This window comes from Anabrus simplex, chromosome 2, assembly GCF_040414725.1.
Source record: "Anabrus simplex isolate iqAnaSimp1 chromosome 2, ASM4041472v1, whole genome shotgun sequence".
Taxonomy (NCBI): Eukaryota; Metazoa; Arthropoda; class Insecta; order Orthoptera; family Tettigoniidae; genus Anabrus; species Anabrus simplex.
Genome location: NC_090266.1, coordinates 976,770,427 through 977,053,625, shown reverse-complemented (window position 1 = coordinate 977,053,625; position 283,199 = coordinate 976,770,427). Strand labels below are relative to the sequence as shown.

At 39.5% G+C, this 283,199-nt stretch overlaps 1 protein-coding gene across 4 annotated transcripts; it reads right to left on the bottom strand.

Moving 5' to 3' along the window:
- Positions 1-40,238: 40,238 nt before the first annotated feature.
- Positions 40,239-213,477, bottom strand: Crk (Crk proto-oncogene, adaptor protein). 4 transcript variants are annotated; one of them, XM_067141792.2, is made up of 7 exons: positions 213,177-213,451; positions 212,891-213,088; positions 184,683-184,805; positions 154,328-154,532; positions 127,859-127,987; positions 100,329-100,436; positions 40,239-45,990 (listed from the first exon to the last, which is right to left on the bottom strand). In XM_067141792.2, the coding sequence occupies exons 2-7, from the start codon at positions 212,923-212,925 to the stop codon at positions 45,772-45,774; spliced, it is 819 nt and encodes a 272-aa protein (XP_066997893.1). In that variant the 5' UTR covers positions 212,926-213,088; positions 213,177-213,451; the 3' UTR covers positions 40,239-45,771. The 4 variants fall into 4 exon arrangements, with proteins under 4 accessions (XP_066997893.1, XP_066997894.1, XP_066997892.1 ...); XM_067141793.2 differs by lacking the exon at positions 212,891-213,088 and having other exon boundaries at positions 213,398-213,477; XM_067141791.2 differs by having other exon boundaries at positions 212,891-213,451.
- Positions 213,478-283,199: the final 69,722 nt, after the last annotated feature.

Here is a 283,199-nt window from a genome sequence, read left to right as displayed (position 1 = left end):
TTGTTTATTCACCCTCTGTGACTTGTTTCCAACAGCTGTTTACGTATTCCTTACTGGAATTTCCGCCACCTCATACTTCTCTCTCAAAACTTCCTCATACAGCTTGGAATTAATGCATGACTTCTCACTACCAGAGTCCAACAAAATCTTAACCTTCCTGCCCCATATCAGCAGTTCAATCGTCGGTGCAACAGTAACACTACTTAAATTATCCTCATTACATAATATTAGATCACTTAACAAATCTTGCCTTATATCTAAATTTAAATTACACTTATAACATTTATTGTCTACGATTAAGTCGTCAGTTAAAACATTTGAATTATTGCTACTTAGGTCACAATCATGTTCACTTACAACTATAGGCTGGTCGACATTAACCGACTTATCTACCTTATACGTGAACTCACAATTTACGGACTGTCTCAGTGACCTGTTTATACAGCCCGTTGCGCTTTGAAATTACTAGGTTCGGTTACGACGTGTTGGTTACACACCTCAGTCGGCCTCCCCTGTTGCCTATTACCTCTAGCTTCATTATTATTATGGCCTGTATTCTCTCGCCTCCCAGTTTCTGGTTGATTTCGATAATCACGCCTTCCAGTCCTGAAATGTTCCGAACTATTTTGATAATTTCTCTCCCTGTGGAAATTATTATTAGGTCTCTCCTGTAGTTATGATTATTTATAGGCCTGTCCTGATTATTAGATTGGTTACCCCTTCCTTCAACATTCCTATTTTGTGTCCTACTGTAGTAAGGCTACTACCTAAAGCATCGAAACTTTCCAACAAAATTTCCTTAATAGTCTCCACTCTTTGCATACAAACAGCTTCTCTTATTCTATCAGGATAGTGCTTTGCCATAAGTCTAACGATATCAGCCCCATGTCCAATACATTCTAAATTTCTCCGCACCAAATCATGAGCCAAAGAAATTCTATCATTCTAACACCCTCGTTAGAATTAAACCTGCCAAACATTACTCTCTCTCTCTACTCTGAACACCTTCACTCTAAAATTTAGCTATGAATTTCTCCTTAAATTCAGTTAGACTAGACATCGAGCTTTTATACACCTGAAACCAAAACATTAGATAAGATCTCCAATACAGTTTCCCAGCGAATAGTATTGTCTCTTAATTGAACAGCAAATTTCTTCTCTATTACTCTCATAAATTCCATCGGGTTGAATTCTTTCCCAGAAAAATTAGGTATATCATGATCTCTAGTCATTAAACCATTCGTTACAATTCTCACGTACATTCTTACTATCAAGCACTTCTTGCTGGAGTACTCGCTGGCAACTCAGAAATTTTTCTTCCACTGTTTCCTCAGTCTTTTCTTGAAATTTTCTTAATTTCTCCTGTAACTTTTCTTCCGATTCTCTCACCTTCTGTGATAATGATTTCTGCTCACTCCCTAGATCCCCTACTTCTCCAAGTTTCCTTTCCACATGTTCTACACTACTAATACATTTCCTAGTTTCTTGCCCCACTGTATTCGTTATCTTTTCAAAACTTTCTTCCACTAACTCATTGATTTCTCCCTTATTCGACTCGATCATGGCGCCTAATTCATCAATCGTATGCCCTTGTTTGATGCACGTCTCACTAACTTGCTCAATTTCCGTATGGAGATTGCTCCGATCCAATTCCATCTCAGATCTGATGTCACTACACTCTGTTTACCTTACATTCTAAATTATTAATTTGCTTACTTATCTCTAACACCTTATGATCTATCTTATTACTAACATCATCGATCTTCTTATTAATACTAATACCCTGAGCTTCAATTTTCTCTCATATTATTCTGAAATTCACTTTTCTCACTCATATTATTATTCTGCTCAGTCATTTTGGACACCAGCAAATTGAATAAACCAAGGTCAATCTCCCCTTTACTTTGATCTTGCGACAGCGTTTTCCTCAGTTTCTACAATTTTCTGGCTTTCAACAGGTCCCATCTTAGTCACGAACTTCCTATTCATGTTACCACCTTGGATTTCCTTGGACACAATAACCTCAGCCTCATCACCTGACTGCATATTGCTATCCTTGTCCATCTTCGGTTTCCTACTAATTTTTCGCGATCTCAAGCTATTTCCCCTTGCACTTCCTCTGACATTACCCCGTAAATGCAAAATTCAATAAAATGACCTTCCTAACATTACTCGGTGAATTTAACATGTGCGTACTCATTAAAAGAACTGATCCATGTATATTGCTACTCAGAATCACTTTTTTGAACCTTTCGAGTCCCACGTTGCAGGCGACACGTTGTGGCTACTCCAACCACTATTCTTATACCTTCATCTCTTTCACACAATATACATATTTGTTTGATCGCCAGTTGCTTTTTAAAAAAAAAATTCGGTAAAGCATACCTCTTATCTCAATTATCTCAAGGCGGGAGGTGATAAACTCACACATCTGGCAATATACAGGGATATGGATCAGGACAATATTAGATTACGGTTGCATTTCCACAATTGAAGATTGTACTTGGAAATAGAATCACTTATCATAATTAAAATAAAACTGAGTTTATGACTATAATTTACGTCAAAATGGACAAGCATTGACGTATTTTAATTTAACAAAAAATATATATTGTGAGATTTGCTGTTACAATCAAAGAGAAAATTTAAATTTAATGGCATGAACTTGAAGTGAAATATGATATCGCCGCTGATTTCATTCTTCTTCATGTTATTAATGCATAACATGTCTTATGCTTTAATTACCTGATGTCTGCTCACACCGCTGTTGAACTTGAAATTCCTGGAAAAAACAATGAGCTGAAGTCGGGAGCCGTCTGCTGTTATCTTCTTATGTAACCGGGAGTTGAACTACATTCCCCGTACAAGTGTAGTAAGCTCCAATGTAGTTACGTTCACTTAATAGATTGTAATAAATAGGAAAATATTATTGAAACACCTTGTGAAGTCCATCCTCACAAGTAACGATGTTTCACTATCAGCATAGTACCAGTCTCTACTTGGATACAACCACCACTCGTAGACCTCTTCGATGATTCCAAAACCTCTTCAAACACACCTCTTGGCTCTGACCACCACTCTAAGACCACTGACCATCACTTCTTCCATCCATTTGATAGATCACACCACCGTTGCATCGACTTTTATAACCTCGTGATGACCACTCCTCTCCCTACTCTCTGGTCATCCCTTCCACCTCAACATACCGTAGCTGGCGAATACAGACACTTGGTCGAAATCACGTGCCCACGCACTGATGTCATCAGACTTGAGTCGTATAAGCTTGCCCACACGGACTACGGATGACTACCTTGCACGTGTCAGCGGGAAACCTACCTGCTCAATACATTCTTGGTTAAACATAGCCTCGATTGCGAAATACTATGCCAGCTCATCTGGCCAGAGCTACAAGCCACAACATGACTATTTGAAACCAACAAATCTCACTTATTAATATACAGAATAATTTACAAACAAAATTCACTTAGCCTATGATTAAATACAATAATATGCGTGATACCTAATTATTACAGTCTAAATGATGAGAAACAGAATATAAAATCTCATGAATCAGATTAATAATAATAATAATAATAATAATAATAATAATAATAATAATAATACTGAATGGAATCTGTAACCCTGTTGTACGGTTACAAGGTCACATGTTTCACAGGGTAGGCCTTTGAGAATAGTCCCAGGAAAGAAAACGTTTTATCACGCCAAACGACATGAGAAAAAACTTAAGCTGCTCAAAATAATACCAGAGCAGCAATTAAAGGAACCTTGTACAGCAAAGACAATTCAGTTTCGTCAGTAAACTACGATCTCCCAATGCAGTTTAATTTGTTGAGATAAATCAACACTCAGAATGTGAAGCACTGGGCTGCAGAAAATGCACATTAGATACATGAATTTCAACTACACCAAGTAGAATTAGGAGTATTATGTACCATATATCCTAGTTTAAGAAATGCTGGACCAACTCTTTTCTGGAATACAGCTAACACTACTGCTTACATAAGGACATTCACACATTTAACATATAAATTATACACAGGAGAGTTTTCCACCTATTCAATAATAAGTTGTATTTACATTGTTATTTACTTTATATGGGACTAGTTTCAACCCTACTCGGAGTCATCGTCAGCCATATTAAACATACAAAATATTTGGCGAAATCCTAAAACATGTTTCTAAGCAGTGAGAATCTTATGAAAATATAATTTACAATATGAAGTGTGGTTGAATTAGGCAAGGGCTATGGTGCTCAAAATGTTGCAAATGAAAGTGAAATATTACGTGTGACATAGGGGAGCAATAAATAATATAAGTACACTAAACATGTTAAAAAGTCTGGAATAAAAGTACAAATGAGGTGCTCTGTGTTGTAGGTTAAAATTTTTTAGTATAATTTTACTCTCATGGAATTCAGTAGGTCCTGGTAATACATAACGGTTGTGGACCGAGTGCTATGGTACTAGGAATGAACACAATGTAAACTGACACATATATAAAAATATACAAGTACTGTATGTACAATGTCTGAGTAACAAAATGTGAAGGTGATACTCTCTAGAAGAAGAGTCGACTATACAATGTATCAGCTTAAGCGGAGAATTTGGTACTTGGTGTATTAAGTAACCCAGCTATGTTGGTAGGGCTGCATAGTTGATTGTTGGAATTGTGCAGAATGTGAAGTTTTTGAATTTTTCTTGAGAAGAAAGTAGGGTTGAAACTAGTCCCATGTAATGAAAATAACATTGTAAATACAACTTAGTACTGAATAGGTGGAAAACTCTCCTGTGTACAATTTGTATGTTATCTCAGTTCAATACGGACCAACAACATGAAGTTCATAACCCTTAATTCACAGAGTTTGTGGAGCAATTTGATGGTGTGTAACTAACACAAAGCTATTTTCACAAAGATGGGGAACCTGCCGTATACCAACCAGAACAATTCTCATGAGCTAGAGGACATCATCACTAGAGAAATAAAAATGCTAATCCATGCGATGTTGTATCGCAAGCAACTAAACAGGATGTGCCGTTTCAAAATGTGCACCGTGGCAGAGGGTGATAATTTACAGCACCTTCAGGGATGGAAACATGTCTCACATGAACTCTTGCAACATTAACCATTTCAACTTAATCCATTAATATTAATTAACAGCAAAATACTAGGTTGGTTTTATAAAAAATCTCCTTGTACATATAAATTTGGAGAAACACTTCTGGTAACACTTTTCAAAATGGATTATTTGATTGATATTTCAAATCTGACACATCAGGGTAGGGGCCATGATTAGAGCAGCTTGTTAGCTTCTAGCTTTCCAACCCAGATGGTGGATCCTGGGTTGGAATTTTCCCCCAAAAAATCATGACATCAAGAAAGTACCTTCAAAACCTTGGCCAAACATCAAAACGAGAGAGCAACTAGGTTGAGATTAAGAAATTTTCTTGTTTCTAACATATAGAAACATTTGATTATCCTCATTCCTTTTCCAGAAGTCCTCTAGATGGTAGTCCAAATTGGCATTTTTCCACTATGAGATCCTGTAAGTCTCCACATTACCCGTCTGCATGGGCCTTGGAACTATGTTTCACTTCAGAAATTCACCACCATCCTCAAATATCCTCCCATGTATAGCATTATTCCAAGTACCAATATATAGTAATAAAAAACAAAAAAAATAAAAATAAAGGAAAACACAATGACAGGTCAGCATCGAAAGTGTGTGTGGGGGTAACAAAAAGAGGAGAAACTCCAGGTCATCATACACTCTCTCTCCTTATCAATCCCAGTTCCTCTACATTAATTTTTTCTCAGCCCTTGACAAGCTCATGATTGCCTTCCAGCTTCATTGGGACGATGAGCATCTACATTCATTGAGGGGGGTAATCTTGATGAATCTTCAGTCTTTTATGTTGGAATGGTATGATAAAAAACAGGTATAGAAAGACTGGAACATGAAAAGGAACACACAACAGGATAATCACAATCACATGTCAACACGGGAAGAGGGAACACACAGACTATTTCTTGATGATTTACCCGATGGATCAGGAATAAATTCAGAAAGAAAAGGAGCAAAAATCCTCTCAGAACTATTCCCTTACTAAGTTTCAAGTGGAAACAGCACAACCAGTTTTGGTGGGGAAATAAACCTATAATTAAGGCATTGTAATAACTTCCCTGCAGACGGCTTTCCAGAAAGCTATCTTCCTTGTTCATTGCAAAGCTGTAATTCAGGCTACTGAATTGGACCACCTTTATTTCTCATGCAGTAAAAGAAACAAGAGAGATGATAAATCTGAGAAGTAAACAAGGCAGCAGTTGTTACTTTTTCTTGCTATTTGCTTTACGTCGCACCGACACAGATAGGTCTTATGGCGACGATGGGACAGGAAAGGCTTAGGAATGGGAAGGAAGCGGTCGTGGCCTTAAGGTACAGCCCCAGCATTTGCCTGGAGTGAAAATCGGAAACCACGGAAAACCATCTTCAGGGCTGCTGACAGTGGGGTTCAAACCCACTATCTCCCGGATGCGAGCTCACAGCTGCTTTCCCCTACTCGCATGGCCAACTCGCCTGGTGGCAGCAGTTGTATTCCTATTTCCAAGCCCTACAATGCGGAGGAATATAATATGAATAGGAACAGAAGCACTGAGAGGAACTAGACCGTTCACTTTCTTAGAAATACAATGGTCACACAGTGGCATAGATAAAATGTGACGACAGTAAGCTCTTGTGTAAGACCGACTGAAAATGAAACAGCTGACCTGCTGGCAAACAAAGGAGCCATACTTCAGACTACGCTATCACCACCAACTTTGTGACTGTCAAGAGAAGGGGATCCAAATGAGCTCCAAGCAGGATGAAAATTCAACTAAGACACCATTGCATTATCGAACCACCAACAATTGCAAAATATAGGATCCACTTGAGAAATCAATGGAAGTTAATCAATGAAAGAAGCAGTAGCAAATTTTAGTCTTAATACTGGTTATGACTGTCTTGTAGCATGACCTCCCAGCATGCATGTTATCAGCAGGTCTAAATTAACATACATACTTCAGGGTGTATCCCCTTCCCACCTAACCAGAGTAGAAATATAGTAAGAGGTGAACAAGTCTTCAAATGTTAATTCCCAAGCTGTCATAAGTACTGACTACTCCTATCTTTCAACATCATTTTCAATGCTATGAGCATTCTTAAATACAATGCTAGCAAAAATTCTGGACATAACCAGATGTTTAGCCTGTAGCACAAGATACCCACACATATTTCAACTGATGATGTGAAAAGGAGGGGGGCAGGTTTATGTATCCTAAATGACTATACTTAAGAACAGGACAGTTATATGTCCAAAGAACAGATTTTTTTAATCTAAGAGAAGGTATCCCAAAAAGATACCTTGATGAATACTTGAAAGGTCCGTTACTAATTGTGTATGGCTTTTGACAACTGGCCATAGCTTCTCTCTCTCTCTCCCTCCCTCCCTCTATCCTCCATCTGTCTAATCTTGTCACTCCAATCCTACTTCCAAAGAACTCCATCACAAAAATTTGTATCCTACTTTTATCTCTATCCTTAATTACCCATTCCTCTAATGCACAAGTCAGTATGAGAACATAGTTATATAGAATCTGTTTGCACTTCTCTGCTTCATATTAGTCGTCTTACACACTTAAGGAACTACTCCACCTTTTTGCCCCTTCATTTATTTGCCTTCTTCAATGACAATGGACCATATGCCCATACTTGCCAACTTTTAGAAATAAAAAATAGGAAGACACTGTAATTCTTGGATTTGATCACGTATATTGCGCCACGGTCTTAGTGAAAAAAAAAAAAAAGACAAGAAAAAAGGCATGAGTCACCCTTCTCACAAGGGAACTGTCCATACTGTCATATCCAAATCGATAATGAAATTTCACAGAGACGATGAGGGGACCCATGAAATAGTGACGTACAAATATTTAGCTGCCATTTTGGACTGGAAGGTTTCGAAATCTTGATACAAAATCCATGTAACAACGGAGCTTACTGGAAAACCCTTGCTTCTTGCTGGCTCGCGCAGCACACAGCGGAGTGGAGTTACAGCTGTGCTGGAGAGAGATAATGAACTGGCAGTCTGCCACGCGCTAAGGTCACTTTATTGTTCCGGAATGAATGTGAAACATAAATAAGGTGCGTTAATCGCATGATAAAAACACAAATATTTTTGGCACCATGCACAACGAATATGCACTTGGGGGCCACATTGTCCTTTACTGGTTTGAAGGCAATATTTCGCAGGCATTTCGAACTCGGGAGGTCTCTCAGTTGTATATTTGGTTGCAAACCACGAATATTTAATCATGTCGTTGAACCATGGGGAAGAAAATTGAAAATGAATGAAGGACTGCGTTTTCAGTATGCTGTTTTTTCTGATAAACATCAAACTGAATGTCTTCATAAGTCGGCACGATGTCTCTTAAGCAGCGATACTAAGCCTTCCACTGACGGAAGAAAAACTTGTCCAAACACTGTATTTTTCCTGTAGTGCCGGGAGGAATCTGGAGAATTTCCATACTGTTGCCCAGAGGAATGTCTTCAAGACAGCTCTTATCATTATAAGTAGTCCAGGAATCTAGCAGAGGCAAACACTTCTCTTCCACAAATGGGAAGAAGGATTCTTTAAACCAAATAGTTTAATTCCTTTTTCCCATTTTCCTGGATTTTGTGGCTGTTACAATTATATTTCTGGCATGAAACATTTCTTCGGAAACTCCCTGACTGAAAGTTCCAGTTGCCTCCTATAGTGCAATGAATAATTTTGGGAAAAGAGTACCAGCCATACTAATTGCAGGCATAACTGTGTATGAATGGGTGAGTGCACTAACTGATTGAGCAACTGTTCCTGTATATTTCTCACCAACAAACGATAGAGTCCTTTTCACTTTCATTTTGTGCATGAAACAACTCAGATCAGTATTGCATATTGAAGAAGGGGTGTAGTCTACAAATCATTCTGTAGCTGCCTCCACAAATTTCTTTGAGACTTATCTTTTTCGTCGTCTTCTTGCAGATGTGTATGGGATACAAATTCCATAATTTTTCTACTTTTCATTCTGTACTTTTTCCTAAAATGACTCAACCAACTAGCACTTGTGCTGAAATTAGTTTTCCCCATTAAAATTTCGAAGGCCCACAATCCCAGGTCTTCATCGCATACATTTCGCTTCAGTCTTCTTGCTTCTGTAAAGCGAGAAAATAATTTTGTACGCATCAATTTCCTGTGTTCAATGCGGCTTACTGATGTAGATTCTAACTGGTTCTTCCACCTGTACAGCTGTCGTACTGACGTCACCTTAGGACAAGGTTTGCGAATAGTGGTTAATGAAAGCCGCTTCTTTAACCATAAATTTATAGCTTTTCTCTTGTACGTAAGATCTACAGTTATTTTCACTTTCTTCTGTGGACTGGAAGCATAGCTTGAACTAGTAAATTTGCTAGGTGACTGCAGTCTCTTCACTGGATTGACGGGAATCAAACTTGGGGCTCAAAATCGGATCCGTAACACATCTTTTTTTCCCGGCAATGGTGTGCTGCCTTCTCTTTCAGATAATGCAGATGAGGTGTTGCTGCTTCCACTCACTATTTCTCTCCAGACATCACTCCCGAGACAATGCTGGCACCTATGGGATGATTTCTTCCAAAGTTATTTCACGAAAAGAGAAGAAACCTTTTTCACAGAAATAACGTAAAGCATACTCCAGAACATTAGCCGGATTCATGATTGGTCTTTCAAAGGAACATGTGTCAACCTGCTACTGCAGTAAGCTCAAGGTAACCCGGTCGCTTCATCTGGTCACAAGGGTTGTCCACGTCAAGCTATACGCTAATGCGTGCAATTCTTTTAGACATTTCTGTATAGATTTGAGGACCTTTCAGATCGAAATGGCAGCTGAATTTTTGTACATTGCTTTCTTATGGACCCCTCATCCTCTCTACCAAATTTCATTGTCAATTTCGATATGACAGTATGGACAGTTGCCTTGTCAGGTAGTGTTTTACATGGAAATAGATTGTAGAATATGCCACTCTCATCACAGTTGTAAATGTTCTGAGGCTGATTTCTCTTGTGATTTCTGGTAGAATCCCTTCTTTTCAGTGCAGCACTGAAATTTCACCCACAAACTTGCACTCACCACAAACTGTTCCTCCCAAGATTACATGACGATCTTTAAATCCATTCAGCCAACCTGACGAGGCCTTAAAATTTTCAGTGATGTTCATCATTTCAACTACCGGTATATTGATTTAGCTTTCAACATATCACCACTGAACTGGAGAGTTGCAGTGGGTTTTTTGCTGAAACCATATAGAGAGAGCTTTTTTCCTTCGTTGTTGACGGCTCGTGTTTTGCCAGCATGTATCATTTCCTCTTTCAGTTCTCTATCGCCAACTAACAGCCAGCTGTGTCTAGTATTCATATCCTGCTTACAGTTAAAACGATAGTGTGTCCTATGTCCCAAACACGTATCGTAATCTTTTTACTTTAGCTTTATGCCATCTGGTTGCCCGCCATGACCTTTGCTACACCACCATACTGCACCCCTCGACATCTGAAGTCCCGCTGCCAACAATGCCAACTCTAATGTATCGCATTTGAAACCCATTCGTGTTTCGGTAACAACAGGAAATACATCACACTTTTAGAGATGTATAATTCCACATTTTCAAAACAAATTATGATTTATCAAATCACTAAAAATATACAAACGACATGTTTCATCCCTATTTGGGACATCTTCAAATACACTGAATTTGCCATGTAAATTCCAATGATGAAAACCTACATACAAAACAGTACACTGTGTTGCATTAAAATAAGATTTAAATTGTCATAATTCACTGTTGTTTAAACGACACTGCATATATGCGTGAATACAATTTAGAAATGAAACACAATCTTTTTCATCTGACACACATTAAAATAAAAGAGATATACACTCCAAAGTTAGAATGTTCAATTAATGACACAAGGTCATCACTGGCTGTTAAAATATTGTCAACTGAAGCAGCTGTGAATATACGGTGTATATATACTTATGATTAGAGGAGTCAAATGTGCTGGGGAACACCCCTCAAAGAGTGATATTGATCTGTATTATTCTTGAAGATCCTACTGCAGCAATAAATAAGAAGGAACCAAATTTGAAGTAAGCTTGAACATGAACATTTGTAGGTGATGATCCACCAGACATAAGAGCAGAGTCTAAAAAGAAAAATTAAAATGAAAAAACTGCAAATGAAACTGAATAAACCAGATGATGTGAAAATTAACTACTTACTCCCCACTGCCCATGTTGGATGAACTGTGCTTTACTGCTAAGCCTGTGCTGGACTGAACACTGAGCTGTGACTGCTGTGGAGCTCCCAACAGCCAGAGCCTTGCCCAAAATTCATAAAGATCCATAATTCACTTTAAGAATAGTCCTACTTGTAAAATTTCTCAATTTATCCATAGCTTTCTTTAAAAAAAAAATACACTTTCACTAATAAAACATCAAAAATTCTGTTAAGTTTTGCAATATTGCAAAAAAATTTAAATTACACATTCATTACACTCTTGATATTCTTAACATGTACTGTAGTGTCCTCATAACAAGTACTATCAATTTAATCAAAGAAAATCTCTTGAATCACAGTAAACTAAGCAGACAAGTAATCAAAGAATTTAGGACCATCTTCGAATTTGTTCTTTCTAATAATTTTTTTCCTCGTTTAATAACTTCATTTACCAGCAAAAGGGTCTTTCCACGGGCGCCAGGCACCAGCTTCTGGAATTCTAGCCGATATTTGTGTTGATAACTTAGAAAAGACTAGAATCATTAACAACATTAAAGGGATTTTCTTTTAGGTGAGATATGTTGTTAATATTTTTGTAATAATTTGTTAACAGGTTCCTAATATTTCTGATTTTGGAGCAACTTAATTCTTTAGATTCGTTCATAAAGTTTACATCAGTCCAAAACTATTAGGTCACTTAACTACCTGGATCTTAATGTTACAAGAAATGAGAGCATTCTGTCCTTGAATATTTTGAGCTAATTTTTCAGTCTGGTATACAGACCGTTTAACCTTACCCTTTCTCACAATAATTTTAAGAAAGAAGTCAGTACCATTTATTCAACTGCAGTCAACAATGGTTATATAAGATGTTATGTTGACAGAATCATTAATAAAATAAAAAATGAACCCTCTAGCACGCTTATTAGGGAACCTAAAAATGAAAAATCTTCCTCTCTTTCATGTATGGGCAGGTTGGCCACCAAATGGTGTAAGTCACAAAAATGGACTCGTACCACCTATTACTACACCTATTGTTCTATGTATCCAATAAGTGCTGTGGGAGTCCTAGTTCAGTAGTGTGCGCGCAGATAGTGCTGAATGTTATTACAATAAACTGAACTGCCGAGCGCGTTGGCAGTCAAGTGGTGTCCATCCAAATGCTCGCGCCAGTCAAGTCTGCTGTCGCTGCCTGGTAACCCTGTTTACTTGCGTGCTCCGTGTTCTGTCGTATGTGAAACATTCATATTAGTTGTATGTTGTTCAAGACTGTAAAATAAACATGGTGTGCGTGTTAAAGAGCGTAAAAAATATGGATGGGACTGCTGGAGTTTGACAGATGAAAAAGGCTAAAAATGTTAAAGGAGATCAACGTAAGGTCGCAAAAATGTTGCACAACAGTAGCGACTCATACAAGGATCATTCAGATAGACTCGTACTATTTAAAATATTCCGTAATGTGAACTGCGCACACCATAAGTGTTTCCACAAGCTTACAGAAGATGAATGAAATATGTTTTGGAAAATGGGGGACCTTGGTAAACAAAATGCTTATCTGTGTGGGCTCGTTCAGGCTGTAGTTGTTGCAAGGCACCGCGCTTGTGACTGTAGTCATCCGCCTAATAATACTCTCAACAAATTTTACCTCCATGTGGGCTTGAGGACTTCTGAAACGTACAAACAATATTTTCTTCACACTTTTTCAGTGAGTGATGGGAGACTGAAACAAGCTTTGAAGAACTATGGAGAAAGCAGAGCTCCTGGTGGGGACTTAAAGAGGATGCAAGCCTAATCCAAGTAGGATAGATCCAGATAAAATACTTTCACATAACAGCACACAGGGTCTCCCATATAAACTAAGACCGTCCAAGTGGCATTTTTGCTCTCTGATACGTAAACTGCAGTATTGGAGGTGCGCGCATGGTTCTTGACCTTGCAAGCAGCGTGGATGTGTTTGACTTCACAAGCATCAGTCACCAGTCTGAATCTCAGCCGTTAACATGGTGAGACAGTTATCATTGCAACACTGTACAATATTTTTGTATGTAAACGTTATTTTAAGAACGAGTCGGCTTGATATGTACACGATGCATTTGTTCAGCATTTTCCTGGTGAAGTGTCACCTTCACGAGCACAGATTCACGTAATTGTAAATGAAACAAAGTACTGGCTCAGTGCTCAATAAAAACATACACACACATGAACAGTTTTAACAGAGAAAAAGCTAGACGACATTGGTGCGAATCTTGACCGGTCACCGAATCAATCACTCGCAAAATTAGCACAAGTACAGGTTTCGGTTTCTTCTGCACACAAAGCTGTTGCACATCAAACCGTAAAGGTTTAAACAGGGCCACTGTTTAAAACCTGCTGATCCAGCCACAAGAGTGAGATATTGTGAGTGGTATCTTTCATCACTGAATGATCATTTATTTGACCTGCAGCTGGTGTTCTTTTCGGATGAGGCCTGGATTCATCTTAAAGGTTGTGTGAACAGTCAAAACTCTTGCTATTGGTATGCAGAAAATGCTAATGGTGTTTATGAAGTCCATTATTATAGGAAGATTGGTTTTTGGTGTGCTGTTAGTACAAGACTAATAACTAGGCCGCCTTTTTTTTTTTTTTTTTGAGATGACAGTAAATGCAGAGGTGTACCAAGCTCGACACTTCGGTGCTGTTCTTCCATCAGTTGATGGAAGAAGAAAAATCGAGTGGGTGGTTTCAACAAGATTCAGCCCCTCCTCATACTGCAGATTTCCTTCTTACAATCTCTGAAGTGTTTGCAGACAGAGTGATCAGTGCTAGGTCTACTTCTCCCTCGTTCCCCAGATTTAACAGCGTGTGATTTTTACTTGTGGGGTAAACAAAAATAAAGTGTATCGAACAAATCCTCACACATTGGAGGAACTGAAAGAAACCATTAACAATGAAATCAGAAATATTACAATGGCAGAACTTGCTTGCGTCAGCCAGGTAAGATTGTATTCGCACTTAAAGCAGCGCGGCCACGTGCAACATAAATTCGGCTGAAGAAACTGCCGAAGTGCAGAGTACAAACACGTGTGCGTTTGTTCTTAGTTTATACAGGAGACCCTGTATAAACATTTTTCCTGTTACTGAATACCATTACACCCGACATGATTACTGTAAACAGAAGTCAAAAGATGTATGATTTTTATAAAGAAGCATGCCTTAAGGGAAATAGGGAGTTGGTGAAGGAAAGTTACTTTGGACACACATTTAATACTAAGTTCAACTTAAACTTCCAGAAAGCAAGAAAAGATATGTCTAAAGGTTCTGAAACTTACAAAATCAAGAAAATGGATACAACACTCACAGTGGAAGAAAAAGTGATGCTGAAGGCAAACCATGAACCACATTTAAGCAATACTGTGAAAGCCTGTGAATTATGAAGACAGATTCTTTCAATTCTAATCCTGAAATGTATATGGTATCCATTGATCTTCAGAGGGCTCTTCCATTTCCAATACTGACAGTTATAATTTTGGTATTCATGACACAAAAAGCAAAATGGAATGCTTGTATTGTTGGGATGAAACGACTACATCTCGGAGCTCTCCGGAGATTGCCTCATCCTTGCTGACTCATTTCAAGACGGTGTCATCTTTAAAACCAGATATACATACTGTGATTTGGTCCAATTCTTGCACTGGATAAAATCAAAATTTGAATGTAGCCCTTGCACTTCTGCGTTTTGTTCTGTCCAATGATAATGGCATCAAAACCAGAGAACAAAAATGTTTGGGTTCAGGACATTCGTAATTGCCCAATGATGGTGATTCTGGGTGTCTTAAAACTGCTAGTAGAAAGAGAACGATTTACACACCAATGAAATGAAATGGCGTATGGCTTTTAGTGCCGGGAGTGTCCGAGGACAAGTTCGGCTCGCCAGATGCAGGTCTTTCGATTTGACACCCGTAGGTGACCTGAGCGTCATGATGAGGATGAAATGATGATGAAGACGACACATACACCCAGCCCCCGTGCCGGCGAAATTAACCAATTGAGGTTAAAATTCCCGACCCTGCCGGGAATCGAACCCGGGACCCCTGTGACCAAAGGCCAGCACGCTAACCATTTAGCCATGGAGCCGGACTACATACCAATAAATTGGTACAACAGAATGCAGGAAGCCCAAAGAACGAATAAATGCAACATTCAGATTTTCTGGAAGTTAAAGGCCTTTCTGGGTGTCACAATGAGGAAAAGAAATCACGCTGGAAATGAAAGCAACCGGCTGAAAATGTGTCATATCAAGTATGATCAGGTGCATGGAAAATCTGTTCTTTATAAAGAAAACCTGAATGACATGGTTGAATTTGAGGAGCTTGACTTGAGAAAAGGACATGATCCTGGAAGCAGGGCTGGGCACTTGTGAATGAGTCTGACTCTACATAGTCTTAAAACATCTTACCCTGATCGAAGGAGTGTCACGAAAGCAAAGAAAAAGATATGGTGAACCTATTGAATAGCCCCTTGCCACCATCCTTTTCTTTTTTTCTGGCTTAAAAGCTGATCGCGATAACATAGACACTGACATCTTGACTGAAAATTTAGATTGTCGTCATAATTTACTAAAACAAATATAATTCTGAATTTACAGTGAGCTGCAAACTTTAAATTTGTTCTACTGAAAAAAAAAAAAAAAAAAAAAAAAAAAAAAAGGAGTTTTTTGGACTTATACCACTTGGTGGCCAACCAGCCTATGTATGTATGTATGTATGTTTAGTCATCAGCCCGAAGGGTGGTTGGATCCTCAACAGCTCCGCCATCAGCTGTCATAGATCGCCTAGGCATCACTGAAGAGGCGTACTAGGGAAATGAGGAGTGAGGTAGTTTCCCGTTGCTTTCCTCACTGAGCCAGAAGTTGCTATTACATATCAGTCTGCCAAGCCCACTGAAATGCATGCACAAACTGACCCTATGAGCAACACCATTCATATCAGGGACTGGCTGCAAAAGGAATGGCATTACTAGCATCGCTCATACCTTTGTCACTTTCATAGTGTCAAAGCCAAGTATAAGACAGAGACAGATCAATGAAAGTAACAAAATTGCTCTAGCCTATACCAGGCGATGTAGTGCACTGTAAACACTAGGTTCCGCCAGCAAAGGCCTATATAACAATAATATTTACCAGATGACTAACATTTTCAACAAACAAAATTACAACATAGCTTTTAGAAGGAATAATTATTTATTAAGGTAAAGTACACAAATATGTATAAAATTATATAGTTTTTCAGTTTTCCTTGCTAGAGTCCATCAAGGACCTAATTCCTTTTGGGCACCTTGTGAAGTGGTATCGTTCGCAGTGACTATCGCCGAGTTTACATAAGCATTTTGAACAAGGTTCATGGAAGCTAGCTTTTGTGCAGATCTTATTATGAAATCCATGAATTGCTAAGCAAGCTAGGGCACTCCGTACGTTTTTGTTTAGTTCGGCCCAGTTGTGTTTTATCACTGCGTCAGTAGAGTAAAATTCTGAAGGAATCGAGACTTCTTTCTCCGTCTCTGTCTAAGGAGTTTCATCTCATGAGGGGTGGATGGCAGGTGTCTGTTCAGTCCGAGGTCTTCTATTAGGAATATTTCTCTGGTCAGTTCATAGAGAAGTCTTGAAGGAGACTTTTTGAAGAATCATGCTCGACACATTCTAGAGATTTGAGACCCAATACTCTTAGATTATAAGTAGACCATATGCAAGCATTGGTTCTATTCTATAACATATACAGCTTTAAAAATAATAATATAAGAAATTCCAGAACTCTGTGGGACTTCAGGGTTCCCAATGCGATGCCAGCTACGTAGGCCAGACTGGAATACGTTTTAGTATCCGATATCGAGAACATTTCGAGATATGAAATACAATAAATTTTCTGCCACGAGTACCCACATAACAGATTTCAACCATTCCTTGCCTTTCTTGGCTCAAGATCTCACCATTCTATGCATAGAAAACAAAGGCATTTTAAAAAAATATTTATGAAAACATTTTTACTTATCTCAATAAAAGACAATCATGAAATTTCTGAAAAACCTACCATTCTTTCCAATGAATTATTCAAAAATTTTAAGAAGCAGGACAGTAAACAATGTACATCCTACACGCAAACTACTTCTAGATCTCCTCTTATCTTGCCCCCCACTAATCCATCCCTCTACTTCCCTTCCACCTCCCCTCAACAAGGCGGCATTTTTTTCCCTATTTGCTTTACGTTGCACCGACACAGATGTGTCTTATGGCGACGATGGGATAGGAAAGGCCTAGGAAGTGGAAGGAAGCGGCCGTGGCCTTAATTAAGGCACAGCCCCGGCATTTGCCCGGTGTGAAAATGGGAAGCCACGTAAAACCATCTTCAGGGCTGCTGACAGTGGGACTCGAACCCACTATCTCCCGATTACTGGATAATGGCCACACTTAAGCGACTGCAGCTATTGAGCTCGGTACAAGGCGGCTCCACAGCGGTCACAGCTCAGTATTCAGTTCAGCCCAAGCTTGGTAGTAAAGCACAGCTCATCCAATGGGGTCAGTCTGGTTTATTTAGTTTCATTTCCAGCCTTTTCATTTTATTTTTCCTTTCTTTTCTTTTTAGACCACTCTTTTATGTTCAGTGGATCATCACCTTCAATTTTTTATATTCAAGCTTACTTCAGATTTGGTTCCTTCTTATTTACTGCCAAAATAGGATCTTCAAGAATAATGCCATTCAATATCACTCTTAGAGGTGTTTTCCAGCACATGACCCCTCGCCCCCTATCATAAGTATATATATTCACAGCTGTTTCATCAAGTGACAATATTTTAATATCCAGTGCTGACCTCAAGACATTAATTGAACATTCTATCTTTGGAGTGTATTTCTCTTCTATTTTAATGCATGTTAGATGACAAAGATAGTGTTTCATTTATATATTGTGTTCACACATATACTGAATGACATGTCATTTAAGACTATGACAATTTAAAAAATTTAATTTTAATGAAACATAGTGTACATTTTTTATATGCGCATTTCCACAATTGGAATTTACACAGCAAATTCAATGTAGCTGGAGATGTCCCAAATAGGGATGAAATGTGTCCTACAAATTTAAAAAAATGTGATAGTGTATATTTAGGTGGTGTCAGGAAGGGCATCCGGCCATAAAACACGGCCAAATTAACATGTGCGACCCCACAGATGTGGGAAAAGCGGAGGAAGAAGAAGTGTACATTTAGTGATTTAAAGGTGGAATTATACATATCTGAAAGAGTGATCATTCAGCGTCAATATGTATCCAATATGAAATTCATTACGTGCAATAGGAAATGCGGAAGTCTGCAGCATTATTAGAACTGTTACTAACAATAGGAGTAGGTATTATAATATTTCACATTTAGGCTACGTAAATGCAGCGCGGTTACTTTGCATGATGTTCGTTACTCCTGCACTACACCCATCTGACATTTGCAGCAAAAGTCCCGTCACCAACATGTACGCATTTCTCTCCTGTGTTTTGATAAGTGGAAATGCATACATCTGCGACATTATTTTATATTTGTTACGCACAAATAAAATACATTACACAAAAATGAGTATGTATAACACCGAATTATGAAGAAATAAGTTATGTACAAGCGAGGTTTAATTAACATGTTTTTAAGTTTATTTTGCCGTGACCTACAGAAATTTACGTGTAAAACAGAAGCTCGCTCCATGTGTCAGGGGAACATGCACGATGGCGATAGCATGGCCGGGTGACTCATTTGCTGAGATATATATTGCTTCATGACCGGCTAAGATGATCTAATGCAGTACGGTAGTGATAACCATTGCTTCACAGCAATTAACATCTGTGGTATTGGTAGCATGTTCAATGTGTTCACTTTAAACTAGCATAGTTTTTGTAGGAATACTGAAGTAATCGTGTGTTTAACGAGTGATGTATACAGTAGAACAGCGTGTACTCATTGTGTTGTGCTATGCGAAGCATTCTTCTTATAAAGAGTAACTCTTTTGATTCATTCGCAAATTTCCTGGCATCCACCCTCCCCATAGGAGTAGGGTACATAAATTAGTAAAGAAGTTCTGCACCACTGGGTCCATTCTTAACAAGAAATCACGCAGGAGACGAACTATTTTAACAGAGGAAAAGCTCGACAAAATAGGAGCTCTCTTGGAAAGAAATCCAACAAAATCCCTGCCGCGTCTCACCGTACAAGCTAATGTATCATCATCTTCTGCCCACAAAGCAACAAAACTGTTAAACGCAAAACCGTACAAACCCACCCCTGCCTAATATTTAAGAGGGCCTGACAGTTTTGCTACGGTTCGGTATTGTAACTGGTTGCTTCAGTCAGTTCACGATGGGTATGTTGACCCAGAACTCTTATTTTATAGTGATGAAGCATGGCTACACTTAAGTGGGTATGTAAATAGTCCAAACAATCGCTACTGTTGTGAAGAAAATCCCCACCAGCTGCATGTCCGTCCACTTCATGATGTAAAGATAGGAGTTTGGTGCGCAACAAGTGCTCGCAGAATTATAGGACCTATATTTTTCCATGAAACGATAAATGCGGATTGATATATACACCTCATTCTTTCAAGAGCTGACGGAAGAAGAAAGGAGTAATGGTTACTTCATGGAAGATAATGCGACGGCACACACTGCTAATCGGTCTATGGAGGTAATAACTTATGGGAAGTTTTCGAAGATCGTGTGGTTAATTACACCCCTAGATCTCCTGATTTAAATCCCTGTGATTATGTGTGGCTATGTACATAGTCCCTGTGGGGGATGATGAGGGGAAAAGTGTATGTGAACAACATTCACACAAGAGAAGAACTACAAGAGAACATTACAAAAGTTATTTCGAACATCACACAGGCTGACATTTGCTGAGTGTCTACAAACCTATCTACGAGGTGTCAGGCGTCTTTGACAGCTGAGGGACAATATTTTGAACATCAAATGTAATGCGAGGTAAGTTTTAAGACTAATAGTTTCACTAGAAATGGATTTCTATAAGTGTGAATTGCTATGAATAGTGGGGAGGAAAACTGCGCATTTTACCGGCTAGCATTGGTGTCATTGTGCCAGCCATTCCGTGCTCTGAGTGGTGCTGCGGAGCGAGCTAAAAAATAAAGACCCTGTATAATCTTTTATTAGCATAAACAAGGAAACTGCTGGGTTCTTGTTCAGAATCACCCATTTTGTCATGACTGGTACAGCCTATGTAACAACAGGAGACAAGCAGCGATGTGGTATAGTAATTAATCATCCTTCTACATTTCATAGCAATCTATGTCTTCGTTAAGCAATGTTCCACTTAAAACTGCAGCCAAAAATTACTTTTTTTTTTCAGTAGATAAATGTTATTTTAAGGCAGATAAACTATTACCTTTAAGTTTATAATGTCTTAACTGATCCTACCAAATTTCACTGCATACTGTCTGGCCCAAACCAAGCAGTTTCCTTGTATAAAAGAAAGGGGTAACTAAACTACACAGAATGTAAACATTTCAAAGGAAACAGAACAGGAATAAAACTCAAAATATATTATGCACTGCAATTAATTTTAATACATGCCACACTTTAAAGAAATGTATGGAAATGCAGGCCAATGTTATTCAACTGGATTTTTCAGAAGTAAAGACATTCAGCTGCATGTTCGGCAGGGTCAAAATAAATAAAGTTTGTTGAATCTCTCTAGAAACACAAGCAGCAAGTTCCAGTCTTCTTGATATTTGTTGAGCATAAAAATGGCGCGAAAGATCAGCAGGAAGAGAAATTTACCAAAATACCAAGTTGAAGGAACAAGTTACAAGCAATACTATTGTGTGCTTTAACAACAAGCTATTATGGCAGAGAGGTCTTCTTACCAGTCTTTCACAAGCTCATATCCTCCATGTCACAAGTTTACATTATTTACACTATATTCAATGAGAAAAACTCACAACAGACTGCACAAAATTAACTTCTTCATTAGAACACATCTTTAAACTTCCCCAAAACAAATCCAGTGTTTAAACCCTTATAATAATATAAATAAAATACTACACAGAAATAAATCTCTTTATACAAGTTACAGCAAATTCCTATACATTCTGTCACTTTGTATGCATTAGAATGTACAAATAATGCAACAATATACACGGCAATCATGAAGTCCTCATATGTTTCACAAAAAAATATTTTAAGAGAAACATACACAAAGTGAAGTTTTCTATCACATGCACACATAAATAAGACACATTTCAACAACAGCAAGGAAGTGATGAATGGTAAGGTAGAAATTTATAATGCAACACAAAGGAAAGAACTCTATCGATCATGAAGAGGCAAAAGTATACATTCACTAATTCCTTACCACTAGGGCCCAGATTTTTATGTAATATCAAAGTGCGAAATATGTACATAAAAAAGTTCTAAATATCTGTGAAATATGTAATTAAATATGTGATATTCACAAAATATGTAATAGTATTACTGCACTAAATTTACAAAAATGTTCATACATTCCTTTTACGACGACTTATGGTTATGATATGAGACAAAATTGTTTTAAATACTCCCATATTTTAATACAAAATCATTGTTGTTGCTTTAAATAATTTATATAGTCCACTGTTTTCTGATTTTGACAGTATTAAATAATCAAATTAAAGGCATAACCAAAATACTTCATATATTAAAAAAAATGTTATGCACTGTAAATCCTTAAGTATATTTCACAATGTGGTGTTGTAGCTGATTTTCTGTTGCCCTCATGAACTGAAAATGAAACAAAAGTTAATACAGAATCTATCTTTAAACCCCTATTAAGTAACACAAATAGTACGGTAACTTCTTTTTATCATGATGCTCAGTGTATCACCAAGTACTTCACCATATTTTCCATTGTAATGTTTTGACGCTGATCTGATAAAGTTCTCTTGTAGGCTGAGAAGAACCGTTTAACTTCGCAGGAAGTCACTGGCCTATATATTAAAATATAAAACTATCTGGGTAAAATATCTTCTGAGGGTTCTCTTTGTTTGCCACTAATGATCTTGCAAACAGAGAACTTGGAAAATCTACATTTTGTTTCAAGACTGCATGGAGTTTGTTAGAAACTCGGACAAATGAAGGGAGCCTAGCCATCCCAGATTCTGAGAAAGGATTAGTGCTGTTGTATGCAGTTGATACACACAGACCTATTGTATTTCACAGGCAAAGGGTTAGAAATTCCAATTTTAAAGGAATTTAAAGTCAACTGTAGGAACTGAAATATATTCTATATGAGATGAAATTTGCCAACTATTTTACCAAAATCCAGAAATTAAATGAGCTGAGACAACTTTTTTTAAATAATTAGAATGTTATTCTTTACATAATATGTAAAAATATGTAATATTAGTAATATTAATATTACACAGGTAAAACCATATCAGAACCACAATTCGCCAAGATTTTTCATTTTCAGTTGCCTACAAGTAAAGGAATGGAATATGTAATTACATAAGAATCCGGGCCCTACTTATCACACAAACCCTCACTTTCTCAAAGCTAATATCCCCTCCAAGAACAAGGATGAGAACTGAACTGATTTCTTCAAGCTATATCTGCAGTATTAGCTTCCAACTCAAATTTGACTACTAGTAATGCGATTTGCTTTACGTCCCTGAAATTTTATTATTATTTGCTTTACGTCGCATCGACACAGATAGGTCTTATGGCGACGATGTGATAGGAAAGGGTTAGGAGTGGGAAGGAAGTGGCCATGGCTTTAATTAAGATACAGCATTTGCATGGTGTGAAAATGGGAAACCACGGAAAACCATCTTCAGGGCTGCCGGCAGTGGGGTTCGAACCCACTATCTCCTGGACCCTGAAATTTTACTAAGCTAATGCCTTAAATATATAACTAATATTCAGCACCAATATATGTTCAAGCAAACTGTTTGTATGCCACCAGGAATCTTCCTGTTTGAATAAGTTCTGAGTCAAGGTTTGGACACAGTATTTAAGACAAAGTTACATCCAAATTTATTTCTGTGTTCTACAGGAATAACCAGGAATATTCAAGTCTCTCTTATCTCCCTGCATGGGACCACATACAATGGAAGCATTTCTGTAGAATGCATGATATAAAGAAGGTATGCGATATATAGAAAGTCTAAAATATTCTTGATTTTGGCTGGAGTACAGGCCTGAGTCTGTTGTACTTACATGGTAGTTGTTCAATACAGAAAAATGGTCTATCAGGTACTTTCTTTCTGAGATCTAGAGAATGATCCTCAGTACTTAAAAGGTAACCTACATGGAACCTCTTTACTGATTTTATGACATGTAACATTACTTAATGTCCTTTGCTTGGAATCAGAGACTGTTCTTTTAGTTATCTTATCCAGTAAAGGAGAAGCCACGATAACACGTCACGTGTCATCTTTCTAACCACTGATTTGGATTGTAAATTGATGATACTTCTTTTTCTTCTGTAAGTCCAAAGTCTCGCATAGCCAGTATGTATGATCTGGCACTAACTATTTATGTTCTGTTATATTAAATCTTCCAGTGTGGACTAAATACATCCAGGTTTGTTGTTTATAAGTAACAGGCAGTGTCACCAACATTGATGGAGTATGTATTCACTTATCTTCGGAGACATGCATTCTCATTTATGAATCTCTTAAAAATGGTAAGTTACATTAGAATGCTTATGTAACATTCATAATGATAACTGCTCTTGGTGAATAAGTTGTTTTAATAATCTGTTCTCCACCACACTTCATTATGTTGGTGCTAAGCCTTCAGTGTTTCATACACTTAATTTCTGCTCTATAGTAGTTAGCCCATACTGTATTTCCATTCTGATAAATGCTCCCAGGCTAAACACTAAAATTTAAACTGACTGCATTTCCTCTAAATTATATCTACTGATGACAGCCCATTTAGGAATAGCTACTATTCATGTTGCTCAACAGATAGGAGCATTTAACCTTTTTAAATTTTGAGGGTTAGAACATTTATGAAAACATGTCTTCAAATGCACAGATGGAGGAAATACTAACTCTAAACAATTAGCTGCAGTTAACCCACTTTTCTTTCATTTCATGTGTACTTGGTAACAATTTAAAAAAATGAATAATTCTACTACAAATCATTCCATGTTAAGAAAACAGTATTGCTCCTTAAAGCGCTACAAGGAGCAAACACCCCCACCCCACCTCTTAGACACCCAAAATTACTCATGATTAAGGAATATTATAATGTACTTTATATTGTATTATGAAAGAAAAAGAGGACGAGGCATTTTTTGCACATACGTTATTAAATAACTACTTAACCTTTTCTATTTCATAAATACATTCACATGAAGGAAGCACAACAGCGGAAACAGCCATCGCTTTGTTGCCTTCCTTCATTTTCTTTCTGTATCACTCTGGTACGTATAACGCATAATCCGTTACTCTGTCAATCCTGGCAGCTTGACAGGGCGGACCAAACCATAATTTCAAACTTATATTTCACCAATGTACGTGCCGCCGTTTTCTCGTTATGCTACGAATACCAAACGTAGCCCCTCTAGCCCCTCAGTCCCCTTGAGTTCATAAAAATAAGGATCGAAAATGGTCAAATCGTTGAATCCTGGCAGCTTGTTCCTGTTGCTGAGAAGTCATCTATTTAGGTGTTGCGTATATTTCTAGTCATTATATCGGTGCGTACTTGTCTTGTGTTGAGTGAATGTTATGTTATTAATTAGCTTATATCTGCAATTTCTTTAACATTAATATAGTGATTTATTTACTTTCTGGATGAGGCTGAAGAAGAAACAAAAATAGACTCTGCTTAATTTGCAGCTTATTTTCTTCCCCCTTTTATCTTTAATGATTTTCACTTATTTATGTTCCTCAGTTTTCTCGTTATGCTGCGAATACCAAACATAGCCCACTCTACCCCCCCCCCCCAGTCCCCTTGAGATCATAAAAATAATTTTCAGCTTAGTTTCATCCGCCTTTTATCTTGAACTGAAATACTGAGTTTCAAAAATTTACTTCCCAATAATTTCTCGTGACGATGTTGAGCAGAACCGTTCAATATGGCAACCCTGTTGTCACAGGAGCAATGCTGTTTTCTTATCATGGAATGAACTATAGAGAAGAAATTTCTAACAAGAATCGTGAATACAACAAAGAGAAATAATTAAAGTCTAATGTATTAAATCAGAGCAACATTTAGCAAGTTATAATAACCAACAGTCCGACTCCTTGGCTGAATGGTCCGCATTCAGGCCTTTGGTTCAGAGGGTCCTGGGTTCGATTCCCAGCCAGATCAGGGGATTTTTAATCGTGTGCAATTAATTCTTCTGGCTTGGGGACTGAGTGTTTGTGTTTGTTCCAACACACTCCTCTTCATATTTACATAGCCTGCCGCACTACCAACCGCCGCAAAATCGGGCAATAGTGATAACATCCTTCCACACAGGGTTGGCATAAAGAAGGGCATCAGCCATAAAACTGGGCCAAATCCACATGTGCAACAGAGTTTGCACCCACGACCCCACAGATGTGGGAAAAGCGGCAGAAGAAGAAAACCAACACTATAACAAACTACTGATTGGTAGTATCTTTCAATATGAATTCAAAGCTGAATTAATTACATTACCAGAAATACTTCAGTTCTTTTATAACTATTCATACAAATATGGATACATAGAGGAAAAACCTTGATGTGCAGTAGCACGAAAATTAATCCGAACAAGATAAAAAAAAAAAAAAAAAAAAGTATTCTCGTAACAAGAGTCACAAAAAGAAAATACTGAAAATCAGCTCTGTGAATTCAGAAACTTAGACCTTAATTCCTTAATGACCTTTGATGTTCTCCAGAACAGCACTGACACATTTTGGCATGGATTACGCCAAGTTTTTGCAAATATTTTTGATCCCTTTATCGTGAAACCTTGATAAGTGAACATATCATGCTCACTTTTGTTGATATGTCCACTTTTGCCACTCTTTTCTTAGAAATGGCACATACATTTTCGAAGGGGATGATATCGGGGAGTTGCCAGGCCAAGTGAGCACTTTGGTCACTGTTCATCTTAAGTTAAGGTCCCTGGGACTTTGTCGGTAAAATATCCCAAACATATGATTCTTAGCGGATGTTTAGGTGCTTCTTGAATATGGGCTGGCGACGTTTTCTGTGATATTTCTTTAAGTATGTAAGGAAAATGCTGTGCACAAACTTCAGAATGGCTTATAAAACTTTCTTCCACTCGTCTACGGCCCAGTCTTTATGAAGTTTAGCCCATATCAATTGCTTTTTGTATATAGTGTCCGTCAGAAGCTGCTTCTTTGCTGGTCTGCACTCTCTTCTGCCTGCCTCCAACAGTCTGCAGCGACCAGTTGTAATATGAACATTTCGCCCACTCTGACTTAAATCAACAGCTGAGAGGCTGGGGTTTATTTTACTCTTCCTAATTGGTAAAGGTCTTATTTTGGAGTAGTCTTGTGTTTCCGATGATAGTTTCCTTCCTTCAACTATAAAAGGACTTGGTTTCTCAATATCACTTCAAAATTGAATTCACCGTAGCCACACCACCACCACATTGTGAAGCAATTTGTTTGTATCATACAAGTATTCTAAATCTATACAGGAACAGCGTGCATTTTAATTATAAGAGAAAAGAGGAATGGAATCTGAGCAGACAAGTTCCTGTTAATATTTAACTAGAGATCACACCTCTATTACTTTCACTTGAGAACAATATACACAATGCAGAGTTGCATGATAACCTGTCTAATGAAGACTTAAGATTGCTTACTATCCGGGCAATGAAAATAGAAAGTATAGATACCAGCAGCTAACTGTGCACTTGGTTGTTGAAGCACACTGGTGGGAGAAGGGTGATGAGTGATGTGGGGACCGTGCTGAATACCTGCCTGTCTGCGAACAGACATGCATGACAGTAGGTTCTCGGGCACAGGTGAGAGTACATGTTTACTTCCATTGCTTAACCTAATGCTAATGAAATGACTGGTGTTTCTTAGAAACTCAAACGTAGAGTGTAACATGGACAAGGTATGGAACTACTGAGTAACATGCATACGTTCATGCAGTGGTAAGAAAATGAAGAATCTATCACAATTCCCATCATAAAGTCATGTGACAGATAACATTTGGTCACAAGGACCGTCTGAAGGTATTCATATGTGTATCTCAAAGGGTGAAAGGTTAATAATCATTCATGCCAGAGGGGAAAAGGGATCTGTTCCCTATGCATTGACAATGTGGAAGTCAGGGCAAAGTTCAAGTGATTACCACGATCCAATGAACAGATCAAATTACATGAAATGGATTTAAAAAAAATTATGTTCTACTGAACCTTAAGCCACGAACAGTTCTCGTTATAGACAATGCTCCATACCATAATATGCAAGTATATAAGACACTAATTCTGAACAGTAAAAATGATTTCAAATCGTAGCTGTGACAATCGTTTTTTCTGTTGAACACAGAATGCTTAAACCCTACTTTTGCAAATTGGTATAACTCTACAAACTCGAGCATAAGTGTCATCTGGTGAATCAAATTTTGGAAGAGCACGGCCATGATGAACTTCGTTTACCCCCTTACCACCCAGATTTAATATGATAGAATTAATATGTGCTGACTGTTAAAAATTATGTTGCTAGTTGCAATATGAAATTCACATTGATGTATATTAAAGCATCATGTGAAGAGACGATTTGTCAGATGGGTCCAGCAGAATGGGGTCCCAAATGTGAGATGTTAAAAATATTGAACAGAAGGTACTTACCACAACTTACGAACTTCATCATATCGATCCGCATTGATACAGTTATGGTCCACCCAATCAATACACATCACTTTACAAGTGAAAACTATTTAATATAAAAACATATTAAACATATTTTGGGATATGTTTCGTCTCTATTTGAGACTTCTTCAGCCATAAAATCACGTGGTAGATTACAAAACTCATTGTTCAGAAAAAGAAAAAAATTGAAAGAACCCAATGCATTTTTAAGAACTACTTGAGATACGCTAAAGATATAATGTACACTTATTTACACAAAACTGTCCTCACTTCTTGGAAAAACTTATGTTATCTTCAATGTTAAAATTTGAAATATAAGTGATGTGTATTGATTGGGTGGACCATAAACCTAACATTGTTTCTTAATTTTAATTCAGGAGGTACTTGTCCAGAGAGCCTATAGATAGAGCCCTGCGCGGATATACAAAATAATATCCGCATCCACACTTCCTTCATCTGCATCCACAAAATGGTTATCTGCGGATAATTTAAATATTTAACTATGGTATATTATTTCCAAGGTATTGAAACTTATAGATTTGTTAACCTAATACAATAGGCCCGACACATGGCACCAGAACCCCTACAGTCGCAGGTTTATGAGGGATTTTCTCTTGCGACAACTACCGACGTACTGACCTTGTTCCTTCCTTCCATTCACTGTGGGCAGGAGCCAGTTAGGCTTAGGTCAGATTTATGGCTTTATGGTTTCGAGGCTCTTTATATATCACTATCCTCTTATAACAATGTCAAGGGTCACTTAAACACAAGCAAAAACAAGAGTATACCCGAGTGAAAATCAATAAACATTATTATATAGAAATTATCTGCAAAATTATCCGCACTGCCATACAGTTTGTGTCTGCCAAGACACTAACTTCGCGGATATCCACATCAGTGCAGGGTTCTACCTATAGAGGATGAAGTGGTGAACTCTCTACTTTTTGCTTAGATGAATCTGATAGTAATAGGTTCCCTTTTTTAATTTTTTAAAATTGGTTTTGCATTTCACTGACACAGATAGGTTATGGTGACGATGGGATAGGAAAGGGCTAGGAGTGGGAAGGAAGCAGCTGTGGCCTTAAGGTACAACCATAGCATTTGCCTGGTGTGAACAAGGGAAAACACAGAAAACCATCTTCAGGGCTGCTGATATTGTGGTTCGAACCCTCTATCTCCCAAATGCAAGCTCATAGCTGCACGCCCCTAACTGCACAGCCAACTCGCTCTGTGATAGTAATCGTGTTCACGGTCCAAATTCAAGTGATTCTCCTGACACCTTATTAGTAGAGACGGGAATTTGCCTATTTGCCTACTTTACTCCTGTGTTCAGAAACGTAGGCTTTTGAGATATAAATCCGTTTTGGGGTCCCTTAAGCTAGATTTCGTTGGTTTTATTGTGCCTATAAATGCCTATTTCAGGGGTTTGTGCCTATTTTGAGTATATTTGCCTATTTGATGCCTTTTTAATCCATTTTAAAGAAGTCTATTTTCTTCCAGAAACTGATGTGCTCGACAGAATTATTTTCTCATTTCTCAAGATCTGTTTACCCCATGAACAAAACTCTGAATTCTCGGAAGTCACCAGAAATAGTTCTTAGGAAATTTCCGTCAGGAGAAACAAGGAACAATTTGACCTCAAAGCTTTCAACCCCTCCAACCTTTTAAGACATATGCGAGAGCCAATCAACGTCGAATTACATTGCACAACCCATATACCTTATACCCCCTTCTCGATGTGAACTGTTGTACGCGTACGCTTTATCTTCAGAACATGTTGTGATTTATTGTGAAGAAGTTTGTCTGTGGCAATGCCCAAAAAAAAAAAAAAAAAAATCACCGGGCGAGTTGGTTTTGCGCTTAGTGGCACGCAGCTGTGAGCTTGCATCCGGGAGATAGTTGGTTCGAGCCCCACTGTCGGCAGCCCTGACGATGGTCTTCCGTGGTTTCCCATTTTCACATCAGGCAAATGCTGGGGCTGTACCTTAATTAATGCCACGGTCACTTCCTTCCCATTGTAATTGCAAAGAAAAATCGTCAAAATACTACTGGCTGAAGCGGTGGATCACAATTTCACCACGGATGGAAGGGTAGTCTTCTACCAAGCTTGCTGTAAGGAGGTAAGTTCATTTGTTCCTTTTATCCTTTTTTGTGACTGAACTACGATCGCATTTCATTATAGCATTTATAGGCCTAGAAAATTACGTATTGTGGAAAGTTGTTTTGTTGCAATGCTGTATTAGTTGTGAACTTTCAGTAATTTATATTGCTAAAATTTAAATAATCATTTAATTAATGAACGAGGAGTTAGAATGCCGGTGGTCTCTTGACACAGAGTGGATGAAAATTAAAATTTTTTTTTTTAAAAACTCTGATTCATTTTCTGTGAAAATAGAGATTTGCAACTAAAATATTTTCTTTCTTTCTTAATTTTACCCTCCAGTGTAGGTTTTCCCTCGGACTCAGCAAAGGATCCCACCTCTACTGTCTCAAGGGCAGTGTCCTGGAGTGTGATACTTTGAGTGGGGATACAACTGGGGAGGAGGACTAGTACCTTGCCCAGACAGACTCACCTTCTATGCTGAACAGGGGCCTTGTGAAGGCATGGGAAGATTGGAAGGGACAAGCAAAGAAGAGGGAAGGAAGAAGTTATCGTAGGTAACATCCTGGCATTTCTCTGGAGGAGAAGTGGGAAACCACGGAAAACCACTTCGAGGATGGGTGAGGTGGGAATCGAACCCATCTCAACTCAGTTGACCTCCCAAGGCTGAGTGGACCCCATTCCAGCCCTCGTACCACTTTTCAAATTTCGAGGCAGAGCCAGGAATTGAACCCGGGCCTCCGTGGGCAGGGGATAATCACGCTAAATACTACACCACAGAAGCGGACTACCACCAAAATTTAATTTTAAAAAATTGTGAGTAACTTTCACCAGCGCTATGTGTAGGCTCTAGTGAACTCTATTACACTTCCTCTAAGCCTTCATGAAACATAGGTTGAAGATCAAATGTGGTGCCGCTAAGACGATGACACAGAGGCTAGACATTCAAGATGACACGGCTTGGACAACGTTACATCGTGTTTTACAAGGCTGCAAAAATTATCTTTACAACATCAAGGCAGTAAAAAGATCGTTGGTCTGGATTGGAGAGGTCCGGTTAGTAATAGGTGTGCTGGGGGGACAAGCAATGAGAGTCTGGGGTGCGTCTTATCTAGCATCCCATCTAGAGTCTTGCTAAATTGTGACAAAAAGTAAGGTAATGGGCGCATGCCACGCGAGTTTTAAATGACGCGGTTTCCTCATTTTCAACGAGAGTGGCAGCCTTGTGAGCACACATGATGTAGGATCTATTGCAGGCAACAGAAAATAGTCTTCATGACAGCTGAGCCGGGTGATCAAAGCCGGCGAATAGCAACATATAAAATGTTCACAAATCTGAGATTTATAGTGCCTCCGTTTTAATTCTTCTACATACCGGTAAGTAAGAATACTGCTAGGGGCAGCTTGGCGAGTCCCTGGCATGCGTATAGGGAGGATCTCTCCTCTACTCTACTCATGTCATTTTAATTATTTTTTCACCTGGTGAACTCGACAGGAAACTGCCAGATTATAACTGAACATTTTTGAGGACCTATTTTCATGTAAATTACGAGTTCTCTTGTTCCTACTTTAAAGTTTTGTACTTCTAGAAACATCACCTCTAATAGTATTTTTCTCTTTTTATGAAACAAATGCATGATTATACTAAGCATTATTGCCAATTAGCCCACCTGTAGAAATTTAAGATATAGGAACGTTGTAATTTAAGTCAATTTTATTATTTTTCAGATCAAAATAATGTGAAAATATGCCATATAGATCAACATAGAAATACTGTGATCCATTTGACACGAGTACAGAAAGCTGTGTCATCGCAGTTATTCTACCTGTCCACCGTGAACAGCGAGGAACAACAATGTTCTATACACCTGTGCACTGAAATGGTGGGAGCTAATATCCCCATGCATAAACTGGAGCATCTTAAAACTTCAACAAGCTGCCGGGAGCAATGACCGAGTTGGAGAAGAGTGGATTTCCCGTGGGTGTCGTTTGGGTTGTGGAAGAAGTCAGAAGTTTTGACGGAACCTCTGGGAAGGTAGCCGCTGTCAGCAAGAAGTTCTATTAGAGTCCTGCAGCAGAATCCATGATGAAAAGCAATGGTAAAAGTAGCCAGGGTGCTACGAGGTGAGGTAGATGAAGCAGTTCAACTAAAACCAGATGAAGTGGCTTCATTGAAGTTTTATCCCATCACTTCCTGTGATGTTGAGAGATCTTTCTCTCAGTACAAAACAGTCTGCACGACAGAACAAGATTGTTACTGGAAAGCATTGAAAAGTTGTTTGTTGTAAATTCCTATTACAGTAATCGAGTATGTTATTAAGTTATAAGTATTTTTTTCAAGCCTATTTTGTTGCCTATTTTACACATTAGTGCCTATTTACATGCCTATTTTGGCTAATTTAAGAGGTTATATGCCTGCCTATTTTAACTGATTTTAGTGCCTATAATTCTCGCGTCTACTTATTAGGAATTGAAGAACCAAATTAAAATTAATGATAGACAGGTAAACTAGTTCATGTTTGTATTCATATTTGTGACATTTGGGACTGTTTAACTGAATCAATTTCAATAGCAACACAGGCTAATGACTTTTCTGTTTAGTTTCTTTAAACAATCATCATAATTTTCATGTTATTCAATATTTTACTAAAAACAATACAGATTAATGACAGAGACTGAAAATACCATGTCCTGTGCAGGTGTGAACCACCTCAGTCGGCAACATTTACATGGCCGATTTCCAGGTAAACTAAAACCCTGTCAGGCTGAGTGGCTCAGATGGTTGAGGCCTTCTGACCCAAAATTGTCAGGTTCGATCCTGGCCCAGTCCGGTGGTATTTAAAGGTGCTCAAATACGTCAGCCTCGTGTCAGTAGAATGTAAAGGAACACCTGCAAGACTAAATTTCAGCGCCTCAGCGTCTCCGAAAACCGAAAAAGTAGTTAGTGGGACATACAGCCAATAACATTAACTAAAACCCCCATGAAAAATGTTTTAAAAAATCAGATGATTTCAAACATTTTCCCATAATGCAAATTTTCGTGGTCAAAAAACTAGAATCCTTTCTTACTGAAATTTTCAATACACAATGTTCTGATTTAAATTTAATTGTTCTTGTTTTTACATTTAAAAATTATTTGAAGTTGGTTACTAAACAAATAATTATACCATTAATATCAGCACTCTTTCTTGAAGCTAGTAGTATAATTTGTTTTGTAACAATGTTGCTGATAACATCAGGAGCTTGAGATAAAACAGACTGCCTTGCACTCTGATTAGTGAATGTTCAATCGGACATTACTAAGCTAGTGCTGCTTAGCGAGGCAAATGTTTTATGCTGTAGTAGAATGCAGGAGGAATGAGATGAAGTGCACAGCTAGCTGCCATATTATGATGCACACTTAACCAATTGTTCAAAATTGGTTGACTACCAAGACGGTAGGCAGCATATGAAGAAGAGGATTAAAGAGACAGACTCAGCATATACAAGCACACCAAGTAGGTTGGTACAAAGCAATGTACACCTCTTGTACTTAAGATTCTTTCCGCTTCTTTTGTTGCCTGTATTCTGACTAAGATACTGGGAAAAAAATGCAATCACATTAACTTTATCTAGATTATGCGACTACAGATACGAGAAAAACAACATTCCAACCACTTTTCTTTTGAATGATTCCGTTGGTTAGTTGGTTTAAATCTTACTTCAAAAAGTGATGATGTTTTTCAGTTTCCCTAAATAATTTATGTCAGGTTCTGATCTACATAAAGATCTGCATCACAGGCATGGAGATATAGTGTCCAATGTAATCCCTGCAACATCCACTATACATTCTACTTTGTGACAGGGCAGCTTTCTGATCACCATGCTTATGAAATATGCAGCCTAAGTAGAAAGTATATATTCCATTTAAATGGCGCCAAATTAATCATTCAGTTTCTTTTGAAACATACCTCACAGCAACAGCAATGATAACAACAACGGACTGTAGTTATGAAAAAAGAACAAAATCCCAGATCTCCATGCTCTCTTACTGCAGGCAGAAAGACGTGCTGCTGAAAGGATACCTGGAATTCTCACAAAAATACTGACGGAGTAAAATGAGTTCTGTTCCATACATTAATCTAGCCAGGCTTACAGACTAGAGATAAGTAAGAACTACAGCAAAACCAATTATGTAACAATCTTAAAGGGGAAACCCTTTCTTCTGTATGTCTTCAATCTGATTGAGAATTGGTACAAGGACTTAAGTAGGAATGTTTTATTCAGCCAAATCAAAATTTAGATGCCCAATGACATACTTAGTACTTGTTGTGGGGTGTCAAAGTTTGCTCAACTGAGCATCATATAGACAGGAGTGAGCCGAGGGAAGCCGAGGCTAGGGAAGTAATACGTGTGCAAGAGAGAAAGAACGAAAGCATGGCAGATGAACTGGTAAGCCACATCACCTCTACCTGCTTCCCGCCGCTCACTCCTGTCTATGCGGTGCTTAAATGAGCAAACTTTGACACTCCACAAACAGTACTGAACATATGATTGGACACCTAATTTTGATATGGCTGAACAAAATATTCTTACCAAAGTTGTACAAAATCTCAATAACATCAGCGACTTACAGATGAAAGGGTTACCTTGTTAGTTACGAAAGGGTAACTGAGCAAGACAGTAAAGTAGGATATGAATGAAACTTTTTACAATATAATGAAAGTAACATCATATTCTGCTGGAACCATTATTGCATAGGAGACAAAATATTGAATTATTTTTAATTTGTACCTTTACTTATCCTCCATGCATGGCACACATCCATGATGCTGTTGTCAGACTGCAATAATAGTACATCTGTTTTTGCTCAACTTACAGGGAAGTTTTCGAAAGTCTTACATTAAACGGAGTTTGATCAATACAAAATGTAAGTTCAAAAGCAGTTTTGAGAAACAACGGGAATTATAAAACTTAGCTTGGAGGCAAATAAGGAAAAACTGCTTCTCTGCCTAAAGTCTTGATATGGATATAAAAACAAGCAGTGTAACTAACACAAATATTAATTTCAAAATTCTTTACAATAAGATGTGGCAAGTAACTTTAACAACTGAAGAAACATATCCGTGGTGTTTTATAAATGTTCAAAGGGAGTATAACACATTTTGTCAATAAGCAAGACTAGTGAATTGGTATGCCTACTTAGTCCATAAACTATCAAATCAATCCTAGAAAACACTAACATGGAGTTAATGTGCAGTGCAATATTACACTCTTATTCTCTGTGCTGCTAGCTTCTCACCAAGAGTACTGCAATTTGAATTCCAATCAATGCATGTGAGATTTGCAAAATAAAAATCTTGTGTCACTCGTTTCGACCCCAAATAAAACTGTAGATCTTATTACATCTTGTGACCAGTCGTTCATTTCAACATTACATTTTTCACAATATGCATCCTACAACACTGAAGTATTGGTTTATACTTCTGCCTTTCCAACCACATCTGAAGTGATTCACCACATCACCTTTCCTACTTGTCTATCACTGCTAACTCCATTACAATGAATTGTAAAGAATAATTTGGTTACATAATTTAATAGAAAGGAAGTTTTTTCATTTTTTACCATTTACTTTACATCACACTGACACATAGTTCTTATGGTGACAATGGGATAGGATAGGCCTAGAAATGGGAAGTGGCTGTGGCCTTAATTAAGGTACAGCCCCAGCATTTACCTGGTGTGAAAATGGGAAACCACGGAAAACCATCTTCAGGGTTGCCAACATTGGATTCAAACCCAGTATCTCCCGGATGCAAACTCGTAGCTGCGTGCTCAGGAAGAATAGAAGCTTTTGAAATGTAATGTTATATAAAAATGCTGAAGGCGAGATGGAATATGACAAATAGATTAGAACAAAAGTCGTCGTTACGTAGAAAAGAAAAGTTAGCACAGAATAGGGTCGTATGGAAAGCTGCATCAAACCAGTCTAGGGACTTATGACCCAAACAGCAATTAATTATAATTGAAGAGCTTATTGCAATAATGTGATAAGCCATTCTTCTGACAAAATCAAGATATTTGCTCTGGGAAATTTCAAACTACTAAAGGAATAGCCTCATTAAATATTTTTTGAATATTTCATTACATGTCAGGACTATGCTGAAAAACATGTTAGAGCAACAACGTTTTACTCACTCAGATTATGTGTGCACATGACAAACCACTACAAAAAAATAGCTGTGAGTGGAGAGCAAATAATCAGTTCTGCAGTTTTGGAGGAACTAGAGGCTTGTGAAGACTATTCAGGAACAGATGTATGTTCTAGTGGCGATAGTATAGGTGACAGAAACTGGGTGCCAACCGATGATAAATATAGGAGTTCTACCGAGGTAATTATTAAATGAAGATTTGCATTGTGGCTTATGTTCTAGGTTGATAAGAATGAGGCTTGTCATTTTGAATGCGAAATCAAATTCATTTTCTTTCATGAGGGAACTTTACAATATTTTTATTACACTGTAGTAGGAAATATAATAATGCTATTGGCTTTACGTTCCACTAATTACTCTTACGGTTTTCAGAGACGCCAAGGTGTTCTTTAATGTGCCAGTAAATTTACCGACACCACACTGATGTATTTGAGCACCTTCAAATACCACCATACTGAGCCAGGGTTGAATCTGCCAAGTTGGAGTTAGAAGGCCAGCGCCTCAACTGCCTGAGCCACTCAGTCCAGGCAGAAAATGAAACAACTGACAAATACACTTACTGGTTCATTATTACTTTCTCTGCTTTATAACTAGGAAATGGCTTGTCATTTTCTTGCCATTCACAAGACTATACCTTCGATGTCATGTCCTTTAACCCCTCAGCGCCGACCTCTATACGTGGTATAGACCCCCTTTTCTTCCGTAGCCGCCGACCTCTATACGTGATATAGACCCATACATGGTTTCGCATTTACGGCTATAGCGCGAAGAGTTTTGGTGTTATGGACATGCAAATTGTTTTGTTTCCAAGAAGACATTTTCGGGTTTATCAGTGTTCTAAATAAGAATTGAAAATCGTTAAAGTGTAGTTGCTTTTGCAAGGATAAGTATTCGTCAATTATGTCTGAGCACCAATCCCTGCTTTTTTAATAGTCCGTTTGCTTCATTCTTTCCCACAGAATAAAATAAAGAAATGATGATCTGAGAAGTTTGTCTTTTCGTGTGATGTTCTTTGCTCTAATTTTGTATCAAGAGTGCGGTTTATTTATTATATTTGTCTTTATTTCTCAGCTTGTAGTCTTTTCGTAACTCTCCACGAGTGCTCTGTGTAGGCATCAGTTAGTGCTGCTTTCTGTCATACGACACGAGAAGCAGTTGTGCATGGTATATATCTCGTTTGAAAGACGATGTATCGACCTTTTAATCTGAAATATGTATCGAGTTGGTTTGATTCGTCATAAATGTTATTCCCCTCATTCAGTTTCGTCCTGCCGCTTTCGGTCCCGCTGCAGCTTCATCAGCTTGTGTGACGCACCGCTCTCAATGGCTAGCTCCTGCTGAGTGTAGCGTGCTTGAAATATTGTATAATTCAAATGAAAGTTTAGTCGGAAGTGGTAGTGGCTGTATTAGCAGTAGTGATAATGAAATAGATGATGTAGCAGTGGTAAATGATGAGAGTGACGATGAGGAGGAACCAGTACTTGGAAATTTCATGTAGGAGACTATAGATACGCATACAGGTCAAAGGGGAGTTTTCAACAGTGAATTATGATTCCTAGATTCTCCAATAATATTCAGACAAGTCACAGGGACAAACGTTGAGCAGTTATCTTATCAGTTTCATCTGATGGAAGGTTTGTTTACGTAGTACAAAATACGCTTCTCGGGCGGGAAACGAAATATTCAAGGCCAGCGCGCATCAGATAATACAGTTCCAAGGTTGCAGGAAATACGTTTTATCAGGAAATTATCAGCCAAGAGTGAGAAATCCAAACCTCAGAGACGTTGTATCGCGTGTTCAAAACACGGTGAAAAGAAGACATCGGTGTACTGCTGCCAGGAGTGTGCCTTGGGTCTCTGTCTCGAAGAGTGCTTCGAACTCTATCACATGGAACTAAATTACTAAGGAAATGTGAAACAATTATGTAATTATCTTCATGTACATAGTTTTACCATAAGGAATTCCAAATTTCGTGAATATCGGGCTACTCGTATACTAGTAGTAACGCTTTAAGTGAATCAATGTATTTCAGTCGCGCGTAGTTCAAATCTCATCCGGCCGCGGGGTAGGAAGCTCTTTAAACGGCTGCGACGCTGAGGGGTTAATGTCAAAGTAACTACACAAAAGTAAAGCATTATTTCATGTAAATACCATTTTTCTTTAAGGCTGAAGTCACCTTCAAAGAACAGAAATATAAGAAAATGACATAGGAATGCAGCAAAAGGTAACAATTGGTGAAAAAAAGAAAATTTTTTTTTTGCTAGTTACGTCGCACCGACACAGATAGGTCTTGTGGCGACGATGGGAGAGGAAGGGGCATCTTCAGGGCTGCGAACAGTGGGGTTCGAACCCACTATCTCCCGGAAGCAAACTCACAGCTGTGCGCTCCTAACCGCACGGCCAACTCGCCCGGTAACAAAGAAAATCCCTGGACAGGAATTAGGACCACCTGGCACTAACAGTAACATATGTTGCAGAAAGTTAAGCAGCAGTGAAGTGAGAGTGTTTAATGAGTTTTGAAATTTAGGTTCCTTTGGTAAACAAAACTGTTTTCTCATTCAGAAAGATAAAACAGACAAGAACAGTCTACCCCAAGAAAGTAAAGGAAGATACCTCAGTAGTAAGTTTACAGCAGAATATTATGTCAAGATAAATGGAGAGGAAATCAAGGTATGCAAAAGATAATTTCTAGCAATTACTGGGTTGCAGAAATGTAGGGAGAGAGTGGACTCCATTGTCTCTAAGATAGGTAAAGGATTAATTACACAACATCCGCTGATAGAGGGAAACATAAAATCTGGCCTAATGTGACAAGAGAAAGGAACACAATCTGCTTGTGACCACATTAACAGTCCCAAAATACAGCAGCCACTACTGGAGAGCAGATAATCAACACAAAGTCTTCTTCAACAGCGAGCTCAGTGATTTCAAATCTCTATAATGACTTCTACAAAGACTGGCAGGAGATAGGATAGAACCTGTTACAAAAATCACATAAGAGAATTTTTTTGTACAGAGCTCAACACTGGTTTTAAGTACCCACAGTCTGACACCTGTAAAACATGTGATCAACTAATCTCAGATAGAAAATGAAGATGCAAGACTACAAAAGTTATTAGAAAAGAAAACCAACAACATATGTTCGCAGAACTGATGCCATGATAGAAGCAGTCTAAAGTAGCTGTAGCTGGTAACAAAACTTACAATGTCTCCAGCTTTCTATAAGAGAAAACTTTGCGTGCATAACCTTGGTGTGCAATTATTGTGTCAAGGATAAAGGATAATAGTACTACATGTGTGTGCAGAAGATGGAGTGAAGTGTGGAAATACTTAAAGGAAAACCTATTCACTGAAAATGTAGTTATCTTCACAGATAACTGCCCAGTTTGATGATGATGCTTGTTGTTTAAAGGGGCCTAACATCTAGGTCATCGATCCCTAATGGTATGAAATGAAATAACAAATTAAGAGTTCAAAATCATCCACTGACCAAAATAAAAATGTCATGAAGAATGAATGGATAGATATGAATTTAAAACAATCAGTGGATCCGACCCAAAAACTATCATTAAAAATAGTATTACTGACCAACGGACCACTTCTAAAGCACGATCCTGAATCAAGAATGCTTGTTGTCTAAAGGGGTCCAAGATCCAGGTCAACGCCCCCTCATAATGGTACTTGTCGCTAGTAAAGTAGAACCATGGTGTTTTGCTGACAGAACAAGAACCGAACAATGATGAACAAGTGACTACAGTTATTAGATGAAAAAAAAAAAAAATGACAATTCAGTATAAGTTTCTGGTGAGAAGGCACACTATAATCTGCCATCCGACCAGGACTTCGCTCACACTGAAAAGTTTTGCTCACATTGAAAAGTATCAGAGGAAAGCAACATCTCAAGAGTTTTCCCCTGAGGGATGTATCATATTGTAAAAACAAAATGTACAAGAGTGAACAAACATATTTGAAGTTTTTCATATGAAAAAGGAAGATTCTTTCTGATTTTTCATCACCCCAGGAACTGTATTCTGAAGCTAAAAACATTGTGGATGGACTGGATGTTGATTTCTGTAATGCACTGAGTTTTTGGTTTGATCAAGACAATCCCAACTACACATTTGTTAATCATGCCATGAAACAGGAATATTCTGAGGTCGGAATGTTTACGAGGCAGACCTGCTCAAACACATCTGGATAGTCTACCCAAGACGTATTGTAGCCTAATGCCTATTCCAAGGAAGATGGTGCTGTACTGACATTAAAGAACTCCTGATACCTACCTCAGATCATTATTTCAATGCATCACAAGGATGAAAATAACCTGAAGTTATATGAGCCATATGTTTAAATGGGCTTTGAGTGGTAATTTGTAGGGAACAACATGATATGCCACAAAAATAGGTGTGGCCGAAAACATTGGGCAATGCAACAGTTCACTATGTGTACAGGTTGAAATAAAAGTCGTGATTTAGAGAATTTTTAAAATCCTTAATAAAACTCTCCTGAAAAGACTACATGATGTGGCTTGTCATATTACTGCAATAAGCCCTTCAATTCTACCTTACTCATTTTTCTGCAGAAGGTTATATGATCCAAAATGGATTGTAACTATTGGTGTGTCATTTCTGAAACTATGGACATGTTTGGACATAAGCTCCAAGAAGCTGGATGCATACAGTAAGTGTGCGAATTGATACTCCATTATTCCAGGACTCAGGGTAGATTGAAAAGTTGTGCTGTAACAGTGCGCTTGTGACATTTTATGTAAATTCATTTATTTATGCATTTCACTGCTAGAGCTAACCAATTAAATCCTTATTTGCTTCACTATTTGAAAGAAAATCTGTGATCATACATTAGGAGTGTGATCAATGATACTGGGAAATATAGCAATGGACAGGGCTACAGCACCATATCTCTACAAAGGAACTTAAAGGTATAAGACAGAGGAGTCTGATATAAGCTACTTCAACTTTTTCATCAACTTATTACATGTCACACTACAGAGCAATGCTATATGTAGTGTACATGTCTAATCATTATTAGATGCCCCCTCTGTTTGTCAAATTAGAGAAAGAATCAAGCACATCAACATACTGTTAAAACAACCACATGATATACAGAATAATGATTTCAATCAAAGGTAAGACCAATTGTCAATATGGATCCAGAATGAAATTTATTACTTACTGACAGCGATTTGGAAACTTACACATCGGTCTCGGTAATAAAAAATATTTTTTCATTTATTTTGTCTTCTTGGCCAAATAAATCTGTCCGTGTCATTTAACATGTACATTATTAATTAATTCTCCTGAGTCACCACACACTACACTGTACCGAGAGCTTCTTGCTAAAATCTTTATTAACATTTTTAGCAGCTATTCCAGCAGTTTTGAAAAAGACCGAGTGAACTTTCTTCTAACTTGGAAGGTTTTCTCTTTCCCATCATCAATATCCTCAATATCCATTGACAATAAGTAGCGTAGATCCTCAATACAAGGGAATCCTTTGTCCAGCAGTAGCTTCAAGAGAATTTGAGCTATCCCTTGTTCATATACACAATACAGGGTCTCATATAAACTAAGGCCATTGAAGCGGCGTTTTTTACTTTCTGATACGTAAGCTCCAGTACGGGAAGTGCACTCATAGTTCTTGACCTTGCAAGCAGCCTGCATGTGTTCGACCTGGCAAGCATCAGACGCCAGCCTGAATCTCAGCGGTTAAAATAGTGAGACACCGTTATTTTTGTATGTAAAAGTTCTGGTTTCATCTTAATGGTCATGTGAACTCTTGCTATTCGTGTGCAGAAAATTATAATGGTGTTTATGAAGTCCCTCATTATGATAGGAAGATTGGTGTTCGGTGTGCTGTTAGTGCACGATGAATAATTGGGCCATTTTTTATCGAGGCGACAGTAAATGTAGAGAGGTACCAAGATGATATTTTGACGCCGCTCTTACATCAGTTAACGGAAGAAAAATCGTGTGGGTGGTTTCAACAAGATTTAGTCCCTGCTCATACAGCAGAAGATTCCCTTCTTATAATCTCGGAAGTGTTTGCAGACATAGTGATCAGTGCTGGTCTATTTCCCCCCTCATTCTCCAGGTCTAAAAGTGTGTAATTTTTACTTGTGGAGTAAACTGAAAGTGTGTGTCGAACAAATCCTCACACATGGGAGGAACCGAAAGAAAACATTACGAATGAAACCAGAAACATTACAGTGACAGAACTCACTCGTGCCTGCCAGAATGTGGTTACCAGATACAATGCCTGTAAATCCCAGGAAGGACGACATTTCCAGAGTCTTTTATAAGGTAAGATTTCATATAAGATTGTATACATGCTTAAAGCAGGGCGGCTGCGCGACATTATGTTCGGCTGAAGCAGCTGCCGTAGTGCAGAGTACAAACACCATGCTTTCGGTCCTAGTTTGTGTGAGAGACCCTGTATTTGCAGGTGCTGACTGTGCAAGTGCAATGTTTAATTTGCAGGGCCAAGAATGAGAAGAGAAAATTAAGGACTGTACCTAATATAACCCATAATTTTCTGAAATGTAGCAAAGCCATAGAAAAACTCCCCATGAACAAAATTTGAACCACACATTACTGGCTTTGTAATACTCAGTAGGTACATGGCAGGAAGGACTAATCTGGCTAGCATATTTCTCTGTGATTAAATTGAGTATAATCATGCCAACGAACAAAATGAGGCTCCTCTGACTTGTAGGCATCACAGGTCAGGGAGTCAGTAATATACTTTCAATAAGTTTAGGGTCAAGTTGTTGGACAGGGCTATTATACGAGGCATGTTTTTAAAGTAAGTACCGTTTTGATATAGAAAAAATAGTAATGCAATTTTTCAAACAATGATTTTTTTATATATAAGTCTGTACCTTAAACTAATTCTCAACATGAGTTCCAAGCATATTACGGCACTTGTCATATCATGAAACCAGCTTCTGAATTGCATCCTCATAGAAATCTGCCGCCTGATGTGCCAGCCACTGCAACACGGTCGTTTATAGATCATCATCGTCGTTGTGGCGCTGATCTCCTAAATGCTTTTTCAAGTGCAAGAACAAGTGGTAGTCACAAAGTCTTCAGTAATGACAGACGGTCGCCCACTATGCTTCTCGTAGCGACATTAATAAGACCTTCTTTAAATGCTCTAACCCATTTTCTTATCATTTCCTTGCTCATAGTGTGTTCTCCATACAGTTCAATAATCTGCTGATGAATTTCAACAGGTTTTGCATTTAGAAAACGAATCACAGGGCGTACTTCACACTTGGCGGAACTGTTAATTGTCGGAGGCATTTTCAATACGCACACACAAACGTAAATACGGGTGAACGGTTCCATAATGGCGTTTGTGGCTAGCGTACAGATGTACGTACTGAGTGCGCTTGATTTGAATGACGACCAAAGTTCGGCAACGGCCATATTTGAAAACGGTACTTACTTAAAAAACATGCCTCGTATTTTGAAACAAGAACAGAGTTATTAAAGCTTTGAGAGAGAATGTATCTTAACAAGAGAATATTATACTCTCTCTCTTTTATGTGCGGGGCCGATGACCTTAGATGTTAGGCCCCTTTAAACAACAAGCATCATCATCATCATCTTCATCTTTTATGAGCACTCACAGTGGAGCAATGAATATGCGACTGTAATATGTAAACAACTTTTGCACCACAACGAGCATCTCAGTTCCTCATACATGATGTGCATATAGGCCTAGGTTTTATACCGATAGTTCTTTGAAATAAATACCACATTTGTTTATAAATCAATGGTTAAGCTATATAATAGACATTTAACTTAAAGTTATGTACTGTAATTATACAGACATAATATATAAAAAAAAGAGTTTGGGGAAAGAAATAGTAACAGTTATTTCACACTAGGGTCTACTGGCATTTAAATTTAAAAACATACTAGTCTTATATTTGTACTATACTAAGAAGAGTCATGACTCAATGAAAATTATAGCTTATCATGAATGGTAATACGTAATATACTGATCAAGAAGAGTAGCATAAATAATTAATGGAATTACAAAAACATACAGTTTTAGGACATTCTAATGCTCTTCTATTAATGTAAAAAAAAATTGACAAAGGATACAGTCACAGCAATACTGTACTGTATACAGAGCAGAAAATCTTGCGAGTACAATTATTCACCTTGATTACTGCAGCATGCTAGATGAACAGTTATTAAATGATCACAGCCATTCTGAAAAGTTACTGACCCGTATATGCTGATACAAAGCACAAAAAACAAACACACAATTTCTCACAGCACTAAGGGAAAAAAAAAGCACCTGTGGCACAATGCTCTACATCCTGCTTACTCTGAAAGCCAGATTTTAGTAAATGATGAGACAATAGGTGATACGGTCTTCTAGTTTAATACCAGACTGGGACTTCATGACTGCCATATATCCAATAACTAAATCCTGCTTATAAAATGCATTCTTGGCCAATTGAGCACTAATATAGTTCTTTAAACTGCTTAAGCACAAACTGCTCAAGTTGCTAAAAATACCTATAATATTTAGTAATAATGCAAATTACTTCTGCTGCCACACACATGCAGAATTCTCTTGGAAGAATCTGGAAAAAGCCTCACAATACATTACAAGAAACAAACACTTTCTAAAGCCAAAGTATTTGCATGGACTTGTAAAACATTAACAAAGTGAGTGCCTTTCCCTCCCATTGCTTATAACCTGAGTCACTAGTGACAATCTCTTTTGTCTCCAAGTAAATGTTAGAAAAATCACGATCACATTATTTTATGATTTTAGTCAACTTGAGTTAAAGCAAAAATATCCTTGCTTTAGCTCAAGTTTTTAAAATACACAAACCTAACACATAACAAGCCTTCAATGGAGGGGAGTGTTGATTTGGAAATATCGATGTCATTTTAACTACGTTTCTGGTCATCAGCACAAGAACCTTGAAAGTGATTCCATCTGGGATAGAAACTCCAATATTAAAGCTCTAAAACTTAACAGAAAGGCAAAGAAAGAGCAAGTTTTCCAAACTTCACAGCTTCTGTAACCTCATTCTAATGGAGAAAAAAAATACTTAATTTATAAATAAAATCTTCAAATATCAGCACTTCAAAGTTCTTCCTAACCTTTCTGCTAATGTTCAATGAATCATGACTACCTTTTTTCTATGTTCCCAGAAAAAGCTGAACCTAGAGTATCTTTAAAAGCCAATTATGTCCACAGGGATGAAAAGGCTAATATGCATTCAGCAAGTTTTTCACCAGTTATGACATACTGTTCTTAGCTTTCGTCAACACCATCATTGTTTTCTGAGTCAACGAACTCCACATGTGTGAAAGGAAAGTGACCAACTTTACCATTCAGTTCCCCTTCCCATTGTCCATTAATATTCATCTTTGTCACTTTGATGATGTCCCCCACTTCCAGCTTCAATGCTGTTTTATCGTAGGCATTGGGCACTCGAGCTTGCTTCACACGGGCATATGCAGGCAACTTTCTCTACAAAATCAGAGTCCACAATTAACAGATACATTTTCACAACATTAATAATAATAATAATAATAATAATAATAATAAAAACACTAATAATAACAATAACAACAACAACAACAACAACAACAGGCAATTATATAAAAATTAAAAAATGTGAAGTGGTCAAACAAAATTCTGTAACAGAGTCTGAAATATGTACTACCAGGAAGCATAATTACAACGTGTTGGAAAAAGTAACCAAGTGTTAATGGAATTTAAGAAGAGTTCATAAAATGGGGAAAATAGGATCAGTTCTGAACTTTGAAAGGTTGTAATTTTGGAATTACTTCACCTTTTATGACCCAATACTTTCCAATTTTGAAGAAGAGGGGAGGAGATATGCAATTAATTCCTTATCCTGTTCTATTTCCTGACTCAAAACTGCCTGTCTACCGGTCTTTCCCACCTTCTTTCTTTTTTTCCTTGTTCTTTTCTTTGACAAACATCTTTGTACAATCGTACATGGGATGTCATGAAGCAGTGCAGCTTTTCTAATATTCTTAACACTACCTTTTATAAACTTAGCACAATCAATTTCTTCTAAATTTGGATTTTTGCACACCTGTTTTGAAGGATAAGATTTATAAATCCATGGCACAGCTGGTCCTATTCACCCCAATGTCTGAAAAACAAAACTTCGAAATTGAAAAAGTGCAACAAGAAAACTAAAAACAAAAGATTTTAGTAGAAATTATTAAGGAAACCTCACTAACAGACATATTTATTACAAAGCAAATTTGATACCTTACTTATATATTAGTCACAGACAAAGTTTAGTCAGCTTTGAGTTTCAACAAAATTTGGTGCATTTGTTGACAAAATTTCATGCTGCCAACATATGAACAAGAAATTTATCTCAGACCGTTAGTACATATCACAACACCAATGGGTTTCAAACAACTTTTTTTTTTTTTTTTCCATGATGTTCATAACAACAGTAAATTTAAACCCAAAGTTTTGATCCTATGACCCCACTGAACCTATTCACCCCATTTTATTGTTCACTGAAGTTTACAGCATTTATCCAAACATTATAAAAACAGGTACTTGAAACATGATAAAAACAGATACTTAAACATGATAAAAACAGGTACTTAAACATGATTATAAAAACAGGTACTTAAACATGATTATAAAAACAGGAACTTCCAAACTTACAGCTTCTTCCTGAATTTCAGACTTCCTATCTAAACCCTGCTAACTCTTTAACGCATGGTACAGCATATGGCATCTGCAAAATCATTTGAAAAATTATCTGGATGCATCTAGCGGAAATTTTGTGAACAAGTACGTGCTTGACATGTGCTTCGTAATCTTAATACAATATGTTTGGCATCTCCGTAACTGTCAAACATAGTTAGTGGGACATAAAAGCAATAAAATTATCATTTATCAGAATACCTTTGCAATTGTTTGAGTGGTTCTCTGCACTATGGATTTACGGTGGTATCTACTCACGAGCAGAAAGAGGATTTTATCATGCTATCATGGAATCCAAACAAAACTGATGCAAGTTTGCTGGATGTAGTGGGTTCACATTCGTGGGTTTTTGTGCGTGCATAAAATGTGGAAGTGATTCATTATTTCAACGAACACAAGAATTGCTACGTTTCCACCTGAAGTCTGGAGTGATCACCCTCATTCTTTCAGCTGTGATGATACAGTGTTCCTAATGCAGAAGAAAGTGAAACCAAGAAACAGTTTAGTCAATGAAATCATGCATGCAAATACTTTGGAGAAAGTAAGTGGAAAGAATAGAGGAAGAACACTTGTTTGAGTACACATTGTAAAATATCATGACTGAAATACAATTAACCTACTATGCTGTCATAGCAGGCAGAGAGTTGATACTCTGATGTGTTGCATCTCAGGTGGCAGACAGGGCAGCCCCTCACTGGCTTGCCGGTGGACTTGAGGAAAATAAACTAGCTCTCGCCGACCAAACATGTAACAATCTCTACGGACAACAACTGTAGTTGTAACTCAGAGCTTGCTCCATACAAGATTGCCTACCTTTGAAAATCAAACATGAAAGAAAATCTTTTAAGGAAAAACCTAGCACCTGGCAATAGCCAAAAAGACTGCATTTGGATACAGTGGGCAGTCACTTGAAAGATTGATGAATGGGAGCATCAGAAAATACCCAAAACTGATAGTTCAAAATGTAGACTCAAGACAGGGTAGATAAACAACATAGCTACACACAATATAAATTCCATCAATCAGGGAAACTCAAAATTTTGACAGACAAAATTGATCGCAAAGGGATTCAAGAGTTCAAGAAGTGAGAAACACTGATCAGGAACTGATGGTAAGCACAGCGATATAGAATTTACAAGGGAATACCAGGAAAAGTAATGAAGCAATGTCCACAATTTGGAAAGGGATTCGTGGTCAATCTCAAAATAATTGAGTACATTATAAAATTCAAAGCACAATCTCCCAGCTCTATACTGAACCCTATCGGTCATTGTTATAGAGGCATGATTTCAGCCTGTGGTACCACGTACATTCAAGACCACCCTGAAGAACCTTGGAGATCCTTGTATTTTAATTTATTGCCTGGGAGTAGTTGAGTGGTGCAGTGCTCGTGGGAATGGAACAGCTAAATAATTAGGAAATCTCTGGAATCTCTTAAGACAAATTTATGACCCCAAGCCAAGCGAGTTAATTTAGACGCAGGACGCTAAACCCTTTTAAAGAGGTGGCGAGTCAACAAAGATTTGGAGCGAAAAGGAAATTAATTTATATCTTAAAGCACAGAAGAAATGCATTTAATCTGGGAAGAAAATTGCAACCTCCATAAACTGAGCAAAATTTTGATATGCGACTTGGGCATAACTAAAAGGGCATATGCGAGATTAGTACTTAGCGCGCTTCTTGCAAGAGACCGCCGGAGGGAGAATCTCGTGGGGAAATCATTAGCTTGGGTACGCGAGAAGTGTTATAAATATGCAGCGGTAGAGCACTCGAGACGGGACTCTTTGACTGTCTCGCGACTGCGACGGTATGATACTACTCCAGGAGGACATCGTGAATCAGATCTAAGCGGCGAGCTGTTAACATCCAGTACAATCTACTTGGGAATCGAAGTAAGTAAATAATCTTCATAATCTAGTTGAATCTTTTAGACTACATGTGTTTGTTTGCCTGTCATGGAAATGCACTGCCAATAACTCCACTATCTCGCTTATAATTCGAATAGCTTTAAGGGCCAAGTATTAGAAACGAGGTTCGTAATCTTATTATAGCTCAGATGATTTCTGGCCGTTTGGAGAAATCGTTCTGTGATAGAAAGACTGAATCTAGGCACAATATGTGAAAATGTGAATGATGGGTGTACTTGACGTCGTTCTAAAAGGAGCTTTAAAACGTGTGAAAGGGGCGTGAGTGGAGACTGACATTGTAGCAGAACTCTTGGTAACTTATGTCTCTTTTACAGTTTCCCTTCACGTATACAACGTGAGAAACGTCGCAGAGAACGAGAGAGAAGAACAGCGAGCTGTAGCAACGGAGCAGCTGTCGAGACAACCGAGCATCGGACGCGGGGACTCCAGGAAGGCGAAGCTCACCACAATACTGGAAGAGACACTGGACCACTTTCACGGAAGCTGTCGAAGAATCATTCACCAGCCAGTATGAATCCAGCGATCTACATAACTTTGCAGATGGCAGTGTCATCTGTCAACATGAGATAAGTTCCTGGGTTCCATAGAGAGCCGCCTCACAATGTCATCGGTACTCCCAGGTCAGACAAACCCAATTTTTAATTAGCATGGGCTAGATTAAAATTAAAATTCAAGGTGCCATCAGCCACGACAGTTATGTAAATAATGGTTTGTATAGGATAGGTATGCACAGACCTCGAACTCTGGACGGTAGAAATGGTTGTAAATTTTATATTTTCACCTTGTATTATGTTTGTTTCTGTTCGCGGCATCTTTTATGCATTGGTCACGTTAGCTAGGTCTTTTAGCCAGACACGGGAATTTCAGAAGCAGAGCATTTTTATTTCATTGGTTATTGTACGTAAGTTTTTCATACTGGAGACAGATTCCTTGACTTGCACAGGTTGGCATGGCTGGAGGTGTTAGACATGGTGCTAGTGCTTCATATGCACGGTAGAGATAGCTAATCGCACGCATGGACGTTATATGACTGAGTGCTGTTGATATGATGAATAATTTTGGTAGTGCCAGGGAATTGAACCCAGGTGTCATGATGAAAAGCCCTATGGAGGCAAAGTATGTGAGAGTTATATGACTGAGTGCTGTTGATATGATGAATAATTTTGGTAGTGCTAGGGAATTGAACCCAGGTGTCATGATGAAAAGCCCTATGGAGGCAAAGTATGTGAGAGTAATATGTATGCCCAAGCCCTATGAAGGCAGATATAGATGATTTCAGCACTAAAAGGTTAGATGTGTGTTAATGTAAGGGGGTAAGAAGTCCCTGTAGTTGAACAGCTGTGCGTAGTGTAGGATGGCGGGGGAGAACACTTTGCCATGTGACTTGTGCGAGGCAGGGCAGTCGAGTGTGACGTCAGAGACGAGAAGATTTGGTCTCTGTCTGCGTGTTTGTTTTGTTTTCAAGTGCTTAGGGGGAGTCGCCCTCGGCTTGTGACCTTGACTATAGCTGCCTGTTAGGACCGCAGTTCGCTTGTTTGGTTTATTTTTTTCCTTGTCTACTTCATCTCTCCACGTATTGTTGGAGCGGGGATATTTTTGGGTTTATTGATAAGTGTGTGTACCTTAGTTAGGTTGGACTGTGAGCTTTCATCCAGTCCAGGTCTTGTACTGTAAAGCTTTGATTACGGAAGAGTATGGGTTCGAGGTCATGTGACGCAACGTTTTTACGCATGGGAGATTGCCTTTTGATTTTTCCTTTTGCCCAGATAGTTCTCTTATCTTCCTATTTCGACTTATTCTGTTGTTCCACCCTTGTTCCAGCCCGGCAGACCGATTGTTTTGCGACATGGAGGTCCTCGGCGAAATCATATTGGAATATATCAGATATTCAAACTCTTTGTATATATGGTTTTGGATTTAAATTTTTGTAATAAATTCATCATGTTATTTTATGAATGCAGCTTGGTTTCTCGTATTTTTGTCATTTTTATTTTAGATTATTCTTACCTGATATGTCACATATCCTGTTGTTTATCGTAATTTCGCCCTTTGTTTTCCCTTGTACCCCTGAGATGTGCGTGACTGAGTTGCTGTGCGAGGATATGTGTTCAGGTAAGACTATGTGCACAAGCTCACGATTGTGGGAGTTTTTTCACTACTGTGCTCTTGGTTCGAGACCGGTATTCGCCTGGCCGGAACCATAGGGCCCTGTAGGGCACAATGAACTACCTATAAAAGCTGCAAATACAACATACAGAGTAATAAATGCCTATCCCCCAACAAATAATAGAAATAATAAGAACACCAGAGATTTGAATGGATTTTGGGAGCTTCAATATCAGATAACAACAAAAAAAATCACACAAAGATTTTAATTGGAGACTTTAATGCCCAGTTAGGAGGGGAAAAGAGAGATAGAGATGTAATAGAGAAGTGGCCAGCACAAAGAACAAACAGGAATGACATAAGACTAGTGGAATTCTTCAGAAATCATGATGTGATCTCAAAGTCAACATACTTCAAGAGAAGACCAAGTAAGTTCAAAACTTGGAAACATCCCGACTGGAAAAACAGAGAATGGCAACTGTATCATGTATGTACGGATAAGAATTACCACATGGAAATCTAAAATGTGAATGTCCTCAGAGGTATAGATACCAGATCAGATCATTACTTGATAAAAATAAAATTCATCTAACTGACAAAGAAACATCCCATCCCAAAAAAGAAGAGAACCTATGACCCTCAAACTAATAAATAACAAGGAATACGAAGAAAGAACTAGGAACATTAAAACAGATCATGAGGAAAGAATCCCCCAATTGAAAGAAATAGCTCAATAAGTAGCCCCAATAAATCAAAGGAAAAAACACCAATGGTGGAACAATGAATGTGGTAAAACAGTGGAAGACACACCAATCCCGGTTAAGGTATCAGAGTTAAAAAAAAAATAATAAAAAAAAAAAACACCGCTTGGAACTCGCAAAACAAAAAAAGATAACCCAAAAAATAATGAGGAGAGTTAAGCACAAATACCAGAAAGATATACTTCTAATGATAGAAACAAAGAGCAGGAAAACAAACAAGAGATAACTACAAAATATTTGGAAGACAACTACAAAGATATGATCCCCCATCATTAATGTTAAGATAAAAATAAGATGGTGCATAGCAATAGAAAGAATACAACATTTTTAACAAAGTCTTTAAAAAAATTACCAAATTGCAAAGATTCCCAAAACTTCCAATAAACACATAAACCCCACCAGCAGAAAATATAAAGCCTTGAGAGAGCTCAAAAACTACAAAGTGAAGAAGATCAAACATTTGCAGAACTTTGGAAATATGTAGCAGAATAAAGTGAAAATATCATTACACCTACACAGAGTAAAAGTCTAAACAAAGAACTACCAGAATAATGGATTACAGCTATTAAAAAACCACATGCACGCAAAAAAAGGAGAAAAATTCAGACAACTATTACAGGAACTTCCCTTTTGGATTGCACAAAGAAAGTCATATCAAGAATTCAATACAATATGATTCAGATGTTGACTCCCACAGGGAATCTGAAATACTTGTTCTGAATGAGCAAATTCATAATACCAATATAAATGGTCCTCTATTAGACATAAATCCTCCAGCCGACTCATTCCTGGCCGCCAGCGTTTCGCCCCCCGTGTGCTAGGCTGGGCTCATCAGTTGGTACCTAACACACCCACCAAGACGCTGGCCAGTGCATACCGTGGAGGCCACTGCGCGGGTTAATTGTAGCCACCGGCAGTGCCAATGCACTATGAGAGACCCCGTCCCACCACCAAAAATATCCAGTACAGGACCATTTATATTGGTATTATGAATTTGCTCATTCGGAACAAATATTTCAGATTCCCTGTGGGAGTCAACATCTGTATCATCTGATGGCCGGGCAGGCAGCGAAGTAAAAATAGTGAAGCAATTTAAATACAACAACTATGCAGACTGCACCAAGGTGTAGTCTTAGATAAAAAATCTAACCTGGAATCCACATATAGAAAGGAACATAACCTGGGCCAAAAACTTGCTATATGCATGTAAAACAGCCATCGGGAAGACATGGGGCCTATGACCATCAATGGTAATGTGGATATATACAATGATCATTAGACCATTGATGGCCTATGCTGCAATCATCTGGTGGCAGAAAGTAAGTCAAGGAAAAGTCAAAAATAGATTGGATAGCCAACAGAGAATGGCATGCATAGCCATAACTGGGGCTATCCATAGCATAAAGGTTAGTGTTATTAGCTGCCGTCCTCGGAGGCCTGGGTTCGATTCCCAGTACTGCGAGAAATTTAAGAATGGCAGGAGGGCTGGTGTGTGGTTGAAATGGCACATGCAGCTCACCTCCATTGGGAATGTGCCTGGAAAGAGCTGCACCTCCTCGGGATGAGGACATGAGTTTACTTTTTTTTTTTTTTACTGGGGCTATGAGAACTATGCCGACAGAAGCCTTGAATACTTTACTAGACCTCCCATCAATATGCAATTTCATAAAAAGACAGGCTAGAATGAGTTCACATAGACTGGCACAATCAGAGTGCTGGAATGCAGAAAGACCCAATCTATGACATTGCAAAATTAACAGAGTAATAACAGAGGAAGTTCTACACATGCCTTCTGATCATATAATACCGAAGAACAACTTTGAGAAACCGTCTGAGACCCAGATAATATAAAAAGACAACTGGGATATCAACAAATGGAATACTGAAGAAGAAGATATATTATGGTGGACTGATGGCTGAAAGACTGTGGATGGCACAGGAGGAGGGATCAACGGGGGAAGACCTGAGAGATCAATCCAGATGAGCCTGGGCAAACACACTACAGTCTTTCAAGCTAAAGTGATAGGTATCACATGTCTTGAAGAAAATCTGAAAATGAACTATAGGAATAAGAACATTTTCATTTTTTACAGACAGCCAAGCGGCCATTAACTCTTTCCCGCGGATTGCGTAGTAAAGCGTACTCTACTTTCAAACCGTCTTCCTCTGCCATCTGTCTGCTAAACATATAACTTTGGAACCAGTGAATTCCCTACGCTTCCTAGATACTACTGGCATGCACGAAATCCTAAAATAGTGTTCTTTTATATGTTTTCTTAGATATAACAGACAGCTGACTGACTGTAAACACATTGCAACAACATGGCTGCTCATAACCCGTTGAATGCGGAGGATATTTGTTACAAATTAGATCAATATGTTGACAAATGCAATGGTAGTGAGTTTGAAGTTGTAGGTATGATAATAAAAATGGTATGGGAAGCATTTGGGACAGGATATGAATCTGAGAGAAATCGAAATACGGCACAGGACAGGAAATGTTCATTCAGGTACTGTATCCTTTTAAAATATTAGGCCTACTTGTAAAAACATAATTATCAGTTTTAATTCTTCAGTTAATTCTGTTTCAGACTATGAGCTTCTACTTAATTACATAATAGCCTATTCCAACTAATGTCAATTTATCTTCCAATCCCATTCAGTCAAAAATTGTTTATAGTTCAAATGTCTGAGGAAGCACTATTTACAATCTAAATACCTTCATCCGACTGATCCCGAACATGAAATAAATGGGGAGATTCAGGGTGAATTCCTGCGTTCTCTGCATTACCAAGAAAATAAGAGCCCCATCATGCCCAGCAATTTAGACTGACTTCAAGAACAAGCAATTTAACATTATGCACCATATTGGATGCTTCCTGATGCATCATTCTGAACAGCGTGGGAAGGGGGGGGGTCTTTCATGTAATTAGGTGATCTCATTGTATCATTTTAGAATAACTATAGTATTTTCCATGGTTACAAAATTTGAAAGTAATATCGTAAGTAGTTTTTACAGAATAAATTATTTAGTGAAGGTACTCCACAACTATACCTGACAAGCAAATTATTACTCTAGGTTTTGCCCGACAGAGAGTCAAAAATATTCTGTGGGAAAGGGTTAAGGCACTAGAAGCAGTCTGGATAATATCCAGAATTGTCTGGTATTGCCATTCACTTCTCTTGAAGCTCTTAAAAGTACAATATTGTTAAAATAATAGGTCTATATGTACCAGGGCATGCAGGTATAGAAGGAAATGAAAAGACACATAAACTGGCCAGGAAAGGGGCAGAAACATATTTTGTAGGCCCAGAACATCTATCTGGGATTTCCTACGGACTAGCATGACACTACATAGGAAAATGGGTACAAAAGAAACAAATGGAGAACTGAAAAAAAAACCCTCCAGGATGCAGGCTTTCAAAGGAACTGATAAAAGGACCAAACAAGAAGCATACTAAAGAACTGTTGAAACTCAGCAGAGAAAATATAAGATGGGTAGTAGGACTGCTGACAGGACACTGCCATCTGAAAAAACACTTACACAAAATTGGAGTAATAAGAGACAATATATGCAGAAAATGCAATGTAGCAGAGGAATCAAATGCGAGATGCTGGGTAAAATCAGACTCTCCACACTAGGACTACCAGGTGATGATGATGATGCTTGTTGTTTAAAGGGGCCTAACATCAAGGTCATCGGCCCGTAATGGTACGAAATGAAATAAAGTTCAAATTCATCCACTGACCAAAATAAAGTAACAAATGTCATGAAGAATGAATGTATGGACATGAACTCGACAAAAAAATCACCCAAAAAAAAAGACCGTAAATAATATTATTACTGACCAAGGGACCACTTATAAAGCACAATGATGATGTCTAAAGGGGTGCAAAATCCACGTCTAAGGCCCCACAGAATGGTACATGTCGCGAGTAAAGTAGAACCATGGCATTTGTCATGTTGGGGTACTAATCAAAAGTAGCAAAGACTCACAGTGTTCCACAGAAGATGGTACTACTCACAAGGATTGCACTTCGTACAGGGAACGCAGACCTAGGATGTTTCTCACACAATGGCGCCACTCAGAGCCAACACAAACCGATAAGGTTCCCCACCTAGGTGTACTAATCACAGGCGCCGGTATTCCCGTGGTGTTCCTCACATAGTGGGTACTAATCACAGGCAACGCAGACTCAAGGTGCCGCTCATATAGCGGTACAACTCACAGGCTACGCCCAGACCCGCGGTGTTGCTCACATGGGTACGACGCACACCCCCAGGCCAGCCTCTTTACTGCTCCTAATCACAAATCTATTTCGTACCAATTTGGTGGTACTACTCGCAAGTACAAGCAACACATGGTGTTCCCCGCATGATGGTACGAATCAAGAGTAGTTTCATGGTTCTAATTCAATCATCCCTTGGTCGCCCCTTTTAGTCGCCTCTTACGACAGGCAGGGGATACCGCGGGTGTATTTCTACATGTGCATCCCTCACCCGCAGGGGGTACTACCAGGTGAAGAGAGAGAAAAAAAAATCCCAGAAGACCCAATAAGAACAACCTGCAGCTTTGTGAAGGGAGCAGGTATATCTAGGTGGGAATGAAGGAAAACATGGTAACAAAAGATCTTAGAGGTCGACACTAATTAGGGACTAATATTTAGAGGCCCGATGAAAAAAAGAGGCAGAAGAAGAAGAAATACAACTAGGACGAGAAACCTGCATGGCAATAAAAAACAAATAAAATGATAAAAGCTCAAAAATTAACATGGTCTACTGTACATACAACAAAAATTATATCGATCAGAACAATATTACAAGACTGTGGTTCAGCCAGGTGACATACAGAAGTGAAACTCTTTTTAAAGTCAATCAGAGATACAGAATTGAAAACATCCCAAGAGCAGAGAGAAGAATATCTAGAACATGCAAAGATAAATATAAAAAAGATGGGCAATGGTGTATACTGCCAAATGAAGTGGTGTGAACTGGAGCCCACCACAGATACTATACGGAAGAGGAATTTTTTTTTTTTTGGTCACATTATGCGGACATCAGAAACTAGATTACCAAGAAAAATTATAGAGAAACTCTGGAATCTGAAGCAACCAAGTAGGATGGATTAAGTAAATTAGAGAGTATAAGGAAAAAAATAGAAATAAATCAGGAAGATTTGAAAAACAAAACAGAAATTTCAATGAAATTGAAAAACATAAACATAACAGAAAAGAAAAAACACAAACAAACAAACTACATATAATGAAAATATATTCACAGTTGAGGAACGACAGAAGAGATCAGAATGAATGAAAAGCTACTGGGCAATTCGAAAACAAAACTTACTGAAGATGATGATCAGAAAATTATTGCCTGCAGAAAAGAAAAAAGAAATTTCTATAATGTACCATATTTCTTCTTTTATGACCACATAGGATCACTTTAGTCAGTCCGTTGTTCAGGTCTCTTTGAAGGGATTGTTCGGGATTTGCGGTCGTCCCAGTACTTCTTCAGACGCTCCGATCTTGGTGACCTTTTCTCAGTTGAAAATATGCATGTTGTTGGTTTGTTATGTGTAAGGGTAAAGCGGAGGTTTGTATTCTTGAGTTTTGTATTCAATTTTAACTTATTTGTGGTGTCTTCTGCTGTAAGGCCTATTACCTTCAGATCCTCTCCTACTTCTCTGATCTATTTACATCCTGTTGCGGTATTTTTTGAGGCGAGATTGTGTTGTACTAGATGTTTCAGAAGTATCGAATCCTGCATCCTCATGATATGTCCAAAGAATCCCAGTCTCTTCTTACGCATAATATCTGTAATGGGTTCTAGCTCTTTGTACACAACTTTGTTAGGTATTAGCTGCCACTGTCCATCTTTCTGGTATTTTTTGTTAATGCAGGTTCTTCCAATCCTCCTTTCAATTTTCTTAAGTCTGTCAGTCTTTGATTGTTTATTCAGGTGAAAAAATGTTTCTGCTGTATATGTAGCTTCCGGTTTTATAACTGTGTTGTAGTGTTTTATTTTTGCATTTATTGACAGACATTTCTTTTTCTAGATATCCCATGTTAATATTTGTGCTTTAGCTAATCTATTTGTTCTTGTTTGGATTGAGATTTTTTCGTTTTGGTTGTGTGTTATTATTTCTCCAAGATATTTAAATTGAGTTACTATTTTGATTTTATTACCATTTATGGTAACTTCTTTTAGTTGTGTTGGTTTTTGGTGCATAATTTCTGTTTTTTCAAATGATATTTTGAGGCCAATTTTATTTGCAATGTTTTGAACTTCTGATATCTGGGTTTTTGCTTCTTTTATGTCTACTACTAGTAATGCTAAATCGTTAGCGAAACCCAGGCAATATGTTTTGATTTTTCGACCAATCTTTATTTTGGGGGGGGGGACGACATTTCCCATTACCATTTATAGAGCACAATTAAATAATAGCGGTGAGAGCCCATCTCCCTGCTGTAATCCAGTTTTAATTTCAAATCTCTGACGTTTCACCCCTAAACTTAACTTTTGATTTGGTGTTAGTGAGAGTCAATTTTATCATGTTTATTGATTTGGGGTATAGTCCAAGGTGTCTTAAAATTTTAAACAGAGATTCTCTATGGATGCAATCATAAGCTTTCTTGAAATCTGCAAATGTTATCAGCATTATCTCTGTTTCTTCTCCTGTTATAGTCCATTATCAACTTAAGACTCATGATCTGATCAGGACACCTCCTCCAGGGTCTGAAACCTCCTTGATATTCTCCTAGTTCTTTCTCAAGTTGTAAACTTGTCCTATTAAGGATGATTATTGAAAATATTTTCTATGTTATGTCTAGGAGCAAGATTCCCCTGTAGTTATTAGGGTCGGTTCTGTCTCCTTTTTTGTGCAGTGGGTGAATGAGGGCTGTTGTCCAGTGTTCTGGTAGTTCTCCTTTAATCCAGATAGAGACAAGTTGTTGATGTAGGGCAACTTTTGGTGATGTTCCTGCATATTTCCAGATTTCCGCAAAGGTCTGATCTTCTCCTGGCGCTTTGTAGTTTAATTTATTCAGAGCTTGGTAGACTTCCTTTATTGTGGGGGGATTTATGTTCTCTGGTGGTGTTTTTATCAGGGTGTTGGTGTCTAAATGAAGGAGTTCTGTAGATTCCTCACAATTTAAAAGCTTGTTGAAATATTTAGCCAGAATTTCTGCACTGTCTTTATTGTTATGAGCCAGCTTACCATTTTCATCCATCAGTAAGGTCGGAGGTTCATATTTTTGGAGCCGTTTTCTGAAGGTTTTGTAGTAGTCCCTTGATTGAGTTTTATTGAATTGTTCTTCAATTAACTGCAGTGTGTCCTTATGATGTCTTTTTATCCTTCTTATGACTTGGGTAGTTTCATTTCTGTTTTACTAGATTTTGATAGAATATTTCTGTTTTTTGGGACTGACATAATAGCCATGCCTGATGTCCTTTCTCCACTGTTTCATCACATTCACTGTTCCACCACTGGTGTTTTTTACATGCTTTAATTGGAGCCAGGTCTTCCGCAATTTGTTTAAGGTTGTGTACTAAGTCTTCAAGTTTATCTGTGATTTTTATTTTTTTAGTTGCTTTCTGGTAATTTTTGTTATTGATTAGCTGGGTAGGATCTATTTTTCTTTTAGTTTTAAGGGCTGGCTTTTGCTGTCTCCTCTGGGGAGTCAGTTTAATTTTAATTTTAACTACGTAGTGATCTGAACCTGTGTCTATTCCTCGGAGGACTTTGACGTTATAGATCTCCTTGTGGTGGTATTTGTCCATGCAGATGTGATCCAGTTGCCTTTCTCATTTAGTGTAGTCAGAGTGTTTCCATATTTTGAGTTTTTGAGGTTTCCTCTTAAAACATGTAGATTTTGAGATTAAATTATGGTTTCTACACAGGTCAACTAGTCTCTCTCCATTTTTCTTTTTCTTTCTTGTGTGCTGGCCATTTTCCGATGATGTCACGGTATTTTCTTTTTCTGCCTAGTTGAGCGTTGAAGTCACCTATTAATAATTTTACATGGTGTTTGGGGATCTTATCTATGGTTTGGTCCAATAGGTCCCAAAATAATTCTGTTTCCTCATGGTCTTTTGAGGAGTTTTCATCATTAGTGGGAGCATGGGCATTTATTATAGTATAGATTTTATTAGATACCTTTTAAGGTGAGCGTTGAAAGTCGTGGAGACTGTGATTTGAATTCTTGAACTGAGTATTATTTTAAGGCTGACCAAAAATCCTGTTCCAAATTGTGGGACATTCTTCATCACTTTCTTCCCAGGTATACCTTTATAATGTCTGTACCCTTGAGATTCCAAGGCATCCTGGTCAGTGTTTCTAATTTCCTGTAATCCCATGATAAGAATTTTGTGTTGGTCCATTATGGCTGTGATCACTTTTAGTTTACCAGTTTGCATGAGTGAGTTTATATTGTGTATAGAGAAGTATGTTATCTGCTTTGGTTTGATTCTTGATTTTGTCTCGTTCGTGTATACGGTACTGGGGTATTTCCGTGCCTCCGACTTCACGGTATCTTTTAGGTGGCAGCCCACCGTATCTGAATGCTGCCTTCTCTGAACTCTTGGTTCAGCCGGTGAAGTATTCTTTAAAGACCTTCCATGGTTGACTGTCAAGGTGTCACCTGTGTGGGACTAGGTCCCGAATTACAACTCTGGATGTGATCCAGTGAGGTGATAATGAGGCCGCTCCTCTGGAGTACAGACGCCCCTAACCTGGAGAACAGACGCTGCATAATGGATTCCAGTGGCATTTCCTCCACTGTGGGGACCATCACCCCACCTAAAGGGGCTCATTCACCTGAAGCTGTTGGCCCCCTGAGGGAGTCGGGTTATTTCCCGCTGCCCAACACTTGGCGTTGGCAGTTTTACAGCTGGGTGCCAGACCAGCAAACTATCCTTTCTCATTCCGAACTTGGGACTGGACAATGCCAGATGTAGCATATTTACAACATGCAAAAATTCTCTTACCTATGAACTTCTGACTTGGAAGTTGGAAATACAGGGTATCCATAAAAGAATTCCAGGATTTTGAAGTTAAATATTTTAATGAAATCAAAACTGTGTTATACATGGTTTGAAAGGTTTGAAGTTTCTTTAGAATGATTTTGTCCATAGGCACATCACCCCCATACTCACGTCGCAAGTTCCGCTGTACAGTAACAACTGATCCACTTTCTTTGAGCCATATAACATACTGAACCTTCTTTTGCAGTGTTGCCACTGCACTGCACTGACAGGTACAGGCCGCTGCTTGGTCACTTCAAGGTCAATGCACCACAGTGCTCACGGCGTGCACAAAACGTTTTGAGATAAGGATTTACTTGTTATGATAGTTAATTGTTATTGTAATGATCTAATATGAGTTAACACTGCTTGCTCGCCATGAACATCTCTTCTGTGGCAACCATCACCCCAGACATGCTGGCCAGGATGTGTCAAGAGGTTGATTACCGTTTGGAAGTATGCTGTGCCACAAATGGGGCACGTATTGAACTGCACTAAACTGTAAAAGAAAAACTTGACAATATTACCTTTTAAACCACTTATGAACATATTATCTTAATCCAGGAACGGTCGTGCGGGGTCATGATGAACTTGGCTGATATATTTTCATTCCTCTTCCCTCACCAAACACACCTGGGAGGGCTCCGTTCCTGTAGCTTCCTAACTTCCTTCTCGCTCCTTAACACTTTCCGGCCCTTAGCGCCCGACTGTTCATTTAGCCTTCCGGTCCTTAGCGCCCGGCTGCATTATCTGCATTCGTCTGCAATCTGTGCGATAGTTTTTGTATTTTTCTCATCAGTGAAGTGTTTATAAGGCATTTATGAACACGCAATGCAATCTACAAGTCTTAGGGAATAAAGGAAGAGAGATAATCTGTCTTGGCGTTGCCTAGGCAACGGTCTTGAACTTCCGCGTGCGCGGGTCAGCTGTTTCGTTTGTAAACATGTCGGGATTGAATATCGCGTATGCCACGGCAATTCAGGTAACACAAATATTACGTTTCGTTACTCCGAATGATTAAATGGATGATGTTGAACCTGCGCATAATTCGGAAAGAGTATTAGGGGAAAGAGATTGCTTTTTACGTATGTTAGGAGGAGAAAAACTATTCAGTGACATAGCCTATTGCGCATATAACAATGCAGCCTTCAAACAGTCGCATTCTGGTAAGATAAAAACAGATTGGGAAGACCCTTGCCCAGATGAAATAAAATCTTATATACATGGGCATCATTCCACTTCCAAAATCACGTGATTATTGGTTTTGAAGGATTCAGACAACATGGGAATGTGACAAATGCAGACTGTCTCTACGTCGAGTATCACGAGGAGGGGGGGGTGAAAAACACATTATGACTCAATAAACACAGAAATGGATGTGATGGTATATTTTCTGATGTTATTGAAAATTTGAATTCATTGTGATCAATAGTTTATACTGTATTTAACTTTTTCTGAAGCAATACGGTCTGTTTCAGTTTTTGCTAAATAAAAGGTTGAAACCTGGGGATAACCGGAGTGAAAATGCGGGCGGGAAAGGGTTAAAGGTGTGGTTATCGTTCTGTTGCTGCTTAGTAATTGTTGAGAACACAGACTCCTGTGTCACCGTTACCCCGCCCGACCGTTAATGTTGGTTTGAATTTTGTGTGCGTTCAGTTGTAATGGTATTTTGTGGCTTATATTTAAAGTGACGAGACAGAATGAAGAGTTGATTATTTCCTTACTTAACCTGAATCCGCCCAGCGTGCCATATATGGCACGGCAAACTACACAGTCTTCTTGGACTCTTATTATTGAAACCGCGCGCACTGTATTGTTTACTACGGTATTGTCGTGCTCATAGAAGTCCCGCCTAACATCTTACGTGGCTTGGTTTTAGTATATCGTGCTCATTTGTGTAGTATAGCTACATAAAAAAAAGACTTGTTTTCACGAGTGCCAGTTATGGCTGCACGTTTGAAGTGAGTAATTCCTGTTTCCTTCTATCGTTACATATATGGACCCTACTGCGCTAGATTTTTCTCTAAGGTGCTTATGTGTGTGGGGATTAGCTTAGGCATGTCTTGGCGATGATTGGTGTCCTTTCATTTGAAGTAGAAATTTGGTGGTACTTATCTGGCACGCTGGGCGGAAGTGCTGTCTTTCTGTCCGGCACAACTCAGCCTATAATTGTTATAGTTCTGATGTTACTTTCCGTTCATTTCATTCTTCATTATCAACCTAGCAATGCATAATAGTGTATGCTATAAATTATATGGTTAAATTAAACCATTTTTAATCACACGAAGTAAAATTTTCACATAAAATTGACACCTCACTGCGGTTTTCTTGTTTAAATGTATCTCTTATGCAGTTATTCGTCCTGTCTTTTCACGTGCTTCACATTTATGGGTTCGTACATTTTTCTAGGGGAATTTCATTACAAGAAGTACTCGACTTGTTGGAAAATGATGAACTTTCCGATGTAGAAAATGTATTCGAGCCTCCAGACGCTGCAGTTTTGTCGGACGAAGACAGCGGGAATGAAGATGGAGGTGGCTTCGCCGACAATTTACCTGGTAGCCAGCTTCTAGCGAACGCAGAATTAGTGACCCGTGAAACTCCAACTGACTATCAAGACTTTGAAGAGGTGCCTGTTGAAGTGGATCAAGCTGAGTTGGTACAAGTAAGACCCAGAAAGGTACATCAAATTCCTGCAAAATGGGAAAAGCGAAACCTTGCCACACGTTCAGGAATATTCCCCAACAGTGACTTCACCGAACTTTGAGAAAAATCGTGCGTTGAACTGTTCGAGTCAATTTTTACAGATGACATTTTTGATCACTTAGTTTCTGAATCTAACAAATATGCCAGCTTTTGAACTGTCCTTCCCCCAATATTACTAGGCAAGAAATGAAAGTTTTCATTGCAATTTTGATTTTGTCTGGATACAATACCGTTCCATCGAAGAGATCATATTGGGAGGACGCGTGTGATGTGCACCATTCTGTGGTGGCAACTGCTATGCGGCGAAACAGGTTTCTTGAAATTTGCCGTTTCATTCACTGTGCTGATAATACGAAACCAAATTTCAACGACAAAATGTGGAAGCTGACACCTCTGATTGACCTTCTACGTGCCCGTTTCATGGAAAACTTTCGAGCTGAGGAGCACTTGTCATATGATGAGTGAATGGTGCCATATTTCGGAAGGCATTCCTGCAAACAATTTATAAGAGGAAAACCCATTCGTTTTGGTTTCAAGGTATGGTGTCTAAACACTCGTCATGGATATCTTGTAGATTTTGAAGTATACCAAGGAAAAAATCCTAAAGCGAATGCCCAGTATGAAGCAGAATTTGGGAAGTGCGCAGCCCCCCTTGTAACAATGCTGGATAATCTTCGACCGGACCTGAAAAATTTGCCCTTCAAATTATACTTCGACAATCTCTTCACTGGAATGGGATTGCTAACACATCTTGGTGCACGGGGATATGGTGCTACAGGCACACTTCGAGAAAATCGCATTCCTAAGGATTGTAATCTGAAATCTTCCGCTGACATGAAGAAGGAAAAGCGGGGTACATACGATTACCTAAAGAGCTTGGAGGAAGGTGTTCAGGTTTGCCGTTGGGTGGATAATTCAGTAGTAACCGTAGCATCTACATGCTATGGAGTGCACCCTGAAAAACATGTATCTCGTTATGTGAAAGAAAAAGGACAGGCTAGAGGTGGAAAAGTCAGAGTGTCTCAGCCATACATGATTTCTCAGTACAATGTGGGTATGGGAGGTACTGATCGTATGGGTTGTAACTTGACAGATGTGCGAATCGGAATACGAGGGAAAAAATGGTGGTGGGCAATATTTGCCTGGCTCATCGATGTAGGAATGCATAATGCATGGCAGCTGAAACACATGTCTGGAGAAGGCATTTCTCACCTTGATTTTCGACGAGCAATTGTCCAGACTTACCTCACACGCTACAAAGCTGCTCCCTTGTTCAGCAGATCTCATTGTTTTGGACATAATGCAGTGCAGGAACTTCGGTACGATGGAATGCATCACTGGCCTTCTACAATTCCAGGAGCGAAGAGAAGATGATGCGTGTCAGAAAACTGCCTTGCTAGGCCTAGAACCCAGTGTACGAAGTGCAATGTAGGTTTATGTGTAGACTGTTTTACCGATTATCATACGCGCAAAGTAAATAAGTAGTGTGTACTTGCCTTTCAGAATATCATCGTTAGTGCAGTACTTATATGAACAAGTGATTTACCTTTCTACATACCGCTGCTATAATTCTTCGTAGAGACTGATTGCCTCACGATGTAATGTAATAAGTAATGTAATAAGTGTTTTGGGTAGCCTGTGAGATTCTAGCATTATTATTTAAAATATAAGTTCATTTCCTCATAAAATTAACAACTCAGGTCATTTACAACCCCTATAAAATCATCCCCAGTACCAAAAATCAAACATCTAGGTATTTTTAATAGTTCTGGAAGGACATTATTTTTGTAATATGTGCAAATATTGAAGAAGATCTTGTATACTGATAAATTACAAAGAAGATATTGGATGAAAGCTTATCAATAACTAAAATGCGGAATAACATATAAACTCCCGTATATGAAACAAAAGACAGCACTACCGCCCAGCGTGCCATATATGGCACGGGCCTTTTCTCGGAAGTTACATGCCAAATGAATAAAATGAAAGCCTTTCCGGGATCTTCACATGCACATTATCCAACGCTAAAAGTTACAACTTGATTTTCAAAAAATAAAATCTTGGGTGGATCCAGGTTAATGAGGAATCATCTGACGATGCGGAAAACGATTTTGAAAGTGATATTGACCCAGAGGAAGACACGTGTGATGATCGCGACCATGAGACTGACTCTGAACAGAATGATGATAGTGCCGACTGTGAAAATGACAGTGAACATTCACCATCAGATAGTGACATTCCGTTATTGTACAGAGGTCAATACATAGGTAAAGATGGTACAAAGTGGAATTTACCAAAGCAAAACAGTTTGTTCGCACGGGCAGCACAACGTCGTCATACATCTACCAGGCTGTAAAGGTGAAGCAAGACAGGCTGACACACCGTTGAAAGTTTGGAAACACTTTTTTACAGACGATATTCTGAATAAAATAGTTAATTACACTAATAGCCATATTGATATGATGAAAGTTATGGGCGTGAAAGAGACGCAAAACCCACCGATTTAATAAGAGGTTAGAGCACTGATAAGCCTATTGTACTACTCCGGCATTCTAAAATCGTCCCACTTACACACAAGTGAGTTGTGGAACGATGATGGATGGGTGTGCCTATTTTTCATGCTACTATGTCACAAAACAGATTCAGATTTTTGCTTCGAGCCATACGTTTTGATGACAAGAGGGATCGTGGTATCAGGATTATTATTGATAAACTGGGTCCAGTGCAAGAAATTATTGAGAATTTTGTGAAAAACTGTCAAAAATATTATAGTGTAAGTGAATACTGTACAAATGACGAAATGTTGTGGGCATTTCGAGGACGTTGTCCATTTAGACAGTGTATGAGTGGTAAGCCTGCTAAATATGGCATTAAAGTATATTCTCAACATGGAAATTTATGGTGGGAAGCAACCTACCAGTCCCTTTGAGATACAACAAACTCCATCGAAGTTGTAAAAAGGCAAATTCTTCCTATATCTAACAGTGGGCGTAATGTAACACATGATAACTGGTTTACCAGCATCCCATTGGCTGCACAACTCCTACAACACAATCTTACTACAGTGGGGACAGTGAGGAAAAACTAGTAAAGGAAGAGACATAAAATCTTCTCTATTTGGCTTCGGGAAAAATTGCACGACTATTGTCTCTTATGTTCCAAAGAAAGGGAAAGTAGTTATCCTACTTTCTACCATGCATCATAGTAAAAGTATTGATCCAGAGACTGGTGATAAGAAGAATGAGATGATTACATTCTACAACGGAACTAAAGGCGGAGTCGACGTTGTGGACGAGATGTCAGGCAACTACACAGTAGCAAGAAAACCTAATAGATGGCCTATCACTGTCTTCTTACAACTGTTAGACATTGCAGCAATCAATGTTTTAATTATATTAGCCAGCAACGACAAGGAGCGTCAGAAGCCACTACTGAGAAGACAATTCTTGAAAATACGTGGAAAGGAACTTGTTACTGAACATATGAGTTCTCGACTAGAAAACTCAGGACTTCCGAGAAAGCTGAAAGCTAATTCATGGCAATCTTGGGACAAGAACGCCCCCCCATTGGTCTGTGAAGTACCAATCGCGGCTGAAGCTCCAAGAAAACACAAACACTGTGAGAAATGTCCACCAAATTCAGGAAACAAGACCTACCATGCCTGCCCGCTGTGTCAGAAGTACATTTGTGGGAATCACGGAAAGCTTACATGCGAGCAGTGTCTTGACAGTGTTTAAAATCTGCGATATTGATCTATTTACTTATGTCTATTGTTAGTTACATAATTTATCTGTAAAAGGTTAAGAATTATATGTTTTTCATTTCAAATGTATGCTGCAGCTTACTGATGCAATATATCCTAAAAGTGATAGTATATCGCCAGTTAAGGAAAGAAACGTTTAAGTCTTGCAAGGGAAGTACATTTTGTGGATAGTTATTGCATAATTACACTAAGTACATGTGCACTACGTAATTAGTTAATAATTCTATTGAAATAAGTACATAATACAGAAAATTTTGTTTTATGAACAACAATTTCAAAAATAAAATAAATAAACAGGATTAAAATACACAATAAATGAAGGGTCACCATGATCCCACGCAACCGCACTGAGTTGCACTAAGAGCGCGAGCGCTCCTGGGTTAATTTTTAAAATATTTAACTTCAAAACTCTGGAGTTCTTTTAAGGTTAACCTGTATATCATTTCATCATGGAATCTAAAACTCATTTTTAAATGTCAAAATAATAAGTTATGCATTTAAGGATTAACTGAGAATAAATTGAACCAAACTGAGAATAAACTATTCAAAATGTGCTTCACTTATGCTAATTGAGCATTTTAAGAGAAAAATTGTACACAATGTCATATTTAACATAAGAAGAACCTGCTTCTGGTCTTGAAATCCAGAGGCGACAATGTGATCCCACACAAATGATTTATATGCCAGTAAATCTACAGTATGTGGCAAAACAAACACTGAAATTGTATTTAATTGCACTGGTATAGCATGGGCTCAAAATGTACATCATGAATGTGCCACACAAAAGTCAGCAACTCTACGTCAAATGTTGAGGAGTGGAAAATAACCCAACTCCCTACAAAGCCGATGGCTTCCGGCAGATGAGCTCTTGTCACGAGTGTTATAGGCCCTCAACAGAGGAAATGTTACTGAAATCCCATTACATGTAGCATCTGTTCTACAGACGGGCTGCAAATGGAGTCTGTTCTCAATGTCGGAAGCGGCCTAATTTGTAATAGACTTCAGGCTTGGGTGTTTTGTTTAACATATGTCACAACTAAATGAATCGATTCATCAAGAGAAATTATAGAATTGCTATAGCATACTTTGAAAGCGACGAATGTCAGCCTCATCTGACCACCGTGACAAGTGAGCAAGGTCTATTGGATCATGGGCAGAACTGGCTAAAAAAGCTAGCCCAAACAGCACAACTTCATGTTTCACTGAATATTGGTACCTTGACAGGTGCAGCCATGAACTGGCAGATTTGCTGAAGCAATGCAAGGTGGACACTGTTTGCATACAAGAAACACAATGGAAGGGACAGAAGCCTCATGACATTGGTGATGGATATCAGCTCATTTATAATGAGACATCTAACAGCAATGTTGTAGCTATTGTTGTAATTACTGACCTCCGTAACCAGTCGCCGAGGTCCATCGATGCTCCAATCCTTTGATTTCTATCATCATAAACATTACAGCCTACTGCCTGTGCATATTCTCAGCCTCTGCTCTACAAACTGGCTCTGGCCAGAGCTGCAAGACCAAATATCAGCATGCTCTCCAGAAGACTTCCTTATTCTCTATGGTGACCTGAATGGGCATGTTGGAAGCAAGCAAGAGGGCTACAACTGCCACAGAGACAATGGTTTTGGCACACAAAATTATGGCTGGCGAGTTCTTGACTTTGCTGAAGCTAATGACCTAATCAGTAGTACATATTTCAAAAAAATGTACCAGCCACCTCATCACATAAGCCAGTGGTGACCATAGGAGCCAAGATAGACTTCATTCTTGTTTGGCGATGCAACTTCACAGCTGTAAAGGACATGAAGGCCATAGTATCCGACTGTCTGGCCCTACAACATAAGCTGCTAATCTCTGATATGAAGATTGGAAAACCTTCAAACAAGGTTCATGGTACAATTGCCCTCTAGAAGATGAAGTGGAATCTATGGAAGCAAAACTCAGCTCTTATCAACTGCATCAAATTCCCCCCAGTCATTCCAGACTCTGTTGATGCCACATGGGACAGCCCTCTATTGCAAAGGTTGCCAAGGCAACCCTGGGTACAACAAAGGTAGGCCAATGCAGAACAAACAAGGAGGCATGGCTATGAACCGAACAAGTTCAATGCTAACAAAACCACAGAGAGCAGAGAAGAATATGTTGCAGCGATATGAGCAGCTAGGAAAGCTGTCGCTAAGGCCAAAGCTGAGCATCACTACAAAGACCTGCAAAGCAGACCTGGACACTAAGGGAGGCGAGAAGTACGTCTATCGGCTGGCAAAAGCAAGAGATAAGGCAACATGAGACACTGAACATTTCATGTGCATCAAAGACAAGGATGGCCATGAACTGCAGGACAGAAACCACATTCTGAAAAGGTGGCAGCAGTACTTTCAAGAAATTTCAAATGTGGAATTTTCACATCCACCAATTCCACGAGGAGTCTTGCTCAGGACCAGTAAGCCACATCACCTCTGATTAAGTTTTCCATGCTATATGGTGTAGCACCACGCCCAGATGATCTACCAGCAGATATCTGGAAGCTGAAAGAATTCCTTAACAATGGTGCTAACTGGCTGGCTAGCCTCTTTCAATGCCATGATGGATGAGGGTCATGCTTCCACTGGCCAGGCAACAAGCATGACAGTGACCATATTTAAAAACAAAGGTGACCCAGCAGACTGTTCAAACTATCGACCGGTCCACCTCTTATGTCACGTGATGAAAATCTTTGAGCAGATTCTTGACTGGTGCATGAGATACATCACCACTATAGGCATCAACCAGTGTGGGTTTGTAATGGGAGTCATATATTTCTGATGTAATCTTCATGGCCTGCATGTTTCTGGAGAAACATTGAGAAAATAAGCCATTACAACTGGCATTCATCGACTTAGAGGAAGTGTTTGATCATGTTCTGCATCACCTCATGTGGTATGTGTTGTGTGAGCGTGGAGTGCCAGAGCTGCTTATCAACTGGATCCGAATGCTTTAAGAAAATACTTGTAGCAGAGCAAGATACGCTGCTGGCCTCTCTGGGAGCATCCCTACTCCCAGAGTAGCAGTACATCAGCGATCAGCCCCGTCACCACTACTCTTCATACTTGTTATGGATGCAATCTCATGTGAACTGCACGAGTGTGTTCCCTGGACCGTACTGTGTGCGAACGACATCCTATTTGCAGCTATAACCAAAGAAGAATGGGGCAGGGCTGTGCTCAAACATGGAGTCAATGCCTACGTCAATACAGCCTGCATCTAAATGATAAGAAGACAAGAGTATCTGGAAACTAACCTGGGCACATCTACTATCACAATCAATCGTCAAGACCTAGTGAAAACTAACTGCTTTTAATATTTAGGATCCTGCTTGCAAAGCGATGGTAGTAGTGATCATAAAGTGCGGGCTAGAGTGAATGCAACATAGTTTACATGGACAGGAGTCACAGGAGTGCTGTGCGATAGGAGTGTGTTGGTTCACCTGAAATCAAAGTATGGGGCCGAGAACTGGCCAGTTACCAAAAGTGCTAAGTACCCTCTGCACACCATGGAGATGCGCATGTTACGTTGGTCTCTTGGAGTTTCAAGCTTTGATCACAGAAATAATGACGCGATCTGACAGAGGATAGGAGTTGTTCCCATTCAAGAAAAATATGTGAGAAAGGCACCCGAGATGATAGAGCCATATCCTGAGAGTGGCAAATGGTACAACTGGCCATGATGCATATAACTTCACCATTGATGGTAAGCACCCACATGGAAGGTTAAGGTAATGATGGCAAGATACCATAGCTACAGGCATAAAGATTGCTCAGCTGACAACAAACATTGCTTCTGATCGCTTAAAATGGCGTTCGTCGATCCAAAGAGTGGACCCTGCACCTGTGGGAAAATGCTATGAAGAAGAATGGAATACGTTCATGAACAAAGGTAGCTGGAAGGATGCAAAAAAATGATATCCTGTGTAATTTGAGAATATTCAAAGCTGGGTCTTGAAAACTGATTTTTTCAACATACCCCAAATGTAGGCATTTGGTGCAGCGAGATCCAACGAGCAGAAAGTGTATGGGAATAGAATTCCACGAGAAATTAGGACTTCCAAAGTGTCGTTTAAGAAGAGCGACATCCCAGAGGTGTAGGCTGAAGCTTCACATCTTGCTGCATCCATTGTCCTTGGAGGGGAAAGTTTCTGGCACAACAAAAACTGTGCAAATCCCACAAAGAAGAGGGTAATAATGAGATTTGCGTTGACTACTTGGTCGACTAATTTTTCATTCTGTGCAGTTTCCTCAACTAAATAAGGACACAATATTCTATGACCGGACACGGCACATCAAATCGTATCCTGTATACTGTGTAGTGGTTTCTGTATGATGACATCAAGCTGTAAAAACACTAAAAAATTTATTTGTTTTTTGGTTGATATATCCATCAAGATAAATATGTATGGCTTTCATCTGAAAACCATACGTTGCAGAAAAAATCTGTACCACCATACGTCATGGATAACACTTGGCTGCAATACTGTAATCTGGCTAACTCATCCCTTTCTGGTAAGTGCTGGGCAACTTGAATGCGGTATAACCTATTGCTCAAACCAAGATTCAGCGATATTTGTCACGGACTATGCTTTGTGGACTGAAACACATATTGGATAAGTTGTCCATGATTTCTGTTTGTAATCACGGTTCTTGGATGCCCTGTTGTCCCCTTTATTTTTATTTTTTTTACAATTGGCTTTACATTGCACCGACACAGATAGGTCTTATGGCGATGATGGGACAGGAAAGGGCTAGGAGTAGGAAGGAAGCAGCCGTGGCCTTAATTAAGGTACAGCCCCAGCATTTGCCTGGTATGAAAATGGGAAACCACGGAAAACCATCTTCAGGGCTGCCGACAATGAGGTGTGAACCCCACCATCTCCCGTACGCAAGCCCACAGCTGAATGCCTTTAGCCGTACGACAAACTCGCCCAGTGTCCCCCTTAGCTGACATAAGACTGATCCTGTATGATGGAACTTGTCAACAATAGCAAACAATATTGTTATTTGGTGTCTCCTTATTACATCACTTCTTATACTGTTCTTTGAAGCAAAATCAATCCGTTGTGATGCCCCACTCCGTATGACCAGAAATAACATTCCACAATAAAACACCTTCTCCTTGTTGTGAGAATCATAATTGCAGAAATCAACACAACATTGAGTTCACAATATGTCAAACTATTATACTGTTATGTGCCAGCCCCGTGGTAACCCCTTTCGGTACTTCCAGGAAGGGGCTAGTGACTCACACGGTGCGGTATCTCCCAACAGACTTGTAGGGTGGCGCCGGCCTTCCCGAGTTATTGTTTTCGTCAGCCGGCTCACCTGTGAGTTTCTTGGAGATTCAACGGGAATGTTCTGCCTCTAGTCACCTCGTGAAAATTCTGGCTCAAATCACCTGAGCTATAAAAGGGGAGACTAGCCGCGGACAGTCAGTCAGAATTGGGCTCCATGGTGGAGTCACAGTCTCTACTGGGCTCCGTTGTGGAGTCAGTGTTGGACTAGGGGTTAGTGTTGGAGTCAGTGTGTGACTCAGTGTGCCGAGATTCGGTGGCTGGGCTGAGGGCGACAGAGGTGTTGGCTGTTGCTAGTGTCCCACTGAGGTCTGAACCAGGAATTGCTGTTGTGTCAGAGATCAGTGAGTGCGTGGGTTGGAGACAATGAAATGGAAGACTGTACTGTGGGTTCGTGTATTTCTGTGGACTTAGGCTCGGCGTGAGTCAGCGAAGGGAAGCTGCTATCGTGAGTGTGAAGGTAAATGGACCTGTATTAATGTTTGCTGTTGTGAGTATCGTCCTGTCGTTGAATACTGTTGAGCTGTTTAGTTGTTCACTGCATGTTACTATGTGAATTACTGGACTGTCTGTGGAGTCGAACCAATGAAAAGTCATTGTGTGTCGGGTGGCCTGTAGCCCTGTGTTCAGATCCAGTGGTCTACACACAGCTGCTGTATGAGGTTACTGGACTTGGGGAAGTGAAAGTAAGGATTAAGCGTCCGCAGGTATAGCAACGGGCTGCACCGCTTGCTGTGCCGTTAGGAAGAGACAGACTTGTAAAAAGACAACAATTAGTGAGCATGGCAATTCATGGTTAATGAGATTGTGTGTGCATTTATTGGGTCATCCTGAATAAATTAGAGTAATGAAACACACAGAGTTTTATTCGTAACAATATACCATAAATACATACTTCGTTGTTAAGGGAACTATGACAGCAGGTGAGCAATAATTTCAGTATAGTTTGTTTTGCCGCAAACCGTATGTTCAGAGAAAGTTACATCACATTACATCTAAAATAATGCTGGTGAGAATAATTATTAACTTAAAGGGAGACATCAATGAAAAATGAACAAAAGTTGTGTTACCACATATATTTTACTTGATACAAGGAAACTCTGAAAGGTATAATCACCAAGTGTGGAGGCAATATTTTGTCAAGAAGTTCCTCACACTGGAATGCAACTCTTAGACATTCAGTTTTTTAAAAAAATACATTTTTATACGTGTAATATAACAGATTTTGTAGATTTCAAGAAATCTTACAACTGCACCCATAGAGAATCTCTGTTCAAAATTTTAAGACACCTTGGACTACACCCCAAATTAATAAACACCGAGCTCGATAGCTGCAGTCGCTTAAGTGCGGCCAGTATTCAGTAGATAGTAGGTTCGAACCCCACTGTCGGCAGCCCTGAAAATGGTTTTCCATGGTTTCCCATTTTCACACCAGGCAAATGCTGGGGCTGTACCTTAAGGCCACGACCGCTTCCTTCCAACTCCTAGCCCTTCCAAAAAAAAAAAAAAAAAAAAAAAAAAAAAAAAAAAAAAAAAAAAAAAAAAAAAAAAACCCATGATAAAATTGGCACTCACTAACACCAACTCCAAAGTTAAGTTTAGCGGTGAAACATCAGAGTTATTTGAAATTAAAACTGGACTACGGCAGGGAGATGGGCTCTCACCACTATTTAATTGTGCTCCAGAAATGGTTAATGAGGGAATGGTTTAGGAAATGTCCCCAAAAAATAAAGATTGGCCGAAAAATCAAAACAAATTGCCTGGGTTTCGCCGATGATTTGGCATTACTAGCAGTAGACATAAAAGAAGCAAAAACCTAGATATCAGAAGTTCAAAATATTGCAAATAAAATAGGTCTCAAAATATCATTTGGAAAAAACCAGAAATTATGCCCCAAAAACCAACACAACTAAAAGAAGTTGCCATAAATGGCAATAAAACCAAAATAGTAACTCATTTAAATATCTTGGAGAAGTAATAACACATAACTAAATGAAAAAATCTCAATCCAAACAAGAACAAATAGATTAGCTAAAGCACAAAAATTAACATGGGATATCTACAAAAAGAAATGTTTATCAATAAATGCTAAAATAAAACACCACAACACAGTTATATAACTGGAAGCTACATGTGCAGCAGAAACACTTTTTCACCTGAATAAACAATCAAAGACTGACAGACTTCAGAAAATTGAAAGGAGGATTGGGAGAACCTGCATCAACAAAAAATAACAGAAAGATGGACAGTAGTGGATAATACCTAACAAAGTCATGTACAAAGAGCTAGAACCCATTAAAGATACTATGCGGTAAGAGGAGACTGGGATTCTTTGGACATATCATGAGGATGCAGGATTCGAGACTTTTGAAACAACTAGTACAACACAATCTTGTCTCATAAAATACCACAACAGGATGTAAATAGATCAGAGAAGTAGGAGAGGATCTGAAGGAAATAGGCCTTACAACAGAAGACACCACAAATAAGATAAAATTGAATACAAAACTCAAGAATACAAACCTCTTGATTTACCCTTACACAAAACAAACCAACAACACGCATATTTTCAACCGAGGAAAGGGCATGAATATCGGAGCGTCTGAAGAAGTACTGGGAGGACCGTAAATCCCGAACAATCCCTTCAGAGACCTGAATGATGGACTGACTAAAGTGATCCTATGCAGTCATAGAAGAAGAGTATAACAGAAGGCAGTTTTGTTTCTTCACTGGACTGGCTGTCATTTTTCTGTTCTTGTACAGAATTCCAATATAACTGGTTTGTTATTGGGAATTGTAAATTTCCCCAGCTACCTAATTTTCAGATGCCAGCTTTTCGCTGCACTGTGCCAATTTGGGCTCGTCAGGTGGTAACTAGCAGGCATTGTTTTTTGTAAAAGAGACCAAGGCTCTTATAGAGCATTGGCACAGCCTGAGGCTCCAAGTAGCCTGAGCAGTGTCCTTCATTACATGAACTAGCCAATTGTCTTGGTTGGTGTGCTATACTAAACACAAAGAACTACGAACATGAGGGAGGAGCCAAATTTGCTTGCCTAACCAACCAGCCAACAGAAGTGTGTGGCGTTGTCTAGATAACCGGTGGCAAGCTGTGTTCAGTATCTATATTTCTTTCCGGAGATGAAAATTACTAAAAATTACATTGTTTTGTTGGTGCTATGTGACAGCCCTAAAAATTCTGAAGCTGTCCATCCAAACCCCATGATTCTACGACCAGGCGTGCAGGAGATACCATCTGCCCTTGAACTGATGGGATAATTTCAACATCTGCTTCCCCCACGAGTGAGGAAAATAAGAAGGTGCAGACATATTTAGATTCGCTGGGAAAGTGTGTTTGGAGAAGCTCTCTCGGCAAAGTACAAGCTAGGGCGACAGCATTGCAGTATCAGGTTAGTGTGGTGGAAGATCAAGATGTGCTGTGAGCTGAAGTTTCATAATAATAATAATAATAATAATAATAATAATAATAATAATAATAATAATAATAATAATAATAATAATAATAATAATAATAATAATAATGTCTCTTAGCAAGCTGAGTAGCAGTCGAACACCTGACAGCTGTATTACTCGTAAAGTATTAACTAGTCAGGCGAGAAGTATAATTTACAGTGTGAATGGCTTTTTAAAGAAGCTTTCAAATACAGAACTGCTTGAGAACACAAATTTTTCCCAAAGCAGGGAGCTACGGCTCAACCTTGCAGTGTGAGTGTACACAGCATGACCAATATTTTTACCGAGGGCAGGAAGAATACTGAAATACGGAATAAGGCTGTCTTCAGATCACCAGAGAAACATTGGAAAGTTCAGAAACATGCAACAAATTTGGATGATTTTGAAAAGTGTGTTTTACACCAAACAATATTTGACTTGGTATGATTATGGAGAATTTCCAACACCTAAAAATTGGTGTATTTAACGAAGGAAGAATTAACTATAAGGGCTCTGTATCGTCCATGAACAGTGTACACATTATGGAAATTCCTCAGTTTTAAACACAAGTAGGAAGCTAAAGTGTTTATTGTGTCACCTATTCAATACATTATACTCTACGGACCTCTGGTGATTACAGACCTTTTCTCTACCTGGATGAAGCATGGATTAATCAGAACCACTCCAGGAAGAACTTGTGGCAAGATCTGTCCGGAAGAGAGGGGGCCTGCGATTACCCGTAGGAAAAGGAGGCAGGCTAATCATATGTCATATGGGGTCGGTGGACACCAGCTTTGTATGGGACATTAAGTGGGTTTTTCGTTCCCGTACTCACAGCAAGGATTCGGATTATCATTCACAAATAAATGCTCACTCATTTAAGAATGGTTTGTTGAATCACTTTCTGAATTACTGGGCAAAGGGACTGATCATAATAATGGATTTCACTAGCTACCATTCTGAAGTAATAGATGAGCTGTGCAACACTAGCACTCGTAAATCATATAACAGAGGCTGCAGGGACACAGGAGGTGATAACATATATGTATTTTTTTATACTTTGCTTTACCGACATAGATAGGTCTTATGGTGACAATGGCAAAGGAAGGGGCAAGGAGTGGTAATTAAGGTACAGCCTGGTGTGAAAATGGGAAACCACGGAAAGCCATCTTCGGAGGAGGAGGAGGAGGTGGTGGTGGTGGTGGTCCTAGCAGTCCCACCGTAAGGAGTTTCAACTTTACAGTCGATAACTTAAATGTTTTCTCTTATCCTTATTCTTTCAGTAAACATAGTGTACTCCTAATATTACTAATAGTGCTAATATGGGTTGACCTGATAAATTAAAACTGGCTCCATTGAATTAATTGATGTATTTATTTTACCTTATAAAGACACCAAAGGAAATCTTACTCAGAATGTCACGCCATGTAGATTACATCTTGTCAAATAATAATACAGCCTCACATGGGTATGTATATCTCCCAGGAGATATTGCTCTATATCTGCCTCAAATTATAATTATAACTAAGTGTGAACTTCTAAGCATAGATAATCATAGGATTAGGGCTTCTATCCCATAAATGCATTTCAATTCGGAGTTCATTGTGTTTAAGGAGAACATTGTATTTGCGAGCATAGAACCTTGGCAAATTTTTTTCTCACCAGCCTGTTAAGGCAGCAACAGCGCTGAGCAGGAAGCATGGTACTGGACGAGCCCATGTTTACAAATGTTCTATGTTTGGTATAGTTACCATCTGAACCTAAATTGCCACACTGGGGTGAAACACCGGTGACCGGGAATGAGTTAGCAGGAAAATTTATAATTTCCAATAACAGACGAATCATAGTGGAATTATGAATTTACTCATTCAGGACAAATATTTCGAGTTCCTTATGGGAATTGGAATCTTGATAACATATACAGACATTTTTAAAAACATATATTTTTTAGTACTTTGCTTTACTGACACAGATAGGTCTTATGGTGACAATGGCATAGGAAGGGGCAAGGAGTGGGAAGGAAGCGACCATGGTCTTAATTAAGGTACAGCCTCAGTATTTGCCCGGTGTGAAAATGGGAAACCACGGAAAAACCATCTTCAGAGCTGCTGATAGTGGAGTTCTAACCAACTATCTCCTGTATGCAAGCGCACAGATATGCGAACCTAACCGCAAAGTCAACTCGCTCGGTCAATATGTACACAAGGCAGCAAGCAACTTCTCTACATAGATTTTCAGTTGCTAAAATTGGAAATTGTGGAATTGTAAGAGAGTTTTACTTTTAAAACACGTGTAACGTCAAGTTTTATTGGCAAATATGAATAATGGGTTGGTAGCCAAGAGTTTTTAACACATTGAGTGCCAGACCGAAATTCATGGGATTGCCGTCTAGTGCCATGAGCTGATAACATAGAGCTGAAACAGATGTTTGAGGCCTAACTGAAAGGCACTCAAAGAAGAGGTCGTCCCAGAAAGTAATAGATCCAGTGTTTCAGAGAGGTAGCAGAGAGGAAAGGAAAGATTCTGCAGAAATTCAAACAGATCTCTGAGGATAGGAATGAGTATAGAAACTCCCTGGTGAAAAAACTTTCATAGGCTTTTAACCAAGCAAGTGATCGCTGAAATGAGGATAAATTTATGATATATTACGTTAACTTATTACGTATATTAGGTCAAATATTGCGACCCCATGTGGGGTCGTATTGGTCACTACGAATTGTACATGTACACGCGCCCCCACATAGGGTCGCATTTACACAGGAGTTAATGTCCTGACGCTCGGCTAATCTTACCTTTTGCTTTGTAGGGACGCGTTATATGTCGTCGATTATGAGAGACGTGTTAGCTTGTTCATGCTAAAGCCGTACAAAAGTACGATCCCCGATTTTAGGTTAGGAAATTTTCGTATAAAATTTTGTTACATAATGTAGTGAAAATCATGTGAATTTGGTACATTAGGATGTAAAAGCAAGATTGAATATGTATAACTTTTATTTTGGCTAAGAGCCTGTACACATAGCCTACCAGTGATGATTGTGCATTATGGGAAACAGCGACATCGTTTAAGACTGTTAAAAGGTTTGCAACAGGTGGCTTGGAAACCTGGATTACAGTCTGGAAGTATATGCTGAAGTTTGTAATTCATCAATGTGGTTGAATAGCGAGATCCCTATTTGCTCTGTACTGGGTTTCAAAATCACTAACTCTATTCTTCGTCTACATCAGGGCCTCTCAGACTGCACGCGCCTGGTGCATGCACTGTGCACGGTGCAAAAGATGACTTGGCTTGGAGCAATAGCGCTTACTCTCTCTCTCTCTCTCTCTCTCTCCTCACGCCTATCTCGCTCGTTCCCCTGTCTCCCTCTTCCACACTTGCTACATCGCGCTCCAAATCCGAGCTGAGTTGCGCCATGTAGAGCCAAGCTTAGGCAAGCTCAGCCGAGTAGCCCAGAGACGAAGCGTTGGACCGAGTTGAGCTGAGCGGGAACGATACACAGTGCACGGAGCTCTTGCGCCTCGATTTGCACGCGTGAGATTTTGGGCCTTTGAGAGGCCCTGGTCTACACCATCACTGTTGCAAGTGATAAATATCATTATGGATCCGTATTTAAGATACTATATGTAGGATGCTATTTAGTTTTAATATCATTACATTAATGTATTGAATAGGTAATATTAAAACTAATTAGCATCCTACATACACCATCACTGTCCGACTTGTTCAATAAATCGTCCAGACTATCTGTACGAAGTCTTTTACTGCTCGATTTACTCATAATAACTCAAAGATAGTAATGAACAAACTAACTCGCAGCACTGCACACTTACATAAATAATCCGTGGGTGAGATAGACAATGACTTTATCACCCTACAATGCACACCTGATGCACCCAAAACACAAACTGACGAATGGAAGGCGGACAATGCACGTACCTAAATCGACGGCCAACAGGTGGCAGGAAGAGGATTTATACAGCTTCGAAACACACACTTACTGCACACTCAAATGGGTTCGCATAATTCTCGATTTCGATCGAACATATGATCCCATATGGGGACGTGAAGTTAAAAACCTAGACAACGCTCACGTACCCAAATGGGGTCGCTTGGCACTCAACGTGTTAAAAGGACAAAAGAATCTAGAATGTGTAATACACTTCTAGAAAACAAAACAATGCTCCAATAGAGGTTATGGTAACCCAGGATACTACTTCTCAAAGTGCTTCTAGGAAAAAAAAACAAAACCCATTCTTTGTGTTTAGCTAATGAGCTTGTTACTGATGATGTAAATACGGTACTTGATTTAGTTTCTGAAGCCATAAATTCAACTTGTTCTGAAAAAAAGTACAAAGAATTCTGTAATATATCGTAAAACTTCATTAACACAAAGCTGAAGGGACACGAGTTCGTGTTAAGAGGTTAGATAATATTCAAATCACTAGTGTGTGACACACACACTGTAAGCAACCAAAATTTACAGAAACAGTGATGTTTTACTCCTCCACGTAGTATACTGGTGAATGATAATATCGTCAGTACCAGGTGTATGCATAAGATTTTGCCGGTTTTTGTGGTGAAGAAAACACGTAATTTTCAAGGGAAATTCATTTTTTGTTTATTCAATATATTGGCCATTGGCTTCTACACACTTCAACTATCTTTCAGGTAAGTTATGAATACCATGCCAGAAAGACTGCTTTGTCTTTTGCGGCAAACCATTCGTCGAGCCATTTTCCAACTTCCTCGAAATTGCTGAAGTGCTGCACTGCAAGTGCGTGCCTCATTGAAGTAAAGAGGTGATAGTTAGATGGCACCAGGTCGGAGGAAGACGGCGGGTGCGGAAGGATGTCCCATCCAAGCTATTTCAAGGTGCCTTTCACTGGTTTTGCTGTGTGAGACGGCATATTGTTGTGTAACAATCACTTTGCCATGTCTTCTGGCCCATTCCGGTCGTCTTTCGATCAATCCGTGATTTAAATGGATCATTTGTTGGTGATAGCGTTGTGCGTTAACTGTTTTGCCGGGCTTCAAGAGTTCATAATACACAATACCTCTTTGGTGTACCACCAGACACAAAGCAGGGTCTTCTTACCATGTTTAAATTGTTGAAACCATGTCCCGCATGTTCTAATAGATGGAGCGTGCTCACCAGATGTTTCTACCATCAATTGATGACTTTCCACAGCATTTTTATTTTGATTAAATAAGAAAAGCAATGCATGCCGTAAATGTTCTTTTTCAGGCACAAACGTCGACACGATCACTGAACAATACAACACAGACGCTAGTGTATGGCGGACTCAACTTGTGTGTGTCGGTAGGTTAATGTCAAACGAACAAACTGATGTGTGTCAAATTCACGCGCTGGGTTCACTGGCGGCATCTCTTAGTGAAACCGGGAGACTTATGCATACACCTGGTACACAACATTGCACTTTTCTGAACATGAATACTTGCAATATAGATAAGAAAATGTTCCACCTTATCAATACCAATTTTATTTATATACGATTAACTTATAGGACCGGTTTCGACTTTTTGAACAGTCATCATCAGCTGTACATTGGTACCTTTACATAAGTCAAATATTGGTTGAATAGCCTTTCCAAATGGAGAAGTTGTGGGGAAGCACTATGTCCAAGCATTGAAACTGGGCATGTTTAAGAGTAAAAATTGGTTATATGGTACAATCTAGATAGTTTAAATTTAGTGTTTAATATACCTGTACTTTTTAAAAATTAGCTAACTTACACGAATTTTAGGCCTAAAAAACAAACTCGCTTTCAACTTATGTAAAGGTACCAATGTACAGCTGATGACTGTTCAAAAAGTCGAAACCGGTCCTGTAAGTTAATCGTATATAAATAAAACTGGTATTGATAAGGTGGAACCTTTTCTTATCTATATTACATATTAACTATCAATACGGAAAATGAAACTAATTAATCAAGATGAATACTTGCCACCCATGGACTACAAAATGTAATCGGGGAGTGTCATTTGTGACAGTTGACCTAATTGCACTGGCTCATTGTTTAAAACTGCACTGCCAAGACAGGATTATTGCATCTGAGGCATGCTGAGCTTTATTGCACAGTACCCATTAGCCAGTGGGAATAACATTACCAAACGTGCATGGAGGTTTCCTTGCAGGCAGTGGAGACATGACTGTTGAGATGGGTGTTTCATTATTGCCTGCTATCCCTTGGCATCTTGCTTTCTGAGGAATCTTGTGAATTTTGACTTTTGAGATACACAAGACTATTATGAACAGAATTCACCTTAAACAATACCAAGTATCTCAAGGAACAAAAAACTGTTCATAATTTGAGCTATCCGAAACTCACGTTAACCGATAAGACTTCCTGTAAGAAATAATGTATCTCTGCAGGGAGCAGATCCCTTTTTTTGTGTTAACCAAGTGTTTGTCTTAAGCGAGTTTGTGTCAATGGAGGATTCACCATCGATTATATTGCTAGAACTGAACTAGTTGGTAATTTCCACATTGTGACAGCTGTAAAAGCTTAAATTAAGCAGCGACTCAAACATAATAGTTGAAAGATGGAAAAGGAACTGGTGGAAGGAAGAGACCGACACAGAATAACATTAAGGAAATACAGTTACTATAGAATAGTCGTAAGAAACAATATGCATGATGTGCAAGAAAAGAAGAAAGCAATTAGGACAATACATTTTCACATCCTACCCAAAGATGAGCCTCTACATTATTTGTGCTCTGAAAATTGGTGCAAAAACTAACAAATGTAGGAAACTAGTAAACCTTAATGCGCAAACATGCCACAAAAGTAACATTTAGGACTCTTTGCAAATTAAAAAATTCTTGAAGTGTACTTGTGAAAAGAGACAGAATTCCTATGAAAGTAGCAACAGTTTGAAACCATACTTCAAAACCAGCTTTGCTTCAGGATAACTGCAGCATTTGATTCTATAATTGTATTCAATGATGATAATGCAGACTAGGAGTTATGGAGAAGCTAGAATTCAATTCAGACACCCACAACATTGACAAAGAAAAATATGATGCACACTGATTCGTTGATATAAATGTTGAGAACATGATCCAGTTAGCCCAGAAAATGAGAAGAGCCAAGAGAACTGTTGAAGGTAATCCCAGAGAGACTCTTAGTATTCATAATGTGGATTTTAGAGGCTAAGGTGGACAGTTATGTGCTGATTATAAATATTCTGTGCTGTGGAGCAGAGCAGCAAGCATGTATACTCACTTCAAAGCACTATTAGCGATTATTAGCAAGCTGGGAAGGCAGAATACAGATCACATGTTGTTATAAAGCTATACAAATATCAATCAGTTTAAACATACAACTTCATTCAGACACATGCTTTAGTAATCCATTAACTCTGCAGCTTCCGAAGTAGATCATCCAGCGTCAAGAACTTCATCCGTTGTATCAGAAGAGTCCTTAGCCGTGTCTATCGAACTACCATCAAAGTCACTGGCTGCCACATCCATAATGTTAGTTTTCTCATCACTACTTTCCAAACTAACATCCATTACATTCCTCACAGCACCAGTACTCCTCTATACTTTTAATATGAACACAGTTTCATCCAGTATTCTCTGATCATTTCTATGTTAAATGGTTAGCGTGCTGGTCTTTGGTCCAGGGGATCCCAGAATTTGATTCCTGGCCTGGTTGGGGATTTTAACCTTAATTGGTTGATTCCTTTGCATTGTGGGCTGGGTGTTTGTGCCACCTTCAGCATTAGAATCATCTTAGCCAGGGTCCCATACTCACAGACGTGCAGGTTGCCTATATGGCGTCAACTCGGAAGTCTGCACCAGGTTTCTCGGAGGCCACATACTATTATTATTATTATTTCCATTTATGCTGCAATTGTCTGGCCACGTTCACCCTGCCTGTGGTAATAGAGTAGACCATAAATCCAGTGATTCAAAGCCCAGTTTTGGGCGGTGAAATGTAACCAGACTCTCTTCAAGGGCCAACGGCTTAAGGCAGATGAGCACTTGTAGGGGGGTTATGGGCCCTCAGTAGAACAAATGTTACTGAAATCCCATTAGAGGTAGCATCTGTACTCCTGTGAAGCAGCTAACAAAGGAGTCTGCTCTCCATGTCAGGGGCAGTCCCACTTCCTGACAACAATAGATCTATACTGTCCAATGTCAGGCTGTGGTGACACGCCGGTCAGTAAATCCTGTCGCAAGCAAATGGATCGATATGCCACTGCCTGCCCCACCCCCACCAAGCATCAGGTGTTGGTACAGCCCGACTAGCATGAGAAATGAGCAAGGGCTACAGACTGTCCAACGCAGTCGGCTAAAGAAACCAAATTGAAGAAATAAGAAATCACTTCGCATCCCCACACTAAATATTGGGACATTGACTGGGCGAAGTCAAGAACTCCCCGTGATTCTCAAATGCTGTCGTGTGGACATCACTTGCATACAGGAGACAAGGTGGACGGGCCAGAAATCCCATGATAATGGCGAGGGTTATAAGCTCATTTACTATTGGCATGACCAAGAACAGAGATGTCACTATCATCATCATGAATTCTGAGCTATGCCGTCGAGTATCCTTGTGTTTGCTAACATCGATACAGACAACCACTATCTTCTCTGCATAAGCTCCCCAAAGAGGCTGTGATAATGAGGTGCAGATGCAACCAGTCTGCTCATCAACAACACGTATTTCAAGAAGCAACCCAGTCACTTGATCATCTATAACACTGGCAATACCTGCAGCCAGAACGACTCTCTTCTTGTATGGAAGCAAAATTTCCCTGACATGCTAAATGCAAAAGTCATTCCGTCTGAAGGCTTTGCTCCTCAACACAAGGTGCTTGTCTTTGACATGAAAAGAGTCATTCACAGAAGCTGTGGCTCAGCATGCGAACATACTATCAAGTGGTGGAAATTATACGAGCATAAAAAGGGCATTATCAACATCAGTTCCCCCGTCATCACTCAAATTTGGTAGACAGGGCGTGGGTAGTTCTCCATGACTCGGTCACCACTGCTGCAAAAATGGCATTTGGCACTAAGAAGCTTGGACATCACCACATACAAAAGCAGGTATGGCTTTGGATAGACCAGATAAAGCCAAAGGTGCAGGAGAAGTCAGCCTTCAAGGAATAGTTTGCACTGAAGACAGATGAGAACTGGTGGAAATACACAACATCTGGAAGGAAACTAACAGGACTGCAGTGATTGCACGTGACGAACACTACTGCAGCCTTCACAAGCAACTGGGCAAAAAGGAGGGTGATAGGGTTATCTACAGACTGGCAAGATCTCGAAGGAAAGCAGCTCGGGACACTGAACACTACAAGTATGTGAAGGACAAGGATGGGCATAGGCTACATGACAGAATTTCAATTCTGAAACAGTGGCAAGAGCACTTCAGTGAGATTTCAAATATCAAGTTCCCTCGCAAGTCTATCCCCTGAAGGTCCCCACACCTCAAATCACAACCAGAGAAGTAGAGAGCCATGAATGTCATGAACAGACTGCTTTAATGTCAAAATTGAATAAAGTCAAATTCCTACTGACTGGACACTGAGTCTAATAAGTACCTACTTAAAAAAAGAGGGCACCAGTCTTTGAGTTCGAAATATTGGCCAATTCGTCTCTTGTGTCACATCCTGAAGTTCTCTGAGCAAATTTTTTGACAAGCGCCTTTGCAGTACTGTCACTCAGTGTGGATTCGTCAAAGGTTCCAGCACTACATATGAGATTTTTGCAACATAGGTGCTGCTAGAGACACCAAAAGAGAAAGCTTTCCTCGATTTGGAGAAGGCTTTCAACTGTGTCCCACACAAACTTATGTGGTACTCACTGCGTAACCATGGAGTTCCAGAGCTCCTCATAAATTGGTTTTGACTGCTCTGCTCAAACACAACTAGCCGCGTTCGATGCTCAGTAGGCACCTCTGATGACTTCTGCATGGAAGTTGGCGTCCATCAGGGATCTGTTTTTATCAATCCTTTTCACTCTTGTCACGGACACTATCATGTGATTTGGATTGCCATATCCCATGGACATTGCTATATGCTGACATCCTGCTTACAGCTACTACTTGAGAAGAGCTTCAGTGACAAGTACAGTCATGGGGCCAATCACCTTTCGCAGTCTGGGCTTCATCTTAACACTGCAAAAACATAGTATTTGGAAATAAGTCCAGCTGATGGTTCCATCCAAGTTAATGGTGCAGAGGTGGCCAGGTTGAGTGGCTCAGATGGTTGAGGCACTGGCCATCTGATCCCAACTTTGCATGTATGATCCTGGCTCAGTCTGGTGGAATTTGAAGATGCTCAAATACATCAGCTTCGAGCCTGTAGATTTACTGGCACATAAAAGAACTCCTGCGGGACCAAATTCCGGCACCTTGGCATCTCCAAAAACCGTGACAGTAGTTAGTGGGACATTAAGCCAATAACATTATTATTAATGGTGTAGATCTTCACACAGCTAACTTGTTCACATACCTGGGATCATACCTGCAGGGCGAGGGTGGAATTGACTGTGATGTTAGAGCGTAAGTCAGAACAACAGGGTCAAAGTGAAGGGTACAGTGTGACTGCGGAATATCACTCCACCTGAAATCCAAGATCTACCAAAGTCTTGAACATCCACTGGTGTTATATGGCATGGAATGCTGGACCACTACCAAAACTAATGAAAGTCGACTTCATGCAATAGAAATACACATGGTCTGCTGAACAATGGGTGTCTCCCTCCAGGGTCACTTCCAAAAAAACATACTCGGACAGCAGTTTGGCATCGCCCCCATTCAAAATAAAATGCGAAAAGGGCGACTACGATGGTTTGGCCACGTCTTAGGGGCATCACCTCACACAGTTTCCAATACATCCCATCACCTTGCCGTCTATGACAAACCACCAAGGGGCAGACCCAACCAACAATGGCACAACCGAGCGAAATGGCGATCGAAGATTGCAAAAATGGACTCTGCTCCTGTGGGACAATGTTAAGCTTATGATGACTGCAATTTCCATTTATGCAGCAATGGGTCTTTTAATGGTGAGAGTTGAAAGATGTCCACGAGAGCGCTTATAATTTTTTTGTTTTACTAAATTCCGTATCAGTTTGAAAGGATTCAGATCACAGTGATAAAGAGGCAATCACAGAATACAACATCCATTATCTTTTAGAATCCTTTAAATTATTTCCACTGTGTTTATAAGCTGAGCTTTTAAATTATTTTTTTACCGATTCTCTCTTGGTCATGCAGTCTGACACTGTAATATTATTGTCTCTCAATTAGGACATTATATATTTGCAAGAAGCAAAGGTTGGAGCCCTGTTTTCTTGCAATGTGTGATAACGTGCACTGTCAGTGACAGTAATGCATCCAAGTGGAAAATAGGAAGAAGTTGCACCTACAACCAATTACAGTAGTTCATGCTATAAATTTCATTATGATAATCCTGTGACTGCATCTTGAAATCAAAAAAATCCCACTTCACTCCTCGCATGTATTACTACAGCTCTTCGTCCAGCACATTGGTTATCCATAACACAAGGAACATCGTGATGCTAGCACATCATCATGTAATGGCTATGAACCCATGTCTCGGTACAGGTTTCTTAGGCCCGATTTCTATTTTCCCTCAGTGCACATAGATATGTAACACGTCATACAACAATATCACTGCACTCAGTCAATATGTGCCTAACATTTTCATAAATTTGAAGCCCATACTATTGATTAGTCTCCAGCATTTCTATATTTTCCTTGAAAATGACAACTTTTCCCGTAGAGCACAACAACTTTAAGTAGGCTTTCCTTACTTCATAATACTGCAAGAAAGTTTGGAGTACAACACTTTTATAGAATTCATCATGTTCTGTCTAGAGTTGATGTTTACCCGGAACTAGGATGAGACATCAATCCATAACAGCTTCTTAACACTGCCTGGTAAAGTTATGCACTGTCATCTCACTTCTTAGCAGTCTTTTCCACAGCGTTCTGTAACAGAATGCAGAGACCTTTCCTCTTTTCCTCCTTACAGAATTATAGAACATCGTATAAGATCTTTCTAGTCCGAGAATTGATCACTTCGTGCGATTTCTATGAAGGCATTTCCATTCTCTAAAGGTATATAGTTCTGTTAACCAGCACAGAAGTAAAATAAAGAACAACCTATCTCTAACAGCAATTCATGACAATACAATTCCTAGGACAGTTGCTCTTGATCTGAGGTAAAGGACTACTCACTCTGTTTAAAAGTTCCACGAGCTGCCACTGGTAAACATTCATCAGATGCCTAATACATACCGCATGTTAGATATAAGTACTGTACACAAGGCAGTGCAGTAGCATTACCTTAGCTTAGATGGTTCTCCCGATCTCTCTCTCTCTCTCTCTCTCTCTCTCTCTCTCTCTCTCTCTTGTGTGCACGCGCACGATGTGCTGTGCTCTGTGCTGCATCTGCTGTTTGGGTCATTTTCCTTTGTACAGCCTAAGATTAATTTAATGATGCACATAGAGTACATGGGCTGGAAGTAACATTAATTAACTCTGTATACATGATTATTTTATGCAATTAATATCCAAAACACAAACTGACATAACCTCAAGACTTATATACAAATTTTTAACATGGCTTACACACAACTCAAACTGCCTCTGCTTATCACAATCACTCGCTAGCTGCAACTTCTACCCCATTACACCCCAGTTGTTATAAAATCTTCCATATCACAGGCTGCAGAATGGTCAGCTCCAAACTTGCTCTGATTGTTTACTTCTTTGGGCTTTGTGTATGTCTCTGTCTTATGGCTTCCATAACATGGTCCACAACAAGAGAGTACCAACACACAATATGTTTCCAAGTATGTATCATCATGCCACGCTTTGATAGTTTCACCTATGGCAGAGCTTTCTGACACATTGCTCTGAAAGATTTTTGTACAATCATTCGTGACTGTGTTTCATAGTACCACAGACAACACTTAAAACATTCCACATTACTGTAAACCTCCACGGCAGCTGCATAACGTATCCCACCACACACAGGAATGTGTGGAGGGAAATTTGCCAGCTAAACTTAAAACTTGATATGGTGCAAGTAGAGTGCATGTCCTAAAACTTAGTGATATGTATGGCACAAGGTTTGATAAACATCTGCAGACATTTCAAATGGCAATTACAAAATTTTCCAATAGGCAACTAATTTAGAATAGCTCTGCATGTATGTTAGGAACGTGATCTATTCTACTGCAAAAACCAATGTAGCAGGCTGACACAGGGATTATATTCCTACATCTGTTCAAAAAAAAGTACAATACGGGAAAACTGAAAATCCTGGAACAAATTAAAACTATCAACAATATGGCTAAGAATCACAATAATGAAATAAGTGTAATTATAATCTTACAAAACTCCTAAACCAAACCAGCCCTAATAGGCCTTGGTCTACCAAGCAACTGCTGCTCAGCCCGAAGGCCAGCAGATTATGAGGTGATGCATGGTCAGTGTGACGAATCCTCTCTGCTGTCATTCCTGGCTCTCTAGACTGGGTTCTCCATCTCACCATCAGATAGCTCCTCGAGTAACTTTAAACACATAGGCTGAGTGGACCTAGACCAGCTCTTGTATCCGGGTAAAAATGCCTCACCTGGCTGGGAATCGAACCTGGGGAGAGGCAAGCTACCCCTAGACTGCAGGGCCGGCATCAAAAATTCCTACTCACATGAATTACACAAATTAAAAATCTGGATATGTTAAATTCAGTTATACCAGGGTAACTTCATCAGTTTCCCGTGAAAACTCCTTTGATCAGCCAAGCTCATAAAAAAATCATCTTTTACCACTTTTCCCACATCTGTGGGGTCGCGGGTGCGAACTGTGTCGCACATGTGGATTTGGTCCTGTTTTTACAGCCGGATGCCCTTCCTGACGCCAACCCTATATGGAGGGATGTAATCAATATTGCGTTGTTTCTGTGGTGGTTGGTAGTGTAGTGTGTTGTCTGAATATGAAGAGGAAAGTGATGGAAGAAACACAAACATCCAGTTCGCTGGTCAGAAGAATTAATCAGATGCGATTAAAATCCCTGACCCAGCTGGAATCGAACCCAGGATCACCTGAACTGAAGGCCTCAACGCTGACCATTCAGCCAATGAGCCGGACATAGGTTATAAGGTAGTATGCATTAATTTCTGATAACAACAGAGTTAATAGCAAAATGTTTGAAACTCTTCATTAATTTAAAAGCTTAAGAAATAACTGGCTTAATCACGCTGATAACTTACAAACTCTCGTGTTCCCTGACTTTGACAACACTGAGCCAGACGACAAAATGTTTTGGTAGTTGCACAGAGGAGAAGAGAATGATCTAGTTAAGCTTGCTCCTGCCCTGAACCAAAAAGTGTTGTACCCAACTTCTTTACAGCATCAAAATATAAACCTTTGCTCTAAGCTGTTTGATGAGAAAATTGTTGCCGCTTTAAAACACTTTAATAAAATAAAAATACAGATGATTTTAAAAGCACAGCTGTATTTTTAGAAATAATTCTTCAATGGTGGAAGATTGTTAAAGTTAAGCATGCTTTCAAAGGCGTTAGATTTAACGACCGTCATTGAAACGCAATATTTTCAATTCACGATGACAATGTTTTATTTCTGCGCAAGTTTTTAACATGGTTAATTAGGTGGAATAATCTGTCTGTTCAACAGGAGATCAAACAAAAAACAGAGTGTCATCATGGAAAACTTGCTCATGAAACTCAAACAGCCTTAGTTCATACTATAAAACCTATAATGAACTTCTTGAAAACAAGTTTAGGATTCAAGTATGTACTGTTAGGGAAATTTCAAACTGACTGATTACAAGCACGATTTGGGCAGTAGAGAGAAATAAGTGGTGCCTGCTACCATACTTCAGTGAAGCAAATCCTTAAGTCAGAACAAAAATTATCCCACTATCGGCAGCCCTGAAAATGTTTTTCCGTGGTTTCCCATTTTCACACCAGGCAAATGCTGGGGCTGTACCTTAATTAACGCCACGGCCACTTCCTTCCAACCCCTAGGCCTTTCCTATCCCATCGTCGGCATAAGACCTATCTGTGTCGGTGCGACGCAAAGCCCCTAGCAAAAAAAAAAAACCTATAAATGAATACTCTGCTAAACATGCAGCCATCCCTATTAGTGATATTACATTAACTAAGTATGTGGATTGCAAGAGTTCAGATTGTAAAAGCTTCAAATCTACAGACATTTCACAGTTTGAAAATGTAGTAGTTGAGTTAAATGATGTTATTGTGTCTGAAAATATTTTGTTAGGTCTAGTTTATATTTATTGTTAACATTTTGATCACACAATTTAAATTATTTAGTGTACTTATAAGTGATAAATTTGAAATCTATGTTTTTAGATGGGGATTCTCAGAGAAACATTCTGATTTTGCCTGTCAACAATGTTCTGGAAAATGAAAACACGTTTGAAACATGCAGTGATTGTAGTAGTAGTAGTAGTAGTAGTAGTTTTAAAGATTTCGTTAACAAATGTATATATACATCTTTTGTAATATATTATACAAACTATAGAAACATTATCGCAGACAACCTCATGCCTAAGAAGAAGAAATCCATTAAGTAAGGACACCCATAAATCGGCAAAGAGAAGAAAATTGTTAAACTGAAACATTAAGAATTGTTAGATACGTTTTGAGATGATGATGTTTGTTTAAAGGGGCCTAACAGCTAGGTCATTGGCCCCTAGATATGTTTTATACTGAAGACTAATTTCTAAAAAAGGTACCCGACGATTATTGAAATTGCTATCATGTATTTTCTTAGTAATATTAAAACTATTTTTATACGAATTATGGGTTTTAATCTTTTACATTAAACCATGTTCCGTTACAAATGACAGATGTCGGCTTAATTTTATGTAAAGAAACGTATATAAACTGCCCCCCCCCCCTTCCGCATAAAACTTGTGTAGTACACAAGCCTAAATAAAACCACAACTGAAGGCATGTTCAAATATATCGTTAAGATTCAATAAATGAACAATATCATGGTGACAGTGAGAGCGGGCCGTACAATGCCATGCTGAACGTGGGCCACTTTTGTTACGTCACGGTCCAAGCCTTGTGGCCTGTCTATCTAGTGTGGCCTTGGTTAGGCCCACAGTGACAACAAAATCAAAAGCCTAAGGCACTAGCCATACACTGTTATCACACAGGTAAACAGTAGCAGTGGCTGCATTTGATAAGACCAATTAGGAGGAAAAAGTCATTTTGTGGACTTTTCATTAGCTGAAATATACACTTTGTGGACTTTTCATTAGCTGAAATATACACAAGTCATGAACAACTGAAGGCGCACTTAAAATTCCTGCATCGTTGCTTCAAAAGCATTAATACGCTTATTCACCTTCTGGATGGACATATCTGTTGATATGTCCAAACTCAAACCACAGCTGTACAAGTTCACTTAGCACACACTTGCAGGTTAAATATGCTACAAGCTCTTTCAAGTTAACAGGCTTGATAAATAAGATTTTTGCTATTGACTTTATGTCGCACGGGCACAGATAAGTCGCAATGTGACAAGGGGACTGGACAGGGAAGGAAGCAACTGCAGTGTTAATTTGTTATAGTGGAAGCCTTAATTACAGTACAGTTCCAGGATACGCCCGGAGAGAAAATGAGAAACCAGGGAAAATCATCTTCAGGGCTGCCAACAGAGGGTTTGAACCCATCTCCCAAATGAAAGCTTATAGCTATGTGACCCTAACTGTGCAGCCAGCTCACACGACTGATAAGAAAGAAGTGTGTTATTTATATGACTTAACATAGGCATATGACTGTGTACCACAGCAACTGGTCTGGCATGCACTGAAGAAAAATGTAGGTAGAGCAGAAATACAAATGCTTTAAAGCCATGTATGACAAGCGTGGAAGTAATACGAATACCAGAATAGGACAAACCATCAAAGTCTTGGATGAAATTGACAAGAATGTAAAACTAATAATAATAATATTGTTTTTAAGTCCTACTTTTACTTTTACAGTTTTCGGAGACGCCAAGGTGCCGGAAGTTTGTCCCACTGGAGTTCTATCCTACTAACAAATACCAACCCAAAAAATCTACTGCAAGTAATTTTTAATCCTTTAATCCAGGGCCTCTCAAACGCCCAAAATCTCACGCGTGCAGATAGAGGCGCACGAGCTCCGTGCACTGTGCATCGCTGCAGCTCGGCATGGCTCGGATCAATGCTTCGTCTCTGGGCTACTCGGCTAAGCTCGGGGCTACTCGCCTATGCTCGGCTCAAGTCAGCCTGGATTTGGAGCGCTACTAAGCAAGTGGGGCAGAGGGAGACAGGCGGAGCGAGCGAGACAGGCGTGAGGAAAGAGAGAGTAAGCGCTATTGCTACAAATCGAGGAGTGGGGGGTCTGCACTCTGGTCAACCAAGCCAAGTCGTCTTTTGCACCGTGCACAGTGCATGCACCCTGAGAGGCCCTGCTTTAATCTAATAAAATAAAGCACATCATAATGAAAGCGCCCACCATAATGGCAAAATCCCTTCTTTTTTAAATCTTCTCTTGTAATTTGGTCACCGTTATATCGTTTGCAGGGGTTTGAAGCAAGTTTCTTGAAGATAGCACCCCTCAGTCAAAACTTAACAAAGCTGTCATCAGAAATAAAAATGGTGAGCAACATATATCGACTTTTAAAGATCAAGTTGAACTGGAGATTATGGTTTCAAATGTATCTATTCACAAAAGTTCTCAAATGCATTCTACCTATCACTAATAACAAGCAAATTGGAAAGAAAACAAATCTTCAAAACTGCAACTCAGATGGAAAGCATATTGAGACTTTCGCTGCACAAGCTAGTACACTGGGAAATGATACAATGCACATATAAAACAACTGTAGTTTTTATAAGGACCAAAATATTAATAGGAAAACCCAAGACCTCTGACAGCTTTATATAATGTAAGGTGGAGCATCTGTTCTGGTCTTAAGAATACAATCGTAACCTGTATGTGACGCTCGGAGAGAAACATTGCTTTTTAGAGTTGAACACCACTCATTAGCCTGATCCTTGAACTACATGATGAAAGCAGTGACAGTGACGTCACCATATCGATAATTCTTCGAAAGAACTCTGGGAACAAGCTGTACAGTCTAACAAAACCATACCATACATCCTAGGGACTTACGGTATGGTATCTTCAATGAAGTTCCTGCATTGTCTTCTTGTCCCAAAATATGAAACAACCAGCTTGTGCATCAAGATAATCTATGGTTACAATTGTAGACTTCATTTACTGAGCTTCATATTTTGGTAATTTTAAGTAAGATGGACTATCTGTACCGGAGCCCGGTCATAGTCCTGTGGTTGGTTTCTTCATGCTGACAATTGCATCATACAAAATAAAAATATCATCGTGCGCTACCTGGTGAGCCTGCCTTTGCTGGTAAGAACTAGTAGTTACTTACAGTGCACTATGTCTTCTGGTGTGGGTTAGAGCAGGTTTGTTACTTTCACTGATCTGTCTCATTCTTATCCTTGGATTTGACAATATGAATGTGACTGGGGTATGAGCGATGCTAGTAATGCCATTCCTTATGCAGCCAGTCCCTGCCATGAATGGTGTGAAAACATTGCTCATATGGTTGGTTGGTGCATGCATTTCAGTGGGCTTGGCGGACTGATATGTAATAGCAATTTCTGGCTCAGTGAGGAAAGCAATGGGAAACATCCTCACTCCTCATTTCCCTGGTATGCCTCTTCAAGAGATGCCTAGGCCATCTATGACAGCTAATGGTGGAGCTGTTGAGGATCCAACCAGCCTTCAGGCTGACAACTGGACAAACATATTTGGTGTAAAGAGTTATGTTAGGTTTACATAAAGGAATAACAATTTATTTTCTGCTAGTGGGTCATACAAAATTTTCTTGTGACTGGGCATTTGGTCTCATGAAAAGGAAGTAATGTGTGACACCTAGTTCTTCTCTGACAGATATTGTCTTTGGTCATTGAAGATAGCACCCCTCAGTCAAAACTTAACAAAGCTGTCATCGGAAATAAAAATGGTGAGCAACATATATGTTCACTGCTCATGGTTGGATAAAAGTTCCTTAGATCACATCTTTCAGTCATTTTACTGTGAAAAAGAATATGCCTGGGGTCATTATTTGTCAACAAAAATTGGATGCTCCAAATGTAATTGTGAAGATTTGGGAGGCAAAAAATCTTCCTCACAATCGACCTAAGAAGTTGGAAGCTGTTCTACTCGGGTACGTATTTCCCTTAGCTCACGTGGTAAACATCAGTACTGCCAGCTATTGGAGATGAGTGGCAGCAAACGAGACGAAGCACTTCAACAAACAATAGTCAGTGTACCGGTAATGTTACTGTTGATCAATATTATGGGCTTCCAATACTGTAGATCTGCACATTAATTTCTTCTGTGTGAAAATGGCATCCAATGTAAAGAGGGTTCTCCTTCCCCCTTTCACCACTCCCGTGTCTTATTTTTCAAGCGATCGTTCCTTTACGATTCCTTTTTCTAAATTTGATAATCATCTTCACAGACTTCTTTGTTGATATGGGGTGATGACCACATGGCTTTTCACTGACAATCATGACAAAAACCACCACTATCGCCAGTTAAAACAACTGAACAATATTCCATGTTGGTGATGTTCGGCGTTGAGGACTAAGGAACAAATATCTGAATTCATGAATATCTTATCTTAGCCAGTATGCTAAAACTGTGTAAGACACAAATTTTCAGAAAATGTATACCCTATAACTTTTGTTATGTCGTATTTATCAACAGGAACACTTAATGTAGATATTCAAACATTAAATTCTAGGCCTTCCCCTACACTATCACTTAACCTCTTCAGTAGCACGCCCGAGAAATTCTCATTTAGCTGCAGTGTTCATTTCGCGATCGCCCAATAATTTCTCGGGTACTGTAATCTCTTTGGAATATGTTTTCCAGCATTCTCAACAGATGGCGGGAGGATTTCCAGCTGTATTCATGAAACCTCTGGCCTAAAATATGCCGTATCTTCTCTACTTTACATATACAATCTCTGGCCAGCTGACGAGGTAAACAGAAATGGCGAGCGCGCAACGGAAGAGAAGTTTGTCTGAAGACAAAATAAGGAACTACATCAAAGATGAATCTCTAAGTGACATTAGTATTTCCGATAGCAGTGATAATGATTCTATTGATTCTTCAGATGATGACCTTAATAATTATAGGGCAAGTGAAGAAATTATTACGTCAGAAGCTAAGGTGATGGTAGATGTTGAATATACATTTGTGTGGAAAAAGAGTAAGCCTGGGATAGTGTGCGACCGAATATAATTCCATTTACGGGAAATCGTGGTGTGAGGGTTGGATTATTACCAGAGATGAGTACGATCGACTGTTTTGAACTGGTTATAATGTATAACGGTTTAAGTTGTAAATTTGACAGTGACCGAAAAAAAATTAATTGGGCCTATGCTAAAAGTGCATTGAAAAACTTGTAAATAAATCTCCGCATGCAAGGGCACAGTTTTACAAAAAAAAAAAAACTCTTACGAAACTTGGAAATTTGTTGCTTTAGTGTTGTTGATGGGAATAATACAAAAGCCTAAAATAACAATGTTTTGCTCACAGGACAGTATTCTCAAATCACCAATATTTTAGAAACCATATCACAGGCCAACTGTAAGTGTAAATAGAGTGTAAAGTAAGATTTTATTAACCTTGAATAATATATGAATGTGTTCCCATAATAATTACTACTCATTCCTTGCTTCCTAAAAATAAATTATTTCCTCCAAAAAAAAAAAAACCCTCACTTTTCTGGCACAGGTCGTCTGCCAAAACCTGCCACTGAAGGGATTAACCCTGGGTGAATAATATTTATGCCCTAACCTGTAGTGCCTTATTCCCCGACTTTACATACAGATTTTCATCAAATCCTGTTCACCTATTTTCTCGTGGTTCGGCACTGATAGAGACCCAGAAACAAACATCTAAATTCATGAATATCTCCATTATCATAGCCAGAGTGTAAAACTGTACGAGACATAAATGATCAGAAATTGTATTTTCTATAACTTTTGCTATATAGTATTCATAGATATAACCACTAATAACATAGATATTTAAGAATTAAATTTTAGGCCTTCCCCTAAACTACCATTTCACTCAGCGTGAATGTAATTATTTATAGCCTAAAATGTGGTGCCTTATTCCTCGACTTTACGTACCGATTTTCACCTAAGTCCGTTCAGCCATTTTCTTGTGATCCGTGCAAATACAGACAGACAAGATTGAAAATTAAAAATTGCATTCCCTTCTTACTGTGGATATGACCAATACAGAAATAACATTCCCTTTTGAATTCTGAGCAATGCACAGACTAAACCCTTATTTTACACTCTCTCTCTCTCTCTCTCTCCGTACATAGGTAGGTTGCATTTTCTTTGAACTATCGCCAAGCATTTAACACTAGTGTGGCGTTATTAATCTAAATACGCTTGTTGTGTCATATACTTTGGAAAATCTACTGTTTACGCAACATGTATTTTAATTGTGTCTCTCATCGGCACTTGTAATTTTGGTGAATTATCTCATTCCACTATGAACCTCGTCTTCACGGCCTAGTTATTGTACGGAGCTGTGATATACCACGATTATATGAGACTGGAATTCTACTATATTTGAAGTATTGAATTAATAAAAACTTCGTATCTCGTGGACTCTGATAATATCTGCTTTAGCACCTTGGACGCTTGGCCTACTAGTCATCAGCTCTGTCTATACGAGGAGAAGTGAACCTTTCGTCACATAGTTTCACTGTGTGTTATTATTTCTAAGAGTATAATTGCACTTCGGACAGCTACACGGACTCTGATGCCATCTATGAGACTACAGTTGGTATTACAGTGGGTGGTTCGACATTGCCCACCAGGGCGAGTATCCGGTCTATTCTGTGTAGCGAACTCTGAAGTGTTGAGTTAGTGCTTGAGGGTCTTGGAGACAAGATGTTGACTAGGAACCATGGCGTGGCGGACTGCTGCTGAAACTATGTGTCCGCAGACTGGGATAGGGTGATAACCTGAAAAATCACCACATCTAGGGTTTGGAGTTTCATTACCCTTTTGGTTTTGTATTATATGTGTTATTCATTCTGTATAAATATGTAGCTAAGTAGGTAGTTTTATTTGGTACTGGTGAAGGGGTAGTGTTAGGTCAAATACGAGGCGAGTTATCTTGTTACTTGTAAATATGTTTAATGTATTATTTCTGTTAAAATTATTTTACTGCGTATGTATTATATTCAGTTTGGTGCGTTATATGGATGTGATGGATATCTAAGTTTGGTGATGCTGTGTTCTGCTACAAGTGTGTGTGTGGTATGTAACGGATGGCCATTACTGTGCTGAGATAATATTTGAAATTTTCCGTTTCCTTATTGTTTAATATTGTCGTTCTCTTCGCCCGCGCTTATTTTTCGGTGTATTTGCTGGTGATTTTCTATGCTATGCCCTTATGTGTGTTGAAATTTGGTATATTTTTTGTCTCTTCTAACGGGGTGTATTGTGGGTTCATATTCATGTTTGTAGTTACTCTCTTGGGTGTGATTCATGCTTCTTGTCGCGTGTTTTGGCTTTCGTGTGCCCGTAATTGACCTAGCACTGCACTTACACTTGTCTCTAATTTTTTAAATTTATATTATTATTATTATTATTATTATTATTTTGGGTAATTTAAAATTTATTTTTCTCTCTCACTGAATATTTATCTTGGCTTAATGAGTTTATTTTCATCCCTATTGCGGGCCTTTAATGAGATCCTTGTTCTAATTATTTTAGTAATCCCGTATTTACCTTAACGTCTGTCAACAATGCCATTATTATTTTTCATTTTAATCGAGGGCTTAGACAACCCAAGTGCGAAAGTTAATGTAGCCTGGTCCTTATCTTATCGCTCCTGATTTGTATTGTTGTGTTATCTGCTCCGGCCTGACGGTTACGTAACTTATTGTCATTATTGGGGGAATTGTGAATTGTCGCTGGCGCGATAAGTGCATCTTGAGGATTGCTCCATGATTATTATTATTATTATGACTGTTTCCTTCTGGAACTGCAATTTTTTTTTTTTTTGGCTCACGGTGACGTAATGTGAACTCGTTCTATCCTGTAAATTATGTGTCGGTATTTTTATTTATTGCCTCTCCTTAACATGACGTTGTGGTCTTAAATTTTGGTTTAATTTAGGTCGTAGTTTTTTTTCTGGGTGTGTCTCCTGAGGGGACATTATGTCTGTATTTGCTGTGTTCTGTGTTTGTGATACGTCGGGTTTCCTCATTTACATGTGGGTTGGTGGGACCTTATTTTTCCACTGAGGTGCTGTCGAAAGCTCTCGATTTTCATTTTAATGGCTTCCCCTTTCTGTATTAAATTTTTAATTTATTTAATATTAACATTCTCCAGACATGTGTCTATCAATAATAACTATTTAATTAAACTGAAGCATCAGTATAAATGTATATATATTTTTTTGGTAACTGAAAAGTACTATTTATTAGAGATACCATTTAATTTACATTTATTTAATTTTATTTAATGAATTTTCATCTTACCTCTTAATATTGTGTTGGTTTTCTCTTGCAATTTTATTATGATTCCTCTGAGGTATTTAATTTTCTGTAAAATACATGTATAGTGGTAACCATTATTTATTAATTATATTTTTATTTTATGAAAATTTTGGGTGTCATTTTGATGTTGCTTGTCACGTAGTCCCTTGATCCACTCCTCTCTCGTTCCTTTTTGGGTTGGTTCCAGTACTCTTCTTTGCTTGTTGTGTTTTATTTCTGATTTGTTATGTATTATTGCTCCTTTAATATTTATCTTGTGAACGCACGTCCCTATGACGCTCGTCATTCATTCTATTATTATTAAGGGGCGTTGCACTAGATCAATTGTTATTCTTGTTATAAAGTAGTTCAAGATTCTGAAAACAAAGACACCTACCTGAATATTAGTTCTGCGCACAGTAGCTTCTTGCTGGTGAGTGACAGGGTTGCCTCCACCAGAACCAGGACGATGACCATCACTTACACACTGCTGGTTGTCTTCATACTGTTGGGAGAAAGAAAGTCCCAGTTTATAAAACAAAATTAAATTTGCTATCAACTACCTAAAATGATCTTTTTTAAACAGTGTAAGTTTACAATAAATATTTGAAAACAAAAACAAAAAACAATTGAAACCTGAATTAAACAGAGTGTGTTTTTCTTTTACTGTTTTAACTGAAATTTAAATGATATAAATACAGCAGATCTCCCAAGGACTACAGAATCTAAATGTATACCAATACAGCTAGAAGGTACCAAATGCACTAAACTTGGAAGAGATTATTCTTACAAAATTATTAAAAGTACAGTAATTTTCTTCATTATAGGGGAAAAAATCATATATATGCCAAATAACTGCAGCAATCTATCGGTCCTTTTGTTGTTAACTCCTCACATTAAGCAATAAATTTAATCTTTGGCTATCAGTAGTTGTGCACTTTGATAAATGACCTTGCCTGCATGGTGAAGGGAAGGAGACATTGATGTATTTAATATTTTCCATACAAACAGTCATCAGTTGACCCGTTGGAAAGGAATGTTGATACTACACTGGTAGACAAAAAAAGTGGATCACTTTGTAAAAATGGAACGGTAATAGTTAAATTAAGGCTGAAGTTTAGAGATAATAAATAAACTTAAGGATTTAAATCTAAGAATTTAATTTTTTGTCCGTATTGAACTCAGAACGTAAGATAGGTAACTTAAAAGGTCCACCTTTTCAATACAAATACTGTAAATGTTATGTTGTAAATAAACATTATATTTTTACTTGGAACTAGTTTCAATGCTATTTAGCGCCATCTTCAGCCAAAATGTGAGATATAGCCATAGGCGTATACATGCAGACATGTACATTACACAAAATGTTACATCATTATGATTAAATAAGAGTAAAAGGGACATGAAACAGTGAATTACAAGGTCAGAAATTGTCAGTCATCAAAATGGTACACGAAGGGTGAATCAAAACTGTACAAACATGAGTTAGGACTCAAAAACACAATCCCCCAAAAAACATACAACACAACAAAACCACACAGAAGTTCGAGATGAACTTAGCATTGAAGATTAAAAAAATAAAATAAAATAAAAATTTGAATCTTCAATGCCAAGTTCATCTCGAACTTCCACGTGGTTTTGTTGTGTTGTATGTTTTTTTTTGGGATTGTGTTTTTGAGTTTTAACTCATGTTTGTACAGTTTTGATTCACCCTTCGTGTACCATTTTGATGACTGACAATTTCTGACCTTGTAATTCGATATTTTGTGTCTCACTCTTATTTAATCATAATGATGTAACATTTTGCGTAATGTACATGTCTGCATATATACGCCTATGGCTATATCTCACATTTTGACTGAAGATGACGCTAAATAGCGTTGAAACTAGTTCCAAGTAAAAATATGTTGTAAATAAACATTATAACATATATTTGTATTGAAAAGGTGGACCCTTTAAGTTATCTTACATAAACTTAAGGAGTTGCTTTCCACCCCTAAGTGTCAGGCACTCAATTTTATTGCATCGACTACCAATAAAAACTTAAGTTTTACGATACTGGGGTGGAAGCTATTGATGGATTATCAGTATGTGACACATCTGTCACAAAGAAACATTTCCCTTCAGCTTCTCTTTCACAGTTGACAAGTTAAGATGCCTCTCAGCCCAGAAGATGTTGTACGAACACCAGCCTTGGTGAATGATGGACGCAGCATTAGTTATGTGGCTAATGTCATCGGTGCATCGTATGGAGCGCCCAGTGTGTTCTAAGACAATTTTTTGAACTCGGTACATACTACAGATGACCTGAAACAGGCCATCAGAAGTCTACATCTGCTAGGAACGATAGGTTTCTGGTCATCCAAGTCTTGAGAGCACACCAAACTACCGCTATCCACGAGAAAAATCGACTCGAAGCTGTAAAGGAGTGTCACTGTGACTGCAAGGACTGTCAGACGAAGTCTACGAGAACCCAATTTAACCTCAAGAAGATCTGCAACTGGTCCAAACCTCATCTCCCAGCACAGAGCAGCTCAATTACAGTTTGCGCTTCAACATCGGAATGGGACTGTTGTCAATGGTACTGTTCACAGATGAGACATGACTTTACCTCTGATCACCTGATGGTAGAGGAAGTGTGAAGGCGCGGGGAGCAATATTCACCTTGCAACATCTCCGAGAGGTGGCTCCATCATGATATGGGCTGGTACCAGTTTTGAGGCCCGGACGAAACTTTTCATCAATGGAGGTACTCTGAATGCACACCATTACAACGTAGAGGTGTTAGCAGAGCATGTAATCCCTATGCTACCTTAGTTGATGAAACTTTCATCCTGATGCATGATAATGCACGCTGCTCGCAGTTCATATCTCAGTCCCATAGAACACCTGTGGGATATATTTGGCTGAAATGCCCAGCGTTGCAACTTTGACACCCTCTACAAAATGTGGGCAATACTACTGGAAGAGTGGGCATTCATCCTCCAGGAAACGATCCAAGAAATTCTAGCTAGCACACCGCGAAGGATGGAGGCCCTTAATAATCACCAGGGGTGGTAACACCCAATACTAAGGCAAGATAAGTATCATCAAAACAACTTTCAGTAGTGTGTTCATAAGTTTGCTCAGTGTAATGCCATGTCAATTTAAGGCAATGACAATTTCATAAACTACCATCTAGGGAACTTTCTGGATAAACTTCAAATATAAATTGATGAGGAGAGCAGCCATAAATTTGAAGACAGCAGTGCATAAAAGATGCGGAGATTCTCTTTTCGAGTTTTCACATTTGTCCTTATCTCCTCTTTTTACTACTCCTCTTCTGACGCTAACCTGTCATTAAATTTAACCTATTGTGTGTTCTTCTTCATATTCCTTTATATTATATATACACCGTACCTGACTAGTACATGAAAAAAGGACTCCAGTGAGGTAGGACTTCTTATTCACAATTTTGGAAAGCCCAGGCTTGAAGAGATGACTCATCATAAAGACAGTTCAGGGAGCCAAGAGGGATTCACACAGCCTCAAAAGGGAGTGTTATCACGTGGGACGAGAGTGTGAGATCAAGGCAAGGAGGAAGATCCCTTCAAATATTTAAATTTAGATTGGAATCCCCAAATGAAAGAAAACTGACAGTGGTGCCAACTTCAAAACACCATTCAGATGGAAGAAATTCAATATCTTAATATTGAAATGCTGGAAAATAAAATAAATGACCTAACTGAAGCGGATAAGCATGAATTATCAAAGTTATTAATGAGTTAACTTACTATAACTTACAGCTGTTATAGATGTAGATCACTGTAATGGCTATCAGGAGAAAGCCAACAGACATCCACTGTGAGTGAGAAGGGGAGAGTCTGTGGTTCTCTGTGAGGAGTGCGAGTAGCATCACCAAGTTCACTTCAAAAGTATTCCTTAGTGTAAAACTACATGATCAGATTCCAGGCACAAGTGGATAGCTAATCCTTGCTACTCAAGAGCTATGATTTAAGGAACACGGCACATATTTCCGACCACAAACAGAGGAGCAGACCTTATTAATGAGCCCACCTGCAACGCATTTGGTCGCGTCCCCAGGATGAAATAAAATGACAAACAGTCTTGCCTCATTCTCCCACTTGAAATGAATTTGTGAGATATGTATGTCACAGAGTTGAGCTCATGATTGAGAGTCTGTTTTTTATAACTGTTAGGTTCTTTAGTCTGCCTAAACTAAAAATTTTTAATCAAAATTAGTTTCGGTAGACTGAAAAACCTAACAGCTAAAAATTAACAGAGTCAAAAATTGAAAAGAGATGGCTTCAGGTATTACAAATTGAGTCTCTCTACACGACTGTATACTTATGTCGGTTTCCAACATCTAGCAGTTATCGATACTTTTAGGCTCGATAACTTGACTATCGGAGCCAGGTAGCTAATATTCATAATTAGAAAAGTAATACCTGTGCCGCCAGTTAATTATTACAGTACAGGAATGTTCACATATTTAGATGTGTGCCTCATAAATGCTGTGTTTTGCAGTTTTTCTACAGTCATCCAGGAAGAGACAAGGGACTTTGGAACGGAGATTATTGCTGCAGGAAGTGAACAATCTTCTAGTGTGACCAGTGCTGTGATGTGCTAACTGCAACCATGGAGGACCCATAAACGGTCCTGAGTCAATGATACACAGTATTGAAAGAGGTCTTCTGTAAATTTTCAGATATCAAATTTTATATTATTCTGGTACATTATGTATTGGATTTTATCATTTTAAGAAGTCTGTGATTTTCTTCTGAACACTCAGACACAAAAGAACAGTCAAGATAGACACCAACCACTTCATATTAATTTAAGACAGATTCTGGCACATCACTTCATGACTGAAGAAAATCTTGAAGATTACATGTGTGCCCATTGCATTTTCTGGCGTGTTCCAAAATGGCATCAAAGTGGAGGTATGGACCACACAGGCCAGAATTATACGAAATGAACCATAGTTAAAAGTTCACAGGAGGCCAAGACCAACTAAAGAACGCACACATTTTAAAAGGCTGTGAGGAGAGAACAGAACAGTATCAAGTGAATTGTTTGAAATGAAACAAGTAAAATATATTATTACTACACTTACTAATTGGACGAGATATAGAATGGACACACATCATTTTAGCTGCGTCGGAAAGGAAGAATAGTTGCCGAGATAAACGAAATACGCAAATATTACCCGTTCTAAACAAGAAGATACGGCATAATACAAGTCATATAATGTACGAGAGAGGAATCGCGGCGTGAAATAAGCAAAATTTGAATTAAATACGTTCACCAGTTGGACTGACAAGGAGCAATACGACATGTCGAAACTTAATACCAATATAAATGGTCCGTTATTGGACATTATAAATTTTCCAGCTAACTCATTCTTGGTTGCCAGCGTTTCGCCCTCGTGTGCTAGGGTGGGCTCATCAGTTGGTACCTAGCACACTTACCAATACGCTGGCTAGTGCATACCGTGGAGGCCACTGCGTAGGCTGACTGGAGTCACCGGCAGTGCCAATGCACTAGGAGACTTTGTCTCATTATCAAAAATTGATGCCTGCTTGGCCATCAGATGACATAGATGTTGATTCCCACAGGGAATCTGAAATATTTGTCCTGAATGAGTAAATTTATAATACCAATATAAATGGTCCGTTATTGGACATTATAAATTTTCCAGCCAACTCATTCTTGGTTGCCAGCGTTTCGCCCTCGTGTGCTAGGGTGGGCTCATCAGTTGGTACCTAGCACACTTATGTATGCACTAGCCAGCGTATTGGTAAGTGTGCTAGGTACCAACTGATGAGCCCACCCTAGCACACGAGGGCGAAACGCTGGCAACCAAGAATGAGTTAGCTGGAAAATTTATAATGTCCAATAACGGACCATTTATATTGGTATTATAAATTTACTCATTCAGGACAAATATTTCAGATTCCCTGTGGGAATCAACATCTATGTCATCTGATGGCCAAGCAGGCATCAATTTTTGATAATGAGACAAAGTCTCTTAGTGCATTGGCACTGCCGGTGGCTCCAGTCAGCCTACGCAGTGGCCTCCACGGTATGCACTAGCCAGCGTATTGGTAAGTGTGCTAGGTACCAACTGATGAGCCCACCCTAGCACACGAGGGTGAAACGCTGGCAACCAAGAATGAGTTAGCTGGAAAATTTATAATGTCCAATAACGGACCATTTATATTGGTATTATAAATTTACTCATTGAGGACAAATATTTCAGATTCCCTGTGGGAATCAACATCTATGTCATGTCGAAACTTATCAAAAATAGAGCTTGGAGGACAAAAAAATAATCAAGAATCAGTTCCAAGAAGTGAAATTAAGAAATTCATAAGACTTCAAAAGCAGAATTATCATATAAAATTATAGATAAAAAAAGGCAAAGATAAAATCGAAGATACACTCAACACAGTGTAAAATATTTGGCATAAATTAGATTAAAAAGGAAAATACGAGAGTACTGACGAGATATTTTGATTTTAAGAAGCTACAAAATGAACTCTTACTTGTTTGAATTATTTTCTGTTAATACTAGTTCAAGCAAGAAGACGATCATGACTTGCTAATTTCGAGGTGGACCGACCTGGAGATGAATATGTAACCAGCCAGCTGACGAGACCTGATAAAGGAAAGTAATCCAGCTGACCCATAGATCCAGTCAGCCGAGGACCAGAGATGTAGCACGGAGAGCTACAAAGAAATCGCCATATCCACTGAATGATGAGCTAAGTTTGCTAAATATTGGTTCTTAATTAAGGTAGATGTGATAATCTCGTAAAATTTATAAGTGTGAAGTATTTAAGATAGCAAGTGACTCAGTGAAGTGCAATGTTTTTTTTTTTTTTTTTTTTTGCTATTGGCTTTACGTCGCACCGACACAGATATGTCTTATCAAGACGATGGGATAGGAAAGGGCTAGGACAGGGAAGAAAGCGGCCGTGGCCTTAATTAAGGTACCGCCCCAGCATTTGCCTGGTGTGAAAATGGGAAACCACGGAAAACCATCTTCAGGGCTGCCGACAGTGGGATTCGAACCTACTATCTCCCGAATACTGGACACTGGCCGCACTTACGCAACTGCAGCTATCGAGCTTGGTAAGTGCAATGTTTTGAATTATATCTTACGAAGTTAAGTCCTGACAAGATCGATATATCTCGAAAAAGTGATTATACATATGTTGAATATATTATGATAGCTAATGAAATTATGATTGTTTGCGAGGAGGAGCGAAAATTTCACACAGCAGAACGAGAGTATTTGCGTGCATTAGATTTCTTAAATGGAATCGAGCATCATTATGTAATGATATAGAAAGGAAGTGTAATTTATATGGTCCCTTTTATAAATACATATTCTGGAATATTTATTCACAAGTAGATGGATGTCTCATGCTCACATTTTCAATCCTTGGTAATTCTAGCAATCTGCTTCTCTGTTTCATCAGCGCACCCTTGTCTCTATTCTACAGTATTTCAAGATAAGAATTTCCTGGGCATTAAGGATGGCAGGGTGCTGGAGTCAGTTTCATTAAGCTCCCTTTGCCCCTCTTCTAGACAGTACCATAACAGGAAATTACAGCGCTCTGCCAAACTTGTAAGACCGACAGAGTGGAATTCATGTTTCAGTGAATAAGATACGTCCCAAAAGCGTGAAGTGTGTTACTTTGAACAGTTTTCTGCAGGAGTTTGGAGATTTTTAAAACGTACAGAACTGCATCATTTTGCAACATTTCTGAGGAACCCATAGCTGTGGATATGCGTTCACAAGTTATTCCACATGTTCCAACAGCAAAACACGTGAAATGTACAACACGAAAGGAGACGACACAACATTTGCTTGCGACATGGCCCAGCAATGTGCCAGTTTTCAAAGGTTATTTGACAAATATTCCTTGAACCTGAAGTACCATTTGACTAACTGTAACATCCAATGCTACGTGAAATGTGAGAGAAGTACATCAAACGTCCTCTCTCAGTGGAGTCAACACAGCATACGTACTATTTACTACAACTTAACTAAAAATTCATAGTGAAATTGACAACATAGTATCGACAACAATGGACAGGACGACTGATGCTACTGGATGTTACGTAGCGAATGTCATAGCTGGTACATTAAAATACTGCCATTTTTACACACAACGGTTCATCATGGAAGTCCGGTTAGTGTGCTGCCCTTAGATCCACGATCAATTCCTGGAAAGGTCAGAGATTTTAACTTTCATTGGTTAATTCTGATGGCCTGAGGGGCTGGGTGTGTGTGTGTGTCATCTTCATTAGAATTCATCAAGGTAGGGCTCCATCCTCCAAGATGCACAAGTCGCCCACATGGCATCACCTCGAAAGACTGCACCAGAAAACAAACAGCCATATACTAGCTAAAGCTTTTAATGATTGTGGTACTTCTGTGGCCTTATAGCATCCAACAGGGTAAATGCTGCACTTTACATGGTTAATGTATGCAAAGGTTTGAAATTTCTATATAGCAGGATGATTCAATTAACAGTAAGGAATATTTTCCCAAATTTCAACAGGTTAATAGTATACATTTTAACCATACGATAGTACGAACCCTGGATTTGTTAGATGATGAAATTTCACTATTTTGCGATGTAAATTAATGAAAATGTGACTTAATTAAGTTAATATATAATAATATATCATCATATGCACATTTTATAATGAAGAAATGGGGAAAATGTATACGATGTTATTGTGTATAATTCATTAACTTTGGTGGAGGTCTGTACGTGTGGAATGGAAGTTATTGCTCAAGACTGTGTAACTTGGTGAAGCAGTGGTTAAATCAGGAAAAATGGTTGTAGTTAGATGGAAATACCTAGAAATGTTGCAACAACAGGTAGTCTGAAAACAGGGTGACAGTTGGGACATATTGTGAAACAAGAGAATAGCGCAAAGCGCATTGGTATCTGCTTCTCAGTGGCCAATAAAGACACTGGGAATATTATCAGTTTGAACAAGATCTCATTGATTGGAAGAGGCTAGTAGATAAGATGTGAAGAGCATGTCTACTAATTGACTTTTGGAATGCAATTGCCACAAGGTTGCACGTGCAAGAAATGTTCATTCTTACTTTTGTCTTTTGACACTTATTCTGAGACTGTTCCTATATGAAGACTTATTCTGAAACTGTGCTTATTCTAAGACCATTATTCTGACACTGTTTTTCTGTGAAGTGGTCATTCTATGATTAAAATTCAGAAATACCTTCATTGAAGAATGTTATTACATGGAGGTTATCTCAAGACTGTTCAGTGGCAAGGTTATTCAGATACTGTGGTTATGTGAAGCTGATTGTGAGACTGTTATTATGTGAACTTAATCAAAAGAGGTTATTCTAAGATTACAGTTCAGAGACTCTTATTCTGATATTATGAGAAGCTGATTGTGAGATTGAAAGTTATGTCTTTAATTGTGCTGTGTGGCTGCGTGGGTTAGTACAGCCTAGTGTAAAACCTGTTGTATGACACCTGGAAGCTGGAAGGAATCAATTGGTCAACTCCTATAGAATCTACAGGATCCTGGACGCTGGAGTTAAGCATACTAGTGATAATTTAGGTCAGAGATCACACTGAGTAAAATGGTATGATCAGACATTGAGGCAGGTGGTGGTACCTTGTACTCATAAGCTAGGTTTCAAGTTTTTTAATGTGTGATGTGCGAGTGCCATAAGGAATGTAATTAGAGGTACGCACTAAAATATATCAATCAGAAGTGAAGTGATAATACTTGTTGGTATTGTGTTTATTATATGTGATGGTTATTTTAATAGAATATTGATGAAAATGGTCAGGTAGAAGTTTTGTAATGCGTTATTGAGAAAAATGTGTAAATAAATGAGTATTCATTGGTATTAAATTCAAATTTAAATTAATAATAGTCATTTCTTGTGGCCTGTTACCTAGATTTAATTTCAGGGAATTGATAGGTGTCAGGTAAAATTAGGAAACAAACTTATATTCTCGCCAGCATATGAATGTTGCTCTACAAGAATTAGAGCACTCGTGCTCTACAACTCTAATTATTTGCTTACTCATTCCTGTAATTGCATTACAGTTGCAACCAAACTCAATTTCACATTTTGGTTCTTCTCTAGTAAGTTCATTTTTTAGTAAAGAGGGGTCATAATGTTTACGTGCTCCCCAACAAATTTATATAAATACTTTTCAGTCATTACAGTAGTTAATTTACAATGCGAAGAAAGTGTTCATTAAAGCACCCAGTAGTTCATGTACACTGAATAATAAAATCTACCACACTGCCTCGGAACTGCAAATGTATCTTCCAGATTTAAATTGTTGAACCTCATTTGTAGATTGAATGCTGAATGTAGCCTGACTGCAGCCTTTATACATGTACTTACACATTCAATGATTTGAGTGAACTACATAATTGAATGCCGATGTGTGTGCCAGAAATTTTAAGGAGAACCAGATTATAGGATACGACCCATCCAACGGTTAACTACTTAATTGTTCCTCCGAGTTGCAGTTTTTCCTTTGTCATCAGGTATTTTGGATACCCATCACCACCAGTAGATGTGAGCTTTGGAAATGTTTTCGATGCATTCTTGGTGTAAAATCCTTACACATTCAAGATTAATTTACATTCAAAACACCACGTGCACCATGAATCATGTATTTTGACACAATATCATGTAATGTTGGAACTGTTTATTTGGTAACTCTGCTGAAATTACACTATCTGGTCTGGTCTAATCTTATTATGTAACCATAGTAGAAGATGGATGTAAGGCAATTCACGTTTCTGCCATTAGACAATATACACGTGGCAGCGAGGTGGACCAAATATTTTCGGTTTAATAATCAAGGACATGAATTAACTTTTGAATTTTCAAATGAAATACTCTGCTTACTATGTTGTATCTGGTTGGGTTTTTTTTTTTTTTTTTTTTTTTCGTGAGATTTTTCTCCAAGCATCTTGCAAATGGATGCAATCTTCGCTCATAGATCTGTCGGATTATTTTGGATGTTGCTAAATGTTTCAATTTTATTTTAGCATATTAAACTACCAAATACTGGTTTAGTAGCATTTTCTAAATCTAAGTATTTTATGAAATCATTAAACCTTATCATTATTTGGTAATAGTAATTATGCATGCTCAATACAGTTATACATTGCAGTTCTGCAGTGAATGGTCATGTTGAGAAATATTCATAGAACAACAGTCTTTGTCTCTGCATAATGAAATGAAATGGCGTATGGCTTTTAGTGCCGGGAGTGTCCGAGGACATGTTCGGCTCGCCAGGTGCAGGTCTTTTGATTTGACACCCGTAGGTGACCTGCGCGTCATGATGGGGTTGAAATGATGATGAAGACGACACATACACCCAGCCCCCGTGCCAGCGAAATTAACCAATGATAGTTAAAATTACCGACCCTGCCGGGATTCGAACCCGGGACCCCTGTGGCCAAAGGGCAGCACGCTAACCATTTAGCCATGGAGCTGGACCTCTGCATAATATTAAGGGATATTGCAAACTATAGTGAGATCTGTAAATTTCTGGAATCTTTTAAAGGTTATCTCTTCTAAGTAATACTACCTCTTATCTGTCAAACTGTTGCCCAGCTAATACACACTCATAGTACTGTCCCCTTCAAATTTGGCCATCATTGGATTATTTAAGACAGGTCGACATTAAAATTTTTATTGTTCGCTGGGAGTTGTATTCATCATTTGGAAAGCTGTGTGCGTGCAGCAAACTGGTTTTTTCTGTCATTCAGAGGGACAATGTATTGATCCGTCTTTGATTGAGTGCAGGGTAAATCACGTGACAAGTTAGTGTCCCCAGGCGAGGCACGTGCATGTCGATCTGCGCTGCAAGCAGGCAAGCTTCAAGAAACAGTCACAACCAATTACAAGAGACCCCGTGAATCAATGATCGCCTCTAAAAAAAATCACACCCCCCCGAGCGAAGACTATAAAACGTCATGTTCACAGTATATCATTCTCTACTCTGATCAACTCTACTCTACGTTACTCTGATCTACGCTGTGACTATGCTGGTGACGATATTCATCAGAACCACGTGGGAAAATTTCAGCCGTGTAGGCAGACATCTGCTCTGCTAATTTATTGCAGTTTTACTATAAAATCTTATGGAGTGAACTTCAACATTAGTGATCCAAGTTAAGTTTATATCTCCACAAGAACATTAATGCCCGAGTGCACCAAGCTCGGTAATTATCAGCCTTTACGAAACCGTGGTAAAACTTTTACCGTGGTATTGTCGTAAAAGCAGTGCACCATTACTATCGCCCGGTTTCGTTACCGCGGTTTCTTGACGCTTGATTTTCTCGCTATTATTCCCCTCGGAAGAAATTCGAAGTAGTATTCAGGAAGCAGTGATCATTTTGATAGTCACTTGTCTTTAGTTTATCCAGCCGGCAGTGACCGTTTCGACAGTCACTTGTCCCTCGTGTTTACATTTTGTGACAGCGCAAGCAAGTTATCGACTCCTTGAAATGGAAAATAATGTTCGACATGTTTTGAATGTTACATCGAAGTCCTAAAGACATGGAATGGGACCTCCTTTTCCACACACAATATTGTCTCTCGACAACATTCCTTGTGGCAATATGGGCTCTGTTATATCGTTGTTCTGCTGGGGAGGTGGGATTCTGAACAGGTGTAAGGAAGAAGGATTTACATGGGTAACCTCTATCACCCAAAAGATAGCCATTAGCTATTTCTCTCGTCTCGAGACGCGCTCTCAGCCGAAAATTGTGAAATATTGTGCTATCATGAGTCGACCCTGGCCATCTTGCTACAATATCTCGTATCGTGAGGTTCGAATCGCTCACAGTTTACACGTTTAGCGAGAAATAACCTTTCCTATTTCTAAATACCTCCCCATTTTTCACCTCCGGGAGACTGTATTCGCACACGACTGCAGTCCAGCGCACCCAATACACCAAGGAACCCAGCTATTGTATGAAACCCTTCCATAACCTCTCTTTGTTCCCGCTGCGTAAGTGGAAGTTGAATGAACTGTGGCGATAACGACGCAAGTAGATCAGAAACCTTGTCTATTATGCGGCATACAGTTGTTCTGTCAACATCACAGACGTACCGATCACTCCTTGAAATGTTCCAGTTGCATAGAACCGCAGCGCTATTAAAAGAAGATTTCTAGGCGATATACGACAGTTTCTCCCAGTCGGGCATTCTAATTGTTCACCATTTAAATCTAAAATGTAATTCACTGTTTCCTTACGCAATCTAAATCTTCTCTGGAACGAAACATCGCTTAATTCTTCAAATAAATCGCGTCCCTCTTCTATAATTCTCCCTTCATTTCTTTCAAACTGATTAACATACTGGAGATATAAGCTATAGTTGTTAAGCTCCATCTTGGAATCTTTAACCACAGAGCACAAATACAACTTTACCGCAGTTTTCTTAGTTAACCGCTCGCATACGGGCGGTAAACATTATACCGCGGTAAAATGTCGGTAAACTCGAAACCGAGCTTGGTGCAACAGAAATACGACTTTACCCTGGTAAAATTGTGAAGTTTACCGTGGTATTCTCTTTACCGAGGTTGGTGCACTCGGGCATATATATTCCAGCGCGTGTGTGCACATTCTAATATCTGTTGCATTAGTTACAGCTTACATTACTGGCACGTGGCGAAACTCATCCCAGCAAATCGCCGTGTACTTGAAGATGGATTCTTCCTCTACAATGTGCAACATAATTTCATCGTGGGACATCTACTGCCGTGTCTCCATGACCTGCTAAGCATGTAAGGCATTTCTGGCTGGAGCAGGTGACTGATGGGAAAATGCCGGAATGACTAACCTCACCCTGGAATCGAACTTCAGCTAAACTTGAGTACCATTTTAACTGTTTGATGTCTTTCTCATCTTTGTAAAACTAGATGATCATTCTTCTCTGAATCGTAGTTCTATTAGTTTTGTAGTAGATTGAGTTACTTTCATTTTCATTTGTTGAGGTGCCATGGTAGTTGAGTTACATGTGTGTGTGTGTGACAAATTTGAAATCTATTAGATTAGCTGTTGTAGTCTGTCTTTGAATGAGTTCTCATACGTAGGATTTAGACATATTTAAAAATCACTGACCACGCGATAAATTTCATTTGCTTACGTGTGATATTGGAAATATCTTGGGGTTATATGTAATTTTTGTGAGATAGGGTCGAATTTAGTGTCATTTTAAGTTCACTTGCATTCTTTAGGATCGAGTCATCTAATTTTACGACATTTCAGGAGGACTGATAGATCTAATAATCACTAAAACTAATAATAATAAATTTAAGTAGAAGATCTGATAGATCTAATAATCACTAAAAATAATAATAATAAATTTAAGTAGAAGATCGGGTTAAGAATGGAATTAAACGGTCGTGGGCAATAAATTATCTTAGATTCCTTATATGTGATATTTAATGTGCTCAGTTCATGATGCGCCTGGGATATTGGCTGTCCCGCGGGATATTAATTGAAAATTTATTGTTGAATGATTTGTTGCTTGCGTCTTTGGGAGCACAGTGTGATTTATAAATAAAGTGGAGCACACGTTGGATACATTTCATGAATAGGGAGTAATAATAATGTGATTAAGGCTCACGAACGCTACATTTGCGACTTGTAACCCATGTGATGGTGATGATTATGGAATTCTATTAGAATCTTCAAGTTAATCTCAGAAATTTAGATGGATCTCCATTGTTGTTTAATGAGTATTTCATTTCAAGTGATACCACTAGTTCGATTACTAGCCACTAATTGGATTGAGAATATTTCCAGACATGAGGTCATCCTCCGACCATGCTAAAAATAATTAATTCATAATGGCAGGATTCGTTGTAAATATTGTGTATATAAAAATACGTGTTACCTTGTGTGAATGTGGTGTGTGCATGTGTGTGTTGTAATTAGGAATATTTTCATGTTTTCCATTATTCAGTGTATTTTAATCTGGTCGTGTGTTTATCGCGACGACACGGATTATTTTCAACGTAGTTTTGCCACCATGATGACTTGTTTAGCGTATTTTAAGAAACAATTTGCTGAGAATAACGTTGAGTAAGACCAGGCTAGGATTTAATTTGCACTTACCAAAGATTTAGACGAAAGATAGTCTCGTTCGTTTCCAGCAAAGGCAAGCGATTTATAAATCAATCCTTAACTCACACGTGGCTATGAGGAAATTTTCAGTGCATTTATATTAAATTTACAAAATATTTTCAAACTGATTTGAAACTTTAAATGCCATGCAAGTATAAATTTAATGTCCACAAACTGCATAATTAGCTTGAACTTAGGTGATAACGAGTAATGATGATGATAATTGGTTGATTAATTAATTGGAAAAATGTGTCTCATAATTACAGCGAGAATTATTTAGTGATATACACTAATTTGTAAACACGATCATGTGATGATAAAAGTAAATGCTACACAGACAAGGTTGGAGATTAATAATAATAATAATAATAAATTATAATTGTTACGGGGGTTTCCCGTGGAACGCAGAGGTGAAAGAAGGTGCCGGGGTGAATGAGTCTATCTACAATACCAAAGTTAATTTAAAACTTTAACAAAGGTTATATTTCTTTAGAACTTCAAACTTAACAATTTAAAAAAAAAAACAATATTACAGGTACAAGTAGCAATCATTAAACAAGATTGGGAAAAAATCCAAGATACAGAACCTTAACACTTTGGGCTTTAAGCCCCTAGTTTTGCAATTTTACAGAAGGAAGAGGAAGTATTTAATGAGGGACAGAAATCCCCTAATTCAAGAGCACTTGCTCCCTAACTCACAATATCTAGCCTCCCCAGAGGCACACTTTACATTTATAAAACTTGGAAAAGAGCTAACAGGCTCTCAGTTTCTTCCAGCCTATTCAAGGCAATATCCGAAAATTACAATCACTCGTCCATCAAGGCACAACTTACAAATTGAAAGGTAATGTTAAACAGGGATATCCAGTACCCAACCTACAGGGCCTTTGCGGGAAAGAACAGGTTAAGTAAATGGAGCCAAACACAAACTGAATGGAGGCGTATACTTGCACTCCTAGATATGAACACTAAAACAACCTAAGGGGCTCTAGGCCGATGAAACAGGGGCTATTCCCAAACTACTGAGGTGACTCGTATAGAATTTACATTACCACAATAGAGAATGAAGAACAGTTATGAAACGTAGTTACCTCAAACCAAGATGAAGGGGAGCTCGAGAGGGTACATTACTCTCTATCCCCGATTTACAGTTAAAGGTTTTACATTTGCCGGCAGAAAAGTTACATTTTTAGAAAAGAAGGTTACATAGTTAACGATTCAGACCTTTCCCTCCGGTTAAACTGCGGAGTTAGCAAGAAAGAAAGATGTCATGTGGCCATTACCTTGTAGATGTACTGCTGACCGAAGAAAGAGTCCGCCCGCCTCCTGCTTTGACACACACACTTAGTAAGATGACGATCAATTGGCCCATAAACGAGAAAAGACACAGTTTATGATGATGATGATGCTTGTTGTTTTAAGGGGCCTAACATCAAAGGTCATCGGCCCCGACACAGTTTATAAACCCTCAGGGAAGGTTCGAGATCATTCACGATTAATCAAGACACACCCTCTGAATTTTATTCGTAGATTTCAAAAGTAACAGTCAGAATCTGAGAAGAAGCCTGTGATAGATGGAAAATTAATTACAGAAATTAGTGATTGGTTGGATTCAAAACTGGCAGAAAGAAAAAGTAAATATTGCCAACCCAAAAAATAAATGAACATCAATTAGTTTTAACAACCTAGAAATACAGAACTTCTTTAACTGATAATTTCTTCCACCTTGCACCAGGGAGCACAACCATAGTTTTTAGTAGTGCCATCTGTAGAAGAATGTCCGAACTTCTTGATGAATGTTAAACAAAACAAGTAGAAATTCACTCAGATTAGGACAATGCACAATAACAAAATTACTCGATATTTAGGTGGCGACATCTTCTGATTAAAGTTCCAAGTTGGTGTAGTTTCAGTTTCACTGTTTCACCAATAGAGGAGTTCATTTAGGCGCTAGCTTTGAATGCGCGGCGTTGAGGTGTACCTCCCGGTACAATAATCTTGGAGTCAGTTCAGATTTTCCGTCAGAATTTCTACTGGTGTTATTAATGGATGTTACTTACCTTAGTTAATGAAATTCATCAGTATTTAACATTGACCACGTGTTGAGATCGCAATAAATTAATGGAACATTAAGTTAATTTTATTATGAAATAATAAGCGAGATAGCTGCCTACTAATTTTGTGTAAATCCTCATTCAAATCTCAGGATACTTTCATTTAAAGAAATATTTTAATTTTTGAAGACAGGGAAGGCCTAACCTTTTGTTAATTTTTATTCCAGAACATTACCGTAAAGCTGGAGGACGAGGATTATGTTTGACTGGTTGTTAATTGCTACAGGAAGACCAGACATTACGAAAGATCATTGTATTTAATTCCAGCACGGATATTTTTTTGTTCATTGATGCTTATGTCAATAAATGTAAGTGTTGTTTTTAATTTTTTTTTTTTGCTTGGTTGTCACCCCTTTTCCCCTTAAATGCCTCTAAGAACGGAAAGCCAGGAATGAACGGTCCACCCCGGGATCTCTCGCTCACTGGCTGGGCTTAGCTCAGCAATAATGGGGGCAGTACGGACATTGTACTGCCTACTTCACTCGTAGGTATTCACCGACACGATTTTAATTGGCATGGATAACAATAACGAAATCCGGTATGTTTGGTGGGACACTGTCAATCGCAGTTTTGAAAGACTGAACATAATTATAATGGCAGTGCAATATTTCTTGCAAAGACCTTGCGAAGGAATTATCAGAGCTTGCTGAGTAATGTTATATTGAGTTGAAGCCTGTGTTTCAGGATCTGCAATGAAATAAATCTGTAGGAATTTGTGACCATTAGAGGCAGGATACAATTGGCCAAATGGTGTATTTGTCCTTGTAACTTAAATGTCAAGGATAAAGCCATGTTCGATTACTTGAGTACTAAAAAATGAGGTCATTTGAAATGCATTATTATAATGATGTGCTTGATAAATGTTTCAATGCTTAGACTGTCACCTGTAAAAAGCAAATACAATGGTTTGGGATGGGGGAAAATTCCTGCTAGTTTAACTTTTCACTGCAAGCAACATGTACCTTTTGATTCGTTTTTCCTTTATACCTGAACAATATTGGCAGACAACAGACATTGTACCAAAAGAAAGTGAAGCATCATTTTTATCATTTATGGATGAATCATAATCCATAGTGGAATACTCTTATCGGATCACAAAACAGAGAATATTTCTTCCCTCTCAGACTAACATGTCTGGTTCTGTCAGCATATTGACTTTTATCTCTCTGAAAATTATATCTGTTCCGGTCAGCTGAGAGATGGCTATTTCACTCATCAGCCAATTCTGCATTTCTCTCTGAATTATGCCTACTTTGATCTAAAGACAAGATGAATATTACGATCAACAGATGACTCTCTTTGTGAAGCTATTCTTTCTCTGCCATGACCATGTTCACAAATGGGATGTTAAAAAAGCCGAGGTGGATAAAATTAACAGCGAAACTCCCAACACATCCACTCTTCTCACAAGTCTCAACTCGAATGTTAGCTGTTACTACGCAATGGAGTATGGCGATATTGACTTAAACTGGCGATGGCCTTGGTGAGAGGCTCACTCTGAAGCTGGTCGTGTAAATTTCCATATTCAAACAGCTCTCTTAGTATGCACCTAGGGGCTAAGGGCAATTTCCCTGCAAGGTTGCGACTTCCTACCTCAAAGGATTCTGAACATTTATTTTAAACAGTTGTTTCAGACTAGAGATCGAGTGAAAAATTCAAAACTATAATAGCTCCTAGAGAATAGATGAATATTACATACTGTAAAGGACATTTTATTCTACATTGATCATATGAGGTGAAAAACAATTTTGATAAGGATTAATTGATTAATTTTAACATTTTTTTAAAAATGTAACATTTCCTTTTCTTACTGAAAAAAAAAAAAAAATTGCTTATAGTAAGAGTATATATTAACCCCTTAACTGGGTACTAAGTTCTCCACATGTGTAACCTGCCCTGAGTACTTTTCCCCCCCACTTTGTGATATTTAATTATTTCCTTCATAAATGTGTACACAATTAGTTTAATCTAATACGATAGTAGTTATTATTCTTCAATAATAGGATACTAACATTATGTACATTATTTACATTGTTATGAATCCAAATGGGTTACTACCATTATTTACATTGTTCTGAATCGAGATGATTATAGATTTTGTAGATTATCTGTGTGCCATAGGCGGAAACAAGGTGTTTCACACAAAGCCTTTTCACCAGTATGATGTTTCCTTCCTCTTCCCTTGGGACAAACACACAACACACCTTCGAAGAGGCTTTTTCCTTGACGCTGTGCTGGGAATATCTTCCGGCAAGCAGCGGCTGTGGAGACGAGATGGCCTTGGTGATTTAGAAGCTCGACCCATTGTTGGTTGCACCACCCCTCCAGACGATGATAATATCTCACCAAGTGCCAATTGGAAATAGAGTCTCTGAAGTTTGGCATAGAATCTCAAGGATAATTTAATAAAACCACCTATTCAATACTTTCCATTGTCCACATGCAGTTGGAAAGAGTTCCATTCTAACGGATGTAAAGCCTGAGCTAACGCTAAATGAACTTTATATAACTGCAGATTTAAAAGAGACTTATTTTTATATGATGCTTTAATTTCATTTCTTAACCAAATGTTGTTGACTTTGTTTTGAACTCTACTCAAACTTTGGTTAGTTAAGTTTTTTCGCTGTGTAGGCTTCAAAAACTTTGGGATCAATTTTAGTTCTAGACACTGTTTTAAAAAGGCAATGTCTTTTGTTAGTTTACAAATCTTGACCTTAAGGTTGAAGTACCTATTTAAACCGTATTTTGCCTGGTTGGCTACCAAATTACAAGTAACAACTCTCATTATTGTTCCGTATTGAAGATGACTTTAGGCATAGAATCTCAAGGATAATTTAATAATTTATTGAATAGGTGGTTATATTAAATTCACTAAATATTCGATCTATCAAACTTGGAAACCCGTGTCAATGATCGAAATGAAACAGTTTTAAAAATCAGATATAAGGCTTTCTTCAGGCATTACCTGAAAAAAGCCTTATATCTGATTTTTGACATGCTCTATTGGTGGAAAAATATAAAATTCCCTCCATGGGAACTTAGAATTTCCTTTATGAAACAGTTTATCGGTCTGATGTTAGTTAGCGGAATTATACAGAAGTCGGATCTAAAAATGTACTAGACCAAAAAACCCCGTGTTTTCAACGCCTTTATTTTCCAAGACAATGTCCAGAAACAGATTCGAAAGTATCATGATATTTTTACATTTTAGCAACAGCAGTAACCATGTAAACAGAGCAGACAGGCTCTATAAAATAAGGTCAACATTAGAAAAACTTTCTGATCAGTTTTCAGTGGTTTACAATCCCAACCAAAAGATCGCTTTAGATCAGAGCATGCTTGCTTGGAGAAGCTAGTTACGTTTTTGAGTTTACAATCCATCTAAAATATCTAAGTATGGCATTATGGTCAGGATGGTGTGTGAATCAAAAACTGGGTATATTTGCAATTTTCTTATTTATGATGCAAGTCGAATGGCCTTAAATAGTACTGTCCTCGAACTTCTCAGTCCATATTTAGGCCTAGCGTATTCTGTTTACATGGATAATTATTACAATAGTGTTGCTCTTGCAGAAACCCTACGTGAACAGAATACTACCATTTGTGGGACAATCAGGCAAAACAGGGGAGTAACAAAGGACCTTGAGGACCAACAAAAATTCTTGAAAAGATGGGAAATGACATTCAAACGTGATGGGGAAATTCTTCTTGTCTCTTGGATGGACAAGAAAATAATCACAATGATTTGATCCATGCATTCCGGTGAAATGGTTGAAGTCACTTCAAAGTTCGGCAGAAAAACAATGAAGCCAGTATCCACTGCAGATTACAATCACATTCATGGAACATACACAGCTGACCAATACCTCGCTCTATATCCCTTCATGAGAAAAACTTGTAAACGGCCGAAAAAGGTTTTCTTCTATCTACTACAGCGCACCCTCTTCAATTCTTTCCGTCTCTTCCAGAAGTACAATACCCAGACAAAAATTACCTATCTACAGTTATTACAGACAGTTTCCAGATACTATCTTGAAGGTCATAATCCTCCTACCACTGTCCCAGTCTCAGCCCCGACCCACGTCAGAACAGCCTCTCCAGTTCTCTCCGACCCGTCATCACTAGCATCCACCCCACCGCATTCCATTCACCAGCCCCCCACCACTAAGAGCACCAGCTGAAGATCCCCCATCATGTCTGGATGAAAAAATGAACGAACCTGTTCTGCTCAAGCTTCCATCACTGAAAACTGACCCTTACCTGAAAAGAAGATGTAGAGTTTGTCGCAAGAAGGAAAAAGTATGTGACATAAGGTGGTACTGCAGGAAGTCAGCGTCCCTCCACACCCTGGAGCATGTGACACCAGATATCACACCTTAAAATCATACTATGATTCTTTCCCCAGGTATGTTCTAATTTTCAAATTATTTCAAAGCATAATATAGGAGTAGTAAACATTTTTGATCCACAGTGCAGAAGGCAGGACTGGCAGGCAAGGACATTTAAAAATGGCTGTGCTGGAGGTTTAAATGCCCTGGCTACTTCCTGGTAGTCAAAGTGTTAATAAACATACTGTGGATAATGTTTGTAAGAGAAAAGGACAACCCTGAAGAAATGAGGAAACTTGTGCATTCCCGCAGAACATTATCTTTGTCCCCAATCAACATCCACCGCACCCTCCGTTCCCATCCCTTCCTTTCATTAAAGCACAGTGGCAGGCAGTGGCTTATGCTCTGGCATAGCACATAGGGCAAATTCATCAATTTGAATTGAATGCCCAGAAGTAACACAGTAACATAATTTTCTTGAAACATTCCAGTGACTGAAAAGAAAGGCTATTTCAATATTACCGCATGATGAACATCATTTCTTTTATTTTAAGTCTAAAAGAGTGCTGGAGGGGTGGAATTTTGTCAACCTCTTCGGGGGCACACCTGATAAATTCTCGGGCGGAACACACTTGCCCACAACATAACTGCCGAGAAATTCTCGTTTAGCTACACAGTCCATTTTGTGATTGCATGGTATTTTCTCAGGTATCATAATCTCAATGGAAATATTTTTACCAGCGATCTCAACAGATGCCAGAAGGACTTCAAGGTGCATTCATGAAATCATTGGCCTAAAATATGCCTCATCTCTCCTTTACGTACAATTTCTGACTAGCTGTTGTGGTGAACAGAAATGGCAAGCGCGAAACGGAAGAGATGTTAGCCTAAAGACAAAATACAGGGCTGTAGCAAATATTAATCTGTAGGGGGTGACAAGATTTCTAATAGTAGTGATAATGATCCAAATGATTCTTTGCACGATGACCTAGTTTGTATTTCTAGTGACAGTGAAGAAGATATTATGCTGGAAACAGTGGTGAAAAGGCGATGTACAGCATATAATGTGTGGAAGAAAGTGCAAGCCTGGAAATACTGTAAGATCTAATGTAGGTTTCCATTAACAGGATAAGTTTTGAATTATTACCAAACGCGATGCGTTTGACTGTTTCAGTCTATTTCTAATGGATGATGCTGAAGTTTAGAATTGACCGAAAACAATTATGCTGAAACATCAGTTGAAAACCTTGTAAATGAATCTCCGCATACAAGGGCACAGTTTAGGGAAATAAACCATCTCTTGTGAAATTTATCAGTTAATTGCGTATCGTGTTCATGAGAATAAATCAAAAGCTGGAGACAAAAATGAATTGGTCACAAGATAATATTTTCAAAACAAAAAAAGTGTAGTAAGTCCTATTGTAAAAAAAAAAAAAAACATTTTTTAAAGTAAGTTTTTAATAACCATTGAAGATTATATATATATATATATATATATATATATATATACAGTAGAGTCTCATTAATCCGAACTAATTGGGACTGGAGCCTGTTCGGATTACGAAATTTTCGAATTAACCGGAAAATATTTTCTAATAAAAATGCTATTGCTTTTACGTCCCGCTAACTACTTTTACGGTTTCCGGAGACGCATAGGTGCCGGGATTTTCTCCTACAGGAGTTCTTTTATGTGCCAGTCAATCTACGTACGCGAGGCTGACGTATTTGCGCACCTTCAGATACCTTACACGTAACTAATCTCATTATTAGACCCGTATTGAAGTATGCTATGATATACTAACAATTTGTTGGTTATTTTGATCCACCTTTTCAATACAAATTACAGTTTGTGTTGCTAAGTTGTAATGTTACAACACTAATTTACCGGGACATGTTTCGCTTTTATTCACAAGCATCATCAGCCTATACAATTGCCTCAAGGTTTGTCATATTTGGATTGTTGTTACAAATTTCATTACATTGAATGTAAATCTAATTTCAGTGATAACAATATTTAAAACACAAGAATAATATACACATTAAAAATTATGACAATATGATTTGCAATGTTAAAATGGAGTAACTCTTAATTCTAAAACACATTGACGTCCAAAACACAGTTTTTACAATTTGAAAATCTGGCTAAAAATTGTTTGCAATGTTAAAATAAAATTGATTCAACTATAATTTGGCATTAAAATTTGAGTCATAAATATAAATATTGGATGTTAATATATAGGAGCCATAGTTTCTGAAGTGCGTTGGTTTCTAGAATACAGTAACATTTCAGTATTGAGAATTTTAGTTAAGAATTGTGCTCTCTAAATAATGTTATTTAAAAAGACTGTAATTTTGCATTATGCGTGATTAGTCATGATGATAATCTAGAATTGAAGTCTTGGGTTCGTTGGAAAATGACTTCTAGATTTGATGAGGCTTGCTGCTGCAGTTTGGCAATTTGATCAGAGGAAGTATTGACATATTTAATTCTTGTTTGTAGTGACCAGACTCTCCGTTGGAAGTTGATTGTTTTGATGTAAGTTATGGTTAAAATGGGCTTCAATCCAAATTTTGAGTATCTGATTATGTTTCTTTCGATTTATAGAATGGAAGAAGCATCCCTTTGTCTGCTGCTACAGAATCTTGTGGACCTTATTGCGTTACTGTGACAACAGACAATAGTCAGTCTTTTTAAATAACATTATTTAGAGAGCACAATTCTTAACTAAAATTCTCAATACTGAAATGTTACTGTATTCTAGAAACCAACGCACTTCAGAAACTATGGCTCCTATATATTAACATCCAATATTTATATTTATGACTCAAATTTTAATGCCAAATTATAGTTGAATCAATTTTAACATTGCAAACAATTTTTAGCCAAATTTTCAAATTGTAAAAACGGTGTTTTGGACGTCAATGTGTTTTAGAATTAAGAGTTACTCCATTTTAACATTGCAAATCATATTGTCATAATTTTTAATGTGTATATTATTCTTGTGTTTTAAATATTGTTATCACTGAAATTAGATTTACATTCAATGTAATGAAATTTGTAACAACAATCCAAATATGACAAACCTTGAGGCAATTGTATAGGCTGATGATGCTTGTGAATAAAAGCGAAACATGTCCCGGTAAATTAGTGTTGTAACATTACAACTTAGCAACACAAACTGTAATTTGTATTGAAAAGGTTGATCAAAATAACCAACAAATTGTTAGTATACCTTCAGATACCACCGGACTGAGCCAGGATCGAACATGCCAAGTTGGAGTCAGGCCAGCGCCTCAACCGCCTGCGGAAAATAGTTTCTACAATACAGTACAGTACATACTGTAATCTGAAATGTCCATTCTTTAGCAGTTACATTAACAAAATACAAAATTACAGTAGAGTATTTAACAACCCGTAGATGAGGAAACGACAGTGAAAATGACATTAGCGAGTGGATGAAAGCTGACTGTCATCAATTACAAACAAACCAAGGAATTGTAGCTATGGTGGAGAAAGAATCTGGAGTTGATGAGGAACAGAGTGATGACGAAGAAGACCACAATGAACAACTAGTGTCACATTCAGATGCAGCGGCCGCCTTAGAACTTGCCGTACGCTATGTCGAGCAACACTCCGCTGCTACGCCCACTGATGTGATGTTTATGAGATGCTGGTTTAACACTGCATCTTCGAGTAGGATCCAATCACTACGGCAAAAGAAACTAACAGACTTTGCAAAGATGAACGGTGACTGATGGTTTATGGTGTGTAATTATGTTTACATTAAGTTATTCTAGTAAAATATGACTAGTAAAATGCAAAGAAATCTTCATTCTATACTATGTTCTTTCATTTCAATAAGGAGAATTTTAAGAAAAAAATTGAATACTTCAGTTTGGATTAACCGGACTTTCGGATTAACGGGACTCTAGTGTATATCAAGCACGTTGCTGCATAGTTTGGGTCACATTACTGACAGCTTGCATTAGGGAGATAGTGGGTTCGAATACCGCTCTCAGCAGCCCTGAAGATGGTTCTCCGTGGTTTCCCATTTTCACACCAGGCAAATGGTGGTGCTGTACCTTAATTAAGGTCAGGGTTGCTTCCTTCCCAGTCCTAGCCCTTTCCTCTCCCATTGTTGCCATAAGATCTGTGTGTTGATGTGATGTAAAACAAATATTATTAAAAAATTTACAAAAAGATAATTTGAATGTGTTAACATCATTTCCCCTCAATATCTGCCACTAATTCCGTGCTTCGTACAAACATACAATCTCCTATGAAAAAACCACACCTTTGTGGCACATGATCTCTGTGAGAACCTGCCACTGGACGGGTTAAAAGGCATTTTTTAACATACTAGTAGTCATGCTCCAGCACAGGTCTCTTCACTATAAAGCACTCCAAAATGCCAACCAAATGTGCAGGGAATTTATTCCACAATCTACAGCGCAGTAGGCAAGAAATTAATTTACTGCAATACTCAGCTGGTTATCCAAACATTATTTATAATGGTATCATACCCTAAAGCCCCTTTGTTCTGAGAGGAAGCCATGTCTACAAAGCTTATTCATGCAAAACTTTTCAAGACCTAGAGCAAACTAAAATTTAAAAATACCCTAATTTCCCAGTCAAAAAACATGCAAATCATAGAATGTCTATGGCTTTCACATAAGCAATGACTTTATTGTGGATACAGTTACAGAGAATCCTGTGTACTTCCTTGTCCTACTTCTAAAAAGCCATTTATAAACTGATATACAAGCATGAACAGAGACTACGATGGGGTACCCAAAAAATAAAGGAATTATTTTTAAAAGCTATATATTTTCCTATATATTTTTTTTTACAAAACAACCTTATGCCTTTCAAAATACTTTCCCTTACAACTAATACATTTGTCCTACCGGTGCTTCCACTGTTCAAAACATTTTTTGCAGTCATCTTTAGAAATGGCTGACAGCTCCTCCCTCGTTTTTTCTTGACCTCTTCTATGTTGCTAAATCGGTGTCCTTTCATGCGAGGATATAAGTAAAAGTCGCACGGAGCCAGGTCAGGCGAGTAAGGTGCGTGGGGCAGCAGAACCATGCCATTTGTAGACAAAAACTAAGAGAGATGGCTGTGTGTGCACTTCCAAATAAAGGACTGATAGACGATCTGACCCTGGGGGAACAAACTCTGAATGAATTACGCCCTTGGCATTAAAAAAAAAAAGAAAAAAAGAAAAGAAAAGCAAATCACCATTGTTTTGATGTTTAATTTGACATTTTTTTTTTGGGACAGAGTGATAATGCCATCCTCCACTGGCTTGACTGTTGCTTTGTTTCTGGGTCGTAACCATAGCACCATGACTCATCACCAGTAATGACCTTTGACAGAAAATGTGGATCAGTTTTAAGCTGTTGTTTCAACACAAGACATGTTTCAACTCAATGTTCTTTTTGATTGTCAGTCAGAACCTGAGGAAAAACCTTGGCAGCAACGATTTTCATTCCCAAATCTTCCATTAAAATTCACTGAACCAAGCTCCAAAATAACCCACTAATCTCTGACAGTTGATCAATTGTCTGTCGACGGTCCGCGAAAACATGCTCTCGAATTTTTTCAACATTTTCGACGATTCGGGCAGTTGATGGGCGTCTAGAACGAGGTTTGTCATCAATCGACATGTTATCACTCTTAAACCGAGCAAGCCATTTGTACACTTGAGTTTTCCCATAGCGTCACCCTTGTAAGCTGTTTTCAACATTAAAACAGTTTCAGCAGCATTTTTACCCAGTAGAAAACAAAATTTAACAACTGCGCGTTGTTCACTTAAATCTGCCATCCTAAAAAACGAAACAAGAACAAAACAGCGCTAATAAAAAAATCACTGCAGATGAACAGGACAACACAGGTGGCACTGAACTGGCAATGAGTTGCGCTATACACGCCTAGCTCAGAACTGCATACTACACAAGCTTCGCCCATGGCAATGTTAATCTGGTTATTTTTGGGTACCCCTTCGTATAATTTTTCTGTATCCTTTCTAAACACCTTCATGAGCTGAGGTATTATTCCGAATCATTAAAAAAAAAAAAATATTGTGGTGAGTTTGTGTCGCATACGATTATGAAAGCAAGTATGATATTAAAATATTTTTCTGAAGCAAGTGCGCGAATTGTGTTCTACCTATAACTAGGTTTAGCAATTGAAATACACATTTTACAATTCCGCTAGAAGACCTATTTCTTGTAGTTTCTAGAAATGCGGATGTGGAAAATTAAGGTCGATTTTTAAAATATATCGATACACAATATTTACATACCCTCTGAACGTATGGCACAGGTATAGAGCCGGTCTGGCCTAGACTATTACGTGCTGTCCACCACTGATCTTCATCCTTTGAGACCACTGTCAAAACCTCACCTTTCTTAAATGGTAAATCATCTTGGTCCTGTAAACAAGAGTTAAATAATGTAGAATAAAAATATACATTTCATGTATGGGAGTTTGTGATTAGCACACCTCATAGGAAAAAAGAGACAGGACAAGGAGAGGAGGGGTACAGATATTTAATACAATGCACCACTACACACTATGGCAAAATGATAAGCAAGTTTCAGTTTCTTATGCCGGAAATTCTCCAATACATTTGATATTAAAACTGTCCGCAGCCCTGAAGATGGTTTTCCGTGGTTTCCAATTTTCACACCAGGCAAATGCTGGGGCTGTACCTTAATGAAGGCCACTTCTGCTTCCTTGCCCCTCCTAGCCCTTTCCTATCCCATCGTCACCTATCTGTGTCGGTGCGACGTAAAGCCACTAGCAAAAAAAAATCTATATTGTGCATTCATAATGCAACAATGCAGTTCTAGGATGTTGCATATTGTATTGGCCAATTTTATCATTGAAGTGGAACATGAGGAATTTGCTCTTGTATCAGAAGATGTAAATCACTCCCCACTCTGTTTATCCTTACCTCCAGTAAAAGGGTACTCATTACCAAAAGAATATAAATTGAGAACACTATGATTTCAAGAAAAGTGCAATTTTTACTACAGTATTATCAGTTAAGAGATACTGATTGGAACCCTTTGTGTACGTATCAGGATGTGGATCAGGCCGTAGATTTCCTTTACTATTCAATATACAGATAATTTTGTGTGGCTATCTCTAGCCGGGTGCAGGCCTTGTAAGGCAGACCCTCCGATGAGGGTGAACGGCATCGGCCATGTGTATTATTGTGGTGGAGGATAGTGTTATGTGTGGTGTGTGAGTTGCAGGGATGTTGGGGACAGCACAAACACCCAGCCCCCGGGCCACTGGAATTAACCAATGAAGGTTAAAATTCCTGAACCGGCCCGAAATCGAACCCGGGATCCTCTGAACCGAAGGCCAGTACGTTGACCATTCAGCCAACGAGTCAATATACAGATTATTCAATAATTGCATAACTAAGGATATGTCATTATAAAGTAAAAATTTCCAGTTTGGTTTAATGATGGCATTATCCGATATTCAAAAAGAAAAGCAAGTGTGCCAGAAAGTGAAAGTTCTCCAGGCATTATTAGGATCAATACAGGCAGCTCAGATCTGAATTGAAAGTAAAAATCAATTCTGCGTATGGAAGTTTACATTCATAAATTAGAAGATGCTTTAAGATGTTATATAACTTATTTCTGGAAGCACATTAAAAGTAAGTGGGCCAGGCTGAGTAGCTCAGGAAGTAGAGCGCTGGCATTCTGAGCCCAACTTAGCAGGTTCAATCCTGGATACCTCGAGCCAGTAGATTTACTGGCACGTAAAAGGACACTTGCGGGACAAAATTCCAGCACTTCAATGTCTCCAAGAACCGCACAAGTAGTTAGTGGGACGTAAAATCACTAACCTACTTTTGTGTTAATTTACTGGCTAGTCAATTAACTTCCATTTTTAATCTTTCTATTTGCACTTCATCCTTTTCTGAAAAACTATAAATAGCTAAAGTTCTTAAGACAGGAAGTTTTGTAATGGTACCTAATTATTGTCCTGTGTGCATAATCAACACCATAGGTAAGATATTGTTACGTGTCAGAACCATGGTAGCTCCTTTAGGTATTTCTGGGAAGGGGCTGGTGACTCAGATGACCTGGAATATCCCCGCCGGCCTGTGGGGTGGGGCCGGCCTTCCCGTGTACTGTTCTCAGCAGCCGGCTTACCTGTGAGTTTCTTTGAGATTTAACGTGAATGTTCTACTTCCAGCGACATCGTGAAATTTCTCTATCAAATTATAAGCAGGAGGAATAGATGAAATTAGACCTGAAAAGGTGAAGTGTAGTGGGAAGACAGGGATGAAATGGCTTCATAGAGTAGTAAAATTAGCACGGAGTGTTGGTAAGGTACCTTCAGATTGGACAAAAGCAGTAATTGCACCTATCAATAAGCAAGGGAACAGGAAGGACTGCAACAACTATCAAGGTATCTCATTGATTAGTGTACCAGGCAAGGTATTCACTGGCGTCTTGGAAGGGAGGGTGCAATCAGTAGTTGAGAGGAAGTTGGATGAAAACCAGTATGGTTTCAGACCACAGAGAGGCTGTCAGGATCAGATTTTCAGTATGCGCCAGGTAACTGAAAAATGCTATGAGAGGAATAGGCAGTTGTGTTTATGTTTCGTACATCTAGAGAAAGCATATGACAGGGTACCGAGGGAAAATATGTTCGCTATACTGGGGGACTACGGTATTAAAGGTATATGATTAAAATCAATCAAAGGCATTTATGTTGACAATTGGGCTTCAGTGAGAATTGATGGTAGAATGAGTTCTTGGTTCAGGGTACTTACAGGGGTTAGACAAGGCTGTAATCTTTCACCTTTACTGTTCGTAGTTTACATGGATCATCTGCTGAAGGGTATAAAATGGCAGAGAGGGATTCAGTTAGGTGGAAATGTAGTAAGCAGTCTGGCCTTTGCTGACTACTTGGTCTTAATGGCAGATTGTGCCGAAAGCCTGCAGTCTAATATCTTGGAACTTGAAAATGGGTGCAATGAGTATGGTATGAAAGTTAGCCTCTCGAAGACTAAATTGATGTCAGTAGGTAAGAAATTCAACAGAATTGAATGTCAGGTTGGTGATACAAAGCTAGAACAGGTCGATAATTTCAAGTATTTAGGTTGTGTGTTCTCCCAGGATGGTAATATAGTAAGCGAGATTGAATCAAGGTGTCGTAAAGCTAATGCAGTGAGCTCGCAGTTGCGATCAACAGTATTCTGTAAGAAGGAAGTCAGCTCCCAGCTACATTGGTCTGTTTTCAGACCAACTTTGCTTTACAGGAGCGAAAGCTGGGTGGACTCAGGATATCTTATTCATAAGTTAGAAGTAACAGACATGAAAGTAGCAAGAATGATTGCTGGTACAAGCAGGTGGGAAAAATGGCAGGATGGTACTCGGATTGAGGAGATGAAGGCAAATTTAGGAATGAACTCGATGGATGAAGCTGTATCCATAAACCGGCTTCGGTGGTGGGGTCATGTGAGGCGAATGGAGGAGGATAGTTTACCTATGAGAATAATGGACTCTGTTATGGAGGGTAAGAGCAGTAGAGGTAGACCAAGATGACGATGGTTAGATTCGGTTTCTAATGATTTAAAGATAAGAGGTATAGAACTAAATGAGGCCACAACACTAGTTGCAAATCGAGGATTGTGGCGACGTTTAGTAAATTCACAGAGGCTTGCAGATTGAATGCTGAAAGGCATAACAGTCTATAATGATAATGTATGTATGTATGTATGTATGTATTTATTACACAAGCTATAAAAAAGGAGACGAGCCCCGGAGAGTCAGTCAGAGTTGGACTCCGTGTGGGAGTCGGTGTTAGAGTGAGTGACAGTTGGGCTCCGAGGTGGAGCCAGTGTGACAGTGAGCTGGGGTTTGGTGGCTGGGCTGAGGGCGACAGAGGTGTCTGCGGACGCTAGTGTATCACCGAGATCTGAACCAAGAGCTGTTGTTGTGGTGTCGGAGCGTCCAGCGAGTAGCTTCATGGGAGACGGCGTACGGGACAGAAGACTGTGTACTGCCTTAGAGTACTCTGTGTGTGTAGTTCTGTGGATTGAGGACAGCCGTGAATCAGTGATTGAAGCAGTTATCGTGAGTGTGAGGATAATTAGACGTGGATAAATATTTGCTGTTGTATCGTCCTGCTGTTGGATACTGTTGAGCTGTTGCTGATTGTTGTTCACTTCATGCGATTGTGTGAAATACCGGACTATCAATGGAGTTCGAACCAATGAACAGTCATCGTGTGTTGTATAGCCAGTGACACTGTGTCAAATCCAACTATCTACACACAGCTGCTGTATGAGTTGATTGACTGGACTTGGGGAAAGTGAAAGTGAGGCTCAGGCATCCGCAGGCTAGACCTCCTACTGTGTGTACAGAAGAGAGATTTGTAAATAGACTGTAATTAGTGTGGCCATTCATAACTGGTTAGAATTGTTTGTGTTTAATTATCTGTGCGTGTACATTTATTAGGCCATCCTGAAATGAATTAGAGTAATGAGACATATGGAGTTATATTTGTAACAATATATAAACATATTTTACAATATTATTCTTAAACCATATTAAGATTGCGTTATATGACTTTAAACATGGCCTTTTACCCAACAGATAAGTTACCACCAATCTTATGACCTATACTAAAAATTTGTATGGAAAACAGTAAAGCAACAATGGAAGGACTGATGTTATTTACACGATTTTGAAAAAGCATTCACTAAATTACTTTCTGTAAACTGTTGCTACAGTTAATGTATTGCATACACTGGCAGAAAATTAAACCCCTACACCAAGAAGTTGTGCTAGATAAACTATATTTGAAAGTGTCTGCATGTTTGACAGGTGACAACTCTTCAAATTTGCACACTAGATAACAAACGGTGGCGTTAGTAGCGCTACTATGACGTTGGAAAGCAAGTTTGCTTAAAGTATGCACTGTACACTTCATGAGCATTAGTCAACGTATATGGTGACATGAAGTAGGTGTCTTCAAGGACAAAGAAGAATGCAGTATCAGCAGTTTACTGAGTTTCGACAAGGCCATCTAACAGGGCTACGAGGAGGTGGATGTTCTTTCCATGATGTTGCAGAACGATTTGGCAGGAATGTATCCACAGTACATGGGTGTCGGCAACAATAGTCATGGGAAGGCTGTCTCAAGGAGACTGGGTTCCAGCCGCACACGGGCCACTAAAGAGGGAATACCGCCATAATTGCCACATGGCTGTGGTAGATCGTACTGCATCTGCAGCAGCCATTAGAGCTTCAAAAAGAGACAGCGAACTGTAGCAAATCTATTACTTGAGGGACAGCTCCAAGCCAGACGTCCTGTAGTATTCATGCAACTAACTCCGAATCACTGCCATCTGCGACTTCAGTGGTGGCAAACTAGACCTCATTGGAGGGCGAAGTGGAGATCTGTTGTTTTCTCAGATGAGAGCCGTTTCTATATTGAAGCCTGTGATGGCCATTGATTGGTAAAAAGGCGGTCTGGTGAATGCTTAGCAGGAGCACTCTCGCCTCTATTTCAAGGAACTTGACAAAAGATTTGTACGTCAAACTGGTGACCAACTGTTGTTCTGCTGTCCATTCACAGTATTCAAGGGAGTGTTTCCAACAGGAAAGGCTCATCCTCATAACGCTGCTGCCAACCAACATGCTCTTCAGAGTGTTGATCACTTGCCTTGGCCTGCGAGATCACCAGACTTATCGCCCATTGAGCATGTATGGGACATATGGGACGAGAAATCCAGCGTCTTCCAATACCAGCACATTAACCATTGCTGATTTGACTAAGTGCAACAGGCGTTGAAGTCCATCCCATAAAATGACATAAGACACCTGCATGACACAATGCATGCAAGTTTGCATTCAAAATTGTGGCAATTACAGTGGTTATTAATGTACCACATGTAGTTAGTGGGACATAAAATCACTACCCTACTTATCAAAAGCAAGTGATTAATGCGATCAGGAGGAACTGTTTTAGTATAATGGTGAGAACCATGAGGATGGTAATGATATTCATGGTTTTGCTGGATATTTTTAGTCAGTTTATGTCAGGATTCCCGGGATGGACCTCTTTAGGAGGTAAGAGCGCACAGATCTTCCAGGATCAATACTCAGCCCACACAAGACTGTGGCCTCTCCCCATGAAGGATAGAAAGAGGACTGTCACATGGCAGTTGTCTTTATAATCTCTCTCTCTCTCTTTTTTTTTTTTTTGCTAGTGGCTTTACGTTGAACAGACACAGATAGCCTTATGGCGATGATGGGATAGGAAAGGCCTACTAGGAGTTGAAAGGAAGCAGCTGTGGCCTTAAGGTACAACCCCAGCATTTGCCTGGTATGAAAATGGAAAACCACGGAAAACAATCTTCAGGGCTGTTTGTTGGGAATTCAGATAGGTACCCTCTCCAACTCCCAGGAGATCAAGATGGTTTGACACAGGTGAGAATGACTATCCCTAGCAGGTACATTCATAGGTCGAAATGGTAAAAATACAGCATCTTTTACAGCTTGATCCACAAATTCATTTCCTGCAATCCCAACACGGCCTGGAAGCAACTGTGAGTCTGGTGCCAGCATCACACAACCTTGCCAGAAGGTCATGAATATACTGCACCAGTGGGAATTGCAGGAAACTGGTACCAATAGACTGCAGAGAACTTTACAAATCTATACACAGGAGGAAGTGGACACTTTCTTCACTCAGTGCAAACTGCAGAGCTTCTAAGATGGCGAAGAGCTGAGTGGTATATACTGACACTTGGGAGCGACAACTTCGTGCTAACATTATTGGAGAAGTACATTTCTATCTCTGAACCATCTGTGGCACGCCCGGATACTGGTGAACAAAGTCCTGGAAATATCTCCGATGAACAGAGGAATCCGTATCCACCTTGGATCTAAGGAGTAGATCTAGCCATATATTCGGCTGCAGAGCAAGCCACAAAGGTATCTCACTGGCAGTCTGCCCAAGGCAATCACCGATAGCCACATTCAACTCGCAACACAAGCTATCAATTCGAATCCCAACCAGCTGTGTGGCATTCAGCCTGTTTTTGTACCTCTCCTGGTATTTGGTATTAAGAAGGCACTGATAACTTGGATGTTGCAGCATTTCACGAAATTTGGCAGCACACACGAGGAGTATCTACTGCCGTCTTCTTCGTAACGATGGAGCTTCCAATTCAGCAAATAGATTTGGAATGGGGCTAGTACGGAAAGCTGCGGGTGACAGCCTACCTTCACTATGGTGTACACTATCTGAAAAAGTTCAGCACAGTTTTTGACACCAAACTGTATGCCACACTAACATAGTCCATTAAGGATACAAGCGTTGCGGTGTAAAAATGTAGCAAAACCGCACGGTCAACGAATACCACACAAAAGTCTCCCTGAAAGGAGTCTTCTAGAAAGCAACGTAAAGAAATGGTTGCCCATGAAAAAGAGCCAGACCAATTATTGTCAAGCAGGTCTGAAAGGACAGAAATCACTAAAATTAGACAGTATCATATTTGATATTTTGATTAACAGTAACCAAAAGTGTCTTATCAAATCCTGAACGTCTGTGACTTGGTCATTGCCCCCATCAAAGCTAGAGGCCTGGGCCGGAGTTAACACACGGTAGAGAGGCTAGTTCCTTTCCGCTCCTACTTTCGCCAACAACATGTGAGCTACCAATCCAAGTTGTGACCACGCCCAATATTCCTTAACTATGAAGATCTCACAAGATGAGGCGTTTCTACACAGCTACATTTTAATTGGAGTACTGAAGCCCGTCCGTCCATCCCTATATTCCTCATCTTTAAATCGTTATACAGCGAGTCTAATCATCATTGTCTTCATCCAGCTCTACTCTTTTTACCCTCGATAACAGAGTCCATTATTCTCCTAGGTAATCCATCCTCCTCCACTCACTTAATTGACCCCAACAAAGAAGCCAGTTTATGCTACAGCTTCATCCATCGAGTTCATTCCTAACTTACCCTATATCTCCTCATTCCAGGTATCCTCCTGCCATTGCTTCAACCTGTTTGTACCAGCAATCATTCTTGCTACTTTCATATCAGTTACTTTTAGCTTATGAATAAGACATCCCGAGTCCACCAACCTTCAGCCTCGTAAAGCAAAATTGGTCTGAAAACAGAGTGAGGAAAGATAATTATGTCTGGGAGCCGACTTCCTTCCTATAGAATACTGTTGGTAACAACTGCAAGCTCACTGCATTAGATTTAGTGCACCTTGATTCAATCTCCCTTATTATACTACCATCCTGAGAGAATACACTTCCTAAATACCTGAAATTATCTGTCACAACTTTGTATCCCCAATCTGACATTCAATTCTCTTGGATTTCTTACCTACTGACATCAATTCAGTCTTGGGAAGGCTAATTTTCATGCCATACTCACTGCATTTACTTTCAAGTTCCAAGATATTAAGCTACAGGCTTTTGGCACAATCTGCCATTAAGAGCAAATCTTCAGCATAGGGCAGGACTGCTTACTACATTTCCCCCCACCGGGCGAGTTGGCTGTGCGATCAGGGGGGCGCAGTTGTGAGCTTGCATCCGAGAGACAGTGGGTTTGAACCCCACTGTTGGCAGCCCTGAGGATGGTTTTCTGTAGTTTCCCATTTTCACACCAGGCAAATGCTGGGGCTGTTCCGTAATTAAGGCCATGGCCGCTTCCTCCCCACTTCTAGCCCTTCCGTATCCCATTGTCATCATAAGACCTATCTGTGTTGGTACAACAAAGAAAATTGGACAGAAAAAAAAAAGATAATTTCTTTTTTCTCTCTAACTGAATCCCTCCCTTCCATCCAATATCTTTCAGCAGATGATCCATGTAAACTATGAACAACAAAGAGGAAAGATTAGAGCCTTTTCTGACCCCTGTAAGTACCTTCAACAAAGAACTTACTCTACCATCAATTCCCACTGCAGCCCAATTGTCAACATAAATCCCAATGACTGATTTTAATAATCTACCCTTAATCCCACATTCCCGACAGTATGGACAAAATCTTTTCCCTCGGTACACTGTCATATGCCTTCTCTAGATCTATGAAACATAAACATAACTGTCTATAGTATTACTCTCGTAGCATTTTTCAATTACCTGGCGCATACTGAAAATCTGATCCTGACAGCCACTCTATGGTCAGAAACCACACTGGTTTTTATCCATCTTACTCTCAACCACTGATCACACCCCCCTTCTAAAATGCCTGGTATACTGATCAATGAGATACCTCAATACTGTAGTTGTTTCAATCCTTCCTGTTCCCTTGCTTATAGATAGGTGCAGTTACTGCTTTTATCCTTACTAACACTCCATGCTAATCCAATCATTCTATAAAGCCATTTCATCCCTGCCTTCCCACTATATTTCACCATTTCAGGTCTAACTTCATCTATTCCTGCTGCTTTATGACAATGATGTATATTTACCATCCTTTCCACTTCAAGTGTAATTTTACCAACATCACTGCCCTCCTCCCCATGAGCTCAGTTCTTCACGTTGACAGCAAGAAGGTTTCCCTTTCTGTTAAGGTTTTCTAAATATTCCTTCCACCTGTCCAGTGATTCCCTGGGATTTATTATGAGTTCACCTGATTTACCCAAGACACTACTCATACTCTTTTTCCCTCACTTTCTAAGATGCTTTATTACTGTTCAGAAGTCCGACTCGTTGGCTGAACGGTCAGCGCACTGGCCTTCGGTTCATAGGGTCCCGGGTTCGATTCCCGGCCGGGTTGGGGATTTTAACCTTCATTGGTTAATTCCAGTGGCTCGGGGGCTGGGTGTTTGTGCTGTCCCCAACATCTCTGCAACTCACACACCACACATAACACTATCCTCCACCACAATAACACGCAGTTTCTTATATATTGCAGATGCCGCCCACCCTCATCGGAGGGTCTACCTTACAAGGGCTGCACTCAGCTAGAAATAGCGACATGAAATTAATTAAAAAACTGTTCAGAAAGGTTTCCCTGCTGGTTGACCTAGCCTTTCCAGGTTATTACCAAAATTTCCCTATGACTTCTTGATTTCAATAACTATTTGTTTCCCTCAGTTTCTTTCATCTATATACAATTCCCTGTTTGCATCTGTCCTTGCTTGGAGCTATTTCTGATATGCCTTCTTTTTACGTTTACAAGCTGACCATTTTTTCTCATCTTTACACACAGTTGTTCCTAGGCATTCACTTGCTATTTCCCCTACAGCATCCCCGTATACCACCCATTCTCTTTCTATATCCTGAACCTACTTACTGCCTATTGTTTGGAACGTTTCATTGATCATATCCAAGTACTTCTAATTTCCTCATTCTGGAGATTTTGTATCCTTATTCATCTGCGGACAAATTTCACTTTTCTATTCAGGGCCTAGAAATAGTTAAATGCAGATTAGATAGTGGTCTGCATCATCTAAAAATTCCTAGGTAACCCGCTTTCCTAACAGACTGCCTGAATTCAAAGTCTGTTAAGATATAGTCTGGATATGGTGCCCTTACCCTCCCACGTGGAATGGTGAATAGCCTTATTCTTGAAGAATATATTCGTAACAGCTAATCCCATACTAGCACAGAAGTCCAGAAAACGCTTCCCATATCAATTTGCTTCCATACCTTACCCACATTTAGCAATCACACTTTTGTACCTTTCATTTCTATTTCCAACTCTCACATTGGAATCGCCCATTAGCACTATCCTATCCTTGCTGTAGATCCTGAGTACGATGTCAATCAATGCTTAATAAAACTTGTCAACTTCCTCCCCATCTGCAACCTCATATATGGTGAATACGCTGAGACAATTCTCCTCCTAATACCTCCAACTACCAAATCTACCTGCATCATTCGCTCATTTACGTGCCTAACAGAAGCTATGTGCAACAGTATTCCTGATGAACAGTCCTGCCCCACACTCTGCCCTTCCCTTTTTTAACACCTGTCAAGTACACTTTATAATCTCTCTCTTCCTCGTTATCTCCCCTTACCAGAATATCATTAACTCCTAACACATCCTCTTTGCCGAATCAGCCAGTTCTACTTTCGTTCTCCAATAACCCCCATTAATACTGACAGCTTCCATTCAAATTCCATTTTGTTCGCCAAGTTGTTTCTAAGGTGTCCCTCACCTGTCGAATGGGAGTGGGACTCTTACTCCCAGGGTCAGAAGCTTGCTTAAAACATTCTGAGCGTGATCAGCAAAAATTCTGTGAAGCAGGATGCTAGCCCTACTTGAACATAGTCCTAGCGAGGATCTCTCTTATAACAGGTAAGGGACTACTAGTGGATTGTATATTCCTAGCCACCTGAGCAAAAGGATGGCCAGGACTCTGAATACGTCCGAGATGCCTATTCCGTAGTAACTGCTATCTCAACTCTCACGATAACTTACTAGGCCACTCAATCGTTGCTCATGGTTCACAAACTAGGATGTGACTACAGTAACCCAGCCACAACTTCTTTGGTTAGTTTTTGAGGGAAGAGTAGGTGGTAAGAATTTTAGAGGATAAACCAAGGCAAGAATTAGACAGATTAGAGTCAAAGTAGGATGTAGTATTACATGGAAAAAGAAGATTAGCACAGAATAAGGTGACATGGAGAATTTCATCATACCAGTCTATGACCTGATGATGCAAACAATGGACAGTTTCACTTTTTAATGTGGCATTAAACACATATTTGTAGATCGGTTAGTACTCTCGTATTTGTAGATCGGTTCGTATTTTTCAACCTATTTTTGAAATTTTACAAACTACATAATAATGCTTTAAAATTTCATATAATACGAGCATCGAGAAATGTTTTAATGCCTTCGGCAGATCTTTCTCATACCTAGCATAGACAAGAAACTTTTTAAGTCTTGTTTGGTATAGTACCTGGTATGTCTTTAAACACATCGCAGGCTCTACTGGATAATCATTGTAGTAAATTATCTTTCTTTTGTACACCTTCTTTTCTTTCTGGGAGAATTGTCATATTGCCTGATTACTCTCAGTTGTACAATCCACTTACTTTATCAGCAAGTAACTGCACACTTTGCAAGTCTTACAATCAAGGAATCTTACTCATGCATAATAGACAGACAAAAAATGACATTCCAGATAAGAGTGCATTAAGCTGATTCAGTGCACCTCGCTAGCCGAGACACAAGTTCATTTTGATGCTCAGCACCCACTTGGAATTTTGTAATTTCAATGACCAACAATTTGTAGAAAATTATAGCAATGTTTTAAGGCAAGTAACTTAAACATTCGATGTGTTTTCTATAGGATATATGTATGTATTATTATTGTTGTCTGCGACTGTGATGAAGTTCGAAGCAACACGTTTGTTGTTTTCCTCATTAATGGACAATTCTAGTAAGTATTTGTTGATTTATTAGGAGCTTTGTAACATCTAGGTCATCAGTGGCTGAGCGACTCAGACGGCTGAGGCGCTGGTTTTCTGACCCCAACTTGGCAGGATTGACCCTGGCTCAGTCTGGTGGTATTTGAAGGTGCTCAAATACATCAGCCTCATGCCGGTAGATTTACTGGCACGTAAGAGAACACCCACGGGAAAAAATTCCGGCACCATGAAGTCTCAAAAACTGTAAAAGTAGTCAGTGGGACATAAATCTAATAACATTATTATTATTCTTAGGGATGGGTCCTCGATACCTTCGATACTCACGCTACTTGCATGGTATACACATAGAACAATACTTCAGAAAATTTGCTCGATACTTTTTCGATACTTAGGTGGTAATTCTGCAATTTTTATTTTCTTTTTAAAATCACAAAATATTATTGCCGCAAGTAGAACATTTTAAAGTGGTCGCAAAGACCATCTAAACAGAGACGAAGACAGATACGGAGATTCAGTGCAAACCCAAACCTTTAATTACCTCACGGCAAGTCAAGCAAGAACCTGACTAATTACATGTCGAGTTGAATTTTCTAGGAAGTGCTTCTTTTTGATTTTGTAACAATAGAGAAATTACCTTTGTTGTATTGTGGGAAAAATGAAACTCTAACTAAAAGAAATATCTGACAGATCAACTTACAGTTAGAGGTTTCTGGTACAAGTATGTCACTTGATTAAATTTTCGAATCGTAAAGCGATCTATTATAGTATGTTTTTAATTGTCATGTTTGAATGCTAGCGCTGTCAGTTGACGGGGAGCATCATCTGCAGGAGCTTTGCTGCAGCTGCTAGGAATATCCCCGTAGCAGGGGTTGGTCCTCATTAACTTAATTTCTGGATTTTCCCACTTGCTTGTCTGGAGATGACTAGAAATGTCAAAGCAGGTAAACAGACAACTTCTTCGGGGAAACCAAATGTAAGGTAAGGCCTATGAGGTTGACCGCCTGCTGTGAGCATTAGTTCTCTCCTCCTCCCCCCGATCACTCACCAAACTGATTATTTATTCTTCAGCTGCTACCTCTACGTGACAGAAGAGTGTGTGTTTCGTGGACCGTACCATCTGTATTTTATTTCGTTCAATATGAGTGAAGTGTGGATCTATTTCCGAATAGACCCCCATTGTGATGATTGCGCTATTTGTCACATTTGTAAAAGAGTTTTTTTGCATGGTGGAAACTATCACTAATGACCTAAAAAAAATGTCACATCACTGCACAAAATTGCTTTTTCAGAACATCTTAATAAAAAAATTCAGAGGAAGTGGAAATTTAACTTCTGAAGAAGTAATAGCAGATGAGACTGTGACTTCTTTCACAGTCATCGATGACATCGGCATTATCACCATCATTCTCTCAACAGTCTCAACCTACACTTCAATCATTTTTGGACAAGAAATAAGCATTTAAACCAGGTGATTGTCGGTTGAAGACAATTACCAGAAAAATCTCTACAATGGTATGCAAAGATAACCAACCATTCAGTAATGTTTAGGATGAAGGATTTAAGGAGTTGATTAAGTATCTTGAACCTAGATAAGCTATGCCTTCTCGTAAGCAAATATCCAATCAAATAATTCCAGAACTTTACGAAGAAGTGGAAAGAAGAGTAAGAAAAGAGCTCCAAAATGCGAACAGCGTAGCTGTTACGACTGATCTGTGGACAACAATAGCCTGTGACTATTAATTTAAGTGTCACCGTTCATTTTGTGGACCTGGACTATAATCTAAAACATATATGCATTGAAGTGATACCATTTGAAGAAGTGAGCCACACTGGTGAAAATATAGCCAATTTTTTACAGAAAACTTTAGAAACTTGGGGTTTAATTGATAGATTAATGATTGTGATTCATGATAACAGTCCCAATGTTGTTAATGCTATGAAGTTAGGAAACTTTACCCACCTGTTGTGTTTAGCTCATACATTCCAACTTGTTTTGAAGCATGGACTTTTCACTTTAAAAAAAAAACTAGTGAAAGTCTCATTTCACCATGCAGGAAACTAGTTTGGGAGTTTCAAACACTCCTCAAAATCCACTAAGATCCTCAAAGCAGCACAGAAGCGTCTTTTATTCTCTGTTTCTTTTTTGAAATATCTGCTAAACAGCTGGTCAAACAAAGAAAATCATTCCTTCGTGATTTAAAGTAAAGTAAATTTACTACAGTTTGAGCCCAAATTCAGCTCTGTAGCTTACGTAGTTTTTGGGATACAGGCTTTCAAAAAATTGTGCTTTTTTCAAGTTGCAAAAGTTGTGAATTTTTGTCAAATTTTGTTAAATATCTCCTAAACTAAGGTATTTAGAGCAAACAACATACGAATCAATTTTAAAGGTGAGTAATGTTGCTGTACACTGAGCACAATAGGGCATTTCTACAACTAATATTTGAAGACCTATAGTTGTTCAAGGTCTATGTTGTGTGTTCTGCTAGGGACAATAACGATGAGGGAGAACACTCGTACATAGACACAAAGAAAATACTATCTGCGTCTAACGAGAAGTTGAGACGGCTTGTAGGTACGGCACAAGTAACATACATTATATTTCTTTCGTAATACAAAACCAGCGACTAGTGAGCAACATGTTGACATGCACCCTCCTCACACTGCTCGAGACATTGAGGATGTTGGAAATTTTGTGCAGTGGTTTCCTCAGTATATACCATTCCTCACAAATGATGTGCTGATATCAATCAATAAGTAGTGGCATGGTAGGAGCAGCAGATGATAATTGCCACTTGTCTTACAAACTAGGTTTAGAAGGAACTTCAAAAACGTTCAATTCAAATGTAAAGATAAAGTGATCACACCTGCTTCAGTTCCCGACAATGCTAATACTGGGAGAGAAAAAAATTACCGTGGACCAACTAACACCCTTCCACAGAATTTGTGTAACCAACAGTCAGATGAGGCCCTGAAAGCCGAGCTGAGTGGCTCAGACGGTTGAGGTACTGGCCTTCTGACCCCAACTTGGCAGGTTAATTCCTGGCTCAGTCCGGTGGTATTTGAAGGTGCTCAAGTACGTCAGCCTCATGTCTGTAGTTTTACTGACACGTAAAAGAACTCCTGCGGGACTAAATTCCGGCATCTCCGAAAACCGTAAAAGTAGTTAGTGGGACGTAAAGCCAAAACATTATTATTATTATTATTATTATTATTATTATTACTATTATTATCATTATTATTTTAAACCTACAACCTGTTTTCCAGTCACTGACCGGGTCAGGAATGAAATGAATGAATCACATATAGGTTATTAGTACGATGGGGTCGCCACTCCCAAAGTGATTTTATTAATGACTGATAGATGCTATGAAATGAGAATGAAGTGTGTTGCTGGAATGAAAGATGACAGGGAAAACCAGAGTACCCGGAGAAAAACCTGTCCCGCCTCCGCTTTGTCCAGCACAAATCTCACATGGAGTGACCGGGATTCGAACCACGGTATCCAGTGGTGAGAGGCCGACGCACTGCCGCCTGAGCCACGGAGGCTCCCTATCATTATTATTATTAAGACCTGAAAATGTTTTTCACATTTGAACTGCCACCTTTTCATTTGTCAATATTTAGGGAAGAGGGTATGCAAAACGAGACTAAATTGTCTTTATTTTCAGCATTCACACCAACCACACATGCTGTCAAAGGAACAAATACCAATAAATTTGTAGTGGTGGATGGAGGTCATCTACTTCATAAAGTTGCTTGGCAGTGGAATTTGAATTTCAGGGGCACTGTTAAGAGTTACCTAACATACTGTACTTGCAAGTACACTATGGTTCAAACATTGCTGTAGTCGTTGATGGATATCCTGATGGAATTGTGAGGGGTACGGAAAGTGCAGAACGTACTCGATGGAAAAACGTTTATGCATCACATGAGATCCTATTCAACGAAGCCAGAAGTCCAGAAATTTCTCAGGATTTTTTTCAAATGAATGCAATTAAATAAGTTTTATTGACCTCTTGAAAAAGGTTCTGCAAGAAGGAAATATAACAGTAAAACAGGCTGTAAAGGATGCAAGACGTATTAAATGCTGAAACTGCTGTTTCAGCTGGATCTCAGGATGCAACATTTTTGTCAGTGAAGACATTTACCTTTTAGCCCTTCTAACAGCAATAGCTCTGATGAGAGACAACTTGTACTTCAGAAAATGTGCAAAAGAGAGAATGCATGATGTATGATGTATTGTACTGCACAAAGTCATTTAAATACAAGTGCAGGTAAATAATTTTTTTCAATATATTCAAGAGAAATTCCACATTCTCAGTACTTTAAAATATGTATTTACTTATAAAAATACAATTCATTTGGGACATCTTCAGCCATTTACTGGATGAATATTATTCTAAACAGAAAAGATACACATCAAGTTAAAATCACATAACACAGTTCAAAGCTCAGTTCAGTCACAAATATTTTGAAATTTTGATAAGAGTATATTCCATTAAAATCTTTGGAAGCAAGGTCTTAATAGCATGAAACTGTATTATAAAGAATTACTTTGTGAGGAGTTCCCCCTGGTTCTACTCTTAGCAATTTTACAGCATCACTCCTAGGAACTTTTTGCTGTATTCATATGAAAGTGTTCCAATTTTACAATCATAGCTTGTAAGGACCATCTTCAATTATAAACAATGGATTTTTTACTACAGACTACTTTAATACTAAGTACACTATGTGATAAAAAGTATCCGGACATCCCCAAAAACATACGTTTTTCATCTTAGGTGCACTGTGCTGCCACCTACAGCCAGGTACTTCATAGCAACGACCTCAGTAGTCATTCGACATCGTGAGAGAGCAGAATGGGGTGCTCCGCGGAACTCACGGACTTCGAACGTGGTCAGGTGATTGAGTGTCACTTGTGTCAGAAGTCTGTACGCGAGATTTCCACACTCCTACACATTCCTAGGTCCACTGTTTTTGATGTGATAGTGAAGTGGAAATGTGAAGGGGCACGTACAGCACAAAGGCGCACAGGCCGACCTCGTCTCTTGACTGACAGAAACCACCGACAGTTGAAGAGGGTCGTCAAGTGTAATAGGCAGGCATCTATCCAGAACATCACACAGGAATTCCAAACTGCATCAGGATCCACTCCAAGTGCTATGACAGTTCGGCGGGAGGTGAGAAAACTTGGATTTCATGGTTGAGCGGCTGCCCATAAGCCACACATCACGCAGGTCAATGCCAAATGACGCCTCGCTTGGTGTAAGGAGCGTAAACATTGGACGATTGAACAGTGGAAAAACGTTGTGTGGAGTGACGAATCACGGTACACAATGTGAAAATCCGATGGCAGGGTGTGGGTACGGTGAATGCCCGGTGAACGCCATCTGCCAGCTTGTGTAGTGCCAACACGTGCTTTTCATGGAGGGGGATTGTACTACTCCTTGTTTTGCGTGGCACTATCACAGCACAGACCTACATTGATGTTTTAAGCACCTTCTTGCTTCCCACTGTTGAAGATCACTTCGGGGATGGCGATTGCATCTTTCAAAACGATCGAGCAACTGTTCATAATGCATGGCCTGTGGCGGAGTGGTTTCACGACGTTAACATCCCTGTAATGGACTGCCCTGCACAGAGTACAGACCTGAATCCTATAGAATACCTTTGAGATGTTTTGGAATGTCGAATTCATGCCAGGCCTCACTGACCTACATCGCTACCTCTCCTCAGTGCAGCGCTCTGTGAAGAATCGTCTGTCATTCCCCAAGCAACCTTCCAGCACCTGATTGAACGTATGCCTGCGAGAGTGGAAGCTGTCATCAAGGCTAAGGGTGGGCCAACACCATATTGAATTCCAGCATTACCGATGGAGGGCGCCACAAACTTGTACGTCATGTTCAGCCAGGTGTCAGATACCTTTGATCATATAGTGTATAACGGTTTGATATAGTTTCAGGTATATTTGTGTATCACAAGTGCATAATAATACAACATTTCAATAACAAAGCCTAACCATACAAAATAAAAATATAATTTTAAAGGAATCTTTTATCAATATGCATATCACAGAGGTACAATAATTCAATGTTTTAGATTCTGAGATCTGCTACCTCAATTTGTGGTTGGCAAATAAAGTCATCCACCTCATCATACTCCTCCTCCAACCCCACCCCTTTTATTGGATCTGTAACATCCTTGTAGAACTGCAGATTTTCAAACTTTCTCCAATCTTCACCAAAATGCTGCTTCAGCAATGAATCTACATCAGAAGTCTTCTCCTTTTTTACAGGTACTCCACAGTTCAGAATATATGGCCTTACCACGGCAGCAGTCTTCCTTTTCTTAAAGACTGGGTTTGAAAAACTTAAGTCAGACCTGTAAAAGGTTTCACCTCTAATTTTTACAGTTCCCTGAGAGTGACTGATAATCATTCTCTTCGCCTCATTGAATTTGTAACGCCACTGTCCTGGGAGTTCCTGTTTTCTTGTTTCTTTTTTCCAATCGTAGATAGTTGTGTCTCTGCTATGTTCTATTACAGTCCCATATTGTTTAAATGTATCAAAATATACTTTTGTTCAGAATGGTTGCTCTTTTTTTCAGCATTTTCTCTATTTGGCCGAATACTCTATCAGCAGGTAAATAGCTGTGTTCTGCTACAGGAAATATTAATTTAAGGGTCTTGATGGAACGTGGTGCAATACTAAGCCATTAGGGAACTACTAATGAAAAATTTAGTGATATGGCTAGTTTCTTTTGGCTATTGACGACCACAGTTTTTAATGCTTTCGTGTTGTTCAAGTTGTGCCATGAAAGCCCAGAAAAAAGATGGAATTCTTGAAGGGCTTAGCACGTGATTAGGTGAAATTACATGTCAAAGAAGAATGATAAATGAGTGAGTTCCCAGAGAGATATGAGCTGGAATAAGCAACATTTTACACGTAGGACTCTGTGCCGAGATGCGGAAGAAAAACTGAAGAAACGGCAATCTTGCCATACATGTCCAGCATCCTTGAGGAGAAAAACAGCACATGCGTGTTTCAAGTAGGAGTTTTTGGTTTGTTTGCAGTCTACTAAAAAATCTGCAACAGTTGCAGCGGGAACAAATAGCTATTGCACAATCAGTGCGGAACTTCAGTGCTGGAAGGATAGGTTCCAAAGTGTGCTGCACGTTTTCATTTATGCAATTATTTTCATTTATGCTTGTTGTGATCTGGATCAGTGAAAAGTGATCTTTTTGGTAATTGCGGTGTATTTTTATAATTTTACTAATGACAATGATCAAGGTGAAATTTAAGACTATGTCTGCATACTGTGAATAAGAAAGAAGGGGAAATATATCTAATTTTTGCATTATTAAATCGTTCATATATTCATATTACGAGAGATTATTACATGCTGAATCAGATTGATTGAGATGACTGTGTACATATTTGCCAACCATTTTTCATTGTAGAAAACTTCTGCTAGTAAAACTAACAAGATATTACCAAAATAATGCTAAAAACATTTGCGTACACACATCTATTAGAGGACGAGGGATACTAAACATGACGATAACTGTACTGTTTGTTACCAGGGCTTATAAATCTGGATTAAGTTTCCGGAAACTCATTTAAGTTAACAGCGCAGTTAAAGTTACAAGCGCATTTAGGTAACTCACAGGTAACTGTGGTGTACAAGAAACTGGCCATTAATGGGATATTGTATTTATATTCCCATGTAAAGGAGACAATGTAAAATAATATTAACACAATAATATTAATACTCTGAATTTAACAGTAGCAAACACTTCTCTTCCGCAAATGGAAAGAAAGATTCTTTAAACTAATATTTTAATTATTTTCACCCCATTTTTCCTGATTTTGTGGCTGTTACAATTATATTTCTGGTATAAAACATTTCTTTGGAAAGTTCCAATTGCATCCTGTAGTACAACGAATAATTTTGAGAGAAGAGTACTTATTGTACTTATAGTAGGCATAATTGTGCAAGTGCACTCATTGAGCAACTGTTTCTGTGTGTTTCTCATACAGTAGGCAAGGGTTATCATGGATGATCTCTTCTGAAGCTGCCAAACTAGTGTGTTCCATAACCTTCCATTGCATGTTTAATTTTCTCACCACTCAACATGTCTAACTCTAGGAAGGAGTGCCAGCATTATCTTGTTTGCTAATGTGCACATGTACGTGTAACAGGTTTGCAAAATGTAAAACCTCCATTCTGTATGTATTTGTCTGCTGACGTTCATTTCTCGCATCTCTAACTTGCTAACACTTCAATGATTGTTGTTCCCCTCCCTTACAGAATTGTAACATGTAGCCCGGTACATTGCATAGTGTGCCATTTCACTGTTCTCAACAAGATCCTATCGGAAAAAAAATGGAGTCTAAGTTATCAGAACGTCGATATTATAACATCAGATACTACTATGAGCCAAAGTAGTAATGTTTTCGTCAAGCGCTAGGCGAAAAAGAAACATAGAAGGCGGTGATAAAAGAATGACATTTGAAGATTGTTACGAGTTATTATTAGAAGAAAATTTTTAACATTCATTCAATTTGGCTTAGAAGAAGAACGTCACAGTCGATCGCAAGAGGAAGAAAATATCATTACACCGGAATTCTATTCCTAAGACAGAGAGAAGTCTTCGTTCACAGCTATTGTCTGCAGTATTAGCGCTACAAATTATTTCGCACCGTGAAATTAAATCGCTTTTTCAAATATAAAAAGATTCCGCAGTGATACGTCACGTTACACACCTAAGACGACGTGTTAGCCGATACCACCAATTCAGAGCGGCTAAAGAACCGTAACATCGGCAAGAAGAGAGAGAAAAAGAAAAATATAGACACACATAATCTTCACAATTTGAGTGGAATACTCACTTCTACGTATCCCAAATTGTTAGAATAATTTTGAGATCAACTCTTCTAAGAGCAATATTTATTTATCACATGCAAATAGTAAGAAAATATAGCCATAAGATGACGACATTGACTAAATTGACGTCTTATTCTGTTCCAATTGCTCGAGCTACTACCATGATGCACTAAGAAAATGAAGGCGAGGCTGCCCAGATGAAAGCAGCAGGATGACGTTGCCGGCCCATGAAGACCAGTAACCAGATGAGACAGTCCCAGATGTTCCCAAACAAATAAGGGAAATGCAAGGAGCTGTGCCCGCATGTCCATCCACCTGGACATGAGACGACTACGGGAAATGCAAAGCAAAGGTAAGTTTTCTTTTAAGTCAAATATACAAGTAAGAATTTATTTGTTCTTTTTATTAAAATGCTATTCTAGTTAGTGTCAGTGTGATAATTATATACGAGAAGACTGATACCAAAGTTAGGTTAAAGGATGTTTGGTATTCATCAAACCTAAACGTCAAATCCATATGTAAGGTATAGTCAACCAGTGATGATAAAGCATCCGTTCGTAATGCTGTCAATGTTATATGAGAGGAGATTAATTTTTAATCTATTGGTGAATTTCATACAACGTTGAGTCAAATGTTAGGCATATGTGAGAACTTATGACACCGAGTAATAGTAGAAATGAGATTGTATGTAGGAAATGCTTACTATATAGAAGGATGTGGTAATATCTTTTGGAATTATGAAAAGCTTGAAAACTATGACAGAGTAGTTAAGTTCACGGTCCATGATGACAGAGAGATATACGTCGAGTTAGAATGAGCTAATGCATATACTGTGAAGTGAAATGTGATATTGATATGAAATGTGAAGTAATGGTTCTTTAATGTGAATAATGATATGAGGTTATGATGATTAATGTTGGTGATAGTTATTGTCCTTCGTATGGTCATAGTTGTGTTGTTAAGGAAAATAATATTCCAAGTTACGTATTTTTGAGGTAGTTAATGAATATAATCTGTCTTCAGTCAACCATTCATCCATGAGTAAGCCATGAGCAGAATAGGATACAATCTCAATGCCGTCCGTATGTAGATACTTTATTAAAGATCACCAAATGATTCATGATTAGGATGAAATTAAATTAGCCTACATCCGTGTATTTCTTCTAATTGTAAGAATTTTCTCACATGTTACGGAAGCTTTGAAGTTTATTCCAATGCATTACCCGATATCACTGGTGACTTAACTTCACAAATAAGAGTTGTCAGTTGAAAGTGAAGTCTTCTCATAAGGTAGACCACCCAATTACCGTATATTTTGATGGAATGATGGTTAGACACACTTAACAGGACAATGTTATGACATAGATATGCACTTGAATTAATTAATAATCGCAAATTAAGAGAATAATTTGCATAATTTTCTAGATATGATGTTTGATCATAATACTTTAAGAGTATACACTGACTTAAAGGGAGTTGTCGATGCTTATGCAAGAAGATGTGCCAAGAAACATGAACATGTTTTGAAAATGCGATATCTGTCAAATGTTTTAAATATTCTGAAGATATTTTCCCAGGTTAATTTGGTTGTGTATTTGGACACAAATAGTTAGAATCAAGAAAAGCTAACGTATTCCCATGAATTAACGAAAATGAAACGAAAGAAAATAGTATATTCAGACTAATTTTTCAAGAATTTACTTAGTGAAAGATGTGATTCCAATTCTTAATTGATTTATTGCCAAATATGAAACTGCGTCCTACATTTTCAAGAAAAACTCTCAATCTTCGACAGTGTACATAGTATGTTACGATGTAATTTTTCATTCATTTTTGTTGGATGCTAGATTCTTTTCTTTTCAATTAGATTTTCAGACTAGTGTTTTTCAATTAAGATCTTTTAAGATCAAGTCTGTTTCATTTTTAAGCATCCTAACTTGATATTTTAGTTCTACCCAACGCCTTTAACTTAATATTCCCAAAAATGAACTTCGAGACATATGTATAGATCAACGTTCATTACTTTTTATCTCAGAGAGAGAATATGACAATCTTTTACTCTTGATTGGATTTAATTTATAATAAATTGAGCATGAGAAAAGTCAAACTCTCTTTTAATGACTTTTAGAGTAATTGCCTAGTTGTAAGTACTAATATCTTGGTAATTTCATAAGCTACAGGTGGATACTAGCTAGGAATATGAGTAGGAGACGTCCTTCTGCGTAAGTTAGGTATTTCCACGAGTATAAATCGGTTCTTTTTCTCTCATTTGGAACCCATAGCCAGTAAACTATGAACAGTGACAATTATAATCATATTTGAGCTAGCCTGGATCTTGTGCGTCCTTACCTGGACGCGGGAACGGTGCAATAGCTGACCCTACATCTTTATCTACCTACTTTTTAGACCTCCATCTACCTAGATTTTCATTCTACCAATTTTTTTTAAGAAATTAAGAGCCAGTAGTCCTCTAATGAGTAGAGTATCTAGTTATCACCACGCATGGTAATACTTGCTCTTCTAAACTTAAAATACATTGCGCGATGTCCTTTACAACGGGAGAGTAGACCTCAGAGGCATACTCATAATCCAAGCTTGCAAAACTCGTTGGTATGTCAACAATGAGAGTTTACGTAAACCATTGTAGTTAATTTAGTTGAGCTTGTGCAAATTTTGTAAGGTATGTAAGCTTTGATCGGTAGATGTTGCCAACACAGAGGATAGCAGAAGACTCACCACAGTTCGTTAAGATGGGGCTACAACCCCCACAGTGGTGTTAATAGCAGTTTCTACCTTATAGCATCCTGATTGGCTTACTAACATATACCTTCAAAATGTTACCATTACAATTACTTTACCATCATGCCAAAAAGGTATCCCACAGAGCTCTGCCTGCACACCATTTTGTCAGCTATCTCAGTAAATTAAACTTTTGAGTGGGTTGTAAACACACAAGAGGAGGAGATCATATGCTACTAAGTTTATGAGAAGGAGGAGGTCATATGCTAGTAAGTCTATGATGATGATGATGATGAAGAGGAAGAGGAGGAGGATAGAGCCTCTTCTAGTAGCAGAATTAGCCTACAAGGTTCGAACCCTTGAACTCAAGCTCAGAAAGCACTAAACACCAATTTACTTCAGCCACTAACGAACTCAAGCATGCTAGGCTAAGGTTAATCAAGAAGTCAAATGCTAGCCTGTGAGGTTAGCTAAGAAGAGCCTGTAAGGTTAAAGTTAGCCAAGGAATCAAACTAAAAGGTACAAGTTATAACCCCATCAGGTAGCTCTCCAGAGTTAGCCCCATATGAGTAATGTACAGCACCAAGCTCGATGGCTGCAGTCGCTTAAGAGTGGCCAGCATCCTTATTTAGGAGATAGTGGGTTTGAACCCCACTGTCGGCAGCTCTGAAGAGGGTTCCCCATTTTCACATGAGGCAAATGCTGGTGCTGTTCCTTAATTAAGGCTCAGTCGCTTCCTTCCCACTCCTGGCACTTTCCTGTCCCACCATCACCATAAGACCAATCAGTGTCTGTGCGATGTAAAGCAACTTGTAAAAAAAAAAAAAAAAAGTATAGCAGCTATCTTGCCCAGTAGGCCTTGTGAATTCCTGAATGTTAGGCTGATAAAATTAATAGGTCATATGTTACAAGTTGTAAGGCCCTGATGTAACACACTAGTGTTAGCCACATAAGAGTAGTGTATAGCAGCCATCTTACCTAAGTAGCCCTAACATCAGTTCGCAAAAGTTAGACTGATAAGAGTATTATATCCTAACTTACAAGTTGTGAGCTCCTCAGGTAACTTTCCAGACTTAGGCCCATAAGAATAGTGTATAGCAGCTATCCTATGTAGTTCGTGTAGTTCTTGTACAGCTCTGCCCCTACACCATCTTGCATTAGCTGTCTCAGTAGATTAAAATTTCGAGTGGGTTCTAAACACAAGAGTGATGTAAACACTACAGTAGGTTACTAAAATTCTCAAAAGTTCAAATGTATTAGATTGAAGATTAAAATAAACTACTATGTCCGCTAGTCAGCAAAAACAAAACATAAGGTCATGCGTAAAATTCAACTCTGAGATAAGCACAGCAGGCCACATCATCACCGCAACAGTTTGCTCTGAGTGTTAAGAAACAAGTGCACAGAAAAGTTACCCTGTCACTCACCCTCTACTTCCACTTTAACCTCATCCTCTAACACAGCTACCTCCTCTGCCTCATCCCCAACTTCTACTAGAGTTCAATCCACTGTCTTGTTAGAGTTAAGTGTTAAAATTGAACCCAAAGCACCGTCCTAGTAGCCAAAAGAAGCCTCAATAGCACTCAAAAGAAGCTTTGTAGCACGCACGAGGTCCTGTAACTGCTGCAAATCCCAGCGTAATGTTATGAGCACAAAATAGAAAAATGGCAACTTACACAATCTACCTGCTCCCTACACCACAAATGCTCAAAGGAAGCTGTATAGCACTTTAAAAAAAATCCTTTAGTACAATGCCCAAGAGAATTCCTGTGGCACTCAAAAGTGTTCTCATAATGCCCTTAAACATCCCAAAAAGCCTAAAAGAAGCCTCATAATGCCCAAAACAAGCCCTATAGCATGCAAAAGAAGTCTTATATTGCTCAAAAGAAGCCCTGTTGCACCCAAAAGAAGCTTATTGCCCAGCGTCAGCTCTCAAGACCTTAGAGTAGCCTTCCATAAAGATAATGTATAGCAGCCATCTTTTCTTTTTTTGCAGTCCTTGCGCCAGAAGCATACAAGCTGGTGTAGGGAAAAACTGCCAGTTAAGAAGAAGAATAAGAAGAAGAAGAAGAAGCCGCTGAACTGTCACTATTAGTCCCATAAACATTATGTATAGCACCACCGTACCTAATGAGGCAGTTAAGCCTGGAGTAGATTCCAAGACTGTTAGTTTAAGCTTGCACTCTTCTGGGCATAACTTGGATTTGTAAGGTTGGCACCGCTGTTAAGGTTAAGTCTGGAGTTGAATGCGGGCCTGTTACGTTAAGCTTGCACATGTAAAGAGTGTTTCAAATCGTCCGCAGACACAATTTAAAATTTTCTGAGTTTTGAAGCCACGCACCCAGGCAATCAGAAGCCCCCATACTGTGACATAATGCTCAACAGCCAATCGGGAGTCAGAACGCCAGTTATGTGAAATGCTCATCAGCCAATAATCATCCGGTCTATTAGGAATGTAATAGCCCTATTGGGTGATAGAAATTGTTTTAAAAATTGCATCATTAAGTAAAACAGTTCAAAAATATTTTCATAAAAAACATGCAAGTAAAACTACTGAAAAACATTCTTTTACCTATCCTGTAAAACTGCACATTTGCAACGTAAAAATGTTCAAGAAGATTTTCATTAAAAACTGCACAATTGCAATGTTCTTCAGTGTTTGTGTCACTTGCATGTCTTTTAATGAAAAGCTTCATGAACTCTTTTTACACGGGAAACAGAATTAATAACCCATCAATACTGCATTATGTTACGTACACTGCCTTCAAAGTCATACTTCGCCATCACTTTCTCAACACGTCGAGGGGCTGGCCTGATGAGAGGTGTAGTATCTAAGTAGTGCAGTTTGTAGAAAGCAAGGCATGCTGGCAGGTCAGGGAACATTTGGTCTCCAATGCGATAGCGAGTCTGATCACCTTGCTGTATTTTGTTGATAATATAATGGCTTACTTTGCTGTCTTCCCTGGAAAATAAAGAAAACTTAAGCATAGCAGAAATTGTGCAACATTAAATACCAGAAAGTAAGTAGTGTTGACCGAGAGCACCAAGGAACTATTATACAGTTTCTAGAACAGCTTATGAACAAAATCACTCCAAAAGGTAGATTTAAATCTACATTTGACTGGGATCAAACAATTCCATTTAAACAGATGTGTGTGTGTGTGTGTGTGTGTGTGATCTAATTACATACTAATGAAGTTCAACTATAATATGTTATTTTATGTCATTACTAGATCTCAGATTTTAATGTAAATGCCTAGTTAATTCCTTCGGTGGTAGTGGAAAACAACATAATACTGCATGATCACGATTTATGTTGAATAATGCATGAAAGCATTTTATACTGGGGTAAAATGACCTAAAAATGGGGATAACATCCATTTTTGACATTGCCCAAATATATAAAAAAATTACCATCTTAAAATTTTATTTATATTCTGCAATCAATATTGCTTTCAATTGTTTAAAAAAAAAAAAAAAAAAAAAAAGCAATGAAATAGTGTTTCCCTGTAAAGAAATCAGCATTCGTTTGATCTCATGGCCCCTTGCTTCACCAACGGGGGGCGATTTATGACAGTAGTGGGCTTTAAAACGGAAGTTCCCATTTCCCAACAGAAATCCTCATAGCTCTGTTGCCAATGCAACTCTTATTCCAACAGACGCCAGTCTCTTTTTTCAGCTAAGAAAATTTGCATGCGCTTTGTTCGCTATGTGAAAGACTTGCAATATTACTTGCTTCATTAATTAATATTTGTGAAGTGTATTGCTTTTCACTTAGCTTCATGCAATATTGCAGAGACCGTAGGAATGAAACCTGGAAATTAATGCACCAGAAGATCCTGCACGCAAACCATTCTCAACCGAGCACCAGTAGCAGTGATACTAGACTGAGCAGCAGTGGTTCCGTGCCCACGAGTGATACTCAACTGAGTAGTAGTACTGCGAAGAAATGACAGGCAACTAAAACTTTAAGTAAGCAAAGTCAACGGCTAGTACGTAACACAAATGAATACATTATGAAGAATAATGTAGGCAATGGTTATATTTTGGAGACGCGCAAAATTTTGAAACTTGATGGGAAAGCTATCCAGAAAATTGTACAAAGGGGTTCTACAACTCCAAAATAGCGTGGCAATAATACGGTTATCTATATAGAATAACATGGCCTAGCTGACTGATTCATCATCGCTGAACCAAAACTACAGAAAGAATTGAAATTTTGGGGATACATTTATATTACTCACTAAGGAAGGATTTTTGGATATTCCATTGCAAAGGGGGTGAATTTTTAAAATGAGTATATATCTCAAAAACTTAGTCGTTTCGGGGCTGTACCTTAATTAATGCCACGGCCGCTTCCTTCCAATTCCTAGGCCTTTCCTATCCCATTGTCGCCGTAAGACATATCTGTGTCGGTGCGATGTAAAGCAAATAGCAAAAAAGGTGAAGATGTAACAGGCATAAAAAAATATATATATTTAGAATCTTATTTAAAATAAAGAAACATGCATTTTTTGTTTTTGAAAAATCCACTTAAGGCTGTTAAAAGAAGTGAAAATGTGATATATTTTTAAAATGAGTTTCTCAAAATCATAACATGTTACAGTCGTAAAAACTGAAGTTTGGAATCACCTTTAAAAAAATGAAACAAGTATTTTTTCCAGAAAATCCACATTGGGGAGGGGTGAAAAGGGCTGAAAAAGGGGTTGAATCCTTTAACAGGGATACTTACATCTCAAAAATACAGGCGTGAACATTGGTATTCGGAATCTCCTTTAAAAATAAACATGTATTTTTTATTTTTGGAAAATCCACTTATGGGGGTGAAAAGAGTTGAAAACGTGGCTGGTTTTAAGAAAGTGTATATCTACAGTAGCCCTATATCTCAAAATCTTAACATGTTACCGACGTGAAAATTGGTATTTAGAATCTCCTTTAAAAATACAGGAACATTTTTTTTTTGTTTTCGGAAAAGCCACCTAATGGAGTGAAAAGACATGAGAAAGGGGTCTGATTCTTTTTATGAGGATTCTTATATCTCAAAAACTGAAGATGTTACAGACGTGAAAATTGGTATTTGGAATCTCCTTTAAAAACAAACACATTTTTTGGTTTTTGGAAAATCCAGTTAGGTAGGGGGGGGGGGGGGGGATGGACTGATAAAGGGGAAAGGAGTTGAATTTTTTATGGGGATACTTGTATCTCATACACTGAAGATGTTACAGACGTGGAAATAGATACTTGGAATCTCCTTTAAAAATAGAGGAACACATACGGTATTTTTGGTTTTCGACTTGAGAGAGGACTGTTTCTCACATGTACAGTTCTATGCCGCATGTTCCAGAGTTAGTTATGCCTTATGCCAGTACCCTGGTCATCTTAGCCCCAACAGGCAACAAATAGCACAAACATGGTTTATAATGAGGTTCTCGGGTAAATGAAACTAAACGTTTTGGGGAATTTTTATACTTTAAGGATTTTCAGATAATATCTTAGTGCAGTATCAGGGAATGATTACCTTTTATCAAATTACAAAATTCATGTGAGCAAAGCCAAGGTTAACAGTTTTTAATAAAATTGATGATTTTTGCTGTGACAGTGAGACATGGGGTACATACATTCTTCAATGAAGGTAAGTCAGCAACTGTACAGGAACTGTTAAAATATTTAAAAAGTGTGTATGGCTTTCCTTATGGAGAAACCACTCCACGACAACTGTTAATATATCTTGGGTTTCGTTTCTGTATTATGAGGGGAAAAAAAAAAAAAACAACAGAAAAATGGAATCTGCTACAATAGGAGTTTGGTGATATAAATTCATTGACCGTCTTCGGAAATTGTGTTCCGAGGGGATTTAGAGTTGTCTATCTAGATGAAACTTGGTACAGTATTCATGACATTAAGAAGAATGGGTGGGATGATGGAACTTGTAACTGCATACTGAAGACAGTGTAAGCTGGGTTAACAATAATTTTTACTTTTTGGCTAAAAACATAGGACTGAAATTGTCTTTTTTTGTCAGATAAAATCACTGGAGACTGCAAAACTGATAGCCATGACGAAATGACAACTGAAATTTTCGAGAACTGGTCTAGTTTCCATCCTCTAGAGGAACTACCATACGACTAAAAATGTATAACCGTGATGAACAACGCAAACCATCATTCATGCCAGCTAATTCAGTTTCCTTCTATGAACAGCAATATTGAGGACATTATTAAGTTTATGGAGTACAATAACATTTTCATGCAAAAACTTACACCAATCAAGGCAGTGATGTTGCAGGAAATCAAATTGGCCAATATCAGTAAAAGGGACACTGTAGTGGAGATTGCAGCATCGTGCAGACAGTGTTGGGACTCCCTCCATACCACTGTATTTTAAACCCTATACAAGTGATCTGGGGACAACTGAAGTCATATGTTAGGGAAAAAAATGTCACCCCAACTTTGAGTGCTAGAGTGTCAACTTCTGAGTAAGGGTGCTGGAACAATCGGTCCTGAGAGTTGGTCTGGTTGTGTTCGACACACCATTAAGATGGAAGAGAAGTACATGAAACACACAAAGATAGCTACAAGGATAGATTTGCGATTCACCTACAGACAATGATGATTCACAGATATGAAGTTTTGAAGCTTCCACCTAATCAATACTTCATTTATGTATCGTTATTTTATACTACCGGTTTTGACCTTGTGAAGGTAATCTTCAGCTGACTAAAAGATAAAAGAACAATGCCACACAGTATAGGCATAAACATTGTCAATTTGCAAATATTCTTTGTCCTAGCTTAAGCAATTGTCTACGTTAAATAATATGAGAATTAGAACTTAACATTACTAGTATGTACATGGATGTTGTATGTTTAAAATACATTGTTCTTAAGTTATGAACGTTCATTATTCCACATTAAAACTTATAGCTAGATTGAATAAAACATTTTGAGGCACAAATGAGTTCATATGGGTATTGTACTTATGTAACTATGTTATATCATGTGATCAGCTGTGTTTGTCTACTGATGGTATAACGGTGTAACTTTCTTGAAGTAATGTAAACACATATGTTGAGGTCAAAGTTGTTGTCTGGTATTTGATGATGAGGAACTTCGTCGATCTATATTTGAATGCTTGCAGTCCATGTTAAAAAATTATAATTTCACATAGAACTTAGTAGAATTTGTATAAAATTATGGATAGATCGTTAGTCTTACGATGGGCTTCCCTTGGTCTTTATGGTATCTATTTTTGTTAAAATGACCTTCACAAGGTCGAAACCAGTACTGTAAAATAACAATACATAAATAAAGTATTCATTAGGTGGAACAATGCATTATACACAATTTAACACCTAACTTTCTGAAAGGAACTATCAATAAACATCGTTCCGCACCACATTCCGTCCGAACCCAACAAAAAACGAACAAAATTTGGTTGAAAAACAAACTTTGTTTTTTATATAAGAAAAAAATGTTTTTAAATAATAAACTTTACGAGACTCACCTTCAAGCAGCCAATCTGCTTCCTAGCATTCAATGGAATTTATTTCTAAATCAGATTAATAATAAACTTTTTGACATACTCTCACAAAAACAGCTTACTTTAGAGAAGGAATTAGCTGCATTAAAAATGAACAGTACTGCATCAAATATCAGCCCAAAGAAACCAGTTTACAAAGAAAATCGGAATTTTCACCCTCCTGTAGTCAATCCTTCGAACGTAATTTTAACCAAAGAAAAACCACTATCTTAGCGAAAGGCGTTCTAGTTGTGATCACTATCTCACTCTTTTGGGTATTAAATTTCAATCCATATTGTTCCACCTCATCTACCCAAGCATCTAACTGTTACTGGATATCCTCTTCCTTTTCTCCCCAGACTAACAGGTCATCTGCACATATCATCACTTTCATTTTTCCTTCTGCAGAGTGGTTTACGGTAGTTTTAGGCAATTACAACACTGGGTGATAAGTGTAGGTCTGGAAGGAGTTTGGGTTGGAGTTTTTGTTGTGGGGGTGTTGCGTGTTGGTGTGTTTGGTGACTTAGGAGCAGGTTTTTTACGCCGGCTCTGGGTCTGTGTGCTTGAGGTATGTGTGTTTGGGCTTAGGGCTGTTTTTTCAGATACTTCGGCCTATGCCCTGTCTGTTTGTGTGTTTTGGTTAGTCTGTGGTAGAGTCGGGGGTGGAGGGGTGGGGGTTGAGTTTGGTGGTTTTGGAGGTAGGTTGGCTTGGATTTCGGATTCTATGGTGGCAGGAATTGCTGCAATAGCTTGGTGACGGGTTTTGGTTTTTTTTTTTTGGGTGTCCTTGTTTTTGGATTTTGGCGGATTTTGGGGGTGAGAGGGGTGGTTTGGGTGCCTATTTCGGTGGTTTCGGGGGTTGGGAGTGGGGGGGGGGTGTTGTTTGGTCATTGCTCAAATTTGATTGCTTTGATTCTAGGTTAATTTGGATTGGGGTGGGGATACCTGTGTGCTGGAGTCTGTTGAGGATTGTCGGGATAGATCTGTTTCTTATAGGAGTGATGATTAGATGGGAGTTGTGGGTTTCTTCGATAACGGCGATATGGTGGCTTATTATAGGTTGAATTGCTTGGATGACGGCTTGGCGGGTGAGTGGTATGGGTCCTGGGTTCGTGAGATGGAGGATGATGAAATTGCATTTTTCGGATATGGGGAAAGGGGTATTTCTTTTCATGTAGTGGAAGGGATGTTCAAAATTATGTTCTTCTTCTTCCACATCGGATTCTTCTTGTTCTTCAGGTGGTTGGGTTTGACAGTGCTGATATCTTGCCTTGATGTTGACTAGGATTTTATTTAGTTTTTGATTAGCTGAGTGGTGGCTGGGAATAGGAAGTAGAGTCCATCTTGTTCATCAATGCTGTGGATGAGGTCGGTGACAGGTTGGAAGGTCTTGGCAAGGAATTTCCTATGACTGGTGAAATCCCTTGGGGAGGCTGGGCTGGTGATGAAGCAATTGCTGTCATCATGCGGGTGGTCTTGGTTGAATATGATGGAGAGGGGTTGACAAAAGTCAGAATATGGGCCCCAGCTACTCGGTCCACCAGGGTTATCCATATTCTTGGGTGGGGGTTTGTCTGGGTGTGTGTAAGGGTGGGGATGGTTGATGGGATTAGGAGAAACAACTGGAAGGTCAAACTCTGTCTGACTTGGTGCACTCAGTGGGTATCAGTCGTGTCAGATATAGTTTGGTCGGATCTCACCGAGACAAGACACGAACAGATAACCACACTGAGTACTACAAAATTTGCTTTTGGCCAGCTCTCGCTGGCTCTGGTTTGGTCGACTTTGGCTAGGTGACTGGCGTAGACCGCGGACAGTCCTATCTGAGTGTATCCAACAGGATGGACCGCGCAGGGAACCGCGAAGGCTGGCCCTCCGTTGTCTGGTGGCGGGCGGCAGGGGCTCACGGCGACTGGTTGGACGTTGGTGCGCTCTTGGCGGAAGGCGATGGTGAGCTGGCGGCTTGCAGGGTGTGAGCTCGGTGACTTGGCTCTCTGGGTAGGAAATACGAAGACCTGTACCACGTGAGCCGAATATGTTCTACACTAGTGACACTAGACGCAGATTGTCCAAGGGTGTCAAACAGGAAGACTTACACCGGTTGCGCCAAAATGGTCCCAGGACACTTGTGCCACTATTATGCTAAATAATAATGAACCAAATTACCCTGGTTAAGGTATGGGAGAGTAGTACCTCCCAACTGCCTTTTAAAAATAAGTTATTAACCACTGACCCTCCAGTTTCCACTTCCATACTTTAGTGCTCACTTTCATGCCAAGATGTCCCTCAAACTCTAGTCTCTCTAATTCTTTATCTTTTGTAAATATAAATACAATTATTCTTCAAGATGCAGATTTTCCCTCCATATATTCAACAATAAGAATTGGTCAGGTCTAGAACTGCACAAGCGACTTTTTTATGAAGTTGAGTTATGACCATCATTTTATTCTACTTGCAAAGTTCGATGTTCTGAAGGCAAAACCAGCCCAAATACAAAATGTTTGACTGGCTTTAAATGAGAAATAAAATCAACCTCAGGTCAAGAACTGCCCAAGTCCAACGTACATGGGTGTTTCTTCCCATGAAGTCGGTAGTCTTGTCATTTGCAGCCGACAACCAGCTGGTTTTATTATGACTTCAAGTTTCTGAAACATCCGCCAGTAATGTCTGGACTTCTTTTAATTTACTGAAAGGGGTCTTTTCTTTTATGCGGCCAGATGCCCAGAAACCAAATATGTCTACAGAAGTGATGTATAACCGTGTGCTTCAAGTGCCAATTAAGAGTGAAACTAAATGACATGAAAAAACTATTTGGCTTACCTACTCCCTAATGAGGTGGAGTATTTCAACTGTATAAAAGAAAAACCAGGAAACGAAAAAGATGCACAAGAGTAGGCTAAGCCTATATGCAGTATAATTTTTTTGATCAAGTTAAAGTTTATTATGTTGATTTTAAAATAAAAATGGTTTGTCATGTTGTAATAAGGTCAAACTCATATTTTCAAACTATTCTCAACATAGGCAGGAGTGTAACGACCATTATAGGCATATATTAAGTTAAGCTCTGCTGTTTTTTTTAGTTAGCCAAAATGTACAAAAAATAACTGATATTTCTTAATTATACTATGAAACGTTGCATTGTTTAACACACCAAAACCATATTTATAACGAATTGTACACTACCTGGTTGAAAGAAAACCTAACCTTATGGTAGTAAGTATCCAAGACACACGCTCAAGTCAAAAAATAAGTACAAAACTTATTTCTATTTTTCTTTATTTAACCTAGTGTTTAATGGGGAAAACCAAATAAAATTGGACTTTATAACAATATTAACAAAGCTATCAAGTTTTTTCCCCTGGTAACTGTCGGAATGTTACATAGGCACTTTTTGACTTGACCCATTCATATTGCTGTTATAACATGATTTATCTTCATTACAGACTGGTATGCCTTTCAGTGTTCAGTCTGCAAGTCTCTGTTAACTTAATAAACACCACCACAATCCCCTACTTGTAACTAGTTCTGTGGTCTCATTTACACCTATATATCTTATCATTAAATCGTTTGAACGTGAGTCTAACTAACATCGTCATGGTCCCCTACTATTCATCTTACCCTCCAAACAAGTCCATTATTCCCTTACGTAATCCATCCTCCTCCATTCGCCTCACATGCCCCCAACACATAAGCCAGTTTATGCGTACAGCTTCGTCCACTGAGTTCATTCCTAACTTACACTATCTCCTCACTGTGAGCACCCTCCTGCCATTGTTCCCACATGTTTGTACCAGCAATCTTTCTCGCTACTTTCATGTCTGTTACTGCTAGCTTATGAATAAGATATCCTGAGTCCACCCATCCTTCTCTCCTGTAAAGCAAAATTGGTCTGGAAATAGACCGATGTGAAGATAGTTTTGTCTGGAATCTGACTTCTGTTGATCGCAACAGTGAACTCACTGCATTAGCTTTAGTGTACCTTGATTCGATCTCCCTCGTTATACTACAGTCCTGGAAGAAAACACATCCTGAATATCTGAAATTATCTGTTACACCTTTATATCCCCAATCTGACATTCAATTCCCTTGGATTCCTTACCTACTGACATCAATTTAGTCTTGGAAAAGCTAATTTTCACACCATACTCACTGCACCTATTTTCAAGTTCCAAGATATTATAAGACTACAGGTTTTCAGCACAATCTCCCATTAAGACCAAGGCCAGACAGCTTACTACGTTTTCACCTAACTGAATCCCTCCCTACCACCCAATACCTTTCAGAGGGTTATCCATATAAACTACGAACAAGGTGAAAGATTACAGCCTTGTCTGACCCCTGTAAGTACCTTCAACAAAGAACTCTGTCATCAATTCTCACTGCAGCCCAATCGTCAACATAAATGCCAATGACTGTTTTTAATAATCTACCCTTAATCCCACAGTCCCCCAGTATAGAGAAAATCTCTTCCCTTGGTACACTTGTCATATGCCTTCTCTTACATCTGAAGGCAAAATTCCAGTGAGGCAACATTGGGGCGACATGGAGCATGCGGCTGGCAACAAATGTTGCTCTTTGTAACATGCGGCTTGTTGTCAGTTGGGCACAAAAGATGTGGTATGCTACATGTGTTGCCAGGTGTAGCATGCGTCACTTGTGGAGACTTGTCGCCAACTACAACCGTTATTCCATCAAGGCAACAGTTCCTCACTCGACTTTGACCGGCTGGTGACAGCTATACGCCCTTGTTTCGAATTTCTCAACCTACCATCTCATGAATCATCACGGAAATGTGCATGGCGCAGAGTGATCAAAGCTGTTAAGGCATGGAGCCCTTGGTAAACAAACCCCGTCGGAATTTTCAAGAGGCGAAAGCCATTAGTGATGATTTTATGGAGTACTTTATCAGATGAAGGTCGTGTACCATGACAGAATCTGTATGCCTAGAAGTACGGGAAGATTTAGAAACTTCTTGTTCACTGGAATTTAAAATGCATTAGTTTTAAGCAGAATATCCTAATCCTATTCTGATTATTTTACCCCCTTATAGTTCACATTTCTAATAGTTATACTAGAATGAAAGATAACTCGTGGCAACAATTACAATAAGTAGACAAAAAAAAAAAAAAAAAAAAAAAAAAACCATGACACTACAGCCCTTGAAGGGCCTTGACACCAAGCGACTGCTGCTCAGCCCGAAGGCCTGCAGATTACGAGGTGTCGTGTGGTCAGCACGACGAATCCTCTCGGTCGTTATTCTTGTCTTTCTGGACCGGGGCCACTATCTCACCGTCAGATATCTTCTCAATTCTAATCAGGTAGGCTGAGTGGACCTCGAACCAGCCCTCAAGCCCATGTAAAATCCCTGACCTGGCCGGGAATTGAGCCCGGGGCCTCCGGGTAAGAGGCAGGCACGCTACCCCTACACCACGGGGCCGGCAACAAGTAGACATAGTGAGGAAGGAAAGACTACGATGAAACAGTGTTGGAAGACTGCGTAATTAGAGTAGCAGCGAAGGATATACGAATAAAAAGTAGATTGTGTGTTAACAGTGTAGAAAAGAGAACCATTCGTTTTTATGCCATTAAACAACGTATTTATGAGAAATTCATAGGCATGGAAATGCCATAATATACTGATATGTAGAATTTATTATTATTATTATTATTATACAATAATGTTATTGGCTTCACGTTCCACAAAATACTTTTAATGGTTTTCTGTGTCGCTAAGGTGCCGGAATTTAGTGCAGCAGGAGTTATTTTACGTGCCAGTAAATCTACCAACACGAGGCTGACGTAGGTCTACTAGAATACCACCGACTGAGTTAGAATCGAACCTGCCAAGTTCATTAGTGTTGTTGTAGTTGGTACTGTGCTGTCATTCAATTCTATTTTAATAGTTATCTCTAATTTATTAATTTCTAGTGCAAACTATTGCCAGTACTAATAAGGATAAAACCAGGCATTGAATAATAATAATAATAATAATAATAATAATAATAATAATAATAATAATAATAATAATGGCTTTACGTCCTACTATCTACTTTTACGGTTTTCGAAAACACCAAGGTGCCGCAATATAGGCCCGCAGGAATTCCTTTAAGTGCCACAGACACGAGGCACCTTCAAATACCACCGGACTGAGCCAGGATCGAACCTGCCAAGTTGGGGTCAGAAGACCAGCGCTTCAACCGTCTGAGCCACTCAGCCCGGTGGGCATTGAATAATTCACAATCTTATTTACAAAAGTAAATAAGCAGTTAACTTATTTCATTTATTAGAGGAAAACAGTAGCATAAAATCAATTCACCTCATGTTCCTCATTGTCACCTGACGTTTGGAGCATCAATGTCAAGAAGAAAGGTAAGTAGATTATAGGCGAACCACAGATTTCCTCTCAATGGAGAAGCAACACCAGTTTTCATTTTCTGAATTCTTTTATGCTCTCAGTGGAAAGCTGAACGCATTTTTAAAAATTTTCTTCTGTTTGTGGACACTGTAGTCATTTTTCTGGGGGCCGTTTTAACGTATGTTTTCTTTGCTACTGTTTTTATAATCACTCATTGTTACATTCTGCAATTTCGGAGCATTGTGATAATCCCCAATTAAATTCGCAGTGTTTTCAACAGCCCACTTCAGCTTGTCGCACGAAAATTGTAGCACCGATCCACACATTGTCGGATCGCGGGCGACACTGTTCAACAAGCATATTTTTTAGGCATGCGGCACCAGAGAGTGTTCGACAGATGGCAACATGTCTCATGCCACACAGCCGTACACTACATGTCGTGCCATGTTTCTTCAATTGAAAGTCGACTGCAGCATGATTCACTGTCGCATGCTCCATGTCGCCCAAATGTTGCCTCAGTGGAATCACGCCTTAAGAAACAAACAGAACTGTCTATTCCTCTCGTAGCATTTTTCAATTAACTGGTGCACACTGAAAATCTGATCCTGACGGCCCCTCTATGATCTGAAACCACACTGGTTACCATCCACCCTACTCTCAACCACTGTCTGCACCCTCCCTTCCAAGATGCCAGCGAACACCTTACCTGGTATACAGATCAATGAAATACCTTGATAGTTGTTGCAATCCTTCCCGTTCCATTGCTTATAGATAAATGCAATTAAAACTTTTGTCCAATCAGAAGGTACCTTACTAACACTCCAAGCTCATCCAATTACTCGTAGAAACCATTTCATCCCTGCCTTCCCACTATATATCACCATTTCAGGTGTAATTTCATCTATTACTGCTGTTTTATGAAAGTGGAGTATATTTACCATCCTTTCCACTTCAAGCCTAATTTCACCATCACAAATTTCCTACTTCTCATGAAATCAGTTGTTCACGTCACCAGGAAGATTTTCAAAATATTCCTTCCACCTGTCCAGTGATTTCCTGGGATCTATTGAGTTCACCTGATTTACCCAAGACACACGTCATTCCCTTTTTCTCTCCATTCCTAATATTATTTATTACTGTCCAGAAAGGTTTCCCTGCTGGTTGACCTAGCCTTCCACCAAATTTTCCCACGACTACTTGTTCGATTCTAGAACTATTTGTTTCCCTCTGTTTCTTTCATCTTGTATCAGTCCTTGCTTGGAGCCATGTCTGATACGCCTTAGCTGCTCTCACTTCATCATTCCCACAAGAAGTCTGCCTTTTCCCACTTTACCGAATTCGAAAGCTGCAGTCGCTTAAGTGCGGCCAGTATCCAGGATTCGGGAGATAGAAGGTTCGAACACCACTGTTGGCAAACCTGAAGATGGTTTTCGGTGTTTTCCCATTTTCACACCAGACAAATGCTGGGACTGTACCTTAATTAAGGATACGGCCGCTTCCTTCCCACTCCTAGCCCTTTCCTGTCCCATCATCGCCATAAGACCTATCTGTATCGGTGCGACATAAAAAGCAACCTGCAAAAAGAAAAAAAATCCCGCTTTACACACAGTTGTTCCTAGGCATTCTCTTGCTATTTTTACATCATCCCCATATGCCACCCGTTCTATATCAATAACCTGAACCTGCTTACTGTCCACTGTTTTGAACTTTTCACTGATCATATCCATGTACTTCTAATTTCCTCGTGTTGGAGATATTCTATCCTTATTCATCGGCAGACAGATTTCAATTCTTTTTCCTAGGCCTAGTGGTACTTAGTTCACTACAGATCAGATAGTGGACTGTATCATCGATAAATCCCTAGAAATCCCACACATTCCTAACTGATTTCCTGACCTCAAATTCAGTTAAGAGGTTGGTTTTTTCTCAAGTGGCTAAACGTCGCACTGACACAAATACGTCTTATGGCGACGATGGGATAGGAAAGGTCTGAGAATGGGAAGGAAGCGGCCGTGGCCTTATTTAAGGTTTAGCCCCAGCATTTGCCTGGTGTGAAAATGGGAAACCACGGAAAAACAATTTCAGGGCTGCCCACAGTGGGGCTCAAACCCACTATCTCCCAGATGCAAGCTCAATGCTGTCCGCCCCTAACCACACGGCCAACTCGCCCGGTAAGATGTAGTCTATTATGAATATGTTCCCCCCTCCCATGTGTAGCGGTGAATAGCCTTATACTTGAAGAAAGTATTCTTAACTGCTAATCCCATACTAGCACAGAAGCCAAGAAATAGCTTCCATTCCTATTAGCCTTAATACCCTCCCCACATTTACAAATCACCCTTCTGTATCCTACAATTGAATCGTTTGTTTCAGAAACGACACTTCTCCAACGTACCAAATTGTTCAGAAAACAGGAAAAACTGTCTGTAGTGTGTAATCTCATTTCTATCCTTCCGATATTTATTATGCTTATTCTACTGTTGAAATGACTATGACAGATAGGTTGTTTGTATGAATTAGTCCAATACGTTCCTTTACAGACTTTGTTGAAAATGGTGGAAACTTGCTGTTTCTGCAACAAATGCCATTAATGAGAATATAAGGAACTGTAACATTTATTTTAATGTCATTTCAATTTCAAAAGGAACTTTATTTGTTCTGAGGAAATACAGTGTTTAAACCCATTATTTAATAGTTATTTGTAAGACTTACTTATTTGCATATATTATGATTAGGCCACATTGTACAGAAAAATAAACAGAAGAATACTCCTTTTATGTCCCTTTCCAAAGTACAAAATATATATAAAACAAAACAACACAATATAATACAAGTAACATGTAAGTCTCTTATCTTTGAACAATGCTTCTCACTTCTATTGCGCTGATGTTGTCCATGCAAACAGTTCATTACAAAACTCATGGTGTTCTGGTTTGTAAGATTCCAACTTCTTTATGCCTACTAATTTCTTTTCATTTAATGGAACACAGCCTTGTGGATAAGCAAGTCTAGTTGGTAACACAGGGAGACGGGTTGCAGAAATAAGCAACTTGAAAGTATGAACGCACAGTCCATCAATACAGTATTTTCCTAACACATGATTTGCCTAATACTGAAACTCCATAAATTGATTTATATGAAATGCGACTTTTGCATCTCTTTTCACACCTCTTCCTAGCGACTCAAGTGAAAGAACTGACTTCTTGAAGAATGCCTTCCACCAGTACTACTTTGTGAAGCGGGCTGGTTTGAAGTAAAAACAACACCTCTCCAGGATAAGCGTTCTTTCTGCACAAAACGGAAACTTTCATTCGCGACTGACAGGCAGGGATATATAAAGTGTTTTTCTGCACAAAATGGTAGTCATTCGTGCATTAATCATGGCAGTATTAATAACTCATATAGTGTCAAAAAGTGGAGAAGTGCCGTTTCTGCAACAAACGATTCAACTCTATTTCCAACACTCAATGCTTAATAAAGCTTGTCAACTTCCTCATCTGCCCCCTACATGTTGAATACATTGTGACATTTCTCATCCTAATTCCTTCAATTGCCAAACCTACTTGCATAATTCACTCCTTTACATGCCTAGCAGAAACTAATTCCTTCAATTGCCAAACCTACTTGCATAATTCACTCCTTTACATGGCTAGCAGAAACTATGTTGCATGTAACAGTATTCCTGTTGTACAGTCCTGCCTCAGAATCTGCCCTTCCCGTTTCCAAAACTCTTAAAGAACACTTTATAATCTACCTTCTCCTCGTTATATCCTCTTGCCAGAGTATCATTAACCCATAATAAATCCTCTTTGCTCAGTCAGCCAGTTCTATTTTCTTTCTCCCATAACCCCCATTAATACTGCGACTCAAGTGAAACACATTGTTTCTACGGTGTCCCTCGGCTGTCAAATGGGAGTGGGACTCTTGATACTCCAATGGGTACAAGGCTTGCTTAAAACATTCTGTGTATGCTATGTGAAAATTCTGTGAAGTGTGGATCTGTATTCCAAGAGGTAAGGGGCAACCAGTGGATTGTACAGTCCTAGCCACCTAAGCACAAGGAGATCCAGGACTCAGAAGAATATGTCCGAGATGCCCATTCCCATTCCATAGCAACTGCAATCCCGACACTCAGGACCACTTACTAGGCCACTCAGCTGTTGCTCATGGTTCATGAATAAGGATGTGACTACAGTAACCCACCCCATGATCCATTTGCAGTTATAATAATAATAATAATAATAATAATAATAATAATAATAATAATAATAATAATAATTATTATTATTATTATTATTATTATGAATGAACATTACATTATAGCAATTCTCAGTGAGCTGAAAGGGAAAAAAGAAATGGCCATTAAGTCATTTTCCACTTTGACCCAGATGGAAATAAGACGGCTACAGTAACAGAAAATAAAATGCCTATTATTCTATCAAAAAATGTAAAGTATGACAGTACACTTAACACACTTTTAGACCTTACAGAGCAATGCTTTATTCATTTGGACCAATATTACAACCCTAATTTTAATCTCAATGAGATATCTGAAAAACCGACCATCTTATTCGACGTCCTTATTTCAATTATTAATAAGCTCAAAATGCCTAAAGATCAGCCATTATATAAAACAGTTCGCAACATGTTAGCGTATTACCCCTACCGAAATCCACGCCCTCCGGACCCCTACTCGCCTCTGCCTGCAACCTCTTCCCCTCCACCTATATGACACGCCCCGATTCCCTGCCAGCACTCGACATGCTGCATAACATATCGCTCGCTAGTATTCTGTACTAGTTCCTCTTTAGCCTTCAGCTGGCATGTGGTGCATGAGGTGAGTTTCTATTTCAAAAATTTATCTTCTTTCGCGTATTTTGTACGTTATATTGATACGGTTTTTAATCTTTTTTAGGTCCGTTTTGAAACAAGATCTCTAGAATTGCATTTCACCACATGATGACATAGTATTTTGGGAACTCGTACCTGTCAAATACGGCCTTAGCCACTCACAAGTTCTTTGTACTTCTAAGGTTTAGAAACTTAAAACCATCCGGCAACCTAATCTACCGCTAATTCAAGCAAGATTTATTTGAGTCCCAATTTTACTTGGCTTACCACCTATATTCTACTGAGGAACTATTTTTAATAAACATTAAATAACGAACAGCTATTCTCTTCTGCAATGTAACAATACTGAACACTGTTACTAATTTTATTTACATGAGTAGTTTTACGTGATATGAATGTCTTAAATTTTAATACTAGAGGAATGTCAATACTCTAAATTTTATTAAGTGTATCAGCTGTTCAGACAGAGGTGTTTTTAAAAGACATCTTTTAAGGTTTAACACACAATTGTAACACAAGACATTACTAGGTAATAGATCACAAAATTGTAAATAGATTATTTTACCTGTATCATAAATATTATAAGAGATATACTTGAAAGTTTTTATACATTCAAAAAAGTTGTTTATATCAACGTTATTATGAACTGCCAATATGTCAAGAAATTTATCTGTGTAATGACATGTATAATTTGGTTGTATCCTTGTGTATCTAACTTTAGGCTGATGATGGCATAGATATGCCGAAACCGGTCCCTAATATTTATGAATAAAATGTGACATTTTAGTATATATCACATTTTAATTTGCATTGAACAGGTGGAAAATCATATACTTTCATCTCTTAATTGTAAATCTTTTTTCAATACGGACGAATTATGAAATTTTTAACATTAAATAACACACTTGGCTCAGTTGACGTGATGTTCAAGTGAGCACTGGCCAAGGCTTAAAGTCAAATGACTAGGGTTTCTCTTTTGCAAACTTCTATGAATAGCACATGAATGTGGCTTGTTTACAGCTCTCCTTCTAAGAAATTGCAACGTTATTTATTGTCTAATTGTATCCTCTGACAGCACGAATATTTCATCAGGTGTCAGTCATTCTCCTACCAATGGTCCTGGGCGCTGTATAGGCGGGTGACAGCAATGCTACTGCCGAGTTAACTGAAAGTGTTTTAGATTCGGAGGACAGTGATAACTAGAGCCCGGATTTCCATGCAAATGCATGTTTTTAAATAAGCTAGCTACACTTCTCAAATTTTGCAAATATTCGTTTTACGGCTTAACAATTCCAAATAACCGTTTTTTTTTCCGCGCATGTTTGCATATTTTGGCAATTTTTTGGAAAAAATTCATGCATAATGCATATGTGGAAGATTTTGGTTTTAATAGCGCATATTTCGACGTTTAATATTGCATAATATGACTTTTATTCTGACTTTGACGCATATATATTATTAACTTGCATCATAGTGCATTTTCTGAATGTTAGTTTGCAGAATTTGGGACAATTTTTCACGTTGTAGGCTACAGTATGTCTATTACTGCGAGACGGAGAGAATGTATTCCTGGCATCCTATGTGACAACCATAGTTAGTAGCCTACATACGGTACAGGTCATACAGTATAACGCAATTAACCAAACACTTTCTTATCTGTTGCTTGAGTAAACAATGACGTAAGTCTGAAGGAATAAGGTGTCCCAGTTTTACAGTTGTACATTGCTATAAATTGAACCGTAAATTGTGCATTAATCATTGACGGCTCATTTTTCGCCTGTTAGACGAACAAAAGAAACCTTGTATCGCACTTCTGTGGCGCCGCGTTACTGGGATAGCAGCTTACAAATTCTGGTTTTTCATTGAACCCTCTACCGTTGTTATCCTGGAATGTCCTACCCGGAACTCCCAATCGTCACACGTCTGTGTTATCACAGCAAGCAATCGTTACCACTTATTGAGGACATTCAAATGTGTCTGCAATCATCGCATGGAGAAGCAGCTGCCGCAGATAGAGATAAGTTGAACAAACTAATTCGTTCAAATCCTGATTTTGAATTCGTCAAGCTTATAAAAGACGTATTGTGGTGAAAATGCAAAAGACGTACAATTTGACCTCACTTTGTCCAAATGTGTTCATTGAATTATGCATCTATCACTTCTCGTGACGTAAAAAGATAATTTGCTGTGCTTAAGTATGTGCTGAATGATAAACGGATGAGCTTAAATCAAGACAATTTGGAGAAATTAGGGTAGTTTTTGTTCATGTTTCAAAAGGAACTGAATTTTGATAGTGCATATTTTCCAGTTTATTGTGCATGTTCTGCCATATGATAGTGCATGAAAGCATGCATATTTTGAGATTTGATAGTGCATGGAAATCCGGGCTCTGGTGATAACGATTATGATAACAGTGAAGAAAAGATTTTAAGTGCAAGTTTATCTGATAAAAGTGACCGTGAAATCGTACCTAAAGCCGCGCGTGGAAAACCAAAACATAGCAAATAGGTGTGGTTAAGTAATAGAGATATCAAACCAATTATTCATCACTTTACAGGCTCTCGAGGGTTATCTCGAGAACTGAGAGACAAATATTTAGATAATTCTGAATTGGCAATGTCTGTATTCTTGGAGTTTATGGACCCATCGTTTCCCACATTGCACGGGAAACAAGTATTTACGTTATGGAACAATTATCGGACCCACATGGAAAAGAGTGCAACAAGCGGTTTGACACTAACGAGGATGAAATTAAGGCCTACTTTGCCCTCTGCATTCTGACGTCCAAGGTTCGTAAGCCTCACATCCAATTATATTTGAACAAAGATAAATATATCGAGACCCCAATTTTTTGAGAGAGAGAGAGAGAGAGAGAGAATGTAGTGTCAAGTGCTTCTATATGTATCCGAATGTTTAGAGATTTATCACATAAAAAATCTTCGTTTTAAATCACTGTTGTTGAGTACAATTATTTTGAATGCTTCACTGAAAACTGTGTGTGAAAATTCTGGTTGCTGTTCCAGAAGACATTTATTTCAGAGCAGTGCACAGTAGTTCTGACCGGGTGGCTTACTCGTGTTTTGAGGACTTAAACTGATTTCTAAGCGAGCGTGCGAGATCATTAAACCTGAAGCGATTGGGTTAATGAATATACATAGACAGCAAGTTACATTCAGCAAGGTCGGCATCGTCCAATGAAGTTGACGAAGAACTGGTAGACGTCAATGTGAGCCCCACAATCTATCTGAAGTAAAATTTTGAATTAGCAGGTAAACAAATCTTGGTGCACATTTTCAGTAGAAACCCGATAAAATTCTCTCTACTGTCATTCAATTCGCCAAATTCAACCAACAGTTGTGCTACTATCAATACCGACTATATTCTTGAGTATGGTGTTTCACCCAAGTGGAAGAAATGGTCAGAGTGCATAGATTTAAATCAGAGCGGTTTTTGTAGTAAGTACGTGTATCTATGATTAAAATAAGTTGGCTTACTTATTCCCATTACCTAATGCCCATTGTTCAAAATGAATATAAAAATCAACTACTTAAATCAGTTTGTTTCTTTTTGTCTTACTGTTTGTGGTCTATTGGATGGCACTCTGGTACCCATCCCACATGTCTGAAATCATAGAAAAATTATGTTTTATGACACTAGGAGTAGCAGAGAGGAGAGATCCTTACTATTTGCTTGCCAGGAATTCAGCAGCCCATCCCAAGAAGTTTTCTTACTTATATAGAAGAACCAAAAGTGAGACGGCATACAACATTGGCCATATCAAATGTTGCCTCCTCCCCTAAAGACTGTAATATTCTTCAATAATGTGTGTGATAATTAGGGGGCGGATTTCTATGACCAGTTATATTTTTTCCCTTAACATTATATCTTATAGTCTTGTATTTTCAACACGTTTCCAAGCATGATAATCAAAATTAAACAGGTTTTATTGGGCATATAAATGCATATTTAGGCTTTCTTAAGTTTTATGGCATATTTTCAACAAAATATCATTATAACGGCATATTTTGGTAATTTTCATTTTAATTTCATATTATAAAAATCAGAATAAGCTCTAGAAATTATTTTTCAGGATAGACTGGAATATACTACTGAAGAACCATTAGAAAGTAGTGTATGGAATGTTTCTAACAGGTAGGAGCTATCGTTTGCTAGCTGGGTCAATTCCTGGGAACCGGGCTATTGTTTACACGGAAGCAGAGGTAATTCTGCAGTTATTTGTCGTTGTTCTTATCTCTCCCCTTCCCCTTCCCTCTTCCACCTTCAACACACTGAATGACCTTGGTCATTAGGGAGCTTCAGTCATTCAGCTCCTTTCAATATGCCTAAAACGAAAGTCTCAATTTATGGAAAGTTGCGAAGTTTTGTTCGCGAGTTCGGTGAAAACATATTCAGTACGGACGGAGTGATATTATTCTGTAAATTGTGTGAGGTAAAAGTTACTGCCGAAAAACGCTTCTCTGTGCAACAACACAGTAATACTGTAAAACATAAGAATTGTGTAACTAGATATTCTGCACTTGAAAATAGGCAACGTCTGCTATTTGAAACCCCGACATCAAGTTCACAGTGTTCACAATTTTCACAAGATCTCTGCAAGATGATGGTTTCGACCAATATCCCTTTAAAGAAACTTAACAGCCGAGGCTTCAGACAGTTTCTTGAAAAATATACAAAGCATCCTGCTCCCAACGAATCTACTCTCAGGAAGGACTATCTGACCCCTTGTTATGAAGAGATGTTGGATATAATAAGGCGTGGCGTGGGAGACAGTAAGATATGGGTTTCAATAGACGAGACCACAGATGTGGATGGAAGATATGTAGCAAATGTGTTCGTTGGCACGCTGAAGGAAGACCGGCATGGAGATACATTCCTCCTGACATGTGAAGTGCTAGAGAAGACAAACCATTCCACCATAGCAGTTCTCTTCGACAATTCAATGAATCTGTTGTGGCCAAACGGGGCAAAGAGAGAGCACATTTTTCTATTTGTAACTGACGCTGCTCCGTATATGGTGAAGGCAGCCAAGAGACTTAAAATGCTATACCCGAAAATGATACATGTGACATGTCTTGCACATGCCTTGCATAGGGCAGCTGAAGAAGTTAGAAGTAGCTACCCTGAAGTTGATAAATTAATATCGAACTGTAAGAAAGTGTTTGTCAAAGCTCCACTTCGCGTTCAGAAATTTCAAGAAGAAGCACCTTCACTACGCCTACCTCCCAAGCCAGTTATAACGCGATGGGGGACTTGGCTTGATGCCGCAGTGTACTATTGCAACAACCTAGATGTCGTGGAGAAGATCGTGAAGTCTTTTGATCCTGCAGAATCGTCCTCCATAAAAACCACTGAAGATTTATTTTCAAGCACTAGGCCTACATTAAAAGTGGACCTGGCTTACATAAAGTCCAATTTTAATTCTTTATCTGGAGCAATCACGCAACTGGAAGTTTCAGGTGCAGAACTAAGCGATGCACTGGATGTTGTAAAGTGCATTGAACAGGAATTAAAGCTTGCGAAAGGAACAATAGCATCTAGGGTGTGTAGAAAATTAGAAAATGTACTGGAAAAAAATAGCGGACTTGTGTGCCTGCGTGGAATAAGTGACATTCTTTGTGGAAACCCTTCATCCGCAGATTTCCAGGAATTTTCTCCAAGTGATTTAAATCTATTCAAGTACGCTCCCGTTACATCATGTGATGTCGAAAGAAGTTTTTCTCGCTACAAGACGATACTCAGCGACAACAGGAGGGGATTCTCATTCAACAAACTTAAGATGCATGTGGTCATAAATTGCAACAATTCTGATAATGTAGACTAGATCAGGTATGAAAGTTTTATTCAAATAACATATGTTTTGTGTATAAATTAAAACTGATTGAATATTGAACAGTAAAATTAACTGTAGTGTTTAGGTCTTCCACAGAGTCCGTCCTTGCCTAGGAGTATGCAGTGTAACCTTAACGAGTTCATGAAATATTCATCATTTTAGTTGATTTTGGGTTAAAGATTTCGAAGAATTAAACATTTTTTAAACTGTAAATTAACTGCAGCCTGTAGCAATCGTAATAAAAGTGCTTCTATGAAACGTAGATTCTATTCATTAAGTCATATTTTGAATTTTATAGGTCATATTTTTATGTTTTTTAGGACATAAGTGCATACATATTTCATACATTTTTAGGTCATAGAAATCCACCCCCTAGTGATAATATTGAACTAGCATGGATATAAACTGAGGTTAAGTCAGAAACGACACCAGTTTTAAAGTCCTAATTATGACATGTCTTCATCCAACTCTGGTAAAAATGTTATGCATGGTAATAAGTTTGGATGAATAGTGAATGAAAATTGAGGTTGTGCAGTATAAGAAGTGATCACAGCTAAGGATATAAAGTGATGACAATAGTTGTAGGTGTAATTTACATGTTATCCTCTAACTCACGCAGTAATTTTTTTATGATAAAGTTGAGTGAGCAATGAATTAAAGATGTGGTCGTATAGTTAAACCGCCACGTGGCAAGTGAAGTAAATATCAGTTTTGCACTGGCTGATGAATATGTGACACAAAATTTCAATTTAAAGTAAAAGCATACGAAACATTTCACTTACAACAGTTAACAATATTCTGAACACCAAAACAAAGACTGAATACCAACTTAATAATGCTAAATTACTAAATATTAACAAGAAAGAAACTCATAATAATAAGCAAATTCACTAGCATGGGAAGAACACTGTCGCACAAAAATAAACAAGAGAGCTCTTCCTAAACGTGGGTTGGAAGTTAGCAAAATTAACATAGCAAAGATTGTTTCTGCAGTTGATTTTAATGCACAAGTACTGATTAAACATTGAAACAACTGCTTTGTGAAGTGAAAAGTGAAGCTAAAAGACATTAGATGATGCACATGTAACGTTTATGTGGAAATAACTTTAATGTACACATATGAAGTATTTGTAATACATTTTAAAAATTGTCAAAATAAATTTGCTTTTAACTTAAACTGAGTAACCTGGGCCAAAAACTAGATCCAGTATGGGGAGGATTAAAGAATCTTCCCACTTCAAGTGGCGAGGGAATGAAAATTAAATGCAAAACATACAGTGTAAAAATTCAGAGATTAGTTGTTAGAATGAAGTTACATATTCAGAAATTTAACAGCACAAAAGATAAAGAAAAAATGTTGATACTGCAAGATCTGGCAATGAAGCTCAAAATTCAGAGACAGATCCAATAGTTTCACCATCAGCATCAAAATACGAGAGATCATTAGTTATGAATCTGCTATCCACCGAGAGACCATCTCTAAAAATTAAGCAAAGTCAGATTATTCACTTTATTGTCCGAACTAGTGAAAAACAAAGAGGACTTAAACAAGTTGCAAAATTCTGTTATGCTACAAATAGTTCCTTCAATCCCATTAACCAATCAGAATTCAGAAGACTTGGAAGTATGCTGTGACCTGGCTATACTCCTATCATCTGCTTCAGTAGCAGGACCCCTTCACAAATAAATTTATTAAAGTGAGAGTGATAAGTGTTTCAAGGTTTTATTTGAGAATACAGTTTGTATTAGCTTAGATGGATGATCAAATGTGCATTATGAGCCCACTGTGTGTGTAACAGTGACCAGTGTAAACAGGGACGTACGTCTGTCCAACACAGTGGATACATCTGGGCATCTCCACATATACGACTTGCAATAAATTCAGCGAAACATTGTGAGAGCAAACTAAAGTATAATGCAAGAAGTTCCATTAGACAATGTAAGCAATATGGCAAAAATGAGGAGTGGTCTGAAAGAAAGGGAAGATATTGATGTAATTGCATATGGCTGCTCTGCTCATATTTTGAATCTTCTCTTACCAAGAACACCTCAAACACAAAAGAACATGTAGTAGAAATTGTGAAATACATCTGCAATAATCATTTTGCCAATGCAAAAATTAGAAGTGAAGGAGGACAATCATTAATCTTGCATCAGGAAATTTGATGGATTGCGCTGTCCGACTGCCTTCAATCTTAAATTAAAAAATGACCACTACTTGTGAATGCTATCTTACCTTAACCCTAAACCGGGCGCGCTGGTGAATATCGTTCACCAACCTGCGTATTTCATCTTTAGTTTTTAGTTCCTAAGACCTACGGCTGGCGCTCTGCTAATAACTTCTGCTGAAGTCTTATTGATACTCTCAGTGTAGCGGTATCTGTTCAGGAGGTTGTACGTGTCACGCTATTCGACCTTGACTCGCACGTTGCCGTCATTTGGTGAACTTTCTTCACCACGCGCCCGGAAATGTAAGTAAAATTGTACATTAAACGTTCTTGGAGTTTCATTATTTTAAAAAGTAGACTATAGAGGAAACAAAAGTAACTATTTTTATTGTAGGGCGAGTTTGTAAAGGTTGAAGACATACAAACGCTGTTACAGGAAGGATGTGATGAGGAGGAAGGATCTGATGAGGAGGAAGGATCTGATGAGGAGGAAGGATCTGAGGGAGCTGAAGTTTGTGATTTTTCTGATGGTGAAGATGAAGTGGTAAATTATTCAGACATTGAGTGTGAACAAGAAGGTGATGTAGACGTAGTTGGTAGCGATGAACACGACGAATTAGCGAGTTTTTCTTTGAGAAAGACGAAACGATGTGGTGCACCACTAGCTTTTCAAGGGCTACCTCTAGGATTGAAAATCTTTCGTTTCAACTCATGAATAAGTAGTTGGTTGAACGAGCTAAGATAGGAACACTGCTCTGGATATCCGAGCAGTGTTATCCCCATACCATCAGGAAGAAACATTAGAAGAAACAAATTACCATCGAAGAGAGGATGATGCATTCACTGAGAGTGGAAACAAAATCAAGTCACCACAATGAAGTGTAACCAGTGTCATAGCTTTGTGTGTAAAGCGTACTCTAAAAGATGCATCAGATGTGTAATCTGTGAGAATAATGACAATGATTAATGAATATTGTTAAAACTGTTTCATTTTAAGTTCTCATGAGTTAAGTATTCATCTGTTTCAATTTTATTTTCAGTCTTCTACCCATGAATATTTTTACCTTTTATTATTATATGTATGTACTGTCACTTGTAATTTGTGTTGTAATTATTATGTCCAAGGATTACAAAGCACATACGGAGTAACAATATCAGTCGTGTAAGAGTTAGTACTTGTTAACCAGTTGCTACGACTACGAAAAAAGAAAGGTGAGCGAAATTCACCACGCGCTCGGCAATGTAACATTTATAGGCTTTAGGGTTAAAAACTGGCCAATACTTGTGAAGCTTTGTGAAGAAAATAGAGCCAAGATTCAAGATTCCATTAAGAAAAAGGTTAGTGACCTTCATAAAAAGCAAAATGGGAAAGAAGGTTAAATGTGTTAAAACCAATAGCACTGGCTAACACAGGAAAGTGACTGTAGCATTGGACAAGCAGTGAAAGTACATAAAAATATAAAAGTATGACTTGGAGGAATTCCAAGTGTTAAGGAAATCTGGAATTAATGACACAAGAACTAAGATTTTGAAAAATGTCAGCATCGAGCATTGGCTGCATCATATTTTCTGGCTTTCATTGTTCATTCAGTATTAATCAACTCAGAATATGTTTTACATCCATCCGAGCACGAATGTGCATTTCAATTTGCCCAGGAAAAATGGGGGGGACTTCATTTCTATCAATACTTGTGAAATATCAAGCAAAATCTCAACCCCTCATTCCAATGAAATTAACTGATGAGGTGCAAGGAGTATCTGCTTTGCAGTGATGGAAATCTCAAGAAAATGACACTGGCAAGTTGGTAACAAAGTTATGCAACTCTTAACAGCTAGAGCATCAACCGCAAGTGTAGAATGTGTTTTCTACGTTTGATGTTCCTTCAAAGTTAAGAAACAGACATCGTGTAGACAAAGCTTCAGAGCTTGTGATTTTATATAAACACTTAAATAAGGAAGCTATAAATATGACTGAAGATGAACTAGCTTAGAAACGTGCTTGCTGTACAGAATAGTTTCTAGTTTGTGTTTTTCTATTTAACCCTTTTGCACTCAGCGCGCCGATCTATAGGCGCGAGACGTTATGATGATAAACCTCATGGCACCGAAACATCAGCTCTGTTCTATTCACGGATTTTGGTCATTTGCGTGGCTGTTAAATGGTAACAGTTGATTGTGACAGTAACTTAAAGCGTTGAATCTGCGTTTTATTCTACAGATATATTGACCAGCCCTACAAAATATTTTTATTTTCGACAAATGAAATCTGTTGACCGTGAATGTTTATGTTGTGGTTATTCAAAGTTGTTATTGTATGGATCTGTTTTGGTTGGCTTATGAGTACAACAATTTAATTATGCTATCAGTTTAGTTTAGAGTTTATTTCATTTCTTTTGTATATCGTGTGTTCGCTGTACTTCACAAACTATAATTTTACTCCTCCTCAATACTCCATTGTTGCGCGTGCTTTTTATCATAATAGCTAGGCCATATTCAAGGCCATTATCCTTGATTTTTCAGATGATTTAGACAATAATAATGACCTCCTTTTGCCGAAAGTGATTCCCGTTATGTGGGTAGTGACACAGTCACAGCTGCTCATCGTGCATCGGACCGCGAGGACTTACATCGATGACAGTTACGTGTACAGTGAATAACTTCGGGCCCACTGCTCATCGTGCATCGGACCGCGAGGACATACATCGATGACAGTTACGTGTACAGTGAATAACTTTGGGCCATGCTTCATGAGTGAATTGCAGCATACACATCATACTGATATAAAATTATTCAGAATTTAATGTTCTTTCTTTTGGGTCTAAGAGTAAAGAAGAAAGACACAATGTCTGATTTTTCTGTCATTGAAACCATAATTTATTTTTAAAAATTTGTTTTCAAAGTTTAATAATTCTTTTTTTGGCTTCCCCAATAACAATACGTCCAAGGTATATTCATTTCTGAAATGCTCATAGTTTCCTGTATTAGAGTGATTTATTTTATTTTGATATGTGTTAAACTGACTTTTTGTAATTTGATTGGAAAAATCACAGAAATTAGTTTGAGCTTCTTCGAGCAAACCACTGCACATAGGCTGAGTGCGAAAGGGTTAAAAGAATAAGTTACCAGACAGAAAAACTGGTTTGAAATATTTTATTCATATATCAATGTATTTTATTAATATATCACACCCCAATTCAAAATACTGTTAAAACACAGAATTTAGATTGATCTGTCATTCATCTCAGGTACTTAATAAATAATGAACCATACATGAATCTGAAAATAATATCAAACGATTAGTAAAAATGTAAATGTGAAAAAAAGTCTGAATTAAACCAAATAAATTCATTTAAATAAAAAATCACTGATTTTTATTTTTAAAAATTATGATTTCTTTACACCCTGGAAATATAAGTCAGCCAAGAACATACACTTTCAAGATGTGCATGCATTTACAGGGTAGTGCAGAAATAATCCATTTTGTTGTTGAAAACAACTTTTTTTTTTTTTTTTTTTTGGAAATACAATCTTAAATATATACCAAAATAAACAGAGAACTAAGGAAAATTGTTCTACCTCACAAGCTCAATGTGGCCACCATTTTGATTTCTAACTTCATTCAAGCGAACACTGATGTTAGTCATTACCCAAAGTTATTGAATGCCATGTTAGTCATTACCCAACGTTATTGACTTCCTTGATTTCACTGCAAGCTTGAAAGAATTAAGGCCGATTCACACACCTACGAGGCTTGACAGTGCTTTCTGTATTCGTCCATTCCGACATGAACTTTTCATGGCTGTTCTCACACTTCAGTTCCATACAGAAAACTCTGTAGTTACGCGTTCTGTGACAAACTGTCAGGGACAGGTACAATCTTGGATGAAGAGGGAGAAAGAAACGAAGAAACAGTGTGTTCAACCTACAGGAAAATGCACAAGATTAAAAGGAGAATTTTATGGACTTGCATTCAGTGTGCTGCTGAAGGAAATAGAACGTTTAGTTGCAAAGGAGGACATTTGTGTATCTTTAAAACGGCCTGGGAACCTGTGTGAAATGACCCACATGGTGAAATGTTCTTGCAAGATATCCAACATAATGTTAGCAGCGTACGGCCTTGCTCCATCTTGCATGAAGCACTGTGTACTGAAGAGCAACACAGTAGCAAGATGTTGTGGGATGAAGTTAATGCAGAGTACACTCAAGTAAAGCTCACTGTTCACAAGTTCTTCCAAGAAAACGTGTCCAATAAGTTCATGACTGAAAATTGCTACCCATACAGCAATCCTCGGAAGCATGTTATTTATCACGAAGAACTTGTAGATTTCCAGTAGCCCTTTAGCGTACATTTTGTTAACTACACCACCGTCCAAACAAAAATGTGCCTCGCCAGAAAACCAAACACTGTTAATACTTTCAACACTATGCCCATACGGCATACTGCTTTCCTGGTTATGGATGGCGCCCGTATACCGTACAAGCGTTATTTTCATGCATGTTTGTATGCAGCTGCACATATCGCATACGATTTCTGTTCCTTGCTTGGAGGTAGTAGATAGTGTCCACTAGAAGGCAGCAGTTTTTGGGAAGTTCAAACTGAAACGATAAAACGGTAGTTTCTCCTTGCCGTGACCTCTACTGAAGCACTCGATGTGTCAGGTGCTCAGCGCACCAAATCTGTCATGTTGTCAGCTCTGTAGCTGCACAAATATGTCCTCACCTTGGCTCAATGTCAGCGATATCTTGGATTTTATCGGGAGTACCGGATTCAGAAATAGACGACAGTGATGAATACCTTGCTTACGAACCACATATCAAGTGATAGTTTGGGCAAGACTTTTTCTTGTTATGTCACTTGCGAATTACAGTTTTTAGATGCATTATTATACTCTGAATACAAATGATAGAAATATTTAAACTCTCCAGAAATTGGAGCTTATGTTTTTGTAAAGACGAAGAGATGGAGGCTGTACCACAGAAAGAAAGTGGATGGTGGTGCAATGAGTGCAGGGTTGGACTATGCATAGCCCAATGTTTATCTAAAGGGGTACAATGTCCAGGTCTCCAGCGCTTCATAATGGTACTAATCACCGGTAAAGTAAACCATGGTGTCTCCCCTATAGTAGTACTAATCACAGGTAACGTAGATTCTTGGTGTTTCTCGCATGGCGGTACTAATCACAGGTAATGTAGACCCATTATATGTCACACACAATGGCACCACTCACAGGTGACACAAACCCATGGTTTTTTGCACATAGGGGTAATACTCACAAGCAACGCAGACCCATGGTGTTACTCACATAGTGGGACTAATCACGGGCACCAGTATTCCCGTGGTGTTCCTTACTTAGTGGAACTTAATGTGGTACTACTCATAGGTAAAGCAGACCCATTCTGAACACAGTGGCACTGACCGGTGGTATACACACAATGACCATTATCACAAACAACGCTCAGACACACAGTGTTTCGCGCATAATGGTACTGCTCCTATGTAACACAGACCCACGATTTTTCTTGCAAGGTGGTACTAGTCGCAAGTAACGCTGACCCATAGTGTTCCGCACATAATGGTACAAATCACAAGTATTCTCATGGTTCTAATGTCATCATATCTTGGTCGCCCCTTTTAGTTGCCTCTTACAGCAGACAGGGGATACCATGGGTGTATTCTTCGTCTGCGTTGCCCACCCATAGGGGGTTCACCTATCATTACGTAAGCCAACAAACTACGTTTTTCAATGTTTTGTGATATTAGTAAAGACAACTTTCTGTCAGTAGCATAATGTTTTTAAATATTCACATACAGTTTTTGGTGACTGTACCAGTTGAATGAAAACATACCAAGCTTTTTACATTGCTACTGATATCTTGGTAGCTACGAGATGTCCAGTTTTTCTTGTAATCCAAACCACTGGTATGCAGTTCCCCCCCCCCCCCCCCCCCCCCAACATCTCGCATACATTAACTGGGATTTGAAACACAGCTACCTTGGCTGGACAATTCTGAATTGATTTTCAAGGCCAAAATGCTTTCCATTTGACACAGAATTACTATTATATAATGTATACAATGAACAAAGCAGATTTCAAAACAAGTCATGTCATTTGATAGTGGACTGCACTGAATTCTGCAAGAACCAAACTTTTAACCCCTCTCAGGGAACAAGTTGTATGATACGTGCACCTTCCCAAGAATTCGCATAAACTGCAATGCTCAACAATGGTAGTCAAGAACCTTTACCTCAAACACTCATCGTTAGTTCTAATGATTTGAAAGGTAAAGAAACTGTTCTAATATAAAATGGTTAAGGAAAACAGAAAGAGGTGGGAACTACAGGTACTTGCAAACTGTGCTTTCCACTTACCTGACACACAAAACATAGTCTCCATGGATTGTTGTACTGTCTCTTACAAGAAACACACCACCTTCCTTCTCACCCATGAGCAAATCAGTAGCATCTTGCCGAGACATAGGACCAAAGTACCAACTGAAAAACAAAATGAAATTAAAGAAAATAAATAAATGATATTAGGCAAAAACTGGCTGTGATGTAGGTTGCCTTTTCATAGAAGTATAGTGCCAATGTAATTTGGCAGTACATCGAAAGATATTCAAAACAGTTTTTCACCCAAATAACAGACCATACCGCCAACATCTCACACAAAGCAGTGTGGTAAGAATCAATATTATGAGTGGTCACTCCAGTCAGAAGCACATTCAGTTCATTGGCTTCAAAACTGAAAACATGATTGTCCAGCACAGTTTTGGGGTACAGAAATGCAAAGACACTATGCCTGAGAGTATATATCAAGAATATTACAAGAATAAGACCACCTATTCAGTACATACCAAGAATCGTATGGTTAAACTTTTACATAATATTATAGAGTTAACGTCGTAATGGTCTACCTTCTCTAATAATACTGCATATTATAGTATTGAAAAAGGTGGACCATTATGACATTAATTTAATAATTAATATTGTGATCACAATTCAATACAGATCAAAACCATGAAGTGTATATCCTATGATAATATTATAGTCTTATTAGGTACATGATTCACCCTTTATTAGGGGCATAATCAGCCTTAACTCAACCTCAAGTTTAGTTACGTTAAGCGAAGACTAGGATATAGAATTAGAGAGTGAAAGTAGTGATCGTGACATTGATGTTGCTTTTGATACACGGGAAAATATCGGCCGTAATGTTATTGATGGTGGGTTTGTGTGAGAAGGCATGGATAATTATAGAGGGCAAAGAGAAATATTTACGGCAAATTATGGGTCTCGGGATGCTGCAAAGAACTGCTTATATCCTCTGTGAAAATTTTCAGTTGTTTTCTACTGTCGATTTCGTAAAGATGATAGTAGAATAGGCAGATATTTATGCTTAACGTCGCATGCGATTACACAATGTGATATTTCTGTTCTGATCGAGAGTAAATGAATGTGTACTGGTTACTGTGCAGGAAATGGATGTAGTTTTTGCATTGTGTATGTTAATAAGAATAGTACAGAAACCTGTACCGAGATCTTATTTCTCAAAAAAATCTGGATACTAGCTACTCCTATATTTGGTTCAGTCATATCTCGTGTTCGATTTCAAAGCTCAGAATATGCCTCCACTTCACTGACCTGGGATAATTCCAGTAAATTATGCTGATTGTGTGTTTATGCACTAATAACAAACTGAACATTTTGGTAAAATCCATTGAACCACTTGTCATTTATGCCCGATTAACTGAAAGCCTGCACTCGTAGCATGCTTGGTGCTATACTCCTCCCGCAGCACAGGGCAGCCAGGGAGTGAAAGTCGTTCCACGCTGAGAGGTTAAACAAAATTGATCCCAATGTGAAGTTCACTAAGGAGGATGAGACCAAGGAATTCTTGAATTTTCTTGACATAACGGTTACACGCGTTAATAATACTTCAGAGTTTTCAGAAAACCTACACATTCTCCTGTAACTTTAAAAAACTCCTCTTTACACCCCAATACTCATAAACAGGCATCATTCTATAGTTTAATATACAGAGCTTAAAAAATCCTCTTTCTGCCAACAATCTGAAATCTGAACTCAGTTATATCAGGAATCTGCCTAAACTTAATGGGTTTAAAATTGATATGGTCAATCGTTTAATGAATAAAGTCAAGCTTACATTGCCCACTAATCTTCTTCCAGATAAACCTAAAAAAAAACTAAGTTTGCCACGTTTACATATAATAACCCAGCCATTCATCACATTGCAAATACCTTAAAGTAACAACATTAATGTAGCTTTCAGGACAGCGAACACTAATCAAAACATATTCTTTAATCATAACGAGGTCAATCATAATAGCAGCCGTTATTCAGGGTCTGGCATTTACAGGTTAACATGTACACAGTGTGGATATTCTTACATTGGGCAAACAGGTTGGAGCATCTATAAGAGATATATGGAACATTACAATGCCAAAAAGCATAATAAATACTCAACGATGAGCTTGCACATGAAGGAAGTAGAACATCATTTCACATCTATACAGAAAGACCTTACTATTATTAGAGATATAGGTAAAGGAAAACTTATGAACTAGAAAATTTAAACATCTTTTTAGACCAGGCCTATAATAAAAACCAAAATCTTAATGATGTTATTAAAGTTAAAAATCCTTTATATGAATTAATATCTAAATTATTACACATTGTGAGTTTCAAACAGATCAATATCCCTATTATTTTTAAATCTGACCATTTAAAATAAGGCAAACACACCTAGCCAACATTGGAAAAAATCTTTGAGAATGGGACCACTAAACTGTGAAGAAATTGAGAATGCTGCTGGTTCTAAAATTTTTAATTCATCGGCGTTTCTCCATCACTTACCACACACATTTCACCTGGCATGTTGTCCTCTCAAACTGGGTTTCTCAAGCTTTTCCGCTCCCCTCCTAGCCATTCGTGGTGGTGTTTCTACAAAGACAGACTGTCAGCCTGAATTTTCAACACAGTGATTTCGTCTTGTTTTTGAATTATCAGTCTAAAACAATTTTAGACTAAGAGGTCCGCAACCTATTAGCACTTATTGCTTTGTTTCCATCCGTATCATTTCTTTTCTCTTAGGTTTAGCACACTTTTTTGATTTAATTATCTTTTATATTAACCCTTTTTTCACTGAATTTGTCTCAGCGAGTTATTTATTGCCCCACCTAGTGATGTAAATATTGTATATTGTTATTGTTTTTATTTCAGTCATGTCTCTTTTGTTTTTGTTTTTTTCCTTCATTATGTTTTTAGCACATTTTCAGCTTGTACTATGTAGATTACTTTAACCCCCCCGGCCCTATTTCACTGATGACTCAAATGAGTTGAAACATGTTTGAAATTTATTGCTCCATCTAATGATAGAAGTAAGTTTTGTATTGAATTAGGAGGACACATTTAATTTTTCCATTGTAAAGTGAAAACCGTCAATACGGAATGATTCTAATATCTTGTAACAACACAATATGAACGAGTAAATAACACGGCCTTGGCGTTCATGTATAAGGGGGTCATCTTATAAGACAAGTTAATTCGTCAATACTTTCCTCTTGTTACTGATAATTTTTCAGTCACATCTAAGGCTAAGAACCAACACACAACAACTGGGCCGATTGTCCTTACAAGACCATCATTAAGAACTGCTTCACTATAAAGCAACAACTCCAGTTGAGATTTTTCGAGAAAATATTCGTTCTGTATCAACACGTATGGCAGGAAGCAAGATTTTCCTATAACAATTATCACAACATTAATTATTCTAACATTACAATGAATACTTCTTATCCAATTGCACAGCACGGTCTGACTTATGCCTCTTGTCTTAAAGCTGACGTTGCATAAGTCACATCATGCACGAGTTAATGTTATACTCAGGTTTTAAACTATAAAAGTTCCCCTAGAAGAAGGTGTCATTGGACCAAAGTCTTAATGTTATAATGGTAGCGTAAATTGAAGAAGATCCATTTTGGTTTTAGACAGTCTACACTCCATATAAGTTAGGACTGATCATCCCCCTCGTGTGTGCTTCTACAATTGTAGGGGATTAACCTTGGTTACCCTCTTCAATTGAAGATCCTCTTCGTGGTGGGGGGGACTAGTAGCTCCTTTCTTGCGATGCCGAGTGGAGCCCTATTGGGTAACCATTCGGTATACAAGGAGGAGGAAGCTAAAGCACCACCCAACCCTAAGGTGTAACGCGACCCGTGCCGATGGGGTGCATGGCACATGGGAGATGTGTCCTGAACGGAGCCTTCGAGATACTTGGCGCCCTCTCGAAGTAAGTAGCCTTACCCGGGTATGCGGGGCTCTGCCTGGGCGGACATATATTTCCCTAGCTCCTCGTGGGACCTAAATGAGTACTGTAGCTACCCATAAACCGGAGAGCTCTTCTGGGGCCTCCGAGAGAAACACCAGTTCAACAACCGATGGGGACTCTTCGGAGATACCCTCGGATAGTACGACCTCGACAGTAAGAGAGCTCACTCTAGAGGTGGGCAATCTACTAGTCCAGAAGAAGAAGAAGAAACAGCGCTCCGGCGCTGAGAAGAGGAGGTATAAGAAGGCCTTAAAGGCCCGGGAGCAGGCCAAAGATGGCCAAACTCCTGGAGCTGAGAGGCCTTCTACTGCCATGACAGCGACGACTGTGGGGGGATCCAATGGGCACAAGAGGCGGGACCCTGAAAAGGGCTCTGCTTCTAGGGCACAGAGGACTCCACCCACCAAGACGCCAGTGGGGAAACGACTTCTGTCGGGGGCAACCCCAGAAGAAGATCGGCCGACCCACAAAAAACCCAAGGTTGAGTATGCTAGGATAGCTAAAGCTGGGATCAGGATGGCCATTGTACCTGTAGGATATCCTGACCAGCAGCTAACCGAGAAACAGGTAGAATCTGTGGAGGAGGCTATCACCGATCTGATAGACGGGCTTCCAGAGCAGGGGCCCATTAAGCCTCAGTTCCTGGATTGCTATCTGTCGAGAGGTGCGGCCGTCATTATCGCAGAGAATGATGAGACTGTAGCATGGCTTTCTAGTCTTGTTACAGGTCTACAACCGTGGGAAGGAGCCAGACTCACAATTGTGGGCATGGATAAACTCCTTTCCTATAAGAGAGTCATGGTCTGGATACCAGGACAACCAAAGGACAATAACGTCCTTTTGGGAAGAATGGCACGCCAGAACCATGGCTTAAATCCCAACAGCTGGAGGGTCTATGACCGCAAGGAGGAGAAGAGAGGTGTCCGACTTGTGGTCAGCATGGACTCCAGAGATGTGGAGAAAGTGGTGGGGAAGAAGATCTTCTGCGGGGTGCATGTTGCTACCTTCACCTTGGTGGAGGGCAAGCGCGACAAGCAGAGGACCAACCCCACCACAGACAATACTGAGACCAGCAGGGGCGAAGAGCGGGAACCCGGACAGGAACCAGGGCCAGCCAAGCCTCAGGATTCATCGCGGGAGACGGAGCTGCACGTTCCGGAGACCGCATAAGGTAAAGTATTGCATGAAAGTAAGGAATGATTACTTTCATACAAGCAAACATACAACATTGTATAGCGGCCTCCAGGGTACTTATTAGAAGTATCCAGAAAGGCATGTTTTCGGTCGCCCTGATACAAGAACCCTGGCTTAGACAGGGGCATATCATGGGACTAAGATGTGCAGGCTTCACTCTATTCAGTGGAATAGCAGAGGAAAAGCCTAGAGCATGTATACTAGTTAAGGATCATAACGCTTGGGCTATACCAGGCTTCATTACTAGAGACCTTGTAGCAGTTCTAGTGAGATATGAAGAGGGCGGACAGCCAAGAGATCTGGTTGTCTGTTCTGCATATTTCCCAGGAGACTCTGAATCTCCACCCCCGCCGGAGGAGTTCAAGAGACTGGTGATATATTGTAAGAAACAAGGATTAAACCTTATAGTAGGATGCGACGCCAATGCTCATCACAGCATTTGGGGAAGCAAACACACAAACCGAAGGGGAGAGCATTTCATAGAATTTCTATGTACAACTGATCTTGAGATCATGAACATAGGTGATACCCCTACCTTCATCAATAACAGGAGTGAGGGGATCATAGATCTTACCCTGGGTTCCATGGGAATCATACAGGAATTTAAAGACTGGAAAGTTTCTTTGGAACCTTCCTTGTCAGACCATAGACACATTGTGTTTCATATAGAGGGCTCCTTTGAGATCCCACCTTATAGAAACCCTAGACGAACCAACTGGACGTCTTTTAGGGAGGACGTGAGGAGGGGACTGGAAGGAGGACCCTCAAATATAATTAAGAACAAAGAGGAGCTGGAGCTCAGTGTGAGCTTTCTCACACAAATACTGGTTACCTCTTATGAATTAAACTGCCCAGTTGTTAAGGCAAAAAGAGCAACAGGAAGTTTCAAGTGGAATAGTTATCTTGAACACCTGAGGAGAAACACACGAAGGCTCTGGAATAAATACAGGGAACTTCAGGATCAAGAAAGCCTAGATTCTTATAAAGAATCACAAAGAAGGTATAAGTCAGAAGTCAAAAAGGCTTCTAGGAAATCTTGGAGACAGTTTTGTGACTCCATTGAAAGTCAACATGAAGCGGCAAGGCTTCATAAAATTCTAACCTTGGATGGAAGGGCAAGGCTGGGCTCACTGGAGTCACCTTCGGGTGGATACACATCCACAGAGAGGGAGACCCTGAACCTACTGCTTGATGCCCACTTTCCAGGTTCAGCAGTCACGAATAGTGAAGTAGAATCGAGCGGATCCTTCAGACCCGATAGAAGTGGCTGGAAGGAAGCCGCAGAGATTGTTACCCACAGAAGGGTGAAGTGGGCATTAGAATCTTTTGCCCCTTACAAAAGCCCAGGAATGGATGGGATCTTCCCGGCGCTTCTTCAGGAGGCGGGTGAGGTCCTTATACCATACCTGGTCAGAATTTTTAGAGCCTGTCTCACTATGGGGTACGTGTACTCCTTGTGGCGTCAGGCGAAGGTAGTATATATACCTAAACCCGGAAGGTCTTCATATACTAGACCTAAGGATTATAGACCCATCAGTCTAACGTCTTTTCTTCTTAAGACCTTGGAAAGACTAGTGGATAGACATATCAGGGAGAAAGTTTTAAGAGACTGTCCCCTGCATCCTCATCAGCATGCATATCAACCAGGGAAGTCGGTTGAGACGGCACTACACCAGCTAGTTTCTAGGCTGGAAAGTGCCCTGGATCAGCAGCAACTTGCTATGGTTGTATTCCTAGATATAGAAGGGGCCTTTAATTACACATCTTTGGGCTCCATAGAACTTAGTCTAGAGAGAAGAGGAGTGAGCAGGATGCTCATAAAATGGATTATGGCCTCGCTGCAGGGCCGTCAAGTTCTGTTTACCCTCAACGCAGTTATGTTGAGAGCTAATATAGACAGGGGGTGTCCACAGGGAGGAGTATTATCACCAACATTATGGTGTCTGGTAGTGGATGAACTACTTACCAGGCTAAATGTTGGAGGAATTTACGCCCAAGGCTATGCAGATGACATCAGCCTGATGGCGGTGGGAAATTTCCCTAGTACGGTCTCAGAGCTCGTACAGAGCTCCCTACGTAGGGTAGAAAGATGGTGCCACGACACGGACTTGTCGGTTAATCCCGACAAGACGGAGCTCGTGGTATTTACCAGGAGGAAGAGGCTAGACGGACTGTCAGAGCCTTTCCTATTTGGGAAAAAATTAGTTAAGACAACCTCAGTTAAGTACCTAGGGGTAATCCTTGAGGCAAGACTGAGCTGGAAGAAACACATAGACCATAAGGTGGATAAGGCTCGCAAGATTATGTGGGCCTGTCGCAGGGCCGTTGGAAAGACTTGGGGCCTAGGACCTAAGGTGGTCCAGTGGCTCTATATTTCTATTGTACGGCCCACGATCACCTATGCATCTTTAGTCTGGTGGCCAGGCTCGGAGAGTAAAACTGTGACCACCAAGTTAAACAGTGTCCAAAGACTTGCGTGTCTAGGAATAACAGGGGCACTGGATACTACACCATTATGTGCAATGGAGGCCATCCTAGGTCTTCCCCCCTTACATCTATATGTTAAGGAAATAGCGGGAATGAGTGCCTACCGCCTTTGGTCACTCGGAGGATGGTCCTTCAAGAATCCGAATAGAGGTCATGCCTCTATTCTCACAAGGCTTCACCAGACTTGCCCTATGACAATGATGATTGGGGACCTGATGAAGCCTAGTTTTAATTTGAACTATAAATTCACAGTGGTGATACCCACAAGGGAGGAGTGGGCCGCGGATGCTGGGGCCCGTCTTAGCTCTGGGGGCTGTACATGGTACACAGATGGCTCGCGGACAGAGACGGGCACAGGCGCCGGGGTCTGGGGGCCTAAGACAAGGCTCTCCCTACCTATGGGTAAATACGCTACTGTTTTCCAGGCCGAAGTATATGCAATACTGGCCTGTGCTGTATATATATGGAAAATGCCTGGACATAGACGATGTATCACTATTTGCAGTGATAGCCAGGCAGCGTTAAAAGCACTATGTGCAGTTAAAACAACATCAAAAATGGTATGGGAATGCCAAAGGATGTTAGATCAGCTGTGTGAATTTAGCTCAGTTACCCTATTATGGGTCCCTGGGCACACAGGTATCAGTGGAAATGAAGAAGCTGACAAACTAGCGAAACAAGGCTCAAAAGGTCCTTTTATAGGACCAGAGCCCTTCCTGGGAGTGTCACTCCGAAGCGTGAAACTGGTAATATCCCAGTGGACAAACCAGTCTCACTTAGACATTTGGAAGAGGTTAACTATAGCAAGGCAGGCACGTGAACTTATCAAAGGGCCTAGCCAAAGATATAAAAAGGTCCTGATAAATTTGAATAGGACCAGAATGCGAATGGTAGTTGGACTGTTGACAGGCCACAATACCTTACAGAGACACCTACACATCATGAAAATCAGTCAGGATCCGATGTGTAGAAGATGCGGTAGGGAGGAGGAGACCTCCGCGCATGTGTTATGTCAGTGTGAGGCTCTTGCAAGCACTAGACATCGATACCTTGGCTCACATTTCGTGAGCCTGGAAGACATCAGGAATGCCAACATCCGGACACTGGTATCCTTTATAGGAGCACTAGGTCTGGACTAGGCAAACCCGTTTAAGGGACACAAAGGGTCTTCACAGACCTACGTGTGGAGCCCTGCGAAGGCAGGGTTCACCCATTCTTTATCTATCTATCTATCTAGGACTGATCATGTTCTAAATTTGAATTTTAAAAAGTGTATTTCATCACTAGTTTTCTCCATTAACCATCATTTGTTCTGTCCATATATTTTGGATGTTTTCTAGAGTGTTAATTTTAAGATGTCACAATGTTAAAAAGGTTATTAATTGTATACTTATAACTTACAAGGATTGTTAAGGTCCAAGACCAATGACTTTAAGGTTGAGTTAAGGCTGATGACGCACCTAATAGAGGGTGAAACGTGCAGCTGTTCAAGGATCAACTAGCATTTAAACTTTCTCAGAAATGCTGCCAGACCCTAAAAATAACACTTTGTGAGAGGGATGGAATGGGACACAGACATCTGAGTTTAGCCTGATGATTCTTCCTCACCTCCTTGACATATGTCCTTCGAGCCATAGCATCAGAATATACAATAGCTCCACACCAAGAAGCAGCACACAAAACTGTCCGTTTTGGCTGTAATGCATAACCATCCTACTGCGTGCACATCAATGCACTGCACAATACAGAGACAACTTGAATAGACAAGTGCTTCACTATTCTTAATTTCAGTTTATGGAAGTGATACATGAATACTGTACCGGTAGAGTATATGTTAATATCTTTGACAGAACATATTCACAAACAAAATCTTAATAGCCTAAATTAACCAAGTGCCCAACTTCAACTTTAAATATAATATCCAAAATATTGGTTTCAGCAAAATTGTGATATAAAATAATTTTCTTTACGGGTATTTTTATCAACAAAATTCAAACCTCCACTTGATAAACCAGATCTCAGATTTCTATACCCTACAGAGCAGAAATTTGGCCCATACATTATTGTACAAAAGAACCTTGTTTATCTGGCCCTCATTAATCCATATCTCCAGTTTATATGGATCGAAAATAATAAAATGTATTTTTACTTGTACAGTATTTCTTTTACGGGGCTGATTCTTCTTGAATGTCTTTTCCGCCAAGGATAGTTAAGGACAGGAATTGGAAGTAAGTTGGCCGCGGTCTATCAAAGGTACTGTCCCGGCATTCACCTGGAATTGAGAACGGGAAACCGTGGACTCTTCTGGGTTCCTTGACACATTTGCAGGCATTCCTGGATGCTCGACGTAGATGTAAATGACAAATGATTGGTTGAAAAATGACTAACTCAGGCAACGGTATAATGACAGATGAATAAAGTATTGCCTCTCGTTCCTCGGCAGGTAATGATGAGAGTGATGGTGAATTCGACAATGAAACCGGCGCTCCATCAGAAGAAACAATGACTCGTAGAGATGCAACAATGCAGCTGGACAAACTGATGGCCTATTTAGAATCCCAGACTGAAACCACACCGGCACAACTGATGTTAGTAAAACATCTTGGTGATCGTGCTGCGCGCAAACGCTATACAAATGTAAAACAGAAAAAACTCTCACATTATTTTAGTGCATAAAAGCCATAAATGTAAGAAAAGTGTTCTTATATTTTTTGTACAATTGAAAAAAGGTATTACTCTACAACTTATGTTAATATATTATATAACATGTACTGCATTTGTATTTTAGTTTTCCGGATTATCCGGATTTGATGATCCGGATCAATTCCGGTCCCACTTAATCCAGATAAACGAGGTTCTTGTGTAGATTGGTCATTTTTAGAATAATTGATCCTTTCTTTTATTTTTACAGCTATACCATCCTTCATCTAAAATAAGTAACTTAATATATTCACAATCTTTAATTTTTAAAGCCTCTAACACTATACTTCGGCTCAAAGTTGAAGATGGACAACAAGGAAGCATTGTACCATTGTTCAAAAAAGGAAATAGGAAGAAACGTGAAAATTATAGAGGTATAACCCTATTATCACATGGGCTAAAAATAATGGAGAAAGTCATAGACAAAAGACTAAGGGATATAATAGAAACACAGAGGAAGAACAATATGGCTTTAGACCGAATAGATCAACAATAGATTTGATATTTACAGTGTGAAAGATAAGGGAAAAACAACTGGAAAGGAACAAAGAAATCATCTTCATATTGTTCGATTTGGAAAAGCTTATGATACAGTTAAGAGAAAACATGAATGGGAATGCCTACGGAAAAGGAATGTACCCAGAATAATTAACAAGATAAAAATGTTGTATCATAAGAGTAAAAGCAGTGGCAAGTGGTGAGTGGTGACTGAAACATTTTATACAAAAAAAGGTCTCAAGCAAGGAAGTGCAATGTCACCATTATTGTTTATTATATTGATGGATGGAATCATAAAACGTGTAAAAGTGATGAAGTGAATGCTTTGGTATTTGCAGATGATGTGGTGATTTGGAGAAAGGGAGAAAAGGATGTACAAAGGAAACTGGACATTTGGAATGAAAATTTGAAGGAGTTTGGAATGGTAATTAGTAAAAAGAAAACTGTAGTCATGCATTGTGGAAAAGAGAAGCCAAGTGAACATAGACGGAGAATGGTTAGAGAATGCAGAACAGTTTACATATCTGGGTAGCATTATTAATGGAAGTAATGAAATCAACCCTGAAATGAATAACAGACTAAGTAAAGGCACAACATTTTATCAAGTCGGAGAGCTTTTATGGGATGACAAAGTACCCAAGAAAACGAAATTTAACATTATATAAACAGTATTTCATAACAATTGTAACATACGGACTAGAAACACTGGTAACTAATAAGAGACAAGATAGTAAGATCCAAGCAGTAGAAATGAAATTTTTAAGAACATTGGTTAAGAAGACAAGAAGAGATAGAATCCAAAATATTAAAATCAGAGAAGAGCTAAATATAGAACCGTTAGTACAGAACATATACAAAGCAAGGCAGATGGTTCAGACATGTAAAAAGAATGAGAAAGGAATGGGTAGCAAGAAGTGAATTAGAAAGAGAAGGGAAAGAGACCGGTTGGAACACCGAGAAGAAGATGGATGGATCACATTTGGAAGGACATTAGAGAAGCTGGATTGGATGTGGCAGAAGTAATGGAGCAGGAAAAGTGGAAGGACAGAAAGGAGTGGAGCAGGCTTGTTAACCACACCTAGGCGACTGGAGTGGGACATTGATGATGATTAAGGCTGAATTTTTTCCTTTTTTATAAGCATTACTTTTTTTTTCAACAAAATGCTTAAAAGCATACAAAAAGAACACAATGAACTTGGTTTCAAACTTATATGACCAAAGGTTTCTGAAAACCAGCTGATCCTTCTGGAAAGACATCAGTCAAATACATATTCTCTGAACTGTTTGTGGGAAGACCAGCAATTGAGCACTTAGAAGTGACCTCTGACTCGGGCGTTAGAGTGATACTGAATGAAACATGCTGATCTCAATTTCACACACTTTCTTCACGCAGTAACTGTAGTGAAGCTGCTTCTTTCTTGCCCTAACTATTTGTTGGCAAGTCTGCTACAAAATGTCCTATCACAGCATATCTGGAATCAGTTCTTGACATTTTAGATGCCTTCCTCGGGTCAAACCAATGTGACAATTTGATTCTAGGACAATTGTAGCAATCCGCTGGCAAAATGCTAGGTGGTCCAGCCTACCTCCATCAATTCAGTAGAGTTGTGAAGTATTGTGTTCTGCTACATCAATGTCATGTGCAGTTAAGGGAAAATACAGTTTCTTTCGTCTGATTGACGCCTAATATAGAGAAATATTCTGATCTCCTCAATCAGTCTCATCCATGTGCCTGTTACAATATAATTGAGTACCAACGATGGAAATGGGTGAAAGCGCCAAATTATGAAAAAAGTGGCTTTTTAAAAATAAAGGGATGTATTAACCATGCCACATATGGTGGTAAACGGTGCATGTGCCCAAGGTCACTATTTTATTTGGTAGGAAGTTAAAAGGTAGAGCCATAGTCCCTGTGCTCAGTTGAGTTTGGTAGGGAAGGATGAATGTGCCAGCATCTTCCGCAGCAATTCTTCTGTGTTGTCCATTGTGTCAGTAAGCTACCATGTGTTTAAATGTTTGCTCATACAGCACCAAGTGCATTACGATCTGGTTTTTGTATATTTTGTCATAATCAGCAAGTGTTTTACAATAAACCACTGTTATATTGTTTGGTGTATTCGAGCATTGTGCTAGGATGCCATCTAAAAAAAAACAAAAACTGGTCCGAGAACGTAAAGGAAACCATGTTACATCATCTGGAAAACAGTGGATTCAGTGAGTTCACTGTGAGTATCTTTCACATAAAGCACAGAAGGATTGTACCGGTTAACACTAATAAAAGAATAAAAGATAGCTTCCTATGTTTAGTTTCTTAGTATTGATAAACTCATCAACAAGACACCCAAGGTCGATGAAGCACTACCAAAAATAACCAGACAAAAGCCAGAAAGTAATGAAAAGAAGTATATAAGAATGATGATACAGTTTCTGGAGAAAGAGGAACATAACATGTTTTACTGGAAACTTTTTGGTATTCTTGAGGATGTCGATGCTGAAAGTGATGATAAAATAGGCACAATAATGCTACGACTTAATAAACGTTAGTTACACATTGTTTTATTTACTGTAGCCTATATTTTCAAATAGGTATAATTTTAAGATCACATTCTGTTTAATTTCTCATGTTTTTTTTATTAAAGAGTGGGTCAAACAATACTGAGTGGTTCAAAGGTGAGAATTAGCTATCCCACAGCAAAGTGAAACTAAGAAAAGATTACTTTTATTAGAATGCTCTCATAAGACATTGCAAGTGAACGAGCTATCCCACAACCATATAAACAGACATTTATAATAATTGTACAAGGTACCATAAGCATATTGAAACTCACGTATTTTCTCATTTCTGAGCCACTTAATTGATGAAATGAAAATTTAAAATGTTAAATAGTGTTATGTAATTATATAAAATTTATTTGATGTAGTATACTCGCACTTCGAAGGTCGTAGGTAACTTGTATTCCTAGTATCCTTAGGTATCCTTTGCCAGTTTGCAAGGGAATTCTAATTTTGGCTTTTACCGGAAAACATGTTTTGGCACTTTCACCCTTTTTCCAAATTAGATCTTCAGTTGTGAATGAAACCTGATTGGTCAATTTGTATCGGTTTCTTCTGCAGCTGTGAATAACATGTCACTTTGCAAGTTTAATTTGCCTTGTTATGAGGTACAACAGTTTTTATCTGTTACTGCATGACAAAGCAACTAGCAACTAGGGCCGAGAGGAAGAGAATAGATAAGCTTTCGGCTATCAGGGAAATTTTTCGGGAGTTCGTGAAACATTGCCAGGACATTTTCAATGTTTCAGAGTATGTAACTCTGGACGAAATATTAGCAAACTTCCGCGGATGCTGTAGTTTCAGGAAGTTCATGAGAAGAAAGCCAGCAAAATATGGCCAAGTAATATCAATGGCTGATGGGTGCATGTTTTACACTGCCAATATAGAGGTCTATGCAGGTAAACAGCCCGACGGTCCATTTAGTACAGAGAACAAACCTTGTAGTATCGTCAAAAGGCTAGCAAGGCCAATTATGGGAACTGGTAGAAATATAACCATGGACAACTGGTTACCCTCTGTTGGCTTAATGAACAAACTAGAGAGTAAGAAGACCGTCACGGTTGTCAGTACTATTCAAAAGAATAAATGGAAAATTTCAGCGGTAATGGTAAATACAAGGAGAAGGGAAGTTTACAGCAGTTTGTTTGCTTTCGGAGAAAATGCTATGCTCCTATATGTTAGAGAGAAGTACAGAAATATTTTGATGATATCAACTAGGCCCCTATGCGTGACGGAGATGAAAAAGATGAAGTATGGGTGAAAAACAGAAGCCAGAAATATACAACCTAACAAAGGGTGGAGTGGATGCAGTGGAAAAGTTACGATCAAAGCACACTGTTGCAAGACTTAGTTTCGGGTGGCCACCGACAGTGTTCATGATGATGGATATTGCTGGCATCAACTCCAAGATTATTCACCAGTTACAGACAAGCGAAACCACGAGACCTAGAGTTTACCAAAAGACACTGCATCGAGGGGACCAGGAATACACAGAGAACTGAGATTCGGACAGCTGAGAGAATCCAAACATGAAAAGAAAAAAAGCAGAGCTACGCTGTACCTGAGGAAGGTACTACGAAGGCTAGAGTCAAGTGCTATTTCTGTCCTAAAAAGAACAGAAAGACAACATCAAGGTGTGGAGACTGTCTTAAACCTATATATGGTGAGCACACCAGTTCCAGTATGTAAGCAATGTCACGGGATCATTGGACATGACTATAATAGTGACAGTGGTTATGAGTGGACACATTCATTTCACTCAGACATTTTGTTTTTTGATTTCACAGTTTCATGGCACTATTTGCTGTAAATACATTGATTTGTTAGTTTCATGACACTAGTTTTGTTTCCTTTGCTGTAGAAACTTTGATTAGGCAGTTTCATGGCACTAGTTTTGCTTTCTTTTACTGTAAATACTCAAGAGAAACTTTTTGTGCCAAGAACATATTATTGGTGAAGGTCTATTGTTGCAAGACTAGTAATAATGAATGATCAAATATGATCTAACTTATATGTAATAATAAGCTGAATGTATTCAACAGAAGATATTGTACACTACTTTTTCATGTAATCTATAAATAAGGTAGGTTATGTTATGCTTTTCTTCCTGCTCTCTAATAAATATAGCCCTAGACCCTACCCAATAATATGATAAAATAAAATCATAGATAATATATAACAAAACAAGAGAAATAAATAAAAATAACGGCAACAATTCCAATGGTGAGCGCCATGCTCACTCGTGACCAATCGCGTGACAAACTTAATCGCAACCAATGGTGGGTTAAGAAGCATCCCTGGAGCTACAACAAGCGAGGATTTGTTTCTCCAACTGAGGGAAACACAGAAGGATCTCGATTTAGGATGGGATGGATTGTCAGCTATAACAACAGATGGAGCAAGGAATATGAGTGGTACAAAAACTGGATTAATGGGAAGAATAAGAAACAAACTTACTAACAGAAATACTGATATGCGTCTTGAATTATATTGCATTATTCATCAACAAGTGCTATGAGGAGAAGTATTAAATTTACAACATGCGATGAATACAGTGACATCTACAATTAATTATATTCGATCGCATGGACTCAATCATCGGCAGTTCCAGTCATTTCTGACTGAAATTGATTGTGATTACGGCGATGTAATTTATCATAGCGAGGTACGCTGGTTTAGTCGTGGTAATATATCAAAATGCTTCTTTCATCTTCGTGAAGAAATAAGAACATTTATAAACATGAAACAGAAAGTGACAAAATTTGGGGAGGAAAACTGTATGAGGGATTTAGCAATACTCAGAGATTTAACACAACATTTGAATATTTTGAATAAGGGATTACAAGGGAAAGGCGTGCTTTTAAATTAAGTGAATAGTTACGTGTTAACGTTCCAAAATAAACTGAAATTATTTCAACAGCAATTAGAGAAGGGCACGTTCCCACACTTTTCAATATTGTACTGAGCTTCAAGAAGCGAACTCAAACAGTTCAGTGCCATATGATCGGTTTATTAAGTTGCTTGACCTACTGAAGAATGAGTTTGAAACCAGATTTAAAGACCTTTCTGTGAATGTGGAGAAAATTAATTTGTTCGAAAATCCATTTCCAGTTGATGTCGGTGATTCACCTGCGCAACTACAGATCGAATTATTTGAACTTCAGTGTTGGTTCCCAATTAAGGGACAAGTTCACAGAAGGAAATCTTATAAACTCTTACAGGGCCGCTATTTACGAGATTCGTTTGGCTTGGGAAAAAACAAAACCAGTGACAAATGTGCGGCCTTGCAAAAAAATCATTCCAGATATTTCTGAGGACCGTGGATTTCTCGGATTTGATGAAGCCGATACAGTTAGTACAGTGACTGAAGCCGTAAAAACTGTCCCAGGTGGAGAGGAAGTTGACGAAGACAATATCAGTCATTGGTTCGATTGTGACCCGAGCGACCAAGGCTACGAAGAGTTGATAGGTGAACAGATTGTTGACAAAGTAAAGTGCAGGGAGGGAGCGAGAAGTGAAAATGATGATGAGGGGGAAACAGCTTCTCGCGCCGCACAAGCAGTTACGCATGCGGCTGCCTTGGCAATGAGACAAAGTCTCTTATTGTGCATTGGCACTGCCGGTGGTTCCAAATAGCCTACGCAGTGGCCTCCAAGGTATGCACTACCCATGCGTCTCGGTGGTAAGTGGTAAGTACCAACTGATGAGCCGAACTTAGCACACAGGGGCAAAACACTGGCAACCAGGAACGAGTTAGCTGGAAAATTTATAATGTCCAATAACGGAACATTATATTGGTATTATAAATTTACTCATTCGGGACAAATATTTCAGGTTCCCTATGAGAATCAACATCTATATCAATATCTTCTTAATGGCCGGGCCGAGTGGCTCCGACGGTTGAGGCGCTGGCCTTCTGACCCCAACTTGGCAGGTTCGATCCTGGTCCAGTCTGGTGGTATTTGAAGGTGCTCAAACACGCCAACCTCATGTCAGTAGATTTACTGGCACGTAAAAGAACTCCTGTGGGACTAAATTCCGGGACCTCACAGTCTCCAAAAACCGTAAAAGTAGTTAGTGGGACATAAAGCAAATAAAATTATCTTAACGTTTGATACTAACCAGTCAACATCAGGAAAATTCTGCCATATTTATTCAGCAACTCTGTGCAATCTGTGAACAAGAACGTTAAATGGATCATTCTTTGGTAGAGTACCTTACGTCCCCTTGCTGCTTTCACAATATATGGTACAGCATCGGTTACTAACAAGAAGATTCGTTCTCGCTTAACTTCACCATCCCACAAAAGCTTCATGGCACTGTCAAATACTACTACTACTACTACTACTAATAATAATAATAATATTTGCTTTACATCTCACCAACTACTTTTATGGTTTTCAGAGATGCCGAGGTGCTAGAATTTTGTCCCGCACGAGTTCTTTTATGAGCCAGTAATCTACAGACACGAGGCTAACGTATTTGAACACCTTCAAATACCACATGACTGAGCCAGGATCGAACCTGCCAAGTTGGGGTCAGAAGGCCAGTGCCTGAACCGTCTGAGCCACTCAGCCCAGTCAAAAAGCACTGCGACTGTGAAATGGTTAGCTGCATCTAGAACCTCTGAATGAAGAATATATCACCCGAACGATCCATGAAAAGCGTGCAAATTATAACATTTGCAACACATCTCCCACAAATATCCATAATTTCATCACCGGATACCCAGACGCTATTGTTGCCCATACCAATTCTAATTTTTCGAAGTGTAACTTCATAACAGGAGGACAAATAACTTTGCAATTTTGCCTCATCCGGGATCGACTGCTGTGTGTATTTGGTTCAGCATTTTTGGAAGTGTTCATTGTTCACTTCGTTAAGTGAAATATTGGTAGATACAAACACTTCACACAGGTCTTTTGAGAAATTGGAATGTTTGGTAGATGAAGATTTTGCCGTACCAAACAAACGAGCCTACCTGCTCTTTTCAAAGAATTTCGACTCGCGCAGCTTCTTTGCATAGTCGTAGTATAGTGCTGTCACACATTACATCCCTATACCACCGCTACCTTAACTTCACACACTTTACAAATAAAGAATTGTTCTGTCAGTACTGAAGATCTCTTCACCAAAATCTTTCATTTAAGTTTAATCTCTCAATTTTACATCTTCACTGCACTTCGCTTTCAGTATGACAGGGTTCCCTGCAGTGCTACAACTGTGACCAATTTGTTGAAATTCACTGGTAGTGAAAGGGGAAGGAAGCTGTAATTGGACATGTCAAGGAAGATGATGATGATGATGCTTGTTGTTTTAAGGGGCGTAACATCGAACCCTGCAGTGCTACAACTGTGACCAATTTGTTGAAATTCACTGGTAGTGAAAGAGGAAGGAAGCTGTAATTGGACATGTCAAGGAAGATGATGATGATGATGATGATGCTTGTTGTTTTAAGGGGCGTAACATTGAAGGTCATCGGCCCCTATGTCAAGGAAGAACTGGGCAAGAGATAACATGATATTTACTTATTTGCTAATTGCTTCTGAGCTAAATATATTTACTGGAGTGACATCCTATTGAAAGGTGGAAACACAATATCGCAACGCTGCGTGAGCCCACGCATATAGTGTCGCAATGTAACCTCTCCAGAAAGATGTGCTAAAAGACATCCGTACAGTAGCTCCAGTAATCAGGTCTTCTAAATCTGCTACCTCTCTGTTCAGGGAAAAGAAAACAAAATATATCTACTACACTATTTGGAAATCCTGTTTTTGAAACTCGACGTAGATAACATGTACATTGTTAACGACGTCTCAATTTAAACGAATATGCTGAAATTATAACCAAAATAATAAAAATGGCCAAAATAAGCATTTATATAAAACATCAAATTGCTCTAAAAGTGGACAGGGACCGTCATTCAAACTTTTCAGATTTCGGGAAAAATGTGCTCAGGAAAGAAATGACTTTTTCCTTAATTTCTGAAAGTTATTTGTGACAAATAACTAGGCGTGGATAAAGAAAGCTTTAATATATCCAACAGTTTAACATGTAAATTACATTATAAATTCTTTTTATGCCTATCTGCAGTGGCAGAATTAAATTTAAATAATGTGCTTATATATGATTATGGTATGGATTCAATAGTCGTCAAGATGGTGATAATGAATTCCAAATTCTTAATTCGTGAGCGAGCTTGAAAACTGACCCAATTTCTGTTAATGTAGTGACTCAGTGTCCCCGTATGTTTCCTGGGTTTCTCTAGTGGTAAGCAGCCTGCAAGCTGAAAATATATTTTAAAGTCTCCCTCCTTTATTACTTGTTGACAAAAGAAGTAAGAAAATAACATTCAAGCAAAAGAAAGAAAGAAAGAAAGAACAGATACATACTAAGTAGACCTCACACTTCTGAAAATCACACATCATAAAATTAATACATTAATAATTAAGATGGGTGAGGGGGGCAGAGCGTGTGTGTTTGCCCTTTTATCACCTCTGTACGCCAAAAAAACCAACCTAATTATGAATATCGTGATTAATCTCATACGGCACTTTGAAGAAAAATGCTACATCACAAATTTTATTAACGATATAGCTACTCAGGTAAGGGAATCCCCATTATTACTGTAATGTTTGATGATTTTAATATGAGACTATAGCCCGTGCAGAAATAGAATGTTCTCTAGCTGTAGTGGGGATGGTGTGAAGAAATCATTAGCAGGTTGCCTTGACAACCCGGAATTTGACCAATCAAATGTGACTAACCACAAAAGAGCACGGACCAGCGAAGAGAATGGCGAGAAAACCTAAGACAATGCTGCATTTTTCATAACACATGCAGCAAGAACGAGCTTTCACCAACAGTGTTCCCTGTGCTGACAGTTTCTTAACAGTGAAGGTTACTTTGTGTTTGTATTCGTGTGTCCACGTGTATAACTGTACAGTTATTCGTGAACAGTTTCTCTAAAGACGTGTGTGAATAATAGTAATAATAGCATAGTTACAGCTGCGTAGTGAATTTTTAAATATTGTTTGGCCCAGTTCACAATGCAAATGTCACCGTAAATTTAACAACGTAACTTAACCGTAAAATTTGTGGTATTCACAGTGGAGAAACATAACATGAACATAACGAGTACACAGCAGCCAATCAAAACACTGCGATGTTATTTAGCACGGAAGTCGGGTTTTTGGCTATCCCGCAGTTTTATGTTCAATACTTCGATGGAGTCAAACAACATGGTAGCGGAATTCATATTACTCCAAACATCTCTTGCTTTGTTCCTGGGAACTACGAACCTGAAAAGGCGAAGTAAACAACGGTGTAGAAAACGGGCTTATCCCTTGAATCAGAGAAGGTTATCTCAGGGCGGTTTCGGTTGTCTGCTGCAAGACATGATTCTCCTCAGTTCATTTTGTACATTCGGATGAAACCTGAACTAGTACAAGTATGAAGGATGAGTTCTCCACCTAATCAATACTTTATTTAAAAGTATTTATTTACTTTATTTAAAAGTATTGATTAGGTGGAGAACTCATCCTTCATACTTGTACTTGAACTATCAATATGGACCATGAAACTAATAGATTATAGAAACCTGAAGTGTTTGACACTATCTTACGATCTGTGTCCCCTTTTCTAAAAGAAAAAAAAAAAAAAAAGAATTGTAAGGTGACCTTTGTCGACATCTATGTGCCTAACTATCACACTCCGTTGAGATGTTTTGGTACGATATCATTTTCGTAAACTAATAATCTGTCATAATGTTAAGAAATATACAGGGACACTGTTTTATCTATGACGGGGATTGTCACTGGCCCAGTCGCCAGCGCAACGAGCTTGTCTCCCGCCATTTTCTGTCAGATTTAATTGCTACAGCATATTTATTTTCACATATTCTCTTTCGGTACAGCGTCTTTGTAATTCTTTTTCCTTTTATCATACATACAAACAAACAAGGATTGTTTTGAAAGAGAATTAAAAGAGCTTCGTTGAAAGAAGTTATATCGTGCACATAATACGATGTTTACGTCTGCTCTGATTGGCTGGTTCTTAAACTTAACATAAAATTAACCGCAAGGGCTTGGAGTTTGCAATCCCTTAATTTTACGGGCTCGCAGTTAAGTTTACGTCGGCGCACTGTGAATGGTTCCATCAGATAACATGCCGCAAACGTCTAAGTTAACGGTAAATTTAAGTTACGTCTGTATTGTGAAAGGGGCTTTTGTGTATGTTATAAGCAAATTATCTTTTAATTTTAATCCAATGGTGGAAAGTGAAGAGAGAAAAAATTTCAGCAAACTACAAAACTAGCTCTGAAAGAGAGCACAGCGAGGTGAATGGAGGAAGATACTCTGCTGTCCGTAGCGGCTTACTGGTGGCACCAGACAATGCTACCAACTGTTAATGTTATTGGCTTTACGTCCCACTAACTACTTTTACGGTTTTCAGACACAGAGGTGCCGGAATTTAGTCTCGCAGGAGTTCTTTTACATGCTAGTAAATCTATAAAGGGACAAGCTCGGGACGTCGTTTGTTATGTACGAGAGTACTTTGAATGGGAAAAAGTGAATAATGATCCTCTCATTTCTGTGTGTTCGATAGAACTGCAGCTGCAGTCGGAGTAAGGAAAAACACTGTAGTTAAAATAGGAAAAGACAAGTATGATTGTTGTAAACAGGCAACTGTCTTACAGGAATTATATTTACTGATATTGATAAGTATTTGTTCTGGCCGCAAATACTAATCTTAATTATGCATTACATAAGCTTATTTTTATATTTTTACTTTGAATATCCCTGTGTTCTTGTTATGCTATTTAGTATAATCTGATGAAAATGTTTACAATATCCATGAATAGACTAAGCATGAATAAATCAAACTTAGCTCTTCTATAACAGCAAGCTTAAGATGCATCTAGAAATATGTTTAATGCATTTACCAATGAATGCCTAGCCTTCGTGGCTCAGGCGGTAGCGTGCCGGCCTCTCACCGCTGGATACCGTGGTTCAAATCCCATCCCAATCACTCCATGTGAGATTTGTGCTGGACAAAGCGGAGGTGGGACAGGTTTTTCTCTGCGTACTCTGGTTTTCCCTGTCATCTTTAATTCCAGCAACACACTCCATTAACATTTCATCTGTCAGTCATATCACTGCCCCAGAAGAGTGTGACAGGCTTCGACAGCCGGCACATTTCCTATCCTCGCCGCTAGATGGGGGCTTCATTTTTTTGCTAGTTGCTTTACGTCGCACCGACACATATAGGTCTTACGGCGACAATGGGACAGGGAAGGGCTAGGAGTGGGAAGGAAGCGGCCGTGGCCTTAATTAAGGTACAGCCCCAGCATTTGCCTGGTGTGAAAATGGGAAACCACGGAAAACCATTTTCAGGGCTGCCGACAGTGGGACTCGAACCTACTATCTCCCGAATACTGGATACTGGCCGCAATTAAGCGACTGCAGCTATCGAGCTCGGTGGGGGCTTCATTCATTCCATTCCTGACCCGGTCGAATGACTGGAAACAAGCTGTGGATTTTCATTTTCACCAATGAATGCATTAAACCATTCAGGTTAGAACTTCTGTAAGGGTACAAAACTAGCTCTGAAAGAGAGCACAGCGAGGGGAACAGAAGAAGATACTATGCTGTCTCTAGCGGCTCAATGGTGACACCAGACAATGCTACCAACTGTTAATAATTAATGTTATTGGCTTTACGTCCCACTAACCACTTTTACGGTTTTCGGAGACACCGAGGTCCCGGAATTTAGTCTTGCAGGAGTTCTTTTATGTGCTAGTAAATCTACCGAAACGAAGCCGTCATATTTGAGCACTTTCAAATACCACCAGACTGGGCCAGAATCGAACCTGCCAAGTTGGGGATGTGAGAAGATAATTTTTCACCCAGCAACTTTGGCAAATGTCTTCTGTTTCATGACATTTTACTATAAAAGGAAGTAAATCCCCAGCAGTGGCACCGAATACTTCTCTCTCTCTCCTATACGTATCTTAAAAAAAGGTGAAATTTATACGATATCACTTCTGGCCGGAGCAGTTTGCTATTGTCTCAGATACAACTTGTATCATATATGGCTACAAGGGTGCCACATTCTGAGGAAATGAACAAAATCGCAAAGTTTGAAGGTAAGCAATGAGTTTCATTCTGGATCCATACTGACAAATTTATCACAATCAAAGGTAGGGAAGTTTGAAAGCGTCATGGTGTGTACTGGATGTATCTGCAACATGAATATATTAAGTACAGGAGGAGTGAAATTCACAAATTTTTTAGCCAGCCAAATGGTCTTGTCACTTGCCAATGATCCAACCAGTCAAAAATCAATACTGTCGCCTCATATTCACGGCTCTAACGTGGGCGCTTACGACTCCAATCCCCTTTGCTTGCCAGCAGACCAATGGTCTTGTCACTAGCCACACCTAAGTTAGCAGCCTTGTGCACCACGTTATGACACTGTGCGAGCCACGCCACGTTTGAATCCTAATCTCTCTTTCGCACCCCATTTAGCAAAGATTTACCTGTAGGTAACAAATACTTTTAAAAATAATTTTCACTTGTAATAGTGACGATTATTATGATGATGATCATGATTTTTTAAAGGTGCCTAACAGCTAACGAGGTGTACGAAACGAAAATTTAAACTTCAAATAGTATCCACTAACCAGAATCTAAAACGAAGAAGAAAAAATGATTTTGAAACAAAAACAATCAGTGGAACCAATTCACAATGCTTTAACTATTGGGATGATACTCATTATCTAAAGGGGTCCAAAATCCAGGTCACCGGCCCCTCATAATGGTACTAATCACTGGCAAAGCGGAACCATGGTGCTCCTCCTATAGTGCCACCATTCACAGGTAACACAAACCTATGGTGTTTCGCACATAAGGGTACCACTCACGAGCATCGCAGACCCGTAGTGCTCCTCACATAGTGGGGCTAATCACAGGTGCCGGTATTCCCGTGGTGTTCCTCACTTAGTGGAACTAATCACAGATGTTTCTCATCAATGGTACTACTCATAGGTAACGCAGACCAATTCTGAACACACCGGTAGAATACACATGATGACCATTATCACAAACAACACCCAGACCTATAGTGTTTCTCGCATAATGGTACTGCTCCTATGTAATGTAGACCCATTATTTTCCTCGCAAGGTGGTACTAGTCGCAAGTAACGTCGACCCATGGTGTTCCGCACATAATGGTACTAATCACAAGTATTTTCATGGTTCTAACTTCATCATCCCTTGGTCACCCTGTTTGGCTGCCTCTTACAACAGGCAGGGAATACTGTGGGTGTATTCTCACCCATGACATCATGGGTTGCTTTTACTTGCGCATAGTACCACTACGTTAGGTACCAAATAGGTTTCTGATTAGTAGCAATACAGTGTTTGCGGCTTCTACAGTACCTGTGATTCGTACCCCTATATGCGCAACAGCATGGGATTAGCGACACCATAGTTCTGCCTTGCCTATGCTTAGTATCCACTATGTGAGGAACACCACGGAATAGTGCGGGAGCCTGTGGTTAGTCCACCTATGTGAGGAACGCCATAGGTTTGCGTTGCCTGTAAATAGCGCAGCAGTGTGCGAAACACCATAGGTCTGTGTTAGATGTGCGAATTTCATTACCTGTGAGTAGTACCATAATGTGTGGAATACCACGAGTCTACGCTACTTTTGATTAGTAGCGCAACATGACAAATAGCACAGTTCTATTTTCCTAGCGATAAATGCCATTTTGAGGGGCCGATGACCTGGATTTTGGACCCATTTCGACTACAAGCCTCATCGATTCCATACTGTGCTTTAGACGCAATCCCTTGGTCAGTAATACTATTATTTAACGCTAGTTTCTGGGAATGTGGGGCATTGCGGGTCGGATCCACTGATAGTTTTAACTTCATATCCATCCATTCGTTTCTCACGATCGCGTTTTCGAATCTGGTCAGTGGAGGATTCTGGATTTTTAAATAGTCATAACATTTCGTCTCATTAGGGGCCGATGACCTACATGTTAGCCCCTTTAAACAACAAGCATCATCATCATCATCATCAATATCTTCAAAATTCTATCATACATACATGCGTTATGTAAACATTATAAATTGTAGAACACTGTTGTTGCATAATAAAAAATATTAATAAACCAGCAGAATGTATCCACTGTTGATGTGCTGTTGGCGATATCACAGACTTCTGTTTCTACCCAATGTCATTATAAGATGCTGGTAACGAAATTAGTTTAGTTAACAACTTTATAAATTAGTTTCCAAAGGCTTCATCATAGACTCTATTAGTGGTCTATCCACCTAAGTCCAAAAGCCAGCAAAACAGCTCTGCCAGTGGTTGCTCTGGAAAGTGCGCTTTAACATGAAATGCGTTATTTCCTGGAAAACAATTAAAGGTTTAAAGAAAAGTGTATAACCTTCTGTAGAAAAATGAATTTTAAGTCACATGCTAGGTTGGATAAAACATGTTAGATGCTAGAAGTCAGTAATAAAAATAAAAATTAGTCCAAAAATCATTTTTATTGTTCCATGGTAGACTATCATGTTTAGTCTCACTTAGCAGTGACAGTCTCTTAGGCCTATTACCTCTACATATAAAAACACACAAAATGAAGCAATGTCATTCATATTCTTTGCAAACTTCTGTATCATTCCAGCCTCACGCAGAAAAAAAAAAGTTTGTGATTTCCTTAAGATTGTTGTTTTGTGCAGTAATTTTCATTTTACTGATTAAATGTCGAAAAAGTAGCACAACTCCTTTGCTGAATGGTCAGCATTGAGGCTTTTGGTTCAGTGTTCCAGATTCGACGCCCAGCTGGTTTGGGAATTTTAATCCATGAGACACATTCTTCCGGCTCGAGGACAGGGCATTTGTGTTTGACCCAACACTCTTCATATATCAGACAATACACAACACTACCAATCAGCACAGTAACACGCAATAGGCCTAGTGATTACTTCCCTCTACACAGGGTCGGCATCGGCAACAGCACTTGGCCATAAAACTGGATCAAATCCACACATGCAAAACAGTTTGCATCCACGACCCCAATGGGGAAATATGGAAGAAGAAATGTTGGAAAAGTAATTTTTAATTGAGTAAAATATTTGTCAGGTAACAGTACACTGGGGCGAAATGCTGGCAACCAGGAATGAGTTAGCTGGAAAATTTATAATATCCAATAACGGACCATTTATATCGGTGTTATTCAGCCCAATATTGTTTAGATCTCAGAGATTCAATAATTAGACATTAAATATACTTAAGAAGGGAATAAGCTTGAAAAAAGAGCTGCAAATAACAGCAAAATTAAAATATGCAAAAACAAGTAATTACATTCCTTTGAGAATTAAGTACAGAAAAGCTCGTAAATTTTTGTAGTATATTCAACTAATCTTTAATCAATTCAAATATCACCTATACCAAAATAAAAAAATAACACATTATACTGAATTGATATGAATAATATTCCCTACGCCATCAACCATTGGGAAGGGTTCTGCAGGCGAGACATTTTAACACGTGCAGGTTCGGCCTTCCCCACCCCAGTACATTCTACCTGTAGGAACTCTTCTTGGTCAACATAAGGAGTTATATGGTGTAAGTCCAGGATCTGCCGGCACGGGCGAGCACGGGCTCCGTAAATTTATAACACCGATATAAATGGTCCGTTATTATATATTATAAATTTTCCAGCTAACTCATTCCTGGTTGCCAGCGTTTTGCCCCAGTGTACTCAGTTGGGCTCATCAGTTGGTAAATAGCACACACACCAAGACGCATAGCTAGCACATACCTTGCAGGCCACTGCGTAGGCTACTTGGAGCCACTGGCAGTGCCAATGCACTATGAGAAACGCTGGCAACCAGGAATGAGTTAGCTCTAAAATTTATAATGTCCAATAACGGACCATTTATACTGGATGCTGGACTTATACCGTATAACTCTTTATGTTGACCAAGAAGAGTTCCTACACGCTGAATATACATGATTGTGTGTTGCCTTACCCACCCTCTCCTCCACTCCTCTCAGTATTGGCTATGAGCATCCTTTTGTCTGCGTCATGTCCTGCCTGCTGGACAATCTCATGTGGTAAACATTATAAATGCAACTACCTTTTATATTTCTGCTTCAACAGAAGCATTACTCCAAGAAGCCTGCCATACTAATATGAAATCACCATAACTAAAAATACTCACTTTAATGTGCAGAATTACTGGTAACTTGTGGAACACATTAGTATTTATCTTGAATCTCACAGTTTAAGAGAAAGGTTGTAAATTACAGCAGCTCTGACAGTACCAGATACTTCTCGGATGGAATTATTTTTTTATATCTCAGGTACATATTTATATTTAACTTGACCAACTCCTTAACATGAAGTCACAGTGCAAGTTGGAATTGTGCAAACTGTATTAAAGAAAAACAAACGTTTCAGTATCCATTAAATATTAAGAAGGAAATCATTAAAGATCTTGATTACCGCAAATCTACAAAGGAACAAGCTCTGTTTCAACATAAAACATAAGGAACCAAACAAATGTTCTAAAACCATAATTTAAAACCACAATGTCTCAAGTAAACGTTCACGCAGAACTATACGACCAAGACTACCCGCATTTACCAAGACAGTCAGCACCTACAACTGCGAAAAAACACTAATTTTCGTTAAGATACTGAAAGTGAAAAGCCTGCCATCCACAGTGCGAAAACTGTCAAAATATTTCGAACTTACTGCCTGACATTCACTCACCTGGTTTTGTCATATGGATCAAAGGTTGCTGCCATGCTTGATGCTCTTGTTTGTCAGCAGGGTAATAATTTACAGTTAAATCTCAATTGCAGATATCAATCCGTTCTCGTATAAAAGCCCTCATTGCAACCAACATCCTTTTCTTCACCAATACGCATAGCTTCATATTAAAGGATCGAACACTGTTACGAAGTATGGCTGTGGAAAAAATCCATGCATTGAGCAACGAAGAGAGCGTATGGATACGTATGTGACATAATTATTTCCTACACAAAAACGACTCTACCTCATTAATAGAATGTACAGCTACGGTAATTAGAACGCCGTAGTATTGTCAAATACACATTTCAACTTGCAACAAGTGGTCCGATTACAAAGATAATACACTGATATACACATCATTTCACTGCCATGCCTCTAAAACAACAACGCACTTGAATATCAAGACGTCATCTTCACAAATTTAGCAATGTTATGAACCAGTACAAGACACACAAGACTAATTACCACTAGTAAAAACACATCACAGATTATTTAAGGCTCCAATATGGCTTCCATTAATGTCACGCAGGAACACCAGACAGCACTTTAATTCGCATAGAATTTCTTTCAACATCTGGAGATAAGAACCAAAGAGAATACAAAAGTAATAAGAATAAGAATAAGGAGGAGCGCTCAGTCGTTGCTTACGAGATATAAAAGGCCGGGACATAGCTACTCATTTATCGCTGAAAAAGCGGCCCGATCATGTTCACAGTTTGGTCGCTAGATGTCAGGTTTCCGTATTCTTCTTGTGATATGCGGAGTAATATTGTGATGCTGAGTTGATTTTGTGCAATTATTGTGAATATTGTTTCTGTCGGTGAGTGTCTGTGAGGTTGAGAAGAAGGTGCACTGTTGTGTACCTCTCTGTATTTAGGATGACACTAAAAAAGCATGAAAATTGACGTTCCATAGTTTCCCTTCCGAGTGCGATTTAAGGGAGAAATGAAAGCAAACTATTTCTAGGCAATTCTTCTCATAAAACAGATTTCAGTGTAAGCACATCAATCAAACTTCCTTCTGTTTTCATTGTGTATCCTGTTCACAAACAGGAAAATGTCAAAAGCAGGAAGTGTCCAGGTCCCTAAAGTGATGTATTGCCATCAAAATTTAGTAAACGTTACGATTCAGATAACGATGAACATACCATATCTTCATACGTCAGCCACAAACGAAAACGGAGTGCAAGTCCCGTTTCTATATCAAGGAAGGTCTACGAGTATCTCTGTTAAATCTAAAAAATATACAGATGTGAAAATTAAATACTAGATTACAGAAAATAATCTGTAAATTGAGAAGTAGGATACGGGTAATGAAATCAGAAAAAAAAAGTTTTACGGTATCTGAACATGACCAAAAAGCAAACCAAATTGAAAAGCATGCTAACATTGGTCACTAAAGAGCTTTATTCCTGTTAGAACGAATTTAATTTTCTTCTTCATCCGTTTGCCCTAAAGGGTCGGTTTTTCCCTCGGACTCAACGAGGGATCCCACCTCTACCGCTCAAGGGTAGTGTCCTGGAGCACCAGATTGTGGGGCGGGGGATACAGCTGGGGAGGATGACCAGTACCTCGCCCAGGCAGCCTCACCTGCTATGCTGAACAGGGGCCTTGTGGAAGGATGGGAAGATTTGAAAGGACACGTAGGGAAGAGGGAAGGAAGAGGCCGTTGCCTTAAGTTAGGTACTATCCTGGCATTTGCCTGGAGGAGAAGTGGGAAACCAAGGAAAACCACTTCGAGGATGGCTGAGGTGGGAATCGAACCCACATCTACTCAGTTGACCTCCCGAGGCTGAGTGGACCCCGTTCCATCCCTCGTACCACTTTTCAAATTTCGTGGCAGGGCCAGGAATCGAACCCGGACCTCCGGGGGGTGACAGCTAATCGCACTAACCACTACACCACAGAGGCGAACACAAATTTAATTTTACGAGAAGAAAAAAAGAAATACGGTGAAACGACGCTAAATATTTGCGCAACGGGAAAAACAGCGGCTTCAATACGAATGTCAAAATATCAGATGTGCGGAGGAAAAGATTGGATCGCTGATAATTGGTGAAAGGGCGATTAAACCCGAAGTTATTTATGGCCGCAATCTCGATCCGCTTATCGGATACTTTGAGGCACAATTAAAGGAATCGGTAAGAAGTGACAAACTCGCTATCAGATTTCTCTGCTTCTTTCATGAATTACTTATTTCGTTTAAGCATATTGTAAGAAATACGTTGTAGAAAATAAGTCAAACAAATTGCTCTTGGTCTATCTTTGTTCTCATATCTGTTTGCTGCCTTCTGAAATTACTAGTTTTAATGAATTTTTATAGTTTTTCATATTCGAACGTGTTGTAATGAACGGGCGAGACAGATCAGTAAAGAGAACTCTAGCGGCACTTGTCGGAAGTATCTCGAGGACGAGTCTAGTGTGCTGTATTTTCCGGCCTTGTGTATCTCGTAGGCAACGGCTGAGTTGACCATAGTACAGAATTTTAGTCCATAAAAGAATTAAAAACTTTAGTGTCTTATCGACTTCGTTCTTTTCGTGCACATTAGTATGTGGTATGTGTCACAACATTTACCGCACAGCACAGCACACACACACACACACACACACACACACACACACACACACACACACACACACACACACACACACGCACGCACGCAGTCTGTGCCTGGTATGTGGAATCTCTTGTTAATACACAGCTTGTAGTGAAAGCCGTGTACCGGTACTGGAAGTCTGGCTATTACATTTCTTTGCTTCTGACTCTCTCTGGTCCATGACTACTCCACCATAGCAGGCGAGCTGTAGAATTCTGGCTGTATTTCTTCTCTCCAGCTGTTCTGTCGGAGCAAGCGACAGGTGCAGACTTGTGGAGTGGTGAGTGCGGAGAGTCATGGTGGGAATGGAGCAGTACCGGGCGGCTATCGGGAGGTGGCAGAGAACAACGGGGCCGTCGGCAAGAAAGATGGGCATGGTGCTATTGATGGCGGGGGTAATTGCGGTGCTGCTGGTGATCGGGGGGAGTGGGGTGGAACTGAACCCCGGCCCGGGCACCGGTGGAGACATGTACTGGGAAGATGTGGAGAAAATGCGGGAGATAGTGAAGGAAGTGGTGAAAGATCATTGCCCTTTCGATACGGTAATGTAGAAGTTGGATGTTGTGATCAAGGTCGAAGAGGATCGGAAAGACTGGATGGAAAAGAATGAGATGACGATAGGAAGTAACGAGAAAGAGATCCAGGTCAAGAGAGCAAATCAAAAGTCTCGAAGAGGAGGTGGTTAAATTGAAGCGAGAGACTGTAGTCTACAGCCAGGAAAGGATGAAGGAATGGGTATTTATATATTGGGTGCAAGAAGAAGGGGGAGAGACTAAGATAGAGGCTATATAATGTAACCGTACACGACATCGTCCGGTGTATGTCGTGACACCCTGTAAAGAGAATATGCCGTTTTCGGCGCGTTTCTATGACATATAGAGACCAAATCAGCACATTTTTCCTGTTTCGATAAACGAATGGCTCTCTGCTGGATCGTGCGACTGAAGTCTCAGTGCGCGTAATTAGAAGAGAGAGGGAGTACACGCGTTTGTGATTGAAAAACGCTCTCTTTCTGAGCGAGAGAGCTCACGCCAGCGACGCCGAACGTCAACGAAGATTTATGCAACTGGGCAGTACAGTAGCGTATACGAATCCAACACTCGGCCACATTGATTCCTCGCTGCACACCCTCTTTTCTTAACAACTTGTAAACAAAGGGAATGCTTGTAAGGAGCGCTTAGAAGTCTCGATTTCAGTAATAGCCGTGTGACCGCTAAAGGTGTGTTTTGTATGTGGCATCTGTCAGCATTCAACCAAACTATTAGAATGGCGGTAATAGCCGGCGATTTGAATTGCCATCGCGTACTACTTCCTAGCGAATTTTGATTTTACGGCGTTTGGCGGCAAGGGTCGATGATTTGAATTTTTAGAGGGACGTACTTCATAGCGTTCCGCAATAACCTGCCACTTTGTTTAGCTTTCTGTGTGTCCGATGTGTCTCCAGTGGCGTATACTGAGGGCTACCAAGGCTATCAGTGGAGCCCAAACCTCAATTGGGAATAATGGAAGTTTAAAGCACATTTTAATCCAAGCATCTGACACATTGTTCCATTTACAAAACTTGAAAGCAATGAGAAAAACGTATTTCTGAGAGCAAGACATCGAAGACTGATATTGCAGCCCAGACTCTCGTTTCTGTCCCCTCGACTCACCTCGCACGGCTTGTTGTTGTATTACAAGTCATTACTTTCATTTTTGGTCCGTATTGACAATATCGATCACACTTAATTTACTTAATTTTATTATTCAACCTATTCAATACATACAGTACTACGCTATGTGGTTAATTAGACATAAAAGATCTGAATATTATGGACACATTTCGCCCTTCATATTGGGTGTCATCAGCATATTAACTCATCTTAAAACAAACATTTTTTAAAAACTATAACATTTATAGTTTATAAGAATTGAGCTAAGATTTGTTGTCATATTAAAATTTATGGAACAGTGGTTAAGAAATATGATATTGGGAAGTACAAGCACATGTTAAAATTATTGTAGACTAATTTAAAATCTTGTCTAAAAATGTATTTGTATTGGTATAAAGTTCTAAAATCGGCGTATGTCTGGAACTGAAATGGATTCCCTTCGGTGTGAAAGTCAGCATATATTTGCTGCGGTAGCTGCTAACGTAGGTCAGAGGGTGAATTTTGTTTATATTATACGTTAAAACATTAAAAGAGGACTTCGCGAGGGCCGGACATGATGACAGAAACTTTACAAATTTAGAAAATAGGAAAAGAAAATTCCAGCGACTGAGAAAATTGTTAGAGTACAAATCGAATCTAATGTTTAGCCGTCAAAAGGGGCTTAATTGAGACCCATTCAACCACACTCTGCTACCACTTGTTACCGTGGTTTGATGGACCAGCAGAGGTGTAGAAAGGTGCCGGGATGAATGGGTCTAACTACAAAGTCAAAGTTAATTAAAAATTTTAACAAAGGTTATATTTTCAGAAGAAACAACAAAATTATAACAACTTTTCATTTGGGGAAATAACAATTTGGAAACAAAACTTAGAAAGATCCAAGATTTCAGAATTTTAACACTCTTGGGCTACAAGCCCTAGTATTATAATTTTGAGTTCCTAGCTCAACTTTTACAGGCGAGCACAAATTGTTCAAAGGGCAGAAAGCCCCTAATCCCTGGAGCACTTGCTCCCAACTTCAAATATCAGGCCTCCCAGAGGCACAGTTACCACACTAGAAAAGAGCTGACACGCTCTCAATTTTTCAAGCCTATTTAAGGCAATACCATAAACTTACAATTATTTGCCATCAAGGCACAACTTACAAAAAAGAAACAGGGGTATCTTGTACCCAACCTACTGGGCCTTAGCAGAAAAGGACAGGATAAGCAAATGGCACAAAACACCAAATTGAATGGAGGCGTGTACTTGCACTCCTAAATATGCGTTTCTAAAACCTAAAAGGCACTAGGCCGATGAAACAGGAGCTATTCCCAAACTATGGGGGTGACTCGTATACGAATGATTTAATATATTACGGGAAGGAAGAAAACCAGTTACAAAACGTAGTCACCTCAAACAATATGAACGGGAGCTCAAGAAGGTAAATCACTCTCTATTCCCGAATTACAGTTACAGATTTTATGAAATTTTCACATTAGCCGGCAGAATTTACATTTTAGAGAAGTTGGTTACATATTAAAGATTCGGGCCTATCCCTCGGGTTAAACTGCGGAGATAGCAAGAAATAAAGATGTTAAACGGCCATTACCTTGCTGAAGAACTGCTGCCTGCTGAAAGAGGCACCTCCCGCCTCCTGCTTCACATACACACACTTAGTTAGTTGTTGATCAAATGGCCAAGAGACGTGAAAATCCGCAGTTTATAAACCCTCGGGGAAGGTTCGAGACCTTTCATGAATATTCAAGCCACTCCCTATCAATTTTATTGGACCATACAAAATTTACACTCAAAGTTGAAATCCAGGATTGGTCGGAAATTAATTACAAAAATTAGCGATTGGCTGGATTCAAAACTGGCGGAAAGAAAATATAAATATTACCAACCCACAAATGAATGAACGAAATTTAGTAAAGAAAAACTTATGAATACAAATTTTTTTCAAAAAAGTTCTTTCACTTCGCACCAGGGTGCATGCTCATAGTTTTTGTAGTGACATCTGTTGTAGAAAGTCCAAACTTCTTGATAAATAGTAACAAAAACACGTTGAAATTGACACAGTCCTGGAGACTTCACAATCACAAAATTAAGGTAGGGACATATTCTGAGTAAAAGTTTAAAGAGGTCTAGTTCCAAGTTCACTGTTCCTCCAGTAGAGGAGGTTTTATTGGCGCAAGACTTAAATGTGCGGCGTAGAGGTGTACCCACCGGTACAACAACAACAACAACAACAATAATAATAATAATAATAATAATAATAATAATAATAATAATAATAATAATAATAATAATAATAATAATAATAATAATAGTGTATGGCATCTGTATAGGCTTGGCGGTGACCTAGTGAGAACAAAAATTAATGGCGAAGACGTCATAAACACCCAGGCCTCTAGTCAGGTGAATTAAGAGTACGACGAGGTTGTTGTTGAGAATTGAACCGGGACCGTCGGACCAAAGACAAGCATTCCATCCATTCAGCCCCAAAGCCGGATTTTAATTTGCTAACCTTAGGCTACCATCTCCACTGATCAGGGGTTGAGCATGGGCAGTGGCAGAGGACAGGGTAGTAGCATGTGAATCAGCCTTGACATTACAGCAGGCTTCTCCGTTGGCTACTGGCTGCAACTGAAAACGCTGAAGACTTGGCGTTCACTAAACCAACCATCGAAAAGGGGTAACCGAAGTCTAATGGTAATCCACGTCTTGATCTCAGTATACGCCACTGTGTGTTTCACTTGATCTATTATTACATTAAAAATTGTCTTGGATTGTGGATGAAATTCTCAATTTACAGTTATTATTCTGGGCTTGTCTATTATTACGTTTAACTCTGCTTGGTTTTTGGTATATCGTCTTGGATTCAGGTTGAAGTTTGCACGATTTACTGTTCTCTGGTCTTTTAATTAATAATAATAATAATAATAATAATAATAATAATAATAATAATAATAATAATAATAATAATAATAATAGTAAATCAATTTTCTTGGTATGTTTCACTTGATCCATTATTACGTTTAACTCCGTTTGAATTTTCGTACACTCTCTTGGATTCTGAGTAGATATATTGGATAGTTCGGCGGCCGCAGCCGCCGCAGGGCTCCTAGGGGCCCGCTCCTCCGCCGCCACCCGGGGGGCCTTCCCAGGGACCCGCTCCACCTCCTGCGGGAAATTTGAATTTGGAAACAAAGCCACGTGCTTTTTGACAGCTGTCATCGACAACAACGCATCGCTAACCTCACTGCTACCATCTTGACGGGTCTAAACCTCAGTGCTGCCAACTTAACCTCACTAGCGCGAGATTTGAATCAGTAAACAAAGCCACGTGCTTTTTTTGACAGCAGTCATCCTCCATCTTTAATCAAGAGAACATCGTGCTGCCCTCTTTAGCTACATATCTTTGAAATGTGGTGGAGGATAATTTGAAAAATGTTTTTTGACACCAGCCATCTTTAATCGACAGAGCACAGTGCTGCCCTCTTCAGGTACATACTTTTGAAATGTGGTGGCGGATAAGTTGAAAAATGCTTTTTGACAAGCTGCCATCTTTAATCAACAGAGCACCGTGCTGCTATCTTTAGCTACTTACCTTTGAAATGTGGTGGCGGACAATTTGAAAAATTCTATTTGACAAGCTGCCATTTTTAATCAAGAGATCACCGTGCTGCTATCTTTACGGTTACGACCTTACGCACGTAGTAGCGGGTAATTTGAAAAAATTATATTTGACAAGCTGCCATCTTTAATCAACAGAGCACCGTGCTGCCCTCTTTAGCTACATACCTTTGAAATGTGGTGGCGGACAATTTGAAAAATTATATTTGACAAGCTGTCATCTTTAATCAATAGAGCACCGTGCTGCCCTCTTTACGTACATACCTTTGAAATGTGGTGGCGGATAATTTGAAAAATGCTTTTTGACAGCAGCCATCCTTAATCGACAGAGCACCGTGCTGCCCTCTTTAGGTACATACCTTTGAAATGTGGTGGCGGATAAGTTGAAAAATGCTTTTTGACAAGCTGCCATCTTTAATCAACTGAGCACCGTGCTGCTATACCTTTGAAATATGGTGGCGGCAATTCCACGTGACAGCTGTCTTCCGCCATCTTGCATCGCTAACCTTAGTGCTGCCCTCTTTAGCTACTTACCTTTGAAATGTGGTGGTAGACAATTCCACGTGACAGCTGTCATCCTTTATCTTGCATCGTAAACCTCAGTGCTACCATCTTTAGCTACTTACATTTGAAATGTGGTGGCGGATAATTTGAAAAATTCTATTTGACAGCAGCCATCTTTAATCAATAGAACACCGTGCTGCTTTCTTGAGCTACTACTATCTTACATCGCTTACCTCGGTGCTGCTATCTTTAGCTACTTACCTATGAAATGTGGTGGCGGCAATTTCCACGTGATTTTTTTGACAAGCTGCCATCTTTAATTAACAGAGCAAATAAAGCCACGTGCTTTTCTGACAGCTGTCACCCGCCATCTAACATCGCTTACCTCGGTGCTGCTATCTTTAGCTATTTACCTTTGAAATGTGGTCGCGGATAATTTAAAATATTCCACGTGCTTTTTTGACAGCAGCCATCTTTATTCATCAGAGTACCGTGCTGCTATCTGTACGGCTACTACATCGCTAATTAGCACTTAGAGCCTACTACACAAGATGGCGGTGGCTGTTATAGCCTCCTCCTCTACCTCATCTGTTATGGCATAACTTTATCGAACAAGTTTAAACATGCATCGGGATAGCTAGAGTAAGCACGCGCTGCAGTGATGACGTAATTGTGTATATTTAGACTTGATCGTTTTCTTAAGAAAAAGTAGGTGTAAGGAATGCAATAAGTATGCATCATGAAAGCAAGAGTGTGCATGTGATGCAGCGATGACGTTATTATAGGGGTGCATGTTTAAACCTGTTCGTTAAATAAAAGCTTTAGTCTTCGAGATACAGTGATTGAGAGTGGGGCGCAAACATGACGAAAACATTAATAGTTGATGTACAAGATTTTAAAAATAAACGGCAACAAATTTGTGTTTAAAGAGGTGTCTGTGTTAGATTGCAGTGTGTTGTGGGCATCAAAACTTGTTAGTTTAGTATTATACCACCTTTCCCTTACTGTTTGCAAACAGATGAAGATAAAAAACAGACTGAATGGATCGAAAACAATTTATGTTTGAAGTGGGAAGAAAAAGGAATACCTTATCGTTTTCTATCTTGAATGATGAATGCACATTTGTCAAGAGCAGATTTTGTTCTTTTAAAGGGCTGTGAAAAGAAAGAATGGTTGCGTGATTATCTACCGTCATCGTGTGAAATTATCGACATGCATGAATTGGGGTGTCCATCATTTAAAACTCTTCCGAAGGAGCATAGTAGAGAAACAAGTAAGCAGTCTTTACAACATGTACGCATGCTGTTTGATTGGTTGTGTTGCAGTGCATGCCGGGAAGTGAACAACACATGTAAACTGCAGTGTCGAAATAACATTAGTGTAAAAGAAACATTTGTAGAGTAAAGACATCGTGTCATTTCTAACAGATACTAAGTGTACCGCAGTTGAAAAGGCAATCGTAAAGTTTTATACATGCAAAAAGAAACTAAACACTTTTACCGAAGATGAGTTAAATGCATTACCAAAGACATTTTTGGTTAATGTAGCTGCGAATACTGTAAAGAAGATTTGGGATAAAGTGCCTCGTGAGTGGACTCAAGATCCTGTTTTGTCAGAGCTTCAAACGTGTAGTTTACATCATGAACACGTGAGTTTATGTAGAAGACCTTCTGTGAGACAGTGCCGTACATGTCAACTAATTAAACTGTATCACGGACCTAAAACTAACGAGTTGTCTTCGCTTATAAACACTTATCATGGCTGCGAAGAGAGTAAACAAGGAAAAGGTGAAGAAACGTGCTGGGAAAAAGATGAGGAAGCATGTTGGGCATGGGCTCATCAATAAAGTGATTGATCTTCTTTTCTTCGAGCTCCATATTCCCTGCGACCCTAGAACACGTTCGCCTGACACGTAGTTACATGCTGCCTGCAAAGAGTATGTCGACAAAACAATCCTAAACTAAGACGTGTAGCTGATAAAATCTGCTTCATAAAGTTATGCTGTGTGTGTGTGTGTTATTACCTAGTGCTTCAGCTGCTCAGAAGATAGAATCACTTATTGTTGTTGGTGCAATAAAAAGGAAAACTGAGTGACAAAGACAGTAAAATAAACAAATGATAAAAATGTATATATATTCTAAAATAAATATGAATTTTCAAAACATATTACAGGTGTTGTTTAATTCTACAGCATGTTCTAGTGACTTAGAAGAAAGGAGAGGTAGAGGATTAAATACACACATGAGATTTAAAGTACATCCTCTTTATTAATCCATGAATTAAAGCTGTTATTAAAACCAAGCCATTTAACATACCGTTTATTCCCACGACGTCGAATAACACGTTCAAATAAATAGTGATCAGGATATTTTGTTTTCTGCAGTTCTTCGATGTAGAATCCTCCTGCAATAGGCTGTCCTCTGAGGTCGCGAAATAAATACGTAACTGGATTAGTAAGCTTAACACTTCTGATTTGAAAAATTTCAGTGCTCCAGTTAGGTGTGTATCCTTTTGCAAAGAGAGACTTGTGTTTGCTGATGCGAACAAAATCACCTTCTTTAAAGCGATGGCGACGTGGATCAGCTGTTTTATTTACAAGATGAATAGCATATATATGAGGTGTATTCCTTGTAGCAAGACGTGGCTTTGTTTCGATAGTGTGATGAGGTGTATCGTTGTAGGTATATAAAAGTCTAGGTAGCAGATCAATCCAACGATATGAACCTTGTGCTGTAAATTCTCGCCACATCATTGTTTTTGAGTGAACGATTAAAGCGTTCTACAACACTTGCCTTGAGATTGCTGAACGTAGAGTAGTGTTGAATGCCAAGTAACTTGATGTAAGAAGAAATGTCCTTGTTTTAAAACTCCTTACTTTGATCAATTTGAAGAAGCCTTGGGCAGCGTTTCGATTCTTCAACAATATGTTTAAATGCTTCTTTAAATTGAGCTGCTGGTTTAGAACGCACGGGTTGTGCAAAATCAAACATCGAGTACACATCGATAACAGTAAGTATATACTTATACCCCTTATTACTAGAGGCATATGGAATCATTTCTACTAAGTCTGCTTGCCAGAGATCATCTTTTCCTCGTGTAATAACGCGTCTGCGACAGTAGGTGCGACGTGCTGGTTTATGTAACTTATGTGCGATGTTTACCTTTACAGGTGAGATCTTCTCTTGACGAGCCATTACAAAATAATACCGGCATAACGCAATTCTCTTTCTATTTCTAGAATTTCTGATTCGTGACCTGTGTGACCAGCCTCTTACGATGCTCTTAAAAGTTGTAATCGTTCAACGAGTAAGTTTGGGTCATTCCAGCATCTTACATCCACATACGGCAACAAAGGCTTGTAGATAACATCAAGATTACGTGCAGTCGGAAACAGCTTAGAAATAAACTCACGATACTTGTACCTCTTATTTGCATTTACAGCTTCTGTTCTCTTGTAATTACGTCGTGTTGCGTCAGTAACAATAAGTATTGCTTTATATTTTTCAGATCATCTTGTAAAATTATATCCTTGTCAGGTATTCGTGAGAAAAGAAGTTCTAAGAGTCCTTTTATAATAAGTTTGTTGTTATTAATCTTGACATTCGAATTTCCTATCCAGAAACAGTCATCTTCGTATCGAATACCGTAGGTAGTGTCAGTTTGTCCTGTAAAACGTTTTTCTATATAAGGTGCAAAGAGAGATCCATAGGTATCTTGAATAAAAGTTCTAAACTGACTGCGATACTCTGGTGTTATCATAACCTCAGACAAATATGGTAGATCTTGCGTCGATGTAGTAGGTGTTTCAGCAATAACATCTGTAGTTAAAAACTCAACACGGTTAGATGGTGATGTATCATTAAGTTCTTCTTCCTTATCCTCGCCTTCCTGTTCTTGATCTACATCTTGCTTCTTCTCTTCCTTATCTTGTTCATGCTTTTCTTCTTCTTCATGCTTCTCTTTATTATATGATGTTTGCATAGAAGCAAAACTTGAAGTAGACTGCGGTAATGGAGTAGAATTAAAATTTCCTTTGAGTGGTGTACTTACTGTAGTTGTGTTTTTAAAAATAAATCCGTGTCTGCTTGAATACGTCTAAGCTCTTTAAATTTCCGTCGAATATTGTTTAGAGCTTGGATGATATGTTTTGTAATCTCCTTGCTAGATGTTAACCTGATGTTGGTTTTTAATCAAGTAGTTACTGTAATTCTGTGTTAATGCATATAAAATGATCGAAACCCATGCGATATCGTCCATGCTGAACATCACTTTCTTTATCAATAACTAAAAAGCTGTAACGGTGTAATGACCAACATTTAGCACACATACGTTTAAAGTTATCGAATGTCATACCAGTGTTAACATGATCGTTATAAACACGTCGCATGTTGCGCTCATCTTGCCGAAAAAGCACAATAACATTTGCGTTGCCGCGTATCAACTGCTTAGGCACACGGGAATAGGTTTGACACAAATAGATGTAATCAACATATTTATGCCGTCCCATACTAAAGAATGCAGGAATAAGGTTTTGCTGTTCTGTTGCGACATCATCAAAGATCATAACAGAATTAGGAAGCACATCGTCTGGTGATGGTACTTGCTCATGCGAATTAAATTTAAAATATCTTACTCCATCTTTAACTAGATCGTGCATTACAATTTGTAGAATAGTATATAGCGGTTGATAAAGTGACTTTGCAAAAACGTAAATATTCTCGAAGCGTATACCATTTACAGAAGTAATAAGTGTAATTAATAGATTTGTTTACCCGCATCCCGATGGGCCTGATATAATACATCGATCAGTAAAAGGAAACAACGTTCCATAACGTTTTCTTGTAGTTTTACTAGAACTAGGTAAGAGATGTGGTACAATGTCGGTAACGGGTAGTGTGCCTTGCTGCTTTATAATCTTCATGATAACTGAATCATAAAGTAGGTAATAATAATATATATATTAAACGAAACAAGAGGTAAAGGTTAGTTTATGATTTGCTCTTGACCAGTAAAGTCGTGTACAGCATGGTGAAACAACGATATCCAAACGACATGTATAAGAAGAAAGCAAAAACTGTTGGATGGAAAGATGTTATAAAGGCAGCCCAAAAAGCTATTCGAGGGGAATACAATCCTCGTGTAGATATTACTAAGGCATTACGCGCAGCAAGAGCGAGAGTTTCTCCAAAGTGCAGAGCAATATTTAGTAAACGTGCACGAATTATTCTTGTAGCAAAACGAGGGGGATTTCTTCCTGCGCTGTTCGCTGGCCTAGCAGCTCTAGGGTCATTGCTGGGTGGTGCCAGTGCTGTAGCGAGAACTGTTAAAGTTGTAGAAGAAGCGAAACAACAGTTGAAAGAGAGTGAACGTCATAACAAGACGATGGAGGCAATTGCATTATGAGGCAAAGGTGTGCACATGAAGCTAGCACCATACAAGAAAGGGCTTGGTATCTACACTTCTCCAAAAAACGTCTACTGAATGCACTGCCACATTGAGCTCTAACGCATGATGAAGTTTTTACGTTTGCTAAACAACTAGGAATTCATTATTTTCGAGGTGTGTATAGGCGCGATGAACTACCAGCGCGCCCACGTGAACGTGAAAATGCCGTAATTAACTTGGACAACAGTCGTCGACCTGGAACTCTTTACGTTGCTTATGTAAAACGTAAATCTAAAGTATGGTATTTTGATAGCTATGGAGACTTACCTCCCCCCTTTGAGCTCATACGTTATTTCGGAAGCAGTGCAGACATTAGTTACAATAAAAACCGTGTGCAAAACGTTAATACACGCATGTGCGGACGATTATGTCTTATGTTCTTATATCAAACCCAGACAGTAGAGAAAAAGCATTAGTGTCTACGTGATGACTAATAGTGAAAGAACGTTTGTTGTACGTGGAGAAGGACCTGAAACAACCGTCTATTTTAATCTGCCAATCGAACTTGGCTATCAGCCGCATAGTCTTGGACTAGTATCGTTTGAAAGCTACAATAAAATATATAATGTGCGTGATGGTGTAAATAAGTTCTATTACGATGAGTATGTGCTAACACTACCCTCAAGTAGTTATTCAGTAGACGATATTCATGACTATATTGAAAGTACGTTAATTGAACAGTTTGGAGAATATAGTTTTAATAATCATAATTACAAGTTCTCAATCACTATAAGCAACATTACACATAAATGTGTTATTGAATTGTCATTTAAGATTGACTTCAAATCACAAACTGATTCGATTTGACCATTGCTAGGATTTTCATCAAGGGACCTCCTACCGAACGTACGTTACGAGTCTGATCAATCTATAACACTCTTCGATGATTATCTTGTGAACATTACTTGTAATATTATTACAGACTTGAATAGTAATCTACAACCTTCGCACGTCCTGCACGACTTTATTGTTTCAGAGGAACGTGGATATACTATTTGTGAGAAACCAGCAGTAGTTCTTTATCATCCTGTGTCTGTAAAACACATTAGCAACATTACTCTTAGACTTGTAAATAAACATAATCAGCTTATTCATTTAGATCAGCACGCGTACGTAGCTTAAAAACTTCATCTCAAACCAGTATGAAAAACATCTGTAAAACACGGTGTACATTCCGAAGACATACTACATGTGTGCAGAGACTCATCGAGTTAACAGATACCCATAAGCAGATACTCCAACATTTAGGATATACGCTACTACAACAGAATGGAAGAAATGCTAGACATTACGAATAAAGTAGAAACTCGTGATGGTGTAGTACGAAGTAAGCTTCATTCCTATCAACCTTTTACGTTTGGATTAAATAACAATGATGAAATTAATTTTTTATTAATCAGCAAGATGTATACACCTTACCACACGAAAGCTACCTCTACATTGAAGGACAATTAGAAAAGTCGGATGGAAGTGGACCAAGCACATCACAACTAAACAACCATGCTCTAGCTTTTCTCTTTTCTGAAGCGCGATATGAAGTAAATAATGTTGAAATAGATCGAAAAATGTTGGTATTACAAGTGCAATGAAACTCTACCCTTCTTTCTGTGATGATGAAAGTAATCTTTTGCGGATGGCAGGATGGTGTCCAAAAGCTACTAACAACTGGATGATTAATGAGGATTGAACTTTTACGGGTATGTTATCAATTAAACATATTTTTGCCTTCGCAGAAGACTTTACACGTATTATAATAAACGCAAAACAAGAGCTTATTCTAATCCGTGATCGAAGTGATTACAATTTTCTTAAAGCAGCGGAAACACCAGTGGAATCGAAAATTACACTTCATTGTATTCTGTGGAGGATTCCACATGTAACCTTATCTCATCGTGAAAAAATTCGATTGCTCAAGGTTGTAGAAAATGATACACCATTACCTATACGTTTTCGAAGTTGGGAACTGCATGAATATCCTGTGTTACCACCTACAAACAAGCATAGCTGGGCTGTTAAAACATCACGTTTTACTGAGAAGCCCTTGTATATTACTTTTGGATTTCAAACTAATCGTAAATTCAATCACGAAAAAGCTAGCTCACTGTTTGATCACTGTAAATTAAGACACGTTAGACTATATCTCAACGGAATTACGTATCCCTATTCACCTGTCCATACAGAGTTCATAATTGAAAAAACATTTTCCACGCAGGCATTGGCTCCAAGAAGTGTAAAAGCAAATACTGCTACTGATGAAAATGCTAAAACAGATTCCTTTCTCATGAAATTTCGTGAAAATTTGTACACTCGTATTCCAGGGACAAATTATCACTGGACTGGAATTCCATATCGGCCATTTGGATTCTATTACTTTTCTTTACAAGTTATAATGCTCAAGGTACTAGTCTCTGTCTATCTGGAAGATACATCTGTTTAAAATATCCACAAAATGTGACGCAATGTTAACCTAGCAACTGTGCAGACTGTGATGTGAAGTTCTGATTGATGTCCATGACTGAGACACATATAGAAGGCTTTAACTTTGAGAAAAATAAGTTTGGGATGCTCTATGACATGACATGTTTTGTAAATTTCAATCATCGTATTATCAGAAAGAAGATCGTCCGCTATTTACACCTCAACAATTTAAAAATAAAGCATCGATTGTAGTTATAGACTGCTCTTATCATGAAGAATCTATAAAAGAATCTCCAGTTGATATTCGTTTAGACTTTGAAACATCTGAAAACATTCCTGCTATTCATATAAGTGATGTTACTTACCATCCGCTAACGAATATTGTTACGAGACTATAAATAAGGATAGCTGTTTATCATGAACATTAGTGTGTGCTTCGACATCGTACGCTATGGAACAAAATTGTAAATGTGCGTGCTGTTTACATGGTCATACGCAACATCTTATTTATCTTTCACGAATAAGTGAGGCTATTAAGATGTTCTATAAACATAGAACGTCAATGCCAAAACATATTATTCAATACTTACCACCAGGATTTTTATCTACGTACGTTGCCTCTTACGTACATAGTTTTTGGGACATCCTTCCTCTACACAGTAAGATGTCGATCGAAGTAGCTTTATGCAGAACTTGTCAACGACATTACAAGCATCGAGGAGAAAATGGTGATGATGCTTGGGATAAACCAAATCCGAGGATTGAACACTGTACACAGTGTATGAATGAACTTTCTCTAGTACCTCATGATAATGATGATTCAGAAAAGGAATAACAACAAGTTATGAAGAGTATAATCTTCTCTGTAAAGCATAACATACTTAGTATAATATATTTCTAAATGTTTTGTTTAATTTGAATGTTGAGGATTCATTTCAGAAGCATACTGCAAAACGTGTTAAGAAGCATACCAACATTGCCAGCAGGAAAACGAACACTGTAAATAAATATTTGATCGCATTCAAAATGTTGTACTTATTGCATTCCTTACACATACTTATTCTTAAGAAAACGATCAAGTCTAAACATGCACAATGACGTCATCACTGCAGCACGTGCTTACTCTAGCTATCCCGATGCATGTTTAAACTTGTTCGATAAAGCTATGCCTTAACAGAGGAGATAGAGGAGGAGGCTATAACAGCCACCGCCATCTTGTGTAGTAGCCTTTAAGTGCTAATTAGCGATGTAGTACCCGTAATGATAGCAACACGGTACTCTGTTGTATAAAGATGGCTGCTGTCAAAAAAGCACGTGGAATATTTTAAATTATCCGCGACCACATTTCAAAGGTAAGTAGCTAAAGATAGCAGCACCGAGGTAAGCGAAGTTAGATGGCGGATGACAGCTGTCAGAAAAGCACGTGGCTTTATTTGCTCTGTTAATTAAAGATGACAGCTTGTCAAAAAATCACGTGGAAATTGCCGCCACCACATTTCAAAGGTAAGTAGCTAAAGATAGCAGCACCGAGGTAAGCGATGTAAGATAGTAGTAGCTCAAGATAGCAGCACGGTGCTCTGTTGATGAAAGATGGCTGCTGTCAAATAGAATGTTTCAAATTATCCGCCACCACATTTCAAAGGTAAGTAGCTAAAGATGGTAGCACTGAGGTTTGCGATGCAAGATAGAAGATGACAGCTGTCACGTGGAATTGTCTACCACCACATTTCAAAAGTAAGTAGCTAAAGAGGGCAGCACTAAGGTTAGCGATGCAAGATGGCGGATGACAGCTGTCACGTGGAATTGCCGCCACTGCATTTCAAAGGTATAGCAGCACGATGCTCTGTTGATTAAATATGGCTGCTGTCAAAAAGGATTTTTCAAACTATCCGCCGCCACATTTCAAAGGTATGTACCGAAAGAGTGATGCACTAAGGTTAGCGATGCAAGATGGCGGATAACAGCTGACGAAATTGCCCACTACTACATTTCAAAGGTAAGTACCTAAGAGGGCAGCACTGAGGTTCGCGATGCAAGATGGCGGATGACAGCTGTTACGCAGAAACTGCCCACTACTACGATAAAGATAGCAACACAGTGCTCTGTTGATTAAAGATGGCAGCTTGTCAAAAAGCATTTTTAAAATTATCTGCCACCACACTTCAAAGATACGTAGCTAAAGAGGGCAGCACGGGGCTCTCTTGATTAAAGATGGAGGATTACTGCTGTCGAAAAAACACGTGGCTTTGTTTACTGATTCAAAACTCGCGCTAGTGAGGTTAAGTTGGCAGCACTGAGGTTTAGGCATGTCAAGATGGTAGCAGTGAGGTTAGCGATGCGTTGTTGTCGATGAGAGCTCTCAAAAAGCACGTGGTTTTGTTTACAAATTCAAATTTCCCGTGGGAGGTGGAGCGGTCCCCTGGGAGCCCTTGGGCTGCGGCGGCGGCGGCCGCCGAACCATCCAATATATCTACTATTCTGTATGCATGGACTTTGTCGACGTATCAGATCTTTTGCTGTCAGTAAAATATGAGTATTAATTCTAAAAATATTGGGGGACATATGCAATTAGTCCATGGAGAGAAGGAGGAAGTAATGAATCGCTGTTTCGAACCTCTGTGTACTGCAAGCGTCCATTTCAAAGTAGATTTAATAACACATCTTGAGGAACAACATCAAATTCATGGCTCTTCGTAGCAAGAGTTGATATTTGATTCCTTCCAAGGTAAGATATTTCTTTCCTTACATACCCTATGTCACTTAAATATTCATTTACCGTACATATTTTGCTCTCTCAGATTCTGTTATTTATCTTCCAAAATATTAAAAATACTACGTACCCCCAGGTCTGGCCCCTCCTTACAAACTGTCATATGGGCGCTGATGCTCGCAATCGTCGGGTATAATCACTTACAAGTTGTGAAAAATCATTAATTTTGCACCTAAGATCCTTCTTAGGATATGGTAAGATTCGTCCTTAGGTTAAGAAATTTCTGAAACCCTAATTAGCGATGGTCATCTTCTTTACCGGACCCATCCATTATTGTCCTAGGTAACAAATTCTACTCCATTTGCCTCACATTGTCCACCACCAAAGCCGATTTATTCATACAGCTTCATTAATAGAGTTCATTCCTAACTTTGCCTTTACCTCCTTATTCTGAGTGCCCTGTTGCAATTGTTCTCACCTGTTTTTTCAGCAATAATTCACGCTACATTCATGTTTGTTACTTCTAATGTATGAATAATACATTCTGAGTCCACCCAGCTTTCACTTCCATAAAGCAGAGTTGGACTGAAAACAGACTGGTGTAAACCCTTGTGGGTAGGGGACGCAGATGAAAAATACACCCATGGTATCCCCTGCTTGCCATAAGAGGCGACTCAAAGGGGCCACCCAGGTGCGGGAATGGATTTTGGCTTTAGTACCATGTGTTGTACCGCCTGTGGATGGAAGGGGCTCAATTCATCCGCAGGTAATTCTTGCCTGTCGTAGAAGGCAACTAAAAGTGTCATGTGGCCATTGGTCCCCTCTTTAACATTTTATTTTTTCTTGAGATTTAGTTGTAGACTGAATCAAAATTCTAATGTGTGTGCAGCTTGGAGAGAGGCCTCTTACGTGTGTGGTGATGCTCAAAATCCCAGATGGTATCCCAAGAGTCCAGTTGGGTGGGAGCGCCATGTACTCAGCAGTTGTATCCGCCTTACAATGCAGGTCCTTGCACAGTCTAATGCCAGAAAGACTTATTACTTTTTAAATCTATACTTATCACTCTGTATACGCTATGGGGTACATGATATTGCAAGTGATTTGAGGAAGGGAGTCCTTTTGCTCATAGCCTCAAATAGCCTGTATTAGGCACTGTTCAGAATTGGACCCCAGGCAATACCTGCTACAACCAGATGGGTATTGCCTTGGCAGCTTGGTTCGGCTACGGAGACCCTGATCGGAGTCGGTGGCATTAGGGGAGGATATTTCTCGGTATGGTTTCAAAACTTCTCAGGTCTGCCCAGATTCGTCTACCACCCAAGACTTTGACTTGCAATTCCCTCAGGAGGGCAACCCATTGGGAACAGGCGCAGCATGAAGGCACTGGGTCCGGCTTCACTAATTCCCTAATTCCTCCAACTGCTAAATCTACTCACATCATTTGCTCATTTACATGCCTAACAGAAACTATGTTGATTGCAATAATATTCCTGAGGAAAAGACTTCAACGCACACTCTGCCGTTCCCTTTTAACACCTATTAAACCCCACACCCCACGACACTTAACTCCATTGAAAGGGCCTTGGCATGCCCAGCGACCGCTGCTCAGCCCGAAGATCTGCAGATTACGAGGGGTCGTGTGGTCAGCACGACGCATCCTCTCGGCCGTTATTCTAGGCTTCTGAGACCGGGTTTAACACCTATTAAGAACACTTTATAATTTACGAACTCTTTGTCATTATCTATCCTTACCGTAATATCATTAACTAATAACCCATACAGATTTGCTGAATCAGCCAGTTCTAGTTTCTTCCATAAGCCCTACTGAAATTGATAGCTCCCCATCAAATTCCATTTCTTATGCAAAGTTGTTTCCAAGGAGTCCTTCACTTGTCAGATGGAAGTGAGACTCTGTTACTCCCATAGGTCTGATGCTTGCTTAAAATGTTCTGAGGGTTCTAGGTAAATATTTTGTGAAGCATGATGCTACACTACTTACACATATTCCCAGTGAGAATTTCTTCTCTAACTGATTAGGGACCACGGGTGGATTGAAGTCTAGATAGAGACCACCGGCCGATTGTATAGTCCTAGCCACTTGAACATAAGGGGGTTCATGAGTCAAAATATGTCCGAGATGTCCACTCCTATTCTATAGCAACTAGTATCCTGACTCTCAGAACCACTTACTAGGCCACTCATCCATTGCCCATAGTTCAAGAACTAGGACGTGACTACTGTAACCCACACCATGAACCATTCCAGATGATTTTATAATGCAAAATTAATGAGCTTGCAGATATGTGATAGTTATTTAAACTCTTTCTTTTTCGGACTTTGAAGAGTGGCTGAGACAACAGCAACGAGAAAATAACCCATAGTATTATCGCAGGACAAGAAGAAGAAGAAGAACTAATGGTTCCAAAATAATTTACTATGACTGCAGTCACTCAGGAAAGTCTTGTGAATGTAGAGCACCAAGGCACAGAGCTTCTATAGTACAGGGGTCTCCAAAGATCAATGCAGATTGCATCAGCCATTGCAAAGTGACAGTGGAGGAAAAAACAAATATAGTGTTTTGGGCTACTCATTATGGTCATGGGCAGGAAATAAAACATCTCCAACTTACAAAGGCAGAGAGAGAGTGTTTAGCAGGTCAGATGAGTTTAGGTCTGCCTGCCAAAACGGTGCTAAATTCTGTTCGGGAAAATGTTGGCTCTGAAGTGAAGAGATCTGACCTTGTAACAAGAATCAACCTGCACAATATAAGAACAGAGTTCAGTTTAAATATTTTTTCAGGGCAGCATCATGTAAATGATTCCTGTAGTGTTGACATTTTTGTGCAGGAATCACTGAAGCTTGGGGAACAAAATCCTGTGACGTTTTACAAAAACAGGGGGATGGATCACATGAACTGTCAACGAATGACTTTTGCATAGTACTTATGAATGAAGCAGAGAAGCATATGGTAAGAAAATGTTCAAGGAATGCCATCTGTATAGGTGGAACACATGGCCTAAATGGTTATGACTTTGAACCAACAACTGTATTAGTATTAGATGACTACAACGAAGGTTTCCCTGTATTTTACATGTTTTCGAATTAAAGAGACTGTTATATTTATGAATTACTCTTCATGAATATTAAGGAAAGAACTGTTTCTCTATATACCAAATTCTTCATGAGTGATATCACTGAAATGTATTACATGGCATGGAAGATTATCATGGGAGAGCCAGGTCATAGATTGCTATGTCTATGGCATGTGTTTAAAGTATGAACTGAGAATTCCTCCAAAATTAAAAATGCACAAAAACGGGAAAAGGTCATGACTTCCTTGAAGATTCTTCAGTCTCTTCCTCATTAAAAGGATTTTTCACTGGCACTTGAAGATTTTTGTGAAGAATGTGTACAAGATCCAGAGACTCAAAACTTTGGTTTGTATTTTGGAAGATACTATAGAAGTATTCCACAGATGTGGGCAAAAAGCTTCAGAATAGTTTGTGATATAAACACAAACATGCTTCTAGAAAGAGTTCACAGAACCATAAAATATGAATATTTGGGAGGTGTGCATTTTAAAAGACTTGATAAAAGTATACATGCTCTCTTACTGTTAGTGCGAGATAAGGAATTTGACAGAATAAGAAATTAATAAAATGCAAGCACCATAAATATTTTAAAGAGTTTGAAAATAGGCATGAAACTGCATTGGCAATGCAGGAAGGAATAATTCATGAAAATGAATATGGATGGAAAGTTGGCATGTACAATGTTGAGAGAAAATTGCTGGAGAACTGTTGTCAGTTGCTCTGTGATAAGTGCAAAATCTGTGCGCATGCATTCTCTTGCAGTTGCCGGGATTATCTTACCAGAACCATGATATGCCAACATGTCCACTGCTGTATCATGCATTTAACACAAAACCTTTTTGGTACCTTTCAACAAGCACTTCCCCCTTCCCTAGAAAATGATGGTTGCTTAGAACTGCAATGTCACATGAAGCAACTGCACAAACTTGCAGAAGTTACACCAGAAAGTATTATGGAAAAAATTAAAGAAAACAATTCAGGTAATTATAAGGAAATTAGAATACTTCAAAATGATAAGCATAAGCTAAAGATGTTCTGAAGCAGCTTAAAGCTGTTGAAGGTTTTACAGCATCACTTTGTTCCAACGACAGTCAGAATGAAACTTGCTTTACACCAACACAAACAGTAGAGTGTGAACCTCCAAACAAGAAAGTTCAAAAACAGTAATTCTTCTCAACAATGAAGTCATATACAAAAAAGCTTAAAAAGAATGAAATTCAGGATAAAACCATAGCTTCCACCATAGTGCATCCACAATTCTATCATTTGCAAGAAGGTGATAATGAACATAACTATGCTGGTTAAAGTTCTTGGCCAGTTCTGTTTAGTGTGAATTCTTTTCTGCATTTTCCTCAAGTGTTATAATTCACATTTTAATTTTATTTGCAAAACAGAATAAAGATAAACCCACACTGATACTTCATACACCTCTCATTACTGGTGGAACAACTGATGGACTGTGGTTCATGTGCTATTATTTATTATATGTATGTGGAGTAGATAATGGACAGTGCTGCTTCTTCTTTTTCGTCCTCCTTGAGTAATTCAGTCTAGTGTCTGGTTTGCCCCTGTGATGAATCTTCCCCAACTGGCTCAGTCCTGTGCAGTATGTTTTACGTCTGCATAGCTCCTGCATCCTGTGCTGCCAGTGCTATTGTTCATTTTAAATATGTGAAGCAAGTGATAGACTATACTTCTGGTGCTACTGTTTATTTTATACATACAGAGCAACTGATGGACTTGCTTATAAAGCTATTGTTTATTTTTGTTTTTAATTAGTAGATGGTTCATGGTGTGGGTTACTGTAGTCATGACCTACTTTGTGAAGCATGGGCTACGGCTGAGTGGCTTTCTAAGTGGTCCTGAGAGTCGGGATACCAGTTGCTAGGGAATGGGGGTCGGCATCTCGGACACAATCTGAGTCATCGATCTCGTTGTGCTCAGGCGGCTAGGACTGTACAATCCACCGTGGTCCCTAACGCGTTCGAGGAGAGATCCTCACTTGGACTATGTGTGAGTGGGGTAGCATCTTGCTTCATTAATTTACCGATCTCACAACATTTTAAGCAAGCCTCGGACCTACGGGAGTAACGGAGTCTCACTCCCATTTGACAGGCGAGGGACTCCTTGGAAAAAACTTGCTGAACAAAATGGAATTCGATGGGGAGCTGTCAATATTAATGGGGCTTACGGAAGAAACAAAGTAGAACTGGCTGAGTTAGCAAAGAGGATGCATCTGAATGTGGTAGGAGTAAGTGATATTCGGGTAAGGGGAGATAACGAGGAAGAGGTAGGAGATTTTAAAGTGTACTTGAGGGGTGTTAAAAAGGGGAGTGCTGAGTGTGGGGTAGGGCTGTTTATCAGGAATAGTATTGTACGTATTGTAGTTTCTCTTAGGCATGTAAATGAGCAAATGATATGGGTAGATTTGGCAGATTGGTAGATTAGGACGAGAATTGTCTCAGTGAATTCATCATGAAAGGGTGCAGATGAGGATGAAGTTAACAAGTTTTATGAAGCATTGAGTGACATCATAGTCAGGGTCAACAGCAAGGGTAAGATAGTGCTAGTAGGCGATTTTAATGCGAGAGTTGGAAATACAACTGAAGGATACAATAGGGTGATTGGCAAATGTGGGGAAGATAAGGAAGCTAATAGCAATGGGAAGCGTTTGCTGGACTTCTGTGCTAGTATGGGATTAGCAGGTACGAATACTTTCTTCAAGCATAAGGCTGTTCACCACTGCACTTGGGAGGGTAGGGGTACTAGGTCCATAATAGACTATATCAGGACCACTACCAGGTCCACTTCAGGAAATGTTAGGAATGGGATTTTCAGGGAATTTTAAATGATACAGACCACTATCTGATCTGTAGTGATCCAAGTATCTCTAGGCTTAAGATAGAGAAAATGAAATCTGTCCACAAATGAATAAGAGTATAAAATTTCCAGGATGAGGAAATTGGACAGAAGTACCACTTTTCGAATTTCGTGGCAGGGCCGGGAATCGAACCCGGACCTCCAGGAGTGACAGATAATCACACTAACCACTACACCACAGAGGCGAACACAAATTTAATTTTACGGAAGAAAAAAAGAGAAATACGGTGAAACGACGATAAATACTTACGTAACGGGCATAATATCGCTCACCAAACAGCGGCTTCAATACGAATGTCAAAATATCAGGTGTGCGGAGGAAAAGATTGGATCGCTGATAATTGGTAAAAAGGCGATTAAACCCAAAGTTATTTATGACCGCAATCTCGATCCGCTTATCGGATACTCTGAGGCGCAATTAAAGGAATCGGTAAGAAGTGACAAACTCGCTATGAGATTTGTCTGCTTCTTTCGTGAATTATTTCGTTTAAGCATGTTGTAAGAAATACGTTGTAGAAAATAAGTCAAACAGTTGCTCTTGGTCTATCTTTGATCTCATATCTGTTTTATAGTTTTTTCATATTCGAACGTGTTGCAATGTACGCGCGAGACAGATCAGTAAAGAGATCTCTAGCGGCACTTGCCGGAAGTATCTCGAGGATGAATCTTGTGTGCTGTATTTCCCGGCCTTGTGTATCTCGTAGGCAACGCTTTAGCTTGCCTTTAGCGCTCAAACGGCTATTTCTAAAATCCAGACTCCTTACCGCTCCTTCCAAGCATTCTCTTTGCTTACAAGTTGTGCAGAAAAGAGGGTGTGCAGCGAGGTATCCAGCTGTCCAAGTGTTGGACTCGTATACGCTACGGCTAGAACAAAAATCAAATCAAATCAAATCAAATCAAATCAAAATCTCTTTATTTGCAAATGAAGTGTCTACCTCGGTGGCAAATGGTACACTAAAATACATTATTGTCAAGCACTAAATATTAAATTAACAAGAGAAGAAAGTTTTCCTACAATACAATATTATACAATTTACGCTAACAATTTTTCTATTAAACACACAGCTCATCCTTAATAAATTTATGTTGTACACAAAATTCTACTTATAAAATCTCCTGTACTACTTACAAATATAGTCAACTGATATACAGTGTGTGGAATTACTTTTGTTACAAGTGAAATATGTAATGCGAGGGGAATGTTTTTTTTTGAAGTCTTTGTTTGTAAAATGCAATATGATGTTTTATTTTTATTGACCTAACCTGTACTGTATAATGTTGTAACATAGGCATTTGTAAATAGTAGAATTCTGTCTATAGTTCCTGGAAAGATCTAGAGAGTTACATAACTTTTGTACAGGGTGTGTTACTTTGTTGGTATGTGTTCTAGAAAGCGTGTTCTGTCTATTCTGGAAAAATACGACTTTCGCGATCATGCGTATTCTAGAATGTTAGTCAAAATTCTCGATCGAAAGTAAGGTTGTGATTGGTGAGTCTAGGTGGCGATAGGGAACACGTGCACGCTGATTGGTTGCCTCCAAGGCCAGTAATTCCTATATATAGTGAGCGAGGCAGTGTTCGAATTAATTCTGTATCCTGAATTCTGTTGGTCTCGGTTTATCTGTCTGCGAGCAGCCTACCTGGATGACGTCCCTCCGGTTTTCGGGATGGCGCACTCCTCGGGTAAGCACTCTTAAATTCCGTTCCTGGTAAAAATTCCGTAATGTTCCGATTTGGTTTTCATACAGGAGTCTGCCCTAACCTCGCCTAGATTCACCAAATTAGCTACTTGTGACGCCTTAGTTTTTCAGCTAGACTTACCTGTTCGTTTCCGAGGCATTCCCGTTTTGTTTCACTAAAATATGTATATTGTAGTTTAATAGTATTTCCCTTGGGGTTTGCCTCTGATAGTTCTGTATCACTTTAGGTAGGCTAGATTTTGGATAACCTGTAAATTGCATTGTACAACTGCATTGGTAACTAGATGTACAGTTCATTTGTAATTTGAATTTACACTGCTACGAATAACCTATGTATATCACTGAACTTATAGCTCATAACTTGGAATGTATATGTAGAATTATCTTGTAAATAATATTTTAAAAACTAAGGATCACGGTGATTCATTTCGGAATCCGCTATTTAAGCCATGTCCATGCCTTTGGTAGGTTCCCAGCCCTTCCATCTTCCCGTTTTGTCGTTCACTAGTTGGCCCTACTGATAGTTACGTACTTGTTTTGTTGGAGATCCGCGTAAAGGCTAGTTACTGTTTTTCCAAGTGTGTAGTGTTTTCTTATATTGTGTATTGTACTCTTACCTTTCCCTTTTAACTGTGTTTGTGCCTTGTTTGGTGTTACCACTGTAGTAGAGGTAACAATTTCAAATGATACTGTACAACTGGTATAAGATTAAAATTTACATTGCATTTATTTACTTTTTTTTCCTTACCCATTCTGGAAACTAAGTAGCATAACGACCTGCTGCGTCTTAACCAGAGCCCCCTTTGCCACCACTTTTCAGAGTTCCTGAAGGGCCTTTACAGCTACCGTAGCGGTCCCAGGGCCCTCGAAGTCCCCACTGTACTTCACCCCTACAAGCAGTCCCCTACTTTGGCTGTCCAACTCCTTAGACCAGGGGATGGAATTAATTTATTCACACACATTTTTTATTTATATTAACCTGCACTGGTCGAATGCCCTCTAACATTTCATTTTTTCTCTGTTGCTGTTTATTCTCTTCTTGAATATCTGTACAGATTTTGGAAAAGGATCAAACACTACCCCTGGTAAACTGTTCCACTCCTTCACACCCTTACCAATGAATGAAAATTTACCCCAATCGCTTCTGCTAAAATTCCTTCTAATTTTATATTTGTGGTCAGTCCTGCCGATATAATTATTTACCAACTGAAGCCTCTCACGGATATCTCCACATGCTGCTTCTCCTGTATAGGCTCTATATAATCCTATAAGTCTAGTTTTCTCCCTTCTCTTACTTAAAGTTTTCCACCCTAGTTCCTTTAACATTTCTGATACACTACTCTTTCTCCTGAAATCCCCTGTTACAAATCTTGCTGCTTTCCTCTGCACACTATCTATTTCTTTTATTAGGTATTCTTGGTGAGGATCCCAAACACTGTTTGCATATTCCAATAATGAACGAACCATACGTAGGTAGCTTTTCTCTTTTAATTCTTTGTTGCATCCTTTAATTACCCTTTTTATGACATGTAACGATCTGTATGCTTTCCCAACAATGTCATCCACATGGCCCTTCCAGTGCAAATTACTTTCAAATCTTACACCTAAGTATTTGCACTTGCCATCTTTTGGGATAACTACCCCATCCAAAGTATATTGAAATTCAGTTTTAAAACTCCTGTTTGTAAATGTTGTAACAGTTGATTTGCTTCCATTAACCTTCATATTATTCTCTTCAACCCATTGTTGGATACTCTCAAGGTCCCTTTGTAATTCTGAACAATCCTCAATGGTCTTTATTTCCCTATAAACAATTATGTCATCTGCATACAATCTTATTTTTGATGTTATCTTTTCCCCTAAATCATTTACGTATATTAAGAAAAGTAATGGACCGATTAGACTACCCTGTGCAATTCCCTTCCAAACTTCCTACGATACGTTATTTCCTACTTTGACTTTCTGAACCCTTGAATTTAGAAATGTTTTTACCCAACGTGTAACCCTTACGTCCAATCCTATTCCCTCCAATTACTTTAATAATATTCCATGTTCCACTCTATCAAAGGCTTTGGAAAGATCTATGGCTATGCAATCTAACTGGCCTCCTGAATCCAATTGGTCTGATATGTCCTGCTGAAATCCCACCAGTTGTGCCTCACAAGAAAATTTCTTTCTAAATCCATACTGGCTCCTCATGAACCAATTTTTATCATCACATATCCCTCTGATGTACTTTGATATTAAATTCTCCAGTATTTTACAAACTATACTGGTCAGGCTGATTGGTCTGTAGTTCTCTGGTTTCCTTTTATCACCCTTTCCTTTATAAATTGGTATTATTATAGATTCCTTCCATTCCTTTGGTATTACACTATTATTTATGACATAGTCAAAGAGAAATTTTAAATAAGGCACTATGTACCATCCCATTGCCTTTAACACCTCCCCAGTAATTTGATCACTTCCTGCTGCTTTTCCTTGCTGGAGCAGTTGGATTTCTCTGAAAATATCTTCATTTGTGAATGAGAAGCTTCTTGTTTCCATCTGTGTCTCTCCCTCTCTATCTTCTGGGTCGGTTTCCAACTCCTGACAATCGTCTACTGAATCTCGGAATTCCCTACTAAATAGGTTTGCTTTCTCAGTATCTGTTAAATAGTGTTCACCCCCTTCTCCCACCATTGTAGGAATTTGGATTCATTTTCCTTTTTGATTCCTGATATATGAATACAGCTTTTCCACTTCCCTTTGTGGTCATTATGCTCTTGAAGAATGCCATTCATATAATTCTCTTTTGCTTCCTTTTACACTCTATTCAGTTCCCTCATTAGCTGTTTTCTACTTTCTCTACTCTCCCTACCTTCTTTGATTTTCCTGTTTACTATTCTACATTTTTCTTTTTAATTGTCTTATTTCCCTTGTATAATAAACAGGGTCTGAGGTCATTTTACCGTTCTTAACAGGTACAAATCTCTTCTCTCCTTCCCAAATGATTCCTTTGAATTTAGCCTAAAGTGTATCCACATTACCCCCTTCATTTATCCAACAACTGAATTGTGATTTAAGGTAAGTCCCAAATTCATCAACTTAAGGTTTTCTGTACAATTTCTTGTCTTGTGTGACCCTCTTATTAAGCCTTTTTGGTACCAGTCCCACATCTATTATTACAGCCATATGGTCACCTATTCCTTCAATTACCTCAGTTTTATCAACAATTTCCCATGGTTTAACCAAGAATACATCTAGTACGTTATTGAGACGAGTTGGTTCTTGTACTACTTGTGTAAATCCTCCCTCCCAAATTAACTTATTTGCCAGTTTCTGTTCATGGGCTTCACTTGCAGCTCCATTCCATTCAACTTCTGGCAAGTTTAGATCTCCCCCAATTATTACCACATCATTATTATTGTTTTTATGAGTATAAGCTATTAGTTTCTCAAATATTTCCATGTCTCTTTCCTCTCTTCCAGGCCTGTATGTTCCTATAATTCCCACCTCCTTCATATTATCACAAATTAATTTTATCCCTAATATTTCATCCCTTTCATCGGTAAACCATTCATGTGAATAATAAGTCTCCTTCACCAGAATAAACACCCCCCTCCCTTTTTATCTTCTCGGTCTCTACGATAGACTGTGTACCCTTCTGTAAATACTTCTCTATTACCCACGCCTTCTCTCAACCACGATTCCACTCCTATCACCACATCAGTCTCATAAGATTCCATCAATGTACCGAATTTTAATTGTTTATTTACTACACTCTGACAGTTTACCAAGAGCAATCTCAGACCCCCTACCTCCCTAAAACTTGACTGTTGCAATTGGGTAACTTGAAATTCCTTACTTTCCTGAGTTTCATTTTCTAGTTGGCTGAGCCAGCTTGGAGTACAGCTGGCTCTTTCTACTAGTTTTCCTGGTCAGTATTATAACTCAAGGGAGTTGCCTTTTTTACAGTACATATTCTAAGATTAATAAAATCTAGAACAATATTTGCTATCTTTCATTTACCTGAATTGTTTAGATGAAGGCCATGCTTTGTGTAACAGTGTCTCTCGAAACTGCTGCTATCAATTACCTGTGTATTACGAAACTGTTTACAAATTTTAACCATATCTGTATTAACTTTGTCCACTTCAATGTTCACACACGAGTTTCTAATCAAATCATGCCTGTGGGGCACGTTCACTACAAAGATGTTAGTTTGAGTCAGCTTACCTAGTGTACATTTAAGTTCAGAAATGACATTCTTAGCGTCGTTGTGAGCTACGTCGTTCGTCCCGCCGATGATCACTACTGCATCACGACTTCCGAGATTTCTTGCCGCCTGTTCCGAGTTTTCCAATACCTCCTTCATTGGGGCCCCAGGATAGACGACAGCCGATGCTGCAATATCTTTATTGTTCATTTTCTCCGCAATTCCGCTCGCCTGGCTATCACCAAATATAAGAATGTTCGACACTTTCGCCGGTGCACTCTGTGGGATTTTAGGCCTAACTTTGCCGCTTCTAGTAACGGATTTTACGCTATACGTTTGACTGCTTCCCGTACGGATACCCTGCGTATCGCTTACTTCCCTCAGGGCTGAAAATCTATTTTTGGTGTTAATTACAAAATTGTACTTATTTAAGTGTACACTTTTCCTCCTAGAATCTGAAGCAACTTGACACCACGCGCTAGAATTCACAGAGCCACCTGTATTCTGAGTGTTTACTGCTACCGGTACTGTCGATTCCAGTAAACGTACCTTCTCCTTTAAAATCTCATTCTCCGCTTTTAATGGTTGTAAATCCTGTTGCAATAAAGAGAGAATTACAAGTACATTATCATAACCTCCATCCTCTAAGGAATGAGACCCCAGCGATTCGTTGTTCGTTGTAGGCCTAGGTTTGTTACCACTATTCAAATTACTCTCGCCACAGCTAACACAGGTCCAAGTATCTTCATTTTTAGCAAAACCAGCTCTACATATACACTCAAAATGGTACCAAATTAAACACTTTTCACACTGGATACCATTCTTCACTCGCTTTTTTCTACACCACACTTATTCCCGATTATTTCGCAAGAGAACCGGGAGCTATCTTCACTTACATCCTTCGCTGACGCCATCTTCAACAGTGATTGAATGTTGCCAACGTGCCAGATTAACGGTAAATGTAAGCCGACGTATCGGCAAGTAGGGTCTCTAAACTGTATGGTTACCGACACTGAAAAAGAACTGCAAAATACCCAACAGCAAGAAAAGAAACTATAAATCACTACCTTAATATTACAGAGGGGCTGCCTTGCCGAGGCGGTAAAGGCATGCTCGGTTCGCCCGGAAGGACGTGGGTTCGAATCCCCGTCAGGAAGTTGTAAAATTTAAGAAACGAGTTTTCCACTTCCGGAGGTGCATATGGCACTGAGGTTCACTCAGCCTACGCCAAAAATGAGTACCAGGTTAATTTCTGGGGGCAAAGGCGGCCGGGCGTAAAGCAAACCACTCTACCCTATCACGTGCCGAGGTTAACAATAGTGGAAGCCTTTACCTTCCTCTCCTCCAAGGGCCTTCATGGCCTGTACGGAGGTGACTTTGCTTTGCTTAATATTACATGGGAGAAAGTGTAAAGTTGCACCCTTAGGGTGCATAATTACTTTAATAATATTTTATATAGATTTAAAGGTAGCGTCCGCGGTATGTTCGATCTCTAAGCTAAGTTTCGCCCAGTACCCAAAGTTTTACCGATTGATATACATGAATTCACTTTGGAAGATCTTAATCTGTTCGGAGATCTCTAGTGTTACTTGGACATTTCATTAGTCGGAGTTGACGTCCAGATAAATTCCCTACCGGGCGAGTTGGCCGTACGCGTAGAGGCGCGCGGCTGTGAGCTTGCATTAGGGAGATCGTGGGTTCGAGCCCCACTGTCGGCAGCCCTGAAGATGGTTTTCCGTGGTTTCCCAGTTTCACGCCAAGCAAATGCTGGGGCTGTACCTTAATTAAGGCCACGGCCGCTTCCTTCCAACTCCTAGGCCTATCCCATCCCATCGTCGCCAAAAGAGCTATTTGTGTCGGTGCGACGTAAAGCAAAAAAAAAACAGATAAATTCCTCAATCTCCCCTTCTGTCATTGACCTTCAGAAATTGCTGCAGGCAAGCTCCCCACTCCATTGTAAAGGTGTCTCGGTACTGCTGTATCGGTACGCGTCACCTATTCTCGGAGTGGAGCAGTGACAACCTGCTCTAGGCGTCTCTTCTCTACCAGTCCACTACTACTGTGACAGTGTTGCACTGCGACTCGCAGTTTGCTGTATCTGTCCACTGCTGTGACAGTCTTGCACTGCGACTCGCAGTTTGCTGCTATCGGTCCACTGCTACTGTGACAGTCTTGCACTGCGACTCGCACTTTGCTATACCGGTCCACTGCTGTGACAGTCTTGCACTGCGACTCGCAGTTTGCTGCTACCGGTCCACTGCTGTGACGGTCTTGCACTGCGACTCGCAGTTTGCTGCTACTGGTCCACTGCTACTGTGACAGTGTTGCAGTGTTGCGCTGCGACTCGCACTTTGCTATACCGGTCCACTGCTACTGTGACAGTCTTGCACTACGACTCGCATTTTGCTGCTACCGGTCCACTGCTGTGACAGTCTTGCACTGCGACTCACACTTTGCTATACCGGTCCACTGCTACTATGACAGTCTTGCACTGCGACTCGCAGTTTGCTGCTACCGCTCCACTGCTGTGACAGTCTTGCACTGCGACTCGCAGTTTGCTATACCGGTCCACTGCTGTGACAGTCTTGCACTGCGACTCGCAGTTTGCTGCTACCTGTCCACTGCTGTGACAGTCTTGCACTGCGACTCGCAGTTTGCTGCTACCGTTCCACTGCTACTCTGACAGTGTTGCAGTGTTGCGCTGCGACTCGCACTTTGCTATACCGGTCCACTGCTACTGTGACAGTGTTGCACTGCGACTCGCAGTTTGCTGCTACCGGTCCACTGCTACTGTGACAGTGTTGCAGTGTTGCGCTTTGACTCGCACTTTGCTATACCGGTCCACTGCTACTGTGACAGTCTTGCACTGCGACTCGCATTTTGCTGCTACCGGTCCACTGCTACTGTGACAGTGTTGCAGTCTTGCACTGCGACTCGCAGTTTGCTGCTACCGGTCCACTGCTGGGACAGTCTTGCACTGCGACTCGCATTTTGCTGCTACCGGTCCACTGCTACTGTGACAGTTTTGCACTGTGACTCGCATTTTGCTGCTACCGGTCCACTGCTACTGTGACAGTGTTGAAGTGTTGCGCTGCGACTCGCACTTTGCTATACCGGTCCACTGCTACTGTGACAGTGTTGCAGTGCGACTCGCATTTTGCTGCTACCGGTCCACTGCTGTGACAGTCTTGCACTGCGACTCGCGGTTTGCTGCTACCGGTCCACTGCTACTGTGACAGTCTTGCACTGCGACTCACAATTTGCTATACCGGTCCACTGCTGTGACAGTCTTGCACTGCGACTCGCAGTTTGCTGCTAGCGGTCCACTGCTGTGACAGTCTTGCACTGCGACTCGCAGTTTGCTGCTACCGGTCCACTGCTGTGACAGTCTTGCACTGCGACTCGCAGTTTGCTGCTACCGGTCCACTGCTGTGACAGTCTTGCACTGCGACTCCCAGTTTGCTGCTACCGGTCCACTGCTACTGTGACAGTGTTGCACTGCGACTCGCAGTTTGCGGCTACCGGTCCACTGCTACTGTGACAGTGTTGCATTGCGACTCGCAGTTTGCTGCTACCGATCCACTGCTACTGTGACAGTCTTGCACTGCGACTCACACTTTGCTATACCGGTCCACTGCTGTGACAGTCTTGCACTGCGACTCGCAGTTTGCTGCTACCGGTCCACTGCTGTGACAGTCTTGCACTGCGACTCACACTTTGCTATACCGGTCCACTGCTACTGTGACAGTCTTGCACTGCGACTCGCAGTTTGCTGCTACCGGTCCACTGCTGTGACAGTCTTGCACTGCGACTCGCACTTTGCTATACCGGTCCACTGCTACTGTGACAGTGTTGCACTGCGACTCGCAGTTTGCTGCTACCGGTCCACTGCTACTGTGACAGTGTTGCACTGCGCCTCGCAGTTTGCTGCTACCGGTCCACTGCTGTGACGGTCTTGCACTGCGACTCGCAGTTTGCTGTATCTGTCCACTGCTGTGACAGTCTTGCACTGCGACACGCAGTTTGCTGCTACCGATCCACTTCTACCGTGACAGTGTTGCAGTGTTGCACTGCGACTCGCAGTTTGCTGTATCTGTCCACTGCTACTGTGACAGTCTTGCACTGCGACTCGCAGTTTGCTGTATCTGTCCACTGCTGTGACAGTCTTGCACTGCGACTCGCATTTTGCTGCTACCGGTCCACTGCTACTGTGACAGTGTTGCAGTGTTGCGCTGCGACTCGCACTTTGCTATACCGGTCCACTGCTACTGTGACAGTCTTGCACTGCGACTCACACTTTGCTATACCGGTCCACTGCTGTGACAGTCTTGCACTGCGACTCGCAGTTTGCTGCTACCGGTCCACTGCTGTGACAGTCTTGCACTGCGACTCGCAGTTTGCTGCTACCGGTCCACTGCTGTGACAGTCTTGCACTGCGACTCGCAGTTTGCTGCTACCGGTCCACTGCTGTGACAGTCTTGCACTGCGACTCCCAGTTTGCTGCTACCGGTCCACTGATACTTTGACAGTGTTGCACTGCGACTCGCAGTTTGCTGCTACTGGTCCACTGCTACTGTGACAGTGTTGCATTGCGACTCGCAGTTTTCTGCTACCGATCCACTGCTACTGTGACAGTCTTGCACTGCGATTCACACTTTGCTATACCGGTCCACTGCTGCGACAGTCTTGCACTGCGACTCGCAGTTTGCTGCTACCGGTCCACTGCTACTGTGACAGTGTTGCAGTGTTGCACTGCGACTCGCAGTTTGCTGTATCTGTCCACTGCTACTGTGACAGTCTTGCACTGCGACTCGCAGTTTGCTGTATCTGTCCACTGCTGTGACATTCTTGCACTGTGACTCGCATTTTGCTGCTACCGGTCCACTGCTACCGTGACAGTGTTGCAGTGTTGCGCTGCGACTCGCACTTTGCTATACCGGTCCACTGCTACTGTGACAGTCTTGCACTGAGACTCGCAGTTTGCTGCTACCGGTCCACTGCTACTGTCACAGTCTTGCACTGAGACTCGCACTTTGCTATACCGGTCCACTGCTACTGTGACAGTGTTGCAGTGTTGCGCTGCGCCTCGCACTTTGCTATACCGGTTCACTGCTACTGTGGCAGTGTTGCACTGCGACTCGCAGTTTGCTGCTACCGGTCCACTGCTACTGTGACAGTCTTGCACTGAGACTCGCACTTTGCTATACCGGACCACTGCTGTGACAGTCTTGCACAGCGACTCGCAGTTTGCTGCCACCGGTCCACTGCTGTGACAGTCGTGCACTGCGACTCGCAGTTTGCTGTATCTGTCCACTGCTGTGAGAGTCTTGCACTGCTACTCGCACTTTGCTATACCGGTCCACTGCTGCTGTGACAGTGTTGCGCTGCGACTCGCAGATTGCTGCTACCGGTCCACTGCTGTGACAGTCTTGCACTGCGACTCGCAGTTTGCTGCTACCGGTCCACTGCTACTGTGACAGTGTTGCGCTGCGAGTCGCAGTTTGCTGTATCTGTCCACTGCTGTGACAGTCTTGCACTGCGACTCGCAGTTTGCTGCTACCGGTCCACTGCTACTGTGACAGTGTTGCAGTGTTGCACTGCGGACTCGCAGTTTGCTGTATCTGTCCACTACTGTGAAGCCCCATTCACAATGCAAACGTAACGTAACGTAAACTTAAAATTACCGAGCTCGTAAACTGCAGTCGCTTAAGTGCGGTCAGTATTTAGTATTCTTGAGATAGTAGGTTCGAACTCCACTATCGGCAGCCCTGAAAATGGTTTTCCGTGGTTTCCCATTTTCACACCAGGCAAATGCTGGAGCTGTACCTTAATTAAGGCCACGGCCGCTTCCTTCCAACTCCTAGGCCTTTCCCATCCCATCGTCGCCATAAGACCTATCTGTGTCGGTGCGACGAAAAGCAAAAAAAAGATAAATTCCTCAATCTCCCCTTCTGTCATTGACCTTCAGAAATTGCTGCAGGCAAGCTCCCCACTCCAATGTCGAGGTGTGTCGGTACTGCTGTATCGGTACGCGTCACCTATTCTCGGAGTGGAGCAGTGACAACCTGCTCTAGGCGTCTCTTCTCTACCAGTCCACTGCTACTGTGACAGTGTTGCACTGCGACTCGCACTTTGCTATACCGGTCCACTGCTATTGTGACAGTGTTGCACTGCGACTCGCAGTTTGCTGCTACCGGTCCACTGCTGTGACAGTCTTGCACTGCGACTCGCAGTTTGCTGTATCTGTCCACTGCTGTGACAGTCTTGCACTGCGACACGCAGTTTGCTGCTACCGGTCCACTGCTACTGTGACAGCGTTGCAGTGTTGCACTGCGACTCGCAGTTTGCTGTATCTGTCCACTGCTACTGTGACAGTCTTGCACTGCGACTCGCAGTTTGCTGTATCTGTCCACTGCTGTGACAGTCTTGCACTGCGACTCGCATTTTGCTGCTACCGGTCCACTGCTACTGTGACAGTGTCGCAGTGTTGCGCTGCGACTCGCACTTTGCTATACCGGTCCACTGCTACTGTGACAGTCTTGCACTGAGACTCGCAGTTTGCTGCTACCGGTCCACTGCTACTGTGACAGTGTTGCACTGCGACTCGCAGTTTGCTGCTACCGGTCCACTGCTACTGTGACAGTCTTGCACTGAGACTCGCACTTTGCTATACCGGTCCACTGCTGTGACAGTCTTGCACTGCGACTCGCACTTTGCTGCTACCGGTCCACTGCTGTGACAGTCTTGCACTGCGACCCGCAGTTTGCTGTACCTGTCCACTGCTGTGACAGTCTTGCACTGCGACTCGCACTTTGCTATAGCGGTCCACTGCTACTGTGACAGTGTTGCGCTGCGACTCGCAGTTTGCTGCTACCGGTCCACTGCTGTGACAGTCTTGCACTGCGACTCGCAGTTTGCTGCTACCGGTCCACTGGTACTGTGACAGTGTTGCGCTGCGAGTCGCAGTTTGCTGTATCTGTCCACTGCTGTGACAGTCTTGCACTGCGACTCGCAGTTTGCTGCTACCGGTCCACTGCTACTGTGACAGTGTTGCAGTGTTGCACTGCGGACTCACAGTTTGTTGTATCTGTCCACTGCTGTGAAGCCCCATTCACAATGCAAACGTAACGTAACGTAAACTTAAAATTACCGAGCTCGATAACTGCAGTCGCTTAAGTGCGGTCAGTATTTAGTATTCTTGAGACAGTAGGTTCGAACTCCACTATCGGCAGCCCTGAAAATGGTTTTCCGTGGTTTCCCATTTTCACACCAGGCAAATGCTGGAGCTGTACCTTAATTAAGGCCACGGCCGCTTCCTTCCAACTCGTAGGCGTTTCCCATCCTATCGTCGCCATAAGACCTATCTGTGTCGGTGCGACGTAAAGCAAAAAAAAAAAGATAAATTCCTCAATCTCCCCTTCTGTCATTGACCGTCAGAAATTGCTGCAGGCAAGCTCCCCACTCCAATGTAGAGGTGTGTCGGTACTGCTGTATTGGTACGCGTCACCTATTCTCGGAGTGGAGCAGTGACAACCTGCTCTAGGCGTCTCTTCTCTACCAGTCCACTGCTACTGTGACAGTGTTGCACTGCGACTCGCACTTTGCTATACCGGTCCACTGCTACTGTGACAGTGTTGCACTGCGACTCGCAGTTTGCTGTATCTGTCCACTGCTGTGACAGTCTTGCACTGCGACTCGCAGTTTGCTGCTACCGGTCCACTGCTACTGTGACAGTGTTGCGCTGCGACTCGCAGTTTGCTGCTACCGGTCCACTGCTACTGTGACAGTGTTGCGCTGCGACTCGCACTTTGCTATACCGGTCCACTGCTGTGACAGTCTTGCTCTGCGACTCGCAGTTTGCTGCTACCGGTCCACTGCTGTGACAGTCTTGCACTGCGACTCGCAGTTTGCTGCTACCGGTCCACTGCTGTAACAGTCTTGCACTGCGACTCGCACTTTGCTGCTACTGGTCCACTGCTACTGTGACAGCGTTGCAGTGTTGCGCTGCGACTCGCACTTTGCTATACCGGTCCACTGCTACTGTGACAGTCTTGCACTGCGACTCGCATTTTGCTGCTACCGGTCCACTGCTACTGTGACAGTCTTGCACTGCGACTCGCATTTTGCTGCTACCGGTCCACTGCTACTGTGACAGTGTTGCAGTGTTGCGCTGCGACTCGCACTTTGCTATACCGGTCCACTGCTACTGTGACAGTGTTGCACTGCGACTCGCAGTTTGCTGCTACCGGTCCACTGCTATTGAGACAGTCTTGCACTGAGACTCGCACTTTGCTTTACCGGTCCACTGCTGTGACAGTCTTGCACTGCGACTCGCAGTTTGCTGCTACCGGTCCACTGCTGTGACAGTCTTGCACTGCGACTCGCACTTTGCTATACCGGTCCAATGCTACTGTGACAGTGTTGCACTGCGACTCGCAGTTTGCTGTATTTGTCCACTACTGTGACAGTCTTGCACTGCGACTCGCAGTTTGCTGCTACCGGTCCACTGCTACTGTGACAGTGTTGCGCTGCGACTCGCAGTTTGCTTCTACCGGTCCACTGGTACTGTGACAGTGTTGCGCTGCGACTCGCACTTTGCTATACCGGTCCACTGCTGTGACAGTCTTGCACTGCGACTCGCAGTTTGCTGCTACCGGTCCACTGCTGTGACAGTCTTGCACTGCGACTCGCAGTTTGCTGCTACCGGTCCACTGCTGTGACAGTCTTGCACTGCGACTCGCAGTTTGCTGCTACTGGTCCACTGCTACTGTGACAGTGTTGCAGTGTTGCGCTGCGACTCGCAGTTTGCTGCTACCGGTCCACTGCTACTGTGACAGTCTTGCACTGCGACTCGCATTTTGCTGCTACTGGTCCACTGCTACTGTGATAGTCTTGCACTGCGACTCGCATTTTGCTGCTACCGGTCCACTGCTACTGTGACAGTGTTGCAGTGTTGCGCTGCGACTCGCACTTTGCTATACCGGTCCACTGCTACTGTGACAGTGTTGCACTGCGACTCGCAGGTTGCTGCTACCGGTCCACTGCTACTGTGACAGTCTTGCACTGAGACTCGCACTTTGCTATACCTGTCCACTGCTGTGACAGTCTTGCACTGCGACTCGCAGTTTGCTGCTACCGGTCCACTGCTGTGACAGTCTTGCACTGCGACTCGCACTTTGCTATACCGGTCCAATGCTACTGTGACAGTGTTGCACTGCGACTCGCAGTTTGCTGTATCTGTCCACTGCTGTGACAATCGTGCACTGCGACTTGCAGTTTGCTGCTACCGGTCCACTGCTGTGAAGCCCCATTCACAATGCAAACGTAACGTAAACTTAAAATTACCGAGCTCGATAACTGCAGTCGCTTAAGTGCGGTCAGTATTTAGTATTCGGGAGATAGTAGGTTCGAACTCCACTATCGGCAGCCCTGAAAATGGTTTTCCGTGGTTTCCCATTTTCACACCAGGCAAATGCTGGGGCTGTACCTTAATTAAGGCCACGGCCGCTTCCTTCCCACTCCTAACCATTTCCTTTCCCATCGTCGCCATAAGACCTATCTGTGTCGGTGCGACGTAAAGCAACTAGGAAAAAGAAAAAAACCTTAAAATTACCGTTAACTTAGAAGTAAATGGCCATTTTATCTAATGGAATCATTCACAATGCGCCGACGTAAACTTAACTGCGAGTCCATAAAATTTAGAGATTGCAAACTCCAAGCTCTTGGCGGTTAATTTTACGTTAAGTTTAAGAACCAGCCAATCAGAGCAGACGCAAACATTGTATTTTGTGCGCGATATAATGACTTCTTTCGACGAAACACTTGTAATTCTCTTTCAAAATAATCTTTGTGTGAATGTATGATAAAAGGAAAAAGAACTACAAAGACGCTGTACCGAAAGATAATATGTGGAAATAAATATGCTGTAGCAATGAAATCTGACGGTAAATGGCGGCCGGGCGAGTGACAAACTCTGTCATAAATAAAACCAGTTAAAACAGTGTCCCTGTATATTTCTTAACATTATGACAGACTACTAGTTTACGTAAACGATATCAACCAAACAAATAGATCCAAACATCTCATCGGGGTATGATAGATAGGGGCATCGATGTCGGTAAAGGAGACCTTACGTTTCTTTTTATTAGAAAAGGGGAAGCAAATCGTTTGAAAGGCAAACAGTTCAGGTTCCATTCGCGTGTACAAAACGAACTGATGAGGGTGATTTCTTACAGTAGATTACTGAAATCGCCCTGAGATAACCTTTGTTTCAAGGGATGAAACCATTTTCTGCACTGTTGTTTAGATCGCATTTTCAGGTACAGAGCTCCCAGGAGCAAAGCAATAGATGTTTGAAGTAATATGAATTCCGCTACCACGTTGTTCTGGCAGGTGTCCCAGCCCGTCGGGCGTTTCGTATTTCCAACACCACCGGCCCGACCTTCATGGCCCGCCTCCACCTCACATCAGCTGCCGACGTAGATCATCTACCCACCACCGGCGTACGTTTCCGCAGGCGGACCTACCGAGTGGAACACTCTCGCTCCCCACCCCGTCCAGTCCGCTCCCCTCCTTCTTCCCCTTCCCGTAGCCCTCCACCCGCTCCGCTGCCGCAAGCCATCTCCCACCCAGCACCACCGCCGCCCGTTTTTCTCCCACCCCTCCACTTATGGAATTACTTCGCCTACTTGCCACCTCAATAACCAATATTACCACAACCCTCTATTATCTCATGTCACAGTATTAACCTACTCCTTACGCTTACTTCACCCCGAACCTCCCGATTGTACCAGCTCAATATATATAACTCCTATTGTAACTCTCTGTGTACAGTGCAGGGCAGTGTCTCTTTTTCGCCTTACATCTACCATCGAACTTCACGTTTGGATTGTGGTCTTCCTGTCTTCGAACCTCAAGATGGACTTTCCTTTTCTTGACTTTTAATTGTTAAAGCATTTTCTGTGCACGCTTCTTTGTTTTTCAGTTTTTTTTTTTTTTACAAAACGTGTGCTATTAGCACACCTTCATATGTAACATTTCACATCAATTCCTTGTACATGTAATCGGCCAAAGAGTCCTTTTGTTGGACTGGTGGCCCGTCCCCCCCCCCCCCCCGGGGAGAATGAAAGAACTATTTGAAAAAAAAAAACACGTTGTTTGATTCCATCGAGGCACTGAAATATAAAACTGCGAGATAGGCCAAAACCCGACATCCGTGCTAAATAACATGTCCGTGTTTTGATTGGCTGCTGTGTAGTCTTTACGTTAATGTTACGTTCCTCCATTGTGAATACCACAAATTTTACGTTAATTTTACTGTTACGTTACGTCGTTAAGTTTACGGTTACGTTTGCATTGTGAATGGGGCCTTACAGTCCTGCGCTGCTACTCGCAGTTTGCTGTACCATGAAGTGTTGATACTGCTTTCCGCAAACGTCCAGTTATCCAGCCATTGTCGTCCCGTACCGTTAGGGTGGTTGTGACAAGAACAGGACGGAGACATACCAGTATGGTGTTCATTATTTCATGTGAATGAAAGAAATCCACAGTAATCTACTTCAACACTAAAATGTTTCTACAAACGAAAATCGACAGCCTGTTTCCAGTCATTCGACCGGGTCAGGAATGGAATGAATGAAGCCCCATCTAGCGGCGAGGACAGGAATTGTGCCAGCTGCCGAAGCCTGTCGCACTCCTCTGGGGCAATGATTAATGACTGACAGATGAAATGAAATGATATTGGAGAGTGTTGCTGGAATGAAATATGACAGGGAAAACCGGAGTACCCGGAGAAAAACCTGTCCCGCCTCCGCATTGTCCAGCACGTATCTCACATGGAGTAACAGGGATTTGAACCACGGAACCCAGCGGTGAGAGGCCGGCGCGCTGCCGGCTGAGCCACGGAGGCTCTACTAAAACGTTTCTACAAATACACTGAAGAAAATGGAAATTGAAACACCCAGAAGGAGTGGCTGCTACATTGCTGCAATTGAACATACAGAACGAGTGTTAGGTTGCGATTGGATGATTAAACTTTCAGGTGCCTCTGACCGCAAGTTTGGACAACAATCAATACCGGATATGCCCACCACGAGCTGCAATACATTGATGAATTCATCGAGGCATGGAGTCAATAAGGCACTGGATCACTTCCTGAGGAACTATGGCCCATGCTTGCTGCACTGCACGGGTCAGTTTTTCCAGAGTTGTGGTTACTGTGTAGAGATGAGAAGAATGCAAGAATGAGGAATGTGGCCTGCAAGCACGAACTTCCTGTTCTGCCCAGACATATCGGCTCTTATCTGCTCTTATCCGCTGCACGAAAACATTGATTCAAACTTTGCAGTTTGCTGTATTACAATTGACAAGAGCGAAGAGTTGCCAGTAGAAGATAATCTAAAGTCGCCTGGGTAGTAGCGGAGTTGCTATGGTAACCATTGCGTCACTGGCTCTGCTGGTGAAAATCCCTTCGCCCCGTGCCTCACCGGGTATGTGCATTCTTCTGATCTCCCAACAATAGCTGATGACGGTTGGCTAGTTGTCGACCCATCATGTCCCACACATTCTCAATAGGACTGAGGTCCGGGATCTGGCGGGCCATTCTAAGGTTGTGATGTCGTGGAGAGCTTCTCTGGAGATGCGTGCAGTGTGAACCAGGGCATTGTCCTGCTGAAAAAACCCATTAGCAATGTTCGCCATCATAGGGACAACCACTGGATTGAGTACCCTATCAACGTACTGTCGAGCAGTCATAGAGCCCTCAGCAATCACTAATTGTGATTTCACATTAAAGCCATTAGGTCCCCAGACCATAATGCTTGGTGTTGGCCCTGTGTGCCTCTCGACAATAAGATCTGGGCGGGCCCTCTCCCCAGTACGTCGGCGCACACGATTCCGGCGATCACTGCGGGCAAGACAGAAGCGCAATTCATCACTAAAGACGTCCCTATGCCATTCGTCGACCCACGTCGATCTTTCTCGACACCAGGCCAGCCTTACACGTCGCTGTTGTGGGGTCAATGGAACACCTTCTGCAGGGATACGGGCTCGTAAACCAGCTGCACGGAGGCGATTAGCAACTGTTTGTTGTGTAACGTGGGGTGCCACAGCTGCTCGAATTTGCGCTGCTGTAGCATGGGGTTCCATCCGGGCCATCCGAATGATGAGGCGATCCTCTCTCACAGTTGTCTGTCGCGCTGGGCCTGTGCCAGGTCTACGAGTGTGGGTACCTTCATTTGACCACTGCTGCCATACACGTTGTAGCGTAGATGCCTGTCGGCCAATCCAGCCTCACACATCCCAATTATCCGAGCCCTCTCAAACGGTGACAGTTGTTTATAGCGTGCTCTTCTCTGTCGTCGAGGCATGCTTGACGGTGAACACTTCACTGCAAAGACTGCAAGTCAACTACGCTACAACAGAGTCCTTATACTGGAGTTGATTCCTCCGCGACCAATCACGTGGGGAGACCTGTAGCAACAATCCAATGGGTCTGAAACTTTGATCGTTTACATACCTACATCGCATCGTTCCATATCTTGAAAATCAACACGAACGACCAATGCCTTCATGGTGTTCCAATTCCCATTTTCTTAAGTGTATAATAATAATAATAATAATAATAATAATAATAATAATAATAATAATAATAATAATAATAATAATATATTATTTTATTATTTTATTATTTTATTATTTTATTATTGTGATTATTATTAATGGTTGTTTTACTTAACATAATTAAAATATTGTCAAACGTCATTTTTGGTACTATTACTAAACATTTAATCTGGCGAATATGATCAATGAACATTTTAAATTCATAACACTGAATACTTTTTAAAACGTCAGATGTTTCAAAATGATTATCGGCGAGCTCTAAACAATATTATAGGTCATTCACATGTCAGAACCTAAGGTAAGAATTGCACACAAAATGCTTTCATACTGGGCGAGTTGGCCGTGCGCGTAGAGGCGCACGGCTGTGAGCTTGCATCCGGGAGATAGTAGGTTCGAATCCCACTATCGGCAGACCTGAAGATGGTTTTCCGTGGTTTCCCATTTTCACACCAGGCAAATGCTGGGGCTGTACCTTAATTAAGGCCACGGCCGCTTCCTTCCAACTCCTAGGCCTTTCCTATCCCATCGTCGCCATAAGACCTATCTGTGTCGGTGCGACGTAAAGCCCATAGCAAAAAAAATAAAATAAAAGCTTTCATTTTCCGAGTTGGGAAGTAATTGGGTAAACGTAATCGGATTTCTTGTAACGCTTAGATTCATAGCAAATTTTACTTGTAATCGTTACGTGTAAAAGAAAGTAATTCTTACTTTTAATTTACTTCTTGAAATAAAATTGTGCCGGGCTAAGTAGCTTGGTCGGCACAGCGCTCGCTTTCTAGCCCCAACTTGGCAGATTCGATCCTGGCTCAATCCAGTGGTATTTGAAGGTGCTCAAATTCAACAGCCTCGTATCGTCTTTCTTTTTTCTGTTTCATGTTTTTTTACAATTTGCTTTACGTCGCACCGACACGGACTTGGTGACGACGGCATAGGAAAGGACTAAGAGTGGGAAGCGGCCGTGGCTTTAATTAAGGAACATACCCAGCATTTGCCTGTTGTGAAAATGGGAAACAACAAAAAACCACTTTCAATGCTTCTGATAGTAGGGATCGAACCCATTATCACCCGAATGGAAGTTGATAGATACTTAACCAAAACCGTATAGCCAGTTGCTCGGTTAGTAGATTTACTTACACCGCTGGGCTGAGTGGCTCAGATGGTTGAGGGGCTGGCTTTCTAGCCCCAACTTGGCAGATTCGATCCTGGTTCAGTCCGGTGGTATTTGAAGGTGTGAAAATGGGAAACCACGGAATACCATCTTCAGGGTTGTCGACAGTGTGGTTCGATCCCACTATCTTCCCAATACTGGATACTGGCCGCATTTAAGCGACTGCAGCTATCAAGCTCGGTTATGTTATCCTTAGCTGACTTCTTTGCTATATTCAATTTCCTAGTAAGTGCCTTCAATTTGTCCTTACTTCAACAGCTATTTCTAACTATATTTCTTTCCAATCTGCACCTCCTTCTGAGTCTCTTTACTTCCCTGTTATAATATAGTGGATCTACACCATTCCTTATCACATTTAAAGGTACAAACCTATTTTCACATTCCTCAACAATTGCTTTAAACACATCTCAGAGTGTGTGTACATTTTGATTTACCGTTTTCCACCGATCATAGCTGACTTCTTTGCTATATTCAATTTCCTAAAAAGTGCCTTCAATTTCTCCTTACTTCCACAGCTATTTCTAACTATTTTCTTCCAATCTGTACCTCCTTCTTGGTTGCTTTACTTCCCTGTTATAATATAGTGGATCTACACCATTCATTACCACATTTAAAGGTACAAACCTATTTTCACATTCCTCAACAATTGCTTTAAACCCATCTCAGAGTCTGTGTACATTTTGATTTACCGTTTTCCACCGTTCATAGTTACTTTTTACGAACACCCTCATGCCTGTTTTATCAGACATATGGTACTGCTGATATTCCTAATTTTAATACCTTCCTTTCTTTCACATTCATTTTTAACTACCACATAAACGGCTTCGTGATCATTAATGCCATCTATTACTTCGGTTTTTCTATAGAGTTCATCTGGTTTTACCAGCACCACATCCAGAATATTCTTCCCTCTAGTTGGTTCCATCACTTTCTGAATCAGGTACACTTCCCATATTTTTAACTTATTTGCCATTTGTTGGTCATGCTTTCTGTCGTTTGTATTACCTTCCCAATTATCATTTCGTAAATTAAGATCACCCGCTACAATCACGTTCCTTTCCATATCGTTTCCCAGATAGCTGATTTCTGAATCTGCGTCTGCGCTACCCTTTCCCGCTCTGTACACATGAAAGACATCAAGTTGCCTATTATCTTTAGAGATGAGCCTTACACCTAGAATTTCATGTTTGTCATCTTCAACGTTTTCGTAGCTTACAAATTCTTCTTTCACAGGAATGAATACTCCCCCTCCTTCCATTCCTCTTCTATCTCTACGATAAAAGTCAGTCGAACCAGCTCTTTCAGAACCACTAGTCTTCTTCGCATTAGCCGAGGGGACAGTATCAACACGCTTTCTCACAAATTAGAATCAACACTCATGCATCAACTAATATCAAGAATGAGTGTCCCTTTTCGACCAGTAGCATAACAAGAGGCAGCAACCATAATTTCAATTAAAGGATACAACTACTTTTCCTCTGTTGAATATCCATTCTTCACTTTTACAACGGAAATTAAGAAGAAAGCTGGATTCGAATAATGTGTGCTTTAATAATTATAATTATGTCAACATCGTCTTCTAGATTGTTAAACAACCTTATATTTTAAAACAAATACTCATTCATAGGGCGACCACAAGAGACAGATTAGCATCAATGATTTGTACGCAGGATTGCAAAACGTTTCGATAAGGCAACAGTTTATTACGACCACAACCACTTTGAAAAGTTTTTAACCAGATTTTATTCAGTATCCTAAACAAAAACAAATGTTCTCTAGTATTTTTGTAAATTCAACATAGGAATATAATTTTAGCCATAGACATTCAGACTAAGCTTGAAAAATGGACAAGACAGTCAATAAATTGTAATTTTTATGCGTACGATCTCTTTAACAGTAAATAATCATTTCAGCCAAGGTGATTTCTTAGAAAATTTTATTACACAAATTCTCAGACGATTAATAAAGAACATGTAATATGGACTTCTTTAACTCTGTATAATATAGTATCTATGCAACATTTTGTAGAAAATCAGGATCCTGATTAATGATTAAGAGGTACGAGATAAGGCTGATGATGCTCAGCTAGAGGGTGAAACATGTCCCAATGATGTTATCATGACAAGATATACATAAATCTTAATTATAAGAACTTTACATTGTATTGAGTAGGTGGTTTTTAATAAATACACATGCTATTTGACTTAACGTAAAATTCAATATGGACCAACAATGAGAATGATTACATGTAACACATTCCAGTTCTGTGTGAAAATTTCTGCATCCATTCATCCTTTCTCAGCCATGAATCAATTCCTATTACAATATCTGGTAAGTATATACAGTATCTATTAAATTAATTCGAATCCTTTCTTTACAATACTTCTACAGTTCAGCACTAGCATTCCTATGTCATCCCTACTTGACTTCCAGTTCGGTGTACCCTTATCACCGCTCCCTAGGCCACCCCGTTTCTCTCAATGTACCACCCTATAGCACTTCCAAAGAAATTTCCTAACTTATATATGTACCACTGCAGTTTAGGTAAAGGCTATCTGAGCGCAGATCCCTATCTCTTACCCACCCGTTAAGATCTAGAAATCTAACTCCCAGTTCCCCACATACCCACTCCATAGTCCCATTTAAATCCCCAATCCCCTTCCAGTCAGTATGCCTCCTACACAGTATTCCACCCTAACAAACTCCGCTTCCTTAAACTTACCCATGCTGCATTTACCAAATCCCACACATCCCCAAGTATGTTGGTACTTGTACCTGCTTGTCTTATGTTGTTAGTACCAACATGAAACACTACCAACTTTAGGTTTAGAATCGCCATTAAAGAAAGTGTTAAACTTGGCATGAAAACGTTAGTCATGCATAACATTGAAAATGGAAGAAAGTTGACGTGCCTGATCTGGTGACATGTGAACATATTCTTCAAAGCTAGAGGAGGGTGCAATGAAATTGTGATGCAAATAATGATCATAGAACATAATTTAAAGTATGTTTATGGGAAAGCAGAAGAAGACAAAAAAGTACTTGTGTTATTTCTAAATAAATAAGTTTTGTGAGTTGGTACTGTACAAGACACACTCTAGTTGTAAGCTTAACTGTACAAGCTAAAACACTTTTATAATAATAATAATAATAATAATAATAATAATAATAATAATAATAATAATAATAGGTATAGTGGACAAATGTGCAAAGTACATTTTGAAATCAAAAAGTTCTGTACAAAGAAAACTTTGCACTGGTACATTTTCTCTACTTCACAGAGAAGCATATGTTCATGGATATGTTTTTAGACTTAGAAGATGAGAGCAAGTTCATTTCCACAATTTTGTGATCTTTTGTGTAGCGGAGAAAATGTATGAGTGAAAAGTGCGCTTGTCTGTAATGAAGCACACGAGTGTAGAGGTGTGATTAAGTATTTTTCATGAAGAAAAAATACAATACTGCTGGAATGAAACAAAGATTTGTTTACAAATTAATCTGCAGTCATAGGTTGGGGTACATTAGTTATACTCGGTATAATGGAGGATGATAGGGAAAGTACAAAACGTGCTGTTGAGTTGTTATCTGGTTTATATGGCGACTGAACACAGCATAGGCACAAGTACTACTCCTCATAGTGGAAATGGCTGGATCATCATTTAATTCGAGGGCCATTCTATCACACTTGAAGGAGAGAAACTCTTGACCAAGTGCTGACTTCATATCGATGTTCATATCGCTACCAAGTATGATGGGTAGTAAATTATAATCATTCTCACAAGGCTTGTGTTCTTATAGGAATGTATAGATGATGCTGCTGGCCTAGTATACTTACATGAAGAAACTGCTTGCCTCAGTTACAGTAGTGTCAGGAAATTGATGATGCTAATTCCAGGTAGATCTCCAGCCCAAGAACATACCTAAGTATGTCACTTCTCACACATCATGACATGATATCCATCACATTATTTTTCCCATAACCAACAATTCCCTGTCTGCATCAGCCCTTGTTTAGAGCCATTTCTGATAAGCCTTCTTTTTACGTTTACAAGCTGCTCTCAATTCATCATTCCACCAAGATGTTCGTTTTTTCCCATTTTTACACACAGTTGTTCCTAGGTATTTCCTTACTGTTTCTATTACACCGTCCCTTGTATGCCACCCATTCTCTTACTATATCCTCAACCTGCTCACTCTCCACTGTTTGAAACTTCCCATTAATCATATCCATGTACTTCTGTCTAATTTCTTCGTCCTGGAAACTGTATACCCTTATTCATTTGTAGACAGATTTCACTTTCTCTATCTTAAGCCTAGAGATACTTGGATCACTACAGATCAGATAGTGGTCTGTATCATCGAAAAATCCCTGAAAACCCCGTACATTCCTAACATTTACTGAAGTGGTCCTGACATAGTCTATTATGCACCTGGCAGTGGTCCTGATATAGTCTATTATGGACCTGGTACACCTACCCTCCCATGTGTAACAGTGAATAGCCTTATGCTTGAAGAAAGTATTAATAACGGCTAATCCCATACTAGCACAGAAGTCCAGCAAACGCTTCCCTTTGCTATTAGCTTCCTTACCTTCCCCACATTTACCAATCACCCTATTGTATCCTTCAGTTCTATTTCCAACTCCCGCATTGAAATCGCCCACTAGCACTATCTTATCCTTGCTGTTGACCCTGACTATGATGTCACCCAATGCTATGCACTATGGTGGAAGCAATGGTTTTATCCTGCACTTCAATCTTTTTAGCTTTTTTGTAGATGACTTATTTGTTGAGCAGAATTACTGTTTTTGAACCTTCTTGTTAGGAGGTTCACACTCTACTGTTTGTGTTGGTGTAAAGCATTTTTCATTCTATCTGTCACTGGAACAAAGTGATGCTGTAAAACCTTCAACAGCTTTAAGCTGCTTCAGAACTTCTTTTAGCTTATGCTTATCATTATGAAGTATTCTAATTTCCCTATCATTACCTGAATTGTTTTCTTTAATTTCTTCCATAATAATATCTGTTGTAGCTTCTGCAGGTTTGTGCAATTGATTCATGTGACATTGCAGTTCTAAGAAACCATCACTTTCTAGGGAAGAGGGAAGTGCTTGTTGAGAGGTACCAACAAGGTTTTGTGTTAAATGCATGATACAGTAGTGGACATGTTTGCATATCATGGTTCTGGTAAGATAATCCAGGCAACTGCAGGAGAATGCATGCACACAGATTTTGCACTTATCACAGATCAACTGACAACAGTTCTCCAGAAATTTTCTCTCCACGTTGTACATGCCAACTCTCCATTCATATTCATTTTCATGAATTATTCCTTCCTGCATTGCCAAATGCAGTTTCATGCCTTTTTTCAAACTCTTTAAAATATTTATCGTGCTTGATTTTTATTAAATACTGTATTCTGTCAAATTCGTTATCTCGCACTAACTGTAAGAGAGCATGTATACTTTTATCAAGTCTTTTATCACTCACACCTCCCAAATATTCATATTTTATGGTTCTGTGAACTCTTTCTAGAAGCATGTTTGTGTTTATATCACAACCTATTCTGAAGCATGCTGTCCACATCTGTGTAATACTTCTATAATATCTTCCAAAATACAAACCAAAGTTTTGGGTCTCTGGATCGTGTACACATTCTTCACAAAAATCTTCAAGTGCCCGTGAAAAATCCTTTTGATGAGGAAGAGACTAAAGAATCTTCAAAGAATTCATGACATTTTCCCGTTTTTGTGCATTTTTAATTTTGGAGGAATTCTCAGTCCATACTTTAAACACATGCCATAGACATAGCAATCTATGAACTGGATGTCCCATGATACTCTTCCATGCCATGTAATACGTTTCAGTGATGTCACGCATAAGGAATTTGGTATATAGAGAAGTCTCATCGATTCTGAAACATGCAAAATACAGGGAAACCTTCGTTGTAGTCATCAAATACTAATACAGTTGTTAGTTCAAAGTCATAACCATTTAGGCCACGTGTTCCATCTATACAGATGGCATTCCTTGAATCTTTTTTAGCATATGCTTCCGTGCTTCATTCATAAGCACAATGCAAAAGTCATTCCTTGACAGTTCATGTGATTCACCCACTGTTTCTGTAAAAAATCACATGATTTTGTTCCCCAAGCTTCAGTGATTCCTGCACAAAAATGTCAACACTACAGGAATCGTTTACATGACGCTGCCCTGGAAAAATATTTAAACTGAACTCTTTTCTTATATTGTATAGGTAGGTTCTTGTTACAAGGTCAAATCTCTTCACTTCAGAGCCAACATTTTTCCGAACAGAATTTAGCACCGTTTTGGCACGCAGACCTAAACTCATATGACCTGCTAAACATTCTCTCTCTGCCTTTGTAAGTTGGAGATGTTTTATTTCCTGCCCATGACCATAATGAGTAGCCCAAAACACTATATTTGTTTTTTCCTCCACTGTCACTTTGCAATGGCTGATGCAATCTGCATTGATCTTTGGAGACCCCTGTACTATAGAAGCTCTCTGCATTGGTGCTCTACATTCACGAGACTTTCCTGAGGGATTGCAGTCATAGTAAATAATTTCCGAACTATCAGTTCTCCTTCTTCTTGTCCTGCGATAATTCTGTGAGTTGTTTTCTCATTGCTTCTGTCTCAGCCACTCTCCAAAGTCTGAAAAAGAAAGAGTATAAATAACTATCACATATCTGCAAGCTCATTAATTTTGCATTATAAAATAATCTGGAATGGTTCATGGTGTGGGTTGCAGTAGTCACGTCCTAGTTCTTGAACTATGGGTAATGGATGAGTGGCCTAGTAAGTGGTTCTGAGAGTCAGGATACTAGTTGCTATAGAATAGGAGTGGACATCTCGGACATATTTTGAGTCATGAACCCCCTTATGCTCAAGTGGTTAGGACTATACAATCGACCGGTGGTCTCTATCTAGACTTCAATCCACCCGTGGTCCCTAATCAGTTAGAGAAGTTTGACAAGTGAAGGACTCGTTATAAACAACTTTGCATAAGAAATGGAATTTGACGGGGAGCTATCAATTTCAGTAGGGCTTATGGAAGAAACTAGAACTGGCTGATTCAGCAAATCTGTATGGGTTATTAGTTAATGATATTACGGTAAGGATAGATAATGACAAAGAGTTCGTAAATTATAAAGTGTTCTTAATACGTGTTAAACCCGGTCTCAGAAGCCTAGAATAACGGCCGAGAGGATGCGTCGTGCTGACCACACGACCCCTCGTAATCTGCAGATCTTCGGGCTGAGCAGCGGTCGCTGGGCAGGCCAATGCCCTTTCAAAGGTGTTAAGTGTCGTGGGGTATGGGGTTTAATAGGTGTTAAAAGGGAACGGCAGAGTGTGCGTTGAAGACTTTTCCTCAGGAATATTATTGCAATCAAAATATTTTCTGTTAGGCGTGAAAATGAGCAAATGGGTAGATTTAGGAAGAATTAGTAGGTATGAGAACTATCTCACTATATTTACCATGTGAGGATGGAGATGAGGATGAAGTTGAAAAGTCTCATGAATCGGTGAGTGACATTATAGTCTGGATCAACTACAAGGATAAGATAGTGCTAATAGGCGATTTTGTTGCAAGAAATAGAAATAAAACTGAAGGATATGACAAGGTGATGGGTAAATGTGAGAAAGATATGTAACAGGAAGCTAATAGCAATGGGAAACCTTAACTGGACTTCAGTGGTAATATTCAAGCATAAGGCTATTTCCTGCTACACATGGGGGCTAAGAGCACCAGATCCATAATAGACTATCATAACCGGCCTTCTATTCAGGAAATCTGTTAGGATGTTCAGCTATTCCAAGGTTTTTTGACGATACAGACCATTATCTGATCTCTAGTGAAGTAAACATCTCTAGTCCTAGGATAGAGAAAGTGAAATATGTCTTCAGACGAATAAGGGTAGAACATCTGCAGGATGAGGCAATTAGACAGAACTACATGAATATGATTACTAAAAAAGTTCAAAACAGAAGACAGTAAGTAAACTCAGGATATAGAAAGAAAATGGGTGGAGTACAGGGATGCTGTAGTAGAAACAGCAACGGAATATCTAGGAACAGCTGTGTGTAAAAATGGGAAAAAGCAAACATCTTGGCGGAATGATAAAGCGAGAGCAGCCTGTAACCGTAAAAAGAAGGTGTATCAGAAATGGATGTTAGTATGTGTGTCACGCCACGGTGCTTCATATCTTCCATCAACTTATTGTCGTTCAATATAAGATGACAGTGGTAGATAACTCCACAAACCAGGTTTCAGGTTTTGTACCCTTTCACTATGATGGGGATTTTGCCAAAGTGTTCGCACTTGATCAACTGAACAGCTTGAAGTGCAGAGCGAGTCTTGGGTAGCAAACCATCATTGTGCATTTTCTTTAAGTCTTCCAGTTTGTCTTAGACACCTTCAGTGTATCTACAGAACAAAACAGACTTCACCACCTTGAAATCTTGCCCATCAGTTCTTGTTGCACGCAAGAACCTAGGGAAGCTGGATCCCATGCTTTCATGCTGCGCCTGTTCCCAATGGGTTGCCCTCCTGAGGGAATTGCAAGTTAAAGGCTTGGGTGGCGGACGAATATGGGCAGACCTGAGACGTTTTGAAACCATGCCGAGAAACATCCTCCCCAAATGCCACCGACTCCGACCAGGGGCCTCTGTATGCGAACCAAGCTGCCAAGGCAATACCCATCTGGTTGTAGCAGGTAATGTTTGGGGTCCAATTTTGAACAGTACCTAATACAGGGTGACTGAGGCTATGAGTAAAAGGACTCCCTTTCTCAAATCACTTGCAATAGCATGTACCCCATAGCGTATACAGAGTGATAAGTATAGATTTAAAAAAAATAAGTCCTTCTGGCATTAGACTGTGCAAGGACCTGCATTGTAAGGCGGATACAACTGCTGAGTACATGGCGCTCCCACCCAACTGGACTCTTGGGATACCATCTGGGATTTTGAGCATCATCACACACGTAAGAGGCCTCTCTCCAAGCTGCACACACATTAGAATTTTGATTCAGTCTACAACTAAATCTCAAGAAAAAATAAAATGATAAAGAGGGGACCAATGGCCACATGACACTTTTAGTTGCCTTCTACGACAGGCAGTAATTACCTGCAGATGAATTGAGCCCCTCCCATCCACAGGCGGTACAACACATGGTACTAAAGCCACAATCCATTCCCACACCTAAGTTGCCCCTTTGAGTCGCCTCTTATGGCAAGCAGGGGATACCATGGGTGTATTCTTCATCTGCGTCCCCCACCCACAAGGGGTTACACAAGTCTGTTTTCAGTCCAACACTGCTTGATGGAAGTGAAAGCTGGGTGGACTCAGAATGTATTATTCATACATTAGAAGTAAGAAACATGAATGTAGCGTCAATGATTGCTGAAAAAAACCAGGTGGGAACAATGGCAACAGGGCACTCAGAATGAGGAGATAGAGGCAAAGTTAGGAATGAACTCTATTAATGAAGCCGTATGCATAAACCGGCAAATGGAGGAGAATTTGTTACCTAGGGTAATAATGGACGGGTCCGGAAAAGAAGCTGACCATCGCTAATTTGGGTTTTAGAAATTTGTTAACCTAAGGGTGAATCTTACGATGTCCTAAGAAGTATCTTAGGTGCAAAATTAATGATTTTTCACAATTTGTAAGTGATTATACCCGACGCCTGCTACTCTGCGAGGGCATAAAGGGAAAATAGAAAGAAGAAGTAAATGATTATTAAATTAAAATATTTGCCAAGCTCTAAGACTATTTAGGCATGGTAGCCATGTTTATGATGTAGTTCACAGTCAACTTGATGAAGGTGACCACAATTAAATTATGACATCACAAGCCAACATCTGACATTTAAATTTGCATAAAAACACAAACAATGCAGACCATGGATTACAGCAGAAAATGATTCTTTCACATCACAAACTACTAAGTTCACCACAGAACTCACAATGTGCGTTTTAAAGGACTTAGTTATGGAGGATAAGAGAAGTACAGGGACACCGAGACAATGATGGTTAGACTCGGTTTCTAATGATTGAAAGATTAGATGTATGGTACTAAACGTGGTCACAGAGCTAGTTAGAAATATAGGATTGTGGAGGTGCATAGTAAGTTCACAGAGGTTTGTAGACTGACCGCTGAACAGTCTATAATGAAGATGTATGTAAATAAACTAGTGAATTGCACCATTGTGCATGTTTAAATCGCCAATGAATAGTATTTCTTTAACCATAAATTAATAACAGAATCTGAGAGAGCGAAATATGTACGGTAATTGAATGTTTAAGTGACATAGGGTATGTAAGGAAAGAAATATCTTACCTTGGAAGGAATCAAATATCAACTCTTGCTATGAAGAGCTATGAATTTCATGTTGTTCCTCAAGATGTGTTATGAAATCTACTTTGAAATGGAAGCTTGCAGTACACAGAGGTTCCAAACAACGATTCATTATTTCCTCCTTCTCTCCATGGACTAATTGCATATGTCCCCCAATATTTTCAGAATTAATACTGATATTTCACTGACAGCAAAAGATCTGATAAGTCAATAAAGTCCATCCATACAGAATCCTAGAAAGTGTACACAAATTCAAACGGAGTTAAACGTAATTATGGATCAAGTGAAACATACCAAGAAAATTGATTTAATATTATTATTATTATTATTATTATTATTATTATTATTATTATTATTATTATTATTATTATTATTATTATTATTATTATTATTATTATTATTATTATTATTAATTAAAAGACCAGAGAAGAGTAAATCGTGCAAACTTCATCCTGAATCCAAGATGATGTACCAAAAACCAAGCAGAGTTAAACGCAATAATAGACAAGCCCAGAATAATAACTGTAAATCGAGAATTTCATCCAGAATCCAAGACAATTTTTAACATAATAATAGATCAAGTGAAACACACAGTGGCGTATACTGAGATCAAGACGTGGGCTACCATTAGACTTAGGTTACCCCTTTTCGATGGTTGGTTTAGTGAACGCCGAGCCTTCAGCGTTTTCAGTTGCAGCCAGTAGCCAACGGAGAAGCCTGCTGTAATGTCAAGGCTGCTTCACATGCTACTACCCTGCCCTATGCCACTGCCCCTGCTCAACCCCTGATCAGTGGAGATGGTAGCCTAAGGTTAGCAAATTAAAGTGCGGCTTTATGGCTAAATGGATGGAATGCTTGTCTTTGGTCCGACGGTCCCGGTTCAATTCTCAGAATCTGTTGTTGCTATTTTGCTTTACGTCGCACCGACACAGATAGGACGGAGCTCGATAGCTGCAGTCGCTTAAGTGCGGCCAGTATCCAGTATTCGGGAGATAGTAGGTTCGAACCCCAATGTCCGCGGCCCTGAAAATGGTTTTCCGTGGTTTCCAATTTTCACACCAGGCAAATGCTGGGGCTGTACCTTAATTAAGGCCACGGCCGCTTCCTTCCCACTCCTAGCCCTTTCCTGTCCCATCGTCGCCGTAAGGCCTATCTGTGTCGGTGCGACGTCAAACAACTAGCAAAAAAAAGACACAGATAGGTCTTAAGGCAACGATGAGACAGGAAAGGCCTAGGAACGGAAAGGAAGCGGCCGTGGCCTTAATTAAGGTACAGCCCCAGCATTTGCCTGGTGTGCAGATGGTAAACCACGGAAAAACATCTTCAGGGCTGCCTACAGTGGGGTTCCAACCAGCTATATCCCAAATGATAACTCATAGCTGTGCGACCTTAAATGCACGGCCAACTCTCTCGGTACGCAGAATAGTAATGGAGAGCCTATCACATTAATTTCTCAGAATCAACCCCGTCGTACTCTTAATTCACCTGACTAGGGGACTGGGTGTTTATGACGTCTTCGCCATTCATTTTGTCCTAACTAGGTCATCGCTAAGCCTATACAGATGCCATGCATCATTATTATTATTATTATTATTATTATTATTATTATTATTATTATTATTATTATTATTATTATTATTATTACATACAATTTTGAATTTTACTGCGGTCGTACCCATCGTTCACTGGTTAATTAGCTTCCTCGGGAGATCAGTGGTGGTGTCTGACGCATGATCACGGGTTCGATTCCAACCAACAAAAGAGAACACTGAATCTGAAAGATTGCATTTCTTTTTTAAGCAGATTTACCTATAAAAATAGAACTATATTACTCCTATAACATCAGCCCCTGCAGTGTCTTCCTACAAGGATGTAGAAGTAAACGGGATTGAAATACCAGCACCCTGTTATCTATATAATTAAGTCAGAAGTATGAGGTGAGGAAGTATATAGGCCTACGATGAGTAACGTATGGTTGATAGTTAACTGTAGCGATCTGATGTACCGAAGCCTAGCACACTTATCACCCCAGTCCTTTCTCCTATCCTAGATACAACAACAAGCCGTGCGAGGTGAGTCGAGGGGTCAGAGACTAGGACTAGGGGAAAGTTTTCATTCCCCTCCCCGAAGGGGAGGGGCGGGCCACCTAGAAGGTAACGCCTTCTCTCTGGCCAGGAGATTTGGCGGGTTTGGAGGATTGATTAGGTTTGTGGGCGGGGGGGATAGGTTTGATTCTGTGAAGGAGTTGGGAGGGGGTTTCGACCTCTTGGCTAAGTATTTATTGATTTTCCATTTTGTACAGAATAATTACAATTTACAATTTTGGTGGTCAGAGACGAGAGTCTGTGCTGCAATATCAGTCTCCGATGCCTTGCTCTCAGAAGTATGTGCGACGTTTTTTCTCATTGCTTTCAAGTTTTGTAAATGGAACAATGTGTCAGATGCTTGGATTGTAATGTGCTTTAAACTTCCATCATTCCCATTTGAGGTTTGGGCTTCACTGATAGCCTTGGTAGCCCTCAGTATACGCCACTGGACACATCGTACGCACAGAAAGCTAAACAAAGTGGCAGGTTATTGCGCAACGCTACGAAGTACGTCCCTCTAAAAATTCAAATCATCGACCCTTGCCGCCAAATGCGGTAAAATCAAAATTCGCTAGGAAGTAGTACGCGATAGCAATTCAAATCGCCGGCTATTACCGCCATTCTTATAGTTTGGTTGAATGCTGACAGATGGCACATACAAAACACACCTTTAGCGCTCACACGGCCATTACTGAAATCGAGACTCTTTAGCGCTCCTTACAAGCATTCTCTTTGCTCACAAGTTGTGCAGAAAAGAGGGTGTGCAGCGAGGAATCAATGTGGCCGAGTGATGGACTCGTATACGCTACTGGCAGTACTTACGAAGTCATCTCAACATATGAAACAACATTTCTCCATGAGTTTCCCTGCAGATTCACTTGTACCAACACACAGTTTTCAGCTGTTTTTAATAATTAACGAAATTCTAAAATACCTGATGGATACTTTTGAGTTAAGATTCAGATGCTTCAGGGAATTTTATGCTAAATTATAATGCCCAGAAGTATTTTACATAATGGGAACAACAATAAGTACGTAATGTACAGGGTGCAGCCAGATTGAACGTAGATGTAGAGTTACGACAACGCGGGGGAGGACCCGAATCCCCCACGGCTTAAGTAAGGCCCACTGAAAAATCTCTAATAACGCTTTGAAGATTACAGACAAACCTACGATGCGATCCGAACGACGACCGATCAGTAAAAAGAAGAGTAATCAAACTTTAATTTCATACCTTAGTCAATGTCGAGGGCTCATTATTAGCGGACCGATATATGAAAATAGGCGTGGTTATGCCCCTTGTCCATGAAACAGGCCATTCGTCTATAAAGGCAGGGACTTTAGGGCAAATTATTTTATTCTTTTGCAGTAATTGGCAGTCGATGTTATTCTAATGCAGTGTTTCATAGTTGTGATTTGTACAGTGAGCAGTCGTGACTATGTAATTAACTGTGATCTGTTGTGAGATCAATCACACTTTTAGTCAGTAGGTTAAAATGTGTGGTGTATATGAGATTTGCCGCGAGTGAATTTATAAATACGACAGATATATTGATCTTTGCAGATCATGTGTCGCAACGGCACGAAACTGTGAGGCGTAATTACTCTTGTGAAGCGTAATGCTATGTGCGATACCACGTAAATGATCGGAGTGTGTGCAGTAGATTACATTAAAATACGCATGTAACGCAACTGAGTGCGCAGAGCAGATCAAGTAAGAGAAGTAATCTTGTAGGAGGATAACTTGGTGACAGTGTTATTCAGGGATTAAGCCTGAAAAATAATAAGCGGCTTATTTAGAGTATAGTTATAATGGGCAGCGTAAGTCAAGTACTTTCAAACGCAGTGAGTAGCCTGCCTTATCATTAACCAGTGCAGTGAATTAGGCAGATCTAAAACCAATAACATGTGAAGTGTTAATATAATTTGACATTGTGTATCCAGTAAATGTGGCCAGATGAACGTGTGTAGCTTCGGGGTTTAAATAGCTGTGGACAATTGAGATATGTAAGTGAGAGGTGTTAATAACGGGCTACAGAACAATACCGTTATTGGACCAGTGTACTCGAGTCCATGAGTAGCTCTAGTCACAACGAGTTATAATGTGTGACATAAACTAACGTACTTATAACAGATTAGCTTTCCTCATTTGCATATTTTACCATCGAGATCGTCGAATTCCGGAAGAGGCCGGTGAGCAGTGTGCATTGTGTTCACTTCTACGCAGAAAAGAACTTCCAGATTTTCCAACGCCGAACTAGGATCCAGTCATCATGCGGGTGACCCACCATCGGACGAACCTAGGACTCAACACCATTGAAGCCATCACCATGTCAGCTTAAATCTCTGATTGTACCTTCCCGATGAAAGCTGATCGCAGTGCCGAAGGATAAGTATATTTCAAATCTTTGGCATGAGAGTTATGTACGCTAAAGTAAATCTAAATAATTAACGTTGCATGTAAATACTTCAGATTATAGAGAATTGTTACGTTGTTTCAAAGGGATGGTAGTATTTCACTTATTAGAATTTTATAGGAAATGTTTCTTCGTGGTTTGGTTAACCATTTATTTCATTCAATATGGGATAGTAGTGCATGATAGTCGTAAGACCCTAGAATTAATTACGTGTGAAGTAACGTGACGCAAGTGGATAATAATCTTAGAATGCTTCCAACCATCATAAATTCAGAAGTACTCAAGTTATTTATTTAGCATTTCACACATAATGTAGGAAGTTCCTCCGGTATGTATATTTAAGAGTGCTGGGCCAGATGATGATGAAGATATGACAATGGGGTGTAATTTTGTTATTTAGATCGCGATTATTATCGTGAATTTTAGTTCCGAAGGATAGGATCTTCTTTTATAGTGCATGTGTGAAGTACCCGAAGGGACGGTGGAACTTGCCTTGCAGGTTATTGTCCTGAATGTTGTGGTCGAAGATAAATATATAGATTTCCCCAGTGAATGTGTAATAAGTGCGATGTAGAATGCCACACCTGGGAAAAGGATAATTAAGGCTAGATAGGGGCCAGAATGTGACATAAACGCTGATAGCGTCCAGTGAATTAAAGAAAGAAAAATATAATTTTCTGCGATGATAATAATAATGCCGGGCTGAGTGGCTCAGACTGTTAAGGCGCTGGCCTTCTAACCTCAACTTGGCAGGTTCGATCCTGGCTCAGTACGGTGGTATTTGAAGGTGCTCAAATACGACAGCCTCGTGTCGGTGCATTTACAGGCACGTAAAAGAACTCCTGGGGAACTAAATTCCGGCACCTCGGCGTCTCCGAAGACAGTATAAAGTTAGATAGTGTGACGTAAAACAAATAACATTTATTTATTTATTATCGTTCCGGCCATCTATGGATGGATCTATGGACCACGTTTTACAGTCTTTACGTTATTTTTCACCAGTCCTGACTTCACATTCTGCCAGTACTTCTTCATCCTTGCACTGACTTCTTTCTTCTGTTCTTCTGTGTAGGTTCTCTTCTTCTTATTCTTCTTCTTCACAAGTTCTTCCCCAGTCTCCTGGAAACCCTTGAACTCCTTCACTTTTTGTCTAAATTTGTTTCTGTCCAGTACGTGTTCTTTTTCTACTCCTATCCTGGCCAGGTCGGTCCTTACTTCCCGAAACCATTTTGGTTCCGTCTTCCTTAGTTGTAGTGTAACAATGCCGTTATGTCTGGGTAAAAGAGAGTGAAAGGGCAGCCTCCGGCCGGCCCGTTTGACAGATTTACGATGTCGAGGCAATTTGGCTGGGCAAAGTTTGTTTACCACTTCTTGGGACTGAAATGCAGAGTGTTCATTCTTCCTTCTGCGATATAACGATTACGTGCATCGATTCAGAGATTACTACCGTCGTGTAGATTCAAGATGTCATGGATGAGAAAAGCCCTTCCATTTTTCTGTTTATATTTAATTAGATCGTAGGAAATTGCAGATAATACGCCCCATGTGTCAGAGGAGCTGGGTTCATTCCCAGACAGCTGTAAGGGCTTTGCTCATTGTTGGTGACTGCATGTGGACTATGCCATCTACTATTCGTCTTGTAAATATGAAGTGTATTGTACTGTAAAGTGCTCCTGACAAAACCCCTCGATCAACGTTTCTATAAGCTTCTGGAAATATCGTCGCATCTACGTCTCCATATACTCTGCAATATCTACGTTTCTACTGGACTATATGCTTTCTACTATTATTATTATTATTATTATTATTATTATTATTATTATTATTATTATTATTATTATTATTATTATTATTAATATCTATACCTCTATGTATTATTGGATTAAACTTGCTTTGTGTTCACCCGCCTTTCCGCTCCGGCATCTCTCGACATACTGACTGTCGTCCTCCTGTCTGCTTTACACCAAGTACGTCATCTGCCACGTCACTTAAACCTTCTCGAATAGACTGGTCTTCGCTTTCGGGCGTGTATATATTGGACTGCTTCGCCCGTCTTAAGCAGACTGGCATCGACTTGTGTAAAGAGAGAGAGAGAGAGAGAGAGAGAGAGAGAGAGAGAGAGTGTGTGTGTGTGTGTGTGTGTGTGTGTGTGTGTGTGTGTGTGTGTGTGTGTGTGGAGGGGCCACTGACCTCTCACGGCTCACCGTGCGGTGCGCATTTCATTCCCGTCCAGCTGGAGAAGTTAGCCTCGTCGGGCTTCGGTGAGCTAAAACACTTCACATACAACTTTGTTGGAAAACCTTAACTCTGCCAGTTTGGCGTGTTGAGTGATGACATATTTCTTGATTTTCAAGGCCTTGGTTCGTGCCTAACTTCTTACAACTTTCAACTTATTTAAAATCATTCTTTTTTACGTTCTGCTAATTGTTGATGTGGACTGAGGGAAAACATCGCCAACAGAATTTTCTCAAGCTTTCACGATTTGGACATTGATTGGCGGTGAGCTTTCTCCAGTATCGCGCAGTCAGAGTTCCTCTTTTTCTCTTCCTTATATGTCCTTGTTGTTCTGATCTTCCTCTTTTCCCTCCCCTTTTCTCTTTTACTTGGTTTATTTGGTTTTTATAATAAAGCACCCTGGAGGTGTTTGGTTTTCTAAGTGTGGCCAAATATTACGATCTTCGTAGAAAAAGGATAGTTGCTCTTTCAAAAGTTTTTTCATGTCTATTTCCTTACGAAGAAAATCACCTGTGATGATCATGATCCTGTGTTCTAGTTCCCTTATATTGGTGAGGTTTGCAGCAAATATTAATTATTTGAGATCGTGATCTATGAAATGTATTTAAAAACTGTCAACAATCCTGTGCGGTTGTTCCCTTTTACTTTCCTCCCGTTAAGGGGCCTTGGGTATTGCTTTTGTGATTAATGTCCGGGATCTCTCTCGGACTTATTGTCCTTCTATTAATATGTGTGGAGTGTGATAAAACATTCTATTCTATTTATTGTCATCAACCAAAAAAAGTTGTTCATTCAAAAGATTTATAACTATTCCTTTACAAGTGTTATCATCTGAGATGATCACCTATGAAACATTTGAAAACTGTAAATTTAGTCCTGCATAGCAGTTGCTTTTTATCTCTTTATTATTTGTGAAACGGTTAATTTAATTCTTGAGGGAACTTTAAATATCTCTTTGGTATTTTATATATCCAGGGTTTATTTAGGATCTATTTCTGCTCGTGTGTTAGCCTGTGTGTATTGTGTATTCTGCTAAAGTTACTGTTCCAATACACTTGTTCATCTAATACTATCGAAAGGTGATATATTTTTTGTTTGGTACCTACCACGGAAAACCTCTCCCACTATCCCCCCAGCACTGCTTCTGGTCACTCTAATTGTTCTCTTTGTTTGATGCTATCGACTTCTTGGTACAGTGTTGCCAACTTGATTTTTCTAACAACAGTGATGGAAAAATTTATCATGCGTAAAACACAAAACTTATCTTGATTAGGCGTCAAACGCCACAGTACTAAGATCTTATTTTCAGAGAGTGTTTATATCTCTATCGTGAACTGCATTGGTTGTTGTTAACTATATGCGTTGTTCTACCGGAAACAACGTTGTATTGAAATTACGTGTCTTGTCATTTAGTGCTTAGTGATATCCCGATGAAGCAAGCGTCTTGGATGATTTAATGCTCCATAAGATAGTCAGACAGGTTTGCTAAAGTAATGATGTGACATAACTTTCATGTGTTTGGAATGCGGTCGTGAATACTTCATTATACACCTCAGTTAACGTGATGTTAGAGCATCATAACTAATAATTTGGAATGTCTAAATTCATAATGTAAGTGTAATAAACCGTTACGGACATGGCTTCATTTAACTATACTTGTGTAAAGTGTTATAGTGTATTGTGTGATAAGAGTCTTCGTGTATTAAGTGGTTCCGAAAGGGGACGCCCTTTCGATATATTTTAAGAGTTACAAGAGCGAAAAGTGCAAAAGCAGATACGACTGAAGGACATTACATTACTCAACCTAACTCATCTGTATATATTCTCGTATATGTAAACATTATGGCATATCATCGGATAGCTTTCCTTAACATGTGTTTCCTTTGCCCATTAAAGCTTGTTTTATGAAATTGTAGAATCATTCTTCTCATTTAGTCGTGTATTCGCATTCCTCTGATAATTAAAATTCCCCTACTGTAGAGATAATTAGTTGAGTGCCCTTTCCGGACAGACCATTGACCCGTAATGCACTCGAGCTTAGCCGTGCAAGATACTCAAGTAGGGGTGATGAGACTTCGATGCCGGGGTCGTTTCCGTGGGTCTCATCAAAGAAAATCCATTCAGCCTTCGAATTAGCAAACCACCACGAATCATTATGCACTCAGGCCCTGGACAAGTGCATTCAATTTAGCGTGGCCTACGTGTGGCGCTGTTGTTTAAGGGCAAAACTATATAACCATGTATCGGAATGTAATTTCGCTTCCGAACGAGTGGATGTATATTGTTGTTGTGGAGGCTTTAGTTCGAATACCACTACTATAGAAGGAGTACCCATTAAAGAAGTATTTCCAAATTGGTATGGTTAGAACTGAACTAATGGGAACACCGAAAATATTCGTATATTTAATTTATTAGGAAAGAGGAATACGAGATAGAATCAGAGCGTGTGAAAAAGCGGTTACAATGAATAATGTTGTACCGGTTACGACCTGTACATGCCGTATTTTTTGACTATTAATTGTACTTCATCATCACGCAAGACGTTCAGAGCGAACTTGGTTTGTTTACTTTCGGAGGAGCGAGCAGGCGAGCCAGCGACAGCTGTGTGTGTGACGTAGCTGCAGGGACAGGATAGACTACCACTCGACGTTAGCCCCTGACGGGACATACTACGGCTCCACTCTGAAGCTTTACCGAAACCTTACGGAGCAAGCCGAAGCTTTCCGAATGGCGTACGCCGCCATCATGAATCGAGTAGTTCAGATAACTAACTGATCTGAACTGAACTATTCTGAAGAACATTGCTGTATGTTTATTTTCACCTACTGCAGCTTCACATGGTCAGCACTATTTCTATTATTTTATGCTCAGAGTATTAGCATATGTGTATATAAACGTGACTCGTGTGTTGAGAATGTCTTGTGAGAAGATATTGGATAGTGCTTTCCGTCTCTGGAGCTCAATGATTTTTACTGTTTGTTGTTATATCTCCGAGTGGTACATGTGATCTACAACCCGTTTAAAGCAAGCCCAGTCTTTTAAAATGTACAGGCTTTATATAAATAAATTGTGTAAAAAAATTGTGTATTTTTTAATATTATATTTGACGTTTATATTGTATATTTCAGTTCAATATTGCACCTCATATATTGGAATGAATGCCCTATTTTACCTACTTTACCTGAGATACCAATATACAGTTTGATTAATCAATAAGAATTGCACTAATAATCAGTGATCTGCATTAGGTGCTGTTGCGCAGGTGGCAGATTGTACTTTCACTTTAAGTCTCAACTAATACAGTATAGACCTACGGGATTAGCTAAAAGATAATTAATTATAGTACAAGGTAGTGAAACTAAGGCTGTACTTTTATTCCAGTATTGCTGATATTGATGGGTATATCCATCAGTGGTTGGTGAATTTGCTTGAATCTATATCAGAAAGTCAGAAGAAAGTGACAATGAGAAGGTTGAATATAATCCCATCAAACTCAGTACCTCTAGGTTATAGAAGAGGTTATGTAATTCCATAGGCAGAACTGACAGTGAGCTGATAGAGAAGGGTATTCTTTTTTTTCTGCCAAGCATGAGATAATAAGATTCAAGCAAATTCGCCAACCACTACCGTAATGGATATAGGCTATCCTTCAAGATCAACAATACCAAAATACAAGTACAGCCTCAGTTCCACTACCTTGTATTATAATTAATCAATCTTTTGGCTAATGTTATCAATACCATATACTGTATTAATTGAGACTTACAACAGTATTTCTAGTGAAAGTATAATCTGCCACCTGGGCGACAGCACTAAAGATAATCTCTCATCCTAAAGGGTCAGTGGTACACTCCTGTTTCTATTGTAAAAAAAGGTCAAATCACAAGAAATTTTCAAGCATGATGTACTATGGTATGATTATTTTTTATCACACTCCATGAACTGTGTGACTGATATATGATAATTAGGCCTACCTTCCTGAAAGCTGCAGGTAACAGCTAAATCTGCTCACAAGATTGTTGATTTGCAGCTTCCCTGTTGGTACATGGTAGTACTGCTGAAAGTGTCAGTCATTAGTGGCTCAAATTAAGAGTTCTGCAACTGTTAAGCCATTATCAGAAATTTGAAAGAAAAGTGAGGTGTCATTTGCATAACTGAAATTTGCTTCCAGAGGATTCCTGTGCAAAGTAAATTTTACAAATTTCTTACAGCCATACATCATCATCTTCAAGCTCCAGTTTCCCAGGTGTGGAGTACAAGCGCTTGCTATTTCATCCTGTTAAAGTTTAGTTTCTGTTCCTCTATATCTTCCCACTTGGCATTCCTCTTGCTGACTTCCGATTTCACTGTCTCTATCCATCAATTCCTTGGCCTCGCCCTTTCACTTCTCTGTCAAAATTATTCCTTGCTGTTCTCGTTCTGTCCATTGTCATAACATGTCCAAACCATTGTAGCCTGCCTCTTCCTAAAAGCTCGGTAACAGGCATTTTGATGCCAGCCTCCTTTCTATTTGCTTCATTTCTAATTTTGTCCTTCCTGGTCTTTTGGTTCATTGTTCTGGTGAATTTCATTTCTGTTGACTGGATTTTACTATTTGCCTTGTTATGCAGGGTACATGTTTCAAGTCCATATGTGAGAAATGGAATGAAGTAGGTATGAAACATAATCAGTTTTGGTTTCTGGGATATTTTATCATCCCAGAGTAGGTTTCTCACTTGAAAATGAAATTGAGAAGATTTCTGAGTCCTGTTAAGTATTTCTTTTAATGTGTTATCTTTTGAAGTGATTCTTCCAAGGTAGCCTATTTGAAGTTAGAACCAGACTGCAATAGACTTCCCTCCAGGAAATTGTTTGAATCTGTACCTTTACTGTTGATAGTCATTTCAAGAGCTTTTGTTTTATTGATTTTTAGTCCATATTCTTTAAATTGCTATTCCAGGGATTTAGGTTCTCCTGTATAGTACGCGAAATTTTTCTTGATACCAAGTTCCGATTCAACACTAGGGAGCTCAGGTATCAAGAAAAGGTTCGCGTACTATACGTCTGCTTCATTTTCTCCCCAGATCAGAACATCATCTGCAAATATTAGTGTTAGGCTCTTTGCAATGTTCTTTGTTGGATTTTATGATCCAATCCATGTCAATGATGAACAGGAGTGGTGACAAGGCACTTCCCTGCTGGACTTCTCTTTTGGTTTCAAACCAATCTGATCTTCCATCCAATATTTGGACACAGGTTAAGCACTTTTGATAGAGCATCTTTATTTTATCAATTAGGATGTCTGGCAGACCTATACCTTCTAGGTATTCCCGGATTATCTCTCTAGGCACACTGTCGTAGGCCTTCTCGATGTCCATAAAAACCATTTAAATCTAAGAATTTCATTTTTGTCCGTATTGAACTGAGAATGGAAGATAGGAAACTTAAATGGGTCCACCTTTTCAATACAATAAATGTTATAGTTTATTTACAACATATATTTACACTTGGAACTAGTTTCGACGCGGTTTGGCGTCATCTTCAGCCAAAATGTGGGAAATAGGCTAGCATGTAGACATTTATATTACACAAGGTGTTACATCAGTGTGAATAAATGAGGGAACATGAAGACGCAAAGTACAATGTCAGTTTCAAAGTGGTCATGAAGGGTGAGTCAAAATTGTATAAACATGAGATAACATAATCGGCCGCTCCCCAGACCTAAACTATCCAACACGCTCTGTTCCTCTTCATCTCGCGCCATAGCTTTACCGCCTTAGGTCCCGCAATAAACATCATAGAAACCTGCCCCCACCCTACACGTAACGCTGCAACAATACACCACAAATACTGGCACAGTCAACCTCCAAACTCTCAGAGGAACGTATTCCTTAATACCAATTTTATATTCTTGTCGAGCTGAATATGTATACTACACCCTCAACAAAGTGACTCTTTAACTGCCATGTTCATCTCACACTTGGATTCAAATATGCATTTGTACCAGTTTGGATATGTTGAGCCCTGTCTCATACTTACGCTGCGCTTGACCTATATGGCACCTGACGAAGAAATCCTACAAAAATTTGTAATTCTTTAACTGCCAATTTCACCTTGTACTACGAAAAGTTGAATATGTTATTTGTATTTGAAAATATTATTTAATGAGTCCTAACTCGTATGATATAGCTTTTGCATTCACCCTTCATGGACTGTTTTTAATTGACATTACTGAATATCTACAGTTTGAACCTTCACTGCCAAGTTCATCTCGCACCATGAGTTCAGATGTCACGTGCAATTCTAAGAGGTTGTTAAATCCTACCTCACATCTGAACTACACTCGCACCGGTGCCATTCAATGAATGATTAAACGCAGACCTTTTGTGCCAAATCCATCACGAACCTACATTTTCGAGTGTGTTTCATGTGTTTTTTGCATTTATCGAGTCCAAACTCACGCTTGTGCAATTCTTGTCTAACCCTTCACAGCTGTTTTTTGAATTGACGCTTATTGAATAAGTGATTTCAATCCCTAACTGCCAAATTTCATCTCAACCCAAATATTTTATAATGTTATGTGCATTTTTGAGAAGATTGTGTTTACTGAAATATAACCGATGTTTTGTACTACACACGCGGCAGGCAACATTCAATGGAAGAGTGTCTGAAATAATTTGAATCTCCAATACCAATCATCTCGTACTTCCGCATGGTTTTGTTACAGTTTATATGTTTATATGTTTATTGTTTAAGTGATTATGTTATCTCATGTTTATACAATTTTGACTCACCCTTCATGACCACTTTGAAACTGACATTGTACTTTGCGTCTTCATGTTCCCTCATTTATTCACACTGATGTAACACCTTGTGTAATATAAATGTCTACATGCTAGCCTATTTCCCACATTTTGGCTGAAGATGACGCCAAACCGCGTCGAAACTAGTTCCAAGTGTAAATATATGTTGTAAATAAACTATAACATTTATTGTACTGAAAAGGTGGACCCTTTTAAGTTTCCTATCTTCCGTCCATAAAAACCATCACTAAGTTCTTAACATAGCCTATTCCCAGTGCTTCCCCGTTATCATTCTGATGGCAAATATCAGGTCTGTAGTGCTTCAGTTGTTCCTGAACCCGCATTGCTCCTCCTCCAATAATGGTTCAACTATATTCCTAATTCATTTTCAAATGATCTTCTCCAAAAGTTTGATTGAGAAAGTTGAGTGATGCCCCTATAATTTCTGCATTTCTTCTCATCTTCCTTTTTATACAGGGCAGTAGCGGCGATTGTGGGGGGGAGGGGGCAATTTCCCCCTCACTTTGTGGATAAAAGATTACATTTTTATTCCATTTTAGCCAGCTGAAACTAGGAATTATAGAAATTATTTTTAAACAAAGCAATTTGTACAAGCCCTGTTGTCTTATCGGCTAATTTTTCCCTCATCTTATTTAATTATTAACAAAATTATTAGAGGAAATACGCACAGAATGTCGTTTGTCCCGGATAACCGATTTGTATACCGCCACAGCAAGTAGTGGACACTATGAGGAAGGGTAT

Bases quoted from the DNA above. Each gene is read 5' to 3' on its own strand.
- Crk (XM_067141791.2), bottom strand. From the start codon at position 212,925: ATGGCAGCAACCTTTGATCCATATGACAAAACCAG. The intron at 154,533-184,682 runs GTAAGTGGAAAG...TTTATTTTCCAG, and splicing joins GACTATGTTTTGTGTGTCAG to GGAAGACAGCAAAGTAAGCC. The intron at 45,991-100,328 runs GTAGGTGTCTTT...CTGATTTTGTAG, and splicing joins TGCGCAGAACTAATATTCAG to AGAAAGTTGCCTGCATATGC.